Consider the following 239,216-nt stretch of genomic DNA (forward strand, 5'->3'; position numbering starts at 1 on the left):
AAACAACAGATCTAATTGACACTATGGACCAAATGGACCTAACGGATATCTACAAAACTTTTCACCCCACAGAATACACACTCTTCTCACCAGTGCATAAAACCTTCTCTAAAATATACCACATGCTAGGCCATAAAGCAAATCTCAGCAAATTCAAAAAAATCAAAATCATACCATGCATCTTCTCTGACCACAATAGAATGAAGCTGGAAACCAACAACTCAAGAATCTCTAGTTCATATGCAAACACGTGGAGACTGAACAACATGTTCCTGAATGAACTGAGTCATAGAAGCAATCAAGAGAGAAATCAAAAAACTCTGGAAACAAATGAAGGTGACATTACATCATATCAAAACTTATGAGATACAGTAAAAGCAGTGTTAAGAGGGAAGTTTATAGCAATAGGTGCCTACATAAAGAAATTGGAAAGGTACCAAATAAATGAGCTAACAATGCATCTCAAGGATTTAGAAAAATAATAGTAAACCAAACCCAAAATTAGTAGCAGGAAAGAAATAATTAAAATTAGAGAAGAAATAAACAAAATTGAAACTAAAAAAATACAAAATATCAGTGAAATGAATAGCTTTTTTTGAAAAAATAAACAAAATTGATATTCCATTGGCCCAACCCAAAAAAAAGGGGAGAAGACCCAAGTCAATAAAATCAGCGATGAAAAAGGAAATGTAACAACAGATACCACAGAAATAAAAAGAAACATCAGAAATTATAGGAGCTCTATGCCAACAAATTGGGAAACCTAGAGAAATGGATAGATTCCTGGACACATACAACCTACCTAAATTGAGCCATGAAGACATAGAAAACCTAAGCAGACTAATAACCAAGATGGAAATTGAATTAGTAATAAAGACCCTCCCAGCAAGAGGGAATTTATTTGGGGAGTGAACCAGCAGATGGAAAATATTCTCTCTCTCTCTCTCCCTCTCCCTCTCCCTCTCCCTCTCCCTCTCCCTCTCCCTCTCTCTCTTCCTCTTCCTCTTTTTCTCTTTGCATCTGCCTGTCTTGTAACTGTGTCTTTCAAATAAATAAATCTTAAAAAAAATACTAACAACATTCTTCATAGACCAGAAAAATGATTCTAAAATAAATTATGGAAATAGAGGAGACCCTGAATAGCTAAAGGAATCCTATAGAACAACAACAACGAAAAAGCCAAAGGCATCACAATACCTAATTTCAAGACATACTACAAGGCAGTTATAATCAAAACAGCCTGGTACCGGCACAAAAACAGACACATAGGCCAATTAAACAGAATAGAAACTCTAGAAATCAACCCACACATCTACAGCCAACTTATCTTAGACAAAGGAGCTAGAAGAAATCCCTGGAGCAAGGACAGTCTCTTCAACAAATGGTGCTGGGAAAACTGGATCTCCACATGCAGAAGTATGAAACTGGACCCATACCTTACACCTATTTTTTTAAGATATTTTAAAGATTTATTTATTTATTTGAAAATCAGAGTTACACATAGACAGGAGAGGCAGAAAGAGAGAGGTATTCCATCTGCTGGCTCAATCCCCAATTTGTCGCAAACAGCCAGAACTGTACTGATCCAAATCTAGGAGCCAAAAGCTTCTTCTGGTTTCCCACATGGGTGCAGAGGCCCAAAGACTTGGGCCATCTTCCACTGCTCTCCCAGGCCATAGCAGAAAGCTGGATTGGAAGTGGAGCAGTCAAGACTTGAACTGGCACCCATATGGGATGCTGGCACTGCATGTGGTAGCTTTACTCACTACACCACAGCACTGGTCCCATACCTTACACTTAGTATATACTTAGTATATACTAAGTAAAGATTTCAACAGTTTGCACCCACACAGACACACAAAGTATAGAGTACTGTTTGAAGACTAGTTTTACCATTAATTCGCATAGTACAACACATTAAGGACAGAGATCCTACATGGGGAGCAAGTGCACAGTGACTCCCATTGTTAATTTAACAATTGATACTCTTTATTTATGACGTCAGTGATCACCTGAGGCTCTTGTCATGAGCTGCCAAGGCTGTGGAAGGCTCTTGAGTTCACCAACTCCAATCTTATTTAGACAAGGTCATAATCAAAGTGGAAGTTCTCTCCTCCCTTCAGAGAAAGGTACCTCCTTCTTTGATGGCCCATTCAGAGTATAAGTAGGGATGAAATGATGGTTTTCACAGATAAAATGCTAATTCTTGACCTGATTTGTTTTGCTGTTATAGCTGCTGCTGTCATAGTCAGGACAAGAAGAGAACCCCAGCCCTCAAAATGCAACCGAGATGGCTACAGCCCCTCATGAGTGACGGGAATGGTGTGAGGACAGTAGGTAAGAGCTCCACAGGCAACCACTGCACAGTCCTTGAGATCCATATTTTTCCAACTGCACGTGATCTGTTTAAAGTGGTTATGGCAAGCCTTATTTTCAACCAAACAGAATAGAATGGAAAGTATCAAAGTGCATCATGTGCATTACAAGTATTACTTCATGACACTTTAGCCTCAGCTGTGCACACACATACAAACACAAATATATGTACAGATGTAGAGACTAGCACTCGAAATATGTTTCTCATTATTGATTGCAGTCAAAAGTATTTCAGGAGTGGGCGTTGGGCCCAGAAGATGTCACTCGGGATGCCCACATCCTGTATCAGAGTGCCTGGGTTTGCGTCCTGGCTCCACTTCTGATTCCAATTTCCTGCTCTTGCACACCCTGGGAGGCTGCCAGTGATGGCTCCAGAGGTTGGACCCCTTTTACCCATGTGAGAGACCTGGATTGAGTTCTGGGCCCCTGGCTTTGGCCTGATCCAGGCCTAGCTGTTGTGGACATTTGGGGAGTAAACTAGCAAATGAAATTAATTCTCCCTCTCCCTCTGTCTGTCTCCCTGACTCTCTGCCTTTCAAATAAAAAAAAATAAAAAAAATAAAAACTATGCTATCTCAATTTACAAACAGAATCCTAAGTGTCATCATACGTTATAACATGCACAATTTAGTATAAACATGTATTTTGTTAGCTATACCCTTTTGCTGTGTTTCAGATGAATATTAAGTTTGTGAAGAAACAGAGTTGAATGAAAGTTAACAGTGAAAGATTCATAATTAATGAATCAATTTAAAAGAACTGCAGGCTATGAGTAAGCTGAATAGAGAAGTATATGAGAACAAGGTACTAACGTAATCTGAGTTCTGTGTCTTTAAAAGAGGACACGGAGAACACAGAGCTTCTCTTCAGGAAAAGCACTGGAGGCAGCCCCCTTTCCCTTTCAAGAGAAGGCGCTCCAGAGGTACAGACAGATGATAGCGTTTCCGGGTCTCCTCCTGGCTGCCACCTACTGGTCACTTTCCATAATCCACCCAAGATGCACTCTGCACTGTACAAGCTCTGGTCTTCAGGTGCTCCCTCTCCGGGCTGAACAGCCCCCTTGCCAGCAGTCCAGGCCTGGCTCTTCATCTCCACCCCTCCAAACCACCTTGGCTTTCCTAGCACTACATGTTTCTGAATCAGACCTATCCTGTTTTTCCCAGCCATCCTCATCTGGGGTTCAAGCAAAAAAGATGAAGACATGGCGAGGTGAGAAGGGCAGCTTTAACCAGGACTCCCGAGTTTGTACAACCCCACCCAGAGGAAAGCCTATAGTCAAATATCTCCATTTGGAAAGCAATGAGAGGAACGAGAATTAGAGGGAAAATGATGATGGAGGTAACGGGAATTGAGACTCAGTGAGCATCTGCTTCATGCCAGGCATCGTTCCAGGCACTTAACATGGATTAATTCACTTAATGTTCACAATAACACTGAAGAAGGCAATGCTTTTAAGTGAAGTGAATGAGGTAAAGGAGGATTTTCGATCAACTAGCACATAGTCTCATAGCTTAAAACATTGGGAAATATGGACAGAAAACTGATGAATTAACTATGCAGTAGTCAAGGAAGAAAAGAATCTGGATTCATCACCTTGACAAAGTGAGACTCTGTAGACTTTTACTTTGCTTTTCCATTAGAACTACAGGGGTTCGCATACAAGGGAAATGGTTGCTTAGACCTCTACTGCCTTTACTGGTCAATCTGTGGAAACACCCAATGTCAACCAATGAAAGATTTTTCCTAAAGAAACACGGGACCTTTGCAGTTTTCAAACTGGTCCCCATAATATGAAAATGCTGGAAAGCATCTAGGGACAACACCAGACACCAATCCAAAATGCAAGAAATTTTACCATCAGACACTACAATTCCCTGTGCCTGTTTGAGCCAGGTCAGTCCCCTACTAACTAACTCCAATAAAAGATGATAGAGAGTATTTTAAAGATTAATAAAACAAACCATTGAACCCAGGCATCCAAACTCATGGGGAGGGGATGTCATCAAAACCCTAAATCCTGATGAAAAATTCACTTCTAGAAACAGAGCAGACACCAAAAAGTTGGGGTGATTATTAACAACTGGATGGTGGTTTCCCTCCTACAATGTCCAAGGAACTGAAAAAGTTGCTCAAAGATCAGGAAGAGAGAGAAGACTCGTCATGACCGACAAAGAGAAGGACTGACGGAAAAGAGAGAACGTTCAGCTCAACACTGAGCCGCTGCTGCTGTGCTGTGCAGTCGTGTGAGGGCCCTGACCTAAAAACCGAGTGGCTTGAAAAGAACGCAGGCTCCACTCCCACCCTTTTCCAGCTGCCCACTGAGAACTCCCTTCTCAGACCTTTTTATCCCCAGGAAAGCCTGAGAGCTTTACCCAAAAAATTAGGGATAGAGAGGTCAGAAAGCTAAAGCACACTGCGCAGTCTCTCCTTCCAAAAATGGCCATTTGGTTCAAACCCACGCTTCTGAAAGAGTTAAAATTCTGCACAGTGTAAGAACAGCCAGTTGACCTTTAAATGTGCTGGTCTGAATCCAATCACCTTTCAACAAGCATGAAATCTGGCACAAGGCGTACTAACGCACACCAATTATTTTCATAGTGTACATGACTGAGTTCACAGCGTCCTGTTTAGAAAAAAAAAAGAATAATGTTCATTTTCCACAAGCCAGTCTGAGAGGTGGAGTGTGTCTCTGTGGGTGGGACTGTCCTTTAGTAACTGTCTCTAAAAGTACTGTTGCAGGAACCTCTGCCTTGGAAAAACACACACTTTAAAGAAAATAACTTTTTAATTTCGTTCAAATTCTGTTATATGAAAAGTTTGCCCTTGACTTTTAGTATGTCAAAAGCAAAAATAGCTGGGAGATAATTGGTATTTATAGGTTAAGAACTTTGCATGCCATATATATAAAAGGGGGGGTGGAATTACACTCCCAGGGGAGGGTAAAATGTTGACTCCTACTTTGAACAAACACATGAAAATGCAGAAATTTAATATCAATCATTCAGAGATTTTCTACTCTCTAAAATGGTTCTTTGCTTTTCAAAAATAATCCCTGTGAGATTTTTAAGTGGTGAGAGTCTCTCAGATTTTTAAAATATACTTCAGTCTACAAGCATTCCATCGCAGGTTTTCTAAGAACACAATGCATGGCTGTTTGGGTGCAATATACAAAGACGGATGGAGAACCAGACCCTGCAACCTTCTAGTCGTGGGCCAACTGCAAGACTCCTACCTCAATTGCCCATGACCTCCATGGTCCATCATTTTGCTTGTTGCCACACTGGCCAGGTACGTGGAATACTAACCTCACACCTGGACCACGTTGGAGCCTGAGTCTGATTTTTATTTGTTCAGTCCTTTCCTTTAGAGGCGAGACTTCTGAGACTGCCTCTTATAACCCAAATTCCTTCTCTCTCGGATACCTGCTCCAGTGGGAAACTTCTGCTGGCCATGCCCATGTTTGCCAGCTCCTCCTTACCCCAATATTTAATTTTCCCCCTCATCTACCCTGCCGTCATGCGATTCCAGAAAAGAGAAAGGTCAGGCTCCCATAGCAATGCAGGTGGTGGCCCATGTGTTGTGGCCCTGGGCCAGCACCCAGCTCATCACCACTTCTGCTTTGGGCTGAGGTGGGAGGGGCTTGATGGAGGAAGAATACCTCCTGGGTTGGGAACAGCTCACAGGTTTCTGGGAAATGTCTGCTGGCTCTGCAGCCCAGACATGGAAGGTGCCAGCCTGGAAGGCTTGGAGTTTACCATCTGTCAGGACAACCTGGTGGAGGGTCTTATCCCAAAGAGTACCCCCCACCCAGAGTCAAAGAGTCCTCCCCTGAGCCCTTGGGCAGAGCAGGGTCATTCCACTGACGTGTCGGGCCAGCTGGGCAGTCATGAGTCTCCCTCACTGTGCCTGGCCCAATTCTCACTCATTTTCAAAAAGCTGAGCTCTGTCACACTTCCTTTTAAACAACTACTAATTCCAATTCACTTTCCCTTCCTCTGGGCTGATTAGATGTTAAGATCCAGGCAATCATTATTGATATCAACTCACAGCGGGTCCTCCACTCCATCTACCTTGCCAAGATTTGGGGAGCAGGGGAAATGAAAGTGTGCCTTTGCTAGCATCCTCAGCTCAACCTCCAACAGAAAAACCCACGTCACCTGCAGGCAAGGTGTGAAATATGCTTAGGCCAGCACCTGGCTTTTTAGTTACTCTCTTTACATGCAGTAAATGATTCCCTTAAGTCTCAAGTCTGACACGAAAAAGAGAGCCCTGGTCCTATATGTTTGAAGAATTGCAGAACCATATCTTTAGTTATCATTTGCTGTTTTATTCGATTGCAGTTGAGATCTGTTCAGGCTTCCCAGCACAGCCACTACACCGCCTCTTTTCCACCAGTATCCTATACACCACAACTTCCACTGGAACATCAACACGGTACTGAAAAAGCAAACCCAAGAGACCTGAAGACGGAAGACTAGCGATTCTTGCTCAGCATGGATGGGAAGTTAGTGATTTTGGCCAAGTCACTAAAACTCACTGAAACTACAGTTTCATCTTCTTTAAAATGGGGTTGATAATCTCTACCTCACAGGGTGCCATGCGGGATACAAAGGCGATAATGAACATGGACATTCTTTTAAACTACAAACAGAGAAAAACAGAGCAAGGAAGGGGGTGCAGAGGAGTCAAAAATAGAAAAGATCTACCCTGCCTCTCTCCTTTACACTTGCGGGTAAAATAAAATATTCAGACAGGAAAACTAAAGGAGACACTCTACATATCATTTTCTTAGGCGCTGTCAAAGGCAGAAGGCACTCAAGTCTCCTAAACATGACCAAGAGCTCAGTCTGGGCAGCACGTTTTGAAGCCCAGAGTTCAGGGAAACCTGCACAAAAGCTTTGAAACTTAGACCTGCAGGAAAGCAAAACGTCTTCCTCAGTTCATTCCCTGTAGGATAAAAACAAGGGCGACTAAAGGGCGGACTCTGGGAGCCAGAGGGGACGAACCCCCAGACCATGAACTTACTTGATCCCCGTGGCAAATCAGCTCCAGGAGAACCCTGCAGTTTTGTGTGTTCTTCTTGGTCCTTATCAAATGGGAAGTGCTAGTCAGGGGCTTGAAATAGAAAACAAGAAGTCAACCCAGCTGGTTTTCCCAACTCCTCAAATGCAAGTCACTCACCACACTGAGGTATGGATGAGAATCACAGTCAGGTGAAATTTTTCCTTTTATTTAGAGGGGAACCCATGCTGATTGCGCTAAAGAAACCTACTCCAGGGAAAAAGGGAAAGAGCCATCCACTTCCTTCTGAAATAAAGGAAGTTGGACCGAGTTGGACTGACAGTGAAGTAAAGGCAGCCAAGGATGTTCCCATCAGAAACAAACTGTCACTAAAAACAATGAAGTGCCCGCTTGACCCACAGACATCCCACCTCTGAAGGGAGCAGGCTCTTAAGAGACTCCCCTCACAGTTCTTCTTCGCTGTCTTACAGTAGCACCCACCTACACAACTAGTAAGGATGAAATACGATTGCACATGCCAGGGAGCCCTAACAGGTTTCAAGAAGAAGAGGAGGAATGAATGTTCGCCACATCCCAGGCTGATCTGAGTACTGCACACGCATAATGGGTATGACTATGCATTCATTTTTGCAGAAAAGGAAATTGAGGCGAGAGTTAAATGCATGGAATGAATCAGTTGAAGAGCCAGCCTTTGATCTCCAGTAGTCTGAAGGCTTCACCTTCCCTTCAGCTGTCACCACCTCGGCCCCCATCTACCTCAGTCCTTCCGGTTCTCCCAGGCCTTGCTCCACATGCCAGTTGTCCCTGATGGGCACCAGTAGGTAATTTCTCTCCAATCTCACCTGACCTCCCAAAGGTTGCAGTGACTACATTCGATTTCTCAACTTTTTTTGTTACCCTCCCTGATGAATCAGGTTGTGATTGTTTTCCACTTTCTACAATCCATTTCTAGAACATGATTTCCTAAAATGTAGAACACATCCCTGAATTCCAGCACGTCCAAAAAGAGACATAATACTTCCACCAAGTGTTCCAGCTCACCTAACTTCCATCCACTAATCCAACAAATATTTACCAAGTGTCTACCATGTTCACTCTACAGCTGAAGGCTGGATGGGCCCTGTCCTCCAGGAGCTCACAGTCTGATTAGGAGATTAACATTTACAATCAGTTGTGGGAAGTACTAAATGCAGGCCACTAACGGCATTACCATCTAGCTCTTCTCAGTCTTGAATTTTCCTTGTTGTATCTCTCAGCAAAGCTGTTACACTGCCTCTTTCTTTTCATATCTGCTGATACCCTATGATTGACTTGTTTCCTTCCTTGTTCTTGAACAATTACAATCACTTCCCATCTTATCTCACTCTCTCATTCGTCTGCCCCTCAAAAACAGCTCAGCTCCCACTTTCAAATAATTTAATGTTGTCATTCCTGGATTTTAAAGCCATTAAAGATTGGTGAACCAAGTGCAAAGCCCTGAGCTTGAACAGGCAAAGCTGCCGGAGAACTTGACTTTATATCCTTACTTTGTTCCATCCCCTTCCACATACACACTTTTCATTTCATATACTACAGCTAAGACTTTTTACAGTTTGGCAAAAATGACTCACACTCCAATTTCCTATTGTTCTCTATGTCCACACTGCCTGCCTTGCATCACCCCACATTTTTAACCTCTGGATGGTCTTCTAATATTCAAGTCAAAGTCATCTCATCAGCAAAGCTTTCTCTCACTCTCTCACTACAATATGTGACAGCTCCATTCTCTGATCTGCTGTATTCATGCACTGTGTCTCCTTTATGGCACTTAAATTCTACATTGCTCTACAGACATTTGTATATTTATATTACAATCTCTGTATCTATAGGAGAGGTACTTTGTCTTAGTCAATACAGGGCCTAGCAGAGTGCTTCAAGCATAATATGTGCTCAGTATGCAATATGTTTTTCCTTTTGTCACATGTAATATAGTGAAAGGCAGTCTCATGAGGTCCCAACAAGGTAAAGAAATGCAAGGTTTTTGTTTTTGTTTTGTTACTACCATCTTTGATGGTGAATTTTAAATGCATCAACATGACAGGGCTAAGGGATGCTCAGATAGTTGGCAGAGCACCATTTGTGGGCGTGTCTGTGAGGGTGTTTCCAGAAGAGATTAGCATTTGAATCAGTGGACTGAGTAAAGAAGAGCTGCCCCTCCAAGGTGGGCAAGTATCATTCAGTCCATTGAGGGCTCCCTACACAAAGGCAGAGGAAGGTGAACTCTCTCCCTGACCTGCGATGTCTGTTTTTTGCCCTCAGATGTTGGATCTCCTTGTTCTTGGGCCTTTGGACTCAAGGACATATACCTAGGGCTTCCCAGTTTCTCAGGCCCAGGACTGGGACTGGTGCTAGCAGCTCCCCTGGTTCTCAGGCTTTTGGATTCAGGCCGAGTGACACCACCAGTTTCCCACTGGTTCTCTAGGTTTGCAGACAACTTTGTGGCACTTCTCAGCCTCCATCATCACGTAGGCCAACTTCCATAATAAGTCTCCTCTTATACATCTATGTATTTTCTATTGGCTCTTTTTCTCTGGAGAACTCTAATACATCATCTAATAGTTTGTTGAATATATAATTAGATGATATATCAGGGTTTGTTGATGATATATTGTGTACCTCCAGCACACAACATATCTCCTGGGCATGAAAATATATATTCAACAAACTCTTTCATGTCCAGGAGATACACTGGGTGCTGGGGGTACACAAAGGAAGATATAAATACTCAGTAACCCTACATTGCATGCCAGAGAGTTCAGCCTAGAACACAAATAAAATAAAAAGATGCATGCAAAATAATATGAATTGTAAAATTATGACAACTCAAACACCAGCTAGGGATGTGACTTTGGGCAAATCACTTACACTGTGAGCTAAGTGGTAATAAGCATATGATACAGACTCATAGGCAGTCTTTGAAGTTATGGTTCTAATCATTGTGTGGCCTCCTTTGCTCATGGCTGGCACTTCCAGGTTAGTAAGTGCCAATACATCTTCAAAAACCTATGATTGATGCTAATTAATGCTTGGGAAATCAAGGAAGCAGTCACTAAAGAAAGGTAAAATAGCAGCTGAAATGAATAACAAAACAATATCAGCAATGAATTATAAGTGCTACAGCACTACCACTGGATAGATAAATCAGTACCTTCAAGGTCATGAAATGCAAGGTAAGCCATATAGGAGCAATGACAGATGCTCTCCTCTGTGTGCCCATTTTTTACCACTAGTATTTACCACATGACCTTGGACGTGTGTGTGTTTCAGCCTCTACTCAAGGATGTGGGCAAAGACTTCTCTTTGCTCATCTCTGTATCTCCCTCACCCAGTACATGCCTATAACAAATATTCAATAAATGCTTGTGACTAAAGCAATCTGTCACTCTCACCAAGAATTTAGTGCAGATTTATACATAATAAATCCAGAACGACAAACGGCTCCTATCTAATAAAATCAATGCAAAACTGAAAACCTAACTGTGAAGAAAGATGACTTGATCTTAGATAGGAGTTGTTATCAGAGCAAACAACTCGGTCACCAAGAAGTCTTTTCAAAACAACAAATCCTTTTTGTGGTTCCCACTATGAAAGGGAATCTTAGTCCACAGCAACAATTCATAAAACCGCCTTCCCTTCATGTGATTCCGGCACATCACACAAGCCCTTTCATGCGTCTCCCTCCTTCCACACTCCCACCAAATCCTCTCTCCCAGGCAGAGTCCTAAACCTTAGTCTTTCTATCCCTCCTCCTTTTCCCTTGATACCGCATCACAAAAGCCCGAAAGAACTTGTCTAGCAAAACCAAACCTCGCTTGAAATGCGGGGAAGGAAAAGAAAATGATTAAGCGAACCCAGAACCATTCTTCATGGGCAATGAAGGAAGAACACTTAAGACTGCCATATGTTACACCTGATTGCACGTAGGTGCAATTCAAAGGTGCCAAATAAAGAGGAGACTGCACAAACAGAAGGAGTGTTTATATTTTTACAGAATGTGCAATGTTTGGGAGACTTATGATGTTCTATCTCAAAATACTCTTTGAATACTTACTCTAAGATTGTTTTGGAAAAGATACTTTTAAATGTCAGCGTTACTAGAAAGACTGGCAGGACACATACACAATAGTCCTCACAGCGAAGATTTACTACAGTGATGTGGTAAGGATACACTGTCCCACGCAAGGGCTGAAGGATTCCAAGTGCAGATTTCCTTATGCCTCTCCTGGTCACAGAGTACACACCCCACAGTAACCTGCATGTGACGTTTCAGCCCAGGCAAGCTCTGGAGATTCGGTCCCCAAGGTTTTTGATGACAACTAATCACATAGGGCACCCTCTGCCTAGCATATAAAAAAAAAAAAATCCAAACTCTCAGAAAGGAAGCAGATGTTCAAGAATAAACTGTGATTTCTGCATGCAAGTCTAGGCATAGTGATGCGCCGTGATAAAGCACTCTACAGTCCAAGTTCCCAGTCACAGCCCAAGGCTAGCCTTGCAGGCACACCTTTCTAGGAGTAGCAAATCTCAGGCTGGCTGTGTGAACCTTTTTCTGCCTAGTTCTTACCTTAAGGCAGTTAACAGCTAGAGAAATTATTTATACATAAAGAGATGCAATGCATTCAGTAGATGGAACATACTCAATAACACAAAGCAAAGTTTTCAAAAGTGCCTTTCAGACTCACCACGTTGGGGGTTTGTCAATATAGGGGCCACAACCCAAGGGGTCCCTAGAAGTGGAAGAATGGGGCACCAGTCAGAGCTACAAGTTGAAGCAGATAATGGAAGACCTTAAATAACACAATAAAAAGTTGAATTTAATAGTCTTGGGCAGCCATGTAAGGTTTTGTTCTTCTTTCCTAGCTAATAACAAGATGAAAATAGCATTGTTGGAAGATGAATCTGACCACATTATGTAGAATATATTGGAAGAGGCACAGACCAAAAGCCAAGAAACCAAAAAAAGCACAAAAGAAAATAAAATGATCATCACTAATGTTTAGGAGTTAGACATCGATCCTGGTGCTTAATGTTAATCCTTCTGTCAACCCTCCAAGGGAGATGCTATTGTCCCCATTTAGCTAAGCCTTCCAGTGTCATCCAAGGCAGGACAATGGAAGAGAAACGGGGGCAGGCATTTGGCCTAGCGGTTAATATGCTGGTTAAGATGCCTCATTTCATATCAGAGTATCAGGGTTTGAGTTTCAGCTCTTGCTCCTGACTCCAAGTTCCCGGTAATACAGAGCCTGGGAGGCAGCAGGTGATGGCAGCAAGTGATTACATTCCTGCCATCCATGTGGGAGACCTGGACTGAGTTCCCAGCTCCCAACTTTGGCCTGGGACAATCACAGCCACTGCAGGTGTTTGGGGAGCAAAGCAGCAGATGGGGATCTCTCTTTCCCTCCTTCCCACCCACCCAAATAAATAAAAATTTAACAGAGCAGTGGAGAGGTCAGCCAGTGCCTGTAACAAGGGAGAGGAAGTAGCCTTAGGTAGCCCCTTCACATATCTTTCCCTTCCCCACCTTGGGATACTTCCATTCAATCATGAGAGGGAATCTGGGGAGTGAACCAGCAGGTGCAAGACCTTTCTCTCTCTCTCTCTCTCTCGCTGTCTCTCTCTCTCGCTATCTCTCTCTCATTCTCACTCTCATACTCTCTCTCTCTCTCTCTGTAGCTCTGCCTTTCAAATAAATAAATAAATCTTTAAAAAATAAAGAAATAAAAACAAAAAAGAGAGTGGAAAGTTACCTTCCCAAATGCTGGAAGGGGGAAAGAGAGAACCAAAAGCAGAAATTGTAAAACTTCTCTACAGAAGAGAGGAGAGGTGAAGAATAAACAAAATGTCACAGCTTCTTTCTGACCCAGCTAGATTAGTAAGAAACAGCACAACCCAGCATCTCCACCTGAAGAAGGGACAATCTGTTGGCATTCTCTTATCTGTAATATCTCAGAGACATGTACAGTATTTAAAAAATCTCCCTTCCTGGTTATTTCTCTGACATGCTGCAGCCCAAAAATCACTCAGCAACTTACCCTGAAGACTTTGATTATGTCTGAAATTGACTCACAGTCCAGAAGTTGCCCAGGTGCATCGCCAGTCCACATGCATCGATCACTTGATTGCATGAAAGTGTCAGTGATGCTAGAGGAATCGCTGACCCCAAGGGGTTAAGAGACACAGCACAGTAATTTGCTGGAGTGATAAATATCTATCTTTGTTCTTTCTTCATAAAACCCAGAATAAAGCAACAAGACGTGGCAGGCCACTATTTATGCCAATTCATCTGTTGCCCCCATTGGCATTAAGCAGAAGGCCGAAGGACATTAGAACAAATTGAAATTAGTTAATGTCCCCAGTAACTCATTTCTGGGATGCTGATCTGATCATGTTGGAAATCACTCTAAAATCTCTAATAGCCTTAACGTATGTGCTAAATGAGTTTCCTGTGCCTCTCTCATTCAGAATCCCTGTTAGCCAATTGAAGTACACAGAAATATGGCCAGGAAATGACAGAGAAACAACTTGAACAAAACCTCTAAGCCCTCAGCCATTGTCACCCTAGTGGCTGTGGCCACACCCCAGGAGTGGGGTGAATCCATCCCGATTCTGGAAGCCAGCTCAGTTCCGTTCAATCTCCTTTCCCCCTGGAAGAGGCAGCACCAGCAGGAAGTTATTTGAAAGGCTGCACTCCTCCTTGGGGGTAATTTGAATATTTCTTTACAAATTCAGCCATGTAGCTCTTGCACATTGAACAGAATCATTTTCTGAGCATTGATTGTCACACTGTTAAACCCTCTGAGATGGTTTAAAGGAATAAGACCTGTTTTCCAGGGTTCTCATGAGAAGGGACAGACACAACACAGGTAAAAGCAATACACACACAGGTATTTATCAACAGGGGTTAAAAGCATGGAGATGGGGGGTCAAAAAGCCTAGGTTTTTGTCTTGGCCTCACTATGGACTTCTCCGAGTAGCTTACAACTTCTCTAAGCCTGTTTCCCATTCTGAAAAACTGCATTAATAATAATACCCACTCACAAGGTTGCTGTGCTTAGTAAAAACATACTGGACATAAACCAGGAAATGGATATAAAATGGTTAGCACACAGAAAGAGCTCAACAAATGTCAGCTACTATTAATATCATGCGTGAACATCATTAGTTTTGTTTTATGACTATGACTATTACTCCTACCACAGTGCCACTCTCATCTGTATTTTGCCCCATACCTTAAAGACAAGGAGGCTCCCAGGCAGCACCCAGGGGTCCAGTCCAGATGGAATAATTCAGCTCGGACAGGGAGGCTGGCAGGTTCACCGTCTGTCAATCGGCAGAGAAGAGGCGTGCAGATGGAGGAGATGGCTACAGAGGGAAGTAAGCTTAGCCTGGATGGAGCAGATAAGTAAGTGTGCCCCAACCGGCTTCCTGAGCTGAGGAAGGGCACATGCTCAAGGGTCATATGATTTTCAGAGCTGGAAAGTGCCTGAGAGTCCTTAGTTACTTAAAAAAAAAAAAAAAACCAGCTTTTGGATAGCCACAAAAATCTTACGCCTTTTTTTTTCAAACATAAGATAAGTTTATTATGGAAAATGTATGCAATATAAAATGGGAGAGAGCTGGTTGTAACAGTAGAGGACGCCTTCTTCTAACATTATTTGAAATGTTGCAATCAATGCCACCTCAAGGAGAAAAAAAAATGGGTGCAAGGACAACTTTGAGAAAAAGTTGTGTTTAGGTCTTGAAAGATGCCGATTTCTTCTTTTGACCACGTGGCTACAAAGGGAGCTGCAAATCAACTGGGCCCCCACTGGCTTTTGCTGGCTAAGCAGTGGGGAGGCCAGAGCCCCCTGCAGGTTCCTGTCAATGGCGGGCTTTTCTGCTGCTTTATTTCCAACTGGCAGAAGACCCTTGCTCCCTGATTCGGACATCCCCCATACAGGGCCAGCACCCTGCTCACCCCCAATTTTACCAACAAGAGGACCATGATACCCAAGTGACCTTCTCAGCCATTCAGCTAATAGGCCAAAGAAGAAAATGGGGATCTTGCTGGTGGAGAGAAAGATTGAGAGAACCTGGAAAACAGAAGGGACAGCAAAGGCTTGGGCTGATCTGCTCTGGGGAAGCTCCTGAAATTTCAGCGAGAAAGGGTCTTGAGCAAAAAGATTTTGTAGGGAAAGCATTCTGGCTGCTGCATGCAGAACCCAATAAATTAGCCGTGTCAGACTCCTTAGCTCTGCACCCTTTGCTCCCAGAATCTAAAATGAACTATCAACAAAATATATTTAAAGGTAAAAATTCAATTGCAATTGTTTTCACTTGAGGAATTTTCTGCTAATGATTGGTGCTTAACCCATTTTTGGAGTGAAGTTGAAATGAGGTTTTTCCCAGTTGTGTATAACAAAGGCTCTGTTGGGGAGGGGGTGAGAAAAATCTCTTTTCTGTTTTGATGACAAAAAAGTAGAAAGTGACAAATTGAGCACTCATATGCTTGGGACCTTTTAGTTGCTCCCAAGTCAAAGGTCAAGTCTGAGTCCTGCTTCCATGAGGGATGTCTTGTTGCTCTGTAAACTTAAAGGTACCCCGACCCCACCCCAGCTTAGATTTTTCAATTTGAGGAACTGGCAACCAGGCATTTTACAGGTAGAGCCCCACATTTTCAAACCCCATTCCTTCCCAGTACACCTGTGTGCACAGACCTGTGTCCTTGGTAGATTCTCAGCGAATCTTGGATGATGACCCTGACTTTTAAGACCCAGCCATTACCCTTGGCTTTCATAGCCTTTTCCCAAAGCAGACCAGATGAAGAAGAAACTTGATGGGATTTGACTCCGTTTAGCTCCTTCCCCTGTTACTTATCAAAGACTTCGCCAAGGACACTATCAGTAAATGACAACAAAAACAGGTCCATGAAGTCCTCACTGGAAGCTGACCAGCCCAGTACAACCCACATGGTGACCAGTAAACCACAATGTTTTCTCAGAACACAAAGGACAGCACTCCTTTTGTCATGAAGATGCAAGAAAAAGCCTGCCTGTAGGGTGCAGAAGCGCAGAATTTCTATAGAGGGAGGGGTGGTAGCTGGAATCCACCTAGAAAAGGAGCCTGAGGGACTTTTATATTTGTATATAACATGATCTCTTGATAAACACACACCTAGTGTATATCAGCAGCTTTGCATATCCATCTTCTCACATTTCTGTGTGTGTGGTCAATCCCTGAAGCCTGTTCTCTTCCCAAATATCCAGTGAACATGTCAGTGTTATTGAGGCCTCCATGTTGTACAGAAAACACCCAGAGTCACCCCCAAGTAATGGAAAGTGTGTACCCTTTGACCTCCAGGTCCCTACACCTCTTTCTTCTCTCTGTTGCTATGTATGCAAGTTTTGTTTTGTGCTTTGGGATTTTGCGGGGCTTTTGGGGAGGCAGGAGAGTTTTCCTGTGTTTTGTTTTTAGGCTTCACATGTAAGATCGTGCAGTGTTTCATTCTGTGTCTTGGTTTATTTCTCGTAGCATAATGTTTTCTGAGTCCATCCTCACAGCAGGATCTCTAAGGCTAATATTCCATTTTACATATTTAATGAACTTTTTCTTCTCCCAGTGATGGAGCTATCTATGCAACCGTACCATGGTGCTCTAAAAACTTCACTTTATGTATTTATCAATGTGATTTAAATTATATATATATATATTTTTTTACAGGCAGAGTGGACAGTGAGAGAGAGAGAGAGACAGAGAGAAAGGCCTTCCTTTGCCATTGGTTCACCCTCCAATGGCCGTCGCGGCCAGTGCACCGCACTGATCCAAAGGCAGGAGCCCAAGCACTTGGGCCATCCTCCACTGCACTCCCGGGCCACAGCAGAGAGCTGGCCTGGAAGAGGGGCAACCGGGACAGAATCCGGAGCCCCGACTGGGACTAGAACCTGGTGTGCCAGCGCCGCTAGGCGGGGGATTAGCCTATTGAGCCACGGCGCCAGCTTAAATTATAATTTCTTTATCCATTGATGAGCCTGTGGGATTTTTGGTTGTTGTAAATAAAGCTACAAAGTACACATAGGCACAGATATCTTTATGAGATGGTGATTTCTTCTCCTTGGGGTGTATACCCAGAAGAGGGATTGCTCATATGGTAGTTTTATCTTTAATTTGTTTAGGAATCTCCACATGGTTTTTCACAATGGCTGCATCCCAGAACAATGCACTCAGGTAGCCCCTGCTTCACACCCTCATCGACAAATGCGATCGCTTGTCTTTGTGACAACAGCCTTTCTAAGGAGCATAAATGATAGCACATGGTTGATTTGTATTTCCCCGATGATTATGATGTGGAATACTTTTCTTATAACTATTATTAGGGACTTTTCTTGCAGCTGTGAATACAAAAATCTTATCTTGATGTGGATTGCATATTTATTGGGCAGCTTCTTGGATTTTATCAGAAAAACAACATCACCTTCAACTGTGTAGAGATGAAGATGATGGAGGTGGTTAGGCCTCTGTACCCAGCCACCCCTCGCTCTCCCCACTGCAGACTGGAAGGACAATGAAAGAATAGAGCAGGAAAAGTCGTGGGAAACAATGAAATGCACGTGTCTCTGAGATTACTGTGGGTGAACGTCTAGAGTTCACGGGAGCTTCCTAACTGGCATTTAGATAGTTCAGATCCCTTGCTTGAGTGATCCAAGTAAATTTCTCCCTTCCAGTCCCCAGTACTTTTCACCTCATTCATAGTTGATGTTGGGACTGAAGAGAATAATGAATTCCTTTTTTGAAGATGCAGCAAATAGTGCCAAATTCAAAAGTTACGTAAGAAAATACAATGAAATGTAACACTGCCTTCAACCTGTCTATCTTCTAGCCACACGACAACTGTCACAATTTCTTGGGCTTGCTTCCAAAGCTATTTTTGCATATGTAAAAATATATGTACATGCATTTGATGTAAAACTTACATATGGCATATGCAGGAGAATGGTTTCCAAGCTGTTTTATCATTGTGATCACACAAAAGGAATACAGTTTCTCTTCTGCTCCGCAGGTAGTACTGTGCATCAGTACCAGATGTTCTGATAATCACTTTAGGGTGTGTGTATCAGAGAACTCATGCTTTGTGTTACTAATCTGATGCAAGATTTCTCCTGGCTGTTCCTGCTCTTATTTTTCCACATGAATTTAGAATCAGCTTCTCTGAGCATGTGGTCCTTTCTTGAACTATATCTTGGCACCAATTGTTGGTTGTATGAATAAAGGCTATTGATTTTTGTATCCAGCCACATAACTCAATTCTCTTATTGTTTATTATTGTTGGCAGTGATTTTCCAATTCAGTTTCTTGAGTTTTCTAGGCACAGAGTCCTATTATTTGCCAATACGATCATCTTATCCCTCCTTTCCCATTTGTACATTTCTTCTTTCTTATCTAAAAAGTTACCTATAACTCAAGACCAAAGTTTAATAAGGTGGTGACAGTGGCAGACTTCCTAATTTAATGTGAATGTTTCTATTGTTTGTCTATTAAGTATGAGCTGACTTCTGAAATAAAGCAAATATGTTCTGTATTTTATGAGGTGTTTTCCATAATCAATACATTAGGACATCTTTAGCAACCATGGATATGAGCACACAGTTTTGCTTGTTTTGATATATTAGTGAGGGGAACTATATTAGATTTCCTATCACAGAACTATCCTTCCTTTTCTAAAATAAACACTGAGGTCCTGTTTTATTGTCCTTTACTGTCCCATGGACTACTAACTGATATTTTATTTATTTATTGAGGGTTTTTGCACTGTCACAAGAGACACTTCTATTATTTTATTCTAATTTTTTTAAACTTATTTATTTGAAATTCAGAGTTATGCAGAGAGAGGGAGTGAAGGAGAGAGAGAGAGAGAGAGAGAGAGAGAGAGAGAGAGAGGTCTTCCATCCACTGGTTCGCTCTCCAAATGGGCCATCCTCTGCTGCTTTCCCAGATGCATTACCAGGAAGTGGGATTGGGAGTGGAGGAGCCAGGACTGGAACTGGCACCATATGGGATGCCCAGGAGGCAGGCAGTGACAACCTGCTGTGCCAAAATTCCAGTCCCGTGCTTCAGATTTCTTGATCGGTGCTGTTGCTGTTGGCTTGTTCCCTTTCAGGATCAAGACGGATACTTTCCATTCAAACTGTATTTTTAATTCCTTCTCTGGCACTTCTTTGCTTTGCCTAATTATTCCTACAGTGGAACCAGCATCCTAAAGTCACCAAGATAAATCCCCCTACTCCAACATCACATGATCTTCCAATTCTATGACTCAACAACAACAACAAAAAATGGCCAAGGCCAACCACAACGGATCCTAATGAACCATATAATATTGCATCTCATGCACAAGGAATGTTTTCAACATTTACAATTCCTAGGCGTTTAAGAGGTCTCCCCTTCCCAGGCTCACTGGCCTCCATCGCAGTGCCCATGGGGACACCTGGGCACCCACAGCACTGCCCTGCTCAGAATCTGCATTTTCAACAAGACCGCCAGATGATCCCCATGTCCATGGGGCGTTGAAATACCACTTGCCTTCAGTGGTCCACTCATATCAGGTTCCTCTGTTTCAAAAATCCCCTTCCTTCTGTGCTCTCATTCTGTAATTAGGTGCTCATTATGACTTCTTCTCTGTTCATTAGTATCTCCCCCACTAAACTAGTGCAGAGCCTTCATGGTTTCCTTACATTCCCACAGCTAATCGATATTTGCTGAATGTTTGCTGAAATAATATTGTGTCTCAGAGCAATTTATTTTCTTCATTCTTGGTTTTTTTTTTTTTCTTTGTTACCATTTGTCACTGCCTACTCTCCCACCAGCAGACTCTTTGCATAACCTCCTCTAGGCCTCCATCAGCCTCAACCCATCTCTCTGCCCCAACCTGACCAGCCCTAGGCATGGAGTGGGCCCTGCCAGAAGTAAGCAAGTCAATGACAGGACAAATGAAATCACCAAAAATCCCAAGAAACAACATTGTTCACACCACAGTTATAGTTCCCTAACATCTTACATACCTGTAAATAGTACAAAGAGATTGCTTCCTGTTATTTTTGGAAAATGAGATCTCCATTTCTGTATGGGAAGGGACACACTTGGTGTCTCAGGAGTGAAGTTCATGAGAGAAGGAGGGGCCAGAACCTGCGTGGGAGGAGCTGAATGTGAACCTCGCCTGCCCCTTGCACTGGCGCTGAATGTAAGCAGTGGGGATTTTGTCAGTTGCCCTCCCCAGGTGTAGCTGGAAGTGCCATTCTCAGCGGCGGGGGTCTGAGCTGCTGAGCCAGAAACGAGAAAGGTGATGCTTTGCAGCTAGTTTCCCAACTCGGGTAATTAAACCTTCACCAAATATAGATTTAAAATGAGTGTTCACAACATTGAAACAGAACATGCTAATTCTAAAAATGTGACTCCCTTGCTGTGAAAGTCCTCTCCAGAAAAGAAGACGCTGAAGCAAAACTATGATTGCATCCCTCCTACCCGCCACCTCCTACCTTGTGAGCCAATTTGTTCCAAGACCTGAGGTTCACCAGGCACAGAGGGGAAACAGGAGCTGTTACCAGACACTCTAGGGAACTAATCATAGACAATCAAGGGAAGAGAAGTTGGAAAACCGAATTGTTCTCTTTGTGGGATCCTGTCCCACACCAAGTCAACCCAAACAGCATGTTTTGTGTTTACTCAACATAGGTAAACATCAAGTTAGTGGGGGAATGAATTTTCATAAGGACACTGTGCATTGTAGACCAGGATACATTTTATTAGAAACAAGAGACACTCAAATGACAGAAAGAAACAGAATTCCTTTGAAGAAGCGTTAACTTTCTCTAAAGGAAGACACTTTCCTGAGTGATTGCATTGCCAATTAACCTGCTCTCTGCAGGCTGGGTGTCCCTAACACCAAAACCCAAAATCTGAAATGTGTTATGTGATAATGTGATGTCACAAGTGGAAAAGTCCACATGTGAGCTCATGTGACAGGCTGTATTCAGAATACGGGTACACTGAAACTACTATATAAAATTACCTTAATGCTATTCATGTAAGGTATATATGATACTTCAATAAATTCTGTGTTTAGACTTAGGTCCCATTCCCATGATATCTCATTATGTATATGCAAATATTCTCCAAAAAAATCCAATATAAAATTCTTCTAGTTTCAAGCATTTTGAATAAGGGATATGCAAACTGTATAACCTCAAACGCAGTTACGACCAGTTCTCAAAGTTTTTCCTTGGTCATAGAAGTCCTCTTCCAATTCACTTGGTCCAGAAACGAATGGTCAACAGACCTCCTTCAAAGAGTTACCTTCACTTGGTGGTCCACTTTTCATGGTCTCCCCATTCTCTGTCAAACTCATTCCAATCACAGAAAAAGTTTGCAATGTCTCAATGTCCATGTTGCTCGTTAGGGGTCAACAACTCCCATCTTCAAAATCTTCACTTTTCATTCATTTGACTTTCAACCCATCATTCCCTCTTGATTATCCTCTGTCCTCGGTAAAAACAATGTTGCTGGAACAGAAATTCAGAATTTGCTTATGTATGACTTCATCTCCAGTGCCCACATATACTCTTTTTGGAAGACTTGAATTTTCAATTATCTCCATGAGAAAACTGCATATACGAATGCGACGGAATAACAGCACCCCCTATCCAAAGACAATATGAGCATCTTCAATCCTTTCTGCAGGCAAGTTTGCTTTCCCCCTGTTTTCTAAAAAGAATAATTAGTTCTGAAACATGTGTTGTTAGAAAATATTCTGTGAGGGGCTGCACTGTGGAGTAGTAGGCTAAGCCTCTGTCTGCGGTGCCAGCATCCCATAAGGGTGCTGGTTTGTGTCCCCACTGTTTCTTTTTCAACCCAGCTCTCTGCTATGGCCTGGGAAAGCAGTGGAGGATGGCCCAAGTCCTTGGGCCCCTGCACCCACATGGGAGACCCAGAAGAAGCTCCTGGCTCTTAGCTTTGGATCGGCCCAGCTCCAGCCATTACAGCCATTTGGGGAGTGAATCAGCAGATCGAAGACCTTTCTCTCTGTTTCTCCCTCTCTCTTGTCTGTAATTCTGCCTCTCAGATAAAAAAATAAAATCTTTAAAAAATTTTAAAAATTCTGTGAAGTGTTTTCACTTATTTTCTTTTATTTCACAGAAAAGAATATGGCCCGATTCATGACTTTTTAACAACTAGAGGAAGATCATGGCCTCGTGAAGGAAGGGGCCATCTTCATGTTTCCAAGGCCCTTGGTTGGTTCAGAAAGTCTAGGAACCCCCTTACCTGGTCACCTGGAACAGCCTCCTCTCTCCACCCCTTAGAAGGCCAACACCTGCCACACACTTGGTGGCAGAGTTCTTAGATGAGTTTCCCTATCTTCCAGTTAAGAGTGACCACAGGACAAAGAATAGATTCCACTGCTCTGAATCCCTCAAAGCCCCCTTTTTGCCCCTTAACTGACTCTCCCTTAGTGAAGATCAAATCTCTGGGTGGTAGGGAAATATGTGTGAAATATACCTACAATCCATGATAGGACAAAGGCTACCTGGTACCATATAAATATGTGCTTGCTTTTGTGTGTTAAAAATAAATCACAGGACTAGAAGAAGAGTTGAACCCAATATCCTCAGTTCTAGGTGAATGAAGGCCCAGGACAGCGAGCAATGAGTCTCACAGTGGCCAAGGCAGCAACAGGACTTAGATGATGCACTCATGGCAGTGGGCAGGACCCTTCCCAGTGGCCATCCTCTCTGGAGTGCTGCTTGCCCTAAGCATCACAGATGTCTGCCTTCAGCCAGGGATGCACTGCACAGAGCTCCTCTGTTCTGCTCTTGGCCTCTTGGTGTCAGAATGACAACTGCAGCTGAGTCCTGTCAACTTTTGCTCCTGTATCACATCTGGTCCATCAGGTGACTGTTGATTCATGGTCCTGCTTGGACTTCTATCAAAAGGAATCCATTCATTAAGAAATCTTGCAGAAAAATGTCTCTGGCATTTTCAGAAGTTTGTCATTTAAATCTAAAGGAAAGGGTAGAATGCTTGACATAATGGCTTGGAGGAGCAGTCTTTTTTCCCAGTTGAAGATAATCAGAGGGTGATTTCCTACCCTCCTCTTGGGAAAGGCTGACAAACGTTCATTTGTTTCTCTAGCCCACAGCATATTAACATTCTCAAACAAGATCGACTGACACCAAGCTGGAACTACAACTCTGATTTTCTTCAAAGGCTTCTTCAAGATTTCTGATTTCACTTTCCTGTGAAGGAAATCTGTTTTGTTGTTTTTTTTTTTTTTCTAAGTAATGATCCTCAAGTTTTTTCTTAAGGAAGGTTAGCAGGTTTTGTGAGCTTAGGAACATCAACTTCATCATGCCAGATCTTCACGATGCTAATTCCTTGGCTACTGAACTGCCTTCTGTATGAGCTTGTTTTATAATGGGTAAACTGACACCGCAGATGAAGGGAAATATGATTTCTCCCCATTTCCTTCCAGTTACCTGGGCCTAACCATGCCTTTTTCATCTCCTGAAACATGACTGAAGACCAGTTCCTTACAGTAGACTTCCCAGCCCTCAACCTTACTCACATCTGTCCTATAGACCTTTAATTGATGTCATTAAGTACTTATTTAATTTATAAGTCCTTTAGATTGTTTATGCCTCCTCAAGAGCAGATATCACCTTTTCCCCTAGATATGCACAGCCTAGTATAGTCAATACGTATTCTTCTGTTAAATTATACATAATGTTTTATAAACTTAATCTTCTGGCCCAAGAAACAATGTGGAATGCTCTTACATTGGTCTTAGCATACTATGCAATGCTGTATGTGTACTGTAGACAAACAGAGAAGGCAAGATCTATCCACTGTTTCCAAAATCAATATAATTGACATGGATTTTATCCAGAATGCATGGGTACATGACATTCCAAGTTTCTCCACTTTTCTAAATCTAATTCCAACTGGATGAGCCCTCTCCCACTAGAAATCCAATCTTAGTCATTTTTAGGCCACCATATGCCTTGCCCGCCAACATATGAACTGAAGCTTGTGAATCCATTTGGGAAAGAGTCTTTCATCTCATGCTCAATCCATCTAAGTTGCAGAACCTTGAAATATGTTGTCCAACCCAAGTGGTTTACTCCATGGTGGGTGACTCAGTTGTTCAATGACCAACAAACTCCACAGGGGTCTTTGCCTCCCAATACACAGTATTTTACATCCAGTCCATAGCACAGGTCCATCAGTGGACTCAGTGCACCAACATCCTCCATGATTCCACTTCTCCCCCTCTACTCTATAGTCCTCCTTCAATGTCAATCCTTGCAGTAGCTCCCATAGAAGAGACCTCTGTAACAAAAGCCCCTTCATTCTCTCCTGGGGTAAGGGAAACTCAGATTTCTACACAAAACCCTCTGGATATACTCAGCTAGTGGGGATGGGGGGTGAAGACAGGAAAAAAATGGAAGAGAGCTGTATTTTCTTTCATGTCATCCTTCCACACAGCAAAGCTAATTTGACTGTTGACCACATACATGCATCTTTAAGGATATGCTAAATACAACTATGATATTATTCCAGAAGAAAATGTAGGAAGGATTTTTTTCTTTTGTTAAGAATTGGAGGGAAGTAAGAAGGAGATCTAAGGCCAGGAAAATTCTATTGCAGCAGTATGAAAGGCTTATGTGCCCCTCCCACTCCATAATCCTCCAAATAACATAAGCAATCATCTTTTTATAAATGGGGAAAAGCCATATTCACAGTAAACCCACTATATTCCTTCCTGCCTCTGCATGTTACTTTCTTGGCCTGTCCTCCAATTCAATATACTCAAACCACATGGACTGAGGGAATATTTGAATAATATTGCACCTTCACAAAGTCTTCCTGGGTGACCTTTCAAAATCTTTCAAGTAAGTAACTCAGGAAGTTAGACTTGAAATGAAACTAGTTGTTCAATACACTTTCACCTTTGTGTACAAATTCTTTAACCTATCAATTCCTTTCTTGTTATTTCCAAATGACCCATAACTCATCTGTAATCTATAAGCTTATATAACTCAAGAATCCTTTTAGCATAAATTACATAAAGCACATTGTTCATCTCTTAAATGTAATGGGTGTTTTATACTGTGTTTACTTTTTCCATGGGAGCCAAAAAAGAAATCTCACATGTCTGACACATTTAAGAGATGTGATTGTTCTGTATTCTGAATCCACTTCAGATGTTCACAGTTCAAGAGAAGATGCTTGAAGGAAGTAGTTACAATGCATATTTATACACAGATAACAAAGTTATGTTATATAATAAATATATAACCTATAATTGCTAGAATTTAATTACATGGTAAGCTTTTAAAATAGGCAGCTAATATTTATTCAAAAGCAGATGGAATTGTGAGATACTGTGTTTTGTTCACTTTTTTAAAATTCAATTCCCCTTGTATAAGCAGAATGTTAGCTCTTGGTTCATTGTCTTAAGGGAGGGGTAAATTGAGGCAGAAACCAGACCAAGCCTACAGGATTTCCTGGCATTCATTTCCAAGAGAGGGAGTAGTGAGAACTAAACCCTTAGGCTAAGAAAATCTACCGAGGTCTTTCCAAAGTATCTGAGACCAACATGAAAGGAGGGTCATTTTCCACCTCACCCTTCCAGCACTCCAGAAGAGAGAAGGCTTCTGAGAGGTACAGGAGTAGAGAGAAGAGGGGACAAAGTGGCTGCTTCTAGCATGCAGGCAGAGGAGTCCATGTTGGACACCGGGACCCCCCAGCCCTTCGGAGAGGCAGGAAACCATGATACAGCTCCTATGTAAGTGTGACATGCACACACGGGAAACAGCCACCTTGGCAGCTAGGCTAAGGCCGAGGACTCCCAAACTCTGTGCGACCAGATGGGCCATCTGCAGTGTTCACTATCCCCCTGGACCCTGTTCTGCAGGAGTGAACCAAGAGAAAGGCGGGGTCAGGCTTGACTGACATTGTTTCCACTACTCTAGTAGAATGAGAGTTGCTAATGGAAACTGAGAAGGATTATAGGGCAACACCAGTATCTGCGCACTGTGATTCCTACCCACTATGAAGGAGACGTTTGATCATCATAGCGTGCTTTCCCAGCCAGGCAGTGAGATAGCTGGGGACTTTATTCACTGAGCTTGTCTATTTTTATTGCATCAGGACACCAGTGCATTGTGAGTATGCTTAAAAACTATCAATGTTTATGCAATCACACTACCCACTAGGTCAGACGGGAAAGTTTGTTATTTTGCAGATGAAAATAAAGACATAAAAATCAAAACATAAGTCTACATAGTACAGCAGGTTGGCAGTAATAGTTTTGTTTCATTTTCTAATGAAACAGCGTTCTAAATACTCCTGACATATGAGACATCATCAAAGCCAAAATAAGTGCTATTTACCCAAATGGCATCAGAAAGTCCTGAGACCTTTACTTCCAGACTCAGCCTCATTGCTTCTTAAAGTGTTTCATTTGGGTCCAAGGACTGCTTTCCTAGCAGAAAGAAGCAACGTGGCCTGCAGAGTCAAGCCAAAGCCACAGAAGCCATCCTAGAGTCGGTGTAATTGAGAAAACACGTTCTGTTGTCTGACTTGACCCTCTGCTCTGCAGATCCACCTGCATAGTACGGAAGAGGGCTGTAGTGGCTGATATGTTTTCTAACATGCTTTCCTTCCAGCTCCAAAGGTGTGGCCACAGGGATGGGTGGGACACCCAGACTTTCCAACACAGCAACAATAGACATTATCCCATTAGTGGGCATCACCCCTCCAGCAGGTGGATTCCTCACACCCTGTGTGCACCTATACCTACTGGCCTATCCCTTCAGATTTTACCAGCACCCTAGTGAGCATTTCTGTAGCTCTGGTCTGCAGAGGTCTGTAAATATCACTGTCATCCCGTGGCTGAAGCCCAGCTCTTGGCAGAGTTCCATTGGCTTTGGACAGAGAGGCCTCTTCCAGGTTAGTTTTTCTGAATCACTAACTACTGCCTATAAATGTCATTTCTGTACTCTTCAAAGGAGTTCTCCCTCATCCCTTTCTTTTTGTAATCATTTTTTCTTAGTCAAAATCACTTTGTATGACACTTTCTCTGGTTATATTATAGTTGTGATTTATAATTCCTAACTGATGAATAATTAATACTCCTGATACATGGAATTACTCAATTATCTTGGTTGTGTTCTTGGACTTGAGTGGAGTGTTGAGTCCCTTGCCAGAGGAAATGAGATGTGTATCAGTGACAGTTCTCCAGACAGAGGGCATCAATAGGATATTTATTTGTGTATGTATGTGTACGCATGTATACACATACTCACAGGTATTTCAGTGTTCATTCAAAAATGGAACTGAAAGACAACAACCATTTCTATGAATCTTTTGAAATGGAACTAACAGATAATGCACTTTTTTCCATGAACTTATATGTAGAAAGAGATTTTTCAAATGTCTTCATTAACAATAATTGCACATATTTCTGGGCTACACTATGGTATTTCAATACATGTATAGAAATTGGCTCACACAATTTTGGGAGCTGGTAAGTTTGGAATCTGTAGAGCAGGCCAGGAGGCTGGAAACTTGAAGCAAAGTCAAAGTTGCAGCCTTGAGAAGTCCACAGAGAAAGCCAGAAACCCAGGCAAGATTTCTGTTAGAGGTTTGAGAAGAACATCTTCTTCTCAGGAAAGCCTCAGGTTTTTCTCTTAAGTGCTTCAAGTTGAAGTATGCCTCCCCACATTGTGGGGGATAATCTCACTTACTCAAGGTCAACTGATTGTAGATATTAAACACATCTATGAAATACCTTTCCACCATAGCAACACCTATAACAGGGTCTGATTGTATCACTGCACACTATAGCCTGACCAATTAACCCAGGAAACTAACCATCTTGGGATGCTAGTAATCTATGGCATCCATTGGCATCACAGTTAACTATGCTACCACCTGTGGTTAATGAGGATGCATTTCCTGTTACAGCTAGTGTCTTGGGAGGCCGAGTGGCTTCTGCACCTGACCATTACAAAAGTAATGAGAACTGCAAGGACTCTCAGGAGATGGGTGTGCATGACTTCCTAAGAGCACACACAGGGAAAAAAAAAAAAGGACAAGTTCATATATTCTATCATGGATCTAGTTGTAGTCTGAGAACCAGACCTTTTCTCTGGAAGTCCTCAAAGGATCCCATTTATTGGAGCCACAGGGCTCATATTGCTCAGATCAAACACAACAGTTAATAATGTGGGTTGCCACATTTGAACATCAATTTGATTTAGAATCTCATGATTCTGACTATCATTACATGAAAGTGAAGACATTGACTTGAAAGTAGGAGCCATATTGTGTGGAATTTTGACATCTGGCTGGTTGCATGAAAATGAGTTGACAATCTTGAAAACCCCAAGTCACTCTGAGGCTTTCTTGCCCCCTCTGAGGACACTAGCCTTTCTTCGCTTGGAAGCCCTGTGACAACACCACCCAAGGAAGTTGACCTGAGGGATGCTCACCCTCCTCAGGACCCACCACAACCACAACCATCCCTTGCAGCTCCTGTAATAGGATTAATTCTTATTATGCTCTGGGGAGTCAAGAATACTCACTCAATATACAACACATACTCAATATATTTTGCTAAGTATATTGGCAGAAATCTGGGGAACATATATAGAAGTAGATTCTAAGGATGTTAGAATGAGAAGAACAAATACAACATTAGATTGGGTCAAATTCATTGCTCTGGGCATATTTACTACAGATTCTGAATTTAATTGCTAGTTTATGAGTCTAGAAGCTACTCTAACAGTTCATGTGGCGGCTGACTAAAACTTGGTCTCAATAGTGGCCTAAGCTTAATGAGGTTGACATACCAAGAAAAACAAATGCTTAGGAAGATGGGAATGCTGGAGAAGATTGATTATGTATGACAAGCACACCTGCTTCATAATCATATCCCCCAAGAAGGCCCTTCATTAAGGCATTGATAAATTCAGTAGTTGGGGGAGCATCGTATCCTTGGTGTCACTCCCTCTGTAGACTGGTATGACTGTGGAAGATGCTGCCACTGAGATGAGACCCTTGATTTCAATGGGGCGACAGAATTTCAGAGAAAAAGAAACATGAGGCAACAATCAACCACTGTGGACAAGATGGACACATTTACCTAAAGGCCTCCAGGGATGTTACAGTAATCCAAAAATTCTATTTTGTGGCAAATAATTCTAGATGACCAAATACCTGGCTCTGGTTGCTGCAAAGAATGAGAAGCGGTATGTGGAGGTTTCTAGACATGAACTTAGGGTAACATATTTTTGTTGCATGTGAATGCTTCCCAAAGGGCAAGCACTACAGAAGACTCTTAAAAATCTTTAAAATCAGACTCTTAGCCACTCTGCCCCAGTGATTCCTCACTGGGCCCATGAGCCTGGTAGCTAGGATGTCAGGGATAGAGGTTAACATAAAGGCTGATCCGGCTACCACTACTGCTGATTTCCATTAAGGTAACATCAAAGACCAACACTGAGCATTTACCAGGGAAGCAGCCGGGCCCCCTGGGAGCAGTTTGATTACACTGGACTTCTTCTGTTATGGAGGGGAGCAGAGATTTGTCCCCACTGCTCTAGACAAATTCTCTGGAAATGTATTAGCCTTTGTGCCAATAATGTTTTCTCAGAACTGCTATCCCTGAACTCAAAGAAGAGCTTATCAATCATCATGATTTCTTAGTCCAGTCAAGCTGCTGTAACACAATACTATCAACTGAGTGGCTTATAAACAACAAACATTGCTCACAGCTCTGTAGGCCACAAGTCCAAGAGCAAGACCTGGCTGATTCAGCGCCTGCTGAGGGCTCATACCCTCTGGTTATATCCTCATGTAGTGGAAGGGGCCAATGCATTGGGAAGTCCTCATGACCTAATCTATTCCAGAGGTACTGTATCTTACCATCATCACATTAAGAGTGTCAATGTATAAATCTGGTGTATTCACAAGCCTTTAGCCCATAGCAATGGTATTACCATACATAATTGTTTCTGATTAGGGACTTGATTTTCCAGCAAAAAAAGAATAGCAGAGACTTATGCCCAACTGTTTAACTGCTTTCACCGTATTTCCCCTCATCTGAAGCAACTGGGCTGAGTGAAGTACTGAAGACCTTACTGAGGACTCAGCAACGGAGAGACTAAATTCTGAAAGGGTTTGGGATTTTTTAATTTTTTAAATGCTTACACATTGTTTCCATCAACTTGAAAGGCAGATGACAGAGAGAGGGAGCAAGAGAGTAAAAGAGAGAAAGAGAGTCAGAGAGTAAAAGAAAGAGAAAGAAAGAGTTGTCCATCCACTGGTTCACTCCCTAAATGCCTGCAACAGCCAAGTCTCAATCAGCTCAGAACTCAATCTGACTCTCCCATGTAGGTGGCAGGAACTCAAGTACGTGAGCCATCATCTGCTGCCTTTCAAGGTACATATTATCAGGAAGCTGGATCAGAAGTAAGATAGTCAGGACTCAAACCAGGAATTCCAACACGGGATGTAGGAATCCTGAGCAGCAACTAAACTGAGTTGCCAAATGCCTACCCCAAAGGTTATGTTTTAGATGAAGCATAAGCCTTAAATCATAGACTATTGTATTGGTGCTATCTTTCCAATAGTTAGAATATATGGGTCTATTGCTATTCGATATAGTTTTGGAAGTTTCAGCCAGAACCATTAGGCAAGAAAAAGAAATCAAAAGGAGACCAATTGGAAAGTAGGAAGTCAAATTATCCCTGCTTGCAAATGACATGATTCTATATGTAGAGAATCCAAAAAACTCCACTAAGAGACTATTGGAACTCATAAGAGAGTTTGGAAAAGTTGCAGGATATTAAATCAGCACACAAAAATCAATAACCTTTGTAACACAGACAATGCCATGGCTAAGAAAGAACTTGTAAGATAAGTCCCATTCACAACAGCTACAAAAAAATTTAAATACCTCGGAATAAATCCAACCAAGGAGGCGAAAGATCTCTAATGAAAATTACAAAGCATTAAAGAAAAAAATAGAACACAAAAAATGGAAAAATCTTCCATGCTCATGGATTGGAACAATATTATCAAAATGTCCACACTACAGAAAGTAATTTACAGATTCAGTGTTATACCAATCAAAATGCCAATGACATTCACCTCAGATCTAGAAAAAAAAATGATGTTAAAATTCATTTGGAGGGGCTAGTACTGCGGCACAGTAGGTTAATCCTCCACTGGAGGCGCCGGCATCCCATATGGGCACCGGTTCAAGTCCCAGCTGCTCTTCTTCCGATCTAGCTCTCTGCTATGGCCTGGGAAAGCAGTAGAAGATGGCCCAAGTCCTTTGGCCCCTGCACCCGGTAGGATACCAGAAAAGGCACCAGGCTCCTGGCTTCAGATTGGTGCAGCTCCGGCCGTTGCGGCCATTTGGGGAGTGAACCAACAGACAGAAGACCTCTCTCTCTGTCTCTCCCTCTCACTGTCTGTAACTCTACCTTTCAAATAAATAAATAAAAATCTTTAAAAAAATTTCATTTGGAAATGCAAGATACTCTTAATAGCTAAAGCTAGCCTAAACAACAAAAACTAAGCCAGAGACATCACAATATCAGATTTCAAGACATACTTCAGGGCAATTATCATCAAAACAGCCTGGTACTGGCACAAAAATAGACATGCAGAACAATGGAACAGAATTAATACAGAAATGAATCCACACATCTACAACTAACTAACCTTTGACAAAGGAACTAAAATCAATTCCTGGAGAAAGGACAGTCTCTTCAACAAATGGTGCTGTAAAATCAGGTCTCCACATGCAGAAGTATGAAAAAAGACCCTTACATCATCTTATACAAAAACCAACTCAAAATGGATCAAAAATCTAAATCTATGACCTGATACCATCAAATTGCTAGATGAGAACTTTGGAGATATTCTGCAAGACATTGGCATAAACAAAGACTTCTTGGAGAAGACCCCAGAAGCAAAATCAATAAAAGTCAAAATAGACAAATGGGATTACATTAAGCTAAAAAGCTTCTGCACTGCAGAGGAAACACAGCATGTGAAGAAATAACTGACAGAATGGGAGAAAGCATTTGCGAACTATGCAACTGATAAAGGATTAATATCCAGAATCTATAAGAACTTAAAAAAATCAACAACAAAACAATCCAGTTAAGAAATGGGCAAAGGACTTGAACAGGCATTTTTTAAAAGAGGAAATTCCAACGGCCAACAGACACATGAAAAAATGCTCAAGATCACTAACCATAAGGGAAATACAAATCAAAATCACAATGATGTTTCACCTACCCCAGTTAGAATGGCTATCATACATAAATCATAAAGCAATAAATGCTGGGGAGGCAGTGGGGGGAAAGGCACTCTAATCCACTGTTGGAGGGAATGTAAACTAGTACAGTCATTGTGGACGATAGTATGGAACTATCTCAGAAATCTGAAAATAGATATACCACATGAACCCTTCAATCCCACTCCTGGAAATTTACCCAAACAAAATGAAATTAGTATATGAAAATGTTATCTGTACCCCCACCCTTATTGCAGTTCCATTTACAAAAGCTAAGACATGAAATCAACCCAGATGTCCATCAACTGATGACAAAAGAAAATGTATATATACACTATGGAATACTACTCAGCTGTAAAAAAAAAAAAAAAAAAAAAAAAAAACACACACACACAATGAAAGCCTGTCCAGCTAACAATGAAAACATGGAATAGACAGCAGAAGAAAAAGTCCACAGATATCAACTCTGGCCCCTTGATAAATTAGAGAAATGAGACCTTTAGTTATTTTGCGTACTTTATCTTTGTATGTTACATGCATGAGTATATTTTTGTATATTAACCATTTTTTTCCTCTCCTTCCCATCATTATTTTATATATAAGTTGCTGAATGTAAATTCTACAATTTAGCCTCTAGGTAAAAGAATAATTGGTGTGACTGTAGTTGAATTTAAGGAATAACTAAGGTAACTACCTGAGGGTATACTGATTGTTGAAAATATGCCTTCTCACTTGAGATGTGAGAACTCTGCACTTCTATAAGGATACTTCAAAAAGTTCATGGAAAATGGAAATTAAAGATAAGTGTATTCACCATAGGACAGAGAGCAAGAGAAGAATACCCATAAGCAACTCTACATCCATATGTCAGTTCTGCAGAACATACAGAAGATGGAACTTCATCTATGTTACCCTTGTAAGATTATAGAGGTTGCGTCTCTTGAAGGGGGAATGTTAAGGTAGCTAGGCAGAATGAGCCTATGTGTGTACAAGGGGCCAAAGAAAATGGGAGCTTTTGTGTAATGGGATGAAGAAGCAAATCAGCATTTGCATATCAAAAGTCTTGCCATTGTTCAATAACCTGGTTGTGTGGGTCCCAGTCCTCTCTTTGGGGATGGCTTAGGAGAATCTCATCTGCCCTTCACCAAGGAGGCTATTATGAAGTTCTGGGATGAATTCTACCACAGGAAGCCCTTCACCCAGCAACATGCCAGAAATAAAATGGAGGAGAAATGGAGGACCCACACTCAAATCCATAAAAACTCCTGTCTGAATACAAACTGGGCTCTTATTTCTTTACAGAGATGTCCACCTGGTCTGTCAGGGGTACTGTTTTTACTACTACTTCTCACTAAACTTGGCTAGCATACTTACTGCTAAACAAACCAAAAAAATTATGTTGGTGGAAAAAAATTGAAATCTAAGCATAGTGTTTTCATAATATGAATTATCCATTAATTTTTTGAAGTACCCTCATATGAAGAATAGTTGGCTTCATGCTTTACAGAAGTTCAAAAGTATGTAAAAGGACTCATACAGATGCAAAGGAGTTGACTGCCACTTACCAATGTATTGCCTCTCACCTCCAAATCTATCCTTCTCTGCCCTGCTTTGTGATAGTGATCTGCCTCCTTCACCAGCTGGTGCCAGGGATAGCTGGGGAAGCAGCATTCCTTCTTGACTGTTCCAGGCTCTTACTCCAGGATGTGTGGCATGGCACGAGCGCATGCAGGAGAGCCAGGACATCCACTCCCCAGTGAACTTCACCAGTGCTAGAGGGGCTCCCTGGTGAGTTTCACCACCATCCCGGCAGACAGCGCCCTTGCCTGCAATCTGCATGAGACCCAGCGATACACACCTCCAACTGGGTGTTGCCAGAACCGCAGCGAGTACTTTCCTGCTCACAGCCTGGCTATTGCCACCCTCCAAGCCTGGCCTGTGTGACCTCAAGTAACTTCTCTAACATTCACCGGATTACAGCTCTTCCTTCTCCAACCAGTTCTGAATCTCAGTGTTGTGAGGACAGTGCCCTTTCCATATTTGTTCCTCTCGAGTGTTCTCCATAGGCCCAAGATGCAGTGGTTCCCTCATATTTTTGCAATCCTTGTATTCTCTAACATTTAAGTCATATAGTTCATCATGTCTTGCTAATTAATAATTCTTTCTACTAAGTTTTCCCTGTCCAAACTCCTGGTGTGATTTCTGTCTCCTTGCTGGACACTGATTTGCACAGTCTCCTTTTAAAAAGGTTCTCATTTTTTCCACAAATTGACAGTATTAACAAATTACAGCATCTCAAACAAGACCTTCTGCAAGCTAGAGACTCAATGAGCAGTGGTTCCTTGAACTTTTGCCAAATAATCCTGAATGTAAAAATTGCCTTTTACAAAGGTCTGGCGAACCTGGTCAAATTGCAGAACGGGGCAGTCAGTTTGGAGAACAGACTGGGTGTTCCTCAAAGTATTAAAGAGAGAATTACCCTGTGACCCAGCCATTCTATTTCTAGATATATACTCAAGAGAAATGAAAACATAAACCACAGAAAATTTCACAAAAGTATTCAAAGCAGTATTATTCATAATAGCCAAAAAGGGGAAGCCACCCACATCTCCACTGTGTTGAATGGGTAAACAAAATACAATGTGCGTCTACAGTGAAATGTCTCTCAGCCATAAAAGGAAAGGGTGGATTTACAAGTGCATATGCTTCCTCACGGACGAAAGCTGAAGGCATTATGTTGAATGAAAGAAACCAGAGCCATTCAAAGGACCACATATTGCCTGATTCCATTTCTAGGAAATGTCTAGTGCAGACAAATGTCAGTATAGACAGAAGGTGCTTCCTGGTGGCCCAGATCTGAGGGGTGGGGACTGCAGGCAGGGAGAAAAGGAGGAGGAACAAGTGCTAATGGATCCGAGGTTTCTTTGAGAATGCTGCTCTAGAATTCGATCGTGACGGTGTTCGCACAACTCTAGAAATACATTAAGTTGCGTGAACTGTGTACTTTAAACAAATGCACATGTTTTGTGAATTATATTTCCATACAGCTGTTTTTTTTAAAAAAAAAGTGGCCTTTTAAAAGTAGGCCTCGGGCCGGCGCTGCGGCTCACCAGGCTAATCCTCTGCCTAGCGGCGCTGGCACTCCGGGTTCTAGTCCCGGTCGGGGCGCCGGATTCTGTCCCGGTTGCCCCTCTTCCAGGCCAGCTCTCTGCTGTGGCCCGGGAGTGCAGTGGAGGATGGCCCAGGTGCTTGGGCCCTGCATCCCATGGGAGACCAGGAGAAGCACCTGGCTCCTGCCTTCAGATCAGCGTGGTGCGCTGGCCGCAGCGCACCGGCTGCGGCGGCCATTGGAGGGTGAACCAACGGCAAAGGAAGACCTTTCTCTCTGTCTCTCTCTCTCTCACTGTCCACTCTGCCTGTCAAAAAGTAAAAAAAAAATTTTTAAAAAGTAGGCCTTGTATCAAAGCAATGCTGAAAGAAAGCCAAGATCTCAATCCAAGGAATCACAAAGCTTTGTTTCCAAAAGCTTTTGTAACTATTTCTTTCTGTTCCATTGTATTTGCTTTGAATAAAACTGTTTTGAGAAATATCTGAGAGGACAGTGGACAGCTGTCCTCAGATGTCTTGGAATAGGCTATTATATCCGGCTGCCTGCGAGGCATGCTTTGTTGAGGGTGACTTGACATGCAAAGGTTCTAAATCCATGTCAGAGACCATCAGCAGGGAAGCGCGGGGCTGCCGAGGGGGTCCTTCCAGTTCACGCCTACAAACAGGAGCCAGACCTCCAGGAGGTGCCTTCGCCCTAATGGGCCCCACTCCTCACTTGTCTCGGGGGCTCTCTGTTCCTCCAACATTTTTGGGAATCTGAGATTCTGTTACATAGGCGATAGCATTGTTTTATCAGCAAGAGGAATAAAGGTAGACATGGGAGACAGCTAAGCAAAGTTTGAAAATGATAATGAATTTTCTGATGCCGAATGCTGCAGTATCATGGCCTCAATGGCCATCAGATATGGCCAGGATGCAAGCCCATGGAGCTACCAGCGGGACCCTTCAGAGCAAGTCAGAGACTACCTAGGAATACAACGAATCTATCTTCAGAGTGAGAACCTCTGGTGGATGTTACAAAATTATTTATTACAGTTATTAACTAAATGTATTATCATTTTTCCCAAGAATAGTAACCATTGAATTTTTTTAAAATAATGACTTATGTGGTTATTCCTGGTTGGGGGAAAAAGAAGAAAACATGCACTTTTGAAATAATTAAATTCTTTATATAGTTTTCTTTCATATTACTCATCTTCTTTCCCCTAAGGACCTGGCAAGGCATAGCAACTCAGAAAAATACAGAAAAAGGCAACACTTTTTTCTTTTCTTTCTTGTATTTCTTTTGGTGTACAATAAGAGTTCCCATAAGAATTTTTCATCATAAATCCAAACATGCAGGATAAATCTAATTCTAATTGCTACTTACATTAGCTAATCTCACATTTAAATCATGTTGATGACATTTTATCCAGGCTTTGAAAACTCCTCAAACGATTTCTTCTTACTTGAATGAATTGTAAACTAAATGTTGCTTAAAGATTTTTAAAACTTCACTTTATTCCCTCAAATTTCACCTCCTTTATTTTAGTAGGTCTGTAAAATGGCCTGATATTCAGAGGAAATGGCCTGCAAAATGTAAAAGAAGCTGGAGATTTAGCCTTTATCTAGTATAAAATGTAAATTAACATAAAATGAATAAAATTATAAATACAAATGTGCTCAAATAAGTATCCAATGAATAAGGTACCTGATATAGAATACCAGACACTATTAGATATAGAATATTAGATACAAAGTAAATATGTATTAAAAATGAAAAAATTATTATAACAAAACAATCATTTTAAAAAGTGATAAAGCCCAGGGTCCGGCACTGTGGTGCAGCAGGTTAACACCCTGGCCTGAGGCGCCGGCATCCCATGTGGGTGCTGGTCCGAGACCCAGCTGCTCCACTTCCAGACCAGCTCTCTGCTGTGGCCTGGGAAAGCAGTGGAAGATGGCCCAAGTCCTTGGGCCCCTGCACCCATGTGGGGGACCTGGAGGAGGTTCCTGGCTTCTGGCTCCTGGCTTCGGATCGGTGCAGCTCCAGCCATTGCGGCCAACTGTGGAGTGAACCATCGGATGGAAAACCTCTCTCTCTCTGTCTCTCTCTCTTTCTCTCTGTGTAACTCTTTCAAATAAATAAATAAATCTTTTAAAAAAGTGATAAAGGCCACAGATGTTATAAAATGCTGAGAAAAATTTAATTAGCTGTTGGACATGTTTCTAGACTACTGTATTCCTGCAGATCTAGCTGAATGTCCTTTGGTTGCCTTGTCATATGACAATGATTTCTTTTCTTAAGTATTTCATAAAGAATCTCTCGGTGGTCCACTGTATATTTTGTTTGATACTTGGTAAATATTATTGGGTCATAATTCTTAAAAAGCCACTGAGCATTTTGAACAAAATCAAGCTCATCATAACCAGCCATTAAAAAGAAATGTACAAATCAAATCAAAGGACCCAGCAGAGGTGGGACCCAGCCACTGCTGACTCATGCTCCTGTTGACTAGACAGATGCAGTTTTTCCTGACTTTTTTTCTTTTTTTTTGACAGTCAGAGTGGACAGTGAGAGAGAGAGACAGAGAGAAAGGTCTTCCTTTGCCGTTGGTTCACCCTCCAATGGCCACCGCAGCCGGCACACTGCGCTGATCCTAAGGCAGGAGCCAGGTGCTTCTCCTGGTCTCCCATGGGGTGCAGGGCCCAAGTACTTGGATCATCCTCCACTGCCCTCCCGGGCCACAGCAGAGAGCTGGCCTGGAAGAGGGGCAACTGGGACAGAATCCAGCACCCCGACTGGGACTAGAACCCTGTGTGCCGGCGCCGCAAGGCGGAGGATTAGCCTAGTGAGCCACGGCACCGGCTCCTGACTCATTTTCATCCTCCTTCTGCTCTCTCACTTCCCACCTGACAGGATATTGGTTCTCATAAAAATCTGTCTTCTGTCTCCATTTTTATTAACCGTATTTCTTGGTCATCTTGAACTTTTTCTCAATTTTTAGCTTCTATTTGAGCACAGAAAGGGAGTTTTGATATTTGAAGCTCCTGCTAGCTTCTTCCTTTCCATTTTTATTTTGGATTTTCCCTAGGATACTTCTTTCATATGTAGATTTTTATCTAGTGAATGACTAATTGTCTAATGAATGACTCATTAATAATTTATATAATATGTAAGTAATGTTTATCTTGTATGGTTTATATTTCACAATAAATCAGAAATCAAGGCTCACACAGGGTCGGCCAGTGAACACTTTGGCATTGGGAAACCCATCATCTCTTAACCACTCAAGTCGTCTCTTATAGCACCAAAACGCACCACTGACAGCATGGAAACAAATGAGTGTGACTGTGATCCATACAACTTATTCAAAGAGGAGGCAGGGGGCCGGCATCATGACACAGCAGGTTAAGCTGCCTAATGCCAGCACCCCATATTGGAGTATGGGTTCAAGTCCCAGCTACTCCGTTTGCTACCCAGCTTCCTGCTGGTATGCCTGGGCAGGCAGTGGATGATGGCTGAAATACATGTGTCCCTGCATCCATGTGGGAAGCCAGGATGGAGTTCCTGGCTCCTGACTTTAGCCTGGCCCAGCTAGCTGCTGTGCGCATTTGGGGAATGAACCAGCAAATGGAGGATTTCTCTCCCTCTCTCCTATTCAAATAAATAAATCTTTAAAAAAAATTTAGATCAGATTTGGACTCCAGGCTGTAGAGTGCTGACCAAGAGCAATTCCAATGCATTTTCAAATGCTGCTGTATTGTATCTAGCTGCACCATTCCTCATATGATATTATAGCGACTCCTCCTTGCATGCATTGACTTATTAAAGAATGTAAGGAGGGCCGGCGCCGTGGCTCACTAAGCTAGTCCTCCGCCTGCGGCGCCGGAACTCCGGGTTCTAGTCCCGGTCAGGGCGCCGGTTCTGTCCTGGTTGCTCTTCTTCCTGTCCAGCTCTCTGCTGTGGCCCGGGAAGGCAGTGGAGGATGGTCCAAGTGCTTGGGCCCCCCTGCACCTGCATGGGAGACCAGGAGGAAGCACCTGGCTCCTGGCTTCGGATTGGCACAGCACGCTGGCCGTAGCGGCTTGGGGAGTGAAACAACAGAAGGAAGACCTTTCTCTCTGTCTAACTCTGCCTGTAAAAAAAAAAAAAAAAAAAAAATGTAAGGAGTCTAGTCACGTGAACACTTCCTTCTTCTGGCTGTCTCACTGCACTGCTGGCAACAACGCCTGCCATTTCATCTGGACCCACAGGATTATAGCAGGACAGTGTACCTCTGAGATGCTAACAGAATGCACTACACAGGGAAGTGGAAAAGGCACAGCCTCACTCCAACACTGTAGTATAGCAACAGGTTTACATCCTACCTGGAAATTCTGATAAATCCCATGTTACAATTTTCCCATTAAACAATGGCATTTTTAATGCTATGAGGCATAGCTGAATCTATTGCTGATAGGTGAGAATTTCTAATTTGACTGCAAATCAATGAAAACGAGTTTCTAAGTTTAGAATCCTTTTCCACAGACTGACTTCTAGTTGTCCACGTGTCAAAACTTGTTACACTACCCACACGCTTCTGGCTTGACTGCATGTACCACATTCATACCATACGGACACTCTCTCTCCCTTACCTTATTCTGCTGCGGGGTTGACAGAGTGGGCAGTTGAAATATTTCTGGAAGTCATTCCAACACCATTATAGCTCCCAAGAATTTAGCTATCTTGTACTAGTATCCTACAGTTGCTGTAACAAATGACTCACACTTAAGTGGATTAAAATAATACATATTCGTCTTCTTACAGTTTCAGAGCTCAAAAGTGTGAAATCAGTTTCACTAGACCAAAATCAAGGTGTCAACAGGTCTACTTTCCCTTTGGAGGCTTCAGGGAAGCTTCTATTTGCTTGTCTTTCCCAGCATTCCGTGGCCTATAGACCCTTCTTCTATCCTCAAAGCCAGCAGTGTAGCATATAGCTTTAATGGTCACTTTCCTTTGTGTGTTCTGCCTCCTTTATTTATTATTTATTTACATGCATTTCATAAATACAACTTTAGGAACATGGTAATTCTTCTAATCGTACCAGCCCTCCCACCCACATTCCTACGTCTCTTCCTTCTCCTGTTCCCAGTCTTGTTTTTTACTAAGATCTATTTTCATTTACTTTATACACAGAAGATTAACTCTATGCTAGATAAACAGTTCAACACTTCGTATGAGAAAGAAAAAGAAGAAACCTGTTCCCCCAGACAAGAGCTGTTCAGTCATTGCATCTTGAAAGTAATTTCGCTTTTTTTGTTTTTTTTTTAGAAATTTAATTATCTTTAAAAAAGAAATCAAGAATGATACATCTTTCATGAGCACTCATAACTATACCTTATGAGATACAAGAGTATCCTCCACTTAATACACTACAGCAAAGTAATTCTTTGAGATCAAGTTTTACTGCTAAGTCTCATAATACAACTTATTGAGGACAGAGGTCCTGCATGTGAAGTTAGTGCAGAGTGACTCCTGTTGTTTATTTAACAGTTAACACTCTTATGTATGACATCAGTGATCACCCAAGGCTCTTGACATGAGCTGCCTAGGCTATGGAAGCCTTTTGGATCCACAAAGTCCTTCAGTATTTCTATAAGGCAATAAGCAAAGTGGAAGCTCTCTCCTCCTTTCAGAGGAAAGTACATTCTTCTTTGGTCTGCCTCCTTTTTTCTTTTAAAAGATTTTATTCATTTGAAAGACAGAGTTACAGAGAGAAGTAGAGACAGAGAGAGAGGTCTTCCATCTGCTGGTTCACTCCCCAGATGGCTGCAATGGCCGGAGCTGTGCCGATCTGAAGCCAGGAGCTCCTTCCAGTCTCCCACACGGGTGCAGGAGCCCAAGGACTTGGGCCATCTTCTACTGCTATCCCAGGCCAGAGCAGACAGCTGGATCAGAAGAAGAGCAGGCTGGCACCGCAGCTCACTTGGCTAATCCTCCGCCTGTGGCGCCGGCACTCCGGGTTCTAGTCTCGGTTGCTCCTCTTCCAATCCAGCTCTCTGCTGTGGCCTGGGAGTGCAGTGGAGGATGGCCCAGGTCCTTGGGCCCTGCACCCACATGGGAGACCAGGAGGAAGCACCTGGCTCCTGGCTTCAGATCAGCAGAATGTGCCAGCCGCAGCGCACTGGCCGTGGCGGCCATTTGGGGGTGAACCAAAGGGAAAAGGAAGACCTTTCTCTCTCTCTCTAACTCTGCCTGTCGGAAAAAAAAAAAAAAAAAAAAAAAAAAGGAGCAGCAGCCAAGCCAAGACTAGAACTGGCACCCACTGCGCCACAGCACCAGCCCCTGGTCTGCCTCCTTCTTTTAAGAATACTTGTGGGGCTGGTGCTTTGGCATAGTGTGTTAAGCCTTCACCTGCTGCACCAGCATCCCATATGGGCACCAGTTCGTATCCTGGCTGCTCCTCTCGATACAGCTCTCTGCTAATGCACCTGGGAAAGCAGCAGAGGATGTCCCAAGTCCTTGGGCTCCTGTACCCATGTGGGAGACCCAGAAGAAGCTCCTGACTTCTAGTTTTGGCTCAGCTCAGCTCTAGCGATTGCGGCCATTTGGGAAGTGAACCAGCGGATTGAAGATTTCTCTCTCTGTTTCTCTCTCTCTCTCTCTCTCTCTCTCTCTCTCTGTAACTCTATCTTTCAAATAAATAAATCTTAAAAAAAAAAAAAAAAAAAGAAAAGAATACTTGTAATGGCATTCAGGGCATAGCCAGACAACTGAGGATAACTTTCCCAGCTCAAGATGCCTAACTTAACCACAGGTGCAGTCTCCTTTGCTCTGATGGCATTCGCAAGCTCAGGGGTTAGGATCTGGGTGTCTTCAGAGACCATCATACAGTCAATCACACTAAGTTATTGCCACATGAATGTCTCACACACAACCCAAACTAAATGTATGTCCAATCCAACCTCCTAGAAGCTAGATTCCAAAAATACCTGTGATGACTTCATTACCATAACCCACAGTAGTGCAAGGATACTTCAAAAGTTTATGGAAGGGGCCGGCGCCGCGGCTCACTAGGCTAATCCTCCGCCTAGCGGCGCCGGCACACCAGGTTCTAGTCCCGGTTGGGGCACCGGATTCTGTCCCGGTTGCCCCTCTTCCAGGCCAGCTCTCTGCTGTGGCCAGGGAGTGCAGTGGAGGATGGCCCAGGAGCTTGGGCCCTGCACCCCATGGGAGACCAGGAAAAGCACCTGGCTCCTTGTGGGGAGCAATCCGGACTAGACTGTTACTCGAATTAAGACTTATTCTATGCATCTGCTCTCCCACAATATGGCGTTGGGAGAGAAGTAAACAGCTTCCGCACAGCTGCCTCGAGTTCAACTAATGAGCTGTAGGACTTGCTCCTGATTGGAGGAGAGCAGCGTACTCGGCGTGTGGGCAGCCGAGTTGGGATTGGCGGAGGAGGACTATAAAGGAGGAGAGAGACGGCATGCACCAGAAACATCTATGGGGAACATCTAAGGGAACATCTGTGCAGCCCCCGAGAAGAGCCGGCCGGCGGTGTGCTGCTCCCCTGCGGAAGTGGGGAATGCGGCCAGGGGGAACTGCCCTTCCACGGAGGTGGAAGGGATAGTAGCCAACCCGGGAAGAACCAGCAGCAAACCCGGGGAGGGCCGAGCAGACAAAAGAACAGCGCAGGGTTCAGTGTTGCTCCCCCACGAAGAGGGGGAGCGAAATAATGGTGCCGTGACTCGGATATGAAGCCTAGGCAGGGCTTAGTGTCGTTCCTCCATGAAGAGGGGGAGCGACATAATGGTGCCGTGACTCGGATAGGAAACCTAGGAGGGAAGAAATGACTCGGATAGGAAACCTAGGACGGATAGCAAACTTAGGAGGGAAGAAATGGGAAGAACTAGGGAAAATATCGGAGAGAGAAACTAGCAAACAGCCTAGGGAAAAGCCGGACGAAAAAGGAGCCGGAAGAAGCTATTGAAAGCCTAGGCATAGACTCAGATACGGACTACGGGGGGAAGCTGGGAGAAATCTCTAAGGTCGAAAGCGAAAGTGAAAGCTAGAACAAACAGACTCAGACGCGGACTGTGGGGAGAGGCCAGGAGAAATGAGGGAGGAATATCGTTGGAGGAAAGTTTGGGGAAACATACCGGGTAGAGAAAAATGTTAGGGAAATTGAAGCCGTGGGGGGCAGGCCAAGGCGGACACGAAAGCCACTTTGGGGTTCTCAAGTTAGCCCGGGAATAGGGGGCGAAAAGTTGAAACCAGAAGCTGAAACGTGAGCCAGGTTGGGATCCGTCTGGTTAGCCCGGGGAGCAAAGGACGGGAAGCCAAACCGTGGGGCGGAGACGTACGCTGGGTTGAATTCGCCAGGCTAGCCCGGGGAACTTGGATTGAATGCTAGTGGTGGAGACGCAAGCTACGCTGTGTTACTCGCGGAAGCCGCCGCGTGCAGAGAGAGCACGGGGCGTGAATAGATAGGGAACGCTGGCGTAGGCCGTGGTTCAGACGCGAAAGGGTTAAGCGTGGAGACCGCGGAGCGCGCGCGAAGCCGAGCCGCGCAAAGCCGGGAAGCTGCGCAGATGAGAGAGGCGCGCGGGCTGAAGCGGCGCAGAGCCGGGAACCCGCCGGCGGGGCGAGGTGCCGGGAAGCTGCGGGGATAAGAGAAACAGAAGTTTGGAAGTGAAGTAAAAGAGAAATAGGAATGTTGGCAGACAGAAGTAAAATGGGAGAAATAGAAATGCCCGGAGATAGAGAAATAGAGAAAAATAAGGCCTCCCCTCAACATGCCAATTAGAAGGCTTGGATTCGGTCTGCCTAATCAAGTGAGGCGATGAGCACCTGCGGGCAGCTAGCAGCTTATGCGCCGCAGGTCACCGAAGACAGGCATGAATTAACATCAGTAAGGCTTCCCCACAATACAACAACATTAAGCTTGGATTCGGTCTGCCTGATTTAAGGCGGTAAGCGCCAGCAAAGCTCGACCAGAGTATGAGCTGCAGGTCACCGAAGATAGGCACGAACCAACACTAATAAGTCTCCCCCACAATAAGGCAATGAGAAGGCTTGGATTCGGTTTGCCTGATAGGTCTTGTAAGTCCCCTGCAGGCAGAGCAGAGCATGCGCTGCAGGGCACCGAACACAGGCACGCATCAGCGCCTAAAAACCTCCTCACAACATGGCGAAGAGAGGACCCGGATTCGGTTTGCCTGATAGGACTTGTAAGAGCCTGTGGCAACTCTAGCAAGTAGAGCAGAGTGTGTGCCGCGGGACACCGAAGACAGGCGCGTATCAACGCTAAAAAATAAAAAGAAAGGGGGATCTGTGGGGAGCAATCCGGACTAGACTGTTACTCGAATTAAGACTTATTCTATGCATCTGCTCTCCCACAATATGGCGTTGGGAGAGAAGTAAACAGCTTCCGCACAGCTGCCTCGAGTTCAACTAATGAGCTGTAGGACTTGCTCCTGATTGGAGGAGAGCAGCGTACTCGGCGTGTGGGCAGCCGAGTTGGGATTGGCGGAGGAGGACTATAAAGGAGGAGAGAGACGGCATGCACCAGAAACATCTATGGGGAACATCTAAGGGAACATCTGTGCAGCCCCCGAGAAGAGCCGGCCGGCGGTGTGCCGCTCCCCTGCGGAAGTGGGGAATGCGGCCAGGGGGAACTGCCCTTCCACGGAGGTGGAAGGGATAGTAGCCAACCCGGGAAGAACCAGCAGCAAACCCGGGGAGGGCCGAGCAGACAAAAGAACAGCGCAGGGTTCAGTGTTGCTCCCCCACGAAGAGGGGGAGCGACAGCTCCTGGCTCCTGCCATCGGATCAGCGCGGTGCGCCGGCCGCAGCGCGCCGGCCGCGGCGGCCATTGGAGGGTGAACCAATGGCAAAGGAAGACCTTTCTCTCTGTCTCTCTCTCTCACTGTCCACTCTGCCTGTCAAAAAAAAAAAAAGTTTATGGAAGGAACAGAATCAAGAGAAGCTTAAGAGGTCACATTGTGGTACAGCAGGTTAGGCTGCCACCTATTATGCCAACATCCTATGAGGGCTTGTTCAAGGCTCAGCTGCTCCACTTCTAATCCAGCTCCCTGCTATTGCATCTGGGAAAGCAGTGGAAGTTGACCCTTGTGTCCCTGCATCCACATAGGAGAACTGGATGGAGTTCCAGGCTCCTGGCTTTGGCTGGGCCCAGCCCTGGCCATTGTGGCCATTTGTGGAGTGAACTAGTAGATGGAAAATCAATCTCTCTTCCTCTTTCTCTTTCTCTCTCTCTCAACTCTGCTTTACAAATAAGTAAAATAAACCTTTTTAAAAAAGAGAGAAGGGGTATAGGTTAAGCCACCTGCAGCACCAGCATTCCATGTGGGCACCAGTTCAAGTCCTGGCTGCTCCAATTCCAATCCAGCTCCCTGCTAACAGCTTGGGAAAGCAGTGGAAGATGGGTCAAGTATTTAGAACCCTGCACTCACTTGGGAGACCCAGATGAAGTTCCTGGCTCCTATCTTTTGTCTGGTCCAGATCCGGCAATTGTGGCTATTTGAGGAGTGAACCAGTGTGGGGAGCAATCCGGACTAGACTAAGTTACTCGAATTAGGACTTATTCTATGCATCTGCTCTCCCACAATATGGCGCTGGGAGAGAAGTAAACAGCTTCCGCACAGCTGCCTCCAGTTCAACCAATTAACTGTAGGACTTGCTCCTGATTGGAGAGCAGCGTACTCAGCCGAGTTGGGATTGGCGGAGGAGGACTATAAAGGAGGAGAGAGACGGCATGCACCAGGGAACATCTATGGGGAACATCTAAGGGAACCCGTGCAGCCCCCAGAGAGCCGGCCGGCGGTGTGCCGCTCCCCTGCGGAAGTGGGGAATGCGGCCAGGGGGAACTGCCCTTCCACGGAGGTGGAAGGGATAGTAGCCAACCCGGGAAGAACCAGCAGCAAACCCGGGGAGGGCCGAGCAGACGAAAGAACAGCGTAGGGTCCTGTGTCGTTCCTCCACGAAGAGGGGGAGCGACAAACCAGGAGATGGAAGATCGCTCGCTCGCTTGCTCTCCCTCTGTGTGTGTGTGTGTGTGTGTGTGTGTTTGTAACTCTTCAAGTAAACAATAAATAAATCTTTATTAAAAAGATAGAGAAGCTTACTGGGGTGCAGAAAATTGAAATTATGTATGTGAGGGATCTTCAAAATGTTTACTTGAAAATGTGTATTATGGAAAATCTGCTTGAGTTTTAAAATATACCAGAATAAACACAGCTTTTAATTCCATTTCCATCAATCATCTGAAGTCTCTTCATATGACCTAGAAGTCAGAATAGAGGCAGTGTTGTGGCACAGCAGGTTAAGCCACCATCTGCAGTGCCAGCATCTCATAATGGCACCAGTTCAAATCCTGGCTGCTCCTCTTCTGGTCCAGCTCTCTGCTAATGTACCTGGGAAAGTAGCAGAAGATGGCCCAAGTGCTTGGGCCCCTGCACCCATGTGGGAGACTGGGAAGAAGCTCCTAGCTCCTGGATTCAATCTGGCACACCCCTGGCCATTGCAGCCATTTGGGGAGTGAACCAGTGGGCAGAAGACTTCTCTTTCTGCCTCTGCCTCTCTATAACTCTGCCTTGCAAAGAAAGAAAGAAAGAAGGGGGGAGGTCAGAATAGGAGAGATAAATCTTAACTCATTGCAACTGGAATATTTAACTTTTGTAAGTTTTACAAAATCTAGGACTTTTATTACATTAATTCTCAGTCTTCACTACTCTAGTAGATGTGTGTAGACCAAGGATTTTAATTCCAAAGGCATCACAAGGGCACCATGCAAGAACTTAAAATAAAGCCCCACAAATGAACAACGCTCTTACACAACCTTCAGTAATTTCAGGTAAACATTTTGATAGCCCACGACTTGTGTCCCCTGGGCTTTGCTGGATTTTGGTTTGGGGGAATAAAACAATTGGTATGTGGTCAAAGGCTTCTTTATGCACATTTCCCATTACATGTGTGATGTTATGCAAACATCTCTATCTACTTCCAAAAATATTTTCATCACCCCAAAAGAAAACTCTCCACTTTCCCTCCCCCTAACCTTCATCATCAGCCACTAATCCACATGCAGCCTCCATGGATTGACCTATTCCAGATATTTCATATAAATGAAATCACACAATACGTGACTTTTGGGGCCCGGTCTCCTTCACTTAGTGTTTTTTTGAGGCACATCTGTGTTGTAGCATATGTCGGTACCATTCCTTTCCCTAGCTGAGAACATCCCCTCATACAGAGGTCACATTATGCTTATCCATACGTTCACTGATGGGCATCTGAGTTGCTTCTGCTTTTTGAATATTGTGAATATTGCTGTTATGAGTATTTTGTGTACAAGTTTTTATTTGAACACCTGTTTTCTTTGGGTATATAAATAGAATTGCCAGTTTATAGGGTAATTCTGGCTAACGCTTTGAGGAACTCCCAAGGGTTTTGCAATTGAAGCCTTAACCCTACATGGGGAATAAAAAGCAATTTCTGTTACCATGATCATGTCAGGTAGAGTCATTCTGGGGAGAAGAGGATGATGGAACAATAAAATATCCTAGATCAACTCTCTGGTGGTCCTCCTCCTTGGCTGCACAAAACAATCACTTAGGTAATTTTTTTTCCACATAGCAATTAAGCATTTATGTAAAACTGATGTAAAAATCAACTTTGGAAAACAGGTTACTCTCCTAAACATCTTCCCCAAAATGTTTGAGTGAAATTATACCAACCAAAGCCCATACAGACATCTGTCCTGAGGCAGATGGAAGTCATACTGTGAGTGACATCTCCTCTGGCTTTGGGAAGACTGCACATGAGAAACATTCAGAAGACAATGGTTTGAAACTATTCAGAACCATCTGTGTGGGGAGCAACTCGGACTAGACTGTTACTGGAATTAAGACTTATTCTATGCATCTGCTCTCCCACAATATGGCGCTGGGAGAGGAGCAAACAGCTTCTACCCAGCTGCCTCTCACCAACTTGACAAGCTGCAGGAGCTGCTCCTGATTGGAGGAGAGCAGCGTACTCGGCGTGTGGGTAGCAGAGTTGGGATTGGTGGAAGAGGACTATAAAGGAGGAGAGAGACAACATGCACCAGGAACATCTATCTGAAGGAACACCTGTGCAGCCCCCGAGAGAGCCGGCCGGCGGTGTGCCGCTCCCCCGCGGAAGTGGGGAAAGTGGCAGGGGGAACCGCCCTTCCATGGAGGTGGAAGGGACGGTAGCCAACCCGGGAAGAACCAGCAGCAAACCCGGGGAGGGCCGAGCAGACGAAAGAACAGCGCAGGGTCCTGTGTCGTTCCTCCACGAAGAGGGGGAGCGACACATTTGAATTGTTCACTCATGTGAACATGCCATTAAGCTTTCGAATTAAAGCAATGCTATTTCTTCAACAATCTCCTGTTATGACATTAATGGGACACCACAATGTTAAGATTCAACATTTAACGAGGCAGGCACTGTGGTACAGCAGGTTAAACCACTACCTGTGATGCCTGCATCCCATATGAACGCCAGTTTAAGTTCCTGCTGCTCTGCTTCCAACCCCGCTCACTGCTAATGTAACTGGGCAGGCAGCATAAGATGGCATGGACCCTGCCACTCATGTAGGAGAGCCAGATAGAGTTCCAGGCTCCTGGCTTTGGTCTGGCCCAGCCCCAGCTGTTGTGGCCATTTGGGGAGTAACCCAGTAAACTGAAGATCTCTCTAACTCTGCCTTTCAAATAAATTACATCTTGGGCTTTAGGATAAAAGGTCATTTAAGTGAAGACTAGAATCAGACTTTGACATGGCCTTTGCTATACATCAGATCATCAGGATAGTGGGCCCTAACAAAGGATAGTTAAAACCAAAAGCCAGGAAATTTCCTCAGGGTGTAAGATACAAACATGGTATCTCATATATGTTGCAGAGAGAAACTCAAGTCTTTTTCATCCCAAACTATCCTACAGGAAGGTAAACTACGTCTTCTGCCACGGATCCCTGGAACAAAGGGAAATAGAACACCGACGTTGCTAGACATCGTGCCAAGCATTCCGGTTATACTAGCTCACTCAGTCTTCCTGCCAACTCTTAAGAGCTTAAAGATAAAAAATCCAGGGTGCAAAGGCAGTAAATAACTCCTCTGTCTACAAATAAACATATTCTTTTTCTATAACCCATAGGCCCAAGAAATCACAGAATTACAATACATTTCAAACAGAATTATAATTTTAAATGCAAATCAAAACACCTTGGAGGCTACCAAAGTTGTGCTAAGAAGAAAATCTATGACTTCGCATGCATATATTTAAAAAGACAAAATTCTGATGATCAATGATTTATGTCACAAAGTTCAAAGAAAAACAGCAAATTAAAGTCAAAGAAGAGCCGGCGCCGCGGCTCACTAGGCTAATCCTCTGCCTTGCGGCGCTGGCACACCGGGTTCTAGTCCCGGTCGGGGCACCGGATTCTGTCCTGGTTGCTCCTCTTCCAGGCCAGCTCTCTGCTGTGGCCAGGGAGTGCAGTGGAGGATGTCCCAAATCCTTGGGCCCTGCGCCCCATGGGAGACCAGGATAAGTACCTGGCTCCTGCCATCGGATCAGCGTGATGTGCTGGCCACAGCACGCTGGCCGCGGCGGCCATTGGAGGGTGAACCAACGGCAAAGGAAGACCTTTCTCTCTCTCTCTCTCTCTTACTGTCCACTCTGCCTGTCAAAAAAATAAAAAATAAATAAATAAAAAATAAAGTCAAAGAAAACAAAGTAGGAAATAAAGATCAGAAATCAATAAATAGAAAACAGGGGTGGGTGTTTGGCCTCATGGTTAAGACACGCATATCCCATTTTGGGGTGCCTGGGTTTGATATCCAGTTCTGGCTCCTGACTACAGCTTGCTGCTAAGACAGACTCTGGAACACAGCTGTGATGGCTCAAGTACTTGGGTCTCTGCAACCCCAGTAGGAGACCTGATTGAACGCCAGGTTCCTGGCTGCTGGCTTTGGCACCAGCAGGCATTTGGGGAGCAACCTAGCATATAGGAGTTCATTTTGTCTACCTCTCAAATATTTTTTTAAAAGAAAAAGAAATGGAAGAGGAAGAAGAAATAAATACAAAACAATTATGCAGTAGAGATCAACTAAGCCTAAGACTTTCTTCACAGGGGATAAATAATTGCCTAAATGACAGAGCTGAAATACAAGCCCAGAGCTATCTGGCTCCCTGAAGTTCTTGTCTAAGGGGCAGCTCAGAGCCTCCATTTGGTGCTGAGGCCCCCAGAAGTGTGTGATCTTAATAAAAGCAACTCTGGCCGTTTGTTGCAGATAGCACCCAAATGTGAGCCAAGGCTGCTTTTACAAATGGATTCACAGTGAAGCCGCTCTGTTATTGCAATGTTTTGTGAAACCCATACCCTTTATATTTTAAAAATAACTCTGAAAACCTGAAAAAAAAAAGGCACTTGCTGCTTATGTGAAATATTTCATTTTATGTTGAATAAGAAGCTACTAGATTGATATTTTATACATAAGGGAGAAGAATGTTGATAAGTAACATTCTCTATTGAGATTAAAATTACTCAGAAAACAAAAGTGCTGTGATCAATGATTATTAAGATCCTAGATGGCAAGAGCAGAAATCACTTACCTGAAATATTCCCCAAACCCCTCACACAATACGGTGCACCCTGTGATGGCTACCAAATAGGACTTCCATGACTCCCTGCTGCGGTGTCTCCATTTTCCTTCGGGTGTTTGTGTGCTCTCCTGAGCTTAAATCCCAGGAAAGCTCTCCAAGGCAGAGGACTGTGCATTGTGGCCCCAGGACCAGCAGCCCCTGCGAACTTGTCAGACATGCAAATCCTCTGCTCCACCCCAGAGGGACTAAGCCACAGCCTTGAGGTGCAGCTGGGCGCTGGGCGCTGGAGGAGCACTCCAGGTGATTCCAAGGCACGCTCAGGTTTGAGAGGGGGCAGGAATCTGGCCCAGCTGTTAAGACCCTATTGAATGACTGGGTTCCATATCCAGCTCCAGCTTCCTGCTAATGCAGACCCTGGGAGGCAGCAGGGACGGCCTCAGAGACTGGATTCCTACCACCCATGTGGGATAGCTGGACTGACTCGCTGGCTCCAGGCTTCAGCCCCTGACTCAGTGCGGGGGTGTTGCGGGAATTCAGGGATCGACCCAGTGGATGGGAGCGTTGTCTCTCTCTCTCTCTCTGGCTCCCTAGTAAACAATTTTAAAAGATTTCAGAAGCATCTCAAAACTTCATGTGCAGCAATAACTCTGGGAAGCTCACAGGGCCCTACACACCCATGAGAGCAGAGCTGATACAGAGTTCTTAATGGTTCCAGTGAAAGCGAGGGACTAATTATCCAAGATGCTTCCAAGACTCTCCCGGGAGAGAGGTTCCACAGTGCAAAAACGGGCCATGATCAGCACTTCCTGGCGCATGGCAAGAAATGACAAGGGATTGAATGAGCTCGCAACACCGAGAGACACTTGCCTGAACACCTGATTGTTCACCAGCGTTGCAATGCCCGCCCTCTCCCCCTGACACACAAAGGGCCTGAACAGGAAACCGGGCAGCCTTGAACTAGCAGGCGCCGGCCCACTGCTTCAAGGACACCCAATTAGGAAGCGGCCTGACAGAAGGCAGCGGGGGGCGCAGCAGCACTGGATCACCAAGTGCCCCCAGGTGACCGTGACTGTATTTACCGCGCAGAGCTTCCCCTGCCTTCCTCCTGCCTCGGTTCTGAAAAGAAAATGAAGAAAGATGTTTCCTCGGGGCGTCCCTTGGCTCAGGATCTCAGCTGTGGAAGCGCGGCCAGCGCGGTTTAGAACACCCGTCTGTTCGCAAAGCAGAGCGAACGCTTGCCTGCCAACTTGGCTCTGCTCTTGCTTTCCAGGTGGTTGTTTTTTTTAAGGTACTTTTTCTTCTCCAAATATGAGAAGATTAACTGAGTAACTGAGGGAAAGTGTGCTGGAGGGAGCTGCGTTGATGACCAGAGAGGGAGAGGAGATGTTTGTACGTTTTACTCCTATTCCCCTTTCCTGTTTGATTTCTCCCAGCTTATCTGGGTACCTGTTGTCCCACCACTCACACTTTCTAAGGGTCATGGCTCTATCCTTCCTGCTGGGAGTCCACAGGACATGGCGGCCCTCTCAGGGGGCAGGCACTGTATACCTGACACTTGAACAAACATCTTTCCTTTTTGTAATTATTCTCTTACTTTTTTCTTTAAGGTTTATTTATTTATTTATTTGAGAGGCAGAGCAACAGAGAGAGAGAGAGAGAGAGAGAATCTTCCACCCCCTGGTTCACTCCCCAAATGCCTCTAAAAGCCAGGAATGAGCCAGGCTGCAACCAGGAGCCAGGAATTCCACCTGGGTCCCTCACGTGAGCGGCAGGGGCTCAAATACTTGGCCAACCTCCACTGCCTTCCCAGGTGCATTAGTAAGAAGCTGGACTGGAGCAGAGGAGCCTGGACTCACACTGGCCCTGTGATACAGGAGATGGCAGGTGATGGCTCGAGTGCTTGGATCCCTGCCACCCACATGGGAGACCCAGCTCCCGGCTTGGGCCCATCTGCCCCGCATGCTGCAGGCATCTCAGGAGTGAACAAGTGAGCGGGGGGCAGAGGGGGGCTCTCTCAGTCACTCTGCCTTTCAATAATAAATCTTTTAAAAATCAACTAAAAAATGTTTAACTTAAAAAATAGAGAATTAACCTGAATATTCATTCAAGGATTTATAAAGTCAGCCTCATTACTGCCCATCTCCTGGGTGGTTTATGTGAGCTCAAAAATAACAGGACCTGGGCCGGCGCCGTGGCTCAATAGGCTAATCCTCCACCTTGCGGCGCCGGCACGCCGGGTTCTGGTCCCGGTTGGGGCGCCGGATTCTGTCCCGGTCGCCCCTCTTCCAGGCCAGCTCTCTGCTATGGCCAGGGAGTGCAGTGGAGGATGGCCCAGGTGCTTGGGCCCTGCACCCCATGGGAGACCAGGAAAAGCACCTGGCTCCTGGCTCCTGCCAGGATCAGCGCGGTGCGCCGGCTGCAGCGGCGGCCATTGGAGGGTGAACCAACGGCAAAAGGAAGACCTTTCTCTCTGTCTCTCTCTCTCACTGTCCACTCTGCCTGTCAAAAAAAAAAAAAAAAATAACAGGACCTATACTTGATAAGAAAAAAATCTTGTCTTATACCTCCATAGCTTAATTACTTTAAACCTGAAAACTACAACTCTGATTTGTTCTGCCTAAAATTATATTCTCTACACTTTAATAAAAATAACAATGGTTTTGTCTTGGTGGCACACCTGTACAAAAAGATATCTTGAAAAACACTGCACTGTCTGAAACATTTTCATAATCTTTAAAAGAAGCCAATGTTTGAATTATTTTAGGTAGCTGTGCACTTTTTAATTACTCATATCTACCCGTTTTTATGTTTCTGGCACACAGTAGGCAAGGAACATACACTTTTCTTTTTAGTTATATACCACAACTGGGCACTAATTTTCTTTTTCCTCCTATGATTTTTTTTTTGTATCAGCTTTATTGAGATATATTTCTTGTACCCTACAATTCATCCAATTAAATGAACAAATCAGTGGGTTTTAGTATATTCTGAGTTGTTCAACTATGCAGTGGTCTGACTATGATTTGGCCCCCAGATCCACGCAGGAGCTACGTTCATGGTATTAAGAGGGAGGCTATCTACCCCAGTTACGATGCCTAGGCCATGGGCTACGGGGAGGCTGCTGAGTTGCTGGGAGCACACCTGCCCTCAGGAGGTCCTGCTTGAGAAAGGCTTGTTGCCAAAGCCCCAGTGTGGGCCTGGCTCACCACTGGCCCTTCTGTCCCCACATGCTCGGCCATTGCCACCTGCCACCCTCACCGGGTACCAAAGCCTGCGTCATGCAATTTGGACACTACCCCCCAAAAAGCGGGAGCTACAGAAACTGGTCTTTCCTTCATGAGTAGATCACCTCAGGTATGTTGTTGTAGGAAGGAAAAGCCAACTACTACAAATGTCGGCAACGGGGACTTCAGGGGCATTCTAAGCTGCCCAGCTGGCTGCAACAGCTGAGGCTGGGCCAGGCTGAAGCCAGGAGCCAGGAGCCTCTTCTGGGTCTCCTGTGTGAGTGCAGCGGCCTTGGGCCATCTGCTGCTGCTTTCCCAGACCCATTAGCAGGGAGCTGGATGGGAAGTGGAGCAGCTGGGACTCCAAGCAGTGCCCATATGGGATGCCAGCACTGTAGGCAGAGGACTAACCTGCTATGCCACAGTGCAGGCACCCATGTTTTCCTCTTTCCCAAACTAAAATCAATCAGAGTATAACACAATGTTTGCATTCTTCATTATTTTCCTATAAATTGTCAAATTAAATATTCTATTTTTATGTCTTCATATAAATCATTAATTGGTACCTTCAAATGTTCAAGATTCATAAACTCTGTTCATGATTCATGATTCATTTTAAAAGTCATGATTTAAGGCTGGTGCTGTAGCATAGCAGGTAAAGGCACTGCTTGGGCCACCAGCATCCCCCATGGGCAACTGGTGCAAGTCCCAGCTGCTCCACTTCTGATCCAGCTTTCTGCTCATGGCTTGGGAAAAACAGTAGAGAATGGCCCAAGTGCTTGGGCCCCTGCCACCCACATGGGAGGCCCAGAAACAGCTCGTGGCTCCTGGCTTTGGCCTGGTCCAGCCCTGGCCATTGAGGCCATCTGGAGAATGAGACCAGTGAATGAAAGATTTATTTCTCTCTGTGTGTGTCTCTCCCTCTCTCTCTGTAACTCTGACTTTCAAATAAATAAGTAAATCTTTAGCAAAAAAAAGTCACAATGTCATATAGCAAAATTCAGCAACAATTGTCTATAATGGTCCAGTCATTAAATATTTTAGTCCTTGTGGGCCTTATGACCATAGCCGCAACTATTGAATTCTGCCACTGTAGTGCAAAAGCAGCTGCAGACAAGCCATAATCAATGAGCATTTCTGTGTTCTAATAAATTAAAAGTGGATTTGGCCCATGGGCCATAGTTTGCCAACTCTTATTTTATAGTATTATCAGCCCCAAGCTATCATTTTCTTCAAATGTTAGCACATGGTCTCTTAGAACATTAGTCATGGTATAATTTTAAAAAGTTAAAATGCTCTCACAAAAAATATAAAGTAAGCAAGTGTTGAAGATTTATTTAACTCATTAAGGTGGGAACCAGTAAGGTGGCAAAAAGGTGAAACAAAGAAATAGAGGAGAGGCAGATGTATTTACAGTCATTGAAAGAAAAGGTTGCTGGAATAGGCTGCTAAAACATACACAATGCAGCTTAAAGGCCTATACTGACTGTAAGCACTGGCGTTTTCTTTCCTGCTGCACAGAATTTACTTGCATTACTGTCAGTTTTCTCTAAGTCACCATCCACCTGTTACACAGTTTTGCAGATCCCAATCAGGGCAGGGCTTAGCCTAGTGGTTAGGATCCCACGTCCCACCTCAGAGTGCCTGGGTTTGATACCCAGCTCCAGCAGCTGACTTCAGCTTTCTGCTGGTGCAGACCCTAGGAGGCAATGGTAGTAGCTCAAGGAGTTGGATTCCTGCCACCCACATGGGAGACATGGATGGAGTTCCTGGTTCCCAGATTCAGCTGGCCCTCCTGCCCTCCCCATTGCTAGTGAACCAAAAGATAGAGGAGTGTTTTTTTTCTCTCTCTCTGTACCTCCACCTGTCAAATAGATTTTTAAAAACCAAAAAACCAATCAGTAGTATCTAATGAGTTAAACAATAGTAATAGTCCTAAAGAATGAAATAATTCATAGGTGTATCTTTTATACCTTTCTGCAATGTGGCCATTTCTAAGTATGGGAATTCCTAATACATTTCCCTTCAGTGCTGCACTGTAACGGTGCCATTTTTACTGGAAAATTTTATCAGCTCTGTAAGATATATATTCTTATAGCCCATCTTTCCAACATGGGAATCAAACATTTCTCGTTATCCTCTGTGGTACAACCCTGCCCTTCACAGGTCTCCATACTTCAGAGTCACGAGTGTGGAAGTAGGACTGTTCTGTGTGTGTGTGTCTGGGCCGAGCGCATTTTCCAGGGTGACCACAGTATGCCTTCCCATCCTGCATGGCGTTCTTACAACGTGACTCGGACACCCCTCCCATCAGGAGGTGGGGCATGTGACCCCCACTGAGATCCCAGCCAGCCTGTGCCGAAGAGGAAGTAAAGCTGTGTCACTTCTGAAGGTTTGCTCCTCACCAGCAGCGCAGACTCTCCCCGACTTACAATGGAGCTACATCCCATGAATCCACCATAAACTGAAACTATTATAAGTCAACAACGCACTTAATACACCTAACTTACCAAACGCCCAGCTTAGCCACACCACGTACTCTAGGGGATTCTGTTTCCCCTCATGATCATGGGGCTGACAGAGCTGTGTGTCAGCTGCCACTGCCCAGCATCACGAGGGAGGATCACCCTTCCTTTATCCCAGGAAGAGATCCAAAGTAGTTTCCATACCCAAGCCTATTGTTTTTGCATCACCATAAAGTAAAAAAAAAAAAAAATCCCAAGTTGAATTATCATTAAATTGGCGACCATCTAGATGGCAACACTCACCCTTGGAACACAAGGTTGTACGGAAGCTCCAACTAGCACAGACAGAGATCACAAGGTGAGGCCATGTGCAGGGCTCAACTGCAGCCCCACTTTGGTTCCAAATGACACCCAGGGTCAACTGCTATCCATCTCAATGAAGATATTTTATTTTTATATTATTTATTTGAAAGGCAGAAAGAAAGAGATCTTCTATCTACTCATTTACTCCCAATGGCTGCCAACAATCCTGACTGGGCTCAGGGCTGGGCCAGGCCAAAGCCAGGAGCCTAGAACTCCATCTGGGTCTCCCAAGTGGATGAAGGGTTCCAAATACTTGGTCCATTTTCCATTGCCTCCCCAGGCACATTAGCAGGGAACTAGACTGGAAGTGGAGCAGCCGGGACTTGAACCGGTACTCTGATATGGGATGCTGGCATCGCGCGTGGTGGCTTAATCCTCTGTGCCACAATATCAGCCCCTTAAAACCTCTTTTCTATGCCCTTATTTTATTTTTGTAGATAGTACATCTTAACATAGTGTAGCCTTATTCTTCAGGGCCTCAATAACATTCTTCAAATGCTCTCTCTCCACAACTGACACAATCTTTTACAGCAGATAATTTCTCCCTGACAGTGCTCAGAACTTTGGGTGTGTTTATTTCCTAAACTCAAGCCAAATGTTACTCTCAAACTTGTTGCACTATGAATTAATTTCTTCAAAGTGAAATTAAAAGTTCAAATCACTTGCAACAATATTTGGGAACAGAATCCATCAAGATTTTTACAAAATTTTAGGTTCATCTAATACAACAGATTTTTCACATTCATTCTTAGCAAATTTTTTTCAAAGCATGAACTTAGCTTTCAAATAAAAGACATTTTTCCATTCCCATTTCACTGATCTTTTAACCATATTTAATTTTTCTTATAAAAACATGTGTAATTAGTGTGCTGGCCTCCAGTGACTCTGTCTTCATGTTATTAACACCATCATAAGGTCCTTTTCCACAGTGAATAAGGTTGATTTGTAGAACCAACAGAATATTGCGAAAATGACAGTGTGTGACTTCTGAGACTACTATAAAAGGCCTTGTAGCTTCTGTCTTGCTCTAAGATCACTCACTTTGGGGTAAGCCAACTGCTATGAGGACCCTCAACCAGTGTACGGGCAATGTCTCCACGCTGCTGGCCGACAGCTGCCGTCAGCTTTATCAACCACGTGAGTGAGCCACTTCTTCAGCCCCCAAGACAAGGCTTCAGACCCAGCCAGGGACTTCACTCTCTGAAAGACCTCAAGTCAGAACTACCCAGACCAAGCTGACAAGCACTCCTGATGCTCCCAAACCTGATAGTAATCCATGCTCAGTGTTACCTCATTGTTGCTCAAAATGTTTTCAACTTTTTATGAAATAGAAAACTAATATAAAGGGTATAATAGGTTTAGGAATAGAGACCTAATGCAATTAGCATAACAGATTCAGGGATAAGTAAACTCCCAAATGGCAGGATGCACAAGTGCGCTTGGACACCAGAGCACAGCCAAGTAGGCACCAGCAGCAGGCATGGCCATGGATCTGCGTACGGTTTTGTGGAAGATGCAGAATGCACTGGATCATCCCACAGCTTTGTTAACTGGAGGTCCACTGAGAGAGGGTCAACTGTCAGAGTCTTTTAGACAGTCTAGTCTCTTTAGTAAAGACTTGTACCAGTCATCAACTCCCTGCCTCTCGGCTCCAAATCCATCCTTCGGTGCGCGCTGTGAGATTACAGATGGAAGTCCCTGAAGCACTTCTCCCTTGTGGTGTGTGTGTGTTAAACTCTCCCAACAGGAAGTGCTGGAAGGGCATTGCAGGAGAATAGCACTCTCCTGCTGTCTGCGGTTGCTGCATGCTGGGTCAGCAGCGAGGGTGGGGACCCTGGTGGTGGTCTGCCTGTCACTGGTCCAGAAGGTTCAATCGCTTGACCACCAGACAGCCTAGGCGGGGCCTGCTCACCACCTTCCCACACTCTCACAATTTGGACACTGGCATTCCAGCTCTCTTCCCTGCACTGGCACCCCACTCCCTCTGCTCACTCCACTTGTGCAGTCACTACCTGGGGTTCCCCTGCCAAGTTTCACTCCCCAGGGGAAGCCACCAGCATCCCCACTCTGCAGGACTGATCACCCAGGCACCAGCTGCAGCTCACCTGAACCCTCACCTGCACCTCACAGTCGCTTCCTGCTTGCCCAGTGACTGCAGACTAGCCCCAGCATGGACAGACCATGGAACTCTCTAACACGTACATTCTCCAGTGAGCGCGCAACACCAACCCAAGAAGGGGCGTTCCTTCCAAGTTGCTCTCCTGGGGAACCCTCCCTCAGTCTTCATATATCCCATCTTTATTCTAGTCCTCATTGAATAATTCTGCATCCCAAGTTTTAGCTGTTTAAATAGCTGTGTGGTTTCTTTGTCCTGAATGGATCCAAATGGATATAATCATGTTTCCATCCCTGACCCCTTCTCCTCCCGAAGGTGACATTTAGTATATGAAGCTTACTTTGAACTCTATGGATGGGGGGGGGGGGGGGAGGGAGGCAGAGAGAGGGAGAAAGGGAGAGAGGGAGGGAGGGAGGGAGGGGCGGAGAGAGGGAGAGAGAGAAAGAGAGGGTGAGGGGGAGAGAGGGAGAGAGGGAGGCAGGGAGGGAGGGAGGGAGGGAGGGGGAGAGAGAGAGAGAGGGAGGGGGAGAGAGGAAGAGAGGGAGGCAGGGAGGGAGGGAGGGGGAGGGAGGGAGGCAGACCGACCCTCTGGAGCTCCACTGCCTTCTATTGCAAGAGGGGACTGTGGTCAGCCCTAACTGGTCACACTTGGTCTGGGTGGAAAATACTAGCAGACTAGTAAAGCTGAGATCCTGGCCTCTGCTCTTCAAGGCTCCTCGCAATCCAGTCTCTTTCCCCTGATCAGGCCTTTTCGGATTCATTGGACCTCACAGCATCTCTCAGGCTGTGGGAAAACTCCAGGCCTGCAAACACCAGGCGCACAACCCGAGTCTCAGCCCCTCTCATTTCCTCCAGGGTCACCTCTGTGCCATCGCTCTCTCCCTATTCTGGTCATGGCTCAGAGCTAAGAGCAGAAGTTGACTGAGAACTAGGGATGTTGGCCTCCCTTTAGCTCAAGTGTCCTCAGACTCCTCCATGCCTTTCCTGAGGTTCCATGTTTTCTTTGTTTGAAGGACACAGCTTTAAGGAGAAGGAAGGCAAGGACCTTAAGAAAAAAGCAGGGGGGCAGGAGCTGTAGCATCGCAGGTAAAGCTGCTGCCTGCAGTGCCAGCATCCCATGTGGGCAACAGTTCAAGCCCCGGCTGCTCCACTTCTGATCCAGCTCTCTGCTGTGGCCTGGGAAAGCAGTAGAAGATGGCACAAGTCCTTGGGGTCCTGCACCTACATGGGAGACCCCGGAAGAAGCTCCTGGCTCCTGGCTTTGGATTTGCACAGCTCCGGCCATTGCAGTCAGTTGGGGAGTGAACCAGCAGATGGAAGACCTCTCTCTCTCTGCCTCTCTGTAACTCTGCCTTAGACAGAAAGACAGAAAGACAGAAGGGAGGGAGGGAGGGAAAAAAGCAGGGACCCTTATACCTTGGCACCCACAGGGTGGGGCTTCTACTTGTTCTAATCCAGATCTTTCTTCCTAGAGAGACCTAACCCTTTAGACTTTGAAAAATTCTACATATTTTTCTTTTACTACGTTTCTGAGCTTTAAAGAAATTTAGGAACACCTTCCTCCTCTTGACAAAATCGCGCTTGCCACACTGCCGGCACTGCTGAAAACAGCCCTTGGTAACTACAAGCCGAACACTGACCCTTTCCTTGCATTCTTGCACTCCTATTCCCCTGTCCCTTGCAACAGAAAGATGCCTTGGTCTGACACAGAAGTCCCGGAGAGGAGAGCGCCTATATAAAACCCTTTACTCTTTACTAAATACTTGATTTACACTCACTGAAGACAATGAATAAATAAATGAACAAGTTAAAAGATAAATTTGCATAGAAAAGGTTGGGACATAAACAAAAGAAACTCAGGGAACACACAGGAATGAACACTAAGGCATAAACCAAGTCTCTGCCGCCATGAATCACCTTCCAATGTCTGTCCTTAGAAAACAAAATGAACTGCTGCATTTTATAAAGTCGAGGACATTGTTAATTTTTGTACCACTAAGAAAAGAAGAAACACTGCCAATTAAATGGTGATACATCCTAAGTCAAAAAATGAATCCTCATTTTATAGATGTTCAAATATGGAGGGAACAAAGGGATGGCCTAGAAATAATGTAATATGGTAGTGGAAATGCTTAAATCCAAATTAATTGGCTCCTCTAAATTATATGGGGGACACCAAAATACAGAGCTACAAAAGTAAAAGATCAAAACAGGAGTTTCTGGGATAATGAAAAAGAAATACTTTCAGCATTTCAAAAATCTAGAAGTTATTATAGAAAACTGTCATGAAGATTTTGAGTTTTGGAGCAAATACTCAAGTGCTCCCAGTATGTCATGACAGTCAAGTGGCACCGTTCAGCAGTGTGAAAAAATATTACAATTGCACTCCCGGAAGAATCACTAATATCCACAGAGGCTGCTGAGCAATCAAATGGCCAGTAATTGGAAAGCAGAAGATGCTGCCTTGCAACAGAACAACTGGTTCTGGGGCTTCTGAGGAACACCCAAAGCTACTTCCGCAAGTTGCTCTCAGAGAATCCTCTCACGGCCCATCGTTTGATGATCTCTAGACCTAGTTTGCTTTTTCCTAAAACAGAGCAACACAAGTCCTGCAGTTCCACCATTAACTACTACTGCAAACTGTTGCTCCCCGTCTTCGTGGAGGAACGACACAGGACCCTGCGCTGTTCTTTTGTCTGCTCGGCCCTCCCCGGGTTTGCTGCTGGTTCTTCCCGGGTTGGCTACCGTCCCTTCCACCTCCGTGGAAGGGCGGTTCCCCCTAGCCACTTTCCCCACTTCCGCGGGGGAGCAGCACACCGCCGGCCGGCTCTCTCGGGGGCTGCACAGGTGTTCCTCAGGTGTTCCCCTTAGATGTTCCTGGTGCATGCCGTCTCTCTCCTCCTTTATAGTCCTCTTCCACCAATCCCAACTCAGCTGCCCACACGCCGAGTACGCTGCTCTCCTCCAATCAGGAGCAGGATCAGCTCCTGGAGGTCATCACTCAAGTTGGCAAGAGGCAGCTGCGTAGAAGCTGTTTTCTCCTCTCCCAGCGCCATATTGTGGGAGAGCAGATGCATAGAATAAGTCTTAATTCCAGTAACTCAGTCCAGTCCGGGTTGCTCCCCACACAAACCAACAAGACGCAGAGAGAGAAAAATTAACATATTAAAATATAAATGAAGCATAAAGGTATGAACTGAAATCGACAGCATTGTAAACTGAGTTAAAATAAACTGTGCCATCTTTTCTCTTTTTATTTTTAAAATTTATTTATTTGAAAGTCAGAGAGAGGGAGAGCGAGAACGAGAGTGAAGGAATCTTCCAACTGCTGGTTCACTTCGCAGACAGGTTGAAGCCAGGAGCCGAGAGCTTCTTCCAGGTCTCTCAGGTGGGCTGCAGGGGCCCAAGATTGAACCCATCTTGCACTGCTTTCCCAGGCCATTAGCAGAGAGCTGATTGGAAGCAGAGCAGCCAGAATATGACCCGGTGCCCCTCTGGCATGCTGGCGTCGCAGGCGGCAGCTTTACCCACTATGCCGTAACACCAGGCCCCCAGATTGAGCTATCAGAATGCAACAGCATATAATTATGACCAACATCAACTGTTTATAACTCAGTCTCCTATCTACTAGGGGCCATACAAGCTTATAACATTAGACTTCTCATTATGAAAGTATTCAACATTTGTAATGGGCATATTTTACATCTTTGATTGCATAAAAGGGCTACCAAATCAAGAACATTTTAAAGAAATGGAGAATAATTTAGGGATGCTTATGGAAAATTCTCACTTCATATCAAGTCAGTTAAAGGGGGAAGAAACATAACCTTGGTCTTGACTTAAAGAGAAAACATGAAACCAGACATCAGGACATGAAACCATTTGATCTAACAGGACAACCTTAAGCTCAGTGCCAGGTCTCACTCCCAGCTTCCCAAGCTACTGAAAATCACCACGAAGACTCAGAATGATATAAAAAGGGAGTCTGCTTTACATAAATGCAAGTCAATACAAACCCAGGAAAGGACCATTTATTGTGATGGATGAATTCACTGAACACAAAAAAGCAAGTTATTGAAAAGAAAGGATGCAAGGGGAAAATCTATAAATACCCAGGCTCCCTACAGTAGTAGGGGATTAACCACACAGAAATCAAAGAAAAGCTAAAGGAAAACACTGAGTTCGCATATGGAGACAATATTAAGAGCATCTCACTGCAGGCAACAAGATTAAGGCAATGCATTTGCAGAGCCAATTCTAACATTCATTAAACGTTATAAAATGGAACAGTACGGACCCGGAGGCATGGAATATCAGGCTGGTGATGGAAAAATAGAAGCCAGCAATAAAAGGACCACCCTTTCAAACAAAACACAAGGAAGGTTCATCGACACCAACAATGTATTGCAGCCATTGTAAAAGCATCCGTACGAAAGAACGCAGCGTGCCCTGTGACAACTCGGAAAGCAAAACCATGATGTAGCAGCGAGCTGAACAAGACCCGGAAGTTAATTCCAATGAGCGCTGGGATCAGGATGGTCCGGGATGGAATATGTAGAAGAGGAAGCCACCCTGGAGACGTTGAGAAATGCAGAAAGACGCCCTGCTACAGCTCGGGAAATCTCCTTACCGTTCACTCTTTCACATGAGACAGGTAGGACACACAAGCACTGGCGCTGCCTGGATGAAGTGGAACGGTCAATCACCTCCAGCTGTCTCTGGAGGCTTAGTTTATGCTGTTCCCTCGGAGAAAGCACCTTTGCCTTTCTCACTGGTAGACACTCTGCAGGGCTCTGCTGCAATGTTTTCAACTCCCGGCTGACAACCTCCATTATCTTCCAACTGGCCCGGGAAAATCGGAAAATCGCTTTTCTTCTCCCCCACCCCACCCCCCAATGCTACTGAGGCCCGAGGCACTAGACCATCATTTACAGGCCCCTCTGGAGTTAAAGCCAGTTCTCTTCCTCCACCATGGGTCAGCCTAGGGCCTGACACACTATGGCTCTACAACAAACTAACTAGAGTGAAAGGGCTCTATTTGGACAGCTAACCCAGCCTCCTGCAGAAATGCGGCACTGGCTGAGTAAGTTCTGTTGAAGGTCAAGGTCAGCATCACAGCGGTAAAGGTTAAGCGAGAGGCCACTACCAGGTGGGGTCTGACTGTTTCACCAGCTCCTAAAATGCAGCTTAGAAGTGATGTTCAGAAACACATGGACCCACCTGAGAAGGCAGGGGGTGGAAAGGAAAAGACCACAAACACGCGGAACATAGGCCTCCTCCTTCACTCGCCCGCACCCACTGGTGACTGCTGGGCTTAGTGTGGGGAAGGGGGCAAGGCTTAGGTCACCAGAGGGAAGACGGGAGCTGAAGATCCACATCTGTCGCTGGAAGCTCTCTGAAGCTGTTTGCTCATCTCCCTGAGTGTGCCCAACTCTGTGTCTAGGCTAAGTCTGCCCAGCACAGGACAGTCAGCATTGTCTGTTAGCAAACAATGGGCTGGAAGGCAGCCCCCACGAAACCATGTCTGCACTGGTCTCTCCACTCTCAACTCTCAGCAGCTTCTATCTTCCTGGTGCTGAGAAACACTGGAGTCTGTGACCTCGACATATAATCCCTCCCCTCGGCTGAGGAAAGAACCAGAGCTCAGAGGCTACACTCGCTGCCGCAGGCTGTTTACCAGCAGTGCTACAAGGTAAAACCCAAATTTTCAGTTTTAGCCAACAACTGGGGCTACAGATTCTCCTGGGAAAGACTTGGGTAGCGATTTAGTTGGAAGAGAGAACAAGGAGTTTTACCTTGAGACGGCATTTGCCTAGCAAACATACTGCTTACTTGTATTTAGCTAAGGTGTGGCAGGCTGAGGCCTCCTCCAGCACTCCTAGGTGGCATAGCCACTGTTGCTAACACACTGCTCCTTCCACCACCTGGGCCACCTCCAGCGAAGCCATTTCAGGAACCTTGAAGCTGTTTTCTGGGTTATGCTAGTTTCACTGCTTATCAAATTCACTGGCATCAATTCCCAAGGCATTATTTGTACACACACATTATTCCAGATCACGCCCTCTGCATTTATTCTAAAATGCTTGGTTTAGAGGCCAGAACAGCAGTTTGGTCTGAGGAATGAAGCAAGACTTGTCTTAAGGAAAGACAGCAGGCCTAGTTATTCTAAGGTGCAGAGAGCACAGTTAAGGCAAGGGACTGACTACAAAATGATTATACTTGTGGGTTTTTCTTCTCAAACTGAATTCTGCAGAGCTTTTTCACATTAAAATCCAATAATCTGACATTTACCCCAAATTATCTGCTGCTGCATTTAGATAATTGCTCATTTCAATCATTTATAGCCCAGTTTTAGAGAGATTTAGTAAGCAATAGAGCCTCCTGGGTTTCCAAGGGGAAAATACAGCCACAGAGGCAAGCACACATTACCCGCAAGTACTTTTGTTACAATAAAGATGACTGATTTTGAAGTCTTTGCTTTCCGAAATTCACGGTTTACTAAATGCAGAAAATATCCTGGGCTTTTAAAGAAAATCCCTAGTTTTTCCTTTCTGGTCCAACAACTACCGACGCAAGACTGACCTCTGCTGGAACGTTTGTCCTAGTTAGATGGGAGAGTCGAAGGTACTAAAGCACATACCACATAGGGCCTCGCAGATCATCAGACTGTTCTCTCTGAAAGCACTAATGAAGACATTTTCTGAAATCAAAACCTTCATCTCTTTGAGTAGTAATTGTGTCTAATTATACCTGGCATTTTGGCTAAGTAGAAAGTTTAAAGAAATCTAGAAATGACATCAGTGTGTGTTTTAAATGTTAACTATGTTTCAGATGACTATTGAGTTAGAACACTGGAGCAATATTATCCAACCAGATTTGACCATCCTATAAATTCAATTTAGGAAAGCCTTGAAATTTTCCTAAGCATCACAGAGCTGTCAAAAGATTGGAATCATTAGGACAGTTTTGCATACAGACAAAAGCCCAGATTTAATTTCTTAAAAAGCTATGCACAATCAGCAGGCTGATTTCATTTGCTGTATTTCCTCTGTGTCTCCCATCACTGTTTAAGAGCTCCCATAAAGTCGCCCTCAGTCACATAATACTAATTTTCAAGACATCTCTCCCATGGCTTGCTTTTGATTTTTTAATAACTCTGAGTCCAAAGCACACCTGATTAAGAAGTACAGATGCAGATATAGACATCAGTAGCTGGAGCAAAACTGGAATCATGAGCACTCAGAAAACCAGAGGTTGCGTTTCATCCTGCATAACCATTTCTGGCAGCACACAGTTCTGTTATCGTGCTGAATGATCACTGCCATGTTTGCTGCCAGATCCGCAAAGGTCAGGAGCTCTTAGTGGAAACAGTGAGCAAAAGGCCTCCCCGTTCCCATGTTGGGTTGGTCTGCAACGATCAGGAGAAAAGCACTTTCATGTTAAATACCAATTACAGTTTGCTTACTTCTCATGAAAATCAAATAATCTTTAGACATTTTTTAAAATAAGGTTTTATTTATTTTACCAAACAGAGAGAGCAATCTACTGCATACCAAAGAAGACTCTCTCGTGTTCACTTTAAAGAACTGCTGGCCACAATATGCACAATTTGTGGCAGCTGAGAGAGTAGAGAAAAGCTTCTGTTAGAGTCTCCAGAAAAGGCTCTGGACACTGTGTTCTGAGTTATGACAGAGCCCAGCAGAGGGATTACAAAGTGGGCAGACCTAGCCAGACACAGCTATTATTGTTCATTTTGAAATAGGCATAGTTGGTGACATTTTATGGAAAATCCAAGATACTCTGTATCTTCAAATGAAACAAGCAATTTACTCAACAATTTGCAAAACTGTTAGTAGATTTTAAATCAAATTTTAGATTTACTAGGAAATTATGGAACATTACTGTAGCAACACAAATACCCACTAAGTTGAAAGTGGCATTTTTTCCTGGGTTAGCACTCTCTTAGTCCATTACGGCTCCCATTTTGCTTCTTTAAATTGAATATTTGAATGTTAAAGTTAATAAGGCTCTCAAAAACACATAAAAATCATCAGAAGGTACTAATTATACTGTTAAGTTTGAATATTTACTTATCACAGGCAGAATTTGTTCTAAAAAATTAACAGATGCATTTCCAAGTTGATACAATATTAGCAAATTCTGTTTATTAAAATGGTCCTAGATCCCAAACTTCAAATCAAGTGGGTACTTGAGTACTTATGAGCAAATAATTCAAGACCAAATAATCACATTTTATGTTTCATAGTAATACATTTGCCTGGAAGACTCACTATCCAGTGGAGTCAAGGCATTATACTTTTCCAGGTTAAGCTGTCTTAGGCAAAGAAAGGCAAAAAATGATTGCAAACACCAAAATTTGAATGTTCTGTGTCTCATTCTTAAGTAAGTGCTTCAAAATATTACAATAATGGATATAAACAGAACTCTTACTGGTTTTAGTAGGCAAGGACATTCCCACTGTACTGCAGGTCTCGAACATTTGTAGGATTTGTTCTTTGGGGTAAAAGAAAACATGATTTACTACGAGCCCCACCCATATAAAAAAGAACCACTTTAGTTGATCCCTCTTTAAATCACGGTAAAAGACTTTTGTGACATTCCTCTTCTGGAATATAAGCAGCTCACATGGACAGGGTCCTTCTAAGTTCCACTTCCTACAAAAATGTGCAGAAACTCTCTTTTAGATGTAGGAATCGGAACCAAGCTCTGGATAGCATTAGTGCTAAGTCGTGATCCACATATCCATTAAGTTTGCTAACTCCCTGGTCAGACTTCCCTGAAGGCAGATACAGGGACACAAAGATGTGTGAGAAAGCAACAATAAATGGTTGTGTTCTATCACTTTGCTCATACACAGAGTGCCAACCTGGAAAACTTACTATACTCATCTTTTAAACTTTTCAATATGGAACATTCATTTGATAAATTCCTGATCAGAATCTCTCAGAGCAATGGTAATCCTTATGACATTGTCTACTACTCATACCTAAAAGGAAAAAAAAACATTTATATATAAAAATATTTTTAAAACCATACCTCTAAATAAAGCAAATCCATGTCTATGCCAGTAGAACTGCAAAGTCCATTTTCATCACTGTTGCAGTGGTTTTGGTAGAAGTTTGTAGAAAACTCAATGGCAACTCTTCAGCACACATTTTTAGAAAGTGACTAGAAGAAACTGCAAATGAAGTTGGCAATGCTAGTCAGAACAATGAAAACACTGCAAAAGAAATTTAATAACTTAAGTTTTAAGAAGCATAGGCTGACTGGAAAACAGCAATGGTAGTTCCTCAAAAAATGGAAATAAAATTACAATATATATTATCCAGACACCCACCTACAGGGGTTATACATCCAAAAGAAAGGAAATCAGCATGTCAAAGAGACACCATGCTCACAATAGGCCAAGATCTGGAATCAACTTGCTTATCCATCAATAGATGAAAGGACAAATAAAATGTGGTGTCAGTCCATCATAGAACACAACAAAGGAAATCCTGTCTTTTGCAACGTCATCAATCAACCTAGAGGACACTGTATTAAGTGAAATAAGCCAGGCACAGAAAGACAAAAACCGCATCTTCTCGCTTATATGTGGTTGCTAAAACAGTTGATCTTCTTGAAGTAGAGAGAGTTGCCTGAGGCTGGGAAAGGGAGACAGAGGTTGGATCATGGACACCAAAACACACTTAGAAAGGAGGAGTAAGTTCTAGTGCTGTGTGTGGCACAGCAGGTGAATGTAGTTTACAACACTGTATAATTCAAAACACTTAGAATTTTCAATGTTCCCAATCCTCAAAAAAGATACATGTTGAGATGATGTCAATACTAATTATCCTGATTTGATCATTACATGTTGTACACATGTATTGAAATACCTATCACACACTTTACCTATTATGTATCAATTAAAAAATTATAGGCTAAAAGAGAAGATGTGGCTTTCTCCGTAAGTTTTGTAAAAAGTGCTAAGAAACACAACCTATTGCTCCCTGGGAAACAACACATGTTGGAAGCCTGGGCTTTGCTGTCTGCACTTCCCTGTGACTGCCAAATACATGAAAGCTGATTAATCTTTGTGGTGCTATCTTATCTCACTGGGCCTCATTTCCTGAGCTGTCAGATGCATAGGAAAATGAATGTAAATTTCAACACAGCCGGCGCAGCGGCTCACTAGGCTAATCTTCCGCCTTGCGGCGCTGGCACACAGGGTTCTAGTCCCAGGCGGGGCGCCGGATTCTGTCCTGGTTGCCCCTCTTCCAGGCCAGCTCTCTGCTGTGGCCAGGGAGTGCAGTGGAGGATGGCCCAAGTACTTGGGCCCTGCACCCCATGGGAGACCAGGAGAAGCACCTGGCTCTTGCCTTCGGATCAGCGCGGTATGCTGGCCACAGCGCGCCGGCCGCAGTAGCCATTGGAGGATGAACCAATGGCAAAAGGAAGAACTTTCTCTCTCTATTTCTCTCTCCCTCACTGTCCACTCTGCCTGTCAAAAAAGAAAAAAAATTTCAATACAGCAGACATGTGCATTTTACAGGTAAACCAGATATACCTAAAAAGATAAGGGGCAAAAAGTCTGAAGAAATTATCCAGAAAGTAGCTTAAGAAGACAAAATAGGGAAGCTATGCAGAAATTGAGACGCAGCATAGAGTGAGAAAGGTCTAATATACATTTAATCAGTGATTCAAAAGCAGAGGAGAGGGAGTGACAAAGCCAGCATGAGAACTGACGACAGTCCTGGAGGCTGGAAATCACGAGACCAGTGTGCCAGCATGGCTGGGTTCTGGGAAGGGCCCTCCTGCCCATGTCAGCCTGCTGACTTCCCCAGTACCCTCATCCGGCAGAATGTAGCTAAGTGAGCTCTTTGGGGTCATTTTTATGAGTGAATCCCGTTCGTGTGGGCTAATTAACCCCCTAAAAGTACATGCTCTGTAGCCATCACATTGGGGGTCAGCCTTTCAGCATTTGAACATGGGAAGAGAAACATTCGGTCTATAACTCACAGAGAAAATACATTCAAAGAATGAGGTCATTTTTCAACTGAATTATATTCTTAAAAATGACTAAAATGACATTTTGCTATATGCACATTACCACAAATTTTAAAAATACATAAAAATAGTTGAATTATACAATTTAAAAGGATGAAGTGTGTGGTATGGGAATTATACATTAATAAAGCCATCTTTTTTTTAAAAATGGGGGCAAAATTTTTAAAGTTTTCAGACAAAAACAAGCAAACCCTTAGTAGAAATAAATTCTAAAGCACATGCTTTAGGAAGGAAAAAGGGGCCAGTGTTGGCACAGTGGATTAAGCTGTTGCTCACAACACTAGCATCTTATCTTGGAGTGCCAGTTCAAATTCTGACTACTAAGTTTCCAAACCAGCTTCCTGCTAATGTACCTGGCCCAAGTATGTAGCTCTCTACCGCCCATGTGGGAGACCCAGATGGAGTTTCTGGATCCTGGCTTTGACCTGACCCATATCCGGATGTAGTGGTCATTTGGGAAATGAACCAATGGATGCAAGATCTCTCTCTCTTGGCCTCTTTCTCTGCCACTCTGCCTTTCAAGTAAATAAATCTTTTCTTTAAAAGGAGGAAAAATGTATATGTGAGTAAATCTAGTACAAAAGAATGACATAAAGTAATGAGTATTATGAGGTTTTAAAAAAGCAATAAAATGAAATATATTGCAACAATAATATCTAATTGAGAGAGTGTTCTTCCTGCTTTAAGGTTCCAAAAGATGCTAAGAGGAAGGTATTAGTATTGACTCAATTTAGGCTTTGATAGTTTACAAAATGTAATTTTTAGGAAACATAATAGGATCAGAAGCAGACTGCATAAGTTGCAAATTAACAAAGGAAAACATGAAATTATTTTTACTTCCATTCCAGCTCTCTGCTGTGACCCGGGAGTGCAGTGGAGGATGGCCCAAGTCCCTGGGCCCTGCACCTACATGGGAGACCAGGAGGAAGGACCTGGCTCCTGGCTTCAGATTGGCACAGCACGCTGGCCGTAGTGGCTTGGGGAGTGAAACAACAGAAGGAAGACCTTTCTCTCTGTCTCTCTCACTGTCCACTGTTTTTTTTAAACAAAAGCAGGCTGGCACTGTGGCGTAGTGGGTTAAGCTGCTGCCTGCAGTGCCGGCATCCCATATGGGCACCATCAGAAGTGGAGACCTGGCTACTCCACTTCTGATCCGGCTCTCTGCTATGGCCTGGGAAAGCAGCAGAAGATGGCCCAAGTCCTTGGGCTCCTGCACCCGTGTGGGAGACCTGGAAGAGGCTCCTGGCTTCGGATCAGCTCAGCTCTGACCGTCTCGGTCATTGGGGAGTGAATCAACGGATGGAAGACCTCTCTCTCTCTCTGCTTCTCCTTCTCTATTTGTGTAACTCTGACTTTCAAATAAATAAATAAATCTTAAAAAAATTTTAAACAAAAGCAAGAAAGTAAAGACAAATGATTAGGAAGCATCAATAAAGATAACAGACTTACATCCAAATATAGAATTATATTAAACATAAATTATCTAAGTGTTACAGTTAGAAACACAGTTTAAAAGTTGCCTTCATGAAAATCAATTCTATGATATGCTCTTTGGAAGAAAAGCATCTAAAATATAAGAATACAGGAAAATCACAGATAAATATATCATGAGAGTGATATTTCATAATGATTAAAATATCAATATACCATAGTTATAAAAGTTCATAAATGAATTTCATCAGAAATACATAAAAATCACCTCAGTAATATACACACAACATAAAATCATATTAAGAATGCAAATTGAGCTAGCCTTTTTTTTTTAAGACTTTATTTATTTATTTGAGAAGTAGAGTTACAGACGTGAGAGGGAGAGACAGAAAGAAAGGTCTTCCATCCACTGGTTCACTCCTCAAACGACCACAACAGCAGAGCTAAGTTGATCGGAAGCCAGGAGCTTCTTCCTGGTCTCCCATACAGTGCAGGGGCCCAAGGACTTGGGTCATCTTCCACTGCTTTCCCAGGCTATAGCAAAGAGCTGGATCAGATGTGGAGTAGCCAAAACTCAAACTGGCACCCATGTGGGATGCCAGCAGCACAGGCGGAGGATTAATCTACTGTGCCACAGCACTGGCCCCTAGCTAGCCTTTCTAGAGGGAAATGACTATGTCTGATAACTAAAATTCACTTTCATCTTACATGCAAAGTATTAACAAATATTGCCCAATTGCTAGGCCATGGAGCATATCTCAATCAATTTCACAAGCCATGCTGTTTACTTCAGTGTAATTACACTAAAAATCAATAGCAAAATGTTGACTAGAAAATTTCCATGACTGCACCAAGTCAATTGATGACTCAAGAAATAATTCTGACCTTACAAATACAAGATGAAAAATCTCTACTCAATTTATAACCTTGATCAGAAACCCAAAAAGGGTAAGAGAAGAACATTTTAGTCCAATTTTACTCATAGATTTGAGAATTATACCCTAAGTATTAGAAACAGAATTTAGATATATGTTAAAATGGTATTAAATCTTGCTCTAGATTTACCAACACTCACAGTCCAGAATGCAAGGTTGGCTTAACATCAGGAATCAACTAATGCAATATACCCCATTTGCAGAGCAAAGAATGAAACCTATAACATTCTTTAAAAATGTACAAAGACATTAAAGATTCAACAACTTATAATTAAAACAATCAAACAAAAATGCTTTGGCAATCTAGGAAATGGAAAAAAAAAGTAATTTTTTACTTAAATATTTAAGAAAGGATTTACAAATACCCTATACTGACAGCTGTCCTACTGAAATCAGGAACAAGACTATGGCTGCTATCTGTGCTTCTACTCAGCATTACATTGTACTCTCCACGGCCTTGAAGGAAGGGGAGGGGAGCGGAGGGAGAGGAAGGGACAAAAAGAGGAAGGAAGAAGAAAGAAAAGGAGGAATAAAGGAAATAAATAGTATAAAGATTAAGATACTTATTGCTTCCTAACAAATTACTCCCAAATTGTGGCTTAAAACATTTATTATCTCACAGTGTCTGAGGCTCAGGAACCCAGGAACACAGCTTAGCTTTCTGGCTCTGAGATTTTCAAAGATTTTCACAATATCAGCTATTCCTTGAGCCACTCCAAGGCTCTGCTAAGGGAGAGCCCATTTCAGGAGCACACCCAAAAATGCACACAGGTGGCCTGTTTTTGCCGGCCGCCAGCCTAGTCATCAGCTCATGGCTGGTGTGCCTCTCCATCACACAACCACAGAGCCAGCTTTCCACAGCGCAAGACAGGAAGAGGGAGGGAGGGAACAGGCAAGAGAAGTCAGAGTCTTTCTAATCTCATCTCCGAAGTGATCTCCCCTCACTTTTGCTGAATGCTGTCCACTCCACACGCAAGGAGAGAGGATTACACAGGACATTAAACACAAGGAGGTGGTGTCCCTGGGGACATTTGAGATGCTGTCTACCACAGAAGAGAAAAACAGTTCTCTGTGACTCTTTCAAATAAATAGGTAAACAAATCTTTTAAGAAAACAGAAAATCTAGCAAAAGTCTACTAGACACAAAAATCAGTAAAAAAAAAAAAAAATCCATTTCCTACTACATATAAGCAACAGAAACAAAATTTTTAAAAAATATTTATTTTTTTAAAAGGCACAGCCACGGGGGGGGGGGGGGGGGAGATAGTTCCTCCATACGCTGGTTCACTCCTCAAATGGCCACTACAGCCAAGGCTGGGCCAGATGGAAGCCAGGAGCTTCCTCCAGGTCTCCCACGTAGGTACAGGGGCCCAAACACTTGGCAGCTTTCCCAGGTGCATTAGCAGGGAGCTGGATCAGAAGTAGAGTAGCTGGGATTCAAACTGGAGCCCATTTGGGATGCCGGCATCACAGGAAGCGGCCCCACTCCCTACGCCACAACACAGGCCCCGGAAAGGAAATTTTCAAACATTTATAATGGGATCAAACACTAAGGCAATTATCAATTGCATAGTAACTGTTAAAGCAAGGAGATGGGTACTATTCTTTATTTTGTATGTATCTAAAATTTTTATACGAATTTTTTTTTTTTTTTTTTTTGACAGGCAGAGTTAGTGAGAGAGAGAGACAGAAAGGTCTCCCTTTACCTCTGGTTCACCCTCCAATGGCCGTCGCAGCTGGTGCGCTGCAGCTGGTGTATCGCGCTGATCCGAAGCCAGGAGCCAGGTGCTTCTCCTGGTCTCCCATGTGGGTGCAGGGCCCAAGCACTTGGGCCATCCTCCACTGCACTCCCGGGCCACAGCAGAGAGCTGGCCTGGAAGAGGGGCAACCAGGACAGAATCCAGCACCCTGACTGGGACTAGAACCCGGTGTGCCGGTGCCGCAGGTGAAGGATTAGCCTATTGAGCTGCAGCGCCGGCCTATACGAACATTTTTTTAAAAGATTTTATTTATTTACTTATTTGAAAGGCAGAGTTTTAGAGAGAAAGAGAAAGGGAGAGACAAAGAGAGATCTTCCATCCTCTGTTTACTCGCCAGATGGTCACAATGGCCAGCCCTGGGCCAGGCTGAAGCCAGGAGCACCATCCAGGTCTCCCCCATGGGTGCCAAGAGCCAAGCACTTGAGTCATTGTCCACCATCTTACCAGGCCACTAGCAGGGATCTGGATCTGAAGGAGCAGCTGGGACTGGAACCGGCACCCATATGGGATGCCAGTGCTGCAGACAGCAGCTTAACCCACTGAACCACAGTGCCAGCTCCATAAAAAAAATTTTTTTCTCACTCTCTTCCTCTCTTTGTAACTCTACCTTTCAAATAAATAAATCTTTTTTAAAAAAGTATTACTTAGAAATAAGTCTATAAAATGTCAAATTAAAATTTTTTTCTTAAAGATAATTTTTTTAGCATTCCTTTTTTTTAAAAGATTTATTTATTTCCTTGAAAGTCAGAGTTACACATAGAGAGAAGGAGAGGCAGAGAGAGAAAGAGAGGTCTTCCATCAGTGGTTCACTCCCCAGTTGGCAGCAATGGCTGGAGATGTACTGATTTGAAGCCAGGAGCTTCTTCCAAGTCTCCCATGTGGGTGCAGGGGCCCAAGGACTTGGACCACCTTCTGCTGCTTTCCCAGGCCATAGCAGAGAGCTAGATTGGAAGTGGAGCAGCTGGGATTCAAACCGGTGCCCATTTGGGATGCCAGCACTGCAGGCTGCAACTTTACCCACTACACCACAGCACTGGCCCCAAGATAACAAATTTTTACCTACTGAAAGACTATACTGTAAAGATAGCAATTCTCTCCAAATTGAATTAAAGATTCAGTATAATGCACTTAAAAATCACAACAGGGTGTGTGGGTGTGTACTCATATGCACAGTTTCACAAGCTATTAAAATCTGTAAAATGGTGCTGGTGTCATGGCGCAGTGAGTAAAGCCACTGCCTGTGAGGCCAGCCTCCCCTATAGAAACTGGTTAGAATCCCAGCTGCTCCACTTCCAATCCAGCTCCCTCTTCATGGCCTGGGAAAACAGAAGATGGCTCAAGTACTTGGCTGCCTGCCACCTACATGGGAGACCTGGAAGAAGCTCCTGACTCCTGGATTCTGCCTGGCCCAGCTATGGCCGTTGCTGCCATCTGGGGAGTGAACCAGCCGATGGAAGATCTCTCTCATTCTCTGTCTCTCCCTCTCTCTGTAACTCTGCCTTTCAAATAAATAAAACAAATCTGTATAAAAGTGCAAATACATATGGGGAAAAGTGTTCAGCCATATTAATAATCATGGAAATGTAAAGTAAACTGTTATCAGGTACTGTAACATCTCCACAGACTGAAAACAACCCAAGCTAAGAATTGCCAGTTTGGGTGAAGATGTCAAGCCAAGGGGACTCTGAGAACTGCTACCGGAAGTGTACACTGGTGGACTTTGGAAAACTGTGATCAATCATGAAGTCCGCACTTACGTGGTCCCTAGTGTTAGGAACTCTCCATAAGTATGCAAGTGCCCAAATCTCAACTGCCATCTTCTTACAGAAAGAAATGACCGAAGCGAGAACACTGGCACAGAATGCTAGCTGTTCTAAATGAACCCCAAAAAGCAACTACTAAGTATGGTACAAAACAAAAAACACAACAAACACAAAACCCCAAAATTTATTTACATTCCATTTCATTTACTTTCAAAGGGATAAAAAAGTTGGAAAAACTATATTTATAAAGAAAATAGTCTCATTTTACTTAGCTCCTTTGTATCTCTTTTTTCCTTTTTTTTACAAAAACAACCCAAATTTGACTTATAAAATCATAAAACTATGAGGATCAAAAAAATTTTACAATTCAATCTTCCATCTTTAGCAAAGAGTAAAATTACACCATCCTGGGTAGATGAAAATCTACTCCACTTACAGGTAAACCGTAACTCATGGATATGTCCTAAAAGAACCAGCTTTTAGTAAAATCTGTAATAACATCCAACAGAACCATCACAATGTAAGACACGGAAATTTTCTGTATAACAATGAAAACCGTACGGTACACAGGAGAAATCACAGTTGGCCATTAAGTTGATAGCATCACAGTAACAGTACCCAGTGTCTTTCTTCTTCAAGAACATACAGTATGTCTAAGACTTGCTGACAACAGACACAAGTAACCAGGATATACACACTATCCTTTTATAGACACCATGGAAAACAACAAATAACAAGATGAAAATACCCAGATTTTGTAACAATTACAAACATGTTCATTATACACCTACATACTGTCGCATTTTTTAATTGATTTGTCCATTTTAAAAACAGCATTGACTTTTACAAAAATACTGATAACGGCTCAATTTTTCGAAAGTCAGATCATCTTTCTGTTTCAGGGTCTCTCTTTTCCTTTCGTGCTCCCCCACAGTCCTCCTCCCAAAGCACCCATTCGCTCCGAACAGCAGTGGGCTGGGGCCTCGGCCGCCACACGAGCGTCACATCCGGAAGCTTCTCGTTCTTTGAAACGGCTGGAAAGGCTTTTTCAGCGCCCACATGAGCAGCTGCGGTTTGGGCCTGGATTTTTCAGGAAACAGAAGTGCTTCACTTTCTGGTGTAGGAAATCGTTCTTGGTAGACTTCAGGATAGGATTTCTGAAACTAACAAAAAAAGGCCCAGGAAGTGTCAAAGACATACAAGAAATAAGATTGGGCAGCCAGCTTTGACCTCATGCTTTCTGGTTTTGTTTTATTTTTATTAAATCATTTGTCTCCAGTTTCTATATATTTAATTCATCTGTGTCTTGATCCAACCTTCAAATAAAATTCTTTTAATCCTATTTCTGAAAATTTTCCCCACTGCCCAAGTATAAATAGACTGCTTTAAAAATATTCACAAGTAACTCTGACTTGAAAATATCTTATGTTCTAAGGAGAATTTTGGCCCAGTTACATCTCAGCATCTTCTACTTCTCCAACTTGGCCCCACCAGCTTCTGCCCAAGTAGAAGAGAAAAGAGAACATTCTGGTATATATTACTTTATGAAAAGCTTACAGAGAGGCAATATATTTTTGCTTTGATACTCACCACTGAAATCTCCAACGCGACTGTGAGAAAAATATGAGTAAGAGCCCAGAATTCTAGCGCTTTATATAAACGGTTTGACCTGGAATCCAGCGACATAGGATTCAGTCTTTAAAACAAACCACAGGAGAGGGTATTTCACCCAGCAGGGAAGACACCCACGTCCCACAGCACAGCACTGCAGCTGGAGGCTCGCTCTGGTTCCTGACTCCAGCCGCCTGCGAATGAAAACCCTGGGAGGTGGCAGTGATGACTCAAGTAACTGGGTCCCTGCCACCCTCTTGCGAGAGCTGGATTGAGCTCTCAGCTCCCAGGTCTGGTTGGCCCAGCCCTAGCTGTTCCAGGCATCTAGGGCGTGAACCAGCAGTTAGGAGCTCCAACTGCCTCTCAAATTAAAATGTAACTGACTGTGGGTCAGCCTTTAAGAATGGGCAAAGTAAGACTGTTTTGAACCCCTAAGTGGTATTGCCTAACACAACTGGAACTGAACGCTTTTAGGGGTGACTGAGGAAGGGACTGACTTGACACTGGTGATCTAAAACCCTGGGCTTTTAAACTCCGCTCCCCTACACTGGTGAATGGGCTCTGAGCTGCCTTTCAAAATAATCACAAGAAATCTGGCCTCACTGATAGCCTCACTGCATTTAAAGTAACTGCTCCACAAATTCACATCAAGCCACGTAGCAAACCAGAGGACAAATACTAGAGAACAGCCTGACAAACCAAGAGTTCAACAATGGCCAAAGATCCCTATTGGAGAATACAAATTTGGCAAACTGATGCCAAGCATGTCACTAATGAGCCTCCTGGAACCATGGAACCTATTAAAACACAGAATGAAAAAACCATCAAAACAGGAGGAGGAGGGGAAAAATGAGGTCCGAAGAACATCTGCCCTACCTGCTTCAGCTTTTTCTTCTTCTCTTTGCTGGAGAGTTTGGCATCCGCTATGACTTCCTCCAGCAAGGCTGCCAGTGGTTCCTGAGAGCCGTACGCCCTTTGGTATTCAAATTCCTCTGGACTAATTTGACGGCAAAATGATGGAGCAGATAAAGTGATATCCATATCAGCTCCTGGGTATTTTATCTGAAGCAGAAGGATTCAAAGTAACAAAAAAAAGGTGTGTTGTAAGGTAAAGTATGAAAATCAGTTCAGATCAAATATAGCATATCCCCTAGTAGCAATGCCAGACCATTCGCCAACTTGGGGAAAAGTCTATATCGAAAATAAAAGTATTTCTACAATTTCAAACTAATATCATCTAAAGTCACAGTTTCAAATATAAGATTTTTGCCTTTTTAAACCCCAAAATCCATCTTAATCAACACTTTTGCTCCCCATTTAACAAGATCTGAAATTTTAACACTAAAATCAAACAATTCAAAGCAGTTACAAGGATGGGCATTTAGCCTAACAGTTAAGAAGCTCCTGAGCGCACTCATCTGAGCGCCTAATTTCAAGTCCCAGCCGGAGCTTCTGACTCCAGCTTCCTGCTGATGCAAACCCTGGAAGGAAGCAGGTGATGATGGCTCTGGTGGTTGAGTCCCTGCTATCACATGCAAGACCTGCTATGAGTTCCTGGATCCCAACTACAGCCTGGTCCAGCCTGACTGTTTAGGCATTTGGGGAGTAAACAAGCAGATGGGAGATTGATCTCTCTCAATCTCAATCTCAATCTCCCTCCTTGTCTCCCTCCCTCCCTTTCTCTCTCTCTCCGCATCTCCTCTCCCCATCTTTCAAGAAAATAAGTAAAAACTTAAATAAATTTTTTTAAATTCAAAGCAGTTTCGATGCTGCACACACAGGAGTGAACTCTCCAGGCCCTCCCCACGTGTGCAGCACCTGCTTCTGCCAGCTCTGGGGATAGGCAGAGACTTGCACTTAGCTAAGATGTTTTGTAGACAGAGGAACCACGATCACCTCCATCTTTCACTTGAGAACCAAGTGAGAACAGCAGCCGTGCAGCCACTGCGTGAGCAAACGGGATAAGGGAGAAATGAGAGGCAAAAGGAAAACAAGGCCTAGGAAGAAACAAGCATCCACTAGAAATATTTCATTTCAGAGACCAGAGCCTTTTCACAAATATGGAACCCTACTATTCTCCAGCAGTGAATAAAATCCACTATTACATTTATTTCTTTTGTCCTCAATTTTTTTTTTCAGAAGCAACACCTGAAAATAAATATGTTGCCAAGAGGGGTTACTACATTAAGCACATTCCATACCTCAATGTCAGTTTATCAGATCAGCTAGAGATAATCTAAGACAGACCACGGCCATAAGGGAAAGGGGCCTACATAGGACCCTTTTTTATCTGAAGTAAGAAAGCTAGAAACTAACAGAAAGGGCCAGACCAAAATGCGAGGGCCGGGGAGAGTGACAGGGAAATCCTAGACCAGCACGAAAACACGAGGTACCCAGGACTGATGGATGAATGAGAGGATGCAGAGAGGCCCATGGAGGGCTCATATCAAAAACACTGCCTACACCTCACAATACATCCCAGGGTCAGCCCTGGCACTGCCACAACCTGATTCACTGGAACAGTACAAGCAACACCGCGTTGTCCAAGAAGCACTATTCTAAGTGGCACGAGAGCTGGTGCTGTGGCACAGTGAGTAAAACTGCTGCCTGCCATGCTGAAATCCAATATGAGTCCTGGCTGCTCCTCTTCTGATCCAGCTCTCTGCTAAGGCCTGGGAAAGCAGCAGAAGATGGTCCACGTCCTTGGGCCCGAGTACCTGCACGGGAGATCTGGAAGAAGCTCCTGGCTGCTGAGTCCTGATAGGCTCAGCTCCAATCATTGTGACCTTTGGGGAGTGAACCAGCAGATGGAAGACCTTTTACTCTATCTCCCCCTCTCTCTATAGCTCTGCCTCTCAAATGAATAAATAAAATCTTCAAAAAATAATAAAATAAAAAAATAAAAGTTGCATGAGGTAGGGGCTTAGTAGCCTAGCCAATAAAATAGATCTATATGCCATGAATGCTAAAATGGACAATTGCTCAGCAATTCTGCAGAGTACTTCCAAGACAGAAACAGTAATTGGACAACTGAGTGGTTACTGACATTTTTCAGGGCATATCACAATGCCTCTTCACAAGATCATGTTCAACTGCAGTTACATTAATCATAGCGATCATGGCTCGGCCTTCTGATCTCCAATGGGCTGCCAAGGGTTCCCAGGGCTCAGCTGCTGCACCGCATACCTGCACTATGCCCCTGAGTACATAGAACTGCAAGCATCCAGAGCAGCACAATTATGGCCGTAACATCTCCTCCCTCAAGCTCAATCCAAGTTGGTTTTTTTTTTTCATTTTTACTTTAAGTGTAGATCATAAAAATACGGAGAAAAAAGATTAAACTAAATCATCACTAAGACCACAATTTTCACTCATAAAAGTTATGGCAGCAAAGGTGTGCATGTGTGTTAATAATAATATGCAGAGTAGGCAACAATGCAAAGAAATGGAACGCTTACTTTCTTAAACTACTGACACCAATGTAAATCAAACCAACCAACCTAAAAGGAAACTTGGCAACATGCTATCAATATGTAAAATAGGTTCATGGCCTCTGACCAAGCAATGCTGCTCTTAGGAATTTATCCTCAGAAAATAATCATGGATCAGCCAAAAAGTGTTGAGCTATAAAAATATTTACTGCCATACTGCTTGCAAAGTGGTTTCAAAAAATGAAGGCAATCTAAACATCAGCCAGAAAGGATAATCTAATAAAACTAACTACCCAACAATGGTAGCCACTAGTTGAAGATTTACTATGTGATAAACATTATTGCAAGCATTTATGTGTAGTAAACCACTCAGTCCCCAAAACAATTCTATGAGATAGGTATTAACTATTGTTATTCATGTTTTACAGAAGAGAAAGGTGAAAGATTGGAAAGATGTGGAGATCAGAGATGTTACATAATCCGCCTGGGTCACACAGCTAAAACAGGGCATGCCATGAATTCATACATTGCTTAGCTCAAGAGGCTGTGTTCTTGGACACTCCTTTGTCACTTCAGAATATTTCCTGATGTGAAAAAGTTTTGTCTTTGTATTAGTAAGAGAAAGAAAGTTACAAAAAAGAAAAAGATGAAAAATTTTACTTCTGACTATGAACACATTAGCACAACTCTGATATTTTTTAGTGAGTATTTTCTACATTTCCAGAATGTCTTGGATGTATTAGGTTCACAATTACACAGAATTGACTGACATAACAAAACCAAGTATGAAATCCACACATTTTTCAGTAAGAGCAATACATGCAGCACTTACTATGTTCCAAGACCTGTTTTAAACACTTTGTACATATTAATTCCCTTAAAGTCATAACAAGATGTCCCCAGGGGTCTGACATGCATACATGATTTTCCACTGCTAACTTTACAGGACTGGTAACATCGTCTTCTTTACCTGCACTCTTCGTAGATGAGCCACACGCTCCTCTATAGAGGTCTGCAAAGCCAAGGGGACTTTCAGAATCTCCTGGTAATTGTCCATTAGAAACGTTACCAACCTAGCGGCTAGTAACTCATCCAGGTCCACTTCATCCTTGGAACACAAGATGCAACGGGAAAATGTCTGAACCATCTGAAAAAAGGGAAGCAGATTGGTGAAGACACACAAAGGAGTCTTTGTGCCCACCCTGAACTGGGCAACATCTAATTCTAATTTGCAAAGGGCAAACATGAATAGTCAATGAGAAATGACCCAAGGCACAGGGTGCACACTCTGAAAGACACCTGGCCACACATGTTTATCTGATATGTTGATTTTCTCATCAACTGGGATGAACACAACATGATTCTTCTCTTTAAGAAACTTAGTAGACATATGGCAAGTGATTTTTAAATGCATCCTTTTCCCCCAACCAGAACCCTTTTATTTAAGGTATACAAACTTTATGAATTTCATGAATACAACTTTAGGAACACAGTGATTCTTCCCACCATATTTTTTTTTTTTTGACAGGCAGAGTGGACAGTGAGAGAGAGAGAGACACAGAGAGAAAGGTCTTCCATTGCCATTGGTTCACCCTCCAATGGCCACAATGGCCGGCGCGCTGCGGCCGGCGCACTGCGCTGATGCAAAGGCAGGAGCCAGGTGCTTCTCCTGGTCTCCCATGGGGTGCAGGGCCCAAGCACTTGGGCCATCCTCCACTGCACTCCCTGGCCACAGCAGAGAGCTGGCCTGGAAGAGGGGCAACCGGGACAGAATCCGGTGCTCCGACAGTATAGAACCCGGTGTGCCGACACTGCAAGGCGGAGGATTAGCCTAGTGAGCCGCGGCACAGGCCCTTCCCACCGTATTTGCCCTCCCACCCTTCTTCCTCCTTCCTCTCCTATTCCCATTCTTATTTTTTATGAAGATCTATTTTCAATTAACTTTATACACATACAATTAACTCTATACCAAGTAAAAAGTTCAACAAATAGTATGAAACAAAAACTGTTCCTCAACAGTTGAGACAAGGGATGTTCAAAGTCAGTGTATCTCAAAGGGTCAATTTCACTTCTTCCTTTTAGGTACTCTGTTAGTTACCATAGATCAAGGAGAACATATGCTACTTATCTTTTGGGACTGGCTTATTTTGCTAAGTATAATGTTTTCAAGGTACATCCGTTCTGTTGCAAATAACAGGAGAAAGTCCTTTGCCCACTTCTTTATGGGATTGTTTTGTTGTTGAGTTTCTTGAGCTCTTTATATATTCTGGATATTAATCCTTTATCAGTTGCATAGTTTCTCCTATTCTGTCAGTGTCTCTTCACTTTGCTGAGTGTTTCTTTTGCAGTGCAGAAGCTTTTCAACTGTATGTAATCCCATTTGTCAATTTTGACTTTGACTACCTGAATCTCCGGGGTTTTTGTGAAAAACTCTTTGCCTATGCCAATGTCTTACAGAATTTCCACAATGTTGATATTGTGTTGTGGATTTAGGTCTTTGATCCATTTTGAGTGGATTTTTGTGTAAGGTACAAGTCTTGCTTGATACTTCTGCATGCGGAGATCCAATTCTCCTAGCGTCATTGTTAAAGAGGCTGTCCTTGCTTCAGGAACTGATTTTACCTCCTTTGTCAGTAGTAAGTTGGTTGTACATGCGTGGTTGATTTCTGGAGTTCCTAATCTGTACAACTGGTCTATCCATCTGATCCATCTGTTTTTGTACCAGTACCAGGTTGTTTTGATTATAATTTCCCTGTAGTATATCTTGAAATCTGGTATTGTAATCCTCTGGCTTTGTTTGTGTTGTATAGGATTCCTTTAGCTATTCCGGATTTCCTTTATTTCCATATGAATTTCAGCATCACTTTTTTCTATATCTGAGAAGAATGTCCTGGGTAATTTGACTGGTATCACACTGAAAATGTAAATTGCTTTTGGTACTATGGACATTTTGATGATATTGATTCTTCCAATCCATGAATATGGAAAATTTTTCCATTTTTTTGTATTTTCTTCTCTATTTCTTTCTTTAATGTTTTATAATTATCATAGAGATCTTAGACATCCTTGGTTAAATTTGTTCCAAGGTTTTTAATTTTTTTGTAGCTTCTGTGAATGGACTAATCTTTGAAGTTCTTTCTCAGCCGTGACATTGTCTGTGTATACAAAGGCTGTTGATTTTTGTGTGTTGATTTTATAACCTGCTACTTCACCAAACTCTTCTATGAGTTCCAATAGTCTTTTAGTGGAGTCTTTTGGATCCCCTATATATAGAATCATGTCATCTGCAAATAGTGATAGGTTGACTTCCTGTTTCCCAATTTGTATCCCTTTGATTTCTTTTTCTTGCCTAATGGCTCTGGCTAAAACTTCCAGGACTGTATTGAATAGCAATGGTGATAGTAGGCATTCTTGTCTGGTTCTAGATCTCAATGGGAATGCTTCTAACTTTTCCCCATCCAATAGGATGCTGGTCATGAGTTTGTCATAAATTGCTTGATTGTGTTGAGGAATATTCCATCTGTGCCGAATTTGCTTAATATTTTTATCATGAAAGGATGTTGTATTTTATCAAATGCTTTCTCTGCATCTGTTGAAATCATAATATGAATTTTGTCTTCAATTTGTTAATGTGATGTACAACTTTGATTTACGAATGTTGAACCATCCCTGCATACCAGGGAAAAATCCCACTTGGTCCAGATGAATGATCTTTCTGATGTACTGTCAATCTGATGTACTGTCAACTGGCTAGTATTTTATTGAGAATTTTTGCATCTGTGTTCATCAGGGAAATTGATCTTTAGTTCCCTTTCTCTATTTTATCTTCTTCAGGTTTAGGAATTAAGGTGATGCTGGCTTCATAGAAGGAGTTTGGGAATATTCCTTCCAATTGTTTTCAATAGCTTGAGAAGAATTATAGTTCTTTAAATGTCTGGTAGAATTCAGCAGTGAAGCCATCTGGTCCTCGACTTTTCTTTCCTGAGAGAATCCTTATTACTGATTCAATTTCCGTCCTGGCTGTTGGTCTGCTTACATTTTCTGTGTCTTCATGGCTCAACTTAGGTAGGTTGTATGTGTCCAGGAATCTATTTTTTCTAGGTTTCCAAATTTGTTGGCATATAGCTTGTTGTAATAATTTCTGATGATTCTTTTTTATTTCTGGGGTATCTGCTGTTATATTTCCCTTTTTATCTCTAACATTATTGATTTGGTTCTTCTCCCTCCCCCCCCCCTTTTTTTTTTTGGTATTTCGGTCAATGTTGTATCAATTTTATTTTTTTTTTAAAAACAGCTCTTCATTTCACTGATCTTTTGTATTTGTTTCAATTTTTTTATTTTTCTCTAATTTTAATTATTTCTTTTCTCCTACTAGTTTTGGGTTTCATTTGCTGTTGTTTTCTTAAGTCGTTAAGATGCATTGATATCTCATTTATTTGGTGCCTTTCCAATTTCTTGATGTAGGCACCAATAACTATAAACTCACTTTTTGGGGGGGGGGGGGACAAGCAGAGTTAGTGAGAGAGAGAGAGACAGAGAAAAAGGTCTTCCTTTTTCTGTTGGTTCACCCCCCAAAGTGGCCGCTACAGCCGGCACATTGCGTGAATCCACAGCCAGGAGCCAGGTGCCTCTCCTGGTCTCCCATGCGGGTGCAGGGCCCAAGGACTTGGGCCATCCTCCACTGCCTTCCCGGGCCACAGCAGAGAGCTGGACTGGAAGAGGAGCAACCGGGACAGAATCCGGTGCCCCGACCAGGACTAGAACCCAGGGTGCTGGTGCAGCGGGCAGAGGATTAGCCTAGTGAGCTGCGGCGCCAGCCCAAACTTACTTCTTAACAATGCTTTTGCTATATCCCATAAATTCTGATATACTGTATAGTCATTTTCATTCATTGCCAGAAATTTTTTTACTTCTCTTGATTTCTTCTATGAACAATGGTTCATTCACAAGCATATTGTTTAGTCTCCATGTGTTTGAACAGGATCCAGAGACTCCTGACTTCTTGACATCCAACTTCATTCCATTGTGGTCAGTAAAGATGCACGATATGATTTTGATTTTTTTTTAATTATGAGACATGTTTTATGGCTTAGCATGTAGTCTATCCTAGAGAAAGTTCCATGCACTGGTGAGAACAATGTGTATTCTTCAACTGCAGGATGAAAAGTTCTGTAGATATTTGCAAGGTCCATTCGGGTTATAGTGTTGATTTACTCTGTTGTTTTATTGCTGATTTTCTGTCTGGTTGATCTTTCCTTTCCTGAGAGTGCAGTATTGAAGTCCCCCTTACTGTTGTATTACTGTATTACTTTAGATCCATTAGCATTTTTTTCAAATAGCCAGGCGCCCTGTAATTTGGTGCATATATGTTTATTATAGTCACATCTTCCTGTTGAATTGATCCTTTAATCATTACATAGTGCCCTTCCTTGTCTCTTTTTTTTTGGGGGGGGGGACAGGCAGAGTGGACAGTGAGAGAGAGAGAGACAGAGAGAAAGGTCTTCCTTTGCCGTTGATTCACCTTCCAATGGCCTGCGCACTGCGTTGATCTGAAGGCAGGAGCCAGGTGCTTTTCCTGGTCTCCCATGGGGTGCAGGGCCCAAGCACTTGGGCCATCCTCCACTGCACTCCCTGGCCACAGCAGAGAGCTGGACAGGAAGAGTAGCAACTGGGACAGAGTCCGGCGCCCCAACCGGGACTAGAACCCGGTGTGCCGGCACCACAGGCGGAGGATTAGCCTATTGAGCCGCAGCACCAGCCTCTTTTGTACTTTTACTGGAAGATTTTCTTCTTTTGCCTTCTGTCATAGTGATGACCATGTTTCTGTGTTTCTGTGTGTAGCACACCCTTAAGCATCTTTTGTAAGGTTGGATGAGTGGTGACAAATTCTTTCAATATGTTTGTTATGGAAGATCTTCATTTACAAATGAGAGCTTTGCAGAGTACAGTATTTTGGGTTGACAGTTTTTGTCTCTTAATACTTGGAATATATCTCACCATTATCTTCTAGCCTGTATAGTTTCTGATCAGACAAGTCAGCTATGAGTCAATTTGGAGAGACTCTGAAAGTAATCTCTCGTGCATATTTTATCATCTTTTATGTTTTAGTGTACAGAGTTGACTACAATGTGTCATGGTAAAGTTCTTTTCTGGTCATGTCTGTTAGGAGTTCTATGTGCTTCCTGTACTTGGACGTCCCGTTCTCCAGATTGGGCAAGTTTTCTGAAATTATTTCACTAAAAAGGCCTTCTAACCCATTCTCTTTCCATGCCTTTAGGAACTCCTAAGACCTTTATGTTGGGTCGTTTAACAGAATCCCATAAATCTCCAACACTTTATCAGACTGTAAAATTTCCAGAAATTTGTCTTCTAACTCTGATATTCTTTCTTTGGCTTCAAAGAGTCTGTTTTTAAGGCTTTTCACTACATTTTTTATTTGATTACTGAATTCTTCATTTCTAGTATTTCATTTTGATTTCTCTTTAAAATCTCAATTTCATGAGAAAAATGTTCATTCATGAAATGTATGGATTTCTTTAATTCATGGATTTGCTTCTGATTACTTCTATTTTTTGAATTCCATTTCTGGCATTTCTTTAATCCCTTCATTTTCTCATTCTAATATTGAAGTGCTGTTGTGTTCTTTTGGGGGTGTCACGTTATCATCCTTATTCTTGTTTCTTGAATTTCTGCATTTATTTTTAGGCATTTGTGAGGATACTTTTTTTTCCTTCTGATGACCTTTATCTTTTAAGTATTATTCTGTGGCTTAGTGGAGGGTCTACTCTTTCAGTGAATACCTAGAGGCATGTACTGGGTATGGCCAGAGAGCTCTGTTCAGTGGTCCAGGGTGAGGGCAGTTTTCCAAGGTAACACCCAAATTAGGTGTGGTAAATCTCTCTCTCTCTCTCTTTTTTATCAGAGGGGAAGGTTTGATCAGCTCTGTTGGCATAGTCTCATGCTCACCTCCTCTCCTCTAAGGAGACCAATGCCCCAATGCATGCAATATTCATCTGTGCTGCCCCAAGAACCACACAAAAGATCCATGCAGTCCTCAGTGTGAGCATGGATCATGCAGCAATGATTCTCACCAGTCAGTTAGGGAGCCCTGAGCATGTGGAGCTGCTCACAGTGACTGCCCAGAGTTCTAGCCAAACCCTGTGCCCTGCCACACAGCCACAATGTTTTCACAGTCCCAGCACACAAGGCTCAGTGTCACAAGCACCCAGCCTGCTGTCAGTTTCCTAGCCAGATTCAGGCATCTCCTCTCAGCTGGTTGCTGGGTGCATGGACACAAGCCAGTGCAGCTGTTACATATGTCCAAATGGCACTTGCCTCTCAGCTGGCTACCGGACACCAGTGCCAGGTGGTGAGGGAGAGAGAAAACAACCCTTTTGTTTCCTCTAGGTTGGTAGGTATACTGTCCCTCACAGGGCTCCAAGCCAGACTGACACCAGGCTCTTCCTGCAGCTTTATCACCAATGGCTCCAGCTGCTTCAGTCTGGTCTTACCTCACTCTCTAAACCTGGTGCTGAGGCTCTTGGTTGCTGGGGTCCTGAGTTGTGTGCATCAACACCCTCCACATAGATTCATAGTGTCCCTCTAATTTGCATAGAGTTCCTCTGCAGTTTTCTCCCTATCTGTTCTCTAAGATTGTACTCTCTTCACTTCTCCACAATCTTCCCAAAGGCTAGAACAGTAAGCTCCCTCCTATTCTGCCATCTTGGAATCTGGTACCCTTCTTTATATATGATAAAACACACACACACACACACACACTCTGAAGATTATCATCACCATGATTTGGACCATGTAGCATTCTTTTTTTTTTTTTTTTTTTTGACAGGCAGAGTGGACAGTGAGAGAGAGAAAGACAGAGAGAAACGTCTTCCTTTGCCATTGGTTCACCCTGGTTCACCCTCCAATGGCCGCCGCAGCTGGTGCGCAGCAGCCAGCGCACTGCACTGATCCAAAGGCAGGAGCCAGGTGCTTATCCTGGTTTCCCATGAGGTGCAGGGCCCAAGCACTTGGGCCATCCTCCACTGCACTCCCTGGCCACAGCAAAGAGCTGGCCTGGAAGAGGGGCAACCGGGACAGAATCCGGTGCCCCAACTGGGACTAGAACCCGGTGTGCCGGCACCGCAAGGCGGAGGACTAGCCTGTTGAGCCACGGCGCCGGCCTAACCATGTAGCATTCTTAAGTTCAAAGTTCTTCAAAACCACTTAGCGAAATAACATCTTTATTTCATCATTGATTTAAAAAGAAATACCTGCTAACATTTGTGGCACCTCAATCATTACATCTTTTCCTAGTTAACTTGTTTTCTCCGGGCTTACAAATTTACATTTGACAAACATATTTGAACAAAGCCAGGGAACTTTGGGAAAAAGTCGAGCAATGAGACTCTATTTACAGTAACCAGAAATACAAAACATACTATGTAACGTGATTTCCACGGATGCATCTTAAGTACTCCATTCTCAATACTATCCTTTGGATAACCATTTCCTTCCTTTTTATACTTTCCTGAAGACAATCTTACTTCAAAGCCTATGAATACAAAATCATACCTTTCATCGATACATCACAAATAATGGTTATCTTGAATCGCATTTTTAAAAATTTCTTTTATTTAAAGATTTATTTATCTGAAAGGCAGAGATAACAAGAAAGGGAGAGGCAGAAAGAGAGAGATCTTCCATCCACTGGCCTACTCCCCAAATGTCCACAACGACTGCAGCTGGGCCAGGCCAAAGCAGGAGCCAGGGGCTTCTCCCTCCAGGTCTCCCATGTGCATGCGGGCCCCAAGCACTTGGGCCATCTTCCACTGTTTTCCCAGGCCATAAGCATAGAGCTGGATAGGAAGTAGAGCAGCCGGGACTCAAACCGACGCTCATATGGGATGCTGACACTGCATGTGGAGGCTTAACCTTCTATGCCACAGCACTGGCTCCTCACTCACACTTCTATGTTCAGAGACACATGCAGGCAGAGATCTTTTGCCTGGAGACCATGGATCCCGGGGGAACTGTGAACGCCTTGAAACTGTATGCGGTAAAACATAACTCCTTATGGGGAACGTAGGCAAAGTTTTCTTCAGCTTTTCAGAGGTCTGTTAGTGCCCATCCACCCATTCTCCTACAAAGGACGTGACAAATCCCTGAGTGCTCCTCCATCCTGCTCCATGTTCTTGGAGACAGCCCAGGGAAGGCCCTACAGAGTCCTTCTGGTGTATTAGAATATGGGGAGGACCCATATTTCACGGAAGAACGAATTTTGCCAAGATTTCTGGTACAAACTTCCAGTCGGACAGAAGTTTTAGAGATGCACAGCACAGCATGGTAGCAAGTTAATAGTGATGTAGATTTCAAAACTGCTTAAAGAGTACATTTTAACTATTTCACCACCAAAAGTAATCATCAGGTGAGGTGATGGGCATGTTAACTTGATTTAATCTTCCTACAATATACTCATGTCAAAACACCACATTACAGACAATAAATATAATTATTTTTCAATCAAAAAATAAGTGCTAAAGAAAACACAGATGCTGGTGTTACAAGGTACAATTCAAAAATAGCATGTGTTTATAAAGTGAAACTGAGAAAACCTGAAGAAAGCTCCTCACCCACGGAGCTTTAGCCCTTATTAGGGGATACATGTTTTCTCACCTCCCAGCCTGTGTCAGCCAACTATGGATGTCACTTCTGCTCTTTAATCCATTATGTAAGCTGCCATCTCTCTTACTGGTATAACAAAGGCTTTGCAAGCTTTCTGTCCTGGCACTGGAGAGGCTGGCGCTTTCATAATAAACCACTTAACCTTGCTATCCATCATCTGTTCTCTCTGTGTTGACAGTCGGTTATCAAGTTAAAAAGTAGTTACACCAGAGGCAGCGCAGATGATTACACTGTTTCGGTGTATACTTTCACTTGTGCTCCATAACAAAACAGCAGACTGGAGGTCACCCAGCCATGGCTCGTGAAGTAAGCCTGCCTCGCACCTCCCTCTGGCCTCCCAAACTAGTGAACTTCACGCAGCTGGATCTCATTGCAAAAACTCAAGCCACATTAGACGTGGAGAATCAACCCACCAGCGTTCTCGTGCCAAAGCCGTCACACAGGGGTGGCATCTCTTTGTTGAGACAGATCCTGGCCATCATCCTCATCAACAGCTGTAACTTCCTCCTGTTCTCAGGAGGCAGAAGGAGGCAGCAAATCTGAAATGCTTCAACTGCCAGCTGCTCTCTCTGCAGCAAGCCTGATGAAGACAAAAAGTTTTATCATTTAAGACCTATAGACCTTCTAACTCTGTTCACATTTTTATGAAATTACTAAAAATCACATAAAATATTTTCACAACTCTTGTCCCCCATCTGACTACAGATGCACTGTCACTCACAAATCAGCACAGGAAACAAAACCATCCCACCCACAAGGCAGACACAACCACATTTTCCCTGTCCTCTTTCCCACTGAGCCAGAGGCAGCAGGCAGACACTGACCTCACCCTCAGCACTCACATTGCTGACTGGTTCAGGACAGTCTGAGCAAGAGCTGCCCACAGTCCCTGCCCTGAATTCTTGCCTTGTGTTATCCCCTATCCCACCCTCACCCCACCCGCAGACCAGCATGGCCACCCTCTTGAGTGACTCACAAATCAAGTTACAGGACCAACACTCCCATAGTCAGCCCTCTGCCAAACGGCTCCACTTATTTCTAAATAACGCCTGTCAAATAACCCTTCATTCCACCTGGGCTTTTTCTGGCAGTTAAGTGTGCTGATCTAACCAGGCTATATGGCATCACCCGTACCTAAGGTATGGTTTTGCTAGCATTAGTGTATTCTAATATTTTGCTCTTTGCAACCATTTTTGTCCCTGGACACACTCACATGGTGAAACTGCTTCCATCATTTATTTGTTCTATACCCAACCTTTTCAAGTTCCCACTAGTCTTAGAGTTGGAGGCAAAACTGTCTTTGACATTGAGAAACGAGACAGGTGCTGCAAGACACATCTACAAAAGGCAGCTCAGAGGAACTCCATGTCACCCAGTGACTGCAGCCTAGCTTTGAGGGTGAGGGCTTGGTAAAAGTGACATCGACAGGCCAACATAGAAGTAGCCTGAGATGGCCTTGAAAGCCGGCCTCAGGCGCTTCGGTTTGATTGCAAAGGGAATGAATCTGTGTGGGAGGGAAAGGGAGAGTTTACATACAAGTCCCCTATTCAGGAAATGCTGCTAATGATGCCTATCACCACCACCATCATCATCGATGTAGACAGCTTTCAATTTTCCATAGTCAAGTCCATGGAAAGAAAAGCAGCTCATGGCCATATTTTAATTTATCATTTTATTTACTCAACAAATAAGTATTAAGGCCTGCCTACTGCAAGAACTATTTTAGGAAGGAACTATAGTGGGGAATAAAACAAAATCCCTAGGGGGCCAGTGTCCTGGCGGAGCAGGTAAAGCCATCACCTGTAATTCGAGTTTCCCATATGGGTGCTGGTCTGTGTCCTGGTGTTCCATTTCCAATCCAGCTCCCTGATAATTGCCTGGGAAAAGCAGCAGAGGATGGCCCCAGTACTTGAGCTCTTGTACTCATGTGGGAGACCCTGATGAAGCTCCTCACTGCTGGTTTCTGAAATCTGGGGAGTGAACCAGCGGATGGAAGATATTCCTGTCTTTCTGTCACTCCTCCTCACTGTAATTCTGCTTTTCAAATAAATAAATAAATCTTTAAAAAATTTGATCTCATCTACCTTCCAGCAGATAATATTAATAAAAAATACAGAAATGAGATATCAGAAAGAAAGATGCTTCTGAGAAAAATAAGGCAGAAAGGAGCTGAGAAATGAGTGGGTATACTCAGAACATGCTTCTAGCATTTCAGGAAAGACTTCTCTCGAAGGAGGTGCCATCGAGCTGAAATCTGAAGGAAGAGTAAGGCAAGGAAACGTGGGAGAGACCAACTTTCAAGAGAAAGGAAACATCAGGAACAAAGATGTGGAAGACATGGGAGCACACTTGGAGTGTTTGAGAAACAGTGGTGTGAAGAAAGAAGAGCGAGCATGCAAAAGACAGGAATGAGGAGAGAGAGGGAACAGAGAATATTTTGTATTTCAGATTAAGCATGCAAAACTGGAAAAATCTATTTTGTTTTGTTTTATTTTATTTGAAGAAAGAGAGAAAGAGAGGCAAGCACTGCGGCTCACTAGGCTAATCCTCCACCTGCGGTGCCGGCACCCCAGGTTCTAGTCCTGGTCGGGGCACCAGATTCTGTCCCGGTTGCTCCTCTTCCAGTCTAGCTCTCTGCTGTGGCCCAGGAGTGCAGTGGAGGATGTCCTAAGTCCTTGGGCCCTGCACCCCATGGGAGACCAGGATAAGCACCTGGCTCCTGGCTTCAGATCTGCACAATGCGCCGGCCGTAGTGGCCACTTGTGGGGTGAACCAACAGAAAAAGGAAGACCTTTCTCTCTGTCTCTCTCACTGTCTAACTCTGCTTGTCAAAAAAAAAAAAAAAAGAAGAAGAAGAAGAAGAAGAGGAAAGAAAGAAAAAGAGAAAGAAAGAGAGAAAGAGAGAAAGAGAGAAAGAAAGGAAGAAAGAGAAAGAGAGAGAGAGAGAGAGAGAAGAGAGAAAGAGAGAAAGAGAGAAAGAAAGAGAGAAAGAAAGAGAGAAAGAAAGAGAGAAAGAAAGAGAGAAAGAAAGAGAGAAAGAAAGAGAGAAAGAAAGAGAGAAAGAAAGAAAGAAAGAAAGAAAGAAAGAAAGAAAGAAAGAAAGAAAGAAAGAAAGAAAGAAACAGAGAAAGAGATCTTCTATCTCTTCTACCTGCTGGGTTCACTCCCTCAAATACCTGTAACAGTGGAGGCTGGCCTGGAGCCAACCTCTCCCATAGGGGTGGCAGAGACCCAGGAAGTTGAGCCATCCCCTGTTACCTCCCAGGGTGCACAAGAGCAGAAGGCTGGGTAGGAGGCAGAGCAGCCAGGACTCAAACCAGGCTTGCGGACATCCCAAGCAGCAACTCTGCTAGAACGGTACCGCTCCACAACTGGTAAAACATATGTAAAAATCCCCAAATCTAAAACATACCAAATCTGAATCCTTCGGATCCCAAGCACTTCAGATAAGAGATATTCAACCTACACTATGTTAAAGCATTAAAACTATCATCAAGGAAAAACAATATAAATTAGAGACAAATTTGGCTAGATTTTCCTTAAAACCTTGTTAGAGAAACTATTCACTGATACACAGAACCAAATTTGGCTCTGGGCCTCCATAAAGAGAGAACAAGCAAAATCCCACAATGCTCCAACATAGCTGAATGAGTGGGTCATAAGTTATTGAAGTCTTCCCTCTTACGTGCTAATTGTCTATAAATAGTTTCATAATCACATTAGAGCATGAAAGAGAAGACCAACACATGTAAATATCCACATAATCCTTTAGTAACTTCACTGTGCATAACGCAGAAAGCTTCTATCGTGATTATTACCCTGCGGGTCACTGGGAGATTTTCATGCCTGCAGTATTATTATGTGGAAAAAGGTGGTCTGGCGTTCTGGCACCAGGAAGTTCTGAAACAAGTCACACATTGTGGGGAGCAACTGAGACTAGACTAAGTTACTGGAATTAAGACTTATTCTATGCATCTGCTCTCCCACAATATGGCGCTGAGAGAGAGACCAAACAACTTCCACGCAGCTGCCTCTCGCCAATTTGACTGATGAGTTGCAGGAGCTGATCCTGCTCCTGATTGGAGGAGAGCAGCGTGCTCGGCGTGTGGGTAGCAGAGTTGGGATTGGTGGAAGAGGACTATAAAGGAGGAGAGAGACAACATGCACAGGGAACATCTGAAGGAACACTTGAGCAGCCCCCAAGAGAGCCGGCCAGCGGTGTGCCGCTCCTCCGTGGAAGCGGGGAAAGCGGCAGGGGGAGCCGCCCCTCCATGGAGGGGAGGAAAGGACCAGCAGCAAACCCGGGAAGGGCCAAGCAGACAAAAGAACAGCGCAGGGTCCTGTGTCGTTCCTCCGCGAATAGGGGAGCAACACACATGCCGTGACTTTTCAGCTGAAAGCCTGGGGATGTCTTTGTCAGCATCAATGAGAGAAGTACCACAGCAGTTGTCAGCCACTCAATAGCCGGCCCTTGTAGGCCTAAAGATCACGGACGTCAGCACAATTCCCTAAAATACATATATGTGTCATGTATCTACATACAAAGGGTCATTGTTTTGTTTCATTTGTTTCACTCTTTATTAAGTGTAGTATTAAGCCCTTGACTGTAATGTAAATTAAAAATGTTATCTCAAAAACTGAAAAAAAAAAAGTTTGTTTGCCTTGTTCTTCAATCATGTTGCCCATTGAGAATCCACTGTGGCAAAACTGTTGCCAAGTTCAGTCAGGATTTAGAATCTGGGACATCTGCTCTGCTCTGTGACTGTGTGGAAGACTCTTGGGCAGGCTGGCACAGCAGCTAAGATTGTCTGGAGCCAGAAACCCCTGGGTTCATATACAAACTCTATAACTTAACCAACCTTTGACATTTAAGCCCTAACCTCAGCTTCTGTATAAGCAGAAAATTAGAATCATAAGAATTAAATGAGATGACACATCATAATGCTCACAACGGAGTAAAGGACTAAATAAGTTAACAGGTATCAGTGCTCTCAGAGTTATACTAATAAAAAGCATTACTCAGGCAGTTTTCATTTTAGGCAAAAGCGCTACACTGAATAAGCTTTCACCTACTAACTCATAAGGTAACTCCTTGGCTGAACACAAGATTTCAAGGACAACACATAATTGCTGGCTTATTTTTACTTCTTAAATACAATGAATCCAAACAGATGAAAAATCCACTAGGGAAAATAGGAAAGAAGTTATGCAATGCCCATAAACTGCAAACTAAGAAACAGTGACTTTCCCTATTTGATATCAAGATCTGTTATAAAGCTATAGTAATTAAACAGTACAATGCTACCACAGGGATAAACAAAATCAATGGGACAAAGCACACAGACTAGAAACAGGCTGAAGCCTGAATGTCACCAAAATTCAGCAAGAATTTTTTTTTTTAAATTTCTGGAATAATTTGGTAACATTTCAGAAAAATTAAATGAAAATTTCTTACCTTATAAAAAATTCTGTTTTTAATCAAATGGAACAATATGGACCAGATTAAATCTCCCTTCAAAAGCAATTAGAAAACTGGAAAAATTTTTTCCAACAGACATGGGACAACAGCATAGGACTATAACCCCTGAGGAAGACCACAAAACAATGAGCACAGAGATCAAATTTTGCCTGGAGACACATTCCAACGGACAGAACAGAGAGAGGGCCTCCAGTAGAGCATGGACGCCTGTCTGAGCGGAGACAAAGACCAGAGTTCAGGGAGGCTGACGAGGCTAAACCTTGCAAAGCAGAGTTCTAGGAGGAGGGAACCATGCAAAACCTCAGTTCCACAAATAAACCTGCACAGGATTCCTCTTAGACTCTGAGAAATACTGAAATATGTAAACACATGGAGAAGGCAAAAATGACTTACACAGACAACCACCAGTGAGTTCCTCGCTGAGTAGACCCCGAGCTCACGTACAGACAGGAGAATCCTGCTGATGGCTGAGTACCTTCAGGAGAATGCCCAGAGGGGCCATGCTTCAGTACAGAACTAACCTATCCCCTCAATAAAAGCTAATCTAGGGGCCAGCACTGGTGAGTAGAGGCTGAGGCCCCCACCATGTAGTGCCAGCATCCCATATGGGCACCAGTTCGAGCCTCAGCTGCTCCAGTTCCAATCCAGCTCCCTGCTATGGCCTGTAAAGCAGCAGAAGATGGCCTAAGTCCTTGGGCCCCTGCACCCACATGGGAGACTTGGAAGAAGCTCCAGGTTTCTGGCTTCAGATTGGCCCAGCTCCGGCCATTGCAGCCATTTGGGAAGTGAGCCAGCAGATGGAAGACCTCTCTCTTTTTCTCTGCCTCTGCCCCCGGTAACTCTGCCTTTCAAATAAATAAATGAATTTTTAAGAAAAAAATGTTAATCTAATCCTCCCTAAGAAATACTTTAAAAATAAGACAAACAGGCAAACAGAAACTCAAATAAATTAATTGCCACTCAGAACACAGTTCAATTCTTTAAAGGAAGAAAACAAAATCCAGGCACTTGACAATGGAAAATTCAGTATTCAATATACAAGCCAAGAAGCTGTAAAATGTGACCAATATACCACAGAAAATTCAATACAACATCAATAGAAACATCCCAGAAATCACAAAGATAAAGAAATCAGCACAATGCGGTATACTGCAAAAATATATTCTAAGTATGTTCACATCTTCAAAAGAAGCATGAACAGTGAGGAGAGAAACGGGAGCCATAAGAGAACCAAAATGTCTAATGTTAAATCTGGATGAAGCACTCATCATGTGAGAACCACAGCAGACTAAACATCATAAGAAGAAAAGATCAGAAAACTTGACCACACAGTAAAAGGAGAAAAAATGGATACAGCTGCAACCAACTGAGGGAAAATTTCCAGAGATCTAACATACATGTAATTATAAATGGGTAAAAAGGAACAGAAAAAAATATTTGAGAAAAGGCGGTGGGGGGAGGGGGTAGTTCCTGGACTTGATCAACCTATAAAGCAACAGATCTTAGAAAGCCAATGAATCTAAGCACAACACAAAGGAAACTACAGAAGAACACATTAGAATCAAATTCCTAAAAATCAGTGATAGAAAGTCTCAAATGTAATAAAACATTAAATGACACGTCTATAGGGGTGGTGTAGTGGCACATCAGTTAAGACGTGACTTGGGATGTCCATGTCCCATATTCGAGTGCCTACTCACAGCCCAGGCTCGATTCTAATCCCAGCTCCTCCTAATGTACAGCATGGGATGAAGCAGGTGATGGCTCAGTCCCTGGGTACCTGCCACCCATGTGGAAGACACTGGCTGAGTTCCATGCTCCTGGCTTTGGGCTGGCCCAGTTCCAGTTGTTGCAAGCATTTGAAAAATAAACCAGTAGATAGAAGATGTCTCAATGTATCTCTCTACCTCTCTTCTCTCTCACTGCCTTTCAAATATACAAAAATAAACACTTTTAAAAGAAATTGAGGAACAAAAATTAAAATTAATACAGATTTTGGCCGGCACCGTGGCTCACTAGGCTAATCCTCCGCCTTGCAGCGCCGGCACACCAGGTTCTAGTCCCGGTCGGGTGCCAAATTCTGTCCCGGTTGTCCCTCTTCCAGGCCAGCTCTCTGCTGTGGCCAGGGAGTGCAGTGGAGGATGGCCCGAGTGCTTGGGCCCTGCACCCCATGGGAGACCAAGAGAAGCACCTGGCTCCTGCCATCAGATCAGTGCGGTGCGCCAGGCCGCAGCACGCCGGATGCGGCGGCCATTGGAGGGTGAACCAACGGCAAAGGAAGACCTTTGTCTCTCTCTCTCTCACTGTCCACTCTGCCTGTCAAAAAATAAATAAAAAATTAAAAAAATTAATACAGATTTCATCAGAAATTATTCAAGCCAAGAGAATGACATCTTTAAAACACTGATAGAAGAAAAGCTACTGTCAATTTTGAATTCTATACAAAGAGTTGTATGCCAAGAAACTGGAAAATCTAGCAGAAATGGATAGATTCCTGAACACATACAACCTACCTAAATTGAACCATGAGGATATAGAAAACCTAAACAGACCCATAACCAAGAAAGAAATTGAATCAGTAAAAAAAGATCCTCCCTGTGGGGAGCAACTCGGACTATACTGTTACTGGAATTAAGACTTATTCTATGCATCTGCTCTCCCACTGTGGGGAGCAACTCGGACTATATTGTTACTGGAATTAAGACTTATTCTATGCATCTGCTCTCCCACAATATGGCGCTGGGAGAGGAGAAAACAGCTTCTACGCAGCTGCCTCCAGTTCAACCAATAAACTGTAGGACCTACTCCTGATTGGAGGAGAGCAGCGTACTCGGCGTGTGGGCAGCCGAGTTAGGATTGGCGGAGGAGGACTATAAAGGAGGAGAGAGACGGCATGCACCAGGAACATCTAAGGGAACCCGTGCAGCCCCCGAGACGAGCCGGCCGGCGGTGTGCCGTTCCCCTGCGGAAGTGGGGAATGCGGCCAGGGGAAACTGCCCTTCCACGGAGGTGGAAGGGATAGTAGCCAACCCGGGAAGAACCAGCAGCAAACCCGGGGAGGGCCGAGCAGACGAAAGAACAGCGCAGGGTTCAGTGTCGTTCCTCCACGAAGAGGGGGAGCGACATAATGGTGCCGTGACTCGGATATGAAGCCTAGGCAGGGTCCTGTGTCATTCCTCCACGAAGAGGGGGAGCGACATAATGGTGCCGTGACTCGGATAGGAAACTCAGGAGGGAAGAAACGGGAAGAAGTGGGAAAATACCGGAGAGAGAGACTAGCAAAGAGCCTAGGTGCCGGAAGAAGCTATTGAAAGCCTAGGCATAGACTCGGATATGGACTGTGGGAAAGAAGTTAGGATTGAAAGCGAAAGTGAAAGCTTTCATAGACTCGGATGCGGACTATGGCGGGGAAGCTAGGAGATTGAAAGCGAAAGTGAAACCTGGAGGAGGCTTGGACTCGGATATGGACTGTGGGAAAGAAGTTAGGATTTAAAGTGAAAGCAAGAAGAAACTTAGACTTAGATACGGACTGCAGGTTGAAAGTGAAAGTGAAACCTATAAGAAACTTAGACTTGGATACGGACTGTGGGGAGAAGCCAGGAGAAATGAGAGGAATATTGTTGGAAGAAAACTTAAGGAAACATACCGGGTAGAGAAAAATGTTAGGGAGGATGAAGCCGCGAGTGCAGGCCAAGGCGGAGACATAAGCCACCTTGGAATTCTTCAAGTCACCCCGGGGAGCAAGAGGCGAAGATCTGGAACCAGAGGCAGAGACGTGGGCCGCCAGGTTGAAATTCGCCAGGTTAGTCCGGGGAACTTGGACTGAATGCCGGTGGTGGCGGAAACATTCGCGGAAGCCGCCGCGTGCAGAGAGAGCACGGGGCGTGAATAGATAGGGAACGCAGGGCTGGCGCGAGGCCGTGGTGCGGGCGCGAAGTGCGTGGAGACCGCAGAGTGTGCGCGCGAAGCCGAGCCGCGCAGATGAGAGAAGCGCGGGCTGAAGCGGCGCAAAGCCGGGAAGCCGCCGCGGGGCGGGCGCCGGCGGGGCGAGGCGCCGGGAAGCCGCGCAGAGCTGTGAAGCCGCCGCGGGGCGGGCGCCGGCGGGGCGAGGCGCCGGGAAGCCGCGCAGAGCTGTGAAGCCGCCGCGGGGCGGGCGCCGGCGGGGCGAGGCGCCGGGAAGCCGCGCAGAGCTGTGAAGCCGCCGCGGGGCGGGCGCCGGCGGGGCGAGGCGCCGGGAAGCCGCGCAGAGCCGTGAAGCTGCCGCGGGGCGAGGTGCCGAGAAGCAGCCTCGGGCGGGCGCCGGGAAACTGCGGGGATAAGAGAAACAGAAGTTTAGAAGTAAAATGAGAGAAATAGGAATGCTGGAAGATAGAAGTAAAATGGGAGAAATAGGAATGCCCGGAGATAGAGAAATAGAGAAATAGAAAGGCCTCCCCTCAACATGGCAATGAGAAAGCTTGGATTCGGTCTGCCTGATTAAGTGAGGCGATGAGCACCTGCGGCGGCTAGCAGCTTATGCGCCGCAGGTCACCGAAGACAGGCACGAATTAACATCTGTAAGGCCTCCCCACAATACAATTAGGAGGCTTGGATTCGGTCTGCCTGATTAGGCGATAAGCACCAGCAGGCAGCTCGACCAGAGTATGAGCTGCAGGTCACCGAAGATAGGCACGAACCAACACTAATAAGTCTCCCCCACAATACGGCAATGAGAAGGCTTGGATTCGGTTTGCCTGATTGTTAGGGCTTGTAAGCCCCTGCAGGCAGAGCAGAGCATGCGCTGCAGGGCACCGAACACAGGCACGCATCAGCGCCTAAAAACCTCCTCACAACATGGCGAAGAGAGGACCCGGATTCGGTTTGCCTGATTGATAGGACTTGTAAGAACCTGTGGCAACTCTAGCAAGCAGAGCAGAGTGTGTGCCGCGGGACACCGAAGACAGGCGCGTATCAACGCCAAAAAAATAAAAAGAAAGGGGGATCTGTGGGGAGCAACTCGGACTATACTGTTACTGGAATTAAGACTTATTCTATGCATCTGCTCTCCCACTGTGGGGAGCAACTCGGACTATACTGTTACTGGAATTAAGACTTATTCTATGCATCTGCTCTCCCACTGTGGGGAGCAACTCGGACTATATTGTTACTGGAATTAAGACTTGTTCTATGCATCTGCTCTCCCACGATATGGTGCTGGGAGAGGAGAAAACAGCTTCTACGCAGCTGCCTCCAGTTCAACCAATAAACTGTAGGACCTACTCCTGATTGGAGGAGAGCAGCGTACTCGGCGTGTGGGCAGCCGAGTTAGGATTGGCGGAGGAGGACTATAAAGGAGGAGAGAGACGGCATGCACCAGGAACATCTAAGGGGAACATCTAGCTGGAGGAACACCTGTGCAGCCCCTGAGAGAGCTGGCCGGCGGTGTGCCGCTCCCCTGCGGAAGTGGGGAAAGTGGCCAGGGGAAACTGCCCTTCCACGGAGGTGGAAGGGACGGTAGCCAACCCGGGAAGAACCAGCAGCAAACCCGGGGAGGGCCGAGCAGACGAAAGAACAGCGCAGGATCCTGTGTCGTTCCTCCACGAAGACGGGGAGCGACACCTCCCATCCAAGAAAAAGCCAGGACTGGATGGCTTCACTGCTGAATTTTACCAGACATTTAAAGAAAAATTCCAATTCTTCTCAAATTATTCAAAACAACTAAAAGGGAAGGAATCCTCCCAAATTCGTTCTATGAAACCAGCATCACCTTAATTCCTAAACCCGGAAAATATGCAACTGAGAAAGAGTCTACACATAATTGTATGTCAAATATAACTTAAAAGTTAGTTTTTAAAATAAATGAATTAAATTAGAAACTTAAGAGTGAGTGCTGGGCGAGGCAGGGAAAGCTACCTCCTACGACACTAACATCCCATATGGTGCTCAACCTTCAATCCAGCTCCCCGTTAACGTGCCTAGGAAGACAACTGATGATGGCCCAAGTGCTCGGGCACCTGCCAACCACATGGGAGACCGGGTGGAGTTCCAGACTCCTGGCTTCAGCCTGGCACAGCCCCAGCCATTGTGGCCACTTGGGGAGTGAAACAATGGATGGACGATCTCTTTCTGTCACTTGTTTACTCTGCCACTCAAATAAAAATTTAAAAAAAATATTAGAAACCTAAACATGAAAAAAGGTTTTGAAAGTACATTCTTTGTGACAGAAAGATATAAAACAATTTTAATGTTAATTTTACTAAAATAAAAGTCCTTATCTTCTGATGAAAATCAAAACAAAAGTTATGGACTGGGAAATGATATTTGCAAGATATAAGGTACAAAGGATTAATAGCCAGAATGCATAATTTTTAAAGATTTATCATTTATTTGAAAGAATTACAGAGAAGGAGAGACAGAGAGAGAGATGTTCCACCTGCTGGTTCACTCCCAAAATGGCTGCAATGGCCAGGGCTGGGCCAGGCCAAAATCAGGAGCCAGGAGTTCCATCTGGGTCTCCCACGTGGATGGCAAGTGTCCAAACACTTGGGCCTTCTTCTGTTACTCTCCCAGGCCATTGGCAGGGAGCTGGCTCAGAAGTGGAGCAGCCAGGACCCAAACCAGCACCTATAAGGGATGCTGGTGTCCACTGCACCACTGCACCACAGCACCAGCCCCCTTGAATCCTATTTTTAAAATGACAAAAAGGAGCAAAAAAAAAAAAAAAAGAAAGAAAGAAAAGAAAAAGAAGGGGCAAATTATAGAAAAAAAGAGGTAACCCACATGAGCAATAAACAGCAGTAAGATGTCCTTTTCACACCTATTTGATTAGAAAAATGCAAAACCCTGCTGAAACCAAGCGTTGGTAAAGAAATGGTCATTACAGGAATATATTCCTAATGGCTGTAGAAACTGCTGCAAGTGTTCTGGAAGGCAACTTGCTGGAACTAGTAAAGATGTGAAAAGTCAACAACCTGACAGTTCTGCTTCTAGACAAAGAGAAACACGTGGCTGTCCCTGCAACAGGGTAGAAAATGCGCTACGTCAGGACAGCAGGCACAAGGAGGTCTCACACGTGACTCCCTGTTCTGCCAGTTTAATCACAATCCAAATAGTTCTCAGGGTGGAAGTGTGGAAATCCAATCGCAGGGTTACTTTTTTACAGTGTTGTTTGAGAATTTCATTTTCTTTCCATGAGCAACACCCCAATGATGAGCACATCAAGCACCATGATCATGGCTTGTAAATATCACACTCTGCTAAAGGAATTTTTTAAAAAAAACCTTCAAGAAATGCGCAGTTCCAGGGAGGGGGAGAGAAAGTACAAGTACAAGATGACCCTAAAGTGCCTGAAAGCAAGAAAATGCTCCAAGGACAGTGATGTGGTGGCAAAAGGATAGAGGGGCCAGGATCTGGGCCTCTGAATGGGTGAATCTGGGACAATTTGAGCATCAGATAAATAATTAAAATGCAATATATGAAATAGGAAAGCATGAGCCCATCCTGATAAAAACAAATAAATTCAAAGTTTGACGTGAGAAAGGTGACATACAAATTTTTCAACTTATCACTCCACAAAAATATTGCTAGTTACAAAAAGAAAGAGTAGGCCGGCGCCGCGGCTCACTAGGCTAATCCTCCACCTAGCGGCGCCGGCACACCGGGTTCTAGTCCCGGTCAGGGCGCCGGATTCTGTCCCGGTTGCCCCTCTTCCAGGCCAGCTCTCTGCTGTGGCCAGGGAGTGCAGTGGAGGATGGCCCAGGTGCTTGGGCCCTGCACCCCATGGGAGACCAGGAAAAGCACCTGGCTCCTGGCTCCTGCCATTGGATCAGCGCTGTGTGCCGGCCGCGGCGGCCATTGGAGGGTGAACCAACGGCAAAGGAAGACCTTTCTCTCTGTCTCTCTCTCTCACTGTCCACTCTGCCTGTCAAAAAAAAAAAAAAAAAAAAAGAAAGAGTAGCAGCAAGTGGAGAAGCCTGACCGAGCAAGCAGGTGATCAAAAAGTGCATCAGCAGTAACAATGGGGTAAGCTGAGCTCAGGCACCACTGAGGGTGACGAGAAGCTGCCAAAGATGCCTCTCCTGAATCTAACCCCAAGGACACATCAGACAAGCCAAGACCGAAGAATTCTGAGATGACTGCCAACCTTGGAGGGGATTTAATGCTAATCAATCAGTACCATTTCCCTGATTTTTATGCGTGTGTTTCTGTACTGTAAGAGGCTGACCTCCACAATGGGCGGAGCTGCGCCAATCCAAAGGCAGGAACTAGGAGCTTCTTCCAGGTCTCCCAAGTGGGAGACCATCTTTTTGAGACATCTTCTACTGCTTTCCCAGGCCATAGCAGAGAGCTGGATTGGAAGAGGAGCAGAGAGGACTCGAACTGGCGCCCATATGGGATGCGGGTGCTAGGCCAGGGCTTTAACCCGCTGCGCCACAGCACCGGCCCCACTATTCTTTCTTATGCTTTATGTTTGTATTTATAAACCACAGCAGCCTCTTCTGTTTTTTAACTTGCCATGTAAAATGGGAATTCATTTAGACTTATTACATATATTAAGCAATGTTGTACTCCCTTTCAATTGCATAGAAGTATTGCTCTTTATTTGTCCAAGTCTGAAAGGTTGAACTCTTCAAACTATTAGTTTTATTAGCAAATTAGCAATGCTACAATGAACAAAGGACCCTTGCAGCTAATTCTTCATGTATACTAATGATTTCTTTTTTTCAAAGATTTATTTATTTGACAGGCAGTTACAAAGAGGCAGAGTCAGAGAGACACAGGTCTTCCAACCTCTGGTTCACTCCCCAAGTGGTTGCAATGGCCAGAGTTCAGCCAATCCAAAGCCAGGAGCCAGGAGCTTCTTCTGGGTCTCCCAAGCAGGTACAGAGACCCAAGCACTTGAACCATCTTCTACTGCTTTTCCAGGCCACAGCAGAGAGCTGGATCAGAAGTGGAGCAGCCAGGACTGGAACTGGTGCCCATATGGGATGCCAGCGCCACAGGCAGATACTTCATCCACTATGCTACAGTGCTGGCTCCTATTCGTGACTATTAATTTGAGTACAGTGTCCCAGCCAAAGGTATTCCAGGTTGAAAATCTCAAAAGTAGATAAACACTTTTTCGCTCAATGTGATTTATATCCAGCATACTACAAAAAAGCACCCATTGTCTTAATAAGTTTCAGTGGGTTTTGACAAATATATACTCCCCTGTACTCAACATAAAACCAAAATAGAAAAATACTTCCATCACCCTGAAGACTCCACTGTAAACATTTTTGCAGTTAATCCTCTCAACCCCCTAGACCTAGCCAGCCTCTGACCTGCTTTCCATCCCCATAAACTAGGTGTTCCTTTGTTAAAATGTCAAATTGCACAAATCCTTGAGTTTAGCTTTGTCACTCTCTGTATCTTTGAGAATCATTTATATTGTGCTGTATGCCAGTATTTTGTTGTTTTTACTGCTAAGTAATATTTCATTGTATGACATACAATATGTTTACCCACTAGCTGTTGACAGATATGCAGATTGCTTCCAATTTTGGATATTAGGATAAAGCTGCTGTGAGTATATTCCTGTACTGCACATTGGCATTTTCTCCTGGATAAATACCTAGGAAATGAACTATGGTATGCATGTGCTAAACTTTATTAGAAACTATTTTTCCAAAATGGCTGTATTATTCTATACACCACCACCAACATCTGAGGGAGCCAGTAGTTTCACAAACTCACCAATATTTGGTATTGTTAATTGTTTCAATTTTAGTCACTCTTTGTGTGCACACAGTAGAACACACTGTAGTTTTAATATGTATTTCCCATATGACTAATGATGAGCTCTCTTCATGTGCTTATTATTATTATTACCATTTCATGTCTCTTTTAGGGTGTTCATTTTGTCCACTTTTTATTACACCATTACTCTTATTGAAGAATTCTTTAAATAATCTGGTTGTAACTATTTTGTCAGATATATAATAAAGATGTATCTTCCACCTTGTCTTTTCACTCTCTTGATGATGAGTTTGTTGTTGTTGTTTCTTGTTTCCTTGTGTCTATTTAAGCAGTAGAGAGAGACAGAGTTCCCTTCTGCTGGTTCATTCCCCAAATAACTGCAATGGCTAGGACTGAGCTTGGGTCAAAGCCATAAACCTGAAACTCAAACCACATCTGACATAGGTGGCACAGACCCAACCACTTGAGCCACCACCCAGCTGCCTTCCAGGCAGTCCAGAACTGGATTCAAACCCAGGAACTCTGAAATGGGCTGCAGGCATCTCAACCACTAACCCAAACACCCAACACAATGGCTTATCTTAAAGAGCAGGAATTTCTAATTTTGGTGGTCTGTTTGCTTGAACTTTTATTTTATGGTTGATGCTTTCTGTATACTAAAATATCTTTGCCTCCCGAGAATTATAAGAAATTTTCTCCTATATTTTCTTCTAGAAGGCTTTTGGTTTTATCTGTTACCTTTGGGTTTATGATCCATTCCAAAACAAAGTACGAGGATGGAATAAAAGTCTAAAGGTTCATTTTTTTCCATATAGAAATCCAGTTGTTCCAATATCACTTTTTGCAAAGATTATCATTTCTCTTGGCTTCTTTGTTGAAAATCCCTTGACTATAGATAGGTATCTATTCCTGGAATTTATTCTATTCCAAGATCTAAAAATATATCCTGACACCAAAATCACACTAACTTCTAATATACTTTACATCAAATCTTTACAGTAAGATACTAGCAGAACACCTGATGGTAAGGTTATGTAAGTATTGGGAACAAGCAATGTAAGTTCTCTAAATTTTTCTGCTTTTCCAAAATTGCTTTGAGAATTTCATTTTCTAAGTAAATTTTATAACATTGAAAATTTGACCAAAGGTCCTAAATTTTTATCAAGGTTGCAATAAACCTACAGATAAATTCTTAGGGACCTGGTATCTTATCAGTATTGCATCTTTCAGTCCACACATGTATGGAACTCTCCACTTAATTAAGCCATTTTTAGTTTCAGCATTATGTAATAGTTTTCATTGTTAGGTCACAACCAAAAGCATTTTTAAAAGTCACAGTTTCATTTTCACCAAAAATTGGTCTGAAAAGGAAAAAGTTTATACTAAGCCAAAAAGATTCAGACTATACATTAAATGTCAAGGACAGAGATGTAACAAGAGGGGCCATTTCTCTAGAGATTTGGGGGGTAAGGCAAACAGGTCACCTTTGGGCATGGTTTAAAGGCAGGTATAGATTCACACGGGCATACATGATGCCCTTTTTTGCAAGGAGAATTTTAAATTGCTTGTAGCTTTTTTATGACTTTTGTTCCTTTTATGTTTAGAAAGTCCTTTGTCTACCTAAGCATCAGATAAATTTCAACTGTAACCTATATTCACACTTTTTACATTTAATTCTCTAATCCACTTGGAACTTGTCCTGCTGAAATGGCATAGGAAAGGTTTTAAACTGTTTTTCCAAAAGTTTAGTAATCACTGTTTTATGTATAGCTTTTAGGTATACCTAGGCATCTCCCTCAGTTTCCACACTTAAGTTCTCCTTATCCCAACAATCTTGGTAGAACAGCAATCATTATATTTGGGGATAAATCAATCTCCTTACCTTGGCCCATCTGTATCTTCAAAAATGTTTAGAATACAAAAAAAAAAAAAAAAAAGGAAATCTTTACTAGTATAGATTTGATTTTCTGTATATAAAGATAATTAAAAAATGAATCTTAATGAAGAATGGGATGGGAGAGGGAGTAGGAGGTGGGATGGTTTTGGGGTGGGAGGGCGGGTATGGGGGGGAAGAACCACTATAATCCCAAAGTTGTACCTATGAAATTTATATTTATTAAATAAAAGTTTTCTATTAAAACAAAAACAAAAAACAAACAAACAAACAAAGCTGTGGCAGTAAGTCTGGGCCTGAGAGCAGATAGCATCACCAGCAAGCATTTTTGGGCTAACATGGGCAAGAGCCCTCTGTCTGGTCAAGCATACCAACTAGGCACCCTCTGAAAAGAACTGTTTTTCCTGAAGAATTACCAGAGGATAAGGACCCTGAGGTAACCTGAACATAAGGGCCAGGGAGGTAACAAGCCAAAGAAGGGAGCCTCCTACAAGTCACTAGGCAAAAGAACCAATGAAGAGAAAACCCAACCACCTGTGCATTTCTAGGTTAAAAAACACAGGGAAAGATCTCAACTTACTGAGTGAGTTAGAAGATACAGTGCATAACCAGTCTTGTAAATGCCAATGGTGTTTTCTAGATTTAACATTAAGGAGGGGAACAACAAAGAGCTCAATGTTCCAGTCTACTAGCAAACCAACCAACAGTTCCAAGTTCAACTGCCAAGAGAAGAATGAAATTTTTAAGTGAAGGAGGCCAGGTAAACTTGCCTAGGAAACAATGAGAAATCTTGAAGACTTAGTATATCGGAGCTGATGTGTCTGGAACACCTGCTACTGCTAGTGGAGGCAGTCAGTACACAGTTGCAGCAGTCTGTGCTACCAAAAATTCCCAGCCCAGAGATGCTAGATCTTCCAATTTTCTAAACAAGCCATTAATATTAATTCTTTTTAAAATTTTTTTATTCATTTATCTTATTTGAAAAGGAGAGAATTTCTGTCTGTTGTTTCACTCCCCAAATGTCCACAACAGCCAGGGCCAGGCCGAACTCAGGAGACTGAAACTCAATCGGCCTCCCACATAGGTGGCAGGGACCCAAGACCTTGAACCATGGCCTGCTGCCACCCAGCTGCGCATCAGCAGAGAGCTAGAATCAAGAGGAGCCAGGACCGAAGCCAGGCACCCTGACAGGGCATGCAGGCATCTCAAACGGCATCTTAACTACTGCTTCCAACACTTGCCATATAAATACGAATTCCCACCTGAATTTCCTGTTCCTTAAAGTCTGGAAAGTAATTAAATTTCCCTTTTAAAACACACAAGTTGAAGACGATGTATTTATTATTTACTTGAGTCGTGTTTGGCCCCACAGACCAACCATGGCTGGTCCTCAATTCCCAAAACACCCTTGTCTGCCCCCAAGCCCTTCTGTGCTTCCTTTCTCCTGCTTCTTTCCCTCAATATGCAAATCTGTTACACACTACACAACTCACTGAACTCTGGGGTGGAAGCGGAGCAAGAGTAAAGGATGCTCCTCTATTTCATTCACCCCACTGGAGAGAAAGCCAAGCTCTGATCTTACCACAGGGAACTGCCATTCTGGAAATTAACATCAAGTACATCTATGGACAGCCATGCTATTAGGTCATGCAGCTGAGTCAAACCAAATTTTAAGTAAAAGAACAAATCTCACGGCCGGTGCTGTGGCACAGCAGGTTAACACCCTGGCCTGAAGCATCGGCATCCCACATGGGCACCAGTTCCAGTCCCGCTGCTCCACTTCCAATCCCGCTCTCTGCTATGACCGGGAAAGCAGAAGATGGCCGAAGTCCTTGGGCCCCTGCACCCACGTGGGAGACCTGGAAGAAGCTCCTGGCTCCTGGCTTCGGATTGGCACAGCTCCAGCCATTGTGGCCAACTAGGGAGTGAACCAGCGGATGGAAGACCTCTCTCTCTCTCTCTCTCTCTCTCTCTCTGCCTTTCCTTCTCTCTCTGTTTAACTCTTTCAAATAAATAAATCTTTAAAAAAACACACACACACAAGTCTCACATCTCCAACAATGTCGATTTTCTTTCCTAGGAATTTCCAGATGTTCTATTTCATGTATCAATAATGATTAGCTGCTCCTGGGGTCACAGATTTGGTATCATGCCCAACCACATTAAAAGCAAAGGAATAAACTTCTCAACAAGTTCATAAGATAAACCAAAAACCACTTCAAAGAAAATGCTGTAGAACTTTTAGCTTCTATAAAAATATATTAATTACTTTAAAATGCTTTATCCAATGGCATCCTAATTCTAACCAAAGTCAAAAGGTTAAAGGGTTAAATCAACCCTGCTGGGATTCAATTTATGTATCTAGACATTTACCTTTTCCTAGACTCTAAGAAGACTGCTACATGACACAACCTCTGTTAATCATATAAACAAAGTATGGTCTTCTATAATCTAGAAGGCTTTCTTCATTCAGTACCCAAAGGTCTTAAAAAATGGTTTCGATGGAGCATGTGTCACACATATTTTCTTGAGACGGACTGTGCTGGCACATTTAACACAGGTTGAGTATCCCTTATGCAAAACGCTTGGGACCAGAAGTGTTTCCAACCTCAGACTTCAGATTTTAGAATATTTACAAATACATAATAAGATCTCTTGGGGAGAGGGCCTACGGCTAAATATGAAATTCATTTATGTTTCATATACACCTTATCCCCACAGCCTAAAGAAAACTATATACAATATTTTTAATAATGGTGTGCATAAAACCAAAGTTTACGTACCCTGCACCATCAGAAAGCAAAGGTGGCAAGGCACTGTGTTAGGCATCCACGATGATCCGGGGCTGTCTGGCATCACCACCATTCCTGACTCTGAAGTTCCACACCGCCAACAAGCACTTCCTTACACACATTCATTCACACACAAGTATTTCACAGTATGACCTATGATACACCACTGACCCAGGAGGAAAAACAACATGTTGAGGGCCACTAAGCAGCCCAGCAGCATCACCAAGAGAACACCTCTATCCAGTGTTAAAACAACAGCAACAACCAACAACAGCAGGCTTTCAGTCTGCCTATCATGCTGCGTTTTGAGTAAAAGGTAATGTTTAATACATTATACATGCATTTTAATTTCAGTTGAGAAGGAACATCAGAAGTAATTGAGGGGCCAGCAATGGGTCCTCCAGTGGTGAGGAGGCACTCTGTGGAGAGTGCTTTAAAATGCTTCCTCCATAATCAGTGGTGAAGCTGCCACTTGGGAAGCCTGCATCCCACCTCAGGGTGACTGGAGCTCCAGACCTGGCTTCTTCTTCTTCTTTTTTTTTTTTTTTTTTTTAAGATTTATTTATTTATTTGAAAGTCAGAGTTACACACAGAGAGAGAGAGAGACAGAGAGAGAGAGAGAGAGGAGAGGCAGAGATATAGAGGTCTTCCATCTAGTGGTTCACTCCCAAGATGGCCACAACGGTCAGAGCTGTGCCAATCCAAAGCCAGGAGCTTCCTCCAGTTCTCCCACACCGGTGCAGGGGCCCAAGGACCTGGGCATCTTCTACTGCTTTCCCAGGCCATAGCAGAGAGCTGGATTGGAAGAGGAGCAGCCGGGACTAGAACCGGCGCCCATATGGGATGCTGGTGCTTCAGGCCAGGGCGTTAACCTGCTGCGCCACAGCGCTGGCCCCCTGGCTTCTTTCAATGCAGCTTCCTGCTAATGGCCACCCTGGAAGGCAGCAGGTAATGACTCAATACTTGAGTCCTTGCCACTGACTTGAGGGACTCAGATTGAGTTTGGGGCTGCTGGCTTTGGCCTGATCCAGCCCTGGCTGTTGGTGGCATTTAGGGAGTAAACCAAAGGACGGAAGATCTCTTTCTGCCTTTTAAATAAAATTAAATTAAAAATTTTTAAATAGATATTTTAAAAGATAAATAACATCTCCTCCAGAGTCATTTGCCGCATTAACAACATTTTTGTCTTACAAGTCTTTGACTTACAAACCAATGCAAGCGGCTGGCGCCACGGCTCACTAGGCTAATCCTCTGCCTGTGGCGCTGGTACCCCAGGTTCTGGTCCCAGTCGGGGCGCTGGATTCTGTCCTGGTTGCTCATCTTCCAGTCCAGCTCTCTGCTGTGGCCCGGGAAGGCAGTGGAGGATGGCCCAAGTGCTCGGGCTCTGCACCCGCATGGGAGACCGGGAGGAAGCACCTGGCTCCTGGCTTTGGATCAGCGCAGCGCCGGCCATAGCGGCCATTTTGGGGTTGAACTAACGGAAGGAAGACCTTTCTCTCTCTCTCTCTCTCTCTCTCACTGTCTATAACTCTCTCTCTGTCTCTCTCTCACACTAACTCTGCCTGGCCAAAATAAATAAATAAATAAATAAACCAATGCAAGTGCTTGCTCTGTTACAAATGCATGTGGCGGCTCTAGTCCTTCAACAAGGCCGTCACACATTTTCACCACACTGTCTACAGGCATGTTTTCTGCAGTGCTAACAACATCCTCTTTACCACCAATAGCATCGCAGTCAGCTTGATTCAGAACATTTTCAGCTATTTCCCCATTGATGAATGAACTGGAGCTTCACAATCAATATTAAAAGTGTTTTCAACATCCACTTCTATGAAATTCTCTGCTGCTTTGCAACTGACAGATGCTTTATTACCACCACTCTTTAAATAAAATCTTACACCTTGCCTTTTGTTAAGTTTCTCAACCAGCCTGTCGCATATTCACAGTTCCCTACAATTTCCAGTTCTTCATTTCATCATCAGCCTACCATTAAGTGGCATGTGCTCCCTGCAACACTGATGGATCCACTCTTTCAAAACACAATTGGGATCTTCATTTTTGGTTGTATGCCGAGACACACTTTTTCAATGTACAATCAACATCTTCATTTTTAGCCTTATGCAGTGTTTTTCTATTTTTTACTAATTTCTGTTCCATCACTTTTAACATAGAACTTAACTATTTATCCTACTGTTTCTTCAGGTCCTAGGTAGTGGTCATTCCAATATCAAACTCATCAGCTGTTTCACACTTTCACCAATGTCCAGTTTCTCTAAGACCTTGACTTTCTGTGCTAAAAACATAAAGGCTGCTTCTTTTTCTTATCACTGTTACCCATGAGGGTATCTATAGTCTTTTTCATTTTATAAAAATATTTTCAGTTGTAACTTTATACCAATAAGTATTTAAGAAAAAATCACTCAGTAATGCATGTAGGTCTTAGCTCCATGGGCCATCACAGGGAACCTGCACATGTGACATTTTACTGCCTGTCACTGAGTACTTCCGTAGGGGAACCCAGGTGTGCACTAAAAGATCTCTCACATCTGAGAGAGCAGGGGAGGAGGTTTATCCTTTGCGGATGCTGCATAAACTGCATTGTGCACCTGCATTTTTAACTGGGATCCGTCACATGAGGTCAGGTGCACAATTTTCTCCTTGGGGAATCACGGCAGCACTCAAAAATCATCAGATTGGGGAATATTTCAAATTTTGGGTTTTTAGACCAGGGATGCTCAACTGTGTGTCATTACCACCCACACGCATTAGTTTATTCTTGCTAAAACTAAGACAATAAATTCCCCACTCTGCCCATCCTTCTCCACTACAAACCCTCTATGGATATTTATAGGGCGACTAACTCTGATATCCGTTTTGCAATAGGCAGCTTTAATTCCTACTTGTGACAGAACAGACCAGTGATATCACAAATATAACTGACCCAAACTGGAATTTGCTTTGTAAAAACATCACAAACCAGGTAATTTTACTCCAGAAAATATGAAAATGGAAAATGAGGGAAAAAAAGAAATTATTTTTCATCAGTCCTTAGAAGTCTTCTTTAACTAATGGCATTAATGGTAGTAAGTGGCTATAATGGGTCATATTCAGTCTACAAACTGACTAAATAAGAGCAAAGATTCACCATGAGGCATATGTTCATAAGTGCACACAGCCCAAGTCCTCCTTGGTTGGAAACAATATAACCAGTGTCTCAAAACCCAGTAATAGGCCTAATCTTTTCACTGATCCCCAATATTGGTCTGTCTGAAAACACTCTTATGTTTAGAACTGACAACTACTGCATCTTCCTTATTATTATCAGAGAACCTACAAAACCTTAAAATCCAAAGAACTTGGCTATGAGATCAAGTAACGTATCCACATGTTGCTTAATTTTTGTTATCAAACTATAGCAGCATCCGTACTTTCCAAAACAAACACAGGAAGGAGGGAAATGAGAGGAGTAAGAAGAGAAGGAGGAAGACTTGTCAAACCCCCCAAGACTCAAAAACAGTATGCTAATTCCCACAGATTCATATAACAGAGTATGAAACCCATGTGGTAACTTGGCCTTCAAAGCAAACCATTTGCTAAGACAACAATAATACTTAATAAACACCAAATGAAAATCTGATTTCCAAGAAAAAAGGAACAGTATCAGAAACATCTATAACAATAACTATTTTTTTCCTTTCTCCCAGATTTCTTTCACAGTGTAAATTCTAAAGCACAAACTCATTTGAGAAATAGCAAAAGTTTTAGGGAATGGCAAAGTTATTATCTTTATTTTACATGTCTCAACTAACAAATAATCCTCCATAAACCTCTTTGTTTAAAAAGAAATTAGATTTCTAAATGAAAACACATCTCCTACACTTAACTATTCATAAAGTCATACCAGAGTAATGGCTTCAGTCAAGAACAGCAAGTATCACATTTACATTCTTCCCTACCTATAACGTTATATTCTTTTATATAAATTTGGCATGCTAGTATTATTGCTTCTTAAGAAAAAAGCCTACAATCCTTACTTTGAGCTTCATAATAGAGCTTAACCATTTTTTTCCTCTACAGAGCAGAGCTCCAGCTATGCCAAGCACTCTATCCATTTTTCTTCTTAAGATGCTGTGAGCTTCAGCTAAGAAGAGCCTCAAGATAATGAAAAACACAATTATTCAACATCAATAATGCAGATCCTTGTTCACTACGTCTCAACTTACCTAATACGCTGACAAATGCATCAAACAGATGAAATGTGAGTAACGGCTCTTTCAAGTGACCGTAGTAATCCGCTATAGTTTTAAATACATCCTTTTCAAAACCCAAGTACATGGGCTGCTTCAAATCAGAACAGTTGGGCCCTATTTTAAAAACAGAAAGGGAAACATTAGTGGAAGAATCACCTCGAAATATCTGTCTCTGTGCATATGTGTGGTATGTACAGGCATTCAAGATATTCTGACATTGAAGATACACAGAAAAATTGTCATGGGAAAATTGTCAGTATACATTTTGCTGACACAAATATGTTATATATTTAAATTGAGATTGCTTATAAAACGACGACGAAAATCACTGGCTTCCATTTTAAAAGCAACCCATTTTTTTTCCTTTCAACAGACATTTTTATTAAAGTTAATAGTTTTCTTTGAAATAATCAATGTTTTCCTAGTCTTGATAAAGTTGGCCAAGAGGTGAGCCTTTGGCCTGATGGTTAAGATAATGGTTAGGCAGCTATTGTCACGTATGAGAGTGCCTGGGTTAAATACCTAGCTCCAGGTTCTGACTCCATCCTCCTGCTAATGCAGACCCTGGGAGGGAGCAGGGATGACTCAAGTAGTTGGGTGCCTCCCACCTAACTCAATCATAGAGACCCGGGCTGAATTCTAGGAAGCTACAGCCCAGTTCAGTTGCAGCCATTGGAGGCATTGCTTTCCCCTCTCTCCCTCTCTGTCTTCTCCCTCTCCCTCACTCTGTGTCTCAAATAAAATGTTTAAAAGAACTTTTTAAAGTTGAATAAGTTAGCAACATTTGTAATAGATAAGTTACAATGCTTTCCTTTATGTCTTCATTGCTATGTTACAAAATCCCAGTCATGGAGTTAAAGGAAATGATCAGTTCCTACCTCCAAATGAACTATTTCAGATCTATAAAAATTCAAACATTTTTTAAAGATATTCTGAAAGTATTTTTACATTTTGTCTTGTTAATTCATTCTGACGTGGACTTCCTATTTGATCCCCAATAAAACATCAAAAGCTTATCAAACATAACCATACTGGAAAGTTGGAGAAAACTTGGAAGCCTGAAACAGACTAGTCTCAGGTCTATACTATGCGTGCAGCAAGGCAAAGATCCACTCATATCTGGGAACAAAGAGGAACAAGAAATGATTGATGGCACCAGTGCTGTGGTGCAGTGGGTTAAGCTGCTACCTGTAATGCAGGCATCTCATATGAGTACCAGTTTGAGTCCCAACTACTCTGATTCCCATCCATTTCCCTGCTAATGCACCTGGGAAAATAGCAGAAGATGGCCCAAGTACTTGGGGCCCTGCCACCAAGTGAGAGACTTGAGTGGAGTTCCAGGCTCCTGGCTACAGCCTGACCCAGACCTGGCTGTGAAAGCCATTTGAGGAGTGAACCAGTGGATGGTTCACTATCTCTCCTTCTCTCTCTCTTTCTCTCTCTCTCTCTGTCTCTGTAACTCTGCCTTTCAAATAAATAAATCTTAGAAAGAAAAAATAAAGCATGAAAGAAATGCTTGCTAAAGAGCTGACAACAAATGCCTCCAACAATCCATACACAGACCCCATATTTACACTGACAAGTAGATAGACTGAGCTACCCCATGCAAACAGTGCAGCCACACTGGCAGTTCTGACCAGCAGTAGACTACACAATGGGTACCCAAATAGACCTCTACTCACAGGAGACCAAAGCAGCAGCCAAGATGCACCGCAAGAAAATTCTTCCTGCACAATCACCATAACTGAAGAAAGGGAATAAAGACTGAGTGACTGATTGGCTGATTTTAAAGACAGAGAGACAGAGACAGAGACAGAGGGAAAAAGACTTTCCATCCAGGCTCACTCGCCAAATGGTTGCAACAGTCAGGTCTGGGCAGTGAGAAGCCAGGAGTTAGGAACTCGGAGTCTCCCACATAGGTGATAAGGCCCCGAGCATTTGGAGGATCTTCCACTCTGCCCCCAGGTACATTAGCAGGAAGGTAGATTGGAACCAGAACAGCTGGGACTCAAATGGATGCTCCACTATGGGATGCTGGTGTCATCAGTGGCAGCTAAATCTGCTGTGACACAAAACTGACCACAAGGATGAAATGCAAAAGGACAATAAAGCATTCTGGGCCTTTGCATTTCAATCCACTGAACATCATGAAATGGCTTTTCCCCTCTTGTCTTTCAATATTATATCCTTGTCTCATAAAATAATTAGATCAGCTAAAATAATGAAATACCCGTTTGTGTAAGTAATAGCTATACCTAAGCTATCATGTAAACCTAGCACCAAACAACCATTTTAACTTGCTTCTTCTTTAGAAATCCCAAATTTAGCCAACTGAAATATTTGTTTGCTATGTCTCAGCAAGCAATATACACTGCCTAAAATTACTCGCTACAACAAGCACGTGGTTCATTCCAAGCATTTGTATTCCTGTGTGACTATTTTATCATTCTTGTTAAAAATAGGCAAAATCAAAATTTTCCCTTAAAAAAAGGTATATGTTTAGCCCTATAAGAAGAGACCATATTTTTAAGATCTTTTCTTTCTTTTTTTTTTTTATTTAAGATTTCTTTATTTAAAAGTCAAAGTTACAAAGAGAGAGTCTCAGGTCTTCTATTCGCTGGTTCACTCTCCAATTGGCCGCAACAGCTAGAGCTGTGCCAATCCAAAGCCAGGAGATTCTTCTCGGTCTCCCACATGGGTACAGGGGCCCAAGGACTTGGGCCATCTTCTACTGCTTTCTCAGGCCAGAGCAGAGAGCTGGATCAGAAGTGGAGCAGATGGGACTCAAACTGGCACCCATATGGGGTGCTGGCACTGCAGGCAACAGTTTTATCCACTACACCACAGTGCTGGCCCCCAAGATCTTTTCTTTCTTGATCACCTTAAATTTTAAGAGTATTTTTCTTTATTCTAAAATTTTTTAAAGATTTATTTACTTTTTGAAAGGCAAAATTAGAGAAAAAGAGGAGAAACAGAAAGATCTTCCATCTGCTGGTTCACTCCCAAAAGGTTACAATGGCCAGGGCTTGGCCAGGATGAAGCCAGGAGCTTCTTCCAGGTCTCCCATGCAGATGCAGGGGCCTAAGGACTTGGCCCATCTTCTATTAATAGGCTTTCCCAGCCTATTAGCACCCATAAGGGATAGCAGAACTGCAAACAGCAGCTTAACCCACTGCGCCACAGTGCCAGCATCTGTTCTGATTTTTTATACATGTTATTCTTGACAGACTCTGGAAAAGAAATGCTTTGACTTCTTTGTACCCATTTTTGATGGAATCCTGGGACCTATATGCTGGGAGAAAAATCCAGCTCATCTGATTTTGTTATTATTTAGCATCAATCCCTCACTGTGTGACCAGCTCTGAGCCTGGTCTGCAATGACAGCATCAGGGCCCAAATGCAGATGGGTCTAAAGAGAAAACCTTGGGGAAAACTTGGCAGAAAAGAAAGACACAGGCCTTGAAAACATCATGTCATCAGGCTATCCTTTCTTTCCCTGGTAGGCTACCTTAACAGGAATCTGGTCAGATTACGGGTAAGGGCAAAAAAAGGTCATGACCATGATAGACTACAAGTAAATTCTGAGAGTCAACAAGAATTTTGTAAAAATTAGTGATTTTATAAAACTATCCAGGGGCCGGAGCCGTGGCGCAGATTAACCCTCCGCCTGTGGTTCCAGCATCCCATCTGGGCACCGGTTCTAATCCCAGCTGCTCCTCTTCCAACCCAGCTCTCTGCTGTGGCATGGGAAATCAGTGGAAGATGGCCCAAGTCTTTGGGGCCCTGCACACAAATGGGAGACCCAGAGCAAGCTCCAGGCTTCTGGCTCCTGGCTCCTGGCTTTGGATTGGCACAGCTCCGGCTGTTGTAGCCATTTGGGGAGTGAGCCAATGGACAGAAGATCTTTCTGTCTCTTCCTCTCACTATCTGTAACTCCAACTCTCAAATAAATAAATAAAATCTTTAAAAAATAAATAAATAAATAAAACTATCTGAAAAATGTGGTTGGCCTTTGCCTACCTTTTTTCCTTTGGCCCATAAACACCTTTAAGGCTATGCCAGTCATTCATAAAGCATCCCACTTGGTCCATGTGAGACACATTCCCAATTCCAATAACACAACACCACCTCCCACATGTGACAATCACTATTAAGTCACACTTCACATCTGGCTATATAATAATAAATAAATAGATAAATCAGAAGATGTGTGGCTTTGCATCTGGCTTGAGGGAAGATCATACTCTTCACTGCATTTCTGTCATCAAGTCAATATCATAAACACATCATAGTATACATTTTACAACATATTATAACCTAGATTTACTATTCCAGTTTCCTATGTTCATTCATTTCCAGCCAATCAACTTCCAAATCCTTGGTTTGCTAGGAGTTCAGAAATGGGTAATTTAAATTCCCATTTATACCTTCTATCTCATCATTGCCAGCTCTGGCCAAAGATATCATTTAGATTTAATTTACCTCAAATGGGTGAGCATGAGAATAAAAAGCTATTCCCCAAGCTGCACCACAGGATCTACATCTCAAGCATTCCAGAATTTCTGCCAAAAACTAATGAAAATTTTAATAGTTTAAATCCAGAGACCTTTGGGCTTCACAGAAGTTAATCCTGCTATTCATATTCAGAATGACAATTTACAACCATTTTCCTTCTATGACGACTAAGATGACAAGATGACTCACATTAAGCTGAATAGTTATTTCAGTTTCATTCTATAATCTAAAAACCTAACTCCAATGAAGTCACTAATCCAGGCTCTATGCATTCAAGATTTATTCCCCTCCCTGCGTACCTGCTAACCCTACTCAAAAGGAAAGAAACCACTCACTGAGGTATCTTTGGGACTCAAAATCCTCTCCAGACCAAAAATGGTCATCAGCCAGATTACCTGGAAGTCTTTTTTAGGAAAGCACTTATTAACCACTAGAATCCCTTCTTCAAGTTACACCTTCTGAAAATCCCCAGAAAATGATAGTATTAGTGAATCATTGTAGCAACTCATTCCTTTATTGTGTCTATGAATGAAATGGATATTATGTGCCCAGGATGGATGTCAAAGGCCCATGAAAATCCTCGCAGGGACTGTGCTGATCTAGACCCCGCTTCTTAGTACCAAATTACTAAAACCGCCTTTCTTGTTTCCATGCATCTAGTTTCTTCTCATTCCAAATCATCCTGCATATCAGTTAGATCAGTCTCCTAAAACAATTCTCTTCCATTTAAAATACCGACTTTAGGGGATTAAGGCAGCCACGTTCCATGTTGAGAGTACCCAGCTCCAGCTGCTGACTCCAGCTTCCTGCCAATACAGACCCTGGAAGGCAGCAGTGATGGTTCAAGTAGTTGGGTTCCTAAACCAACATGGGAGACCGGGGTTGAATTCCTGACTCACAGCTTTAGTTCAGTCCAGTTTCAGTCACTGTGGACACTCGGGGAATGAACCAATAGGTTAGAGCTCTCTTTCTCCATCTAGCTTCTTCTCAAGGAAACTTATGTATGTATGTATGTATGTGTGTGTGTGTGTGTGTGTGTATATATAAAACAATTATATATATGTATAGAAAGCCATTTATAGATAAGATTTGCTCAATAAACTGATTATGTAAACACACTGGATTTTTAATAATGCAACAGTACTTCAAAACATTTGTGAAAACTAGAAAGTACTGAATTAAAAGATGAGTTTATTTTCATACAAAAAATTGAAATACATGCATAAAAAAGATCTTCAAATTGTTCATGGATATGTTTATTATGAAAAAATCTATGGGGTCGGCGCCATGGCTCACTTGGTTAATCCTCTGCCTGTGGTGCTGGCATCCCATATGGGCGTCGGGTTCTAGTCCCGGTTGCTCCTCTTCCAGTCCAGCTCTCTGCTGTGGCCCGGGAAGGCAGTGGAGGATGGCCCAGGTGCTTGGGCCCTGCACCCACATGGGAGACCAGGAAGAAGCACTTGGCTCCTGGCTTCAGATCGGCACAGTGCCGGCCCTGGCCGCCATTTGAGGGGTGAACCAATGGAAGGAAGACCTTTCTCTCTGTCTCTCTCACTGTCTAACTCTGCCTGTCAAATAAAAAAATAAAAAAATCTGTGAATGGAACTCAAAATATTTTTCACACCAAAATCATCATTATCATGATTATTATTTGAGAGGCAGACAGAGAAGAGAGAGAGAGAGAGAGAGAACAAACTTTTACTCCCAAACACCCCAACAGCTAGGGCTGGGCTAGGCCAAAGCTAAGCTAGGTCAGAACCAGCAGGGCTGAAGCTAGAAGCGAGCAACTCCATCTAGCTCTTCTGTATGCACAGCAGGAACCCAACTATGTGAGCCATCATCTGCTGCCTCTTAAAGTACACACTAGCGGGAAGCTGGAATTGGGAGCTAGAGTTGGGACATGAACCCTGGCACTCCAATACGGGATACAGACATCTGCATCAGTGTCTTAACTGCTAGACCCAACACCCGCCCCACTGATCTTTTAATTCCATTTTTCCAAGAACTTTTTGAAGTAATCTCACTTGTACATGTTTAGGAATAAAAATATAAGTTTTAGGAACACAAACCTATACTTTAAACAGACAGGTGATGCATTATAACATGCAATATTATCAGTCTCTCCTGTAATGAAGCAATCAGAAACAATGTAGACTTTATCTGTGGTACGATTATCTCTACTGGACAGTAGAAGCATTAAATCCTTTAATGCTGTTCTGTAACTCAGCCTTTTCACTGTCATAAATTTATCACTAAAAGCACAATAGTGCCAAACAATTAACTGCTACCCTCACACGTGTCAAATCAATGTTCAGGCTATTGAGCAGAAATATTTTCTAATTCAAGGCACTAAATTCTGTTGAGTTCATAAAATAGGCAGATCAGTAGTACTCACAATTTGCCAAACACTTCATAGCTGACAGTACCCAGTGAGGAAGTTCTTCTGCAGAAAAATGAGATAAAAAGAAGATATTTAATTCCATAAAAAATAAGAAATTATAGTCATGCAGATACTTGATATTATAAGAATGTATTATTTGCCCAAGTAATATAAACCATATCTGTTAATCACAAATCAACCACTTAATTTATCTTTGCTTACCATAAACCTATTTTGTTTCCCATCGTCCTCTACTCCAGATTCAGGGGCAATAAAAAGGAAGGGTTTCATGGCCGGCCCCGCGGCTCACTAGGCTAATCCTCCACCTTGCAGCGCCAGCACACCGGGTTCTGGTCCCAGTCAGGGCGCCGGATTCTGTCCCGGTTGCCCCTCTTCCAGGCCAGCTCTCTGCTGTGGCCAGGGAGTGCAAGGGAGGATGGCCCAAGTACTTGGGCCCTGCACCCCATGGGAGACCAGCAGAAGTACCTGGCTCCTGCCATCAGATTAGCACGGTGCACTGGCCGCAGCACGCCAGCCGCGGCGGCCATTGGAGGGTGAACCAACGGCAAAAGGAAGACCTTTTTCTCTGTCTCTCTCTCACTGTCCACTCTGTCCAAAAAAAAAAAAAAGGAAGGGTTTCAGGTTTCACGTTTCAAAAACAGGTTCTGCTCCAATTAGAGAATATATCCTAGAAAAACCTCTTCCCCTCTCACGACTGCTCAGGCTCCTTCTGGTACACTATGTACACTGACTCAGGAGCTGCAGGGATTATATTTGATAATATTTTATAAAAAAACAAAACAAAACAAAAAAAAACAAGGGGTCAGTGCTGTGGCATAGAATAGGCTGAGCCTCCGCTTGTGGTGCTGGCATCCCATATGGGCACTAGTTTGAGTCCTGGATGTTCCACTTCCGATCCAGCTCACTGATACAACATGGGAAAGCAGTGGAAGACAGCCCAAGCACTTGGGCCCCTGCACGCACGTGAGAGGCCCAGAGGAAGCTTCTGGTCCCTGCTTTGGATTGGTTCATCTCTGGCCATTATGGCCATTTGGAGAGTGAACCAGCAGATGGAAGACATCTCTCCCCCTCTCTGTAGCTCTGCCTCTCAATCAGTAAAAAAGGCCCAGGAATAGGTGGCTTCATTGCTGAATCCTACGAACTTTAAAAGAAGACTTAATTCCAGTTCTTCCCAAGTTATTCAAAACAACTAAAAGAGAGGAATCCTTAACATGTCTATGAGGGCAACATCACCCTAATTCCAAAACCAGAAAAAGATACAACAAAGAAAGAACTATAGACCAATATTCATGATGAAAGTAGATGCAAAAATCTTCAACAAAATACTAGCTAATCAAATCCAACAACATATCAGAAAGAATATTTACCTGGACCAAGTGAGATTTATTCCTGGTATATATAAATGGATGGTTCAACATATGCAAATCAATCAATGTAACACATCACATTAACAAACTAAAGAATAAAAACTATATGATTATATCAATAGATACAGAGAAAGCATTTGATAAAATACAACATCATTTCATAATAAAAACCTTAATCAAACTGGGTATTAAAGGAACATTTCTTAACACAATCAAGGCAATATATGACAAACACACAGCCAGCATCATTTTGAATGGAGAAAAGTTGGAAGCACTTCCAGAAAGATCTGGACTCAGACAAGGATGCCCAGTTTCACCACTGCTACTCAATATAGCTCTGGAAGCTTTAGCCAGAGCCATTAGGCAAGAAAAAGAAATTAAAGGGAGACAGATGGAAAGGAGGAAATCAAATTATCCCTGTTTGCGGATAACATGATTCTAAACATATGGTGGGACCAAAAGATTCTACTAAGAGAATATTAGAGGGGCTGGCCCCGTGGCATAACGGGTAAAGTGGCCCACTGCAGTGCCAGCATCCCATAAGGGCACTGGTTCAAGTCCCAGCCGTTCCACTTCTGATCCAGTTCTCTGATTTGGCCAGGGAAAGCAGCAGAGGATGGCCAAAGTCCTTGGGCCCCTGCACCCATGTGGGAGACCCGAAACAAACTCCTGGCTCCTGGCTTCAGACCGCCTCAGTTCCAGCCATTACAACCATTTGGGGAATGAATCAGCAGATGGAAGACATCTGTCTGTCTGTCTCTCTCTCTCTCTCTGCCTATGCCTCTCTGTGACTATGCCTTTCAAGTAAATAAATAAATATTTTTTTAAAAAGGAGACTATTAGCACTCTTAAGGTATGAGTTTGGTAAAGTTGCATGATATAAAATCAACACACAAAAATCAATAGCCTTTGTATTCACAGACAATGCCATAGCTGAGAAAGAACTTGTAGGATCAGTCCCATTCACAATAGGAATGAAAAAAATTTACTTTGCAATAAAGTTAACCAAGGAGGTGAAAGAGCTCTACAATGAAAATTACAAAATATTAAAAAAAAGAAGACACAGAAAAATGGAAAAATCTTCCATGTTCATGGATTGGAAGAATCAGTATCATCATACTACTGAAAGCAATTTACAGATTCAATGTGATCCCAACTTACCAATAACAATCTTCTCAGAGCTAGAAAAAATGATTCTAAAATTCAAGAGACTCTGAATAGCTAAAGCTATCTTAAACAACAAAAACAAGGCCAGAGGTATCACAATGCCAGATTTCAAAACATACTAAGGGCAGTTATAATCAAAATAGCCCTGGTACTTGCGTGAAAATAGACATGTAGACCAATGAAACAGAATCAATATAGAAATCAATCCACATATCTACAACCAACTAATCTTTGGCAAAGGAGCTAAAATCAATCCCTGAAGAAAGGACAGTCTCTTCAACAAACAGTGCTGGGAAAACTGGATCTCCGTGGGCAGAAGTGAAACAAGACCCTGCCTTGCACCTTATAAAAAAAATCAACTCAAAATGGACCAAAGATTTCAATCTACAACCTGATAGCATCAAATTACTGGAGAACACTAGGGAAACTCTGCAAGACATTTTCATAGGAAAAGACTTCTTGGAAAAGACCCTAGAAGCACAGACAATTAAAGCAAAAATAGAAAAATGGAATTACATCACTCTAAGAAGCTTCTGCACTGCAAAGGAAACACAACAAAGTGAAGAGGCAACTGACAGAATGGGAGAAAATATTTGCAAAGTATGCAACTGAAAAGGGAGTAATATTTGGACTCTATAAATAGCTCAAGAAACTCAACAACAAAATAAGTAATCTAATTAAGAAATGGGCAAATGTCATGAACATTTTTCAAAAGATGAAATACAAACGGCCAACAATCGCACGAAGAAATGCTCAGGATCTCTAACCATCAGAGAAATTCAAATCAAAACCACAATGAGGTTTCACCTCACACCAGTTAGAATGGCTCTCATAGAGGAATAAAAAATCAATGCTGGCGAGCACGTGGAGAAAAAGGTACCCTAGTCCACTGTTGGTGGGACTGTAAATTAGCACAGCCACTATGGAAGACAATATGGAAATTCCTCAGAAATCTGAAAACAGATCTCCCACATGACCTAGCTATCCCACTCCTGGGAATTTACCCAAAAGAAATGTAATCAGCACATGAAAGAGTTATCTGTACCCTTATGTTTATTGCAGCTCAATTCACAATACCTAAGATATGGAATCAACCCAAATGTCCATCAACTGATGACTGAATAAATAAAATATGATATATACACTATAGAATACTACTCAGCTGTAAAAAGGAGTGAAATCCTGTCTTTTCCAACAAAATCGATGCAACTGGAACCTATTACACTTAATGAAATAAGCCAGTCCCAAAAAGAAAAACACCATGTTTTCCCTGATCTGTGGTAATTAATAGAATGAAGAAAAATGTAATGTATATTAGCAAAATTGACATTCTGAGATGTGATTACTGTTTAAAGCCCTTGTCTCTACTGTTAAGGAACAGTGTTTTTTCCTTCTTACTGTTTGTTGAATTCTTTACTTAGTGAAGGGTTAAGCTTATGATTATAAAATAAACTAAAAGTATGTCACTGTAAAAATTTTTTTTAAACTTTTATTTAATGCATATAATTTTCCAAAGTACGACTTATGGATTACAATGGCTTCCCCCCCATACCGTCCCTCCCACCCACAACCCTCCCCTTTCCCACTCCCTCTCCCCTTCCATTCACATCAAGATTCATTTTCGATTATCTTAATATACAGAAGATCAGCTTAGTATACATTAAGTATGGATTTCAACAGTTTGCTCCCACACAGAAACATAAAGTGAAAAATAATAGATGATTTTTTTTAAATGATGATGAAATCAGATCAGACCTATTGTCATGTTTAATCCCAGTGAGAGTCAAGTTGGGAATTGATAATTTCAATTTTTTTTTTTTTTTTTTTTTTACAGAGGATCAGTTTAGTATGCATTAAGTAAGGATTTCAACAGTTTGCACCCCCATAGAAACACAAAGTGAAATATATTGTTTGAGTACTCGTTATAGCATTAAATCTCAATGTACAGCACATTAAGGATAGAGATCCTACATGAGGAGTAAGTGCACAGTGACTCCTGTTGTTGACTTTACAAATTGACACTCCTATCTATGGCATCAGTAATCTCCCTATGCTCCAGTCATGAGTTTCCAAGGCTATGGAAGCCCTCTGAGTTCTCCGACTCTTATCTTGTTTAGACAAGGTCATAGTCAAAGTGGAGGTTCTCTCCTCCCTTCAGAGAAAGGTACCTCCTTCTTTGATGACCTGTTCTTTCCACTGGGATCTCACTCGCAGAGATCTTTTGCCAGAGTGTCTTGGCTTTCCATGCCTGAAATACTCTCATGAGCTCTTCAGCCAGCTCCGAATGCCTTTAGGGCTGATTCTGAGGCCAGAGTGCTATTTAGGACATCTGCCATTCTATGAGTCTGCTGAGTATCTCACTTCCCATGTTGGATCACTCTCCCCTTTATTTACTCCATCAGTTAGCGTTAGCAGGTACTAGACTTGTTTATGTGCTCCCTTTGACTCCCAGTCCCTTCACCATGACCAACTGTGAACTGAAACTGATCACCTGGAACAGTGAGATGGCATTGGTACATGCCACCTCGATGGGATTGAATTGGAATCCCCTGGTATGCTTCCAACTCCACCACTTGGGGCAAGTCAGCCTGAGCATGTCCCAAATTATACATCTCTTCCCTCTCCCATTCCCACCACCATGTTCAACAGGGATCACATTTCAGTTAAGCTTATGATTATAAAATAAACTAAAAGTATGTCACTGTAAAAATTTTTAAAAAGAATGAGAAAGGAAGGAGGAGGAAGGGTGAGAGTGTGGGAAGGAGGATAGGGTGGGAAGCATCACTATGCTCTTAATCTGTACATATTAAATAAATTAAATTCATTCAGGTTATATAAATTTTACAACCTATTTTAAAAAAAAGGAAATTTTAGAACCAGTAAGGGGATTGTGGACTGCTGAAAGTACCAAAACAATATTTCTCTGAATCAAAAACCATGTTAATGCAACATGCACCTGTCATGTAGTATTACATAGTATTCCATGAACATGCACAGTTTTTTAAAGATTTATTTATTTTTATTTGAAAGTCAGAGTTATACAGAGAGAGGAGAGGCAGAGAGAGAGAGTGAGGTCCTCCGCCTGATGGGTCACTTCCCAGTTGGCCTCAATGGCTGGAGCTGCGCCAATCTGAAGTCAGGAGCCAGGAGCTTCCTCCGGGTCTCCCACGTGAGTGCAGGGACCCAAGGACTTGGGCCATCTTCCACTGCTTTCCCAGGCCATAGCAGAAAGCTGGTTTGGAAGTGGAGCAGCTAAGTCTCAAACCAGCACTCAGATGGGATGCTGGTGCTTTAGGCCAAGGTATTAACCCACTGTGCCACAGCGCTGGCCCCAGCATGCACAATTTTTTATACCTGTTAAAAATCATTATAGGGCCAGTTTTGTGCTACAGGAAGTTAAGCCACCACCTGCTAAACTCGCAACCCATATGATCGCTGGTTTTAATCTCAGCTGCTCCACTTCCAAACCTGCTCCCAGCTAAGGTACCTGTAAAATCAGTGGCAATGCCCCAAGTACTTGGGTCTCTGCCACCCATGTGAGAAACCTGGATGAAGCGCATGGCTCCTGGCTTCAGCCTGACCCATAAATACGCATAATTTTTTATGTCTGTTAAAAAAAATGTTTTGGGGCCAGCACTGTGGCCCAGTTCTAGGAGTTTGGGCCACTTGGAGAGTGAACCAATCGACAGAGGAGCTCTCCTTCTATTTCTGTGTCTCCCTCCCTCTCCATAACACTGTGTTCCAGTAAATAAATAAATCTGTTTTTAAAAAATTGTTTTAATAAAAACCTAGGTTTAGGTGACTGTTAAATGTCTTTCCTCCGAATCTTTAAACAGACTTCGAAGAAAAGATACACAAAATTAAAGGACCTTCAAGATTTAAAGAGCAATGGTATCAAAAAACAAAATGGAATAGCAAAAACCAAGACCATCTCAGGAAACCTGATGTAAACACCATAACAAAAAGATAAATGCAGTAGGAACCTGGCAGCCACCTAAAAATTGACTCAAGTCTCAGTCAGGTCTAAAAACATACCCACTTTTCAACCATTTTCCTGGAAATAACAGGAATCACTCAGTGCCCATGGTGGCTAAAACTGAACTCATCTATGGGAGATTTTATTAAAGCTTTCAATGCTGATCACTCACCTTTCCATGACATTTTGTTAATATAAAGAACTAGCTATAAAGGTTTATCAGAAAGGGAAAGAAGGATTTTTTTTCTTAAAGATTTATTTATTGATTTGAAAGAGTTACAGAGAGAGAGAAAGAAAGAAACAGAAAGAGATAGATCTTCCAACCGCTCCCCAAATGGCTGCAACAGCCGGAGCAGGGCCAATCCAAGACAAGAGACAGGAACTTCTTCCAGGTTTCCCCCTTGAGTGCAAGGTCCCAAGGACTTGGGCCAAGCTCTGCTGTTTTCCCAGGTGCATTAGCAGGGAGCTGGATTGAAGTGGCTAAGCTAGGACTTGAACCAGCACCCATATGGGATGCCAAGACTACAGGAGGCTTAACCTTCTACGCCCGAGCACCAGCCCTGGAAAGAAAGATTTATTTAAAGCTGAGGTAACTTTCTCAGGGTTAAGGGAAGGGTCAAATAGGAGTTGATATAGCAGTGCAGCCGATGAATGGGGTCAGCCAAGAGCTAAGTGGTTTTCAGGCACTTACTTGACTTGTCATCGAGGACAACAACTCCCTGCTTGCTGACACTGTACACGTTATGCATGATGAACTTAGCATTGACAAGCTTGATGTCTAAAACTTCTTCTAAAGAATCCAGACCAAGGATTTTCTGTAGACTGAAAAAGTAATAAATCAATGCTATGTTAAAACATCATCATTCACCTAAAAATCAACAACTGCAAAAGATCAATATTTATGAAAAAAAGCTATAAATGAAGAAAATATCCCTTTATCACTTACATATTGCTTCACTGAGATCATAACACAATGAAAAACAATAAAATAATTTTTGCTTAATGTTTATTTTTTGAGATAACTTTAATTTTTTTTATAAGATCTTATTTATTTATTTGAGAGGTAGATATAGACAGTGAGAGGGAGAGAAAAAAAGATCTTCCTTTCATTGGTTCACTCCCCAGATGGCCACAAGGGCCAGAGCTGCACCAATCTGAAGCCAGGAGCCAGGTGCTTCTTCCCGGTCTCCCATGTGGGTGCAGGGGCCCAAGGACTTGGACCATCTTCTACTGCTTTCCCAGGCCATAGCAGAGAGCTGGATTGGAAGAGGGGCAGTTGGGACTAGAACCAGTACCCATATGGGATGCCAGTGCCACAGGCAGAGGAATAACCTACTGCACCATGTGCTGGCCCCTGCACTTTCTTTTTTAAAATATTTATTTATTTGAAAGGCAGAGCTACAGAGAGAGGGAGGGAGACACACAGAGAAAAAGCTTCCATCCCCTGGTTCACTCCCCAAATGGTCGCAATGGCCAGGGCTAGGCCAGGCCAAAACCAGGAGCCAGGAGCTTCCTCCAGGTTTCCCACTTGTATGCAATGGCGCACACACTTGGGCCATCCCCCACTGCCCTTCCCAGGCCATCAGCAGGATGATGGATTAGAAGTAGTGGAGGATGGAATTAAGATGGCAGTGTATGGAGGGAAATTGCTGCTCTAGTCTAGGAGAAGATAGTTTAAAAAAGTGAGAAGAGTGCAGTCTCAAAAAAGAGGGAGAAAACAACAGAGCAAACTCTTCGCAAACAGTAGGGACACAGTGGACCTACATGGAGGGTGTGGATGTCCACAACTCAGGACCTTAGCAGCTGAGAGCCTCCACACCAGCAATGGAGAGTGAGGTGAGACCAGACTGCAGCAGCCCAAGCCACTGGCGAAAAAGCTGCAGGAAGAGCCCAGAGGCAATCTGGAGCCTCATGGGGGATAGTATACCTGCCAAACTAAGGGAGAAAAACCTGGGGTGGGGTTTCATTTTCTCTCTACTCAATCACCCTGCAAAGGCTTCCTGTAACAAACTGACAGAGAGCAGGCACAATTTTGGACATACGTAAGAGCTGCACCAGCTCATGTCCACACATCCAGCAACCAGCCAAACGGAGACTCCTGAATCTGGTGGGGAGAACAGACAAGGGGGCTGGGAGCTCATGACTGTGGGATGCTTGTGTGCCGGGGCTGTGAAAGCACTGAGGCTGTGTGGGAGGACTCAGTATGTGGCTGGGACTTTGGGCAGCCACTGTGGAGGCTCCACATGCTCAGGGCTTCCTGGTTCCCTGGTGAGACTTTGCTGGGGAATCTGAGCTTACAACAAGGACTGCAGAGAACCTTGGTGTGGTCCTTGCGGCAGAGCAGACAAATAATATACCCACTGGGCCCAGGCACAGGACTGGTCTTTGAGGAGAGGCGCTCAGCTGAGTGTACACCAACAGACAAGAACAAATGTCCCCTCTGATTAAAAAAAAAAAGAAGAAGAAGAGATTTACCAAATATGGGTGTGTCACCTCAAATGTGCCCTTCACCCTGGAGCACTGAACAGAGCTCCGTGGCCACACCCATCACATGCTTCTAGGTACTCCCTGAAAGTACAGACTACACTAATCCACACAGCCATGGTCCAAAGATAAACGCCACAACAGTGAAAAAACAAAGAAGAAACCAACGAGTATCTCCACAAATGCCAAATAAAACAACACACTCAGTTCAAGAAATAAGAATAAGGAAGACAACATGAAACCCCCAAAAGAACACAACATTTTAATACTAGATTGTGAAGATGATGAGATTGAAGTAATGCCATGCCAGAAGTGGAATTCAAAACATTGATCAGAGGATAACTTAGAAATAATCAGAAGCAAATGCAGGAACTAATGAAATCCATACATGAAAAAAAAAATTTCTCCCACAAAATTGAGATTTTTCTTTAGAAAAATGAAAAGGAAATCTTGGAAATAAAAAATTCAATAGAACATATAAAACATTCAGTGGAAAGCCCTAACAACAGAATTGGTGAAGCAGAAGAAAGAATATATGGCTTAGAAGACAAATCACAGGAAATTAAAGTCAGACAGAACACAGCAATAAGAAATTAAAAAAAAAAAGAAAACCTGTTGGTAATCTACAGAATACTATCAAACAACCCAACAAACAGGTTCTAGAAATTCTTGATGGTATGGAAAGAAAGAAAGGATTAGAAAGTCTTTTAGTGAAATAATAACAGAAAATTTCCCTAATTTTGAGAAAGAGGGTGACATCCAAGTACAGGAAGCACAAAGAACACCTAACAGACATGACCAAAAAAGATCTTGACCATGACACAGTGTAGTCAAATTCTCCACGGTAAATATAAAGAAAAGATTCTAAAATGTGTATGAGAGAAATGACAGAGGATCTCCAGTTAGATTCACAGTGGACTTATCAGAAACCTTACAGACTAGGAGAGAATGGCGAGATACATTCTTAAGAGAATATATAGCCTTAAGAGAAGATATAGTCTTAAGAGAAAAAAAACTTTCAACCCAGAATACTACACCCGGCAAAGCTCTCATTTTTGAATGAGGGTGGAATAAAGACCTCCCGTGACAAACAGAAATTAAAGGAATTTGTCGCCACCAGTCCAGCCCTGCAGAAGATATTTAAGGATGTGCTACACACAGAAACACAGAAACATGGTCATCAATGAAAGAAGGTAAAGACAGAAAACCTCTCAGGAAAAGTAAAAAAGAAACCCAAAGTAAAAAAACAGGAATATTATAGAAAAATGCCAGGGCAAAGTTGTTACTTATCAATAATCGCCTTGAATGTAAATGGGCCTCAACTCTCCAGTTAAAAGACAGACTGGCTGAATGGATTAAAAAACAAAACTCTTCTATTTGCTACCTACAGAAAACACACATCACCAACAAAAATGGACACAGATGGAAAATGAAAGAATGGAAAAAGATATTCAATGCTAACAGAATCCAAAAAAGAGCTGGTGCAGCCATCTTAATACCAGATAAAATAGACATTAACACAAAAACTGTTAAAAGAGACAAAGAACACTATGTAATGATTAAGGGATCAATTCAAAAGGAAGATGTAACGATTGTAAATATATATGCACCTAATTGCAGGGCAGTGGCTATTCAAAAGAAATGTTAAGGGATATAAAGGGAGACATAGACTCCAATACAATAGTAATAGCAGATTTCAATACCCCACTTTCAGCAATGGACAGATCAACCAAACAGAAAATCAGCATGGAAACAACAGAGTTAATCGACATGATAGATCAAATGGACCTAACAGCTATCTACAGAACTTTTTATCCTACAGTTGCAGAATACACATTCTTCTAAGCAGTGCACAGAACTTTCTTAATCACATTCATAATAACTATGAAAAAAATCAAATACCTTGGAATAAATTTAACCAAGGACGTCAAAGATCTCTACAATGAGAATTACAAAACATTAAAGAAAGAAATAGAAGAAGATACAAAAAAATGGGAAAATCTTCCATGTTCATGGATTGGGAGAATTTATATCATCTAAATTTCCATTCTTCCAAAAGCAATGTTCATATTCAATGCAATACCAATCAAAACACAAAAGACATTTGTCTCAGATCTAGGAAAAATGATGCTGAAGTTCATATGGAAACACAGGAGACCCCAAATAGCTAAAGCAATCTTATACAACAAAAACAAAGCCCGGGCCGGCGCCGCGGCTCACTAGGCTAATCCTCCGCCTTGCGGCGCCGGCACACCAGGTTCTAGTCCCGGTCGGGGCACCGGATTCTTTCCCAGTTGCCCCTCTTCCAGGCCAGCTCTCTGCTGTGGCCAGGAAGTACAGTGGAGGATGGCCCAAGTGCTACACCCCATGGGAGACCAGGATAAGTACCTGGCTCCTGCCATTGGATCAGCGCGGTGCGCCGGCCACAGCGCACTGGCCGCGGTGGCCATTGGAGGGTGAACCAACGGCAAAAGGAAGACCTTTCTCTTTGTCTCTCTCTCTCTCTCACTGTCCACTCTGCCTGCCAAAAAACAAAAAAAAACAAACAAACAAACAAAAAAAAACAAACAAACAAAAAAACAAAGCCAGAGGGATCACAATACCAGATTTCAAGACATAACTACAGGGAAGTTATAATCAAAACAGCCTGGTACTGGTACAAAAACAAATGGATAGACAAATGGAACAGAATAGAAATGCCAGGAATCAACCCAAGTATCTGCAACCAACTTATATTTGACCAAGGAGTTGGGGAATGTACTCAAGAGAAATGAAACAAGCAATTAAAAGAGTTATCTGCACCCCCATGTTTACTGCCATTTAATTCACATTAGCTAAGACATGGAATCAACGTAAATGCCCATCAACTGAAGACTGGATAAAACATTATGGGATACGCACTCTATGGAATACTACAGAGCAATAGAAAAAAAAATGAAATCTGGTCATCTGCAACAAACTGGATTAATCTAGAGAACATCATACTTAAAGAAATAAGCCAATTACATAGGAACAAATATCATGTGTTCTCCCTGATCTGTGATAATAGAGCACCTAAAAGGAAATCTGCAGAAGTGAAATTGACACTTTGAGAAACAATGACTTGAACAGCCCTTGTCTGAAGTTTTTTTTTTTTTTCCCTCTCTTCTTCATACTATTTGCTGGACTCTTTATTTAGCATAAAGTTAATCTTATGTGTATAAAGTCAACTGAAAATAGATCTCAGTAAAAAATAAGAATGGGACTAAGAGAAGGAGGAAGAAGTTTATTACTGTTAAGCTGTACAGTTCTGCATACATTCCTACAGACTTACTTCTAAGGTTACAGTTTAAAATTTTCCATGGGACCCCAGATCCCATTAAGCTGGGTGATAAAAATGCCATCCTAAGTGTTTAAGTGACCATATTAAGTGTTAAATTGATCATATAGATAGGATTCAGTGTTAATGGATCATATAAATAAGATCAAGTGTCTGGTAATAATAATAGATAGAATTAAAAAGGAAAGAATGTTCAAATATGGGAAGCAGTCCACGTAGCAGACTCATAGAATGACAATCACTTTAAATAGCACTCTGACCTTAGAATCAGCCCTTAAGGCATTCTGGTCTGGCTGAAAAGCCCACGAGAACATTTCAGGCATGGAAAGCCAAGACACTGTGGGGAAAAAAAAAATGTCCTACATGAAGGATCTCTGTTAGTGAGACTCCTGTGGAAAGAAGGAGCCATCAAAAAAGGATTTACTTTTCTCTGAAGAGAGGAGAGAACTTCCACTTTGCTTATGGCCTTGTCTAAATACTGATGGAGACTGTGGATTCAAAAGGTTTCCATAGCTTTGGCATCTCATGTCAAGAGCCTCGGATGATCACTGGTGTCATACATAAGAGTGGTAATTGTTAAATTAACAACAGGATTCACTGTGCACTTCCCATGCATGACCTCTAGCTTCAATGAGTTGTACTAGGAGAATTAACTGTAAAACTTGTTCTCAGTTTGTGTGTGTGTGTGTGTGTGCGCGCGCAAATTGTTGAAATCTTTACTTAAGTATAGAGTTGGTCTTCTGTATATAAAGTTAATAGAAAAAGAATCTTAATGGAGTAAGGGACTGAGAATGGGAGAGGGAAAAGGAGGTGTGGTGGGAATGTGGGTATGGTGGGAAGAATCATTATATTCCTAGAGTTGTACTTACGAAATCTGTGCTTATTAAATAAAAGGTTTATTTGGGAAAAAATAAAATAAAAATTAAAAAAAAGGAAGTGGTGTACCTGGGACTTGAATCAGCTCCATCATGGGACGGTGGCACTGCAGGAGGCAGTCTAACCCATTACAGCACAGAGCCAGGCCAGAGATAACATATTTTTAATTTACATTATAGTCATGGTCCTAATGACTAATAAATTATATAAGTAAAAATATTATAAAAACAAACAGTAGCTTATCCAAAAGTGAGAAACTGCTACCAGTATATTCTAGTGATAAAAACTGCTTTTACTCTAACACTGTTAATTTTTATTATACCTATGTTATATCAAATTATCTAGGAGATCAAATTTTCCATTTTGAGTTTTATGAGGTTTAAGATTTGAGTGTTACTAGAAGGTTTAGAACTTTTAAGTTCCTATTTTTAACTACTATATAAATAGTAACAAAAACAACCCTCAGAACTCAGTAAAATTATGTTTTCTAAGCAACACAGCTGCAAATAAGGCAAAGTTCAGATTCTTATAATTTCACAAAATTAAATATGCAGAGTAATAAGCAAGCAAAATAGAAAAAAATCACTAAAATTCCTCATTAATATCAAATGTACATACTATGATAATGTCATAGACTTCCAAATCTCTTCCACATTGGCCTCAGTCAGCTGTCTGCGGCGGACGAGTCGGCAAGCTGGCACTTCTCCAATGGCAATGCTGTGCCGTTTGTACCACATCTCAGAGTTCTAATGGGAAGTGGGCATTGGGGAGTAGAAAAGAAGGAGGGAAAGAGAAAGGACAGGAAGAAAAAAACAAATGTTTCAATATAAAATGGTATCATTTTCTGAGCAATATCTTCATCTATGTATAATTTGGTTTAAAATAAGTAGAAATACAAACTAATTTTATTTGCACAGACCTCAGAAAGTAAAGAATGGCTCTTAAAGTTTGGGTCATACTATAAAGGAATATTCATGAGTTGCAAAATAGCTGTGGCAATATGCATGACACTAAGTGGGATTTTTCTTGTAGGAGTTCACTAATCAGTGAAGTGGCAGTGAAATAAAATTTTGTTAATCAAAATTAACTGAAGGAATATCCAAACTGACTGTCCAAATTGAGTGACTGTTTAAAATGCAGTATTTTCAAGAATTCTTTTTTACAAGCATATATCAAATAAGAACAGTGTTGGAAAGGAAGTCCCACCCCAAGGACTGCTACAGAGGGCAGAGATGCCCTATACAGAAAACAATGAAAAGTCGGAGAGGCTACTCATTTGCCCCAGTTCGTACCATGTTACCCCCTTAATACTCTTAGAACCTCTTTTCTCACACTTAAGCTACTAAACATAAATCATAAAACATCCTTTTGGAAATCACTGAGAATTTTGAGCTTAAAACACAAAAAACAGGTGCCCGTATTGTGGCATAGTGGGTAAAGCTGTCTTCAAGACATTAGTAACTCATATGACCCCAGCTGCTTCACTTCTGATCCTGCTCCCTGCTAATGCACCTGGGAAAGCAGCAGAAAATGTCCCAAGTGCCTGAGCCACAGCTACCTACATGGGTGACCTGGAAGAAGTGCTTGACTCCTGTCTGGCCTATCCCAGTCCTGGCCACTGTGGCCATCTAGGGGAGTGAACCAGTGGATGGAAGACCTCTCTTTGTCACTCCCTCACTCTCTGACACTCTTTCAAATAAATAAATAAATAAATCTTTAAAAAAAAAAAAAAAAGAACACATAAGAAGTCATTTGCAAAGAGTTACTTTAGTAGTTTTTGGCAAAAGTAGTATTAGAGGAAAACCTTCATATTTGGAAATGAGTAAGCAAATTCTTTTTAATCTGTTTTTCTTTTGTTTTTTGCTTAATTACTGAATTACAAAAGAAATCCGGGGGCTGGCACTGTGGTGGAGAAGGGTAAGCCTATATCTGCAGCGCTGGCATCCCATATGGGCACCCACCCATTTGAGTCCCAGCTGCTCCACTTCTGATCCAGCTCCCTATTGATGGCCTGGGAAAGCATCAGAAGATGGCCCAACTACTTGGGCCCCTGCATCCATGTGGGAGACCCAGAAGAAGCTCCTGGCTCCTGGCTCCTGGCTCTTGACTTCGGCCTGGCCCGGCCACTGCTGCCATTTGGGGAGTGAACCAGTAGATAGAAAATATTGATCCTGAGGTTCCAAGATGGCAGAGTAGGGAGGGAACTTACTGCCCTAGCCCAGAAGACAGTTTAAAAAAAGTGGAGATAGTGTAGTCTCAGGGAAGAGTTAGGGAAAAAACGGGAGAGGAAACTCTACCTAAATAGGAGGGACATGGTGGACCTATGTGGAAGGTGTGGGCGTCCATGGCTCAGAACTCCACAGCCAAGAGCCTACACACCAGCACTGGAAAGTGAGGTGAGACGAGACTGCAGTAGCCTGGGACACTGGCAAAAAACCAGCACCAACAGCTTAGAGGGAACAAGGTTTGAAGCCTGGGGGTGGGGGTAGGGGGTGAGGGGTACAGTCAAACTAAAGGAGGAAAAAAATAAAAGGATGGGATGGACACGTTTCTCTCTCTCCAATCACTTTACAAAGGTGTACTGTGACAAGCCGATAGAGCAGGCGCCATTTTGGACATACATAACAGGTGCACCAAACAAAATAGACTTTCATACAAAAACTGCTAAAAGAGACAAAGAAGGGCACTATATAATGATTAAAGGATCAATTCAACAGGAAGATGTAACTACTATAAACATATATGCACCTAATTATAGGGCATCTGGCTATTTAAAAGAATTGTTAAAGGACTTAAAGGGAGACTTAGACTCCAATACAATAGTATTAGGGGACTTCAATACTCTACTTTCAGCAATGAATAGATCAACCAGACAGAAAATCAACAAAGAATCAGCAGATTTAATCGACACTATAGGCCCAATGGATCTAACATATATCTATAGAACTTTGCATCCTACAGTTGCAGAATCACATTCTTCTCAGCAGTGCATGGAACTTTCTCCAGGATTGACCACATACTAGGCCATAAAGCAAGTCTCATCAAATTCAAATAAATCGAAATCATACCATCTTCTCAGACCACAATGGAATGAAGCTGGAAATCAGCAACCCTGGAATCGCTAGACCATATGCAAACACATAGAGACATAACAACATACTCCTAAATGAACAGTGGGTCATAGAAGAAATCAAAAACTTTCCTGAAATGAAGATGACAACACAACATATCAAAACTTATGGGATACAGCAAAAGCAGTGTTAAGAGGAAAGTTTAGGTTCTTATATCAAGAAATTAGAAAGGCATCAAATAAATGAGCTATCAATACATCTCAAGGATCTAGAAAAACTACAGCAAACCAAACCCAATATTAGTAGGAGAAAAGAAATAATTAAAATCAGAAAAGAAATCAACAAAATTGAATGCAAAAAAACTTACAAATGATCAGCAAAACACAGAGATAGTTTTTTGAAAAAATAAACAAAATTGACATATCATTGGCCCAACTAACCAAAAAAAGGCAAAAAAAGACCCAAATCAATAAAATTAAAGAAGAAAAAGGAAATATAACAACAGACATCACAGAAATAAAAAAGAATTGCATGGCAATGAACTGGGAAAAAACAAGTATCACCACAAATGCCTAACAATAATGACAGTAAACCAAGAAACAAGAATAAGGAAGACAATATGATGCCCTCAAAGGAAGATGAAGAGATTGACAAAATGCCAGAAATACAATTCAAAAAATTGGTGGAATGAAAAAAGAAATCTATTTGCTGCCCAAAAGAAACACATCTCACCAACAAAGATGTTTGCAGACTGAAAGTGAAAGGATGGAAAAAGATATTCCATGCTAACAGAAACCAAAAAAAGAGGTGGTGTAGCCATCCTAATATCGGACAAAATAGAGTTTAACACAAAAACTGTTAAAAGAGACAAAGAAGGGCACTGTGCAATGAATAAGAAATCAATTCAACAGGAAGATGGGACTATGATAAATGTATATGCACCGAATTAAAGGTCACTTGGCTATTAAAAGAAATGCTAATCAATCTAAAGGGAGACATAGACTCCAAAACAATGGTAGTGAGGGACTTTAATACTCCTCTTTCAGAAGTGGACAGATCAATCAAAAAATCAGCAAAGAAACAACAGAGTAAATCAACACTACAGACCAAATGGATCTGATGGATATCTATAAAAGTTTTTATCCTACAGATGCAGAATAAACATTCTTCTCATCAGTGCATGCAACTTTCTCTAGGATAGACCACATGTTAGGCCATAAAGCAAGCCTCAGCAAATTTAAAAAAAATCAAAATCATGCCATACATCTTCTCTGACCACAATGGAATTAAGCAGAAAATCAACAACTCATGAATTTCTAGAATATATGTAAACACATGGACTGAACAACATGTTCCTAAATAAACAGTGGGTCACTGGAGAAATTTCTGGAAATGAAAGAAAACACCAATTAAACATATCAAAACTTATGGGATAAAACAAAAGCAGAGTTAAGAGGAAAGTTCATAGCAATTGGTGCCTACATCAAGAAATTGGAAAGGCACCAAATGAGCTATCGATACATCTCAAGGTCTTAGAAAAACAACAGCAAACCAAACCCAAAACAGTAGGAGAAAAGAAATAATTAAAGTTAGAAAAGAAATAAAATCGAAACCCAAAGAAGAGAAAAGATCAGCAAAACAAAAAACAAGTTTTTTGAAAAAATAAAATTCACAAACCATTGGCCCAACTAACTTAAAAAAAGAGAAAACCCAAATCAATAAAATTGGAGATAAAAAAAAGAAATGTAACAACAGACACCACAAAAATAAAAAGAATCATCAGAAATTACTACAAACAACTGTTTGCCAACAAATCAGGAAACCTAGATAGACAGATGGATAGATTCCTAGACACACACAACCTACCTAAATTGAGCCACAAAGACACAGAAAACATGACCACCAATAACCAAGACAGAAATTGAATCAGTAATAAAGAGCCACTCAGTAAAGAGGCCATCCCACTCCTGGGAATTTACCCAAGTCAAATAAAACCAGCCTATGAAAGTTATCTGTACCCCCATGTTTAGCACAGCTCAATTCACAATAGCTAAGATGTGGAATCAACCCAAAGGTCTGTCAACTGAAGACTGGATAAAGAAATTATGGGATATGTACACCATATAATACTACACAACAGTAAAAAAAAGGGGGGGGGGGATTCCTGTCATTTTCAACAAAATAGATGAAACTGGAAAACATCATACTTTGTGAAATAAGCCAGTCCCAAAAGCACAAATACCATATGTTCTCTCTAATCTATGATAAATAATAGAGTACCTAAAAGGTAGTCTATAGAAGTGAAAGTGACATTTCAAGATACAATGACTTGGGGCCAGCACCGCGGCTCATTAGCCTAATCCTCCGCCTTGCAGCACCGGCACACCGGGTTCTAGTCCCAGTCGGGGCACCGGATTCTGTCCCGGTTGCTCCTCTTCCAGGCCAGCTCTCTGCTGTGGCCAGGGAGTGCAGTGGAGGATGACCCAAGTCCTTGGGCCCTGCACCCCATGGGAGACCAAGATAAGTACCTGGCTCCTGCCATCGGATCAGCGCGGTGCACCGGCCGCACCGCGCTGGCCGCGGCGGCCATTGGAGGGTGAACCAACGGCAAAAGAAGACCTTTCTCTGTCTCTCTCTCTCAGTGTCCACTCTGCCTGTCAAAAAAAAAAGAAAAAAAATAAAAAGATACAATAACTTGGAATAGCCCTTGTCTCAACTTTTGAGGAACAGTTTTATTTTTCAAACTATTTGTTGAACTCTTTATTTAGTATAGAGTTAATTATATGTGTATAAAGTTAATTGAAAATAGATCTTAGAAAAAATTAAGAATGGGATTAGGAGAGGGAGGAGGAAGAGGGGTGGGAGGGTAGATATAGTGGGAGAATCACTATATTCCTAATATTGTATTTATGAAATGCGTGAAGTTTGTATTCCTTAAATAAAAGGTGTCTGGATAGCTGGCAGTACCAAGTAGAGATACGGGCTCTGGTTCGAGTCTCAGCTGCTCTACTTCCAATCCAGCTCTCTGCTATGGCCTGAGAAAGCAGTAGAAGACAGTTTAAGTCCTTGGGCCCCTGCACCCACGTAGGAGACCTGGAAGAAGCTCCTGGCTCCTGGCTTTGGATTGGCACAGCTCTGGCCCTTGTGGCCATCTGGGGAGTGAACCAGCAGACAGAAGACCTCTCTCTCTCTCTCTGCCTCTGCCCCTTTGTAACTCCACCTTTCAAATAAATAAATCTTTTAAAAATAATAAAAAATAAAAGGTTTCTGGGAAAAATTTTTTTAAAATAAATGAAAACTTCAAAATTAAATTAAAAAGTACCTGATCTCATGGAGTGTGTGAGTGAATGTGTGTAATACTTTATCCATTTAGTATTTTTTTTGTTTTCGTACCATTGGTTGAACTCTGTAATTAACACACAATTATTCTTAGGGGTTTAAATTTTAACTGAAAAGTGATCCCTGTTAGGAATTTGGAAAACATTATGCTGAGTGAAATAAGCCAATCCCAAAGGGACAAATACCACTTGTTCTCCTTTATAGGTGACAACTAACTGAGCACCAAAAAGGAAACCTGTTAAAGTGAAATGAACACTATGCGAAATGGTGACTTGATCAGCCCTCACCCTGACTGTTGATGAGCAACTTAATATGTTATCCCTCTTAGTATTTTTTTTGTTTGTTTGTTCTACTTAATACTTTTGGTTGAATACTGTAATCAATACACAATTATTCTTAAGTGCTGAAACTTAACTGAAAAGTGATTGCTGTTAAATATAAGAGTGGGAATAAGAGAGGGAAGAGATGTGCAATTCGGGACATGCTCAAGCTGACTTACCTCAAACGGTAGAGTTAGAAACATACCAGGGGATTCCAATTCAATCCCATCAAGGTGGCATGTACCAATGCCATCTCACTAGTCCCAGTGATCAATTTCTGTTCACAATTGATCATAATGATAGGACTAAGAACCAAAGGGATCACATAAACAAGAATAGTGTCTGCAAATATTAGCTGATAGAATAAAAAAGGGAGAGAATGATCCAACATGGGAAGTGAGATACACAGCAGACCCACAGAATGGCAGATGTCCTAAACAGCACTCTGGCCTCAGAGTCAGCCCTTAAGGCATGCGGATCCGGCTGAAAAGCCCATGAGAGTATTTCAGGCATGGAAAGCCAAGACACTCTGGCAAGAAAAAAAAAAATGAAATGACCTAAATGAAAGATCTCTGCGAGTGAGTTCCTAGTGGAAAAAACAGGGCATTAAAGAAGGTGGTACCTTTCTCTGAAGGGAGGAGAGAACTTCCACTTTGACCATGGCCTTGTCTAAAAATGATCAGAGTCAGTGAACTCAGGGGGCTTCCATAGCCTTGGCAGCTCATGACAAGAGCTTAGGGTGATTACTGATGCCATAAACAAGAGTGTCAATTTGTTAAGTCAACAACAGGAGTCACTGTGCACTTACTCCTCATATAGGGTCTTTGTCCTTACTGTGCTGTACATTGAGATTTAATGCTATAACTAGTACTCAAACAGTATTTTTCACTTTATGTTTCTGTGTGGGAGCAAACTGTTGAAATTTTTGCTTAATGTATGCTAAACTGATCTTCTGCATATAAAGAGAATCGAAAATGAATCTTGATGTGAATGGAAGGGGAGAGGGAGTGGGAAAGGGGAGGGTTGCAGGTGGGAGGGACGTTATGGAGGGGAAGCCATTGTAATCCATAAGCTGTACTTTGGAAATTTATATTCATTAAATAAAAGTTTAAAAAAAAAAAAAGTACCTGATCTCATGGAGTGTGTGATTTAATTTTCACCTGAAGAGGAACTATCAGATGGTAACTAATACTCCCTAGTAGAAATAAATCCAAAGGTCCTCAAATATCTTTTGTATTTCTATTTCTTTAACAGCCTATTTCATATTACATGCTTCAATCACTTGTAAGTACTTTTAGAATATAGACCAAGTCACACATTACTGCATCTGCAGAACCCAGCACAATGCATAGCATACAAGTGACATGAAATATTATCTTTATTGAATGAATAAGTTATGATACCCACTATGACCTCTGCTCCAAGTTCCAGGGCCATGATCTCCTTTTGCGTGTTAGATAGTTCCATTTACTGTAACCCAGCTTTATCTCTCACATAATTAAAACCAAATTTATCACCATCCTTGACAAATCTACAAGCTTTCATGGAGTCCCCACTTCTAACACTGGTGTCATTCCTTTCCTTGAATTATTTGTGATAAAATCTAAGCTGCTTAACTAGTCTCTCCAAACTGAGATGCAACACAACCCTTTCAGAAAAAAATGAATTAATGGGGTCAGCACTGTCATGTAGCTAGCTGTATGAAGCTGCCACTGACATCCCATTTGGGCACTGGTTCAAGACATGTATGCTCCATTTCTGATCCAGTTCCCTGATAATGACCTGGGAAAGCAGAGGAGGACGGCCCAACTGCCTGGGCCCCTGCACCCAGCGGAAGACCCAGAAGCAGCTCTGGGCTGCTGGCTTCCACCTGGCATAGCCCTGGCTGTTACAGCCATTTGCAGAGTGAATCAGCAGGTGAATATTCTGTATGTCTCCCTCTCCCTTTCGCTCTATAACTCTTTGAAATAATAAAAAATAAATGTAAAAAAGGAAAAAAAATTATTGTTTTATTTATACTGCCTAAAAACAGTTACTTTATATCTTTGCAAAGAAAACTATGCTTTGGACATCTAGCTTAGAAATCCAGATTCAATTAGAGCATCGGTGTTACTTCAATTCTTTAAAATTGTCTTGCCTTATAAAGTTTTTCTCTGCATTTTTATTTTTCTGCATTACCTCAATTGCAGTAGTCTTCTACTGGAGTTTTTTTTTTTTTAAAGACTTATTTATTTATTTTAAATGCAGACTTACAGAGAGAGAAGGAGATACATAGAGACCGAGAAAGAGAGATATCTTCCCTCTGCTAGTTTACTCCCCAAATGGCCACAACCAGCGGGGCTGGCCCAGGCCAAATCCAGGAGCCAGGAGCTTCTTTCTGGTCTCCCACATAGGTGCAAGGGCCCAAGGACCTGGGACATCCTCCGTTCCTTCCCAGGCACGTTAGCAGGGAGCTGGATTGGAGGTGGAGCGCTGGATTTTAACCAGATCCCATATGGGATGCTGGCTCTGCAGTCCACGCTTTAACCTGCTAAGCCCACAGCACAGGCCCCATACTGAAGATACTTTAAGGAAAAGGTATACAGAAAAGAGGTAGTCCATTCTACCACGAGCAGAGGTTTTCCCAGGACTGGAAAAATCTACATTTGTTCATATGTTGTATCAGAAGTCATTCTATAATACTCCATGGCCTAACCTAACCTTCTCATTTTCAACTGTCAATCATTAATAACAAAGTTTAGGAGAAGACGACAAAGTGGGAAAGAATAAATTACAGGACAAGAATAAGGAGTCTGGAGAGAAATCTGTTCAGTCTGAACCTATGAAAGCAGTTACCATGTATTCAATCAAGATGGCGACAGGCAAGAGAGAAAACCTGTGAGGGCCAGTCTTGCCCGGTCACTGGTCCCTCAGCTGGGGACAATCACGATACTGTTTTACAGTGCTTCCACACCACTGTTCATAAGGGACAGAAGGTCGCAGCCGCGGGCCACCCCCTCCACCCGTGAGTCGCGGCACTCACCATCACAATCGGCCTCACTGGGATGTTCTCCTGCGAAGTGCCTGGCGGGGGATCACTCCACGCTGGGAACTTAATAACATCCTTTTGGGACGAGGGCTTTTTCGGATATGGTTTCAGAGGTGAGGAAGGAGGAAACCTAAAAACCAAGAACGATTTGTTATTGCAGCAGTGGCAGACACTGACATTTTAACAACAATATCCAGGTCTTGTGCCCTTGCAAATTTATGCAGTAATTCCACACTTAATGAGCCCACACTTAACCAAATTATTACACATGACTGGTTGCATCTAATTGTATCTTTTGTTTTATTTCATATCTATATATCTATATATTCACTCATGGGGCCAGCACTGTGGTAGGGCAGGTTAGGCTGCCCACTGTGACACCAGCATCCCATTGGAGCACCAGTTCAAGTGCCAGTTGCTTCACTTCTGATCCCTGCTAATGTGCCTGGTAAGCAGTGGGAGATGGTCCAAGTGCTTGGGCCCCTGCCAACAACCTGGAAACCTGAGTGGAGCCAGGCTCCTGGCTAAGCCTGACCTGGCCTAGCCTTGGCAGGTGCAGCCATTTGGGGGAGTGAATCAGTGAAGAGAAGATCGATCTCTCTCTGTCTCACCCTCTCTATATACAACTTTGCTTTTCAAATAAATAAATCCTTAAAAAATAAAATATTCATTCATTAGGCCCAACAAAAAGCATTTATGGGGAAAAACAGGAAGCAATTACATGATACACGCTTTAGATAAATAAATAAAATCCATTTTCTTATCATTTGATTTTCATGATCAAAGATGTTTTTAGTAGGATGCCTGGGTAAGCCGTTTCTTTCACCAACTCAAAATCCTTTCTATCTCATAACTCCAAAATCTGCAGGTGGCATATTATAAATGAGAATTATCAATAGAAAAATCTGAGTAATACTTGCTAAGGAAGAGTATATTAACATGAAAACCATTTGGCCTCATACTTTTTCCCTCAAGTAACCAACACTTGGCACAGAGACTGAAACTTCAGTCTAAGAAATCTATTGGGAAAGCAGCCTAGAAAGCCCCCCAGTGAGGGAGTGGCTCTCAGAAGGAAAGCCAAGGGCACTCTCGGAGCAAGGGAAACGCTGAGGGCCCTCCCAGAACAACAAAAAGAACAACGTGGCACAATTCGTACCTGTGTGGGAATGTGTAACCTACAGCAACCCTGTAGCCTTAAAATGTCCAAATGAAATGTATGCAAATATTCGAGGGAGACAAAGAAACTAAGACTGTACATAAGGCAATGCCCCACTTGGTTTGGGGCTCAGCCTTGAACATTAATTCCCTGGACCCATGTCCACAGGAACAGCACTACTGCTTCCTGCCGTGAGCCTTGATGCTGCCAGCACCGCAGGCGGAGGATTAGCCTATTGAGCCATGGCACCGGCCTTTTTTCTTTTCTTAAAAATTATTTATTTGAAAGAGCTACAGAGAGTGAGAGACACAGAGGGACAGAGAGAGAAAGAATCTTCCATCTGCTAGTTCACAGCCCCGTACATCACACACTGGCTCATGTCTATAGTTTTCAAGGAAAGTTTATATCAAGGTGAATCAGGAGACAGAAAGAGGGAGAGACAGAAAGTCTTCCATTCACTCCCTAAATGGCCACACAGCTGGAGCTCAGCCAATCCAAAGCCAGGGGCTTCTTCCGGGTCTTCCACACAGGTTCAGGGGCTCAAGTACTTGGACCATCATCTGCTGCTTTCCCAGTCCATTAGCAGAGAGCTGGATCAGAAGATGAGCACCCAGGACATGAACTGGTGCCCATATGGGATGCCAGCACTGCAGGTGGAGGCTTAGCCTACCACACCACAGCACTAGCCCCTGATGTAAACATTTTTGGACCTGAGTTCCTAAGCTTGGCTTTCCCATGAACTATATGTTTCCTTTGGAATGTAAAAGTCTCTCTAAATCACAATTTAAATTAGATGATATATAAATTTCCTTCTAGGTTCAAATATGTGTTTCTGGTATTCCCAAACTCAGAAATAGGGAATATCTTCCAAACAGCAGAGTAGAATCTCTTTTACTTTTTTTTAATTTAAATTTTTATTTATTAGTCAGAGAGACAGAGATCTTCTATTCACTGGTCCACTCCCCAAACACCTACAACTGACAGGACTGGGCCAGGCTGAAGCCAAGAGCCTGGAACCCAATGTGAGCCTCCCTCATGGGTGGCAGGGAACAAAGTACTGGAGCTATCACCTGCTGCCTCCAGGGTGTGCATCAGCAGGAAGCTGGATCAGGGGCAGAGCCACGCCTCACACCCAGGGACTCTGAGCACCCCATAGCGGCAATAACTGCTACACCAAACTCCCAGCCCCAGAGTAGAATTTCTCACTGCAGAACAGTGATGGAAGACACGCCAGGGAGTCACTTCTTCCCTCCACCCAGAGAAGATGAGCTCCCTGCTCACAGCCATCAGAAGAAGGCCTGCTATCTTCTCCCAGAAGTCTGGCTACCTTGCTGAGATAAAATGCAGAGGAGCTCCCTCCAGTGGACTGCTTTTATTTTGTGCATTGGAAGTCATCAATTTAATCCTAATATCTTAATCTTCTAACATTGGACTTGACAGCCCTTTAGAAATGATGTGGCTCAAAGGCCACATTTTTCACCTAGGGAAATTAGGGCCCATGAGAGAAAAGCCCCTGAACAAAAATAAATAAATTAATTAATTAATTAATTAAATAAAATAAATCCATCTTCTACAAAAGATCTGCAAATCCTTTAACAAAAAAACTACAAAACTTTATTGAAAGATATTAACTAAATTGACAGAAAAATATACTTTAGTGAATAAGAAGACTCCGCATCATAAAATACCACTTTTCCCTATGAAGATAGAGAGACGATGAAATCCAACGAAACGTTTTTCATGAAATATGATTATAAAACTTACATGAAAATGCGAAGTGCTAAAAATAATCAAGACATTGTTTTCAAGACATTGTTTTCTTTTTTTTTTAAGATTTATTTAATTATTTGAAAGTCAGAGTTACACAGAGAGAGGAGAGGCAGAGACAGAGGTCTTCTATCCGCTGGTTCACTCCCCAACTGACCTCAACAGCCGGAGATGCACCAATCCAAAGCCAGGAGCCAGGAGCTTCTTCCGGGTCTCCCAAGCGGGTGCAGGGGCCCAAGGACTTGGGCATCTTCTACTGCTTTCCCAGGTCATAGCAGAGAGCTGGATTGGAAGAGGAGCAGCTGGGTCTTGAACCAGCGCCCATATGGGATGCCAGTGCTTAGGCCAGCGTGTTAACCCTCTGCACCACAGTGCCGGCCCCAAGACATTGGTTTTAAAATAAACTTATTGGCACCAGCATTGTGGTGTAGTGGGTAAAGCCGCTGCCTGCAATGCCTGCATCCCCTATGGGCACTGGTTCGAGTCTTAGCTGCTCCACTTCTGATTCAACTCCATGCTAACACACCAAGGAAAGCAGTGGAAGGTGGCCCAAGTACTTGGACCTCCTCGGGGGAGACCCCGAGGAAGCTACTGGCTCCTGGCTTCAGCCTGGCCCAGCCCTGGTCATTGCAGCCATTTGGGGAGTGAACCAGCAGGTGGAAGATCTTTCTCTCTGCATCTGTCTATCTCTGTCACTCTCTAAGGCTGCCTTTCAAATAAATAAAATAAATCTTAAAAAAAAAAAAAACACTCCCTGCACAATATCTACCAAAATAATACATAAATAAGTAAACTTAGCTTTTATTTCCATTTTCCATGAACTTTTTAAGATTTATTTATTTGAAAGGCAGAGTTAGAAAGAGAATGAGAGAGAGAGAGAAAGAGAGATCTTCCAGTTGCTAGTTCACTCCCCAGATGGCTGTAACAGCCAGGGCTGGGTCAGGCCAAAGCCAGGAGCCAAGAACTCCATCCCAGTCTCCCACATGGATGCAGGGGCCCAAAGACTTGGGCCATCTTCTACTGCTTTTCCCAAGCACATTAGCAGAGAGCTGGATTGGAAGTGGAACACCAAGGACTCAAATGGGTGCCCATATGGGATGCTGGTGTTGCAGGCGGTGGCTTAACCAGCTATACCACAATGTCTGCCTCAAGACATTCTTAAAGAAGAAAAACAAATTGCAGTGGCTTACCTTACCAAAAATCAAAGCCAATGAAGACAATGTGGTAGAGCGATACTGATGGATGACACGAACCACAGCTACCTAATCTCAGCATTGCAACCATAGCTACTCAGTCTCAGCAGAACGCTTAGCCTCAGCCCTGTCCTCTACCCACTCGAGTACTGGTGGCACCTTCCAACACACCTGCTGTGACTAACAAAATTTTCTCCAGATTCTGCCCAACGGCCCCTCTAAAATGGCCATGCCTAGAAAAAGAGATGAACACACTCATGTTTAAAAACATGGCTTATAACAGAGTAGACACTGCAAATCAGTGGAAAAACAAGGTAAGTACTGTGCCAACTGGTTATCCATTTTTTAAAAAGATTTATTTATTTTATTTGAAAGGCAGAGTTACAGAGAGGCAGAGGCAGAGAAAGAGAGAGAGATTTTCCATGTGCTGGTTCACTCCCCAAATGGCTGCAATGGCCAGAGCTGTGCCAATCCAAAGCCAGGAGCCAGGAGCTTCTTCTGGGTCTCCCATATGGCTGCAGGTGCCCGAGGACTTGGGCCATCTTCTACTGCTTTCCCAGGCCATAGCAGAGAGCTGGATTGGATGTGGAGCAGCCGGGACTCGAACCAGAGCCCATATGGGATGCTGGCACTGCAGTTGGCGGCTTTACCGACTAAGCCACGGCGCCATCCCCTGGTTATTGTGAAAAGTGAAACTGCACTCCTCGGCAGACTGCCACATTTCCAAGGATCTTCACATTCCCAGAGTTGTTGACCAGGCACCCCAGACCACACGACCTTCTGCAACGTGAGCTTGCCGCTGCTGTGTCAAGAGGCAGAGTGCACGTCCCCACTCTTGCTGAGTCTGAGTGAGCTTTAAGTTTCTATAAACAAAATATGGCAGAAGCACTAACCCTTAACTAGCTGGCTTCTCTTCATGCCTCTTGAACTCTCGCTCTCATATCATGCATTCCTGTAAAGCTCCCTCTTGGAAACCAGTAACCAAGAAGTGTGACTACCCTAGGGCCACCATGTTGTGACACTCCTAAATGACAGGACAATTCCCCAGAAGATGAGAAATGGCGTGGAAAGAAACTGAAGTCAAGGAGCACCAAAGCTCCAGATTTGCACAAAAAAAAAAAAAAAAAAAAAAAAAATCATTCTCGGGTGAACTTCCCAGCCCTCCTTCTCCTGAGACTGACAACTTGCTAGGATGGTTCACAATACTTTGTTTACCTGTTTCTTATAAAAGAGATCATAAAGGATGGGGATGAACACCCAGGGGAAGACATGATAAGGGTGACGTGAGGCAGGGAGCCCACATAGAGCTTGGACTCCCCCTTTGGGCATGCGCCTTCCCTCGCCTCCAGGTGCTGAAGATTCCACAACCCAGACTCTCAAAGCTTACAGCCAGGCCCTTTCCCATCACTTCCCCAGGGGTGATGGGTGGGGCTTGCAGTTCCAACTCTAATCCTCTCATGATTCCTTCTTTCTGAAAAATCTCTAAGTAGTTTCATTGGCATAAACGCAGGAGGCTCCCAAGGGCTCATTATGAATAACCAAAGGTACTCCAATCACTCAGGGAATGGTTTTAGGAACTCTATGGCAGGAACCAGGGACAAGCACCAGGCTTTCACATTACACCACAGGTTCCTAAAATTTGAAGGGTGTTGCACCATAACAGACTTGTAAGTGGCCCAATACAGAAGAGAGCCTGTCAAAGGGATCTGTTATGTGTAATTTTACCTAATGCAATAAACCACGAAAGATTCATAAGAAAGCTCAACATTTTTTCTTTTTCTTAAAGATTTATTTATTTATTTATTTGAAAGTCAGGGTGACACAGAGAGAAGGAGAGGCAGAGAGAGAGAGAGAGAGAGAGAGACAGAATAGAGAGGTCTTCCATCCACTATTACTCCCCAGTTGGCTGCGTTGGCTGGAACTTCACCCATCCGAAGCCAGGAGCCAGGAGCTTCTTCTGGATCTCCCATGTGGGTGCAGGAACCCAAGCATTTGGACCATCTTCTACTGCTTTCCCAGGCCAAAGCAGAGAGCTGGACTGGAAGTGGAGCAGCCGGGTCCCAAACCAATGCCCATATGGGATGCTGGCACAGCAGGCAGCAGCTTTACCCACTACATTACAGTGCCAGCCCCAAAACTCAACATTCTTAAGATAACAGTACTAGCAGAATCACCATCCTGGTACAGTTCAATTGGAACCTGAAGAACACATCCACTTGAACATTTCAAAATGAAAAGATCAGCCAACACTCTCAAATGTCTATAAGCAAGAAGTATCTGAGAAAGTTACCCCCACTGGAAATACAGGTCATTTATTATGGAAAAGAAAGAATGACTCAGAATGCAGAGCCAGAAGTCCAGGAGGTAGAGCCAGGATTCACAGACAATCACTCCTAGGAAGCAGACCTGAGCCCTAATCAAGGAATGGGAGATACGCACCTAATGCTTGCTGTATGTAACGTCATAATAGTATGAAACTTAAAGTCTTGATGGGGAGGGTGAATGCAGCTTGAACATGAAAGCAATATTGTTATGGCTGGAGGCAAAGTATGACAGCTTGTATTTTCTAAGGATGGCAAACGCAATATCTGCCATCCCTGAGGTGACTGCACGCCCCCATCAGAAGCCCAGTGAGTGAGCTGACAAGTGAAATACAGCAGAACTTCCAGCACAGACCTTAGCTGACGGACAGTTTTCTTTCCTGATGGGAATACTTGCTCCTGGGAGCTTCATTCTTGGGAGCTAGCCACCAGGTTAAGCATGGCAACTACCCTAAGACCATCATCACCCACACGCAGACGCTCTAGTGCATGGTGGTGAACGTTCACCCTGTGGGCCTTCTAAGGCCGAAGACATCATTTGGTCTAGCCCTGCCAAGGTAACCGCAGATGGGATGCAAAATTCAATTCATCTATAGCAGGCTAATTTTTAAGTTGACAATTGGGGCCGGCAGTGTGGCGTAGTGCGTAAAGCCACCACCTGCAATGCCAACATCCCATATGGGCCTGACTGCTCCACTTCCAATCCAACTACCTGCTACTGCACCTGGGAAAGCAGCAGAGGGTGGCCTAAGTGCTTGGGCCCCCGCACACATGTGGAAAAGCCAGAAGAAGCTCCTGGCTCTTGGCTTCAGCCTGGCCCAGCCCTGGCCATTAAGGCCAACTGGAAGGTTTTCTCTCTCGGTCTCTCCTTCTCTTTGTCTGTCTGTATGTCTCTCTCTCTGTAACTCTGCCTTTCAAATAAATAAAACAAATCTATGTACTGTGGCGTAGCAAGTAAAGTTGCCACCTGCAGTGCCAGCATCCCATATGGGCACCGGTTTGAGACCCGGCCACTCCACTTCCAGTCCAGCTCTCTGCTATGGGGTGGGAAAGCAATAAAAAATGGCCCAAGTCCTTGGGCCCCTGCACCTGCGTGGGAGACCCAGAAGAAGCTCCTGACTCCAGGCTTCGGATCAGCGCAGCTTCAGCAGTTGTGGCCAATTGGATGGAAGACTTTTCTCTCTCTCTGCCTCTCTTCTCTGTAACTCTTTCAAGTAAATAAATAAATCTTTAAAAAAAAAAAAAAACTAAAATGCCTTTTAAAAAAATAAAATTAAAAGAAATCTTAAAATGTTGATATGCCCTGTGAATGATGTTATAAATATCCAAATAGTCCTCGGCAGAAAAAGGGTTCCCCACCCCCGACCACATAAATAGAGGGAGAGACCAAGACGCACAAAGGCTCCACGATTGTAAGAAGAAAAAAGCTATCTTATGAGTGAATTTTCTAGCCTAATTGATGAACTGTGGGTAAAGGGCAAACAGCCAGCAGAGCTCTCTGACACAAATCCCATGAGCAAAATAAAATTAATTTAAGCCTCCCAAGTTGAGAGTAGATTGTTTTTCAGCAATAGAAAACCAGAGCAATCCCCAAGCCACACCTTAAATAAGAAACATGAGCAAAACCATTAACCTTACGGCACAGGATAAGAAACTGGCTCTCTGCTCTTGGGTAACGAAGAGATTCCTAAGCAAGATATTAAAACCATGCAGCGTAACAAAAAGGACTGATACATTTAACTTCATGAAACTGGAGAACTTTTTTGTTCATCATGTTGCCATAAATAAAATGAAAAAAAGTGAGCTAAAGGGGTAAGAGATTTGGCACAGCAATCAAGACACTGATTGGAATGCCATCAGCTCATATCAGAGCAACTGGTTCAAGTCCAGGCTCCTCCATTTCCAATCCAGCTTCCCACTGATGTATACCCTGGGAGGCAGAAGATGATGGCTCAAGTACTACAGTCCCTGCCAACCATGTGGGAGACCTGCACTGAACACTGGGCTCCTGCTCCAGCTCCGGCTGTTGCAAGTATGTGGGAAGCAAACCAGCAGATAGAAGATCTCTCTGTCTCTGTCTCTATCTCTGTCTCTGACTTTCAAATAAAATTAAATTCAAAAAAAAGAGAGCTCTTTATTGCCCATACAACTGAAAAATATTGATATCTAGCATATTTTCTAAAAATGTTAAATATCTATAAGAAAAAAATTCTTCAGAAAAAGATAAAAAGATATGAACCAGGCATTTCTGGATGTGGAACCAGGAACAATGAATAAACATATAAATAGATATTCAATCCCATCACTGATCAACGAAATTCAAAATAACATCACAATGAGGCCATAATTCATAGATATTAGATTTGCAAAAGCTTAAGTCAGTTAATATCAAATATCTTGTAGTAATAGAATAAAAATCAGTATATCCATTATGGAAAACAGCTTGTATCTAATAAAGTTGAATATGCACTGAACAAATTCCACTCCCAGGCAACTCCAAGTATCCTAAAGAGACTCGTGCATGTGTACAGAAGGTGGTAGGTCTACAAATGTTCATGGCAGTAATGTGTATAATACCAAAAACCTGGAAGCAACCCAAACCTCCAAGCACAGGATATTAAATAGATGGTCATGTATTGATAGCAAACAATACAGCTATAAGAATTTAAGGCACTATAATTACATACATCAATATGGATAAATATCAAAAATACTGGGAAACAGAAGAACAAGCCAGATGATAGCTTTTATATAAAAGTCAGAAACAGGGAAAAATAGTTCAGAAACAAAAACCATATTATTCAGGGATACATGCATGAGTGACAAACAGAAGCAATGGACTAATCAACACAGATATCAGAATACTGATGACCTCTCAGGAGAAGATACAAAGTACAAATTTTGTAAATAGGTGTCTGCTTTGTTATTATTAAATTGTTCAGATACAGTTTATACACTCTCATATGAAAGCTACATTTCTCAATAAAAGCAAGTACATTTAAAAAGAGCAGAGTTCCCTCTAGTGGGCTACATTAGGTTTTTGCTTTAAAACTTGCAAACTTAATACTAATCTTACGATCATGAGCTACAAGATCCCCATACAAGAAACTATCCTAAACAAATTCTACATTTGTATACAGAAAACGAATCCACCATAGCTAATCTTCCAACAAAAAAGCCCACATCTCCTAGTTCAACTGTATTGCCAACTATTGGTAGGAGAAATGTAATTTTTAAGATAATTTACCAGGGGGCCAGTACTGTGGCATAGTGAGTGAAGTTGCCACCTGCGGTGCCAGCATCCCATGTGGGAATGGGTTCAAGTCCCAACTGCTACACTTCCGATTCAGCTCCCTTTTGATACTACTGGGAAAGCAGCAGCAGATGGCCCAACTGTGGGAAGCACAGAAGAAACTCCTGGCTTCAGACTGGTCCAGCTCCTGCCGTTGCGGCCATTTAGGGAATGAATCAGCAGATGGAAGAGCTCACTCACTCTCTTTTTCTAACTTTGCCTTTCAAATAAATCTCAAAAGTAATAATAATGATCTATCAGACTACCATCCTTTAGTGAATTTAGCTGACATAATTTAGAACCAATAACTTAATCAAACATAAAAATATTCTAAGGCATCCAAAGCATAAGGGAAATACAGTTTATAATGAACTTGGCTGAAGAATGACAGATCTTTAAGACAATTTAAAGTGCTTCCCACCATATGCAAATTCTAAAACTCTGCTTAATAGAAACAAATTTGCAGCTCAACAACTTTTGCCAATCTGACAAACAAATAACAACAAAAATTAGCCAGATATTGATCATTACAAGGGCCAGTCTCTGTGAGACTATTTGCCAGAATCCCATGATTTAGGCAAACCAACAGTAATGTCCTGAGCTTCACTATGCTCCAAAAACCCATTCAACATCTTTTCTAAGCCCAGTAGTGGCATACTCTAATAATGACATCTCACAATACTGCCTAAAGGTGTACCAAGAATGCAAAATGTCTAAGGACAGGAGAATGGGAAATGACTACAAAAACAGGTGTCAGATTAAGGGAGTCTTTGAACTCCAGCCTTGGAAATCTTTATTCCATATGAATAAAGATTCTATTATCAGTAAAGGATCAAATGAGTATTTTTTAAGATTTATTTTTGATTGATTTGAAAGGCAAAATGACAGAGAGAAGGAGAATCAGAAAAAAAGAGATCTTCCATTCACTGGTTCACTCACCAAATGGCCATAACAGCCAGGGATAGGCCAGGCTAAAACCAGGAGCTAGAAACTGTCTGGGTCTTCCACGTGGCTGGCATGGGCCCAAGGACGTGTGTCATCTTCCGCTGCCTCCCCAGGTGCATTACCAGGGAGCTGGATCAGAAGCAGACCAGCTGAGACTTTACCCAGCATTCCAGTAACAGATGCCAGCCTTAGATGCAACAGCTTAAACCTTTGTACCACAATGTCAACCCCTCAAATGAGTACTTTTAAGAGGAGGCGATGTGAGGTAATCGGAAAGGTACTCTATTTTAGATTAACATATTTAGAAAATAAATCCCATTTGCAACACAAGAAAAATATATATAAACTACCTGTGACTTAAAAAATTACAACCATTTACAATAGCACAAAATAAAATGAACTACTCAGACCTAAATCTAATTAAAAAAATATTCAGGATCTACATTTTCAAGCTTCAAAACACTGCTGAAAAACTAAACACTAAATAATTGAAGAAATACACCATGTTCAGGATTTAGAAGATTCAATTTTGTTAAGACAGTAAATCTTCCCAAACTCATCTATTTCACACAATTTCACTCAAAATTCCAGCAGCAAATTTCAGATAAACAAGCTTATTCTACAACATATACAGAAAGACGATCTAGAATAACCAACACAATTTTGAAAAGGAACCAAGTTGGAGGTCTCACATTATCCAGTTTCAGGATTTAATAGAAACCTACAGTAATCAAGACAATGGCTATTGGATAAAGCTAGACCCAGAACAGAGGGACAGTGGGAGAGGAGAAACAGAGGTGGCCTTAGCGACCCTCCTGTCCAGGGACCCCCACTAGACCCCGTGCCTCCCAGTCCCATAGTGCCGTACTCTGCAGACCCTGGTCCTATCTCAATGTTCTGATGCCAGGGACACAGCCAAGGGACTCTGGACTTCTGGTGGCCAGGGAGCAGCAGGAAAGAGAACTCACTGCCATGGCAGGGGCGACTGACCCCGATCAGGAGGGGAGGGCTGTGCCGACCAGATCTCCATGATGAGCTTGCTGCAGCCTTGTCTGACCGCAGCTGTGCACAGTCTGGGCAGAAACGTCAGCCTGGGAAGTGCAGGATTACCAAGGGTCCAGACCTTCAGAACCAAACTTCTGGGTCCTGTTAACAGCTAAGCCACTGAAAGCTGGCCCCCAAGTTGTGGCTGAGTGTGAGGGGAGAAGGGGTACGTGCACTAGTTATAGCCATGTGGCCTGCTGCAGCCACACAGCCTGTAGTCTTTCTAGCGATTTCCACCTTCTAGGTTTCCCTCAGGAAGAAAGCCTCATGAACGTATCCGAGGAAGCAGATCTGTGCAGCACAAGAAACGGACCGAGCCACCAGGACCCTGGCCACTGCCCGGCGCTGCTCGCAGCCTCGCAGGAGCAGGGTATGGGAGCTGAGCCAAGCCTACCAGAAGACGCAGGATTCCTGTTGCAGAAACTTCACTTGGGGACTCAGCACCCCCACCAAGCCTTCCCCGAACTGCACCCTGTGGTCCTGGCTCCTCCTGCCCAACTCATCTCTCCTGCTCTGCTTTCACCACAAGCCTCCCTCCATGGACTCCTGTTCCCTTCCCATGGATCCTCTCCAGGTGCCACCCCTTCCCGCCCCTGACATTCACTCTCCTGTACATCTAACCCCGCCTCAGCGTCTCCTTCACTTCAAGGACCTGGACTGGGAACCTGCTATGAAGTTGCACTCATCCACGTGTAAAGACTTCTGCTCAAGGCCAACGCCCAAGCGCCAGCTTGTGACACTGGACTGTCCTATCCCGGGACTTCCCTTTGTGCTACAAACAGAAAGCCCATTATTTTTGCTTCTCCATTTTTTATCTGAAAGCTTCCAGATTTTATGCTTTAACAGGGGTTTGGTCATATGTTTTAAGTTCTTTAAAAAAGGGGGCAGTGGGGGACCAGCATCATAGCGCAGCAGGTTAAGCTGCCACCTGTGATACTGGCATCCCACATGGGCGCCAGTTTGAGTCTCACTTGCTCCACTTCCAATCCATCTCTCTGCTAATGAGTCTGGGGAAACAGCTGAGGCTGCCCCAAGTACTTGAGCCCCTGAACCCACGTGGGAGACTTGGATGAAGCACCCAGCTCCTGACTTCAGCCTGACCCAGGCCCAGCCATGATGGCCATCTGGGGAGTTAACCATTAGATGGAAGATCTCTCAGTTTCTCCCTCTCTCTCTGAAACACTTTCAAATAAGTAGCATTTTTTAAAAAATCGCCACACATGTGCAGAGGGAAACCAGAACAGGGCGTTGCCTGGGCATGCATAAAAGGGAGGCTTCCACACTGCACAGGTAAGATCTGCCTGCAGGCATCCAGCCCTCTAGCCTGTCCTCTTACCCAACTGCAAAGCTCTCGCTCATCCTCTCAATCTGGAAAGCACATTTCAGACATATCCCTCCTATGTCTTTATTTGTGAATAATAATGAAGCCTTTCTCTCCCCCAAGACTGTTTCACAGAACATGACTGGTCGGTGGGCAAAAAAGCCCAATATTGCTAGGGATCACACAGCACCTGGTGACACAGATAGAAAATTAGACTTAGCAGTGTGGCCCGCAGGCCAGACCTGACCACTGCCTTAGTCAGTCCAGTTTTGCTGGAACACAGCCATGCCTGGGCGCTTCATGTTGTCTCCAGCCGCTGTCATTCTGGGATGGCAGAAGTTCGCTAAGCCCCAGCCCAGCAGAGATGGGTGCATCCTGCCATGCCTGTGGCTGTGCTCCACCAGGCTAGACGCTTATCTGTCCTGCTTCCACTGTATCTCCAATAACCGGCACATGCCCGAGAACACGGTAAGCTGCAAGCCCTCTGGTAAACACCCACACTGGATCCTGGTGGCCAGTAAGTACATCCTCCAGACAGAGAAGTTAGCACTGCTACTTTGTGAATGAGGGCACAGAGATTCAAGGCGTAGAAACAACCTGCTGACGAGCACCTGGGTAGCAGTGACTGAGTGCTGGGACGAGAACTCAGTCCCACCTCACCCCGCACTTGGTGTCTGTTGCAGCCCTTCCGATGTGGATGAGGCAGGGAGTCAGAGAGCTGCGGGACAAGGAGCTGAGGGCTGCCGACACCCCAGCCATGTGCACCACTCAAATCCTACCCACTCCCACGCCAATTCACCGTGGTGGGAGACCTGCACACCCTCACTTCCCACCAGGCGCCAGATGCCATGCCACGCATCCCTATCCTTATCCCAGCCTGGGTGGGACAGCTCTCCTCATGTCTTGCGTGTGCACTATCCCTTTGCCTTTCAATACACGCTGCTTTTCTGTTCACCTCTGCCTACATCTCCCAGTTGCATTCTTACACATGGGAAGACAAGAACACAGACTAGGTCTAGCTGGACATCTCTAAGCCTGGCTGGATAATTTGGAGGTCCCAACCCCCAAAACGCTTCCATTACTGAGCTCGCATTACACTTACACACGCATACAGCTCATTTTCTGTGGGAAGGACTGAGCTACCTTAACCACAGAACAGACATGGGGTGACCATTGCTTCACTCCTCCACACAAAGAACTCAAGGACTAACCTTTGAACTTGGTGCTCAGGCACTGTGCTGGGTGTTGCAGACACAGAGACAAAAAGCAAAGCCTTCTCCCACTCCCTGTGTAATGACACCCAACCTGCTGACCGGATTCTCGCCTCCCGGGTCACCCTGATCTACCTCTCCACCTTCCTTGCTGCGCAGACACTCGTTGGTGCGTCGGACTCCAGTGTTACCTCTGCAGCAACCGATCCTCCGACTGATTCAGGCAGTTAATTCCTCGGTCCTCCTACAGCACAAACCCACGTCCTTTAAAGCATTGGGAGGATTAATCCTAATGTAGCTCTCTGTCTTCCTAACTAAACTGTAACTCCCTGAAGACATGGCCATGCTCCTCGGGCATTTAGCACCATCCCTGGTATACAGTAGGCACTCCATAACGCATGAGCAAGAAAGGAGAAAGGGGAGAACTAGAGAGGAAAGCAGCATGACAGGATCTAATTAAGAGTCCCCAAAACACAGGAAATAGTGCTGTGGAGAGACCAAAATGTTATTGTGAAGCAATTGGTGACATACTGACAGGACACTGCTGCAAAAAATGATGAAGTAGATTCTGCTTCTTAGCTCACGGGAAACATTGGTCTGGCCCTTCCCAGTCCACGTTGGTGAGTTTATCAACTCCACAACTTCACAGTGAGTGGTATGCCCCACCTTTGAAACTTCTAGATGTCTACTTTCAACCTGCGTCTCAACATTAAATTCAGGTTTAGAACTACTGGGGAAAAAAAAACTGATTAATGTCTGTGTGAGTCTTATTATTTTATTTCTAGGTCAATGACATCTGAGAAATATTCTTATTCAATCCACCCACCACCTTCTCTGGCCCATACAGCCTGATTTTCTGTCTAAAATAGAAACACGCAGGGAGCCACGCGCCCTTGTTCCTAATTCCACTGCACCCTTCCCTGTTTCATGAAGCTAGTGAATAAGAACGAGGCATCATGAACTCACATTCAAGAAACTAGGAAGGATCCAAGACAAGAGAATTTCAAAGGCATGTTGGGAAAGGCCAAGTGGATAAAAATCAAATACAAAAGGAAGGGCTATGGAAGCCTGACAGAGAATATGAAATACAGAAACTGTGACCACAAATGAAGGACCAGAATAGAAAGAGAAATAAATCACAGGTCTGATATTATCATAAGCAAATTTTAAAAAAAGCTAAAAACAAAAGTGTTACAAGAAGCAGCTGTTTCCTGGTATGACTGAGTATATTTAACACCCGACATGTACAGGCACCTTTACATGCAAAGATGGCAGTGATGAGAATGAGCGTCAGTTAGGAATTAGTTTGGCCGGCACCGCGGCTCACTAGGCTAATCCTCTGCCTGTGGCGCAGGCACCCCAGGTTCTAGTCTTGGTTGGGGCGCCGGTTTTGTCCTGGTTGCTCCTCTTTCAGTCAGCTCTCTGCTGTGGCCCGGGAAGGCAGTGGAGGATGGCCCAAGTCCTTCGGCCCTGCACCCGCATAGGAGACCAGGAGGAAGCACCTGGCTCCTGGCTTCGGATTGGCACAGCGCCGGCAGTAGCGGCCATTTTGGGGGGTGAACCAACGGAAGGAAGACCTTTCTCTCTGTCTCTTTCTCTCTCTCTCACTGTCTAACTCTGCCTGTCATATATATATATATATGTATATATGTGTGTGTGTGTGTGTGTGTGTATATATATATATATATATATATAAAAGAAATTAGTTTGACTGACAAGCTCACTGTGTAACTCAACCCTGGGACCCCGTGTAGCCAGCCTAATACTCACTGATATTGCTAGACTCCGTGCCTGTCCCTGAGGCCTACAAGGATCCTGAGCTCGAATCCGTCCTCTGTATCTGGTTGCTACAGGCCAGTGTGATCTTCACTTTGCTTTGGGACAGTCCACACATAGCAATCACTGCACTATTTCCTAGACCCAAAAAGTTGCCCTGCTTTGGCCCACTCTAGAGGCATTGCTTGTTGTATCAAGCTGGGATCTTCGTCGCAGCTGTTAAGCAACATAAACCAATCCTAGGCAATTTCATCAGAAAGGAATCTGGAGATATAAAGTAGGCCACAGAATCAGAGAGCAGGAGAAGGTGGGGACCACGGGCTTAGACGGAGGGAGAAGAGGCCTGGCAGCACACACCGCAGGAACAGTCTGTTCCCAGAGCCACTGCCAGGCCCACAGCGTCTGGATGCCTCTGCACCTACAGACACCTGTCCTTGCTCTCAAACAGGCCATCACTTCCGTCATAAATTCTAAGTTTCCCGTTGGCATCTCTCACTCAAGATTCAGAGTCCGAGTAGGAGCAGACAATCCTCCCAGGGCAGGTGCCTGCACCCTTCCTGCTAGGGGTAGGAAGAAAAGTGTCTCACCCACCTGGGGCCAGGACCTGCCTCCCACCAAGGTTCACACCAATAGAGACTCCCACAAAATAGAAAAGGAGCTGAGTGGCAGCAAAAGTAAGTTAAATGTCCTCCACAGATTTTTTTTTCTTTTCATAATTCCACAGCTGCCACTTGGGCACTGTTGCTTGGGGTGGGGGGGGGGGAGACCGGGGGAGAGGCAGGGGGACAGAGATTCTGATATGCACCCAGCTCCGGAGGCACCAAACGCCAAGTCATCATAAAGACTGAGATGCCCAGAAGACACTGCAGGTGCCTCTGCAGAGCTGCAAGTTCTGACTGTTAATTGGCTTAAAAGGCTGCAGTCAGATTCCAGGCCTCAGCACAATAAAAATACTAAGCACAATAAAAATTAATAAACGTTATTAAGAGAAAAATAGCCAATTGTGGATTAGTTAAAAATATACTTTAAACAGTTTTTCTTTCCAGTCAGACTTCAGACACAGCTTAAGGATGGGGTCGGTGATCTGGTGTAGCGGGTAAAGCCACCACCTGCAGTGCCAGCATCCCATATGGGCGCCAGTTTGAGTCCCAGCTGCTCCTCTTCCAATCCAGCTCTCTGCTACGGCCTGGGAAAGCAGTAGAAGATGGCCCAAGTCCTTGGGCCCCTGCACCCACATGGGATACCCAGAAGAAAGCTCCTGGTTCTTGGCTCCTGGCTTCAGATCAGCGCAGCTCCAGCTGTTGTGGTCATCTGGGAAGTGAACCAGTGGATATAAGACCTCTTTCTCTGTCTCCTTCTCTCTCTGTAACTCTGACCTTCAAATAAATAAACATTTAAAAACAACAACAAAAAAGCTTAAGGACTACACACAAAGCAGTTACGGGGTCTAGCCTGGAATTTGGACATAAAACACCGGCCCTTCCCTCCTTCCCTTTCAGTCCCATGATCAGCATTTCAACTGGGTAACCTCTCACCCCTCACCAGTTCCATTAAACACCTCCTCAGTCCCTCTGCCTTACCGTCTGTTACTATTATTCAGTCAACTTTCTAGAATAGACTCTATCCTACTCAAAATGCTAGCTTCAGCTGTCTTCTTTCAAAATCACAGTCTATGCCACAGTCAGAAATTGAGAGACCCCACCCGAGTCATCCGTTTCTGCTGGCCTAGGATTTCCGCTCTAGCCCAGCAAAGTTTCCTGACATGCTTCTCACAGCTTGGCTCTGGCCCCACTGGTCACCTGCCCCACCCTGCAGTCCTCCCCCTCCTCCTCCTGTCTCTTGCTCCATGCAATCCCAAAGCACTCCAAGCCACGCATACTGGGTCAGAGCCGCAACTGCTACTGACCAGGCTGATAACATGACCCTGAGCCAGCCTGGTCTAACACGGGAAGGAAACAGTGGGGCTGCAGCCACCTGAGAGAGGGCGCCCCTCCAAAGACTTGAGCTTCCTCATTTCTCAGGACACCATGCTAAAAGTTACTGACATCAGTGGTGGCCTGGAGAGTGGGCCAGGAGAGAAGAGAATAAACCTTTATGTTGTATATGCCTACGTGTACTTCGTAAATTTTGAACCACATGAAAGCATTACGTTCACAAAACATACAATGTTTATTCTTCTTAAAATATTTGTTTACTTGAAATGCAGAATTAGAGGCAGAGAGAGAGAGAGAGAGAGAGAGGAAGAGAAAGAGAGGTCTTCCATCTGCTGGTTCACTCTCCAAATGGCCACAATGACCAGAAATGGGCCAATCTGAAGCCAGGAGCCAGGATTTTCTCCCGGGTCTCCCATGCAGGCACAGGGTCCCAAAGACTTGGGCCATCTCCCACTGCCTTCCCAGGCCACAGGAGAGAGCTGCATTGGAAGTGGAGCAGCTGGGATTCAAACCAGCGCCCATTTGGGATGCTGGCACTGCAGGCAGCAGCTGTACTTTCTATGCCACAGCATCAGCCCCAACATACAAAGTTTAAAATAAAAAACGAACATTGTGACACAGCAGGTTAAGCAGACTCCCATATCAGAGCAGTGCATCACTGCCTCCCTCCAGCTCGCTGCTAATGCGCCGGGGAAAGCAGCAGGAGACGGCCCAAGTGCTTAGGTCCCTGCCACCTGTGTAGGAAACCTGGATGAAACTCCTGGCTTTGACCTGGCCCAGCCCTGGACATTGTGGCCATTCGGGGAGTGAACCAGCCACTGGAAGATGAATCAATCTCTCTGTCTTTCCCACTCCATACCACTCTGCCTTTCAAATAAGTAAACAAATAATTCTTTTAAAAAATAAATGAGAGAAAAAACGTTAATGACTAGCACCGCTAGCTACACTGGCCAATCAAAAGGGATGGGTCAGCTGTCACTGCAGCCCCTCCAGCTCAGTGCCACGGTTTCTGTTAGGTAATCAGTTAAATCTTGACTCTGCTCCTTATCTTTTCAATACATAAACTTCATCTCAAAAGAGATAAGCAAAGTCAAGCAGACAAAAACTGTATCATAGCTCCTGCTGAGCTCCTTCACTGTCTCAGACTGGGAGCTATGTGACAGGAGCTCAGTGTCCAGAAACATGGGGCTGGTGTTGTGGCTCTACAGGTTAAGACACCCCCAGCATCCCACATGAGAACCAACCCAAGTCTCAGCTGCTCCACTTCTTTTGTTTGTTTGTTTGCTTGTTTGTTTTTAATAGAAAACTTTTATGTAATACATATAAATTTAAAAAGTACAGCTTTTGGATTATAGCGGTTCTTCCCCCCATAACCACCCTCTCACCCACAAATAATCCCATCTCCTACTCCTTCTCCCATCCCTTTCTTCATTAAGATTCACTTTTAATTATCTTTATATACAGAAGATCAACTCTATACTAAGATTTCAACAGTTTGCACCCACACAGACACACAAAGTATGAAGTACTGTTTGAAGACTAGTTTTAGCATTAACTCTCATAGTACATCACATTAAGGACAGAAGTCCCACACAGGGAACAAGTGCACTGTGACTCCTGTTGTTGATTTCACAACTGACACTCTTATTTATGACGTCAGTAATCACCCGAGGCTCTTGCCATGAGCTGCCAATTCTCTGGAAGCCTCCTGAGTCCACAAACTCCAACCTTATTTAGACAAGGCCATAATCAAAGTGGAAGTTCTCTCCTCCCTTCAGAGAAAGGTACCTCCTTCTTTGATGGCCCATTCTTTCCACCAAGATCTCACTCACACAGGTTGTTTTGTTTTGCCACAGTGTCTTGGCTTTCCACGCCTGAGATACTCTCATGGGCTTTTTAGCCGGATCTGAATGCCTTAAGGGCTGATTCTGAGGCCAGTGCTGTTTAGGGCATTTGCCATTCTATGAGTCTGCTGTGTATCCCGCTTCCCATGTTGGATTGTTCATTCCTTTTAAATTCTATCAATTATTATTAGCAGACACTGGTCTTATTTATGTGACCCCTTTGACACTGAATCCTATCTTTACGATCAGTTATAAACTTAAACTGATCACTTTAACTAGTAAGGTGGCATTGGTACCTGCCAACTTAATGGGATTTGGAGTCCCATGGCAAGTTTTTAAAAAGTACAACTTTTGGATTATAGCTAAACTGTTTAAGCTAAGTTATTCTTACCTCTAAGGGTAACGTTCCATTTCTGATCCAACTCCCTGCTAATGCACCTGGAAAAGCCGTGGAGGACAGCCCAAGTTCTTGGGTCCCTGCCACGCAGGAGACCCAGACAGAGTTCCAGGCTCCTGGCTTCAGCTGGGCCTGGGCCTGGCCATTGTGATCATTTGGGGAATAAAATAACAGATGGAAGATATCTATCTCTATCTCTCTCTCTCTTTCTCTCTCCCCCCCCATCTTTTTCTGTAACTCTGCATTTCAAGCAATAAATAAATCTTTAAAAAGTATAAGTATATAAAACTTAGTTTTAGGATTAAAAAGGACCTTGAAGATCTAGTTTATCCCTGTCACTTTATATTCCTGGGAAAACTTATTCCAGGAATGCGAAGAACTTATGCAGTGAATCAGGACAAGAACCTGGACTGCTGAAATGAGTAAAAATAGAAAAAGCATACTCACACATTTTATGCTTTCCTACAGAAACACAAACTGTCCACTAGAGGGAGTAAGTAGTTCATTAATTTGAAGATGAGGTACCTAAAATAGGTTCTTTGAAAGGACAGGGAAGGGAATTTTTCCAAGGGCCACAGGAAATGACCTAAGTTTCACATTACCACCACGTAAATTGGGGTTTTTTACAATAGAAGTAAAAATAGACACTTTTCAAATCTTCAGCTTAACAAAAAGTTATGAGCATTTAATAAAACTGATCTTTGTTTTGGGCTTTATTGTTGTTTTTGTTTTTGTTTGTGAGCACAGTCCTGTCAAGGGAACACATGTACACATGTTTATACTTGTGCAACCACCACCCAGTCAAGAAACAGAACAATGCCTTTCCTCCTCCAAGCACTCCTCCAGGCTCCATCTCGGCCCTTGCACGTCGCACTCACCCATTCAATGATGTGCAGGTTGCATTAATGGCTGTGACTCATGAAGTCACTCTCAATACTCTTTTACAAACCTCTGTGTAAACATTAGGTTTTCATTCTTTAAAAAATGTATTTATAAGGCAGAGACAGAATCTCCCATCAGTTGGTTCAACTCTATAAATGGCCTGAAGCCAGAGAGCAGGAACTCTCATCAGCTCCCCTACACGGGTGACAGGGGCCCAAGTACTTGGACCATCTTCTACTGCCTTCCCAGGCATATAACTGGAAGCTGGATCAGAAGTAAAACAGCCAAGACTCAAACCAGCACTCCAACATGGGATGCCCTTAACCCTCTGTATCACAGCTCCAGGCCAACTTTCCTCTGCTCTGAGGCAAATACTGAGAAGTAGGAATGCTGAGTAAGTTGAGTAAGTTGACAGTTGTAAGCAACTGTCAAAACTGTTTTCCAAAGCGACTAGGGATCTAGGCCTCCTACCAGCAGCGTATGAGATTTCCCATTGCTGGGCATCCTCACCAGCACTCGATACTGCTGGTACTTTGTGTTAGCCATCCTAAGAGATATGCAGTGGCAGCTCATCATTATTTTAATTTCCATTTCCCTGATAATCTACTATGTTAAACAACTCTGCAAGTGCACCTCTGTTGCCTGTACATCTTCAGAGAAGTGTCTGTTCAAGTCTCTTGTTTTTAACGAGGTTTATTTTTACTGAATTCATGTTTTCTTTATATACTCTTGGATAAGTCAACCTCAGCTTCATGCTTTCTGTAAGAAGTAACTCAAACCAGATAATTGGCCGGTGCCGCGGCTCAATAGGCTGATCCTCTGCCTGTGGAGGTGTGTAAACACCTTTCTCCCTGGAACTTGTGATTTCATCCTGTTAATAGTGTCTTTCACAGAGCAAAAGTATTTCATTTTGATGAACTACAATTCGTCATGTTTCTTCTGTGAATGGTGCTTTGGTGTCATGTCTAAAACTCCTGTTTTTTCTAACAGACTTATACTTACATTTAACTCTATTGTCTATTTTTTTTTTTTTTTTTTTTTTTTTTTTTTTTTGACAAGCAGAGAGAACAGTGAGAGAGAGAGTCAGAGAGAAAGGTCTTCCTTCCGTTGGTTCACCCTCCAACGGCCGCTGCGGCCAGCGCTGATCCCATGCCAGGAGCCAGGTGCTTCCTCCTGGTCTCCCATGCGGGTGCAGGGCCCAAGGACTTGGGCCATCCTCCACTGCACTCCCTGGCCACAGCAGAGAGCTGGCCTGGAAGAGGGGCAACCAGGACAGAATCCGGCGCCCCGACCCTGACCGGGACTAGAACCCGGTGTGCCGGTCCCGCAGGCGGAGGATTAGCCTATTGAGCTGTGTCGCCGGCCAATTATCTACTTTGAGTTACTTCTTATAGAAAGCATGAAGCTGAGGTTGAGATTTGCAGGTGGGAACATCAGAGTGATACCCCAGAAGAGAGGCAGAAACAAAGGAGAAGTGGAAGGGGAGAAGGGGAACAAGGAGAAAAGGCCAGACAGGGCCGGTGCCGTGGCTCACTAGGCTAATCCTCCGCCTTGCGGCGCCAGCACACCGGGTTCTAGTCCCAGTTGGGGCACCGGATTCTATCCCGGTTGCCCCTCTTCCAGGCCAGCTCTCTGCTGTGCCCAGGGAGTGCAGTGGAGGATGACCCAAGTGCTTGGGCCCTGCACCCCATGGGAGACCAGGATAAGCACCTGGCTCCTGGCTTCGGATCAGCGCGGTGCACTGGCCATAGCGCACCAGCCGCGGCAGCCGTTGGAGGGTGAACCAACGGCAAAAGGAAGACCTTTCTCTCTGTCTCTCTCTCTCACTGTCCACTCTGCCTGTCAAAAAAAAGTAAAGAAAAAAGAAAAGGCAGGACAGGAAAAGGACAATGGTAGACCTCAACCACCAGCACCTGAGCCAGCAGTCCCACTGTGTTAACCACGCACAGTGACAGCAAGGCACCGGCCAGGTACATGCTGCACACCAGGGGACCCCTGCTCAAGATCTACGACAGCCAGGCTTTTCTCATGTAGTAGTTCTGCACAAGAACTCATCACAATGCACACTTTCACGGTACTCATTAAATTGGGTTTAAATAATACTACAGGGGCCAGTGTCGTGGTGAAGCAGGCTGAGCTATCATTTGCAACACCAGCATCCCCGGTAGGGGAGCCAAGTTTGCGATCTGGCTGCTCCACTTCCAATCCAACTCCCTGGTTTGAGCACTTGGTTCCCTGCCATTCACGTGGGAGTCCCAGGTGTTCCTGGCCCCTGGCTTCAGCCCAGCCTAACCCTAGGCTGTTGCAAGCAAACTGGAAAGAGAACCAACAGATAGAAGATAGAACTTTCTCTCCCTGATCTTTCTCTGCCTTTTGAATATATAAATAAATATTTTAAAATATGAATGTGTTACATAATTGTCTATTCATTTATACAGATGTGTAAACACAACTGTGGGGAGCAATTCGGACTATACTGTTACTGGAATTAAGATTTATTCTATGCATCTGCTCTCCCACAATATGGCGCTGGGAGAGAAGTAAACAGCTTCTACCCAGCTGCCTCTCACCAACTTGACAAGCTGCAGGAGCTGCTCCTGATTGGAGGAGAGCGGCGTGCTCGGCGTGTGGGCAGCCGAGTTGGGATTGGTGGAGAGGACTATATAGGAGGAGAGAGACGGCATGGTGGTGTGGGTTGGTTGGAGAGTGCGTTGGAGAGTTCGCGGGGAAGTTCGTTACTTCGTTCTTTCTCATTTCTCTCTACTCATTCTTGCTTTGGGAGTTTGCTGTTTACTTATTCTTACTTTACTATAGAAAGGACTTGTAAAAAAAGGGAACAACAAGCGCCCGGTCCGGTGCGGCTCCTCCGCGTGCGGAGGAGCAGCAAGTGGTGCCGTGACTCGGATAGGAAACCTAGGAGGGAAAGACCGGGAAGAAGTGGGAAATTACTGGAGAGAGAGACTAGCAAAGAGCCTAGGGGAAGGCCGGACGGAAAGAGTGCCGGTGAAAAGCTAGTCAGAACCCAGGAAAAAAGCCGCGGGGGAAGAAAATTAGAAGCTAGGAAGGAGGTATTAACTGGGAACGTCTGGGAGACTCAGTCTTCCATTACGCTCACTGCTCCAACATGTCACAGATGGTACAGACAATGGAGTTCTTTGGCTACTCTTTGCCCACTGGCTACCTCTTCCTCCTGCTGGGCACCATCCTCTGTTTCTCCCTAAAGATCATCCATGGGCTAAATATGGTTTCTCTCTCTCTCTCTTCCTACTCCCCACCTCCTCGCAGCTTTTCCTCTAAGCAAGGGAAACGAGGGGGGAGGAAAATTCATGCATTCGTAAGAGCAATCGTAGAGACGTCCCCCTGGTTTCTACAGCAGTGGAGGCAGGTGGGATGGAAAATGCGCGAGGCTGGGGAATCGATAGAAGTGCTGAAGCTGTGGCAACTCGTTGATCAGGTGCTTCAGAACCCCACGGAAGGGATCGAGTTGTTGCTTAATGAGAGGAGTGAATTGCAGGAAGAATTATGGCAGGGCAGCCAGGCGAGCAACTATTGTAACGAACAAGTGAGAAGAAAATCAAAGAAGGATTTAGAGAGCCAGGAAGCTTATGGGGGGGAGAAGGAAGCTGAGGAGGGAACCTCGCCCCCAAGAGAGATGCCTGGCCATACAAGGCTGGCAAATTCAACCATAAAGGATGAATCACCACCCCGGTATCGCCCATTGGTACTACCAAAGTTTCCTCCTGTAAAGAAAAGCCCCTTTTTTCCACATGAGATTGAAGAAGAGTGGGAGGAAGAAGGAGTGATGGAGGGAGTAGGTATGCAGGAGGAGCTAGAAAGGCCAAGAACCGAAAACAAGCAAAGGGGAGCTGTTTATAGAAAACCTGCTTGGGAGCAGTACCAGGAACCAGGCCAGGTGTTTCCTGTAATTCAGGATCCACAGGGAAACAGGGGATGGACGCCTCTTGACCATAAACTACTTAAAGAGTTGCAGCAATCAGTACAATTGTATGGGCCCCATGCAAGTTACACTCAGGCAATCCTTGATAACATTGGGCAGCAAGGCCTAATACCTGAGGATTGGAGAAACTTAGTAAAGGCGGTGTTAGGCGGGGGTGACTTCCTCTTGTGGCTAGCTGCTTATAAAGAATTTGCGCGAGAATATTCAAAGCAGAACTATCAAACAGGGAATCAAGCATGGGATGAGGAAATGTTAAATGGAGAAGGGCGATTTGCCAGTCCCGATGAGCAGGCCGATTACCAACAGCTGTCCTCTTACAGGTGAGAGAGATAGCAAGAAGAGCCTGGAAGGTGATACCCAGAAAAGGAGAAGTAAGACACAGCCTAACTAAGATAGTACAGGGCCCTACCGAACCTTACGCTGATTTCGTGAACCGATTAATGGAAGCAGCAGGAAACATTTTCGAAACCGTGGAAGAAGCAATGCCCTTAGTCAAAAGATTGGCGTATGAACAGACCAATAAAACATGTCGGGAAGCTCTTAGACCATGGCAGCATAAGGACATCCCTACCTTTTTGAAAATCTGTAGGGATGTCATGGATGATGTAGTTTCTGGATCACATGCTGCAGTAGCAGTAACCCGACAATTTAGACAGAACATGAGGGGACGTATATGCTTTAGATGTGGTCGAGAAGGGCATCTAATGAGGGAATGTAGGGCCAGATTTCCAGCCCGAGATCGGCAGGGCATAGAGAACTCGAGAAGACCAGGCCTTTGCCCACGCTGTAGAAGAGGGAATCATTGGGTCAGTGAATGTTACTTTAAAATAAACAGCGCAGGCAATCCCCTGAGGATGCCAAATGAGCCAGGCCCCATAAGAAGATCAGGTGTATATGGTCAACAGCAAAAAAACGGAATGTGGGCCCCTGCACCCCGGGGCCAAAACAATCGGTGGGTGCCACGGTCCCAAAACCAAATATTTACCGCGCAGAGTTACGAGCCACCGAATATTCGTTACTAACACCTCAAATGGGGCCACAAGCCATAGAGGTGAGGGCAGAAACAATTTCAGCAGAGCATAACGGACTTGGAATAATCGTAGGAAAAGAAACAAATGCTTTGAGAGGCCTAATGGTCATCACCGGAGTCATTCAATTACCTTTTGATAAGTTAAAAGTGCTAATACAATCTACAAAGGGTATTATTCAAATCAAACCAGAAGAACCTGTGGCTCAAATACTGATCATGATTGGAGCGCAGGATGTTCATGGACCCCAAGGGGAGAAATTTGCAGCCTTGTCCCTGTCTCTAGCAGATCGACCTCTGTGGACCTTAACCATTAGAGGAAAGTCGATTCAGGGCCTGCTAGACACAGGTGCGGATGTAAGTATAATTTCGGAAAATGATTGGCCGAAGTCATGGCCCTTTCAGCCAGGAGATAATACTTTAGTAGGCCTAGGTGCGGCCATGACACCATCAAGGAGTGCTCAGGTGCTTCATTGGCAGGATCAAGAAGGGAACAAGGGAAATGTGCAACCTTATGTTAGTGCACTCCCCATCACATTATGGGGAAGAGACATTTTAGAACAATTGGGACTGACGTTAACAAATGAGGATCAATTGGAGAGTTCTACAGAACGGCGTATTATGTATAAAAAGGGATATCAGGAGAGAGGATTAGGCTCCAGAGAAGGCAGAAGGGACCTAGCCCAGCCCAAAGGCGATTTTAAAAGACAGGACACGGGTTTTTCGTGGGGGCCACTGAGATGCAGCCGCTGCCATTGTCATGGCTGGACAACAAGCCAAAGTGGATACCACAGTGGCCCCTTACCCAGGAAAAGCTGGCTGCGGTAAATGATATAGTATCACAACAATTAGAGGCAGGCCACTTGCAACCATCAACCTCCCCATGGAATACGCCAATATTCGTGATAAAGAAAAAATCAGGGAAATACCGGTTGTTGCATGATTTACGGGCTGTTAATCAGCAGATGCAACCCATGGGGGCATTGCAACCCGGACTCCCGGTTCCTACTATGATCCCAAAGCATTGGCCACTAATAGTACTCGATCTGAAGGACTGCTTTTTTAGCATACCTCTACATGAACAAGACATTCAGAGGTTTGCTTTCACCGTACCTTCCATTAATCATCAAGGTCCCGACAAAAGATATGAATGGAAGGTGCTTCCCCAAGGAATGACTAACAGTCCTGCCATATGCCAGCTATATGTTGACCAGGCAGTAGAGCCGGTTCGACAACAGTGCCCAAAAGTACAAATTTTACACTACATGGATGACTTGTTAATAACGGCTGAAAGTGAAAGTCACCTAATGGAAGCATATAAGCTGCTGCTATTATATTTGGAAAAAGTTGGGTTACAAGTAGCGCCAGAGAAGATACAAAAAGGGGAAGTAGTACAGTACTTAGGACTTAAAGTAACTTCTGAAAAGGTAACCCCATTAGAATTTGAAATTGCAATAGATGGGTTACAGACCCTTAATGACTTCCAAAAATTATGTGGCAATTTAAATTGGTTGAGGCCCTATTGTAAATTAACTACCGAAGATATGATGCCATTATTCAATATTTTAGAAGGAGATGCCCAGCTTGATTCCCCTCGTAGATTGACAATAGAAGCCCGCTTGGCGTTACAGAAAATTGAAAAACAAATTAAAGCAATGCAGATGGAAAGATGTGATCCACAACAAGCCCTAGAAATATTAATTTTTATGGAACAGCTATATCCCTTCGCAGTCATTTGGCAAGGAGGACCCTTGTTGTTTGTATACCCACATTCACATGCACCGCGTGTACTATACACCCAAGGCATTGCGGTGGCTGATTTAATATTAACAGCAATAAAAAAGGCGACAGAAATGGCGGGGAAGACTCCAAAGCGATGTGTAGTTCCCTTTGCTCAAGAGGCAGTAGAAGCCTTTACAAGGGAATGCTGGCAATGGGCATACATAGTTCTCATTCTACAAATAGAGATTGACAATCACTACCCTCGCCATCCATTTGTTAACTTCTGCACACAGGTTTCAATAAAACGGGTGCAGAAGGTGCGAAGGGATCCAATTCAAGGGGCAGTTACCGTATTTACGGATGGAGCTAAAGGCGGAACAGGAGCAGCTATATTTAACAATCAACGATATTTTGTTTTAACAGCATCCCCTTCTCCACAACATGCAGAATTAGCTATTATCGCAACAGTATTACGCAGAGAGAGCGCACCCATGAATATTTTGTCTGATAGTGCATATGTGGTGAATGCAGTTCAGATGCTCGCTACACAGTGCCTTATTCTTAAATCCTCCTCAGTCTATTCTTATCTAAGTGAAATTCAGGGGTTATTAAATCAAAGAGAGCATGCTATTTACATAGGCCACATAAGAGCTCATTCTAATTTACCTGGCCCACTTACTCGAGGAAACATGATGGCAGATCACTATTCAAGATTCTTGCTTGCATGCACCGCTTTGGAACAAGCTAAAGAATATCACTCAAAATGGCATGTTAACACCCACACTTTAAGTTTTAAATTTAATATTCCCCGCAAGCAAGCAGAAGATATCATTAGATCCTGTGAAAAGTGCGTTGTTACCATAGTTCCAAAGATTCCTGCGGGAGCCAATCCCCGTGGCCTTAAACCAGGACATATCTGGCAGATGGACGTTACACATATCCCCTCTTTTGGGCGACAAAGCTGTGTTCACGTCACTGTAGATACATACTCAGGTGTAATTATGGCCACAGCCATGAATAAAGAAGGAGTACAACAAGTAATCCAACACTGCTTGCAGGCTTTTGCAGCCTGGGGAGTTCCTCATGTGATCAAAACGGATAACGGCCCAGCGTATACATCAAAGCGTTTTGCTGCATTTTTGAAAGAATTCGGAATCTCCCATATTACCGGTATTCCATACAATCCACAGGGGCAAGCTGTGGTAGAACGCGCTCACTTATATTTAAAAAATTTAATAATTAAACAAAAAGGGGGAATAGGGGAAATGGCCACATCCAACAAGGACGTCTTGGCCCTAGCTCTTTATACAATTTTTTGAACAAGAAAAAGAACGGTAAAACACTTGCAGAAATGCATACTCAATCAGCTGATAAGGAATCAATACAGTGGGTAATGTGGAAGGATTTACAGGACAACCAATGGAAAGGCCCGTTCCCCTTACTCAGAAGAGTACGAGGCGCCGTTTGTTTTTTTCCACAGGGTGCGGCACAACCAATATGGACCCCTGAGAGAAGAATTCGGTTGATAAACCTGCCAGCAGAAGATCTAGAAGAAGAAAACTCCATTTGAGGAAGAAAACAATGAATAACCAATCCCTGAGATCTTTGGAATACGGGACATTTTTCAACAAACTCTGAAGTAGCACGACAAACAAGAGTCAATAGCATGAAGATCACACTGAACTTTACACAGGCGCGTATCAACGCCAAAAAATAAAAAGAAAGGGGGATCTGTGGGGAGCAATTCGGACTATACTGTTACTGGAATTAAGATTTATTCTATGCATCTGCTCTCCCACAATATGGCGCTGGGAGAGAAGTAAACAGCTTCTACCCAGCTGCCTCTCACCAACTTGACAAGCTGCAGGAGCTGCTCCTGATTGGAGGAGAGCGGCGTGCTCGGCGTGTGGGCAGCCGAGTTGGGATTGGTGGAGAGGACTATATAGGAGGAGAGAGACGGCATGGTGGTGTGGGTTGGTTGGAGAGTGCGTTGGAGAGTTCGCGGGGAAGTTCGTTACTTCGTTCTTTCTCATTTCTCTCTACTCATTCTTGCTTTGGGAGTTTGCTGTTTACTTATTCTTACTTTACTATAGAAAGGACTTGTAAAAAAAGGGAACAACAAGCGCCCGGTCCGGTGCGGCTCCTCCGCGTGCGGAGGAGCAGCACACAACAATTTGTATGGAATTTCTTTGACTTGAACATTCTATCCAGGTGTTTTGTTCAGAAGTTTCAAAGAGAAATGTATCTGGTTGTCAGGATGAACTACCCACCCTACCTCCTGGGTTGTTATAAAAATCAAATGAGATCAGGGAAGTGGAACCGCTTCAAAACTGGAAATCTCTTACAAAAACACAAGGTGCTGTAACTGGTCCTCTCTCTCCATCAAAAGTCCAGAGTTACGAAGTTTTGCTAGACACATACAGCAGCATCAGGCTCAACTATGAGCACCTTCTGATGAAATCTAAAATTGTTCTCACCAGCCTTAAATCCAGAATTCACTCTAGTTCCAGCATGGGTAAAAAGGGATAGTTCAATAAATATTGCTGGGCCCTTCACCGGAGCATCCCTTATGGACATTTGGACAGTAGGATCTTGCTCTCCCTTCTTACACACTAAAATTCACTCTTACCTTCTGTTTTCCATACATGAGTCTTTGCTTCTTAAAAAACAATCGTGGGGGTGCCGGCGCAGTGGCGCAGCAGGTTAAAGCCCTGGCCTGAAGCATTGGCATCCCATGTGGGCGCTAGTTCGAGTCCTGACTGCTCCTCTTCCGGTCCAGCTCTCTGCTATGGCCTGGGATAGCAGTGGAAGATGGCCCAAGTCCCTGGCTCTCTGAACCCATGTCGGAGACCTGGGAGAAGCTCTTGGCTCCTGGCTTTGGATGGGCACAGTTCCGGCCGTTGCGGCCATCTAGGGAGTGAACCAGCAGATGGAAGACCTCTCTCTGTCTCTACCTCTCTCTGTAACTCTTTCAAATAAATAAAATAAATCTTTAAAAAAAAATCATGGCTAATAAGCTTAAATGTATTCACATAACAGATATGACACACGTTTTTCAAAATCTAGAAATTTTTGATACATTCCAAAATAAGGGCTTTACTCTTATTATGTATTTATTTAGTTCATTTGAGAGATGGAGAAGAGACAGACAGACAGCTTCCATCTGCTTGTTCACCCTCCAAATGCCCATGACAGCCAGGGCTGGCTCAGGCTGAGGCTGGATCCCAATCTGCATCCGCCACGTGGGTTGCAGGAACTCCACCACTTGACCATCACCTGCTGCCTCCCAGGGCACACATCAGCAGGAAGCTGGAATGGGCAGAGGGGAACTGAATGGGGAAAGCTGAATAAGGAATGCAACTTGAACCCAAGCGCTCTGACAGAGGAGGCAGGTGCCCCAAGTGGTGTCTTAACTGCTAAAACAAATGCTCATTTTTTCTGTAAAATTCTCCAACATGTATATTCTCTTTTGAAAATATAAAGGCCTACATATTTCATATAGCTTTCTCTCACAGACCCAAAAGACCAGCTCTCCCTTGCCATATTTATGGAAGAACTTGGGTTGATTATGTTTCCCTTGCCGTCTTTATTGGAGAACTTCTTGACTGATCACCCAGCGTGTATCATGTACCACTCAATGCATTACAGGAACTCTGTGAACGCAAACACGTATTGACTACACCAAATGTCTTCTATTTATTATCCTGTGTGTGTGCTCATTCGCTTACTCGTTTATCTGATACGCTGAGTCAGCCTCTTGTGGAAAGGAAGGCAGCATGGCAGACTCCAGCAATAAGAAACTGCAATCCTGACTCTTTCACTACTAGCTGGCTGACCCTGGACCATTTAGTAACATTGACCCTATTAATTTCCTAATATTAAAAGTAGTATACCCCCTGCCTCCATCTATGGGTGCTGCATCTGAAACATCACAGGTGCTCTAGGACGTTAGTTCCTGTCTTTCCAGCAAAAACTCCTCTCCACAGTCCTTTCAGGCTGCAAAGGCTCCTCTTCTACAAAGCCTGATGTTTAGAAAACATGCCTAAATCTGCCACCTCATTGACTTGCTCATGTGCTTTCAAATCGAACATGTCACTAGCTCACAATCGCTCTCCCCAGCTCTCATGATAACCCATCAGTAGGACTCTCCATGTAATAGGTGCAGCCGTGGGGTGGCACAGGGCTCTGTCCAAGAGCATTGGCACACAACATTCACCATCCTGAGCGTCCCTGACCAAAGCTTGTGCAGGGAAAAGAGCTAGCTGCCTGCTCATTAGCGCTCTCTCAATTCAAGGCACAGGCACCTTGACAAATGATTTACAAGTCTAAAGAGATCTCATCCCAGATTAATCTAGCTAATAGACAAAAGTCAGGGGTTAACTTCTGGAACTTGCACTTGGGAAAACAGAAGCAAATTTTCAGGTGGTAAATAATGAAAAGAAAACATTGCTCCCTTTATTCACAAGTATTCCACTAGAAAAAAGGGGTGGGGGGGTCACTTAATGGATGACTTTTGTCCTGTGTATTTTTTTTCTTTTTTTGGCCAGGCAGAGTTAGTGAGAGAGAGACAGAGACAGAGAGATCAATCTCCACTGCCCCTGGGATTCTCAGGAAGTGAGTGTCCACATTAATAAATACCATTGAATCATCAAAATGTCCATTCTCCCAAAAGCAATTTATAGATTCAATGCAATACCAATCAAAATACCAAAGACATTCTTCTCAGATCTCAAAAAAAATGATGCTGAAATTCATATGGAGGCACAGGAGACCTCGAATAGCTAAAGCAATCTTGTACAACAAAAACAAAGCCAGAGGCATCACAATACCAGATATCAGGACATACTACAGGGCAGTTGTAATAAAAACAGCATGGTACTGGTACAGAAACAGATGGATAGACCAATGGAACAGAATAGAAACACCGGAAATCAATCCAAACATCTACAGCCAACTTATATTTGATCAAGGATCTAAAACCAATTCCTGGAGCAAGGACAGTCTATTCAATACGTGGTGCTGGGAAAACTGGATTTCCACGTGCAGAAGCATGAAGCAAGACCCCTCCCTTACACCTTACACAAAAATCCACTCAACATGATTACAGATTTAAATCTATGACCCAACACCATCAAATTATTAGAGAACATTGGAGAAACCATGCAAGATATAGGCATAGGCAAAGACTTCTTGGAAAAGACCCTGGAGGCACAGGCAGTCAAAGCCAAAATGAACATTTGGGATTGCATCAAATTGAGAAGTTTCTGTACTGCAAAAGAAACAGGAAAGTGAAGAGGCAACCGACAGAATGGGAAAAAATATTTGCAAACTATGCAGCAGATAAAGGATTAATAACCAGAATCTACAAAGAGATCAAGAAACTCCACAACAACAAAACAAACAACTCACTAAAGAGATGGGCCAAAGACCTCAATAGACATTTTTTTTTTTTTTTTTTTTGACAGGCAGAGTGGACAGTGAGAGAGAGAGTCAGAGAGAAAGGTCTTCCTTTTTGCTGTTGGTTCACCCTCCAATGGCCACTGTGGCTGGCGCACCGCGCTGATCCGATGGCAGGAGCCAGGTACTTCTCCTGGTCTCCCATGGGGTGCAGGGCCCAAGCACTTGGGCCATCCTACACTGCACTCCCTGGGCACAGCAGAGAGCTGGCCTGGAAAAGGGGCAACCGGGACAGAATCCGGCACCCCGACTGGGACTAGAACCTGGTGTGCCGGCGCCGCAAGGCCTCAATAGACATTTTTCAAAAGAGAAACAACAGACACATGAAAAAATGTTCAGGATCACTAGCCATCAAGGAAATGCAAATCAAAACCACAATGTGGTTTCACCTCACCCCAGTGAGAATGGCTCACATTCAGAAATCTACAAACAACAGATGCTGGTGAGGATGTAGGAAAAAAGGGACACTAACCCACTGTTGGTGGGAATGCAAACTGGTAAAGCCACTATGGAAGTCTGTCTGGAGATTCCTCAGAAACCTGAATATAACCCTACCATACAACCCAGCCATCCCACTCCTTGGAATTTACCGAAAGGAAATTAAATTGGCAAATAAAAAAGCTGTCTGCACCTTAATGTTTATTGCAGCCCAATTCACAATAGCTAAGACATGGAATCAACCTAAAAATGCCCATCATTTTTTTTTTTTTTTTTTTTTTTTTTGTAAATGCAGCTTTTATTCGCAGCCAGCTCCAGTGGTCGGGGGGAGGGGGGGCGTCTCATGCATAGTTGGGTCTAACCTCCAACACCATGCATGGGCTGGGTGGGCGGGTGTCTCAGAGGGGTGCGGGGCAGGCAGCAGCATCTACAGGGCCCTCTCTGGCTGAGGCTGCACTCAGACGCTCCTCTTCCGCGACCCCACTCCACGGCCTGGCTGAGGCTCCCGGCGGCTAGGACCGCAGCTGGCTGACGCACGGGACCACCCCTGCCCCTGGCCAGTGGCGAGGGAGAAGCCACACGAGCCGCCCCTGAGCCCCTGTGCTATCTCTGACTTGTGTGGGGATGCCCAGGCTCAGGTGTGGGAGAGCCCTGATCCCCGAGCCACGCGCAGCGGCGGCTCAGACACATCACGGGGGTTCGGGGGGCTTCAATCACCCGGGGCCCGCCCCAGCCCAGGAAACACCTGCACCTGCACCTGCCCACTGCTGAGACCCTCAAGGCAGCCTCGGCACAGCAAGGCGTGGGGGCGGGGGACCCCCAGGCTCCCGCCCACCTCGGGCCCAGGGCACGGGATGCGGTAAAGCCATAGCAGGCGTGGACACACGGGCACACGCAGACCGACACAGGGCGTCATCCAAAGAGCATTGTCCCGGCCCGTGGGATATGTACTCTATAGAATACTACACAGCAGTAAAAAACAACGAAATCCGGTCATTTGCAACAAAATGGAGGAATCTGGAAAACATCATGCTGGGTGAAATAAGCCAGTCCCAAAGGGGCAAATATCATATGTTCTCCCTGATTGGTGACAACTAACTGAGCACCAAAAAGGAAACCTGTTGAAGTGAAATGGACACTATGAAAAACAGTGACTTGATCAGCCCTTGCCCTGACTGTTGAGAACAACTTAATACTTTATCCCTTTTAGTATTTTTTTTTGTTCTACTTAATACTATTGGTTGAACTCTTTAATTAACACACAATTATTATTAGGTGTTTAAATTTAACTGAAAAGCAATCTCTATTAAATATAAGAGTGGGAATAAGAGAGGGAGGAGATGTACAGTTTGCGACATACTCAATCAGACTTGCCCCAAACGGTAGAGTTAGAAACGTGCCTGGGGATTCCAATTCAATTCCATCAAGGTGGCATGTAACAATGCCACCTCACTAGTCAAAGTGATCAGTTTCAGTTCATAATTGATCATAATGATAGGATTAAGAGTCAAAGGGATCACATAAACAAGACTAGTGTCTGCTAATACTAACTGATAGAATTAAGAAGGAGAGAACTATCCAACATGGGAAGCAGGATACACAGCAGATTCATAGAATGACAAATGCCCTAAACAGCACTCTGGCCTCAGAATCAGCCCTTAAGGCATTCGGATCCAGCTAACAAGCCCATGAGAGTATCTCAGGCATGGAAAGCCAAGACACTGTGGCAAAATAAATAAATAAATAAATAAATCTCTGTGAGTGAGATCCCAGTGGAAAGAATGGGCCATCAAAGAAGGAGGTACCTTTCTCTGAAGGGAGAGAACTTCCACTTTGACTATGACCATGTCTAAATAAGATTGGAGCTGATGAACTCAAAAGGCTTCCATAGCCTTGGCAACTCATGACAAGAGCCTCGGGTGATTACTGACACCATAAACAAGAGTGTCAAGTTGTTTAGTCAACAACAGGAGTCACTGTGCACTTACTCCTCATGTAGGATCTCTGTCCTTAATGTGTTGTACTATGTGAATCAATGGTATAACTAGTACTCAAACAGTACTTTACACTTTGTGTTTCTCTGTGGGTGCAAACTGTTGAAATCTTTACTTAATATATACTAAATTGATCTTCTGTATATAAAGATAATGAATCTTGATATGAATGGGATGGGAGAGGGAGCAGGAGATGGGAGGGTTGCAGGTGGGAGGGAAGTTATGGGGGGGAAAAGCCACTGTAATCCAAAAGCTGTACTTTGGAAATTTATATTTATTAAATAAAAGTTAAAAAAAAATAAAAAATAAATACCATTGAAATGTGAACAAAAATGTGGAAAAGCAAACTGGATAGTCGGGCTTAATCTGAGACTCCAGGGAATTCTAGCACAGTTCTTCATTTGGGGCTGAGTGGTTAAAAGACGGGGCGTGCTCGGCCACGAAGCCCCCGACACCACAGTCCTTGCTACTTGGGAACGCCTCATGCGTTCCGATTCCCTGGAAGGACAAAGTTACTGCTGTCATCCTCCCGGGTGAACCAAGGGCATGAACAGAGATCCTGATGGAAACAGCAGTGGAAACACTGCCCCGAGAGCCCAGGGAAAATTGCAATCAGCTTTTATTTTGGCAACACAATCAGTTCTACCTTCAACCAATGCCCAACAGAGCCTGTGGTGCAGTGGACAAGGTAAGTTCTCTCCTAGCAGAAAGTCTCAAGAGACCGTGACTTTGGGGCTGGCACCGAGGCATAGCGGGTAAAGCTGCTGCCTGCGGTTCCAACATCCCCTATGGGTGCTGGTTCAGGCCCTGGCTGCTCCACTTCTGATCCAGCTCCCTGCCAATGTACCTGGGCAAGCAGCACCCATGTAGGATACCTGGAAGAAGGTCCTGGCTCCCGGCTTCAGATCTGCTCAGCTCTGGCCATTGCAGTCATCTGGGGAGTGAACCACCAGCTGGAAGATCTCTCTTTCTCTCTCTCTCTCTCTCTCTCTCTTTTTCAAATAAAATAAAATAAATCTTAAAAAAGAGAGAGAGAGAGAGACCTTGACCAGCTGCACTTAATTCTACCTGCTTCCTCCCTCAGGGCTCACCCATCACCATGGTTACCTGTAGAGGTGCCGATTGTCTTCAAAGTCTTCCTGGCCCCATCTGCCCTTGATGTCTTCAATGACGTGATTCTTCAGGAATTTTTTGAGCAGCTGCACCGTTTGTTTCCGAGTCACTTCCGGGCCGAAGTTCTGACTGCACCTCAGCAGCTCGTGCAGCCAGTCCGCGGCTTCGGCTGCTGTGAAGCAACGCTCGTAGCTCTTGAAGCGACAGCGATGCTTCCGGACCGGCATCCCGGCGCGGAAAAGCTCCACGGTTTCATTCCACTAGCGGACGAAAGGGAAAGGCGTTTAGTCTGCCAGCGAGTCTGTTAAAAGGTATTGTATCCCAAATATGGAAACAAACGAGTGCAATTTTCCCATTGAAAAAAAAAATGCCTGGAGTTCAAGTCCCAGCTCCACACCCATCTCCAGCTTCCTGCTCACGTGCACCTTGGTAGGCAGCAGGTGACAGTTCTAGCTGGACACCTGCCACTCACATGGGCAACCTGGACTGAGTTCCTGGCTTCCGGCTCAGGACTGGCCCAGTCCCAGCCACTGAAGGCATTGGAAGTGGGAGGGGAGAACAGATGGAGTCATGAAAATCTTTTATTTACAGTCTGCAAACTCGAAAACTTCTGGGGAAAAGACACTGATGGTTGCAAAATAATGTGAAGGTACTGCATGCCAATGTACTACACAATTAAAGACAGTAAAAACAGTTTTATGTGATAGACATATTTTTTTTACAGCTTAAAAAAAATAATCTACTGATGGAGTCTGTGGTCACAAAAGGCTTCCATAGCCTTGGCAGCCCATGGCAAGAGCCTCGGGTGATCACTGACGTCATAAATAAGAGTGTTAGTTGTTAAATCAACAACAGGAGTCACTGTGCACTTACTCCCCATGTAGGACCTCCATCCTTAATGAGTTGTACTTGAGAATCAACTGCAGATCTTGTTCTCAAACTGTACTCTATATGTTGTGGGGGGGGGACAAACTGTTGAAATCTGTGCTGAACATGGAGTCAGTCCTCTGTATATAAAATCAAACTAAAAATGAACCATAATCAAGAAGGGAATGGGAGAGGGAGAAGAAGGTGGGATGGGAGTTGGGGTGGGCGGATGGGTATGGGGGAAAGACCCACTATATTCCTAAAGTTGTATCTATGAAAAAATGTATTCATTAAATGAAAACTAAAAAATCTACTGAAAGAAAAGAATGAAAGAAAATGCAGCTTTTGAATGGTAATTCATTTTTTATTCATTCAAGAAACATTTACCTAGGATATTGCCATTAAGTGATCCTCTTAATGGATTTTTACAAGAATGAAAACATACAGTAATAAATACTGAAGAAAATTAAGCCCATTATGCATAATTCACTTTTGGAGCCCCATGTTTTAATACGACTTTACTTCATTCTGCAAACGTTTATAGATTGTTTATTATGTGAAAAAAAATCAATGTATGGGGAGAGAAGAGAAATTCATTAGATAAGTCAGGGTTACTTCCAAAATTATGTGGAAAAATGCAAGTTTACTTTGGTGGAAAAAAAATTTGGGGGGCCAGCGCTGTGGCATAGCGGGTAAAGCCGCCATCTGGGGTGCCAGCATCCTATATGGACTCTGGTTCAAGTTCCAGTTGCACCACTTCCGATCCAGCTCCCCACTAATGTGCCATGGCAAGCAGCTCCACGGGGACCCTACACCCATGTGGGAGAACTGGAAAAAGCTCCTGGCTTTGGACTGGCCCAGCTCTGCCCATTGTGACCATTTGGGGAGTGAACCAGCGGATGGAAGATCTGTTTCTCTGTCTCTCCCTCTCTCTCTTTCTCTCTCTCTGTAACTCTACCTTTCAAGTAACACATCTTTAAAATAAAAAATCTGAGGGGCCGGTACTGTGGCATAGCAGATAAAGCTGCCGCCTGCAGTGCCAGAATCCCAATTGGGTGCCAGTTCGAGACCCGGCTGCTCCACTTCTGATCCAGCTCTCTGCTATGTCCTGGGAAAGCAGAAGATGGCCCAAGTGCTTGGGCCCCCACACCCACATGGGAGATTCAGAAGAAGCTCCTGGCTCCTGGCTTTGGATCAGTACAGCTCCGGCCATTGCAGCCATCTGAGGAGTGAACCACCAGATGGAAGACCTCTCTCTCTGCCTCTCCTCCTCTCTCTGTGTAACTCTGACTTTCAAATAAATAAACAAATCTTTAAAAATAAACAAATAAATTTTAAATTCATGCATAGCCTTTTTCCATCAACTCTTTGAAAAGTTTATTTATCAGGGCCAGCACTGTGGTGTAAACGGCTGCCTGCGACGCTGATATCCCATATGGGCACCAGTTTGATTACCAGCTGCTTCACTTCCAATCCAGCTCACTGCTAATATGTTTGGGAAAGCAGCGGAGTATGGCCCAAGTGCTTGCATCCATGAGGAAGATCTCGAAGAAGCTCCTGGCTATTGGCTTCAGATTGGCCCAACTCCAGCAGTTGCAGCCATTTGTGAAGTAAACCAGCAGATATAAGATTCTCTCTCTCTCTCTCTCTCTCTCTCTGGCACTTTGCCTTTCAAGCAAATAGATAAATAAACTTTCAAATACATAAATAAATATTTTATTTAAAGTAAAAGAGTGACAGAGGGAGAGAAAGAGGGAGAGGGAGAGAGATCTCCATCTACCTCCCCAGATGCCTGCAAGAAGCGGGCTGGGCCAGGCTGAACACAGGAGCCAGGAACTCTCCCATGGTCTAACGTGTTGGAGGTGTGGACTCGGTACTTGAGCTATCATCTGCTGCTGCCGAAGCACACTAGCAGGGAGCACAGTCAGACACAGAGGCAGTGGCAGGACTTGATCCCAGGCACTCCATTATGGGATAGAGGTGTCCCAAGTTGCAGCTTAACCCACTGCTCCACAATACCCATCCCTCCATAAACTTCTTGAAGACCCTTCACATGTATGGATTTCAACCATTTTTGTACTAAAACAAACTTATCTTTTCATTCTGTTTGCCAAGACCTTTTTGTAGCACTCGTATAATGCAATATCTGATAATGAAGAACTCAAGACCATAAAGATAAACCTTTTAAAAGAAAATACAGGAGCCGGCGCTGTGGCTCAATAGGCTAATCCTCCACCTTGCGGCGCCGGCACACCGGGTTCTAGTCCCAGTTGGGGCGCCGGATTCTGTCCCGGTTGCCCCTCTTCCAGGCCAGCCCTCTGCTGTGCCCAGGGAGTGCAGTGGAGGATGGCCCAGGTGCTTGGGCCCTGCACCCCATGGAAGACCAGGAAAAGCACCTGGCTCCTGGCTCCTGCCATCGGATCAGCGCGGTGCGCCGGCTGCAGCGGCGGCCATTGGAGGGTGAACCAACGACAAAGGAAGACCTTTCTCTCTGTCTCTCTCTCTCACTGTCCACTCTGCCTGTCAAAAAAAAAAAAAAAAAAAAAAAAGAAAAGAAAATACAGGGACAGGCCAGAGCTGTGGAGTAATAGGTTAAGTGTCCGCCTGCAGCACCAGCATCCCATATGGGAGCTGGTTCATGTCTCAGCTGTTCCACTTCCAATCCAGCTCCCTGATAATGTGCCTAGGAAAGAAGTAGAAGATGACCCGGGTATTTGGGCCCTTTCACCCAGGTGGGAAACCCAGAGGAAGCTCCTGGCTCCTAGTTTTGGTCTGGCCCAGCCTAGGCCATTGCAGTCATTTGGGGAGTGAACTAATGGATGGAAGATATCTGTCTCTCTCCCCGCCCCCTCTATCTCCCCCTTTCTCTGTAACTCTCTCTCTCTCTCTTCCCTTCCAACAACATAAACATTAAAGAAAAAAGAAAAGCTTGCCCACAGTCCTCTGCAGGAGACTCCCAAAGCACATCAGCAATGCTCCTGACAACACTCAGAATCACCCTATCAGACGGCTCTCGCCTAAAGTCTTTGTTTCTAAAACATAAATGTGAACAAGCAGCTGTCCTTTTTGTTCTTTAAACTAGAAATAAGTTCTAAACTTTTTCCACTTTGTCCTCACAATAACCTTCTTTCGGAAGTTACAGTGTACTCCCAACCAAACAGCTAAGTGGCAGAACCAATCTCAGTGTATACTGAATAGAAGCATATATTCCCCCAAAGACACATGTTTTTCAGAAAACTATTCACAATAGTCAAATATAAATGTCCATCAACATAAGAACAGAGAAGTAATATGGTATACAATGCAAATGAATGAACCCCTGCTAAATGCAATAAGAGTCAAATCTCAGAAATGTAATATTGAAACAGAGGCCGGGTAAGAAAGGTAAATACTAAGATTCTGTTTGTAAAATGTTCCAAAAGCAGGCTAAGTTAATTGGTAGTATTAGAAACCATGATAATGATTACCTAGGTCAGGAAGCAGAGACTGAGGGGAGTCTGGGGATTCTGGGTGCTGTTAATGCTGTTTGTTGAGTTGGGTGTTAGTTACATGGGGTGCTCACTTTGTTCAACTCCATGGAGCTGAATACCTATGATCTTTATACTTTCCTGTTCGTGTTTCTGCTGAACTAAAAGCTGACTGAAAATGTACACACACACACACACACACACACCCTTGTTCACACATTAAAATACTCCATTAGAGCAAACCAGACTGTAGATGACCAATCCAAGTCAGTAAACATGAATTGGTTGGCTGTAGTGGTAAAACCGGATATGGAGGACAGGGAGGAGGTTGGAGGCGAAGACAAGTAAATGGCTGGAGGGAATGTACGGGAACAGAGAAACAGCAGGACAACGTGGTTGGAACTAAATGAGCAGTCCAAGGAGCCCATGTACAGCCCATGACCTCTGATTTAACTTCTCTATGCATCCATTCACCTCACAAAGTTATTATGAGGCCAATGAGAACATATGATGCTCTTTGTAAGAGATAAAGTATTCCTGAAACACAAAGATAGTAACATGAAGACAAAACTTCCAGGTTAATCTCTTTAAACAAATTATATGGATCAAACCATTCCAGACCTGGGAAGAATCTCTAGGGTACAGTCAAGATCCTAGCAGGGCACACAACTTGGCAAATGCTACATAGGTGCTTGGACTTGGAATAAGGTCTGGAATCCTGTTCTGTAGGCTGCTCTTCAAGCGGTCATTTCACTGAACCCAGTGTCTATGAACAGTAACATGGCTTTAAGTAATTTTCACATACTTTTAGTCATCAATTTTTAAGTGTTCTGCTGACACCTAGCTTTAACTGATTATTAGAATTCTCACACTAAGAATGATGGAAATGGGGAATTATCAAAAAGATTTGCATTTCTTTTCTGATGGTTAAATTTTCATAATCTTCCCCAACAAACATAATGAAGACATGGCTCTCTGGGACCCAGTATTTCCAACATCTACTAACTGACTCAGACTAGGTAGCAGTTCTTCTACTTGTTATTTTAATTACAGATATAAAATGGCCATGATAACCAATTAAATACAGAAATATACACAAATGAGTCTGCATGTCTCTCCAACCCCATATACCTGTAAAACATACAGGAATATTTTTAAAAGTTTGTAGAAAAATGAAAAGATAAATGTATTTGGTATAAAAAATTTAAATCCATGCATAGTTTTTCATAATTTAATTCTTCTATTGACTTTTTGAAGACCTCTAGTATATGTTGTGTATATATAGAAGTGTTCATCTGTATGTATACATATTGTTTCTTGTTTGCTTTGATTTTTAACAATCAGATCAATCATATGGTACACATTACCCTACAATTTAATTTCTCACTTAACAATGCCACAGACACCTTTCTGTGTTAATGCTTACAGATCTAAACCACTCTTATGAATGTTTCATTATCTCTTCAAGTATCTCTTCAACTGAATGGTGGACATAGAGATAACTTCCAGTTTGTTTTTAACAAATGTGACAAGTATATTCTTATTGATATAACCTAAAAGTACCAATGCTTTTACCTATTTTTGATAGACTTCTAACAAGTATTAGCCTATTTAGAGTTGGCTGTAGCAACCATGTATATGAGTTCACTGCCTCAAGCTCTGGCCAACACTCCATGTTATTCTTCACTGCCAATCTATGGACAAGAAATGTTTTGTTTGTATTTTCTTATCCTCATCTTTAGTCATTTTCAATTCTTCTGAGCTCTGTCATTTTCCTATTGGGCTGTTTGTGTTTTGGGGTTCTTAAAATTAACTTTAATAACTGTTGAGGCCAGCGCTGTGGCATAATGGGTAAAGCCGCCGCCTGCAGTGCCAGCATCCCATATGGGGGCAGGTTCGAGTCCTGATTGCTCCACTACTGATCCAGCTCTCTGCTATGGCGAGGGAAAGCAGTAGAAGATGGCCCAAGTCCTTGGGCCCCTGCACCCGCGTAGGAGACCCTGAAGAAGCTCCTGGCTCCTGGCTTCGGATCGGCGCAGCTCCAACCATTGCGGCCAACTGGGGAGTGAACCAGTGGATGGGAGACCACTCTCTCTCTCCTTCTCCTTCTCTCTGTGTAACTCTGACTTTCAAATAAATAAATAAATCTTAAAAAAAAAAAAAAAGACACTTAAAAAAAAGAACTGTTTAAATCTACTATTTTAACTGCACAGATGTCAGGAAAGTTAATCAATTTTGTTCAGTATCCACACAACTGAGAACAGTACCTGACATCTTATATACATTTTTAGTACATATTGCATAAATATGGAATACTAACCCTTTTTCGTATATTAGAAATATCTTTCTCTTGACCTATCAATTTGTTTCTGTGGCCTCCAGCTATAATATGACTTTAATACTGATGATGTTGTTTTAAGATAATACATATCATCTATCTTCAAGGTTTACTCTCATAATTAAGAAAATTTCCCCATCCTGAGAAATTCAAAAATCTTCATCATAATTTTCTTTTAATATTTTAGAAGGTTGGGTTTGTTTTTTTTTTTTTTTTGAAGAGATTTGTTTATTTGAAAGGAAGAGTGACAGAGAGAAACATAGAGAGAGAGAGAGAACCAGCCCAAATTGCTGCAACAGCCAGGCATGGCCAGGCCAAAACCAGGAGCAAGGAACCCTATCCAGGTTTCCCACATAGGTGACAGGGGCCCAAGTATTTCGGCCATCTTCTGTTGCTTTCCTTGGTACATTCGCAGGGAGCTGGATCAGAAGTGGAGCAGCCAGTACACAACCCAGCACGTGGCTTAACTCACCGTGCCACAATATTGGGCCCCTGGAGATTTCTATTTTTAATACTTGAATCTTTAATTGGAATGTTTTGCTGGTAGGAGGAGGGGGTCTCTAACTTACTCTATTCTGGAGAACCAATTATGCCATCCTTTTCTGAGCTGAAAAACTATTAAAGCTACTTTACATATTAGCTGTCTTAATTCTGTTTCTGAACTTTTTCTATCCATTGAGCTATTTCTCTGCAACACTAAACTGTTGTGATTAAAATTAACACTAAACTTAAATCTCTACTAGGGCAAGACCCCTATGACTTCTTTTTTGAAACTTCAGTCCAATTCTTACACTTTTACTCTTCTGTGTGAGCTTTCAACTTATTGTATACCCTCCATTTCAAAAAATAATGGGATTCTTATTAGATTTTAACAATCTGATGTCGATGGCTGGCTTTCATTTCTTACTAGAAATTTTGTGTTAAGACATTTTTATCAAAGGCAAATATCTTTTTTAAAAAAGAAATGCATACACAGAATTTAAATTCATTTGTTTAAATTTTAAATGGAAGTTCTCATTATGGATTATATTTACCTAATCCATGAAACATTTTAGATGTTCAAAGTCTAACAAGGATCTTGGTCTCTGCTCCCACTTATTCCCAAACATAATTAAGTGCTATTTGGAATCTCTGCTCAGAAACATAAAAAATGATGTTATCTTTAAATAATCTGGCAAAACACCATTCTTAGGCATGTTTAGAAAGAAAATGCCCTATGTCACCAAAGAATAAGACAGAATTTGAAAATGTGGGGTATTTTTTCCATGACATTACATTTGAAGAAATAATCTTTGCAGGAAAGGGAGCAAAACAGATTTGTGTTGTAATTAGCGAACATTTTTTCTCACCTACTTATTTCAGGCCATTAATTTAAAGGATAAGGAATCACACAAGTGCTTTTGCTTAACTTTATGAGCCAAACTACAAGATACAACACTTACGGTTGAAATGTGCTTCCTGTTCTCTTGGACATTGATTCCGTTTCCTTCCTTCTTAGTGCCAAAAATATCTAACAGTGGTGCTATAAAGAAGACTTGCCTAGGAGCTGCCAAATAACCAAATTATATACCCAGTTGTACCTGCCCCATTTTAGCTGTGTGGCCTTGCCATTCCAGCTCACAAGTGCAATGTGAATGTTAAAGTCTACCAGTGCACCAGACCTCGCGGATGAGTCGGAAGAAGTTCAACGAATGGGTCAGTAAGCAGACTAAAGGAGTTTTCAGAAAAAGAATTGTCTTTCTCTCATTTTAAAATGCTAACCTATTTATTTTTGGAGTCCAAAATTTAAAGCTATTCCAGTGAAGAAAAAAGAAAGAAGCTAATGAGCTTCCATACTCACCATGAACTGAGTCTGTCATTTGACTTTTGTCGTAAAAATTTACCTAATTCACAAAACGTTATGTTCAAAGGATTTGGTGCCTTGGAAAATAGAGCTGTGTGTGCTTTGAAAAGGCACAGTGAGCCAAGGAGGGCGGAAGTAAAGGTCTGCTCTTCCTAAGCCAACGCTGCTCTCCAGGCTTTCCCTGAAGTGAGATTAGCTTCAGAGGGAAGCTGGGAAAAGGCGTGCTGGGGCCAGCTCCAGCGGGTAAGTCAGGGGAAGACCTAGGATCTTCCCTGGTAAGAACTGGAAGCAAACTGGATTATGCCAGGGAAACATCTACACATTTACAATGATCAAAAGCACTTTGTAATGACAGCTGCTATCACTGGCTATTGTTCTGTGCTTTCCAAATCTTAGTTTAACACTATATTTTTCTTTTTTTTTTTTTTTTTTTTTTTGACAGGCAGAGTTAGACAGTGAGAGAGAGACAGAGAGAAAGGTCTTCCTTCCGTTGGTTCACCCCCCAAATGGCCGCTACGGCTGGCGCGCTTCAGCCGGCACACTGTGCCAATCTGAAGCCAGGTGCTTCCTCCTGGTCTCCCACGCGGGTGCAGGGCCCAAGCACTTGGGCCATCCTCCACTGCCTTCCTGGGCCACAGCAGAGAGCTGGACTGGAAGAGGAGCAACCGGGTCAGAATCCGGCGCCCCAACAGGGACCAGAACTCGGGGTGCCGGCGCCACAGGCGGAGGATTAGCCTATTGAGCCGCAGCGCCAGCCTACATTTTTCAAATAAAATAAAGTTGAACGCTCAACTGATTGCCTGGAAAATTGATGAAATTGAGGTGTTTCCATTAATTGCTGACATAATTTTTCTTTTTAATCAATTTTAAACTTGGCTTACATATCACTTCTTTTTTAAAAAACCAGAAGTTTGTTTTTTGTTTTTTGTTTTTTTTATTATTTAAAAGGCAGAGTTACAGATAGTGAGAGATCTTCCATCCACTGGTTCACTCCCCAAATGGCCACAATGGCCAAGGCTGGGTCAGACCGAAGCCAGGAACCAGGAGTTTCTTCCAGGTCTCCCACATGGGTGGCAGGGGCTCAAGTGCTTGGGCCAGCTTTTGCTGCTTTCCCAGGCACATCAGCAGGGAGCTGGATCAGAAATGGATCAGCTGGGACTCGAACCGGTAAACCCATATGGAATGCCAGCATTAAAGGCAGCAGCTTAACTCACTATACTACAACACCAGCTCCTTAAATATCTTTTCTTGAGGACTAAAGAATTCTAGAGAGCACAGAGCACTCTTCCTTAAAAAATTCCTTTGATAATATTTATTTTGAGTAATTTTATGTATGTATGTATGTATGTATTTATTTATTTGAAAGGCAGAGAAACAGAGAGCAAGCTTCGCATTCACTGGCTCACTCTCCAAATGCTCCCAACAGTCCCACATAGGAGGCTGAAGCTGAGAATCAGAAATTCAATCCAGATCTCCCATGTGGGTGGCAGAATCCTAACTACTAGAGCCATCATCTGCTGCCTTACAGGGTGCATTTAGCAGAAAGATGGAATTGGAAACAGAGCTGGGTCTCAGACCCAGGCATTCCAGTAAGGGATGCACGTGTCTCAAGTGTCTGGCCAAACACCTACTGTGATACTGTTTTAATGTGACTTAGAATCCAGCAATAGCAGGGCCTGCGTTGTGGCATAACAGGTAAAGTTCCTGCCTGTGATGACAACATCCCTAATGGGTGCCAGTTCAAGTCTCAGCTGTTCCACTTCCAATCCAGCTCCCTGCTAATGGCCTGGGAAAGCAGTGGAAGACGTCCCAAATGCTTGGGCCCCTGAACCCACGTGGGAGACCCAGAAGAAGCTTGGGGCTCCTGGCTTCAGATCAGCCCAGCCCCGGTCGTTGCAGCCATTTGGGGAGTGACCCAGGAGGTGGAAAACCTCTCTGTGTGTCTCCCTCCCCGCCCCTCTCTGTTAACTCTGCTTCTCAAGTAAATAAATAAATCTTAAAAAAACAAAAAAACTGTGTGTTCCCAGCCACCATCAACTATACTTCTTAGAAGCTAGCCCAAAAGAAACTTTGTATTTGTGGGATTTCTTTTAAATCAGGGGTGGGGAACCTTCTTTCTGTCGAGGGTCATTTACATATTTACAACATCACTCAAGGGCTACATAAAACTATCCTCACCCACTTTAAACAAATGAATCTTCTAAGCATCTATAGTAGACCGTTGCACAGACAGATGCAATGACTCCTCCCACCCTATTCACACGCACCCATGTAACCCGGCCCTCCCACGCCTCCCACCATCAAGAAGTGGAGCTGAATTCCTAGAATCTTCCAGACCTGGCTGTTTGACTTACTTTGACCAATGTGATATGAACAAAAAGACACAAGCTGAAACTTGGCTTTAGCTACACTGGAAGCGGGAGACCACCGGGTGAAGATGGCTGGCCTGACTTACTAGAGACACAGGGCGTCTTACACCACCTAGTTCTGGTCAAGTCAGACGGCCGTGGCACAGGAGTCACCCCAACAGCGAATCACTAAACGCAAGTCCAGCCCTGACCGCCGACCCACAGAAAGATCAGCAAATAATGCAGTCGTTTTAAATCAAACAAGACAGTATCACAGAACCCTTCCCCAAGTGCCCCGAAATCCTATGCAAAACTTCAAGAGTGGCACGTGTGCTTTCCTGAGACCAGGATCTGTTTGTTTTGTTTTGTTTTTTTTTTTTTGATAGGCAGAGTGGACAGTGAGAGAGAGAGAGACAGAGAGAAAGGTCTTCCTTTTGCCGTTGGTTCACCCTCCAATGGCCGCTGCGGCCGGCGCGCTGCGGCCGGCGCGCTGCGGCCGGCGCACCGCGCTGATCCGATGGCAGGAGCCAGGAGCCAGGTGCTTTTCCTGGTCTCCCATGGGGTGCAGGGCCCAAGCACCTGGGCCATCCTCCACTGCACTCCCTTGGCCACAGCAGAGGGCTGGCCTGGAAGAGGGGCAACCGGGACAGAATCCGGCGCCCCGACCGGGACTAGAACCTGGTGTGCCGGCGCCGCAGGTGGAGGATTAGCCTAGTGAGCCCCGGCGCCGGCCGGATCTTGTAGTCTTTATCGGGTTCTCAAAGGGATCCGTGAGCCAAGTAAAAACCCATCAGTGCCGAGCATGATTTCTGCTTGCAGAAGCTCGCCGCCTTCACTTGAGCCTGACCCCACCAAACCTCGGGAAAGGAAATCGTATCTACACTGCTCACTTCGCAGCGTCCTCCCCTATTCCACACACAGGAGACTCGCAGGAGTCCAGTGCGGTGAGAATGTGGACGTCAAATTTCCTTCCCTCTCCTGCATATCCAATCGGGTGCATAATAAAGCAGTAAGATTCATTCCCAAGCAAGAGGCGGCCAAAAGCGGTTGACAGACCAAGATGTGAGTTACCTGAAGGCCTCTTGGAAAACTACGAGGCCATTACCAAGTTGTCCCCGTTATTCCAAGGATGGTACTCACTAGGATCGCTAGCTCCAGGTCATCCAGCAGACCGTGTACACACCTCTGCATGCCGAAGCTTCTCCCCCAGGAGCAAAGGCCGGCCCCCGGGATCATCCACGGGGCCAGGCCCTCGCCCGGGGAGGTGCTGACACAAACAGAAACCCCCAGGGGCCGGAAACCAAGCCAGGGCGGTGCGCCCCGGTGCCGGTACCGTTAGAAAGAGCTCTCGGCCAGGTGTCCCTCAGGAAGGAGCCACGCCCCGCCTGGACCGCAAGCGGGGAGCATCACCGGGGGCGGGGTGGCCCTCGGGCCCCGGGCTGTGCGCGCGTTACACCGCGGAGGACAAAGGCGGACAAGGCGCCCGCCTGGTCCTCCCGGCGCTCTGGAGGCGCACGGAGTGCCGGGATCCAGCCAGCGAGTCGGGAAAGCTGCACCCACCCGCGCCGGCTGGGCTCCGGGCCCGGTCGGTCCTTCTTTGAGCCTGCACACCCCGCGCAGCCTGTGCGGCTCCAGCGAGACCGGCCGGCCGGGGAGGGGCACGCGGAGCCCGCGGCTCTGCCCAGGCCCCCGCACACTCACTCACCAGTTTGGTGGCCCGGTACGGCCCTGGCCCCACAATGCGGTGCTCCATGGCCCGCACGCAGATGCGGCCTCGGCCGCGCCAGCGCCAATCCTCACGAGCCGGCGGCTCCGCAGTTTGAATCTCGAGCCCGCGGACCCTGGGCGCTGATTGGGCGGCGGCGGCGGCGGCACGTGACCGGAACTGCGCGGGGTGGGCGGGGCGTCCGGCGTCTCCGCGGAGACGACCCGCAGCCGAGGCTCCGTGGCTGCGGCGCCGCGCCGGGGGAGAGTGCGCTCGGCCCACCCTAGCGGCCCGGCGCGCCCCGCGGCGGTGCGGGGAGTCTGTACCCCGCACAGAGCCCAAAGCACCCTGACGCTCTATGCGGAGACCTCAAAGGACTTCTGGTTTGCGGTGCCGGGAGCCCAGCTCTGGCCTGCGGAAAGAAAGCCGTGTCCGCCCGGCCGGTGCGCCCCGGACTCGGGCTCGAAGATTGCGCGAAGCGGGTAGTGAAACGGGGAGGGTTGTCAGCCTGCATCCAAGCGGAAGGACCTTCGGAAACCCGCTGAAGAGCACGCGGCCCCGAGCCGGGTGGATGGAGTGTGAGAGCACTAGGGCTTCCTTTTGTCCTGAGGAAGTCTTTGCCTCGCATCTGAGCTCTTTGCTTTGCAAGTCCTGGACTGTGGGGCCGTGGGGCTGTGAGTCCTTTTATGCAGCCCGGAATATCTCCTCCACACGCCTCCCTCCCTCCAGGGATTTGAAGTCCAGCTCGTTCAAAGGGACAAATGAGGTCGCCCCTCTATATACCCGCACCCAGAGTTCAAAGTTCAGGTCTAGTCATCCCAGTGAGTGCCCAGGGTAAGACTTCCCAGACAGAGTTGAGGGATGCATCAGACTCCCACCTTGACTCACCTGTTTCCCCCGTCCGTCACTTTAGGTAGGTACTAAGCTGCACGAAAACGTTTGGGTTATAGAACCCCAAACCCTGGGTACACGGGCCCACTGACAGGCAGCGAGCCGATCGCTCACGCCAGGGTAGCGGAAGAAATCAGGTTGTGATTTTGTGGTGCACAGACCGAGGGGGGCGGATTCCCAGACTCCACGGGATTCCGTGCTGGATTTTGAGGCCGGAGGTGAGCAGCGCGCGATGAGCTCCTGTGCGGATGTGTGGCTGGTGCACACCGCTCAGGACCTGCCTCTGACTCTAGCCGAGCAGGCGCACAGGCTGCCTGGCTTCCGCAGGTAGATGGCTGTTACTTGGTTTGATCAGGACCCCAGGTCCCTGGGAAGCATCTCAGAATGGGGTCTGACATTAGCATATTAGCCACAGAGGTGATCACTGAATCTGACGTTTCTCTTTCTTTAGGGAGTTAATCTTTACTAAGGAGTTGTAGTCATCAAAGTTGAGAGAGGGACTAAGGCCTGATAAAATTGTGGGGCCACCCTTGTGGCATAGACAAAGATGCCGCCTGCAGTACCAGCATCCCATACGGGCTTGGGCTTGTGACTTCCCATCCAGCTCCCTGCTAATGGCCTGAGAAAGCAGCAGATGATGATCAGTGTGCTTGGGCTCCTGCTCCCACGTAGGAGACCTAAAAGAAACTTCTGGCTCCTGCCTTCAGCCTGATCCAGCCCTGGCTGTTGCAGCCATCTGAGGAGAGAACCAGCAGATGAGCAGATGGAAGATTGTGTGTGTGTGTGTGTGTGTGTGTGTGTTTCAAATAAATAAGTAAATCTTAAAAAAAAATCTGATAACATTTACATGAAAAGTATTAGGAGGACCAGTGTTTGAAGCAGTGGTCAAGATGCCAACATCTCATGTTAGGGTCCCTGGGTTCAAGTCTCTTTTCTGCTCCCCACTCCCAGCTTCCTGCTGAGGCATACCCTCAGGGAGCATCACCTGATGGCTCAAGTGAATGAGTCTTTGCCACCTGTAGGGGATTCCAGAGTTGAATCCCTGCTTCTGCATTGGCCTGATCCAGCCCCAGCTACAGTGAACATTTGGGGAATGAATCAACAGATATAAGATCTTTCTATATCTGTCACTCTTTCTGCCTTTGAAATTAAATTTTTTAAGGTAGTAAAAAAAAAAGATATTGGGGGCTGGCTCTGTGGTATAGCGGGTAAAGCCACCGCCTGCAGTGCCGGCATCCCATATGGGCACCGGATAGCATCCCAGCTGCTCCACTTCCAATCCAGCTCTCTGCTATGGCCTTGGGAAGCAGAAGATGGCCCAAGTTCTTGGGACCCTGCACCCACGTGGCAGACCTGGAAAGAGCTCCTGGCTCCTGGCTTAGATCGGTGCAGCTCCAGCCATTGCAGCTAATTGGGGAGTGAACCAGCAGATGAAAGACCTCTCTCTCTCTCTCTCTCTCTCTCTCTCTCTCTCTGTAACTCTGAGTTTCAAATAAATAAATAAATCTTCAAAGAATTATGTTGGGGTAGGGGTTTAGTTTCCCTAGGATGATGCATTTTTTTTTTTTTTTTTTGAAAGGCAGAGCTAAAGAGAGACAGAGGCTGCAACAACTGGAGCTGAGCTGATCTGAAGCCAGGAGCCAGAAGTGTCCTTTCGGTCTCCCATGTGGGTGCAGGGGCCCAAAGACCTGGGCCATCCTCTGCTGCCCTCCCATGCCATAGCAGAGAGCTGGGTGGGAAGCAGAGCAACCAGGTCTCAAAACGGTGCCCATGTGGGATGCTGGCACTGCAGGCGGCAGCCTTACCTGCTACACCACAGCACCAGCTCCTATGTATTGCTTTTGTAATTAGAAAATTCAATAAACGCAGTTTTGTGTGTTTTTTTTTTTTTTACTTGCAGTGAGTGAATCTTTATCGCAACTTTTTTTATATATATAAAAAAAAAACCTCCAGTCTCTGGAGAGATCTGCTTGTCCTTGGCAGGGACTACCAAGGGATATGTGTGCCTTTGGCACAAGAAGTTGAAGAGAATAAATCAGAGCCTTGTGCGTCTGAGCTGTGCCACCACCTACCATGGTGGCAGAACTGGAGTCTGAGAGCAGAACATGGCCACCCTTGAATTACGCAGATTTCCTCTTTTATAACATCACAGACACTGACTTGGGCAGGTTGGATTTCAATGACTGGTATTACTTATGGGCCCAGGGACAGGACTTTAGGCCTGACTCACTGGTAAGAGGGAAATATTGATGATTGTCTTGCAGCGTTGTAGGGATTTAGATTATGCATGTAGCAGCAGCTGAAAAAAAACTCCTTGAAAAAAATTGTGCCACCTCCTGGAACATTTGTTCCACAGTCCACTGTGAGCTATAGATACAATCCTGTCTTCAAAGGACCTACACAGCAGAGGCCACAAAGACAGCCCTTGTGAATTTAGTTTCAATGGGGCTGGGACCGTCTGTTAGGCTTTCAGTGTCACATAAGAACATTTGATAAATTTCTCACTCTCTCTATGCCCAAAAGATTGGTGGTTTCTAGCTTTTTTTTAAAGATTTATTTTATTTATTTGAAAGGCAGGGTTACAGAGAGAGAATTAGAGACAGAGAAGGAGATCTTCATCACTCCAATGGCCAAAACAGACTGGGCTAGGCCAGGCCATAGCCTGAAATTCCATCTAGGTCTTCCATACGGGTGGCAGGGGCCCAAGAACTGGGCCATCTTCTGCTACCTTCCAAGGTGCCTTAACAGGGAGTTGGATCAGAAGCAGAGCAGCAGGGACTTAAACTAATGCTCTGATATGGGATGCCCATTTTGCAGGCATCGACTTAACCCACTACAAAACACTGTAGTTTTTTTAAAGATTTTTTTTTTTTTTTTTGACAGGCAGAGTGGACAGTGTGAGAGAGAGAGACAGAGAGAAAGGTCTTCCTTTTGCCGTTGGTTCACCCTCCAATGGCCGCCGCTGCAGCCGGCGCACCGCGCTGATCCGATGGCAGGAGCCAGGATCCAGGTGCTTTTCCTGGTCTCCCATGGGGTGCAGGGCCCAAGCACCTGGGCCATCCTCCACTGCACTCCCTGGCCATAGCAGAGAGCTGGCCTGGAAGAGGGGCAACCGGGACAGAATCCGGCGCCCTGACCGGGACTAGAACCCGGTGTGCCGGCGCCGCAAGGCGGAGGATTAGCCTATTGAGCCACGGCGCCAGATTTTTTTAAAATTTATTTGAGAGGTACAGTAACAGGCAGAGAAAGGTCTTCAATCTACTGGTTCACTCCCCAAATGACAGCAATGGCTACAGCTGGGCCAATCTGAAGGCAGGAGCCAGAAGCTTCTTCCAGGTCTCTCATGTGGGTGCATGGGCCCAAACACTTGTACCGTCTTCTACTGCTTTCCCAAGCACATTAGCAGGATGGGAACTGGAGCAGCCAGGACTCAAACCAGTGCACATACTGGATGCTGGCGCCACAGGTGGAGGTTTAACCTGCTGCACTCCGGCGCCAGCCCCCAGTGTAGTTCTCTGACCTCTGTTCCAGCCAAGCTGATCTGTAAGCAGGCTGTGTTTCCACCTCTCAGCCTTTGCACTGTTACCCTGCCAAGAATGGTCCTGCCCCAGCTCCTGGCACAGTCACCTCCAGGTCACTGTCAAGACTCAGTTCTCACCTACAATCCACCTACAGAAGTCCTCCCCTCACCTCCCTGTGTAGACAAATCTCACTCGCTCACCCTTGGCTTGGACTGTTTATTTTCTTCACAGCACTTACACGTATCTAGAATTGTTTACTTTTCTTGTCACCTACCTAAGGGTTATCCAAACATAGGTTTCACCTTCTGGGATCATTTTGGACATTTGTGGGCATATGTGCTGGTTTCCAAAAATATGGGAGAGTCCTACTGGTGTTTTCTGGCTGGAAGTCGGTGGAGCTGGATGTCGTTTGATGCCTTAAGTCAGGCTGCACATCCAACAGTTCCCCCTAGTTCTGAGTGGCCTTTTAGTGTCCCACTGGGCATCCAGGGAAGTGCAAACCACTTGCAGTCAGCTGAGCCTCGAACCTAACTCTATTTTGCATATGATTTAAATAGATTTTAGACTGTTTAGTACACACTGAAGTGTCCAGGAATATGACCCTCTGCTTTAAGACAGTGCCAAAGTTACCACATCAGAAAATCATTGTGGTGTCTGAGACACGTCCGGGTCCACCTGTAACTGCTGAATTCCTGGGAACTGTACATTAAGATGCAATAGACATGGCTGGCGCCGTGGCTCACGAGGCTAATCCTAGCCTGCGGTGCCGGTACACCGGGTTCTCGTCCCGATCAGGGCACCGGATTCTGTCCCGGTTGCCCCTCTTCTAGGCCAGCTCTCTGCTGTGGCCCGGGAAGGCAGTGGAGGATGGCCCAAGTGCTTGGGCCCTGCACCCACATGGGGGAGCGGGAGGAAGCACCTGGCTCCTGGCTTCAGATCAGCGCAGCAGCAGCCGTAGTGGCCATTTGGAGGGTGAACCAACAGAAGGAAGACCTTTCTCTCTGTCTCTCTCTCTCTCTCACTGTCTAACTCTGCCCGTCAAAAAAAAAAAAAAAAAAAAAAAAAAAGATGCAATAGACATATTTAGCTCTTATTTCAGATTGCCAAAGAGAAAAAAAATGGCAATTACATTCAGTTCCTCTTTATAATCAGATGCAAGTACATGCCTGTTTTATGATAGCCTTCTGGCATAATTGTGCTTAGGCATTTATTCACATTTTTAAAATGAATGTTGCTTTATTACCTTTGACTTCCCTTTTATTTTTCCTTTAGAAAGAATATTAACTTTTAATTAGGTGGAGGAAGACTCTGGAAATTTCATTTTGGCACTAACCCAGTTGAAAGTCCTTGCTCTGACCTAGAATATAAACTTCCTGAGACCAAGAACCTCTCAGGAGGAGACACCTGGCTCCTGGCTTCAGATCGGCACAGCTCCAGCCATCGTGGCCATTTGGGGAGTGAACCAACATAAGGAAGACCTTTATCTCTGTCTCTCTCTCACTGTCTATAACTCTACCTGTCAAATAAATAAAAAAGAAAAAAGAACCTCTCATTTCCCACAGTGCCCAGTTCTAGAACCATGGTCTGTTATGTAGAAGATACTCGACACTTTTTTTAAATAAATGATATATCTTTGTTTCAATGCTAAACTGTTTTAGCTTACTGTTGAATAAAACTTCTGTAGTTTATCATGTGGCTTTCAACTTGAGCATACTACAATCTTGTCACATCTCTCCCCTCCCCATGCTCCTTCTTCTCCCCCCCCCACCCCTGCTTAGTTTTACCCTATTAAACAAACACAAATAGAAGCTAGGTTTTTGTCTGATAAACTCATGTCTGTTTTAATTGTATACTTACATCTATGACTTAACTACTAAAAATTTAGAATTAGTCAAATTTACAGCTAATTCCTAACAACTATAGAAAACATATATAATGGTGGAGCTGGCATGGTGTTGCAATGAGTTAAGCCGCCGCCTGCAATGCTTGGTGTCCTGATTTGGAGCAGAACACTGTTTCAAGTTCCAGCTGCTCCACTTCCCATCCACCTCCCTTTGATGCATCTGGGAAAGCAGAAGAAGATGGCCCAAGTGAGAGACTTGGATAGAGTTCTGAGCATCTGGCCATTTGGGGAATGAACTAGCGGATAGTAGATTGATCGATCGATCGATCTCTCTGTCTCTTCCTCTCTTTCTCTCCCACTCTCTCTCTTCCCCTCTCTTTTTAAATAAATAAATAAATATTATATATATATATATATATATATATAAATGGTGAGAATTTCATTTACCTTTATTTTATACTTCATTCTGTGGTATTTTGTAAATATATTGTAAGCTGCCTCAGATCCTTTTAGGAAAAGGGCACTCATTTCTTAAAAGAAAGATTGAGGGCCAGCACCGTGACGCAGTAGGTTAATCCTCTACCTGCAGCACCAGCATCCCATGTGGGTGCCAGATCTAGTCCCAGCTGCTCCTCTTCTGATCCAGCTCTCTGCTGTGGCCTGAGAAAGCAGAAGATGGCTCAAGTGCTTGGGCCCCTGCACCCACATAGGTGACCCGGAAGAGGATCCTGGCTCCTGGTTTCAGATCAGCTCAGCTCCGGCCATTGCAGCCATATGGGGAGTGAACCAGCAGATGGAAGACCTCTCTCTCTGTCTCTCCCTTTCACTGTCTGTAACTCTACCTCTCAAATACAGTAAATCTTTTTAAAACAATATTATAATCTTTATATTTTATATTTGTAAAGCAGCTTTCTAATGTCTTCACACTACCGCATTTGAAGTTACTTGGATTTGTAAGTTTGTAACTCCATTTTTCTGTTAGGAAGCTAGGCTGCAGAGAAATTGAGTGACTGGCTGAGGGTAATTCACAGAACATGGAGCTTCCTTAGACCTTCCTTCTGTCACCTAAGCTTGTGTTTCGAATTTGGCTTCATTAGGTGGCTTGTTTGCTTCATTTTAATAACTTCCAAAATCAAAAAGAATAATTTTGGGTAGGGGCTGTGGTATAATAGGTTAAGCCTCCACCTACGGCACCAGCATCCAATATGGGCACTAGTTTGAGTCTCATCTGCTCCATTTCTGATCCAGCTTCCTGCTAATGGCCTGGGAAAACAGTAGAAGATGGCCCAAGTACTTGGAGCCCTGTACCAATGTGGGAGACCTGGTAGAAGCTCCTGGCTCCTGGCTTCAGATCAGCCCAACCGTGGTCATTGCTGCCATCTGGGGAGTGAACCAGCAGATGGAAGACCTCTCTCTGTCCATCCCATTCTGTATGTCTGTAACTCTGCCTCTCAAATAAATAAATAAATATCTTTCAAAAAAGAATAATTTTTCAAGTATAAAATAGAATTTCACACATATTTATGCCAAGACTCATTTCAAGAGATAGAAAAGGAAAACATAGAAATCTTTCATAAATTTATTCTAATAACCCCAGCCAGGAAGGAGACATAAAAATTGTGTATTTGACTTCTTTTTCAGCCCTCTGATTGTGGTTTGCTTTGTTATTACGATTGTTTCTGTACCAACTGAAGTATATATTTAATCGGATTACTATCCCTCCAAGAAAGTCTAACTCCCAGCTATATCTCAGATCACTAAATTCATTTTTACACTCTGAGTATGGCAATTTAACTAATTACTGGGCATACTCTTCCCTGGCATGTTTAAGTTTGAGGCCATCATGATCCTATAGCAACACTGACTCAGCCTCCTGACACCTTCACAAGGTGAGTATTAGGACATTCAACATTGGGTGTTTCACCATCACCCACTTATTTGTCACCAATATTAGGAAATTTTTAAACTACAGAGCAGAAAGCAGTTGGCCTCAAGTACACTATTGTGTTGGAAGCCGGGTTTCTCAATCACATCCAGCAGGGAGTGGCAGGGAGCTGGGCCTTTACTCCCCAGAGGGTTCCTGACTGCCAAGTTCAGTCTTTCTGCTCCCCAGCTCTTTGGGTGGGTCGTTTTGAAAGAACTCCTCGGCAGAAAAACAAGTCACTCACAGCTTCCATTAGACGTCACCCTTTCAGATTACAGTGCAGTTTCAGCCAGTTGTGTTTATGGCATTTAAGCCATCAAGAATGTTTGTTTGTGGAAGTCCTTACAGTTCTTTAGACTGTGAGTTGACTCCCACTGCTATGCGTCTGCTGTCATCACTTTCTTGGGAAATGCTCCCCCAGAGCTGGTATTAATACTGTTCACCAACAGGAGTGTCATATTTTGGGGAAATATGCATGAAAGAAAAAGGATAAAAAACTATAGAAAATATAAAATGGTACCATTGATTAATACTTTTATTCCAGAATTTAAAAAATAAATGCCAAGGCCAGTGTCATGGCACAGCAGGCTAAGCTGCCACCTGTGATGCCCAGCATCCCATATCAGAATGCAGGCTTCCAGTCCTGGCAGCTCAGCTTCCAATCCCTGCTATTGTTCCTAGGACAGCATCAGAAGATGGCCCAAGTGCTTGGGCCCTGCCACACATGTGGGAGACCCTGTTGGAGTCTAGGCTCCTGGCTTCAGCCAGGCTCAGACCTGACTATTGTGCCCTTTAGGGGAGTGAACCAGTAAATGGAAGATCAATTCTCTCTCTCAAGTAAGTAAGTAAATCTTTTTAAAACATTTAAATAAATATCACAAAGAAATAGAGGATTTACATTTATTCATTCATACATTCAACAAATATGTATGCGTACTTACTATGTGCCAGTTACTATTCCAGTCACTGAAATATCATTAGAGGTAAAACAACATCCCTCTTTCCACAAGCTGACATCCACCAAAAAATGTATGTAATCCAGGATATGACTGTTGAATGCTGGGAAGAAAAATAAAAGAGTGAAACAGAGAAGGTGCTGGAAGGCAAATGCTCATCTGTTCAGGTGGGCAAGGAAGGCATCTCTGGTAAAGTGACTTTTGTGGAGATAATCAGAGTGAAGTAGGGGCTGCTGTCTAGAGCAGGGCCTTCTAAGATGAGCGAATGGGCAGCCCCCATGGAGGCTCAAGGTGGACACATGCTTGCCGTACCCAGGAGATACAGAAGGAGGCCGCTGCTGGTGGGAATGAGTGCGTGAAGTGGGGAGTGGAGGTGATCGGGTTGCATACAGAGGGCTGGGGGCTCTGCAGGCCACCCGATGAACAGGGGATTTATATTTTATCTTGAATTTGTTGAAAAATATTTAGGAAGTTTTGGGCAACAGCATCAAGGTCAGAAATAGGTTTTTTTCAATCTGCTGCCTGGGTGTTGGCTTAGGATGGTGTAGGGATGTAGGGCAAGAGTGGAAGCAAGAAAACAAGGTAGGAAGCTGTTGCTACACTCCTGCAGGAAAAATAAATAAACAAATGTGTTTGCTTTACTGCTTGGCACATCATAAACTTCAACAAATATGTGTTGAATGAATAATTAATGAGCAAATGAAACTTAAATATTTATTTGATTCATTCAGTCTATACTTGATATTTCTTATATGAATATAGTCTACAAAATAGTAGATGGCTTTTATATTTTTATTTTAATCTATCACATTTGTTTCTGAACCTATACCTCTGTTACTTTTTATCCTTGCTTTTCCCTTTTGACTTTGAGAGAGTACAATCCACACATGCCCCATCCCTAGTGTTGTAATTGCCCTTCCACCTCCTGCCACCTCACACGTATACCACTGCAGTTCAAAGTTATCATAATAAAACCTTTGCTAAGGATGATGGCTAAACTGATTTTCACATTTGGGTAAAAGTGAATTTCTGGCCTATCATAGCCATACCATTTAGGAAATACAGCAAAGTATATATCTGTATACTTAGAGAAGTGCATGATGAAAAAAATTTTTCAGACTAACTTTGGTGTTGCCATGAAATATAGGAGGTATTAGAAGGAAGAGCCCAGGGGCCAGCATTGTGGCACAGCAAGCTAAACCTCTACCTGAGATGCTGGCATCCCAAATGGGCACAGGTACGGGTTCTGGCTGCTCTACTTCCAATCCAGATTCCTGCTAATGCACCTGGGAAAGCAGCGGAAGACGGCCCAGTGCTTGGTCCCATGTTCCCACACAGGAGACCCAGAGAAGCTCCTGGTTCCTGGCTTCGGTGTGGCCCAGCCCTGGCCATTGCAGCCATTTGGGGAGTGAACCAGCAGATGGAAGATTTTTTTCTCTCTCTCTATCTCTCCTCCTCTCTTGTAACTCTGCCTTATAAATAAATTTTAAAAAAGCTCAAAACAAAGGAAGAGCAGCCTGGAGATAGGAAAACAATCCTGAAGATAGTTGTGACATTACAAGAACAGCAGAGCATCATGTAAGAACAGCTGTGTTATGTTCAGCAAGACTCAACTTGTTTCAGTATCAGTTTCCACATCAATTATATGGAAATAATGATACCTGTTCTATAGGGTTGTTGAAATATTCAAATGAGGAAGTAGGTCCAGAGAGAACCTTTAGAAATCTCCTTTGTATGGCAGACAGAATTCTAAGACAGATAGATAATCATATCATAGAGACAGAGAGATGTGTTATAAATAATTGACTTAAGTGATGATGAAGCTGACTAGTCCCAAGATCTGTAGCTGGGGCCATGGCTCACTTGGTTAATCCTCCACCTGTAGCACCAGCATCCCTTATGGGCGCCAGGTTCTAGTCCCAGTTGCTCCTCTTCCAGTCCAGCTCTCTGCTGTGGCCCAAGAGGGCAGTGGTGGATGACCCAGGTGCTTGGGCCCCTGCACCCGCATGGGGGACCAGGAAGAAGCACCTGGCTCCTCACTTCGGATCGGCACAGCGCCGGCCATAGCAGTCATTTGGGGAGTGAACCAACAGAAGGAAGACCTTTCTCTCTCTCTCTCTCTCACTGTCTGCAACTCTACCTGTCAAATAAATTAAAAAATAAAAAAAAAAGATTTATCTGTAGCTGTCAAGCTGGAAACCCAGCCAAGCCTGTGCTGTATCTGCAGTCCGAGTCTGAAGGCCTGAGAACCATAATCAATGGTGTAGTTCCAACCTAAAGGTTGGCAGACTAAAGCCCAGGAAGAGGCAATGTTTCAGATCAAGTTCCAAAGAAAAGAAAAAAAGCCTCATGTTCCAGCTTGAAGACAATCAGGTAGGAGGAATTCCTATTTATTTTATATAAAAGAGCAATAGAGAGGGGGAGGAAGAGAGAGAGAGATCAATCTTCCAGCCACAGATTTATTCCCCAAATGGCTGTAATACCTGGGGTTGGGCCAGGCCACAGCAAGGAATCTGGAACTTCATCCAAGTCTCCCACTTGGGTGGCAGGGGCCCAGGTTCAGGCCATCATCCGCTGCCTTTCTAAGTGAATTAGCAGGGAGATGGATCAGGAGCAGAGCAGCTGGGACTCTAACTGGTGTTCTGATATGGGATACCACCATCGTAATCAGTGGCTTAACATACTGTGCTACAATGCCAGCCCGCCAGCCCTGAGAAATCCCCTTTTATTCAAGAGAGGTCAGCCTTGTATTTTATTCATGCTTTCAACTGATAGGATGAGACCCACCTACAGTAGGGAATGCAATCTGCTTCACTCTGTCTACGCATTTACATGTTAAACTCATCAAAAGCACCCTTACAGAAACACCAAGAATAATGTTTGGCCAGATATATGGACATTCTGTGGCCCAACGAAGTTGCCACCAAAAATAAACCATGACAACTCTGAATATTCCAGTCCCTGATGTATACAGACCTCCTTCGGTTATTCAACCAAGCACTAATCTTGATAGTGCCATGAAGAAATTTTGCACATGTAATTCAGGTCCCAATCAATTATCTTGAAAAGAACATTTGCCTACCTGGTCCTGTCATAGTCATTTGGATCCTTTAAAAGGGGCAGACTGTCTCTAGCTGATTGTTGAGGAGCAGTCAGAAACTTGAAACGGAACTGAAATCCACCAATCCGAAGGAGTTTGGAAGCAGATTTTTCCCCAAGAACTTTCACAGAATTCAGCCTGGCTTGTGCCCTGATTTCAGCTTTCTGGTACCTGATGAACTGAGCAAGGAGGCAGCCTCACCATTCCTAATTTCTCACCTACTGCACTGTGCACTAATAAAAGAAAGGGTGTTTAAAATCCACTGAACTTGTTGGAATTTCTTAGAAAACAATAGAAAACCAATCCACATTTTATATAGAAAACTCTCCAGTATTTTTCCAACTATTGCCTGGCAGTAGTAAGAATAGAAGAAATGTCAATATTTAATAAGCTATTAGCTTAAGGGATGAGGAAGAAGGAAAGATCAAAGGCCATTCCGAATGACAGTTGGGATTAGCACAAAGATTGCACCATTAACCACACTGCAATGGGAAGTGTCTGAGTAAGCATGAAGGAGCACGGAGAAGGGATCTCAGACTTCGCTATGTAAGTAAAGGAAGCCTCTTTACAATTCAAGTTTATGGACTTCACCTGCAGGGGTCCTTAGGTGTAATTAGATTTCACACTGATTTATGGTTTTGACTATTTGCAAGTAACTCCGAAGATTGCTGGCATTTACGGAGTCCTAATACTGATGAAACCCAAACTTCAAACTCCCACCTTAGATGCTGGTGTGTAAGAGAATGAAACCTAATCTGTAGGTGAGCCAGGCAAGCAGCTTAGGGTGCCCACCTCAACATGACTGTGCTGCTCTCTGCTTGTCATGCCTGGTGAATGATGATTTGAGAGTGACACTTTGTTGTTGGACTGTCCTGATTGGTGCCAACGGTCAAAAGAAACAGGGAGAGCAGTGGACGATGGCCCAGGTCCTTGGGCCCCTGCACCCACATGGGAGACCAGGAAGAAGCTCCTGGTTCCTGGCTTCGGATTGGCGCAATTCCGGCCATTGCAGCCATCTGGGGAGTGAACCAGCAGATGGAAGACCTCTCTCTCTGTCTCTACCTCTCTCTGTAACTCTGTCTTTCAAATAAATAAAATAAATCTTTTTTTAAAAAAAGCAACAGGGTTTGGACGTGTACTGTTTGACAGCGACACATCCAAATAGAGATGATCCATTGCTGAATTAAACACTTATGACTGAACCTTCCGGTTGCCAACCAATAAATATAGTCAAATGATTAAGCTCAGGCACCTAAGCTCAGTATTAAGAGGAACCTCAAAATTTATATAACATTATCTGCATTGTTAAAAATATTCATCACAAGTGGTCCTTGAAATAGGAAATGTACTTAATATAGTTGGGAAGAAAATTTAATGTAAAAAAAGGAAGCCAGGTTTGGGGTGTGAGAAACACCCAGAGCTTTTGGAAACACAACTGCCAGGTCTCACAGGCAGACCCTTGTGAGTAGCAAGGTGCCCAGGACAGGGATGGCTTCCCGTGGGGCAGATGTTGAACAGGGAATTTCCTACTCCAGGTGGCAATGGCAGAGGATCCTGGGAGTTGAGGCCCATGGACAACAAGCACACAGATAGCCCAGAATCAGCAGTGCAATAGTGGCCAGAAACAGGATGAAATTGAGGTTGTGAGGTCAAAGCAGCTGGGGAACAAGGACGGTCTGTGAGCTGGGGCTGGGGCAGGCTGCCTGTATGTAAGCGCTCACAAAGTCAACAATGGCCATTGTGTCCAAATGCAACACTGCTGCTCTTATTTCTGTTCAGAGCCAAGTCACTGAAATTCCCTTAGATATATTCAACAAAATCCTACTAAGCCTTTGTCCTTAGTGGTGATGATAACTTTATATTTTATATTCTTCTTTCTGTTTATGCCTCATGATATAGATCTTTCTTTATTTCGCTTTTCAAAGGTTTTCATGATGGCTGCACTATTTGCTTCTCTTTTAATCATATTAAATACTTTGAATCTAATACATTGAGATAGAAACCATAATTTTTAAAAGACTTTTGTTCTGGGGCCAGCACCATGGCGCAGTAGGTTAATCCTCTGCATGTGGTGCCAACATCCCTGATGGGTGCCGGTTGGAGTCCTGGCTGCTCCTCTTCCAATCCAGCTCTCTGCTGTGGCCTAGGAAAGCAGTCGAAGATGGCCCAAGTCCTTGGGCCCCTGTACCCACATGGGAGACCAGGAAGAAGCTCCTGCTCCTGGCTTCAGATTGGCACAGCTCCGGCCTTTGCAGCCAACTGGAGAGTGAACCAACGGACAGAAAACCTTTGTCTCTGTGTCCCCTCTCACTGTCTGTAACTCTACCTCTCAAATAAATAAATAAAAAAAATTTTTAAAAAAGGGCTTTTGTTCAAGGTAGTTTTAGGAAGGTGCATAGATTCCCCGGATACTTCTTGTCTCCACATCTGCATAACCTTCACCATCACCAACATTCTCCACCCAAGCAGTACATCTGTGACAATTTCTTTTTTAGCATAACACATACAAGCATACATTGCTCAACAATGGGGTTAGAGCCTGAGAAACATGTCGTTCAGTGATTTTGTCATTCTGCAAACATTCTAGACCATTCTTACATGGGTCTTGATGATTCTGCCTCCTAAACACCTAGGCTTTATGGTATAGCCTCTTATTTCTAGGCTACAAACCCGCATAGCATGTTACTGCACTCAATACAGTAGACACTTGTGACAGAATGGCTATTATCACATCACTAGGCAATACAAATTTTCCAGTTCTACTATAATCTATGGGACCGCCACCATATACAAGGCCCATTAATGACCAAAACGTGGTTCTGCTGTGCATGCCCACGTAGAGAAAAGCACCCAGGGCATTTGTATGTGGTTCGCTGAATTTCTACACACTAAGCATATCCTTGTAACCAGCGTCCAGGTGAAGAAATGAAGCACACAGAGTGGCCCTGCACTTGTGGTTCCGTGGCGTAATGCTGAGCAGCCTGGCTCTGCATCCAGCTGTGCACCTTCTAGAAGAAAAACACGACCAGTATCTGAGCAGATTCTCTCATGCCACCGCCAGCCTCCACCCTCCAAAGACAACTGGCCCAGATCATTTATACAGCAAGAAAAAAAGAAAAACAAGAAAGACTTCACTCCAGGCCAGAGAGGAAACTTGTGCCAAGTCACAAATAACCAGGCACATAGTCCATCTACAATGCATCCCAAACGCCAACCTGGAAAACTGGAGGGAGTAGGAGAGATTAAAGAGTTTTATTCAGGCCTGCACTGCGGCTCACTTGGCTGATCCTCCGCCTGCGGCGCCGGCACCCCAGGTTCTAGTCCCGGTTGGGGCGCCAGGTACTAGTCCTGGTTGCTCCTCTTCCAGGCCAGCTCTCTGCTGTGGCCCGGGAGGGTAGTGGAGGATGGCCCAAGTGCTTGGGCCCTGCACCCACATGGGAGACCAGGAGAAGGCACCTGGCTCCTGGCTTCGGATCGGTGCAGCGCTGGCCGTAGTGGCCATTAGGGGAGTGAACCAACAGAAGGAAGACCTTTCTCTCTGTCTCTCTCTCACTGTCTATAACTCTCTCTCTCTCTCTCTCTCTCTCTCTCACTGTCTAACTCTGCCTGGTAAAAAAATAAAATAAAATAAGAGTTTTATTCAGTGGTCAAAACACTTAGAGCACACAGCTTCAGCTTGGGATAGATACACCAATTGTAGATGTTCCCCTTTTCTGCGAAGCTGAGGACAGACTTTCTAGACATTGAAAATTGTTTGCATTTTCTTGTCTAGTTTTCTCTCAAAAGTCCTCAATTGGCTTTTGCCTGGAATTAATTGGTAGAGCAGTGTTTTGATTCCAGTTCCAAGAGGAATTAACAGGGAGAATGGCTCTGCAGAGTTCACTAGGAAGTGGCCCTGACCCTGTCTATACACCAGAACCCTGGAGACTCATTAAAACGATACGAGGCCGATGTTTGGTGTAGCAGCTAAGTTGCCACTTGAGAGGCCTATAGCCCATCTCAGAGTCTCTGGGTTCGAGTCCCATTTCTACTTCCTGGCCAACTTCCTGCTAATGCAGCCCTGGAGTGGCAGTAAGTAATGGCTAAAGTGCTTGGGGCCCGGCCATTCACATGGGAAATCCAGATTAAGTTCCTGGCTCCTGGCTTTAGCCTGGCCTAGCCCTGGCTGTTGTGGGCATTTGGTGACTGAACTAGTGGATGGGAGATCGCTCTATCTCTCTGTGTCTCTGCCTCCAGCTCTCAGTTGCCTGAAGGAGGCCATCAGATAATAATGACCCCTCCCCTGATGCCTCCTCACCCAAAAGGAGCTACTTACAGGAGACAGGGAGTCAGGGCCTGGCAACAGTTATTTTTTTTTAATTTCTGCATTTTTAAATTTTTATATTATAAAAAAATTATAATGTTTATTTTATATTATATAAAATTAATTTGAAAGGTAGAGACACAGAGAGAGATAGAGATGTTTTGAGACATGTATGATGAAATGACATCATGTCTAGAACATGCTAGAAACTGCATGGAGCAATGGTCATGGGTGGCTACACAAATAAGACAAATTATCCCTTCATTGATAATTATTGAAGCTGGATGATAGCTACATGAGGAATTATTATTACTATTCTATTTTCACTATGTTTGAAATTTGTCTTAAAAAGTCCTTTTTAAAAGCTAAGGGGGGGAGGGGGTTTGCACTGTGGCAAAGCAGATAAAGCCACCACCTACGTGTCAGCATCCCATATGGGTGCCGCTTCTAGTCCCGTCTGCTCCTCTTCCCATCCAGTTCCCTGCTGTGACCTGGGAAAGCAGTGGGGGACGGCCCAGGTGCTTGGGCCCCTGCACCCACATGGAAGACCAGGAAGAAACACCTGGCTCCTGGCTTCAAATCAGCACATCTCTGGCTGTTGCAACCATTTGGGAAGTGAATCAATGGAAGGAAGACCTTTCTCTCTGTGTCTCCCTCCCTCTCACTGTCTGTAACTCTACCTCTCAAATAAATAAATAAAAATATTTTTAAAAAGCTAAAGGAACAGAAAAAAAAAAAACAAAGCATTTGACAAAATGTAACATCCATTCTGAATTTAAACAACAAAAAGCTTCAGTTAAAAATTTCATCAGGCTTCTGCCACACAGGACATCCTGGCTTCCAGCTTTGGCCTTGGCCTTGGGCCAGCCCCAGAAATGATGGGCATTTAGGAAGTCAACCAGGAGATGGCAGTTCTCTGTTCTCTCAAACAAAGAATACAATAAAATAAAATTCATAAGGAAATGCAAAGGACATAGAGAAGCCAAAAACAACTTTGAAAAGGAAGAACAAAGTTGGAAGATAAAAACTATCTGATTTCAAGATTCAAAAAAAACAGATTAATCTAGGGTGTACAATTGGTATAGAAACAGACTAATGAGGGGCCGGCACTGTGGCACAGCAGGTAGGCCACCGTCTGCAGTCACAGCATCCCATGTGGGCGCCAGTTTGAGTCCCGGCTGCTCCACTTCCCATCCAGCTCTCTGCTATGGCCTGGGAAGGCAGTAGAAGATGGCCCAAGTCCTTGGGCCCCTGCAACTGTGTGGATACTCAGAAGAAAACTCCTGACTCCTGGTTTCAGATCGGCACAGCTCTGGCCTTTCAGTGGATGGAAGTCCTCTCTCTCTGCCTCTGCTTCTCTGTAACTCTGCCTTTCAAATAAATAAATAAATCTTTAAAAAAAAAAAAAAGAAAGAAAGAAACTAATGAAACAGAGAAAGGGCCAGGTATCAATGTGTTTTATTCCCAACATTCATTTGTAAATAAGATTTTGAACCCAGAACACATGCTTCCCACACAAATGGAAATCTTATTGGTTGTAGAAAGATCGCCAACACCCTCAGCCAAAGCCTACTGTACTGAATACACTGTGGATTTTCTGTTCTCTAGGGTGACCCCCAAATGGCACCACCGCACTGAAATGTGGAAATGCATTCTCTCACTCTTGGGCCTTTCCCAATTCCACCTTCTGGAACATGGGAGGAGTTCTCCCCAGCGTGTAGCACTGGGGACCATAGAACAGACTCTAGCAGGGTAGGGCCTGGATGGCTGCACAGTAAGTGCTTTCTACTGCATGAGTCCCTAGGGACATTTTTATTCTGACTCTGCATCCTATGGCACGTTGGGGCCTCAGGTGGGCCTCTTTTCTATGTTGATGGTGAGAACGAATGCTTCTTTCACATGGAGAGACTTCCTTAGAACGGCAGTTCCCAAACGTCTCTGCACCTTGGAATCACCCGACTGCTGATGCCCATGTTCTACCTCCACAGATTGTGATTTGATTGTTCTGGTGCGGCCTGGGCACCGGATTCCCAAGTGATTCTAATATGCAATCTAGTTTGAAAGCCATTCACCCAGAGAAATATTTCTGGCCTTGTTAACTTCTCTGAATAGGGAGTTTAGGAGATCAAACTGGGCAAGCATAGCTCAGACCCTTCTGGGTTCTCTCTGGGATCTGCTTGCCTGCAAAGTCTAGCAGTTCTGTTCTGCAATTCTGAGACATGTATTTTATATGCACAGGCCTCAGGCAAGGGGGGAGGAGGAATCCATGGTTGTCTGGGAGTGACTATGACAAGGTAAGCATGTCTAATATGGGCAAGAAGAAATACCAAGAAGCCCACTTAGTTAATATGCCTAGTGCCATTTTCTCCTAACCACTTACCTACCCAATCTTTTAGGTGAAAAAAAAATTCTAAACCAACAGAAAAGTTTGAGTTTGAAGAATAATCCAATGGGACCTATTTACTCTCCATCTACATTCATCAATTATTAAGGTTTTACTCAATTGCTTTCATACACATGGGTGTGTAGGGGCACACTGAATCTATTTATCTCAGTAAGTGTCTCCTAAGAACAATACCATTTATATTTGTAATTTAACATTGATACAATACTATTACCTAATGTATGGTCCATATTTAAAGTTTTCCAATTTATCCCATTTTCTTTACACCTATTTTAAGGGCCACACGTTGCATGGGTTGTTTTTCTTTAGTCTGAATAATCTAGAACCATCATCTCGTCTTACTAGACATTGACAAATTTGAAAAGTCCAGACTATGTGTATCTCATAATGGCCCATGAGGATGGTGCCTTATAACTGGACTTGTTCAATTTTTAGCAAGAGTACTATGTTGATGATGTTATGTACTTCCAGTATCAGGAAGAAGATAATACCAGTTTGTCACATTATCTCTGACCCTAAATTCAATACCTTGGTCAGAATGGTGCCCATCAAATCTATAAATGGTAAAGAAATCTTTTTACTTTATACTAAAGAAGTCTGTGGGTTGATATTTCAAGACCACACAAATATACTAATCCCTAACAAATTGTCATCTGATGGTTTTTGATAACCCTTACGTGTATCAGCTATTGTATGAATGGTTGCAAACAGTGATTTCTCAATTCACTCATTCCTTCTACATTTCTTAACAGACATTCTTCTATTAAGAGGAGCTTTCATCCCCTCCCCTCCACTTGCCTTTTTAGAAAAATCATGTGTTCATTTATTTGAGAGGCAGAGAGAAAACTGCCATCAAGTGGTTCCACTCCCCAGTAACTATAACAGCTGGAGTTGGGAAGGGTGAAAGCCAAGAGCCAGGAATTCAATCCAGGTCTTCCATGTGGATGGCAGGAACCCAATTACTTATGTAGTCACCACTGCTTGCTAGGGTCTGCATTACAAGAAGCTAGAGTCAGAAGTCAGAGCCAGGAACTGAGCCCAGGCACTCCAATATAGCATACAGACAGCCTAACCATCATCTTAAAACTAGACCAAACACCCTCTCCTACATGCTTTCTTGAGTTCTGTTATGGACTCATGAATTCTTTAACTATGATCCATTATTATTATTTTTTGAGACAACTTCTTATAGCCTTTGCTATATCCCCATTAATTTTGAATAGCACTTTCAGAAGATTTTATTTATTTGAGAGGTAGAGTTACAGACAGAGGGAGAGACAGAGAGAAAGGTCTTCCATCTGCTGGCTCACTTCCCTGATGGCCGCAATGGCCGGAGCTGCACCAATCCAAAGCCAGGAGCCAGGAGCTTCTTCTGGATCTCCCCTGCAGGTGCAGTGGCCCACGGACTTGGGCCATCTTCTACTGCTTTCCCAGGCCATGGCAGAGAGCTGGATCGAAAGTGGAGCAGCTAGGACTCGAACCAGTGCCCATATGGGATGCTGGAACTGCAGGAGGTGGCTTTACCCACTATGCCACAGTGCTGGCCTTGAAAGAAGTAATTCTAAAGGACTAGCCTGCCTTCTGTGGTTCAAAGGCTGGCAGCCGCTGCCAGGGCATCTAGGACAGGTTCAGGGTTGCAGTCTTCATTCTCAGTGTAAGGGGAAGCCATGAAGGGGCTTAAGCAGCAGAGGCACAATTAGATCCAAAGCTTTAAAAGGCTATTGGCTGATACAAAAAGATTAGTTGGGGCAAGAGTGCATGTGAGCATTCCAGCCAAAAGGCTCTGTGCTGCAGTGCAGAGAGAGCTGCCAAGTAGCCGTTCTAGGGTGGTGGCTGTGAAATGTCACTGTCACTTCCTGTCTCACTGAGCAAGCACACACCCAATCTGCAGCCATAGACAATGGGAACCTAGTGAAGGGGCTCTGCCCTGAGCACGCCTTCCCAGCCCCTGCCCTCTGTTCCCCTCTTTACTTTGAGATTGGACTTGTTGGTGAACGTTTAGGAACACCAAGCCAGTGAACAGGTTTCAGAGAGGTATCTAGGGGAGGGGAAAGGATGGGTGAGTGGAGAGGGGTGGAGAGTGTGCACATGGCAAAACTTCACTTCCCCTTGTCCCAAACTGTTTGATCCGTTGCCACCAGAAGGTACAGCACTTCCTACAGCCGGGTCTGTCCCAGCCCTGGCAGAGTTTTGAAATAGAGATCTGGGGCCCTGGGTACAGAAGGAAGGATTGGGCACTGGAGAACAGTAATGTGTGAGACATGGAGGGCTTCAGCAGTGCTGGCTGGGAAGAAGGGGGCACAGAGAGTAACCTGAGGATTCCGTAGACGTCTACACAGCCCTCACGCTAGGGGAAAGCATCCTGAACGACATCTTCAACTCAAAGCTTTCCAACACCTTTTACAGCACTAGCATAACTCTGACACCAAATCTGATAGAGTAAATGCCAAGGGGATGGCTGGCATAAAAGCTTTCATCCTAACCATTTAAGCACATGGCTCTGTAGCATTCAGTGCAGTGACGTGGTTGTGCAATCTCCAGAACTCTTTTCATCTTGCAAAACTGAAACTCTGTCCCCATGAAACAACAAATCCCCACCCCACCCTCCCCCTAGTCCCTCACGACCACAATCCTATCTTCTGTCTCTATGAATTTGACTATGCTTGGTACTTCATGTAAGTGAAAGCATACAACATTTGTCTTTTTTTGGCTTATTTCACTTAGCATAATGTCCTCACATCCATGTTGTAGCAGGTGTCAGAATGCTGTGCCTTTTGAAGGCTGAATTGCATTCTATTGCATGTATATAGCCACTGTTTATTTAATGTTGATGGATGTTTGGCTGCTTCTGTTATGTAGGAAGATAGAAATCAGCCTATGTGTGTGAAAGGGGTTTACAGAAAGCACCCGCTGCAAGGGATGCAGCAGCCTCTGCCTTGGAAGCAGCCCAGTGTTTTAGACGACAAAGTCCTGCCCATACCCAGATAACATTACAGGTGGTTCCAGCCTCCCACCCAAGAAAAGCACCCCAGGAGAATCCTCTTTGCCTGGAGCCAAGAGGGCTACCCAGTCTGATAACATGGGCAATTAAATCTTGGGAGGAATTTCATCAATTTTCCACCTGAGAAACCTTTTGTCCAGGTTAAGAAGGGGGAGTTTGTGGAGGAAAAATGGTGGGAAAAAGTAGACCCTCATACCCTTATAAATCCCAGTCTGAATCTACATTGGGCTCGCTCGCTCGCTCTCTCTCTCATCTTTCTGGAGAGGTGCCCATACATCTGAAAGATACACTGCCTCATTAAACTGTGCTACCTCCTCTACCACTTCTGTCTCACATCTGAAAACTCTTCTCTTATGGGAAGAACCTCGACTCCAGCCAACTGTGCTAACACTTCCACCTTTGGCCTATTGTAAATACCAATACTATGAATGTGGGTGTTGAGCTATATCTTTAAGAAGCTGCTTTCAATTCTTCCAGATACATACCCAAAAGTGGAATTGCTAGATCATATACACGGTCACTTTACTTTTCATTGTTTGGTGCACCACAGTACTGTTTCCCATAGTGGCTGCAACTTTTTACAATCCCATCAGCACTGCTCAGGGGCTCCAATTTCTTCATGACCTCTCCAAAGCTTGTTATTTTCTGTTTTTCTAGTAGTCATCCTAATGGGTATGTGTTCAATGTCTTTTAACTATAAAAGATGTTTATTTTGTGTGGAAATTAGATATGTAAAAGATAAAAATGAAAGAAAATAAGAACCGAATTGTTTTTAGGGGCAGATGTTTGTGCAGGGGCAGTGTTAAGACATAGTTAAGACATTGTTTGAGGGGCTGGTGCTGTGGTGTAGCAGGTAAAGCTACTGGCACTCCATATGGCCGCTGGTTCAAGTCCCAGCTGCTCCACTTCCCATCCAGCTCTCTGCTATGGCCTGGGAAAACAGTGGAAGATGGCCCGAGTCCTTAGGTCCCTCAACCCACATGGGAGACCTGGAGGAAGCTTCTGGCTTTGGATCAGCTCTGCTCTGGCCATTGCAGTCATTTGGGGCGTGAACTTATCTCTCTTTCTCTGGATCTATCTCTGTCCTTCTAATAAATAAAATAAATCTTTAAAAAAAAAAAAAAAGCACTCTGCATTCTGACTGTAATGCTGGAAAGGCGGTTCCTGCACTCGTGTGTGTGATCAGGTGGATCGTGCAGGACCTCTCCTGGGGAGGTCTGCAGGTGCTGTAGCTCCCATCGAAAGCTGAAACTATGCAATGGTTTGAAACCATGGCCCCAGAACACTCTGCAACCCCTCCCATTAGGAGGTGGGCTTTGTCTCCTCCTGTGAATCCAGCTGGGCTCGCAATTCGCCAGTAGAAATATGTGGAACTGGCCGGCGCCGTGGCTCTCTAGCCTAATCCTCTGCCTGCGGTGCCAGCACCCCAGGTTCTAGTCCCAGTTGGGGCACCGGATTCTGTCCCAGTTGCTTCTCTTCCAGTCCAGCTCTCTGCTGTGGCCCGGGAAGGCAGTGGAGGATGGCCCAAGTGCTTGGGCCCTGCACCCACATAGGAGACCAGGAGGAGGCACCTGGTTCCTGGCTTCGGATCGGCGTAGCAGCCATTTGGGGGGTGAACCAACAGAAGGAAGACCTTTCGTCTCTGTCTCTCTCTCTAACTCTGCCTGTCAAAAGAAAAAAAAAAAAGAAATATGTGGAAGTGATGTCATGTGACTTCCAGGGCTAGATCCTACGAGGCGGTGCAGCTTCCCCTGATTTTTTTGGACCACTCTGCAGAAGTTCCTTCCCTGGATATTTCCCTTGGAAACCCAGCCATCATGCTGTGAAAAGCCAATGAGGGAAAAGGCCAAGTATTGTTGCTCTGTCCACAGTCCCAGGTGAGCCCATTCTTTAAGTCATCTCAGCCCAGGTGCCTGACTTGTGCATAAAGAAGCCTTCAGGAGTGTGCATTTGCCCTAGTGTAGAAGCTGGTTAAGATGCCTATGTCTCACCTTGGAGTACCAGGGTTCAATGCCGGACTCCAGTTCCTAACTCGAGAAGGCAGAGTAAGATGGCCCAATTACTTGGGACTTTCCCTACTATGTGGGAGACCCAGATGGAGTTCCTGGCTTTGGCCAGGCCTATCCCTGGCTGTTGTAGCCACTTGAGGAATGAACCAGCAGATGAAATATCTCCCCTAGTTCCACCTCCACCCCCACCACTCTGCCTTCCAAATAAATATATTTTAAAAACATAGAATTGCTTTGGATATGCACAGTGTTTGCCACCAAGCAATAATAACAAACAGTGTACAGATATTAGAGAATTGGTATTAAGGAATTTTTCAATAGTAGCAGCAGTATTCTGGATAAAAATTTAACTCTCCATTATGTAAAATGTTGATCATATAAAGGGGTTGTTAGATTGTGCTGCTATAATAGAAACACTCACGATGAATAATCCATGAAGTACATGAATCCATTTCTTACAGTTCTGTAGGCTGGGTTGTCTGGTGAGGACCACTCTCTGCTCCCCAGATTCCCTCGTATGCTGCATCTTTCCTAGGTGCAAGGTGGAAGTGGGAATGAGCTGCCCACTGTGCGAGGCCTCTTTCATAAGGGCCTCAATCACATTCATGGGGGAGGAGTCCTCATAGCCTAATCACCCCTTAAAGGCCCCGCCTCTTAAGACTATCACACTGGCCATTCAGTTTTCACACAATGAATGTTAAAGGGGACACTTCCAAATCATAGCAGGTATAGAGAGAGCAGCAGAACAAAGCCAGTTTTAGTAATTACTAGCTTCTGGCCAATGCTGTTTTATCTACAGCCTCACCCCAGCTTGTATGCCCATTAAATCATTTCCTTTCAATGGAAAATTGGAATGCTTTCTCTTCTGCTGGTTGGTTCAGACCTGCTGCTTGGAGCCAAACCCAACAGAATCCAGCCCAAATCAGCCCACATAATCTACAGGCCCAAGAGGAGAAAAATAAATACCTGTTATGGTTAACTACTAAAGTTTTGAGGCTATCTTTTTTTATGGAGCATATTCTGACAACAGTTAAATGAAACATAGCAAAACATATTAACAGAAGGTATCTTTAGATGGAGGGAATGTGGCAGACATTTTGTTTTCCATCTTTTACTCTGTGTTCTCCACATTTTCTACTTTTTTTTTTTTAAAGATTTTACTTATTTATTTGAGAGGTAGAGTTACAGATGGTGAGAGAAAGAGACAGAGAGAAAGGTCTTTCGTCTGTTGGTTCACTCCTCAAATGGTCACAATGGTTGGAGCTGTGCCAATCCTAAGCCAGGAGCCAGGAGCCAGGAGCCAGGAGCCAGGAGCCAGGAGCTTCTTCCAGGTCTCATACATGGGTGCAGGGGCCCAAGGACTTGGGCCATCTTCTACTGCATTCCCAGGCCATAGCAGAGAGCTGGATTGGAAGAGGAGCAGCCAGGACTAGAACTGGCGCCCATATGGGATGCCAGCACGGCACAGGTGGAGGATTAACCTACTGTGCCACGGCACCAGCCCCCACATTTTCTACTTGTAACCTTTAAAATTGAGCTGGGGGGGTAGGAGCCTGACAGTCATAAAGGTGCTGCTTGGGACATCTGCACATTGCGCACGTGTGTTCGAGTCCCTCCTGGTCCCCTGCTTCAGCTTCTTGCTAATGTGCACTCTGGGAGATAGCAGGTGATGGCTGCCACCCCTGTGGGAGACCCAGACTGAATTCCAGGCTCCTGGCTTCAGTCCCAGGCACATTAGCAGGGAGCTGGATCAGAAGCAGAGTAGCTGGGACTCAAACCAGCGTTCTGAACTGGGATGCATGTGTCTTAGGTGGAGGCTTAAACTGCAGTGCCACAACACCAGCCCTGATACATTACTAATCACCATCTAATTAGAGGGAAAGACTTGAAATGCAGCACTCAAAATATTGAAGAAAATCCCACCTGTCTGCTCATAAGCCATGGTAATGCTCTGCAGAGAGACAGAGAGAGCAACAGACAGGAATCTTTCATCTACTGATTCACTCTCCAAATGCCAACAATAACTGGGACTGGGCCAGGTGGAAGCGAGGAGCCTGAAATTCAATCTGAGTCTACCAGGTGAGTGTCAGGAACCCAACCACTTGAGCCATTACTGCTGCCTCTCCTCTCCAGGTGTGTGTAATCAGGAACACTGGGATCAGGAGCAGAGCCAGGACACAAACCAGACACTCTGATATGGAATGTGGGTGTCCTAGGAGGCATCTTAACCACTGTGCCAAACGCCCATCGCAGGCCCATCAGCATGAGTGCAGGCTTAGCCTAGTCTGCTGGGGCTTATTTCAGGAGGCTAATCCAAAACAGTGGCCTCTAATAATTTTTACTGAATAATTATTAGTCCACAAGCTCATCCATCTAAGAAGAAGAACGTCTTCTCTTTTCTGTGGTCCACCCCAATGTTTGACCTTTACCCTCCTGCCTTGGCCCTATTTATCTTGACAGGTAAAAATACACTCTCAATTCCTTCTGTAGTTTCCTCCAGGTTTGGTGAGAGAAGAGGGTAGGCTTCTTCTGGTTTACCCTTAGCAGTACCCTTAAGCTATCCATTGACCACCCCCACGCTTCCCACCTCCCATGGAGTCAGCAGCTCTTTTCCACACTGGGACCAGCCGCAGGGCCCAGAAATCCTCACGAGGCTCCTTTGTCCTGTCTGGCTACATGCCCCATGTTTGGGGCAGTGCCATCTCTCAGGAGACGCTACCAAGGCAGGTGAAGGCCCCTTCTGCTCTCAGGAGCTACAGGTATCTCTTGGCCTCTGCAGGTGCCACTCCTCGCCTATCACAAGAAAATCAAGGTACCTCCATGCTCAGAGGGTTACCAAATGTGGTGGAGGACCTCTCTGATGGGACTGTGTCATATACCTACCAAGTGTTATTTAATATCACAACAAAGTTTCAGGGAGCACCCCATAATCAAATGCTTTCATATGGCTGTGGGCAATATGTGAGTGTCCACCTTGTGTGGATGAATACAGAGCTAAACCGCCTCTTGGTCCCAAGTCAAGTTGGGCCAGCAAATACGTCTGCTCTAAGAAACTTGCTTTCAAGGCCTTTTGGATATCCTAAGCAGAAGAGATTGTGGGGGCAAGCGCCATGGCTCACTTGGTTAATTCTCCACCTGCGGCGCTGGCATCCCAAATGGGTGCCGGGTTCTAGTCCTGGTTGCTCCTCTTCCAGGCCAGCTCTCTGCTGTGGCCCGGGAGTGCAGTGGAGGATGGCCCAAGTGCTTAGGCCCTGCACCCCATGGGAGACGAGGAGAAGCACCTGGCTCCTGGCTTCGGATCAGCGCAGCTCTGGTCGTTGCAGCCACTTGGGGAGTGAACCAACAGAAGGAAGACCTTCCTCTCTGTCTCTCTCACTCTCGCTGTCTCTAACTCTGCCTGTCAAATAAATAAAATAAATAAATAAATAAAAAGAGAAGAGACTGTGGATCAGTGGCTGGAGTAGGATATGCATTTGATATAACTCTGCTAAATAGAGTGCAAAAGAAATTCAGAAAAGGTAGGTGTTGCTGAGGGCTAACAGAAATTGTAAAGATTCCATGGAGGAGCCAGCATTTGAACAAAAACTGCAGAATGTGAGAAAGTTGCAAAGATCATGCAATAAAAAGTATCCCCGATGAGGAATAAAAACTCAGTTATATTCAACATCATTTGTCATGAGGAAAACACAAATGGAAACAATGAGATAATGCTATGTACCTACTAGAAAACCTCAAATTGAGAGACCTGAAAATAGAGGAGTCCCTCCTTAGGGGGAGAGGGATGACTTCCAGACCCCCTGGAACATGTGATGCTGTGGATATCACCACAACCTACATATTCCATTTCCCAGCAATGGTGGCACACGGGACCACAGTTCATCCCCTCTTCCGTGTTTTAGGCCCTGAGGCCTCCTTAACATCATCACTCTCGTGCTTTGGCACCAGAAAGTAAAATAGCGTAACTTAAACGCAAGCCCAGTGATATTTTCACCACTGATCTGATAACCAAGAAGGCTACTAATGGGTGGGCACAGAGATTCTATCCACGGGGTCTGAAAACCTACGATGGCTTTTTTCTGGAAATTTCCATTTAATATTTCCAGACCACAGCTGAACATAGCTAACTGGAGCTATGCAAAGCAAAACTGTAGGTAAGGAGGCACTTACACACTGTGACAAACTTTGTCAGCATTGTGCAGCCAGGGAGCTCTCATTCATTGGTGGTGGTAATGCACACTGGTATAACCACTTTGGAAGGCATTTTGACAGTGTGTTGCAAAGCTAATACAATCTAGCAATTATGCTCCTAGATATTTACCCACCTGGTCTGAAAATCTACATCCACACAAAAACAAAAAACCAGCACACAGTTGTTTATGGCAGCCTTATCCATAACCCCCAAAACTGGAAGCAACCAAGGTATCCTTTAATAGGTGAATGGATAATCAGCGGTGCTAGGTTCATACAACGGAACACTACTGAATAATCAAGAGCCATGAATTATCGAGCCACAGGAAGATTCAGCTGAGACTTTTTAAAAATCTATTTACTTATTTGAAAGGCAGAGCAACAGAGAGCAAAAGATAGAGCAAGAACGAGAGAGCGAATCAATCTCACATTCACTGATTCACTTCCCAGATGGTCACAACAGCCAGATGTGGGCCAGGGAAAACAACGGCCCTACAGGTGAATCTTAAATTTTATTTATTCATTTATTTATTTATTGACAGGCAGAGTAGACAGTGAGAGAGAGAGACAGAGAGAAAGGTCTTCCTTTGCCGTTGGTTCACCCCTCAATGGCCGCTGTGGCCAGCGCACTGTGCTGATCTGAAGCCAGAAGCCAGGTTCTTCTCCTGGTCTCCCATGGGGTGCAGGGCCCAAGCACTTGGGTCATCCTGCACTGCACTCTCGGGCCACAGCAGAGAGCTGGCCTGGAAGAGGGGCAACCAGGACAGAATCCAGCGCCCCGACTGGGACTAGAACCCGGTGTGCCGGCGCTGCAGGCGGAGGATTAGCCTATTGAGCCACGGCGCCGGCATCCCCCCACAGGTGAATCTTAAATGTATGTTTGTAAGTGAAAATATCCAACCTAAACAGGCCATGTCTTGTGTGATTCCTATTTCCAAGACATCCCGGAAACAGCAAAACCGTAGAAAGGGTAAAGAGATCAGTGGGTACCAGGGTGGGGTCAGGTTGAATCAGTGAAGCACAGAGGATTTTATGGCAATGAAACTTTTTCTGTATGACACCGTAATGGAGGACATATGACACCAGGACTTTGTCAAAACACAAGAACTTTACAGCACAAAAAAATCAACATCATCTATGAGGTGAGAGGTTCACAGGATGAAATACAGAATGTGACAAGTGAATCAAACTGTATTACACATGGAGGTACAGCAACAGGACAATCCGAGTCACACAGGGCAAAATAGATAGTTAAAAAGGAGAGAAGATACACACCAGGGATAGAGCTCTGGGAAATTCATGACCAGAGGCCCAGGAAACCAACAGAGACTGGGCAAGTCCACACTGAAAAAGCAAATAAGAAAGAGAAGTGGCAGAGGTGAGGCAGAGGCAAAGACCCCAGCAGACCAGGAAATGGCAGGTCCACAGAGCTGCATATAGTGGGAGGGATAGCTTGGTGAACTGCTTTTGAAGTTCCATAAGGGGAAAAAAGAGAAGGTATAGAGGAACAAATAGAGAGGTTGGGCATCCCCCTGCCCATCTCCCTTTCCCCCCTCCCCACCCAGACCCACAGCCAGCTGGGAGAAGCCATCTTGTTTGCTTACATTTTTGAACGTAAGCAGGGACTGCTGCCTTTGCCTCCTGAGCTCACACCCATCAATTGCAGGGGCCACCTCACCACACCCCTGACCCAGGAACAAGACCCACAACATTTCAGAATTTCTTCCCCACCATGCAAGCTGTACAACAAGGAGAAGTCCTGAATGTCGAAAACTTGAGCCTGTTCTATCCACCATGGAGAAATGTTCTGGGCTCCAGTAGGCAGGGCTCTGTGCTTCCAATTGCAATGCAAACACATAGCAGCTTGTAACAAGGGACATCTCACCACAAGAAAATCTCCACAGATTAGAGGGGCAGTTTGTTAAGCAAACTGATATAACCTTGAACACACCAGAGACTAAGACCAGGGCATCCCACAACTGTGAGGAAAAGGGTGGGTTACATCAACAGAAGTGAACAAACCCCTTTAACCAAAAAACCAGAAGAAAGATACAAAGTCCCATGGGGGCCTTACATTGGATACCCTCTCACTCTGGAATACTGAACAGAGCACCCAGGCCACATCCAACACACACCTCTTAGAACTCAGTAAAAATATAAATGTCCCATCAAATCACAAACACATAAATTAAAGAGAAAAGCAAACATACAAAAAAAATACAGAAATGCCAAAAACCGAAGAACAAACCCTAAGTAAGAATAAGAAAGACACTATGAACCCCCCAAAGGAACACTACAACTCTTCAATAACAGAAGGTGAAGAGGAAGAAAGATATCAAAGATATGTCAGAAACAGAATTCAGAAAATTAATTGTCAGATTACTTAAGAAGCAATCAGAAGCAAATTCATGATCTAAATGAAAAGTTCTCCCAAGAAAACGAGATATTAAAGAGAAGTCAGAATGAAACACTAGATATGAAGAATAGATCAAATGAAAAATGCAGTGGAAAGCCTTAACAGAACAGATGAGACAGAAGAAAGAATATCAGAACTAGAAGACAAATTTTGGGAAATATTACAGACCAAAAAAAAGAACAAATTAGAAAACTAAAAAACACACTTGGATATCTACAAGATACTATCAAACGAACCAACATATGGATCCTAGGAGTTCCAGAAGGTGTGGAAAGAGAGAAAGGATTAGAAGAGCCTTCTTAATAAGAAAACAACAGAAAACTTCCCCAATCTGGAGAAAGAGACATCCAACTACCAGAAGTACACAGAATTCCCAAAAGAAACGAACAGAAAAATCTTCACCACAACACATTGTAGTAGAATTCTCCACAGTAGAATATAAAGAAAATATCTTAAAATGTGCACAAGAGAAACGAAAAATCACATTCAGAGGACCCAGTGAGAAGCACTGCAGACTTCTCATCAGAAACCCTACTGGCAAGGAGAGAATGGCAAGATATATTCCGAGTCTTAAGACGAAAAAACTGTCAACTCAGAATACCATACCCTGCAAGCTCTCATTTATCAATGAAGGAGAAATAAATATCTTCCACAACAAATAAAAATTGCAAGAATTTGTAACTACTCACCTAGCCCTACAAAGGATGCTCGAGGATGTGTTACACATAGAAACACAGAAACAAAAACATCACTATGAAGAAGATGAATGCAGAAAATGATCCAGCAAAAGTACAAAGGAAACCCAAAGTACAAAATTAGGACTGTTTACGGAAACATGGCAGGACAAAGTCAGTACTTACCAACGGTCACCCTGAATGTAAATGGTCTCAACTCCCCAGTTAAAAGGCACAGACTGACTGAATGGATTTAAAAAAAAAAAAGCCCATCTATTTGCTGCCCACAAGAAACACATCTTACTAACAAAGATGCATGTAGACTGAAAGTGAAAGGATGGAAAAAGATAATCCATGCTAACAGAAACTGAAAAAGAGCTGGTGCAGCCATCCTAATTTCAGACAAAATAGACTTTAACAAAAAACTATTAAAAGAGACAAAGGAGGATACTATATAATGATTAAGAGATCAATTCAACAGGAAGATATTACTATTATAAATGTATATGCACCTAATTAAGGGCCACCTGGCTAGCCAAAAAAAAAATGTTAATGGATTTAAAGGAAGATATAGACTCAAATACAACAGTAATGGGTGACTTCAATACCCCACTTTCAGCAATGGACAGATCAACCAGAAAGAAAATCAACAAGAAAACAACAGAGTTAATTGACATTATAGGCCAGTAGACCTAGCAGATATCCACAGAGTCTTCCACCCTACAGCCACAGAATACACATTTTTCTCAACAATGCATGGAACTTTTTCTAGGGTTAACTATATACAAGGGCATAAAGCAAGTCTCAGCAAATTCAAATAAATCGAAATCATACCATGCATCTTCTCAGACCACAATGCAATGAAGCAGGAAATCAGCAACTCAGGAATCTCTAGAACATATGCAAACACATGGAGACTGAACAACATGCTGCTGAATGAACAGTGGGCCATAGAAGAAATCAAAAGATAAATCAAAACATTTCTGGAAACAAATGAAGACAATACAACATATCAAAACTTATGGGATACAGCAAGAACAGTGTTAAAGGAAAAGATATAGCAATTGTTGCCTACATCAAGAAATTGGAAAGGCACCAAATAAATGAACTATCTATGTACCTCAAGGATTCAGAAAAACAATAGCAAACAAAGCCCAAAACTAGTAGGAGCAAAGAAATAATAAAAATTAGAGAAGAAATCAACAACATTAAAACAAAAAATACAAAAATCAGCGAAACAGAGAGCTAGTTTTTTGAAAAAATTAAACAAAATTGACACACCACTGGCCCAACTAACCAAAAAAGAGAGAGAGGACCTAAATCATTAAAATTAGAGATGGAAAAAAGAAATGTAACAACTGACACAACAGAAATAAAAAGAATCATCAGAAACTACTGAAAGAGCTATGTGTCAACAAAATGGGAAACCTAGAAGAAATGTATAGATTCCTGGACACATACAACTTACCTAAATTGAGCCATGAAGACATAGAAAATGTAAGCAGACCCATTACGAAGAAGAAAACTGAATCAGTTATAAAGACCCTCCCAACAAATAAAAGCCCAGAACCACATGACTTCACCACTGAATTCTACCAGATATTTAAAGAAGAACTAACTCCACTTGTGGGGAGCAAACCGGACTAGACTGAGTTACTGGAATTAAGACTTATTCTATGCATCTGCTCTCCCACAATGTGGCGTTGGGAGAGAAGTAAACAGCTTCCGCACAGCTGCCTCCAGTTCAACTAATAAACTGTAGGACTTGCTCCTGATTGGAGGAGAGCAGCGTACTCGGCGTGTGGGCAGCCGAGTTGGGATTGGCGGAGGAGGACTATAAAGGAGGAGAGAGACGGCATGCACCTGGAACATCTAAGGGGAACATCTGAGGGAACACCTGTGCAGCCCCCTGAGAAAGCCGGCCGGCGGTGTGCCGTTCCCCTGCGGAAGTGGGGAATGCGGCCAGGGGGAACTGCCCTTCCACGGAGGTGGAAGGGATAGTAGCCAACCCGGGAAGAACCAGCAGCAAACCCGGGGAGGGCCGAGCAGACGAAAGAACAGCGCAGGGTCCTGTGTCGTTCCTCCACGAAGAGGGGGAGCGACATAATGGTGCCGTGACTCGGATATGAAGCCTAGGCAGGACTCTGTGTTGCTCCTCCACGAAGAGGGGGAGCGACACCACTTCTTTTCAAGTCATTGAAAAACAATTCAAAGGGAAGAAATCATCCTAAATTCTTTCTATGAAGCCAGTATCACTTTAATTCCTATCAAAAGCCATTTTACAGATTCAATGCAATACCAATCAAAAATACCAGACATTTTTCTCACATCTAGAAAAAATTATGTTGAAATTCATATGAAGGCATAGGAGACCTCAAATACCTAAAGCAATCTTATGCAACAAAAACAAAGCCAGAGGCATCACAATATCAGATTTCAAGACATAGTATAAGGCAGTAATAACCCAAACAGCCTGGTACTGATAAAAAAAACAGATGGAAAGACCAATGGAACAGAACAGAAACACCAGAAATCAATCCAAGCATTGACAAACAACTTATATTTGACCAAGGACCTAAAGTCAATTCCTGGAGCAAGGACAGTTTCTTCAATAAATGGTGCTTGGAAAACTGGATTTCCACATGCAGAAGTATGACTCAAGATTCCTATTTTACACATCATACAAAAATCCATTCAAAATGGATTAAAGATCTAAATCTTTGACCTGATACCATCAAATTATTAGAGAGAATTGGGGGAACCCTATAAGACATTGGCATAGGCAAAGAGCTCCTGGAAAAGACCACAGAGTCACAGGCAGTCAAAGCCAAAATCAACAAATGGGATTACATCAAATTGAGAAGACTCTGCACTGCAAAAGAAACACTCAGCTAAGTGAAAAGGCAACTGACAGAATGGGAGGAAATATTTTCAAACTATGTAATTGATAAAGGATTAATAACCAGAATGTATAAAGAGATCAAGAAACTACTCAACAACAAAACAAACAACTCTGTTAAGAAACAGGCAAAGGACTTAAACAGGCTTTTTTCAAAGAAGAAATCCAAATGACTAACAGACACATGAAAAAATGCTCAGGATCACTAGCCACAAGGGAAATACAAATCAAAATCACAATGAGATTTCACCTCACCCCAGTTAGAACAGCTTTCATACAGAAGTCAATAAACAACAATTTCTGGTGAGGATGTGGGGGAAAAGGTACTCTAATCCACTGTTGGTGGGAATCTAAACTGGTAAAACCACTATAGAAGACAGTTTGGAGATACCTCAGAAAACTGAATATAGTCCTACCATAGGACCCAGGCATCTCACTCCTAGGAATATACCCAAGGGAAATAAAATCAGCAAATGAAAGAATTATCTGCACTCCTATGTTACTGCAGCTCAGTTCATAATAGCTAAGATATGGAATCAACCTAAGTGCCTGATAACTGAAGACTGGATAAAGAAATTATGGGATATGCACTCTATGGGATACTACACAGCAGTAAAAAAAATGAAATCTGGTCATTTGCAACAAAATGGATGATTCTGGAAAAAATCATACTTAGTGAAATAAGCCAGTCACAAAGGGACAAATACCATATGTTCTCCCTTATCTATGATAACTAAAAGAGCACCTAAAAGGAAACCTGCAGAAGTGATATTGACATTTTGAGAAGCAATAACTTGACCAGTTCTTGTCTTGATTGTTGAGGAACAGTTTTTTTTCTTAATACCATTGGTTGAAATCATCAGTTAACATAGAATTAATCATATGTATATAAAGTCAACTGAAAATAGATCCCAGTAAAAAATAAGAAAGGGAGGTGGAAGTTTACAACTGTAAAGTTGAATACTTCTGCATACATTCCTACGGACTTACTTCTGAGAGTATAGCTAAAAACTTGCCATGCAACTCCGAATCCCATCAATCTGGGTAGTAATAATGCCATCTGAAATGTTAAAGTGATCATATTAATTGGTCATATAGATAGAATTAATGGTTTATGGGATCATATAAATAAGATCAAGTGTCTGGTAATAAAAATAGATAGAACTAAAAAGGAGAGAATGTTTCAACATTAAAAGCAGTCCACACATTAGACTCATAGGATGACAATCACTCTAAACAGCACTCTTACCTCAGAATCAGCCTTTAAGGCATTCTGGTCTGGCTGAAAAGCCCATGAGAGCATTTCCAGCATGGAAAGCCAAGACACTGTGGCCAAAAAAAGAGAAATGTCCTAGATGAAGGATCTCTGTGAGTGAGACCCCAGTGGAAAAAAAAGGGGCCATCAAAGAAGGATGTAATTTTCTCTGAAGAAGAAGAGAACTTCCAGCTTGCTTATGGCCTTGTCTAAATACTGATGGAGACTGTAGATTCAAAAAGCTTCCATAGTCTTTGGCATAGCTCATGTCAAAAGCCTTGGGTGATCACTGATGTCATACATAAGAGTGCTAATTGTTAAATTAACAACAAGAATCACTGCACACTTACTCCCCATGCAGGACCTCTGTCCTCAGTGAGTTGTACTATGAGAATTACCTGTAAAACTTTTTCTCAAACAGTTTTTTTATATTTTATGTGTGTTGTGTGTGTGTGCAAATTGTTTAAATCTTTGCTTAGCATTGCACTTGTCTTCTGTGTATAAAGTTAATTGAAAATGAATCTTAATGGAGAATGGGACTGGGAATGAGAGAGGGAGGAGCAGGTGGGGGAAGAATCAGGGTAGAAGGGCAGGTATGGCGGAAAGAATCGCTATATTCCTAAACTTGTACTTAGAAAATTTGTACTCATTAAATAAAAGGTTTCCTTGGGGAAAAAAAAAAAACTGCATTACAAACGCATGACACAGCACCACTGAGGGCAAGGGGGTGAAAGTGCTAAACTAACCACCTTTGGAAAGGGTTACATCTCTAAGATGAAAGCCAAATGGAACTATAGTTAAGGACATTATACACAGATACTGGAATTGGAAGGCTAAGTAAACAGATAGCAGGTGTTGGGAGTGGGTTTCTCACATCAGAGTTACAGTTAAACAAGGGGCAAAGCCTAGAAGGACCTATGTGGCAACTAATTAGAGTCGGAGACATCAGCATGAATTGATGTTTATCTCAGTATAAATACGGAAAGCCACATAAATAAATATTTAGAGATATGTGTATATACACTGGTCACTTGGCATATATATCTGTACTTCCCGAGAGGCCTAGAAGCAATGACAACTCTGGAGTAATGAGCACACCTGGTGTCACAAGGTGCTTCCTTTTTTTTTTTTTGGACAGGCAGAGTTAGACAGTGAGAGAGAGAGAGGCAGAGAGAAAGGTCTTCCTTCCGTTGGTTCACCCCCCAAAATGGCCACTATGGCCAGCACACTGCGCGGATCCGAAGCCAGGAGCCAGGTGTTTCCTCCTGGTCTCCCACGCAGGTGCAGGGCCCAAGCACTTGGGCCATCCTCCACTGCCTTCCCAGGCCACAGCAGAGAGCTGGACTGGAAGAGGAGCGACCAGGACAGAATCCAGCACCCCAATTGGGACTAGAACCCGGGTGTGGCGCCACAGGCAGAGGATTAGCCTACTGAGCCGCTGTGCCGGCCTCCGAGTTGCTTCCTAATGGTATTCTTCAACAGGAGGAATCAGGGTTCCTGGAGAACTGACTGATCCTAGGACTAGGGCAGGAACCATATAAGATGAACCTGGGGAGAAGTCATTTGGCCCAGTGATTAAGACGTTCATATCCCATGTTGGATGCCTGGGTTCAATTCCCTGAGCCAGCTCCTAGCTCCAGCATCTTGTTATTGCAGGCCCTGGGAGGAAGTGGTGATGGCTGAAGTAGCTCAGTTCCAGCCACCCACACAGGAGACCAGGATAGTATTCCTGGCTCCTGGCTTTCCCCAAGCTCCAAAAATTGCAGGCATTTGTGGAGTAAGCCAATGGATGAGATCGCTACATATCTCTATCTCTATCTCTATCTCTATCTCTATCTCTATCTCTATCTCTCTATATCTTTCCCTCTTACCCTCTCCTTCTCAAATTAAAAAAAAAAAAAAAGATATTCTTGAAATATCGTGTAGTGCCAAAAAGTGAGTTTGTCAAAGCAACACAGGAGACAGGAGCCATCTTAAGGCACTCCCAACAGCCAAAGCAGGAAGAATTTCAGCAACAGAACAAAAAAGGTAGTACTGGATTATAACTCAAAGTATTAAATAGATATAAACTTATACGAATGAAGGATAAAATAGTTAAATTCATAAAATAGTTAAATAGTTAAATAGCAGCTCCCTGATGCAAAAGAATTCCAAATCATTTATGCAAACTTTTGCCTTCCAAGCCGGCGCCGTGGCTCACTAGGCTAATCCTCCGGTCGGGGCGCCAGATTCTGTCCCTGTTGCCCCTCTTCCAGGCCAGCTCTCTGCTGTGGCCAGGGAGTGCAGTGGAGGATGGCCCAAGTGCTTGGGCCCTGCACCCCATGGGAGACCAGGAGAAGCACCTGGCTTCTGCCATCGGATCAGCGCGGTGCGCCGGCCGCAGTGGCCACTGGAGGGTGAACCAACGGCAAAGGAAGACCTTTCTCTCTGTCTCTCTCTCTCTCTCACTGTCCACTCTGCCTGTCAAAAAAAAAAAAAAACTTTTGCCTTCCTGAGGGTATCCTGGAGTGTGAATTCCTTCGAAAGAGCACAGTATTAAGGGGAAAGAGGAATGGCATTACTCCGAGTAGGCGACCAAGGTTAATGTCAGCGGTGAAAGGTCATGTTCATCACATGTGCCCTTGGTATGATGAGAGAGATTTTACCTCTATTGTTTTCCTCCTAAATACCCATAGCCCCTATCTAATCAAGAGAAAAACAATCAGACAGATTCTAACTGGGGGACATTGTACAAAATACCTGACAGGTGGTCCTCAAATCTGTCAAGGTCATCCAAAACAAAGTTGGAGAAAGTGTCCTGACAAGTGAATGCGATATCCTGGAATAGAATGGTATTAGGTCAAAAACCAAGGGAATCTGAATGAAGTATGGACTGCAGTTAATAATGGATCAGTATTGCTTCATTCATTATAACAAATGTACCACACTAGCACAAGATGTTAAGAACAGAGGAAACTGGGTGTGGCATACGGCAGTTCTCTGCACGACCTTCAAAACTATTCTAAAGTGACCTTTTATGACAAGAACCCAATTCATGCACGGTCCCAGGTTTCGAGGCTTGTGTCACTTCCACTTCTCTCACTGCTGTCATCTGGTTACAGCCCCACTGACAGTGCTGTGTTCGCTCACCGGAGGCTCTCCACACTCACGGGATGACCCACCCAGCCCCGTACCTAACACCCCCTTCGACTGTTCAGCTTCACTACCCATCACACGCTCTCTACGTCAGTCTTCACTCTGAGCCACACAGCGCTACCTCCAAAACTTGAATTCCTGACCACATCCTACATTCTCCAGTATCCCCGTTTACATTCTTCTTCCATCATCTCAGGATCCACGATTTAAGCTGTGGGGAGCAACTGGGAGCAACTCGGACTAGACTAAGTTACTGGAATTAAGACTTGTTCTATGCATCTGCTCTCCCACAATATGGTGCTGGGAGAGAAGAAAACAGCTTCTACACAGCTGCCTCCAGTTCAGCCAATAAACTGTAGGACTTGCTCCTGATTGGAGGAGAGCAGCGTACTCGGCGTGTGGGCAGCCGAGTTGGGATTGGCGGAGGAGGACTATATAGGAGGAGAGAGACGGCATGCACCTGGAACATCTAAGGGGAACATCTAAGGGGAACACCTGTGCAGCCCCCGAGAGAGCCGGCCGGCGGTGTGCCGCTCCCCCGCGGAAGTGGGGAAAGTGGCCAGGGGGAACCGCCCTTCCACGGAGGTGGAAGGGACGGCAGCCAACCCGGGAAGAACCAGCAGCAAACCCGGGGAGGGCCGAGCAGACAAAAGAACAGCGCAGGGTCCTGTGTCGTTCCTCCACGAAGACGGGGAGCGACATAATGGTGCCGTGACTCGGATATGAAGCCTAGGCAGGGCTTAGTGTCGTTCCTCCACGAAGAGGGGGAGCGACATAAGCCTGATGCAGAATCACTTAGAATAAAAGCCACACTTGCTTGATTTCCGTTTGCTACCTGTGAGCCATGTGACTACATTCTGGCCAGTGATGTGTCACTTTTACTAGCAATCTTAAATGGAGATATCAGGTCCATTTTATCTCCGTCCTTCTTCATGCTGGTTGAAAAGTGGATGCAATGGCAAGAGTTCCAGCATCCTTTTCGGATCATGAGGTGACTATGGGAATGGAAGCTACTATACACAAGGCAGGGGCATGAGATCAAAAGATCCCGGGACTCTGACACTACAGTCCTACCAAACCAGCTCTGACTGCATTCCTTGGGACCTTTCTATGATAAAGTTTCCATCTTATTTTGGATTCTCGTTCTTCCTGGCTGAACAAGTCAGCTGACTCCCTTACTCTGTGATACACACCCCTGCAGAATAGCATAACGGCCAAGACCAAGAGCTCTGGGGTCTCACAGATGTGGTTTGATACTCTGCTCTGCCAATTAGAAACTGCCTGACTTTAGGCCATTTACCTAAACACTAGGAACATCAATTTCCCCATCTTCATCTTCCTCGTGGTACCCACCCCATAGGCATCGTGTATACCGCACAGGACACACAAGTGGCCTCCAGGCAGCACTCTCCTTTGAGAGCCTCGGCTCGCGCAGGCATCATTTCCCTGACCTTGCAGTATCCCTGACAACCTCCCTTCCTTGTTGCTCTGCCTAGCAAATCCCCTCCTCCTCCATACAAAGTCCTCCACACATTCGCACCAGCACTGACACGTTTATGCAGCCTGGGACCACGGCCGATGCATGATCTGCAGCCTCGCCAGGGCTCCCTGGAGGCTGGGGAGTACCTGTTTCTGCCCGTGGGCCTGCCCAGTCCTTATTACATTTTTGCAACCTTTTCACTCTGAGATTGAATAAACATGCTCACATTGCTTCCACTTTAGAGCAAAAGTAAATAAATAAATAATTCTTCTTCTATCCCACACTCTCCTCACCTCTATCCTTCGCTCCTCAACTCAGCTCTCTGAAAGAACAGCCCTCTTCGCTCTGCTTGCTGGGGAAGAGGAGGAGCTTGGGGGCAGGGCTGCCCCCCAAACTCAATACCTTCCCATCAACTCACGCGCATGTCGTCTCTGTCCAGCCGAGCGAGCGCAAGTCTGTGGGCATTGGTGTTACCTGGCTCGTGTTACAGACCCACTGTCTAGCACAGTATCTGCCACATAATAGATGTTAAACCGTTGTTGAATGAATCAATAAAGCAGTAAGAGAGCGAGCAGAGGAGAAGAATCTGTAACAAGGGCAAACACTCATGCTTCATTCAACGACCCAACATGTATTCATCACGGTCCTGCAACTGGCCTGCCCTTGCTCTAGGCACTTGCCATGAACCAAATAGTCAGAAGTATCTACCTTTGAAGAGTTAGTTTCTAATGAGGAAGAAAATCAATAGACTAAATAAATAATAAGTGAGAGCATCGTGGAGCGCGTTAGAAGGTAACCAGTGCCGGAATGGGAAAGAGGAAACACAGAGCCCAGAGGTGAGGACTCCAGGTCGCCGAGGTGAGGATGAGAGCCGAGCACAAAGAGGGAACTGAAGGGCTTAGCCGATCGGTGATTTAGGACCTGTTGGTGCTATGATAGAAAGGCGCTTAGCATGGGCCCTTGAGCAGCGGGAAGCCAGCACGGCTGGAGGAGAGGCAGCAGAGAGGGGAGCAGTAGGGGATGAGGGCAGGGGGGTGAGGTGGGGGTGCATCACGGAGCCCTGTAGAGCCCTCTGTGAACCGGCTCGGTGAGGCCTTTGCAGGGTTTTGAGTGAAAGAGTCTCAGGATGTGACAGCTCCCGAATGACTTTGGCAGCTGAGTGGCAACACACTGCAGGAAAGCGAGGGCAGAGGCACTGAGTGAGAAAAGCCGCTACTCCAGAAGCCCAGGTGTGAGATAAGGAACCAGAAGGGATGAGAATCTGGCTCTACCTTAGGGTGAAGTGGTTGGATTTCTTTTCTAAGATTTGAGGGCTAGCATTGAGTCGTGGGTAAAGCAGCTACCTGTAATGCCAGCATTCCGTACGGGCACAGATTCTTGTCCTGGCAGCTCCACTTCTGATCCAGCTGCCTGCTAACCTCCTAGGAAAGCAGCAGAGGATGGCTCAGGTGTTTGGGCCCCTGCATCCAGGTAGGAGACCTGGAAGAAGCTCCTGATCCCTGGCTTTGGCTTGGCACAACCCTGGCCATTGTAGCCATCTGGGGAGTGAACCAGCAGATGGCAGATATTTCTCTTTGTAACTCCGCCTTTCAAATAAATAAAATAGATCTTAAGAAAGAAAGAAAGAAAGAAAGAAAGAAAGAAAGAAAGAAAGCAAGCTAGCTAGCTAGCTAGCTGGCTGCTGGCAGCCGAAAACCTATATCCACGTAACTCAAAATCCCAAAGCAGATTCTCTCCATTCCAGCTCCTTTTTCTCTCTCTTTTTTTAGAAAACTTTTATTTAATAAATATAAATTTTGAAAGTACAACTCTTGGATTATAGCAGTTTTCTCCCCCATACCCACTCTCCCACCCCCAAACCACCCCACCTCCTACTCCCTCTCCCATCCCATTCTTCATTAAGATTCATTTCTAATTATCATTATATACAGAAGATCAACTCTATACTAAGTAAAGATTTCAACAGTTTGCACCCACACAGACACACAAAGTATAAAGTACTGTTTGAAGACTAGTTTTACCGTTAATTCTCATACTACAACATATTAAGGACAGAGATCCTACATGGGGGGGAGGCAGGTGCACAATGACTCCCGCTGTTGATTTAACAACTGACACTCTTATTTATGACGTCAGTAATCATCCGAGGCTCTTGCCATGAGCTGCCAAGGCTATGGAAGCCTCTTGAGTCCACAAACTCCAACCTTATTTAGACAAGGCCATAGTCAAAGTGGAAATTCTCTCCTCCCTTCAGAGAAAGGTACCTCCTTCTTTGATGGCCCCTTCTTTCCACCGGGATCTCATTCACATAGATCTTTCAGTTAGGTCATTTTTTGCCACAGTTTCTTGGCTTTTTAGCCGGATCCAAATGCCTTAAGGGCTGATTTTGAGGCCAGAGTGATGTTTAGTGCATTTGCCATTCTATGAGTCTGCTGTGTATCCTGCTTCCCATGTTTGGGTCGTTCTCTCCTTTTTAATTCTATCAGTTAGTATTAGCAGACACTGGTCTTATTTATGTGATCCCTTTGACACTTAATCCTATCTATATGATCAATTATGAACTTAAACTGTGACAACTCACTGAGCACATAAAAGGAAACCTGTAGAAGTGAAACTGACACTATGCAATACAATGACTTGATCAACCCTTAGCCTGACTGTCGAGGAACAGCTTACTATTTTATTCTTTTTACTATTTTCTTTTTCTACTTAATACCATTGGTTGAACTCTTTAATTAACACACAATTATTCTTAGGAGTTCAAATCCAACTGAAAATTGATCCCTATTAAAACTAACAGTGGGAATAGAGAGGGAGGAGATGTACAGTTTGGTACACGCTCACTCGAACTTACCCCAAAGAGTAAAGCTAGAAATGTGCCATGGGACTCCAAATCCCATTAAGTTGGCAGGTACCAATGCCATCTTACTAGTTAAAGTGATCAGTCTAAGTTCATTCCAGCTCCTTTTACAGGTCTCAGCAAAGGCACTAGAGTTGGGGCGGAAGGGCTTCTATCCGTTGGCTCACCCCCCAACTGGCCGCAATGGCTGGGGATGGGCCAGACTTAAAAAAGGAGCCTGTGGGCCCTGCACCTGCATGAGAGACCAGGAGTAAGCGCCTGGCTCCTGGCTTCGGATCAGCGTAGTGTGCCAGCCATAGCGGCCATTTGGGGGGTGAACCCACGGAAGGAAGACCTTTCTCTCTGCCTCTCTCTCTCTCTCTCTCTCTCACTGTCTAACTCTATCTGTCAAATAAAAAACAATAAGAAAATAGGAGTCTGCAGCTCCTCATAGGTGCAGCGTGAGTGGATACTGGTTGTGAATAAAAGGCACAACCATCCCTGGCTAGCCACCAAAGCCAGAGCCCCTGGCTCTCTCTAGGCAGCTCCGGGTAACAAGATTGCTATGTGGCCTGTTCCATTGTGGTTGCGTCTCCTGGAAACATCTAAGGAACTTCTGTTCCCATCCGATTCCTAACTTACCCTGCCCAAAGTGGAAAGAATCACACCTTGGCTTTGTTTGGGGCTAAAGATCCACTTTTTCCCTCTCCTCCCTCACATCTGGTAAGTCCATATTCTCTGTGCAAGGGACCACTTCCTTGGAAAACAAACAAAACATTGCACTCAACTTCATCTATAGAACCGGTAAATTCAAACCAGAGTTATTTTTTAAAAAGATTTATTTATTTAGGGCCGGTGCCATGGGATGCTGGCACTGCAGGTGGCAGCTTTACCTGCAAAGCCACAGTGCCAGCCCCACCAGAGCAGTTTGGATTAAAGGTAGCACTAAACTATTATACAGAAAAATAAATATTCTCATATATTTTAGGCAATAGTTGCTGTGTTAGCTGTATTTTCCAAAGATGCTACAATAGTTCTCCTGTGCCACATGCTCTTACAATGAGGCCATTACATTCCTCCTTTGGGGAGTGGACTGTGCAGAGGAAGTGATCTCTGACTTCTGAGGCCACTGATGAAAGTGGCCTTTCTATGCTCACTCCCGAAGCTTCAGCCTGATGCCCCCTAGACTGCCATGTTGTGTGAGGAAGCTCAAGCTAGTCCAAGTGGAAGTGCCACATGGAGGGCATCTGGCGCTACCTGGGGGAGAGGCCCAGACAGCCCCCAGGTGCCTCTGCTTCCCCTGTTCCAGTGAAGCCACACCTTGACTGCAACAGCCAGAACCACTTAGCTTCCCAAACTGTTGATCCTCCAGAATGGTCAGAGACAGTGCAGTACTGCAGCTTTGCCACAGCTTCAAGTCACTCAATTTTGGGGCAATGTGTTAGGTAATAACAAGCTGTAAAAGCTTGATGACTAATATTATTTATATAATGACTACAAAGGATACATAAATAGTATGCTGAATGGAAAAATATATAATACATAAAAGTTATATATATAGAATTACAATATACAATTTTTTTAAAAAATTTATTTAATGTATTTCATATATTTAGATTCAGGAACACCCTGCCCTCCCTCCACCCATGCCCCCAACCTTCTTCTTAGTCCCTC

The 239,216-nt window shown here is 43.9% G+C and overlaps 1 protein-coding gene and 1 long non-coding RNA gene across 2 annotated transcripts; both read right to left on the minus strand.

Annotated features, from left to right (window-relative positions):
* Positions 1-60,283: 60,283 nt before the first annotated feature.
* LOC138845203 (uncharacterized) lies at positions 60,284-74,278 on the minus strand. The gene is made up of 3 exons (XR_011382055.1): positions 68,725-74,278; positions 68,119-68,181; positions 60,284-67,075 (listed from the first exon to the last, which is right to left on the minus strand). It is a non-coding gene; the product is annotated as an uncharacterized lncRNA (long non-coding RNA).
* Positions 74,279-76,794: 2,516 nt separating this feature from the next.
* On the minus strand, positions 76,795-194,850 carry DEPDC1B (DEP domain containing 1B). Its single transcript, XM_070056735.1, has 11 exons — positions 194,705-194,850; positions 182,131-182,396; positions 145,339-145,474; positions 136,205-136,332; positions 129,599-129,729; positions 122,392-122,439; positions 115,455-115,595; positions 91,763-91,929; positions 82,639-82,815; positions 79,114-79,299; positions 76,795-77,789 (listed from the first exon to the last, which is right to left on the minus strand). Exons 1-11 carry the CDS (start codon positions 194,750-194,752, stop codon positions 77,628-77,630), a joined length of 1,590 nt encoding a protein of 529 aa, XP_069912836.1. The 5' UTR covers positions 194,753-194,850; the 3' UTR covers positions 76,795-77,627.
* Positions 194,851-239,216: the final 44,366 nt, after the last annotated feature.

This window comes from Oryctolagus cuniculus, chromosome 14 (assembly GCF_964237555.1).
Source record: "Oryctolagus cuniculus chromosome 14, mOryCun1.1, whole genome shotgun sequence".
In the NCBI taxonomy this organism is placed as follows: domain Eukaryota; kingdom Metazoa; phylum Chordata; class Mammalia; order Lagomorpha; family Leporidae; genus Oryctolagus; species Oryctolagus cuniculus.

Excerpts from the sequence above, each read along its gene's own strand:
- DEPDC1B (XM_070056735.1), bottom strand. The coding sequence starts at position 194,752 with ATGGAGCACCGCATTGTGGGGCCAGGGCCGTACCGGGCCACCAAACTG. Across the intron at positions 91,930-115,454 it reads TGCATTTGTCAGCGTATTAG|GCTTGCTGCAGAGAGAGCAG; the intron begins GTAAGTTGAGAC and ends TGTCTTCATCAG. Across the intron at positions 82,816-91,762 it reads GCTTTGGCACGAGAACGCTG|ATGGTTCAGACATTTTCCCG; the intron begins GTGGGTTGATTC and ends CCCTTTTTTCAG.